The sequence below is a fragment of the Aedes albopictus genome, chromosome 2 (assembly GCF_035046485.1).
Source record: "Aedes albopictus strain Foshan chromosome 2, AalbF5, whole genome shotgun sequence".
NCBI classification, from domain to species: Eukaryota; Metazoa; Arthropoda; class Insecta; order Diptera; family Culicidae; genus Aedes; species Aedes albopictus.
Genome location: NC_085137.1, coordinates 384673911 through 384962268, shown reverse-complemented (window position 1 = coordinate 384962268; position 288358 = coordinate 384673911). Strand labels below are relative to the sequence as shown.

Genomic DNA, 288358 nt, shown 5'->3' with positions numbered 1-288358 from the left:
GCGCTCACAATAACGGCTCAATGAACAACCCAGGCAATTTCACTTTATTGCTATATTCCGTGGGGCCCAGCAAGTCCCCGAACACACATCACATCATCTACCTACCCACAATATAATAGTTCCTGACTTATTTCTTCCCGTCACTAACAATAGCTTTTTCCTTCATCTCAGTTTTCCAGATGCACCATCCATCGACTTGAAACCACTTGTGGAAGATGCTGCCACCGGTGAAGATACATCCATACGTGCCAAAAGAAACCCGGCTGAGGAGTGAGGAAAACCATTCACTGCTTGCTGCAACTACTGCTGGTTGCGAGGCTTACCGAGTATTGAGTTCAAAATTGCATGCTGTTTGAGCTCCGTTCATTGCCTGTGCCAGATGCGAGATTTGTGATCTAGGTTAAGGTTCGCCACCCCCTGCATTTGTCTGTGTGTGTGTGGCATTGAACGTGCGAGTGTGTTCGTTTGTGTCTGTGTCCTGTATGTGTGCCTAAGAGACATCGAAAGCAGCAAAAATGGGTGATAGTACGATGGGTTCGGTGAGCTTCCTCCACCTGGGGGACATTGTCTCCCTGTACTCGGAGGGAAGCGTTTCCGGATTTCTGAGCACGTTGGGGTAAGTGTCACGTGCGGTGGGTGCGCATGGTGTTCAAGAGTAACGGATTATCGTCTTCTGTTTCGTTTTTTTTAAAGCTTGGTAGACGACCGTGTCGTTGTCTGCCCCGGAGCGGGGGATCTCAATGATCCGCCGGAAAAGTTTCGGGACTGTTTGATCAAAATTTGTCCCATGAATCGATACTCAGCGCAGAAGCAATTTTGGAAAGCTGCGAAGCAAAGCACCACAACGAATACGGATACCAGCTTGCTCAAGCGGTTACATGTGAGTAGTTTCCGAGATTTATTTCATACCTATCATTTATGTAGCATGTTCACAATCAATTTCATGTTTAATTAACCTTATATAATAACCCATAATATTGAAATAATCTGCCCAGGCCCACCTGTTGCCATTAGCTCGAATTCATTCTTTAACTATCTTGAAAACATTTGCTTTCTGCTTTGTAATCAATATCAATAATAGATTTTCTTTTCTCACTTCTAAGTCTAAAAATAAGTTAAATGCTGTTCCTTTTAATTCCAAATATGTTTTTGGACTCAACGCTTCTAAACAAAAACTAAAAAAAGTATTGTTGCAATGCAATAATTGCAAGATTTTTCAAAGGAATATGTACTTAAAGAAATTCTTTAATCATTCTTTAGAAATATTCCATAAGAAATCCTTACAGGAGTTAGTATAGCAATCTTTTGTGGAATCTTTAAAGGAATCCTTTAACCCTTTGGAGACGAAATTTTCACCTCTCTAGATGCAACCTCGCTAGTCTAGCAGAGTTGCACTATGTCACTGTCAATGCAAATCGCTGATTTTGATAGGCCGACTGCGATTCAAGTCAGCGTGTGCTCTATTGAGTCACCGTCACTTTCCTTGTTCCATCAGAACTGGACTGACTGTGATGGTGTGTGGAAATCACTGATAGGCCATCTTTAAAATTCGTTTAAAATTCCAAATGAAGATTTACTAAGATGATATTTTAATATGTGGTACAAAATAACAAGTTTTGCATGTTGGTCACAAAAAAGTTTGAGTTTTGGCGAAACCCACTAAAATTTCACAACGGTTGCAATGATTGTGATCTAGAGTGCGGGTCATTATCAGGTCGTACCCTGTCATTGTCGTTTTGATATTGAACGGCCTGGAATATTAGTGACGATTGTGCAATATCAGTAGTCACCAGATAAGACTGATATTACGCAACTCTGATCAAGAACATGTTTGTGATGGTCGATTTTCTCGGCTGGGCACATACGACCCATCCGTCCCCAAAGGGTTAAGGAAATCATTAACCCTCGAGCAGTCGCGTCTTTGACTACCTGCAACGACGCCACGCTCACGCTGGGTACCGCAAGCGTGCATTTTTCATGGTGCGTGTACTCAGTACACGACGCGACCGCTCCCGGGTTAAAACATCTTTGTCGCAATTTGTGTAGGAATACATGAACTAATGCCTGAAGGAATTATTGAATGAATTTCTGATGGAATACTCATTTGGTAGCTGCTCGATTGCCCAGATCTTGACTATCATTCGTTCTCCTTGCCATTCAGCTGGTAATCGGACTGGACAATTTTGTAGCACTGTAATATTTTTCACAGTTATGTATTGAGGTGCAAAGCAATTTGTGAAAGTTTAAAGATAATCGAAATATTTTTCAAATTATGGTGATTTTTGAAAGTTTTGCATGGAAACGAGTTTTCAAACTTCAAGTGGTGTTTCCTCAATTCCTACTTTTTACAAATGGGACTCATATGCTAGTGGAGGCAGCTTACATGATATTTAGAATTTTGTTTTTAAAGTCCCAGCGCCACATTGCGGTTACTTACTAAAATTTCTACTAGTTGAGAGCAATATGATTTCTCAACAACTTTGCTCCAGATCTGAATTTTCTAGGACACCGATTAATTAATTATTTTTTTCTACAGGAGCTACTAATAGCACCACTATTGGCACGTTTACCCTAAAATAGATACTATTCAGATTTATACAGCCATTGCATAGAAAAAAAAATATAGTGCAACTCCGATTGACGTGAAACTAGGTGGGTTCGTAGTTCTTTGAAAATAATTAGACCCGTGTTTTTTTATTATTTCGTCATTAGGGTGACCGATTTCCAGATAGGGTGGTTCTAAAAATCATATCTCAAAATCTGAAAAACATACATTTCCGATTTTTTGATATGTTACGCCCAATTTCCTGAATTTTCTGATAAAAATATAAAATCAGGGTACCCTTTTGGTCCCGAGACCTTGAAAACGTGAAAAAACTAATATATTTGCAAATTTTTTGCACAAAAAACACAATTTGGCCCATTCACCGCATTTTTCCTGAAAACTATAATTCAATAGCCTTCAAACAAAAAAAAGTTTAAAATCGGTTAACTGGTTCAAAAGTTATGATTTTTGAAAAAAAATAGTTTTTAAAAACCTTGATTTTTAGAACCACCTTATCTGAAAATTGGTCACCCTAATGACGAAATAAAAAAAACGGGTCTAATTATTTTCGAAGAACTACGAAATCACCAAGTTTCACGACAATCGGAGTTGCACTACATATATCGTTTTTCTATGGAATGGCTGTATGTATATACAGTGTATCAAACAATTGTCCGTACAGCAATTTTTTGGTCAAAATAATTTTTCATTTTATACGTCGATCAAAAACGCTGAAATTTTGACCAATCATAAACCATATATTGAAGCTCCATTGCATTGGTGAAATTTTGAGCGAGATCGAATAAGTTTTCTGAAAGTTATGAAACTTTTAGTATACCTTATAAGATTTTTGAACAAATTTTTAAAACATTATATTTCAATATGTACTCGATGAAACTTTTTCAATCTTTTTTTGTGTTACAGCTTATACCTGAGGCTTTCATATGCAGCTTCGTTTGAGGTTTTATATTCACTACAAAAAATATATGAAAAATCTGTGTTCAGAGTATTATTTGGAAATTTATCATATTTTGATCAATATAAGTGCCAAGTGTTTTCAAATTTTTTAAACTCTCCTAATGTAATATTTTTATACAGGACCTACTAAACTACAAATGAAGAGTAGGTCCTATGCATTTTTCGTTCAGTTAATGCACTTTTATTGGTGGAAAACGTTTGGCAGATTATATGTGCAAAATATGATATTTTTTAAATATCGTCAACTAAATAAGCACATTTTTCATATTTTTTGTAGTGAATATAAAACCTCAAACGTAGCTGCTTATGAAAGCCTTAGGTTTAAGCTGTAACACAAAAAAATTGAAAAAGTTTCATCGAGTACATATTGAGATATAATGTCAAAAATCTTATAAGTTTTACTAAAAGTTCTATAACTTTCAGAAAACTTATTCGATCTCGCTCACCAATTGAGCATTAATATATGATTTATGATTGGTCAAAATTTCAGTGTTTTTGATTGACGTATAAAAAGTTATAAACATTTGAATGAAAAATTATTTTGACCAAAAATTTCCTGTACGGACAATAGGACAGATAGGTGAAGTACTAGATTTGTAGTAATGAGCTGAATTTTAGTATGGTGAGAAGGTCAATTCTCCGTTTCTGCAATGAAATGGTACAAAAAGCGTGGGTATTATGATTCCTTGCCTAATTTGATGCCGTTTGAGCAAAACTTTGGGTAACAGTGTTGTTGTTTTCTCCTTTTCTTGCAACATAAACAACATGGTTATCCAAAGTTTTGCTCAAACAGCATCAATTTAGGCAAGGAATCATAATACCCACGCTTTTTGCACCATTTCATTGCAGAAACGGAGAATTGACCTTCTCACCATACAAAAATTCAGCTCATTACTACAAATCTAGTACCACACCGAACGTGCCCCATTGTTTGATACACTGTATGTATGTTGGATCTTTCTTTTTGATGACATCTTCAAAGAGCCATATTTACCTGGAAGATCATCAGATAGAATACGGTATAAGGCAATCCATCACGACATATCGCGAAGGGGGTGACAGCTGAAATTGTAAACACAGTGTATGTATAGCTTACCAAATTTTCGTCGAGTGTTCTCGGTGCTTAACAAATTCCTTTGTGTTCAACTGTCACCCCGATCGACGAATGTCAAAAATACATGGTAAACAAAGAAAATCAGCTGATCGTATCTGTCTCATGGATTGCCTTATATAGAAATTGATAACATAAGTCTGAATTTCAAAAGGATGAATGCATAAAAGGCTGAATACGAGCGACTAAAATTAAGAAACTGTAACTTAAGGCTGAAAATTGAAAAGGCTGAAAATACAGCATTTCTTCCTTTTTTATTTACGCCCCAACAGAGATAAAGCCTGCTTCTCAGCTTGGCCTATTGTGTAACAGGCACGAAAACACTCAATGCCAAAGGGAATCAAGAAAATTTTGGCCCGAAACAATGAAAAGTTCTTGGCCCGAACGTGAATCGAACGTGTAGCCCTTAGATACAGTTAGTATTGGAACTGAGCTTAGTGAACCTCTTCATGATGATGCATGATAATGCATACCAATGAACACAAAAAGGTACTGATAATATTTATATAGTTATTTTTATGCTATTCTTTCGAGTCATGTTGTTTTGGAGATTATTGTCATTAGGGCTACTAACAATATCATCAGAGAATTTTCCTTCTTTAAAATATATGCAATTCTTTTAAGGAATTCTGTCTTAGTAATGTAGGCGTACAATAATGCATAGGATTATGACCAGTGGTAAAACTTTCCGATACAGAACAAAGTAACTGAAGCATGTTCCCCCAACATGGGTTAATTAGACCAACCATGAATTAGGGGACGGTAGGGCGGTCAAACGTCAAGCTCAAGTAAAACCAATACGAGTGCCACGGCTGGGTAATCGACTAACAAGCAAATGTTCAAAGAGACCGTAAAATTAGTGTATGTATGTATTTATTTCCAATTAGAGTGATACGTCTGTTTGTTTAATTTGTTTGTGTTTGGGCTGGTGCATTTGAAATCAGTCGAATCACTATTTCAGCCTTATGTTACTTCAGCCTTTTGATGCATTCAGCCTTTTGTAATTTTAGCCTTTCGTGTTTCAGCCTTTTGTAATTCAGCGTTTTGTACGTAGCCCAGAAATCGCAAAAGCAAGCTCTCAGAGAAATCCATAGTAGGTGAAGTAGATCTAAATTTATTTTATTAGTCTTGTACCGACTTTTCGAACCCTCTAAGCAGAATACCCTCTGCGAATGTGTGTAATTAGTTTTATGATTCCGCCCCCTTTGACAGGTACGCGTATTTCGATTACAACTTGTAATCTTCCTCAGTGTCAGTGGATAACTGACCTTGTTTTAATAATCTGAAATAAAAGAAAGAAGAGATATTTAAGATGTTTGTTGAGTAGAATTGAGTTGATTGTAAATAATCATTTTTAACGACCAAACAAAACGTGCAGTTTGTCGCGATATCACAATTAGAAGAGGATCGCAAGCTGGAAAAGTTTGAGAACCCCTACCTTACTCTGAAAGCATTATTGAAAACTCAGGCATGCTTCTTTTTTAATTACTTCCAACTTTGTGAATTTCTAACACATAATTCATGCATTAATTAATGTGATTACTTTTCTAATCTTTTAGAAAATATATGTTCGATAAAATCTCTTAATATTTTCTCTAACGTTGGCAACCAGACGTAACAATTCCGACGTAAATTTATCTTACATTCACACATACATTCAAGAATAACAATCTTTGACAAAACCTTCTTTTTCTTCTGTATGGTTCTACGTTCCCACTGGAACATAGCCTGCCTTCATTCACTTTGAGTTCATAGAGCACTTTCACAAAGCGCTTCTGTGACAAGTAATTTTCTCTAAATCCGTTTATAGAATTTAGATATGGAAGTTGTAATAAACTCCCACAAAAGCTACTACAGGCAGTTTTAAATTGCAAGAATCATAAGGTGAACTTTTCAAACGTTTTGGATTACTAAAAAGATCGATATGTATGAATGATGTATAAATTTCTCTAGGGCTACCAGTTACATTTGTTTGTCTGTGTCAAAGTTCATATAAAAATCTCATAAAATTTAAAACAGTTTACAGCTCCTATAAATAATCTTGAAGTAGGCAGTAAAACTTCTAAGTTGGCACATTTAGTTCGTGATTTCTTGCACGTAAGTTCACTTCATTACATTTCATCCATTCATTTGCCATTCTGTTAAAAAAATTTCGACGCAACGTTCTTCTCTTCATTTTCTTTATTTTCAATGATTCCTTATATTATTCTTTTCTTTAATCTAACAGCACGCCGCCGAAATCGAGAAAAAGCAAAACGAGTCCGAGAACAAGAAACTACTGGGAACGGTCGTCCAGTACGGCAGTGTCGTGCAGTTGCTGCACCTGAAGTCGAACAAATATGTCACCGTCAACATACGGTTGCCGGCGCTGCTGGAGAAGAACGCCATGCGGGTCTATCTGGACGCCAACGGTAACGAGGGTTCCTGGTTCTACATCATGCCTTTCTACAAGCTCCGCTCGGCCGGGGATAACGTAGTGGTTAACGATAAGGTCATTATGAAACCGGTCAATGCCAATCGGCAGAATTTGCATGTTGCCGCCAATTATGAGCTGCTGGATAATCCGGGAAGCAAGGAGGTCAACGTTCTGAATTCGTCGTCGTCTTGGAAGATTACGTTGTTCATGGAACATCGGGAAAATCAGGAAGATGTGCTGAAGGGAGGCGATGTGGTACGGTTATTCCACGCTGAGCAGGAGAAGTTCTTGACCATGGATGAGTACAAAAAGCAGCAGCATGTGTTTCTGCGTACGACGGGTAGAACCAGTGCGACTGCAGCTACGAGCAGTAAGGCTCTGTGGGAGATCGAGGTCGTTCAGCACGATTCGTGCCGAGGCGGAGCTGGTCATTGGAACTCATTGTTTAGGTTTAAACATTTAGCCACAGGGTACTATCTGGCTGCGGAGATCGATGATGATATTTCACGCACAGAGAAATCCAGCAACTCCAGTCACCCTCAGGGTGAGTCGTTCCGACTGGTGTCCGTGCCCCATTCGACGGATATTGCTTCGGTGTTTGAGCTGGATTCAACTACAATTACTCGACCGGAAGGATTGGTACCGCAGAACAGTTATGTACGGATGCGGCATCTATGCTCCAATACGTGGGTACATGCAACGTCTTCTCCCATTGATGTAGACGAGGACAAACCAGTAATGTCGAAGGTGGGTTGTTCCGCTATCAAGGAGGATAAGGAAGCCTTCCAGTTGATTCCAGTGTCCCCGGTTGAAGTGCGAGATTTAGACTTTGCAAACGATGCTTGCAAATTATTGCAAGCTATGAGTGGTAAGTTGGAGAACGGTTCCATATCACCAAATGAGCGACGATCGTTGATCGCCCTTCTTCAGGACATCGTCTTCTTCATCGCCGGCCAAGAGAACGAACAGAACAAGAGTGACGCTCTTGATCTGACGATTAACAACCCTAACCGCGATCGACAGAAGTTGCTTCGGGAGCAGTACATACTGAAGCAGTTATTTAAGATATTGCAAGGCCCATTCCAGGAAACGAAAAACAACGACGGTCCGTTCCTAAAGATCGACGAACTAGGAGATCCCAAAAACGCACCGTACAAGAACATCTTCCGATTGTGCTATCGAATACTCAAACTCAGTCAGCAAGACTATCGGAAAAATCAGGAATACATCGCCAAGCACTTCGGCCTGATGCAGAAGCAGATCGGGTATGACATCCTAGCGGAGGATACGATCACGGCTTTGCTGCACAACAACCGGAAACTGCTCGAAAAGCACATCACGGCTGCGGAAATCGAAACGTTCGTCGGACTTGTGCGAAAGAACATGAACAACTGGCAGTCGCGGTTCCTGGACTACCTGTCCGATCTCTGCGTGTCCAACAAGAAAGCCATCGCCGTGACGCAGGAATTGATTTGCAAAAGTGTTCTCAGCGCCAAGAATGCCGATATTTTGATAGAGACGTTCCTAAGGGAGGTGGACGATGAGAGATTGGGGTATTTGAATGAGCTGGAACGAGGTAATCATCAGTTTACCGAGATCCGGGAGGTGGATGAAACGAATGAGAGTGAGGCGGAAGGGGAAAAGACTGCGACCAAGTCTTCGGTTGGCGGAACTCCGAAGAAGCTGGATGAGAGGAAACGATATGAGGTGGTTCTTATGTGGCAGAATCAAACGGTGAGTATGAGAGATTAATATTTGAAACCCTTTACACATCCCACACCCGTTAATTCATTTGCACAAGGCGATTTTTTCTCGAAAACAGAAGCTTTGAACGTCCAGTGGTCTATTTTGAGATTACATTGAAGTAATGAAGCAAAGTGGTTCAGGAAGTCAGAGACTATCTGAACCATTTATTCCAGTATGTGGAAGTATTTTATTTTTATGGAAGTTACGGCATCAGTCACTGCTAGAACCATCGGGTAGTGTACATTGTACAAGTTATAATCTTACTTAGATTAAAAGTTGAGTTGATTAGGAGATATTTGATGATGAACTAGTTGATTCTAGATTTATACGCTACGTGGCGCTAGTAAGTCTAAATAATTCGAAACTTCTGTATCTAGAGATGCAGCCCACATAAAATAAACAGTTTTGGCAAAGTTGGTCAAAACAGGACATCGAGAGCTATTCGACGATGACCCGTTTCATTCTGGATTTTTTTTTTGCGCCGCGTCGCAAGTGAATCTTTGTCAAATCTGATCAACCATCGACGACTGTCCGATGTTAAACTAAGCTGTTTCTGGGTTTATCTACTAGATTTAGTGCTAGTGAATCTGATAATCCTTTGGATAATTCTCTGGAGGAATCACAAGAGGAATCAGAATAGGAATCCTTGGAGAAATCTCTAGAGCAATATCAGCAAAAAAATCTGGAGAAATTTCGTCAGGCATTTATGGAGGAGATCCGAGAAAATTTCTCCAAAAATTTCCCTATAAGAATACATGAGTTCCTCTTAATATTCTGCGACATTTCTGGATTCTTCCAAGAGTTCCTTCAGAAACTCTCACTGGGATTCCTGCAGAAGTTCCTTCTGTGATTTCTACAGAGATTATTCAAAAGATTTCACCACATATTTCTTTTAAAATATTCCCAAGAATGACAGCTGGGTTTCCTCCAGGAATTCCCCCAGAGATTTTCCCATGGATTCCTCCTGAAGTTCCTCTTAGAATTTATCCAACAATTCCTCTATGATTATATCTAGAAATTCTTGCTGGGGTTCCTACAGTTATTCTTGATGGAATTCATTCACCAATCTCTGCTGTAGCTTTTTTATAGATTCCTCCAGAAATTCACTCAGAGGTTTTTTTTTAGGAATTTCTTCAAATTTCCTCTAGGGATTCTTCAAGGATTTTTCTATATCGTTGCTGGAAACCCACTCATTCTTTTGCGAATTTCTGCCAAAATTGCTCCTGGAATGCTGGTGAATGCCGAAATTGCTCCAAAATTCGTGGTGGGAATCCTTCATTAAGTCGTGCTGGAATTCCGCAAGCAATTCTTGCTGGAAATATTCCAGGAATTCCTGGAGGACTACAGAACTACCATCTGCAGAAATACCATCTGCAAATGCTTGAGGAATCAAATCAACAAATGCTTGGAGAAATCCCGAAGCAGTAGTATCAAGAATTTCTGGAGGTATTCCGTGAGGAATTTCTTGAAGGATCCTTACATAATTCTCTAAAATTTGAGAAATTTGAGCAATTTCTGGAGAAATCCTTGGAGAAATCCCTACAGAAATTTCTAGCAGAAACCCATCAGGCATTCCCGGAGGAATTCCGAGAGGGTTTCCCAAATGATTTCTCCTGCAATTTCTCTTGGAGTTCCACTAGGGAGATCTGCTAGGGCTCCTCCAAAAATTCTCCCTAGGATTCTTTCTGGATTTCTTCCTGGGATTCCTCTAGGGCAGTGATCCTCAGGCCCATTTTTCAACTGCTCGTGTTGCAACGCCTGTATCGATTTGTGAAACATTTAACACGTTATTCCTGATTACTTCTGCAGTAGAACATCTTCCATAAGAAACATTGCAAGGAATTCAAAGGCAGTATAGAGAACTGGACATCACGTGCAGCCCGCGGGCTGCACTTTGGTGACCACGTCTCTAGGAACTCAAGAAATTCTTCAACAAATTCATGCTGTGATTCCTTCAAAGATTTCTTCAAGAATTTCTCTAGGAATTCTTCTTGGAATACACCCAGTAATTACTGCTGGAATTCTTTCAGGAATTTCTGCTAGCATTTCTACGGGAACTCTTGCTGAGATTTCTCAAGCATTTTCAGCAGAAATATTTCCAACTATTGCACTTGAAAATCTTCCATGAATTCCCTGAAAACCCTGAAAAAAACATGGATAGATGTCTTTATGAAAGAGATTTTCAGCCCGAGGCTGGCTCATCTCATAGCACAGAAAAAAAAACACCCTGACGAGTTCTTGCCAGAAATGTATAGAGGAATCCCAGTAGCAGCCCTAGACAAATCCCAGCAGAAGCTTCTAAAATAATCTCAAGAGGTTTCCCAGAAAGAGTACCAAATTTCTGAAGATATCCATTAATAAATTACAGCCGAATTTGCTGGAGGAATGCCAGCAAAAATTTCTAGTGGTGATCAAGGATGGGATCATTCATTTACAAAGACTTACATTCACATGCTATTGTCTCAATGTACTAAACAATGTATGCATGAATTTAACCTTGAAGTTTTATCTGAAAGTTTACTGAATATCATAAGGGTTGCACACACATACCGAAATCGTGAGCGAGCTGTGAAGGCAACTCTCCACACGCTGAATGTAAATTACATTCACGGTTTGGAGAGTTGCGTTTGCTGCCTTTTGTTCACTTCATTATTCAGCAATTCCATGAAAAAAGCATAGGCTCGAAAATAGTGCTATCGGAGCACTTCCTAAAATCCTCAAATTTGGTAGGAATGATCTTAACCACAAATAATTAGACCCGTATTTATTTTGTTTCGCCATTAGGGTGGCCATTTAAAAAAAGAATGGTCCAAAAACAACGTGATTTATTTTTTTATATTTTTGGACCATCGTAACTATCGAACCAATTGACCAGTTTGCAATCTTTTTTCACAAATGAAAAGATTATTAGTTCTAAATTTAAGAAAAAATATTGCGGAAAAAAATAATAAACTATAATATGCAACTCCTTTTGGAATTCCTCCAGAAGTACATTCAGAGATTGATCTATCAGTTCTTTCTAAGATTTCTTCGAGGAACCCCCAGGAGTTCCTGCTGTAATTACTCCAGCAGTTTCTTCTGATGTTCCTCCAGGAATAAATTCTGGGAATCCACAAGAAGTTTCTTCTTGGATTTGTCAAGAAGTTTCTTTCCTTTTCTTTTTTTTTTCCTTTTTTAAGAATTTCTCCAGAAGCTCCTTTTGGGAATTCTTCAAAAGTTTCTACTGTGATTCCTCGATGAGTCTTTTTTTATTTGATTCCTCAAGGAGTTTCGTAAAGTCTTCAGAGGATTCCCTCAGGAGTTCCTTGACGGTTACCCCCTGGAGTTCTTTTTAGGATTCCTGCAAGATTTTCCAAAAATGTCCAAAAGTTGCTTCTGGGATTTATCCAAGTGTTCCTTTAAAGATTCATTAACGATTGCAATCGTGATTTCTTCCAAAATACATTCCTTCCTTTAAGGATTTCTTTAAGAGTCTTCTGGGATTTTTCAATGAGTTTCTTCTCAGATTGCTCCTTTGAAAATTCCGAGATTCTTCCAGGATTTATTTCCTGGATTCCTCAAGGAGCTCCTTCAGGGATTTCTCAAGAAGTTTCTTATGAGATATTTCCAAGAGTTCTTTCTGGGATTGATCCAAAAGATCTTTCCTGGGTTCCACCAAGAATTTTTTCATTAGCTCTTATTGGGATTACTCCAGGAACTCCTTTTTGAATTCCTTTATGAATTTCTTCCATACTTTCTTCTGGGATTCCTTTAGGATTTTTTCCGGAGATAACACCAAAAGATTCTTGTGGAATCCTTTCAGGAATTTCCCATGGATTTTTCCTGGTTTACTCCAGAAATTCTCTCTGGGATTTCTTAAGAAGTTCCTTGCAGGCATTCTTTCAGCGATTCCAACAATTCGTCCAGAAAAAACTTCTTGGGAGATTCCTCCTAGAACTTATTCTTGATTTTTTTTTTATAATCTCTTCCGGAATTACTTAGGCATCGCGTCCCGGCTTTCTTATTCCATTCCCCATTTTTTATGAAATATCTCCAGCATGTTATACAAATTGCTCCAGGATTTCTTCTGGGAATTCCGGTAAAAGTACTTCTAAAGACATTCCAAAAGGAATCCCATTCCCTGAAGGAACCTTTATAGAAATGTCTGACACTTCAAAAATTTCAGAAAAAAAAACTCCTGGAAGAATCGCAGAGAGAACTTCTGAAAGAATCTTGGATAGACTCCTTGGAAAATATCAGTTTAATAACTCATATAAAATCACGATGGAGATTTCTAGTGTCACTCGGGTATTTCCCCGGAATCTCAGGAAACTCCTTGAAAATCTCAGAAGGCTCTTAAAGAAACCATAAAAGGAAGGAGCGAGAAGGTACTTCTGGAGACCGGAAGATATCACGGTTAAAATTCCCAGAAAGAGAAATCTTTGAATAAACTCTTGGTTAAATCCTAGAAGCAACTTCTAATCAACCTTGGAAAATCTTGGAGGAATCCTAAAAGGAACTCCCGGTGGTATCCGTCTAGGAACTCCTGAGGGAATCTTCGAAAGACTTCACAAAACTCCTTGAGAAATTAAAAAAAAAACTCCTTCAGAAATCACAGAAGAAACTTTTGAAGAATTCCCAGAAGGAACTTCTGCAAGAATTCCTAAAAAATGAAGTCCTAAGGAACTTCTTGACAAATCCAAAAAGAAACTTCTTGTGGAATCCCAGAAATAATTCTTGAAAGAACACCAGGAGAAACTACTGAAGTAGTTTCAGCACGAAGTCCTAAGGGTCCATCGAAGGAACCTCTGGGGAAATCTTAGAAAAAGCTCATAGATCAATCTCTGAAGGCACTCCTGGAGGAATTCCTGAAGAATCACCTGAATGAATCTTAGAAAGAACTCTAGGTGATATCTGAGAGGGAACTTCCGCAAGAAAACCAGAAGGAATTTATGGAGGAATTCAAAAGGAACTTCTGAAGGATTGTCTGAAACAATTCTTGGAGGATTATCACTCTGCAGCAGGCAAATTCGTTGGAATCTTTTAACTAACAAGAGTTCATCCAGTAGCACATGGCTATATAATATGTATAAATAAAAAAGTAATAATAAACGGCATTTTTAAGTGATGGAGACGCATGGTCATTCCATACGTATTAGCACAAAACTTGAAATATTAAAAAAAAAATGCAGTTCAAAAACCACTTAAAGAACATTTCCAGTTTTAATCATTCCAACCGAATTTTAGCAATATCGGAACACTTTTATTTTCGAGTCTATTCTTTTTTCAATGCTGCGCATTGTTCTACAATGTTTCAGGTAAAAAGGAAATGAACAAATGTTCATACATTGATTTTTGCTACGAAGTTTCTAAAGCGACTTAACAGTAAGTGAATGTAACTGATTGCAAATGCATGATCCCATCCCTGTTTGTGATACCAGAACATTATTCAAGAGAAATCCCTAGAGGAAGTTCTGGAGAAATCCTTGGAAAAATCTCCTTTTGTTTAACTGTATTAACGACATTTTTAGCCTTAGGCTAGTTCATCTCGGGACCCACGCTTTATTTCCCTTCCGAAGGAAGAACTCACATTTTGTGAGTTTTTCAGGAGTGGGATTCGATCCCAGGTCCTCGGCGTGATAGTCACATTTTCAAACCATCACACCAGGTCCGCTCCACACTCCACAACATTGGAAAAATCTCTAAAGGAACCACAGAAGAAATTTGTGGAGGACTCCATGGAGGATTTCATCTGAAAGTGTCCTTGAATCTGAAGACATCCTTGGAGAAATCATTATAGGAAATTTTCGGAAAAATTCCTGGAGGAATAAATGAAGAACAAATCACAGGAGGAATTCAGGGAGGAACATCAAGTATACTCCCAGGAGGAATCCCAGGAGAAACTGCTGGAGGACCCCTTGCATACCCAGCAGGAATTTCTAAAGAATCCTATCAGGCATTCCTGGAAGCATTTCTGGAAGCAAATATTTGAAGAAACATTCTTAGAATTTCTCCATAAAAGCCGGATGGGATTCTTCTATAAATTCTTGTTGAAATTGCTTCAGAGGCTTTTCCTAGGATTCCTATATATCCTATTTGTGATTTTTCCATGAATTCCTCCAGAGATATCTCTAATGATTCCTATAGAAATTATTCTTGCGATTATTTCAGAGATGTTTTCAAGGAATCTTAGGAATTTCTGTTATAGTTTCAGCAGATATTCCCACTACGATTTCTCGAGGAATTCTTACTGAGATTTGTCAAGCATTTTTAGCTGGGATTTCTGAAGTATTTATTTTTAAAAGTTGCTCGACGAATCCCAGCAAAACTTCCTGGTGGAAAATTCTTAAAATATTTTCAAAGTAATCCATGTTGTTGGGAAAGATTTGAGTTTGGTGAAACAGGCAATATGGTTCAATGCCGAAGCAGAAAGTAAATTGTTGTGGTAAGCGGTGGAAGTAGTGCGAGTAATAATAGCAAAATGTAAGATAGCTTTCAGTATTATTTCAATAGTTTTTAACATAATAAATAATGTATTTACAGCATTGAATTTACGCCTATGGAAGCTGCTTTCATTTTTTGTGTATTCGTGCCGAAAACAATTCCACCCCTCATCACATGTAGAAATCCATGAGAGAATCACAGTAAGAGTTTTTGAAGGAATCTAAGTTGTATGTAATCACTAGCGTATGCAACTTATTCTTGTTTTCTATTCGCTCTTTTCAGGGCCGGATCTAAGGGGGGCCGCGAGGGCCAGGGCTAGAAAATATTGTTTGCTCATCTCTCCGAGGGGCCTCCACATTCGTTCGGGCACCGGGCCACCACAATCCTTAATCCGCACCTGGGTCTTCTAAACACTTTTCTCTGTTTATCAAGGATATAATCAGTGAGATAAAATAAAAAGCAGTTTACGCTAGTGGCTGTTAATGCATATAGTATTCCAACTATAATATCTGTATAAATTCTAGGTACCATCCAGGAGTTCCTCCAAATTTCTTGGATTCCTGTGATTGCTCCAGGGATTTCTACAAGGACTAACTCAGGAAATATTTTTGGGGTTTTCTGTTGAGATACAGGCTTCGAGACAGGCTTTGTTTCACTTGAAGCGTGTTCCAGTAAATAAGGAAGTGGTGTTTTCATTAAAAAAAACAGCTTTGTGGATCATTCAAAAATGCATTGCATCATCATTCATCATCAGTCATATACGGATGATTCACAAAACTTACAGAAATTATCGATTTTTCAAACTGTTTCAAAGTTTCACGTGAGTATGCCCTGCAGTGTATTGCAAAGAAATTTGACCAGAAATTACATTTATGCAATTCAGTGTCATAATTTCTATTTTATACTACTCATTTCAGTATCATAATGGCCATTTTTTCCGTATCGGTTCATAATGCAACTGAAATGAGTTGCATAATGAAAAATAGTTGCATAATGTTCATAATGCAATTCATTTGAGTTGCATTATGAACATTATGCAACTCAAATGAGTTGCATTATGAAAAAAATCATTGCATAAAATTTTGTATGTACGACTCGTGCTGAAAAAATCAACTTTTTGCAACTCGTCACATAAATAACTATTTTCGTTTTCGTGAATCCTAATGATCTTGTGGTATAATTCGGGCGTTAATTAGTTAATACTATCAATAAGTGTTGCTAAATTTTTTGGTATTCATCGAGTAAGTTGAATTTGATCTACCTGAAACGCACCAAAGTCAACTGATTATTCATTCATGATATAAATCATTTTCAATACACCTGGTTGCTTTCACCTTTTTTATGTATTCCTGTTTGACTGACCCACCCACTGACTACGGGAATGTGCCCACTTTTAATATTTAATGTCCATTACAGCAATCGAAATCCATGAGTCGGCTGGCACAAGGACTGAAAATCGGTCGAACGAACGACATTGCCATCATGGAATACTACCGCCATCAGTTGAATCTGTTTTCCAACATGTGTCTGAACCGGCAGTATCTGGCACTGAACAACCTTTCGCCACATCTGGACATCGACCTGATACTGCGGTGTATGTCGGACAAAACCATTCCGTACGATATGCGGGCATCGTTCTGCCGGCTGATGCTCCACTTGCACGTAGACCGTGACCCACAGGAACCGGTGACGCCGGTCAAATATGCCCGGCTGTGGTCGGAGATTCCTTCCGTTATGTCAATCAACGAGTAAGTTTATTTTTTTCTTTTTCAGCAGTGATTCAATTTTAAATTATAAAACGATTTTGCAGTCGTTTCTCCTATAAGACGCTTTCACCACTTTGCGCTCATCGCAATTCCCATGTTGTATTCAAATCTATGCAGTTTTTGTTCAGTATGAGACAAGCTTATAGTACGGCCTATAATAACCAAAATCAGCTGAATTGGATGCAAAGTAGCTGAGAAATTTCTGTGGGCTTGAAGGGCTGGCAGCGTCTTAAAGGAGACTCTAATGTATCTTATGGATACATTTAATAAAATACTTCATGATTTTCTACTCCACCCCACTAGCTACGACATCGAGAAGCAACCGGACAGCAACAAGGAGGCTGTTCGAGCCCGGTTCAACAAAACCATTGCTTTCGTCGAGGACTACCTGTGCAATCACGTGGTTTCAAAAATGTGGTTCGCCGATCAGGACCAAAATAAGCTCACGTTCGAGGTGGTCAAGCTAGCCCGTGATCTCATCTACTTCGGGTTCTACAGCTTCAGTGATCTGCTGCGGCTTACGAAGACACTTCTGAACATTCTGGACTGCGTTTCGAATAGCGACGCGGATGGAAGTCTTCCGACGGGGCACATTGACTGTAAGTAGCTTTATCATTGCTTTATTAGGTAAATTTACCCCATCCATGATATGGTAGTTAGTAAAAATTCACCCCCATCCTTCCAGAAATCTAAAAATACATATCTATTAGCGGTCGCTAATTTCAATTCGGCTTAGGTGATTGGTAGAAGCTTTACCTGTTTGTTCTTTTCCTCTATGTTCCTCCGAACGAATGTGAATGAAGCTTTCTAAAAAGCCTGTGCAAAATTTGAAACGCTTTGCGCGTCCGCCTATCTCCTTTAAACTTTCTTGCTATCCTTTTGTTCGTTATTGTTTTAATTTTAGAATTCTCTTCCTTGCCCGATACCTGTTTGTTTTGTGGTTTTCAATTGAGTTCGATAAAAAAAGTTTCCGTTCTAATAGTACTTGATGATGTTGAATAGCAAAATCGAAACTTTCTCTTATGTTCAATTTCGCAAAAACAAAAAACCATTCGCAACATCATTTGATTGCGCTTGGATAAAAAAAACATGCAAAAAAAACACTAACATGGAATAGCAGCGACCGAGGATGGAGGACCAACAACGTCGTCACCATCGACAACATCCCGGAAGGAAAGCACAGGTGAACCAATTAGCAAAAAGTTAAACCGTTCCGCTTCCACTGTGGCTGTGCTGGCTGCGGTTGAAGCTAGCAAAGCGAAAGATCGTGCCGACAGTCTCTCGGAGGCCGCCAACGGTAAGTGTCTGAAGTAGGGACCGGTGTCGTTCTGTTCACACTGGCTACAACGATGATGGTTGTCGTTTACACCTTTCTATTGCTAGCAGCCGGTAGCCTGATTAGTCCGGATGTTGTTTTCCGTTTATCGTTATTCTATGCATTTTACCTGGTTTGTTCGTTACACAGTAGAGCACACACTGTTATAGTAGTTATATTGATTGTTTTCCTCTTAGCGATGCATACAAGATAGCTATATGAAACAACCATTACTAAATTATATCAATATGTTCTATTCAGTTTGTTCTCAAAGCAAATTAAATAGTTAACTTTTATATTCTTAGAATTTAATTGTTTTACTCTACCTTGATTTTTTATGTTATTTTGTATCTCAAGCAGGTTTTTTTTTATTTACAAGACACTTCCACTATATACACCGATATAGAGGCTTGCACTAAAAACATAACCTCGCAAATTCTCATACAAAAAGTAAACATTGCCCTCAAAATTTTGTGGGCAATGTTTACTCGGATATGGGACGACGCCGTAGGAGAGAAAGAGAAGGAGATAAAAAGTGACGTCACTGTGCAAGCTCCCATACTGCCCCTCTTCGCATGTCAGTCCCATGTCGTTTCATATTTTTTTGACTCACGAGATCATTTGAAACAAATTTGATATCTTTCCTGCCTCATTTAATAGCTCAATATGCCACTTGAAGGGTACGCATGAAGTGAATACATTTTATAGTATATCTTTTGTACTTTGAAAAACAACATGGGACTGACATGCGAAGAGAGACAGTATAGGGTAAAGACGAATTGTACATCATTCCGCACGACCACAACCGCAAAACACAATTATAACGGGTTGTGCCACTTTGTTACAATGATTATTGTAACAAAGTTTGATAAACAAAAACTTATCCCGTAATAATGAAAAAATATAAAATTTTGACAGATTTTTTTTAATTGAAACAAAAAAATGAGAGGCTTTGATAAAATTTTAACAGCATTATAATACAACTTATCCAATAACATGTATTTGAAAATGTTTATCAAATGTGTTTCCAACAAAATATCAACATAGTTATCGATATATGTTGTCGAAGTATCTCAGTAAGCTTTACGAAAATTTAAAGTAGTGCTTATGTGATTCTGTTCATGGATATTTTCATAACCGAAATCAGCATATGTTACAAATTGACCAAAATGTTGACTTGAGGCAAGTAAAATCAAATAAGGTTATTACTGCAATATAAATCGGCACCAACATTTCAAAAGGGCGTAACTGCTTTTTGAAATAATGCCTTCTCTCAAAGCTGTGGATCGTATGTTCAATCTTTTGTACAATCTATAAGCACTAAAAGAAAGCTAAAATCCCCCTCTTTCTGATAGTGGGGATGGATTTCATGGGAAATATGAAATACGATCCACAGCTTCAAAAGAAGGTACTGTTTTGAAATGCAGTTACGCCCTTTTGAAATGTAGGTGCCGAAATATTCTCATTATAATAAATGGTTCTTAATTAACCAGGACGTGGATCTCATAGTGATCAACTTCACACCATTGGTCGATTTGCCCCCAAATGACGGTATTATTGAGGTTTCGAACTACTTGGGCATCACCGTCAATTCCCGGCACCTTACAGCAAAACAAATCAAACTATCACTTGTCGCATACTTTCCAAACGCACTTCCGTAGGTAATCATCTCTCGATACATTTCCATACACGTTTACATGTAAGCCGTACAAGTGCTCAAAACAGCTATTGCACGCAGACGAGTGCACTTCGTCAGCACAAAGATGGGTGCCGAAGTGATTTCCCATTTGATTTTGCTGGAAGTTCGGCACTGGTGCGGGAATTGGCCCTGGACTAGATGCAGTAAACTCGTGCAAAATCAACTTTCCGGCAGAAAATCTTCACTACAATCACTGTTAACAACAAGTTCAAGCAATAAGGTATCTGATTCAGATAGAAGTGGACGAAAACAGTCGTTTCGTTGTGAATTTAGGTAATGCACAATTTTGTTCACCTGTAGTGCCGAGAATGGGGTCCAAAACCCTATAGTACTTAGGCATTTCTCAGCAAAACTAATGGAAACTTTCACGTACTCCTGGCAATCTGCATACAAAAGGGGAGTAAGCTCTGTGAATCTGATTAGCCGGTTTTACTTAAACTCCTAATAAATCTGCATGTGGATGTACTCTCAGTGGTGATGATTCAGGAACTGGCTAACTAACGTCCTGAAGATTCAGGTTTCTGAAGTCAGTTTCAACTAATAAGTGTTTTCCGAGTACTCGGAAACGCAGTTGCGCAAAAACTGGACAGTTTTAAATGATACGAAGTTCCATAATCAGATTCACAGCTATCACAGGCAAATGAATCAGCTTGCTGAATATTCGCCATGTGATAGCTGAGTCAGCAGTGGCCAGTCAATGCTTTGACCAGCATGCTGCCATTCTGCTTTGGCAAATTTGTTAAATACTTTGCAACGAACAATAACGAACTGTGATTTTATATGTTTTTTTTGTTACGGTATTTGACTTTTGCGCATTTTTGTTCCTGTTTTGTCTTGTATTTTAAATGCAGTTTTGTTTTTAGTTTTTATAGTTATGTATTAGTTATAAGAGGCCATCATTGGGGCATAAGATGTCTGTTGATGTTAATAATAAATAAATAAATAAATAAATAAATATCAAAACCCCTAGAGATGGCTCAGTACAATACAATTTTGTTTGACGGAATGACTCCAAACTGTTCCAGTATTGTTTGTGTTGAGTGGCAGCCCAAGTGTCAATCTGAAGCTTTACCCAATACTTGGATACCGGAATAGCTGGCTCAGGGCCAATGAAGTCATGTGATGCTGCAGTGCGAGCTAACTCATCAGCCAATTCATTTCCAGCGATGGAAGAATGACCAGGTACCCATAGAAGGTGAACGGCGTTTGCTGAATTCAGCTCCTCGATTTGAGTTCGACAAGCGATAACTATCTTCGACCTGGAGTTGGCCAAAGCAAGTGCTTTAATAGCAGCCTGGCTATCTGAACAGAAGTATATTACTTTGCCCATTACGTGCTGCTGCAGTGCTGATTGCATTCCGCACATAAGAGCAAAGATTTCGGCCTGAAAAACGGTGCAGTGCCTACCAAGTTTGTAAGACTGATATAGCCTTAGCTCACGAGAATAAACACCAGCACCTGCTCGACCTTCGAGAAGGGAGCCATCAGTGTAACATACGATGCCGTCTGAAATACTTCTCTCCAGATACCCAGATGTCCACTCTTCCCGGGAAGGGAAATTTGTGGAAAATTTCCTATATGGAAAATTACAAGCAATTGTAAGATCACTTGGAGCAAGGAAACAACGAGGCGTGTGTTGAACTGCGGTTCACAGGAGTTTTCTCTAGAAAACCGAGTACCCATAGGCGGTAAGTGCCAGAAAGTGCTTCTTGTTTGAGATGAATGTGTAGTGAGGCAACGTCAAAGAGAACTTCGAGCGCTGCCGTAGGAGTTGAAGAGAACGCTCCAGACATCGCCATTAAGCACATCTTATGGAGATGGCCTAACGTTGATTGGACCGTTCTGACTTCGCCCTTTTGCCACCACACAAGACATCCATAGGCCAATATTGGCCGAACAACAGTTGTGTAAATCCATTTGATATACTTGTGTTTTAACCCCCAAGTTGTACCAAAAGTACGCCGGCACTGCCCGAAGGCCATACAAGCTTTCTTGATTCTGAACTCAACCTGAGGTGTCCAGGAAAGCCTGGAATCAAGAATGACTCCAACGTACTTTACCTGTTCAGTCACATTGATTTCAGAATCAAAGAGACGTAAAGGTCGAACGCCATTACCGTTTCACTTTTCCGTCAAAAGAACAACAGATGTTTTACTCGGATTTACCTCAAGGCCATATTGGCGACACCAACCCTCAACTACCTGAAGAGCATTTTGCATCAGGTCGAAAAGGGTGCTGATGCACATACCGACTAACAATGTTAGGTAGTCGTCGGCAAAACCATAAGTAGGAAAACCGCTATTATTGAGTTGCCTCAATGGCAAAGACTCTCCCTTGAGGGCATCCACAATATGGAACTATATGGTCTAACGGTACAGCGATATCGATGAAGGCTACACACTTCATCATTTTGTCGTAAACTACAATATTGAGTCTCTATTGGCACGAATGAGGATGTCCGCATCCGTAATGATTTCGCGATCCTGGTACAGCTGTATGCAACTATTTTCCTGAGGCTGGTCCGGCTGGTACTTTTAGTAGGATGCAAATCTTTGTCGACCAAGTTGTATTTTAAGCTGTTAGTGAACAATCTTGACATCGTCATTGTGACGATCAATGTAGGTTGATCTTTATGTTTGATCGTTTCACTTCCTACAGCGCTCTTCCACATCTTCATGCAATACGTATCGCCGGTAATTCTTCGTTGCCATTAACCGGTTTTGGATGGCCACCATGAAACCTTCTGTTTCTGAGATGAGGTAACTACGATGCAGCCATACGACGCCGCCTTATCGATTTGTTAGAGTTCCAGTTGATGGGGATGCATCCCAGTGCAACTCCTTCTGTTCCTACGTTACGTTATCATCTCGTCGACAGTTTTGATGTCGCAGTTTATCTGGTAATCTTCCTGCGCCAGATGCAGGATACTGTAACCGTGGTCAGCTTTACATAAAGTGCGGTACATATCGTGACGGTTTTGGCTTTCTACGAAATCTGCCCGCAGCTGCTGGATCTGGGAGACACTGGAGTGCCTTGCTAACGGTGACGCCTCTTCCTCCCACTGCGCATGGCAGAGTGACTCTCTCGATAAACAACTTTGGGTGGCACATTCGGTGCTTGATGAACGCCACTCGTACTGCTCGTTCTAGCGTCTCGAGGTCAGTCTTGGTCCAATCTACCACCTCAACGCTGTTGTAAGTTAACAGTGGCACAGTATAAGTGTTGCTCGCCTAATCTTTGTTGCCGGCTGAACGGAAGCTCCTCATAATACAGTTGGCACGATGCAAGAACTTGTTCTGCAGCTCCAGCTTGATCGCTGTGTGGCAAAAGTCAAGTGACGGAAAACCGAGGTATTTGTATTGATTGCAGGTATTGTAGGTGTCCCTACGATGATCTTTGTAGCCCTGCGTATTTTTGCGACACCCTTTTTGTTCTTCAGTCATCACTAGAGTGGCCGGGTGGCCCACACGTATATGACAAACAAAAAAATCTAAAATTACCGAGTCTTACCTACTGAATCAGTTGTTTTAGACTCCCAGAAGCTACGTTCAAAATTTGAGCGAAATCGGTTAAGTCTAAGGGGTGCTTAACGAGCTTGAAGTTTGTATGGGAAGTCTTGACCAAACATAATGCAGATATTTCAAGTTTTCGATTTTTGCCACTAGGTGACGCAGTGAGTATTCAATTATCAAAACCTTTGGTATTCTTGTAGGCGACTATGGGTGCTAAATAAAGAACATTTCAAAGTGTTTCAGAGGCGTTCAAAGAGGTTTAAGGGTTTATTCAAATTGATAATGATTATTTAAAGGGCGTTTCAATGGGATTACGGAGGTTTCAAGGGCGTTTCGAAGCATTTCAGATAGGGTCATATCAGGGGAGTTTCAGGAACATTTTGGGGTTTCAGGGGCATTTAAAACGGAATTAAGGGAATTCAAGGGTGTTTCAATGAGCTTATGTAAGTTACAGGGGTGTTTCAAGGCATTTCCGGGGCGTTTCAAGAGGTTTCGTTAAGAGGTTTCTGAAAATCCTCTGACATTTTATGAAACGCATCTCAAATCCGCCTGACACCCCCACGGACCCCACGTAATTCACCTGAGACCGCCCGGAACCACCGAAAACGCCTACGTAACGACTCTAAAACTCGTCAAAAAATCATCAGAAATCGCATAAAATCCCCTCGGACTACATGTAACGCATCAGAGACCCCCCGAAGCACCTAAAACGCCCGCGAACCTTTGCACGTAACGCACCTGAGACCTACATCGAAAACATTTCCGTAACGCCTCCAAACTCGCAAAAAATAATCTGAAATTTCCTGAAATGCCCTGAAAACCCCGTCAGCCTCATGTAACGCACCTGAGACACTCCGAAACCCCCGATAGCGCCTGCGTAATGCCTTTGAAGCCCACCGCAAAACCTCTGAAACTTCTTGAAATGCCTCCGAAATCCCCATGAAACCACCTCTGAAACCCGCCGAAAATCCTCTGATATTTCCTGAAATGACCCCGGAAATGCCCCTAAGACCTGCTCCAAATATCATAACCCCAGCGTGACTTCCAGGTACTCCCCTGAAACCCCTTTGGATCTCCTGAAACGCCTCTAAGACCGCGTTTAAGGCCCTTTAGACCCCCTGAAAGCCCCTAATACCCCCTAAAATGACCTTTACCTCAAGGTACCCCCAGAAACCCCCTGAATCCTTCGAAATACCCATGATACCCCTTCAGACCCCTTGAGTCTCCCTTAACCCTCCCTTGGCATTAGGGTAATTTTTGACCCAAACCGTACAATACGTCAGCGAGCTGCTGCCAACGTGATGCAAAAGGAAGGTTATAATGTCCCTAAGACCTTCTGGTGCGCCGTGGTTCCCCATGGAATGCCCCAGAAACGGCCCTGAGACCCGTTAGAACTTCCCTAGATCCCTCTAAGGCCACCTGAAGCACTCCTGAGACTTCCTAGAATCCCTGAGGCTCCCTGAGGGGATTCTAAAATCGCCTTAAACGTTCCTGAGATCTCCTGGTACCTCCTTGAAACACTCCTGCTATCTCCTGGTACCCCGCTGAAACCCCTTTTAACCCCCTGCAATCAACCTTTGCTCGTCCCTATAAACGCCCCCTAGCCGCCGTTGCCATAGTTACCGTCATTATTACATTTTTTTGCAACTTGGCACTATAATATTGCATTTTATACTTGCCGTTGTGTCACTACGGCCTACTTTTCCTTACTATAAAAAACCTTCCTTACTGTGATTATGATTGACGATTTTGGATTATTCTTTATCATTAATCATTAATCATGATTAAATTTATGATTAACCATTAACGCTCTGGTAAGCAGTAATTAAGATATTCGTTTGCTTAACGTTTGTTTTTACTGGTGTTGTTGAGAAATTTTAAACAAAAATTGTATTGAGAAGGCCCGTAATGGTGATTCTTGATCATATTGCAGTAAAATTACTCTTACCAATCGAGAAATATCTTTTATTATCGATACAGCAATTTTTATTGTGTTTGGAAATTAACTATTTTATCTGTGAGATTTTTTTTCTTTTTTATTTACTATGCTACATTTTTTTACCACTTTGTGCAACTTCAACATTTAATCATCTAGTTTACAGAGCCGTATTTTTTAACTTTTACCAGAAACATCAACAAAATTGGTATTATTTGCTTCGTCAGCATGTTTGCTATAAGAGCTAGAAGAAACTTTGTTGGATATTGTGCTCAATTTGAAATGGCAGTTAATCGTTAGTGTATTTATAATTTCTGAAACAGTCTATTGCCAAAAGAAATCTCAATAAATTTCAGAACAAATAAAAAACGAATCCGACAAAATAATATTTTTGAAGCAATAAATATAAATACAATGAAATCCAAACAAATTTAGAAAGGAGCTGCGTAAGGAATTTCTGGAAGGATTTCTTGAAGTTTTAGAACAAATTTCCGAAGAAAATGATTATGACATTTCAATGGAACTACCGCAGAAATGCTGAAAAAAAAAAAAAACAAATATGCTGAATCTTCAAAGAAATTGCAATTTCCACACAAAATGACGAAGAAGTTTCAAGGAATTAACGAACAATTTTCAAAAACATGGATTATTTTCGGTCCGAAAAAAAAAACGAAGTTCCTGTATCATGCGTAGTTTTATGAATATTTTGAAGTGTTCAAAGTTCACACTTCTTACGACTGTTTTGGAAAATATTTTGAGGCATTAAAATAAAGAGGTGTGGTCCTGTGTGGTCTTCCTTGAGCAGGGAAGCAAAGCATGAGTCCCGAGATGAAATCTCTTTAATACAAAAAAAATGCTGTGCTGTATGTTGTTTAATGAATATGATGCAGTTTTAAGTACCATATATATGATTGTTTTGAAGCTATAAAACAAATGAGTTGTCGCGTTTAATGTTCAAATCGAACCAAAATACACATTTCCTGTATTACACGTGATTTTGTGAAGATTTTATAGTTTTTGTATGCATGCCACGCACTGGGAAAAACTTGAAAATCAGAAGACACAGAATGTTGACATACAATATGAGTCTGCAGACTGTTTTTATTTACTAATACAAAACGCCAAAATGTGAAACAGGCAATCAGAAATTAAGTGTAAAGCTTAGGTTTTGTTCAAATATTGGAATTACCGTGTGAAGTCTTCAATTTCGCTCCTGGAAAAACTCAAATTTCTTACAAGGTGTGAATCTACCTTAAGTTTTTCCCTATTCGCTAATAGTTTATCATGAATTTGTTTGAAATTTTTATCAGGGTCTCCGGCGTAAATTTAATGCTAATATGCCGAGAGTTCAATACGTCAAGAACCTGGGATAAGTAACGTTCATCCACGACTGTGAAAATATCATCCACATAACGTCTCCACACTCGGCAGCCTAATGCGGTATTTTACCCTACGTGGACTCGAAATATCATAGGTATTTTCTTGGACAAAAAGTGAATGAAATTTTTCATATCCCTAAAAGGGGCGAACGAGATAAAAAAAAAAATGAAAACTACTAGTACGTTTTATCCATTATCCTATAATGGTTCATGTCTAATTATCCTTCTTCTCAAACAACTAATTTCTAACTTTTCTTCGTAACATCTACGCCCCAATCTTAGTGGTATGTGTCTTTCCTACAATCCTTCCGTAGAACATTCGATACTGTCCCGTTCAGAAGTAAAATAATACACACTACTAATGCGAATAATCTTCATCTTAACTGGTTTCATGCTCGGTGTTCGCCATCGCCACATTTGTACACATCATACACTCTCATCACACCATCGTGCACAAACAACATTTAGAAAGCCGTCGAATGATACTTCACAGCTTGATGAAACGGTGCCAGGCACCACCACCGGAAGGTAAGCCTACTGGGGGTTACCGATCACTATCCTGGCAGGAACGTTGTCCTATACACGACAATGGCTCTTTTTTAGAACAATTTGAATTCATTTTATAATTTCGACTAATTCAGCACCAACCGTTTACAAGCACATCTTCACGACGAAGTCTTGCGAAGGCAATTTTGTAATTTCAAATTCTTCAAAATTTTATCCACAGCCGAGGGTGGTGTACTGAGAAGGATCGGTGACATGGGAGCCGTCATGACTTCACTGACCCTGGGACCCATCTCTACCGCTCTCGTATCGCCCAACATCCAGCACAGGAAATCGGTTTCCCAATACATGAAAGAATATCCACTGGTGATGGACACTAAACTGAAGATCATCGAAATCCTGCAGTTCATCCTGGATGTTCGCCTCGATTACCGGATAAGTTGTTTGTTATCGATTTTCAAACGAGAGTTCGACGAGAACGAGCAAACGGCGAGTAGTCAACAGACTCAACCGACTACGCCAGTAGCTCAACCCGTTGTTCCTCCGGTTCCCGCTGTCGTTACCCCAACTACGGAACCAACACTCACAGAAACAACTTCGGAGACAGCCTCTCTGTTGTCGACATCGACGGTGGACACGATTGTGGAGTCGTCCACTGCAGAAGTAGTAATTCCGAAACAGTCGTCCCCAGTAACCAGTCAGGAAGCGAAACCGGAAGCTAAGTCGGATGCGAAACCGATACCCCCTACAACCGAAAACATAAACCTTCGTCAGAAGAATATAGATCTCGAGTCGATCGGTGTTCAGGCGGAAGGTATCTTCGGCTGTAACGAGGATACCTACAACCCACTGGATCTGGATGGCCAAGGTGGCAGAACATTCCTAAGGGTACTGCTGCATTTGATCATGCACGAGTATCCTGCACTGGTGTCGGGAGCCCTTCATCTACTATTCCGACACTTCAGTCAACGGCAAGAAGTCTTGCATGCCTTCCGGCAGGTACAGCTACTGGTATCGGACAGCGATGTGGAATCGTACAAGCAGATCAAATCCGATCTCGACGTGCTCCGGCAGAGCGTTGAAAAGTCCGAACTGTGGGTGTACAAATCAAAACAATCCGATGAGCTGCAACAAGCTGGTGAAGGTGGAGAGGCTGGCGATGGACAGAAACCGGAGAAGGATACCGCGACTTCTGGTGTGAAACCGAAACCCGAGCTGGTAAAGCAGGAATCTCAACTGAACTTCGATCAGGGTCCAGAGTTGAATCCAGAACAAGCAGCTGAATACAAGAAAATTCAGCAGATTCTCATTAGGATGAACAAATTGTGTATCACAACAGGTAACTTCCAAATAATAGACTCCCCAAGTTTGTTTTAAACTGTATCATTCTTCAAGCAGGTCCCGGTGAAGTCGTCAAGCCAAGGAAACACGAACAGCGATTGCTGCGTAACGTGGGAGTTCATACCGTTGTTCTAGATCTGCTGCAAATTCCATACGATGAGAAGGATGATTATCGGATGAACGAACTTATGCGATTGGCTCACGAGTTTCTACAGAACTTCTGCTTGGGAAATCAACAGAATCAAATCTTGCTACATAAACAGCTTGATCTGTTCCTTAATCCGGGGGTGAGTAATATTGTCAATTAATTTATGATTTAAGCTATATTTTTTGTGATTTTGAATACCCTAAAATTTTTCCTAGTTTCTACAATTGCGTACCTAATCCATATCCGCCCAGAATCCTGTGTGTTATTGGGTCTCATATATTAATAGTAGCGAACTTACTACTTGTAGTTTTAACATAGAAATAAAGTACATAAAGTTCACTACATTGCAGGTATTATGTAATAAGAAAAGTTTACGAATATTGATCATTTCTTCAAAGGATTATTTGAAAAGCAAGTTAAATCAAGAAGAAACCTGGATAACCGTACTAACTAGAGGAACAGCAGCAGAGCACCAAAATTTCCAGGATTCCTTCTTTAAAATCTTACAGCAATTCTGAATTCATGGCCAAGCACCGGCACCAGTCGTTCAGATGTCTCGTAAGCCTCGGAGTGTGGGTTTGATTCCCGCCTCAGTCGGGGAAAACTTTTCGTCAAACGGAAAACTCTCCACTGGGCCACTGGGCGTTGTATGTGTTGCCCGTTGTCTTATGTTAATAATAATGTACAGTCTGTGCGGCCTCTGGCCGAAGACGGTGTAATTGTCTTTAACCGTTATGTGGCCGGCAAACTTTTTGCTTTGTTCTAAACCGTGTATTTTAAATGGGCACTGGGTACCCGGGTACCCTGCCGGCCACATAAGGGTTAATTTCCTTAGGTTATCTCAGCATTGCGAGGGACTCGGAGTTCATCGTTCGTTGGATCAAAAAAAAAATTTTGTGAGATATCTCCCTGGGTCCCTACAGGAGTTTTCCTCAGGATATTACTTTTAAGACGTTGTTGTGGAATTTCTCTTACAGTTTCTCTTGAGGTCCTTTAGAATATTTTTTTTGAAAACTCTTCCGGTGTTCTTCTTGAGATGTCCCGTAATTTCTCCCAAAGGTCCCTTCAGGATGTTTTCTAAAATGTATTGCGCCCAGAGTTCCCCGCGGAATTTTTCCAAAGTTCTTCCTCTTCCATAGGGTTTTTCCAGGGATTTCCACAGGAGTTTCACCTAGGACTTCCATTACAGAATTCCTAATGTTGTTGGTTCCGGGTTGGTTTCAGAATTTTATACTGGACTTTCTCCCATGATTTTTTAGGGGTTTTTATCCGGAGTTCCTTTTTGGAATTTCTTTCGTAGCTTTTGCTGATATTTCTCATGGAGTTCTATCCACGGTTTCTTTCAGAGGTTTCTTGTAGTTGTTCCAGGATTTCTTACGGTGATTTTCCTTAGATTTTTCCAAGGACTGATTTTGCCCGGATATTTTGGGTGTTACTTTTTGGATTTCTCCAACAGTTGCTCCTGGAGTTGTTACATACATTTACCCATGATTTTTTTTTTCAAAATTTATGCAGGTGTTGCTCCAGGGATGTCTCTCAGGACAGCAGGATTTATCCTGGAAGTTCTCCCAAGATTTTTCCAGTGTTTCTTCCCAGTCAACCAGTGATCGTATAAGATGCCGTATAAGATAACATGGTGGAGACAATCTACGTGTATTTTACGCGCGGCTAAATGAAAGCATGTACGCATACGGCCGCCACTTTGTCATCTTATGCAATAGGAACTCCGAAATCCAGACAACACAAAGGCGTATATTGTGTTGTCTGGATTTCGGAGTTCCTTTGCGGAATTTCTGCAGGTGCTTTTGCTGATAAATCTCAAGAATTCTTCCTACGGCTTCTTACAAAGGTTTTTCCAGGCTTATCTTCGTAGTTGTTTCCAGAATTTCTTGCAGTGATTCTTCTTAGACTTAATTAGCGATTTTCCCCAAATTACTCTCTGAATTCTCTAGAACTGCCCTTAGAATTCTTGTAGATATTTTTCCAAGAGTTTATTCTTCGGAACACCTCCAGGGATCTCACGAAATTCCACGAGAAACTTCAAAAGAAATTCTGGAAAACTCTTTGGAAAAAATCGGTGGAAAAAAATCTGCAGTCATTTCGCACCTTGGGAGAAACTGTTAAAAAGCCATCCCGGAAATCTTTTAAGAGAAATTCCGGGAGAAAGATTGGATACATTTTGGAGGATCAGAAGGAATCCAGCGATAAACACTGCAACTATAGAAGAAAAACCTCTGGAAGAAATCGCGCGAGGTACTCCTGCAGAAACCTCGTGAAAAATTCTGGTAAACACCTTGGAAGGACTTTTTACTTCCTTTTCGGTTTTTGTAACGGTTTTTGGTGTCGGGAACAGTAGGTTGTTGGCCCAAGGTTTCCTATCCACAGTGGTAAGGCAGCCACCTTAAGTATAGCTTTCGGGTCATACTCAGCCGCTGGATGCCAGAACAGACGCTGTTTGAGCCGCACCTCCTTGATGAACAAGACGCTCGGTAGAGGTACGTACAATAAATCTAGCTGAAGTCAGAAGGACAATAGTGTCCAGGCTGCACTACCAGCTAATTCCAGCTGAATCCTGGAAGGAACTCTAGTAAAAATCCCAGGAACAACTCTCATAATTCTGAAAAAAAACACCGAAAAAATCTCGGAATTAACTCAGATTGAAAACTTGGGAGAAACTCCTGGAACAATCCAGAAAAAGGAACCTCCAGGAAGAAAAAACCTGTGATGAATTCGTGGAAAAACTCGTAGAAATGGCGTGTTTGGCGAATTTCAAAGACACTTTCAAACTTTTGTTACCGTAGCTGTATCGCACATGGAATAAATATTCGAATGAGTGTTCGCTAAGCCCGATTTCGTCATCAAAAGTTCTATGAACATTGATGCATAAAATTATACTTTTTCTAAATTAATGACTTGTTTAGTATGGAAATTGCATTCTTTTAGGCGTTTTCTTTAGATTTTTTGAACTTGAAATTTATATTATTAGGAATGTACTAAACTTGTATAAGTTTTACAAAGCTTTTCGCATTCTGGGGTGGTTAATTCAGATGGAAAATTTATTTTCAGCACTGACTGATCAATTTCACCCCAAAACTAAAATTTCTGATTTTTTATTTTCAACGATATAGAGTAACAAGGGGTATTATCGGCAGGTTTGTTCTCTTCGTCATGGGGGGCTTTTGTCGGCCGAATTACCTGAAATTAGGGTATATAACTCAGCTAGGTTGGAAGGATTTGAGGCCAACTTTGAGATCAACAGGTTTCAAAAAACCCCTAGGACGAAGAGAACAAAACTGCCGAAAATACGTAAGTTCCCTTATATTGCAATAAAATGACTTGCAGTAAAAGTTTCAACATCATTGACTGATGAAACCCGTAGTCGTACATGTTTAACCCACGAGTGATCGCGCTGTTGTATTTTGTACAACACGTTGAAAAAATCTCGCTTTTTGTACTCAGCATTAGCGTGGTGCTGACGCAGGTAGTCAACCGCGCGAGTTACGGAAGGTTAAAGCATGGAGTTTGACCATATCGATATCTATTCAAAAAAAAGAAGCCAAAAACAGTGAAAAGTGATCAATTTCACCCTAAATCACGGTATTCCATTGGAATTATCCGTAGGTTTTTCATTGGAATCCCAACAACATTGCACAAGCAACCTTTGAGGCTAATTACCCAATGAGAGTCTAATAGAGGTGGGGAAGACGATATTTCGTGTGCGTGAGATCCGTGTCTGGTGCAAAACATGTCACTACTACAAGCAAAGCGAGCTCCCATAAGAATGCGTGTGAAATAGTGGCGTCACTATTAGTGTTTACATTTTTCTTTCCTTACTAATACATAGCTATATCTTCTTTTTCCCCACCTGAATATACTCTCATTACTAATTACCCTAAACTTGTAGTAAATACTGCCTTTATTCATATCGCATGCACTCTTTGTAGTATGTTCGAAAATTTTAGTGAAGTGAACTCGTCTTTACAATGTTGCACTTGTTCAACAAGTAGCCATTTCATTCCAAAAATAAGGTAAAGTCAAAATTACTTCTTTTTATTCATACGGCCCTTACCTTCATTAACAAGGATTTGTCCTCAAGGACTGGTACGCATCAATCTTCTTAGAATAATATTTCTGAGAATTCATTTACAAGATCAATACGTTTTACCTGGTGTATAGAATAAATCACATCAGAATCTGCTCACTGGAATGTTAACCCGGGAGCGGTCGCGTCGTGTACTGAGTACACGCACCATGAAAAATGCACGCTTGTGGTATACAACGTGAGCGTGGCGTCGCTGCAGGTAGTCGAAGACGCGACTGCTCGAGGGTTAATATGGTTGCAGTTTATAAGCGATATTTTCACTAATATCTCAAAATACCGTGCTAAATGGTATCACTGATATCTCTGCCAACATGTTTTGCCCAGAGATGCTTCCAGGGTAACTGTAGGGATTCCTTCATGATTCTCTACAGTTTTTTATTTCATGAACATCTTCCAGGATGGATGCCTCTAGGAATTCTAAAGATTTCTTGACGGATTATCTACAAACTCTTCCTAGAAATTTCCGGAGATTCATGGGATTCCTCAAGAGATTTATTCTGGGATTTCTCTGAAGACTCCCCCGGCATCCCTGCCACTAATCCTTCCGGAATACCATCAAGGATGTTCCCCGGGATTCATTATAAATAAACTATCCGGCGAGTTTCTTCCCGGGAGTTGTCAAAAGATTCATTCCAGGATTGCTCCTGGGACATCTTCCTTCCAATAGTTTCCCCAGTATTTCTTCAGGGATTCTTCCCGATGTCTGTACCGATTGAACCCGGGATTCATTATGGAGGTTTATTCCGGGATTCCTTCACGAATTTTTATTCAAATTTTTCTTAAAGGTTTCTCCAGGTATTTCTCTAGAGATCCCTACCCTACCGGTCACGATGAATCAACGGATCTTTATTCGGAATTTCTTAAAAGATTCATAAAGGGGTTGCTGTCATAATTTCTCTTAGAATTAGTCCAGGGATTGCTTCCGGGACTCTTCCTGAGAGTGCCTCAAAAATTTATTTGAGGATTCTTTCCGATGTTCCTACAGGAATTTCTCCGGAATTTCTTCCAATGCTCATTTAAGGTTTATTTCCGGATTGCTTCCGGGTATTATTTAACAGATTTCTTCTGGTATTCCTTAAGGGATTCCTTCATTAATTCTTCACGAAATTCCTCCTGGAAATTTTGTTTCAGAATACCTCCAAAGATCATTTGGTAATCCCATAAGCATATAAAGATTACTCCCAGTATTCATCCGGGATTTCTTCCAGGGATTCCTAAGGAAAATCCACCAGGGATTTATTTATGATTTTCTACTTGGATTCCTTCAGGGATTCCTCCCTAAATTCTTCTGGGGGTTCCTCTTGGAATTTTCTTTCGGTATTCCTTCAACGATTTTTTGGTAATTTTTCCAGAAATTCTTCCAGGGATTCGCACAAAGCTTTAAAGATTACTCCCAGTATTCTTCCTCCAGAAATTACCTCTAGAATTTTCTATTTTGGAATTCTGCCAGCGTTCATTCTGGAATTTTCCTGGAATTTTTTCTGTGATTTTTATTTGGGATTCTCCCAAGGGCTCCTTCACTTCCTTCAGGGATTCCTGCCTACCAAGGTTTCTTCTCCAGAATGAGTCAACAAACGATCTAGGATTCTTCCAAGAATTTATTCCAGGGATTTCTTCCAGGGTTATCTTCTGGGACATACTGGAAAAACTTGTAATTAGAAGGCACGAAATATTGCTAATTGACAAATTGAGAGAAGAAATTTGTGAAAAAAATCGCGTTCTGGTGGGATTCGAACCCACAACTCCGTATCGCCAGACCGGCGCTTCAACCAACTAAGCCACAGAGCAGGCCTACAGAAGCCGGGATAACTGACACTGAGGAAGATTACAGGTGGTAGTCGAAATACGCGTATCTGTCAAAGGATAAGCAACATAGGGCGGAATTAAAAGGTACGAAACTTACACTCATTCGAAAAAAAAAAACATTTACAAGTTTTTTCAGTATGTTTCAGCAGACATACAAGCGAATCTGGTAAAATGCCAGTAAAGGGCAATATGTATCATTGTCATCTTCTGGGATTCCTTCAAATACTCTAAGAACTGCTCTTAGAATGTCTTTCAGGATTCTGGATAAATAATTTTTCTATAATTCCCCCAAAAAATTACAAGAGATTACAAGGATACCAAGATTGCTCTCAGGGTTCATCTCAGGATTTTCCAGGGATTTGTTCCTGGTTGTCTTTATGAATATTATTCGGGATTCCTTCAAGAATTTGTCTAGGGATTCTTTCTGGGGATTCCTCCAGAGATTCCTTCCAAGATTAATCTCAAGATTCCTCAAAGATTTTGTTCGGAATTCTTTCAAATTTTTTTCTCAAAACTCCTAATGGAATTGGTTCATAGTTTTGGATTTTTTCTTCCGGCATTCGTTCAGGGATTTTTATTCGGAGTTCATCAATTGATTCATATAGCGATCTCGAACAATATTTCCTCAAGAATCAGTCCAGGGATTGCCATGAGGATAGAGATACATGGATTTCTCTCCTACAGTACTTTTAAGAATTCCACTGGGATTTGTTTGGATACTTTTTTCGGAATTTCTCCAATAATTCTACTGGAATTCCTACATCGATTTTCGAGTTTCTTCAGGGATTCTTTTCGTGATTCTTCCAGAGATTTTTTCTATATTTTTCTTTGTAGACTCCTTTGAGATTTTTTTCGTGATTTCTCTAGGGATTCTTATAAAAGGATAAAGATTACATCACGATTTCACCCTGAGGGTTTCTTTGATGATTCCTGCAAACTCTGCTATACGATTTTTATTTTTCAAAATTCTTCTCATATTTTAATTTACATTTTTTTTTCTAATGCTTTCTATCAAGATTTCTCAAAGGTTTCGTTCTAGTATTTTTTCTGGGATTCTTGCAGGAATTCTTTAAGATTGCTCTAGGGATTTCGCTTGGAATTTTATTTTAGGATTCCTTTAAGTTTTTTTTTTCTTGATTGCTCTAAAGACTTCTCCGAAGATTCTTAGAAGGGATTTTGTCAGGATTCCCTTCCTGGTTTTCACCATGAGCAATTTTCTGGAATCATGAAGATACTTCTTCCAAGATTTTTCTCAACGTTTCTCCCGTGATTTCCTATGGATTTTTTTTTTACGGATCCATCCAATAAATCTTCCAAAAATTCAGTTCCCAGGATTCATTTTATAGTTTTCATCCTGGATTCCATCAATTCCTCCAAGGATTCATATATAGCGATCCCTACCATTTTTTTCCAAGCCTAACCAGGAATTGCTTCCGGGATTCCTCACGAGATCCTCGAGCTATTAATTTAGAAATTGTTCCAGGGTCTCGTCAAGATTTTTCCGGGATTTTCTTTTCGGAATTCTACAGGGATTTTCCGGGGTTCTTTTATGGTCCCCTCCAAAATTTATTTGAAGAGTCCTTCTAGATTTCTTTTCTAGATTTTTCCAGGGATTTTTCCAGATTCTTACTAGAATTTCCTTGAAGGATTCCTTCAAATTTTTTTTCGTAGTTTCTGCAAGGATTACGTCTAGGATTATAAGGGATATAAAGTTTGAAACTGGGGTTCATTCCGGAATTCCTTTCAGGATTCCTGTTGGAGTTTGCTCTTACCAAAATTTCTCACAGGCTTAGTCCCAGGTTTTCATCCGGGTTTCTTCCAGATTATGGATTCCGCCAAAGATTCTCCCTGTATTTTTCTAGGATTTTTCCGGAATTTATTCCAGGTATTCTTTCAGTAATTCTTTAAAGAAATCTTCCAGAGATTTTATCTGCGAGTTATCTTAGGATTTCTTTAGGAGTTCTTTTTTATGTTTTTTATTCCTCCCAGGTCTCCAAGGCTTGCGCCCGGTATTACATTCGAATTTCTTCCAGAGATGTTTCTAGAAAGTCCTTAGGATTTCCAAGGATTTATTTTTCAGGATTTATCCGAGGTTTTTTTTCGAAATTTTTAAAGGATTCTTTGAGTGGGATAAAAAGATTTCTGCTGGGTTTTTTTTGAGATTTTTTTTAGACTTGCTCCAAGTATTTTTCAGAGATTTTTATTTCGAGATTACGCCCAAGATCCCTTTCGCAAATTCTTAGATTTGTCCCTCCAATTCTTAAAAAAAAATCTTACTGGGATTTCTTCCGAGATTGTTCCCGGGAATCATTTGAGCACGTTCTTCAGGGATTTTTCGTAATGTCTCTGTAGATTCTTATACGGATGTTACCGAGATGAACCAGCCTTGGGCTGAATAAAGCCTGTATCCGCAATAATCGGGACACAGAAGTACGGCTGTAGCTCTGTAATGAATCAGTAAAATTGGCCAAATAATTGACCGAGAACTCTTTGGTGTATGTTAATTATGTGTGCCAAATTTCATAAAAATCGATGCATTACTTTTAACTGTGGATGAAAAACAAACAGACATGGTTTTAAGCATTTTGTACAATCATGACCAATTCGCATAATAGATGGTTCTTTTACGCTACAGTTCAAAGTTCTGTGATGATAATAATGAAATTTCGTTAGCAGTTCTGATACTTATAGAGACACTTTCTTGCAAAATTTCATCAACTTTGATCAATTGATTTGAAAGTTACTGGTGTTTATAGGGGTGAATGTAAGTAAAATTTTTTTGTGTTTTTCATGTGCGATGTTTGCCTATTCATAACTTTTGATTTTCTCTGCCAATTTTCATGAAATTTCTACTGAAGATAGTTGATTATGTGTTTATTATGCCTGCAAAATTTGATGGTTATTGATATAGTACTTTCAATAGTACAATCGAAACAATAAGGGGTGCTGACTAATTGCTGTCTGAGGGGCTAAAATCACGTTCAGTCCCAATACATGTTTCGACTATAAAATTGTTGATAGTGCATCGATTTTTTTGAAATTTTGCCTGTGCAACAAATGTAGATTGAGAGGTTTGTGTTCAAAATTTCAGCTATTTTCTTCGCCAAATTCAAAAGTTACAGCGCTGACAAGCAAAACTAGGGTCTGTACAAAATTCAATGGCGCACATTCTACTCTTTCGTTGCTACAACAAAAAGTACTGCAACGATTCACATGAAATTTTGTAGGTGAAATGAACACATCTCAAGATGTTATTACGCCAAATTTGAGCAATTTGAATGTATCTATTGCAGAATTAGAGGTGTATTTCTGTGTCCCGAATATTGCGGATACAGGCTTTATCTAGTTAATAAAGATAATAATAATAATCCTATAGGGATTCCTACCAGGGTTTCTTTCAGAATTAGTCCAAATATTCATTTCGAGACTCTTCCAGGCATCTCGCCCAAAATTCTTCATGAAGTTTTTCAAGGATTCTCTCAGAACTCCTTTTGGGATTTTTCGGGATTCATGTGTTGCTTAAGGAATTCCTCCCGATATTCCACTCGAGCTTCTTCCAGATATTCCAGTTATTGCCCTAGGACCTGGGGTTTTTGTTCGGAATTCTGTGGAATACACTAACGTTTTTTAGCAGCTCAAAACTGCAATATTTTTTTCACTTAGTTGTACTCATTTTTAACAAATTTGGTTCTGACTTACAAGATAGTTTCTCCTTATGCACTTCGTACGATAAGACTTTAATTGGCCGAACTATAGCAATTTGCTACGAAACCAGTCTAAAAGATTGAACTATATGTCATAAACTAGCTGATCAATTAACATTTTACTTACATTTCAGGCAAGAAGAAATTATGTGATTTTATCACAATAGGGTTTCAATAGGGATGTAAACGGGCACTACCTCGCGACCTGATCATAGAAACTACATTAGTACCCAAACAACACTTATGTTCTACACCATGGTTTCCCAAACTGTGGGTCGCGACCCCCCAGGGGGGTCGCTGGCCTTCATCCAGGGGGTCGCAAGAGACAGTAAAAAAATTAACTGTAACAGAGATCCAATGAGGAAATTTCTATGGGGGGGGTCGCGAAACCTACGTCTGCTGGCAAAAGGGGGTCGCGCGGTCTGAAAGTTTGGGAACCTATGTTCTACACTTTTACCGTTCAATTCCAACTCAGGAAACTCTTTATACCCAGTGTAACCACAAGCTTTCACTTTTACCAATAAACAGTTCTATTTTAAGGACAAACGTCTTGAAATTCCGCTACAACAGTGCATCAGAACTTTAGACGCACAAATCTCAAGAAGCAAGCTTCAAACAATAGTGAATTTATTTATTCTGTTCATGCTCACTTGTAATAAGCTTAAAATAAGAAGCTCAGATGCACTGGTTTTGTTTATGAATAGATTTGTGCCCTCGAAATCGTGAGTAGGTGGCAAAGTCGGTCATTGTGGCAGCCATTTTGGGATTCTAACAAGTCTGTCCTTAATACTATTTTTATAAGAAATTCAGAATTGATTTTAGCTTAAGAATAATCTTAACTATCGAATTGATTCTCGTGTTTGTTTAGATTTCTAAGTTCAACGTATCTTCTTTACCTACTTAACCACACAACGACATGGTTTCTATCTAGACGGGTACTTGAATCAAACCCTGCGGCCAGTTCGGTCGATTCTTCACAGCTTCCTTCTGGAATTTTATATCTTCCAGTTTTTTTTTTGAAATTCCCTCCCCTCTTGCTGGAATATAAAAATTAGTCTCAGGATTCATCCCGAGAATTCCTCCCAGAATTTCTCCTGGGAATTCTTGCAGGATTTTTCTAGGATTTTGCTATGTATTTTTTTTAGGAATTTGTCTAGGAAATCCTACAAAGATTCTTATAGGGATTGCTACCAAAATTTCTTCCATCTTTAGTGCAGGAATTTCTTTGAAATTCTTTCAAAGATTCCTAAAATAATTAGATAGCTTGGGTGATAACCGGTTAAGAAAAGCATGTTCCATACATAAAACGTTATTCGGGACTACGAAGGTGCTGATTGCTGATTTTAGTTGTCGTTTTTTATAAGAAAGTAAAGCTCCAAGCTTTACTTTAGACTTATTAGCTAGGTAAAGATCCTAGGCATCGTGTAGTATTTTAACGAACTCCATGGAAATGTACTTTACCATAATAAAACTCAACCCTTGCCATTTCTTCCCATTGTAGATCCTGGAGGCGGAAACGGTTTGCGCCATCTTCAAGGACAACCTAAACCTGTGCAACGAAGTAAGCGACAAAGTCGTGCAGCACTTTGTCCACTGTATCGAGATTCACGGTCGCCATGTGGAATACCTGAAGTTCCTGCAGACGATCATCAAGGCGGAGAACCAGTTCATTCGCAAGTGCCAGGATATGGTCATGCAGGAACTGGTCAACGCCGGCGAGGATGTGTTGGTGTTCTACAACGACAAGTCTTCGTTTAACTACTTTGTGGAGTTGATGCGAAGCTACAGCAGTGGAGAACTGGCGGATTCTAGCCCTTTGATGTATCACATCGAGCTGGTGAAGCTGCTGGCTTGTTGCACGATGGGTAAGAATGTTTATACGGAAATCAAGTGCAATAGTTTGCTGGCGTTGGATGACATTGTGGCTATGATATCGCATTCGGATTGTATCCCGGAGGTGAAGGTCGCGTACGTGGATTTCCTGTGTCACTGTTACATCGATACGGAGGTTGAGGTGAAGGAGATCTATTCCTCTAATCACATGTGGTGTTTGTTCGAGAAGTCGTTTTTGATCGACATCAATAATGTGGTAAAAGGAGGAAGCTATACGAATCGTCAGCTGGAGAACTATGTCTGCAACGAAATCATGAACATCCTGACGACTTTTTTCAACAGTCAATTTTCGGACCAGAGCACGGCACTACAGGTGAGTAGTATTCGTAACTTTTGGCGGTAATTTCAATCCTAACTTTATTATTGAATAAGCCGACACTGGGACGAAGTCCATCGGTAGTGGACGATGTTATAGAGCGATTATTGGCTGGACGGAGGTATCAGATGAAACGGCTGCTACGACAGTGCAGTTTAAACGAAACTAGCCAACCGATGCTCAGAAAGTTTGTCTTTTCTCAGGCAAGATCAAACTTTGAAACCGTATTTCGTATTGCTAAATTTGTGAAGTATTGCTAGTAAGAGTTTTTTTTTGCAATTACATACAAATCTTTATTGATACCTTGACGGATACAACGTAGCTTTACTCCAGCGCCGATCATACAGTAGATCTTCATTAGTCTTCCAATACCAAACTTGTCGTTCTGCCCTATTAATGCCGCTGTAATGGATGTGGCAGTTGAATGAAATGTTGGCGGTGGGATCCACAGCTCGGAATTCGCGTTCTCCAGTTATGGGCAAACGTATTTCTTGGAAAGCTACCATTTTTACGCTGATATTCTGCAGTTTGATCTACTTTTGCTTTCAAACGATAGGTATCCTTGTGGATATTTTGCAAGTTACCGCAACGATGTCGGGGACCTGGACCCATAACCTCATGCAAAAATCATCAAAACGCGACGAACTGAACCCGAAGTTTGGCATTTATTTAATCACTAACAATCAATGAAGTTCGCTAGACAATGTATATGCTTATTTATATGGGTTCACATCAATCCGTACTCAAACTTCTCTCGTTTCCCCTTTTCCAGAAACGGCAACTAATTTTCGTGAAAATCCTGCAATCATCCTTCAAGCTTACGCAATGCAAGTGGCTTTCGCCCTCGCAGCGGTTTAACGTAGAGAACTGCATCCGGACGCTTTCGGAGAAGGCAAAACCCCGTGGAATTGCCATCCCGATCGATCTGGAAAACCAGGTGGTCAAAATGTTCAACAAGACGGCACTGCTGTCGCGCCAGACTAGCAAGTGGCTGCTGGTTACCAAGCAGACCAAGATGGAGCGATCACAGTCGCAGATCATGCGGATGGATAGGAGTATCATTGAGGGACTGCAGGACATTGTTTCACTGCTGGAGGATAAACTGAAACCATTGGTTGAGGCAGAGCAGTCGTTGCTGGTAGATATTCTGTACAAGTCGGAGTTGTTGTTCCCGGTCAATACGGAGTCCAGGAAGAAGTGTGAAAGTGGAGACTTTATCCGGCATTTGATCAAGCATACGGAAAAGTTGCTGGAGGAGAAGGAAGAGAAACTGTGCGTGAAGATACTGAAAACGTTGAAAGAGATGATGACGATTGATTGCGAATATGGCGATAAGGGTGATCACCTGCGAACGATTTTGCTGAAGCGGTACTTTGGGCATGAGTTTGTTCAGCCGGCGTTGCCCGCAGCGTTGGTTGGTGAGGTTACGAAGGGGATTGAACAGAGTTCTGGACCGGCTGGGTTACCTTTGGCCACAATTAGTCATGGACCAGGGGCGAAGTATCTTATACGGGCAGGACGGACGTTGCACGAGGTTCAGAACGATTTGGACAAGGAGGGAGCAAGTGATCTTGTGATAGAGCTCGTGATCAAGTCGATCAATTCACCTTCGATATTCGTGGAAGCGATCGAGCTGGGAATAGCACTGCTGGAGGGAGGAAATCCGATCATTCAGAAGGGAATGTATAATAAATTTTTGAGTAATGATCTGAGCCAGTCGTTCTTCAAGGTGTTCTTTGATAAGATGAAGGATTCCCAGCAGGAGATCAAGTCTACGGTGACGGTGAACACTTCGGATATGGCGGCTAATAAGGCGAATGAGAGTAAATCGGATGGGAAGGATTTCGACAAGATCCAGAGGAAGAATGTGAACAAGGTTAACGGAATTGTGATTACGGATGAGTTCAAGGAAGAGTTGCAGAACGCGGCTTTGGTTACTCAGCAGTCCTATATCAACGCTAGGAATTTAGCAGCAGCCTCGGATGGAACAAATTCCGAGAACGGAGATGACAATGCCTTGATGAGCATAGGAACATCGGCTCTTGAAGACATTCTGGCGGAGAAATTAGAGAAGCATAAGGATAAAGATGAGAACAACAAGTTGTCAAACAAGGTTCTTGTGATGCAACCGATTCTCCGATTTCTGCAGCTGCTTTGCGAGAACCACAATCCAGAGCTGCAGAACTTGCTGAGGAATCAGAATAACAAAACGAACTACAATCTTGTTTCGGAAACTCTGATGTTCCTCGACTGTATTTGTGGATCGACTACGGGAGGTTTAGGCCTTCTGGGGCTGTACATAAACGAAAACAATGTGTCGCTGATCAATCAGACCTTGGAAACCCTTACGGAATACTGCCAAGGACCTTGCCATGACAACCAGAACTGCATTGCCACGCACGAGTCCAACGGGCTGGACATCATCACCGCACTAATTTTGAACGATATCAATCCGTTGGGCAAGAACCGAATGGACCTGGTTCTGGAACTGAAGAACAACGCTTCCAAGTTGTTACTCGCGATCATGGAGTCCCGAGGAGATAGCGAAAACGCGGAGCGAATCTTAGCCAACATGAATCCCAAGCAGTTGGTCGACGTGGCATGCCGGGCATACCACCAGGACGAGAACATCCTGCTGCTGCTCAATCAAGGCGATGGAAATGGGGATGATAACTACAGCATGAAGCATGATCTTGCAGATGATCAGAACGATGATGATGACATGGGCGTCTCTCCGAAGGAAGTCGGTCACAACATCTACATCCTCTGCCATCAGCTTGCCCAACATAACAAGGAACTGGCCAACCTACTGAAAATCGATACCTATAGCGCTCCGTCTGCCAATACTGAAACCAGAACCGGAATCAGCCTGCCTCCGCCTATACCCGCGAGCACCACCAAAGCCAACACGAAGGTGAATCAAGCCCTCCTATTCTACCAAACTCACACGGCGCAGATCGAAATCGTGCGGCACGATCGCACGCTGGAACAAATTGTGTTCCCGATTCCGGAAATCTGCGAGTACCTAACGAAGGACACCAAAGTGCGCGTTCTGAATACGGCCGAACGGGACGATCAGGGCAGCAAGGTGGCGGACTTTTTCGATCGCCATGAGGCCATGTTCAACGAGATGAAGTGGCAGAAAAAGTTGCGTGGCCAACCGGCCCTGTTCTGGGTCAGTAGCTACATGTCGCTGTGGAGCAACATTCTGTTCAATCTGGCCGTCCTGATGAATCTGATTGTGGCGTTCTTCTATCCTTTCGAAAACAGTGTGCCTGGTAAGGAACTTGGTATTCTCGCATATCTTCAGATAACATTACATTTTTTTTACAATTTACAGAGCTAAGCTTTCATCTATCGTCCCTGATTTGGATCGTGACGCTCGTTTCGTTGGTCATCGTTATCACACTTCCGCGACAATCGGGCATTCGAACGTTTGTGGTAGCGCTCATATTGCGGCTGATATTCTCCTGTGGACCGGAGCCAACCGTGTGGTTGCTCGGGTGCGCAACGGTCATCATGAAAGGTGTACACATCATTAGTTTGATGGGTAACTACGGGACGCTGGAGAAGAATCTTCTGTCGATCATCACGGATGCAGAACTACTGTACCACTTCGGGTATCTGTCGTTCTGTGTTTTCGGTGTGCTACTGCATCCGTTCTTCTTCTCGATATTGGTGAGTATCGTTCAAACTGTTTTTGTATAAATGCACATTCTGAAACTGAAACCTTGGTCAATTCAAGTGTATATAGGGTGGAGCGGGGCAAGATGGGTCGCATAAGGATGGATCGCCATAACTTCGTAAATACAAATCGGATTGGTTTGCATTCGTCCGGTACTCTTTAATACACTAGTTAGCTATGCTAAAAGTCGATAAAAAGTTCATTAAATACAAAATATGATGTTAAACAAGCAGTTTTAAAAAGTGATCGATTTTGTGCCGTGAAAAAAGTGCGGGGCAAGATGGGTCACCTTTTAAGTAATCAACATTTTCTCAACGAAAAACGTCAAAATATAAGATTTGTTCCACATTCAAATATACTCCATACCCATACTGAGTAAACAAGAGCTACTAGTAAACATTTTATAAATTTATTTGGAATATAAAAAACTTTACGATTTGAGTGGTCCTGAGGCGACTTGAAAATCGATGTTTTTACTAAAAAATTATCATAATTTTATGTTATAATTTTGAGCGTTTATTCCGCTTGATTGAAGTCATTTATGAGATAGTCTTGTAATAAAAAATAAATAACTTTTGAATGCTCCAAAAATACGCTCAAAATTGAAGGTGACCCATCTTGCCCCGCGGCCGTTTATATGGAGAATATATGGAATGTATCGCATAAGAAAAATGGCAAAAAACCATTTTATTTTGTATTTCCAATGAGAGTGAATAATTTCTCAATCAATGTCCCAAACTTTTGTATATTCATGCTGGTCATCTAACAAAATTATTAACATAATCAAAACATGAGTAATGCGCCCGAAAATGGCACTGACCCATCTTGCCCCGCGACCCATCTTGCCCCGCCCCACCCTAAGCTTCATGTTGAAACAGATTATTTTATTTTCTACTACATATTTCAGCTTTTCGACGTAGTCTACCGAGAGGAAACCCTGCTGAACGTGATACGATCCGTAACTCGAAACGGTCGTTCCATCATATTGACCGCCGTGCTCGCCCTAATCCTGGTGTACATGTTCTCCATCATCGGGTACATGTTCTTCCGGGACGACTTCCTTGTTCCGGTGGATGAAGAATTCGTAGCGCCCGAATCGGAGGCCACAGGATGCAACGAACCCGAACGAAGCCACATGCTTCCGGAAGCGCTGATCGAAGGGAGCCCACCCCCATTTTGTACCCAACCCCAGCCGGATGACGGTGGCGATCGAGGAGGTGGTGGCGATGAGATGAAGGAACGTGGCTGCGATTCCATGGTGATGTGCATCATCACAACACTAAATCAGGGCCTGCGGAATGGTGGCGGTATAGGGGACATTCTCCGGGCACCCAGCCGGAAGGAAACGCTCTTCGTGCCACGGGTGATTTACGATCTGCTGTTCTTCTTCATCGTCATCATTATTGTGCTGAATCTGATCTTTGGTGTCATCATCGACACCTTTGCCGATCTGAGAAGCGAAAAGCAGCAAAAGGAGCTGATACTGAAGAACACCTGCTTCATCTGTGGGCTGAACCGATCGGCTTTCGATAACAAAACGGTCAGCTTCGAGGAGCACATCAAGAACGAGCACAACATGTGGCACTATCTGTACTTTATTGTGCTGGTCAAGGTGAAGGATCCGACGGAGTTCACCGGGCCGGAGAGCTATGTGCACGCTATGGTGAAGGTAAGTTGAGGTCGACCAAATATCCAAGGTTGATGCTGAAAGTCTTCTAACTTGTTTTCAGGCAAACATCCAGGATTGGTTCCCACGGTTGCGTGCCATGTCGCTGGCTGCAGTGGACGGGGACGGCGAGCAGATCGAGCTGAGAAGCCTGAAGAATCTGCTGGAGACCAATCACATTGCCGTGCGGGAATTGACTGCTCAAATTATGGAACTGGAGAATAAGGTACGTTAAGTAAGACATGCTTAGGGGTAGGCGGGGCATAATAAGCAGCTTCTTAAGGATTTTGTCATCAAATGCAGTAAATTAATCGAAATCATTGTGCAATTTTGACGTATAATCCTTATTTGAACCTTAAATTGTCATTCATTGAAACTCCGAAAGAAGTATTGAATGGTGCAAAATTAAATGTTTAAAAAATGTATAAAATCGCGTTTGGGAGCTGGGGCATAATGAGCACCCTAGGTAGGCCCGACTTCCGCTGATGATGCGCCTGCGAATTTCACGATTCACGTTGTTGTCAGCCGTCAGTAAGGATCCGAGATAGACGAATTCTTCTACCACCTCGAAGGTATCTGATCCCCATCTATCGTAACATTACCACTCAGACTGATCCGGCCGTGTTCGGTTCCGTTTACCAGCATGTACTTTGTGTTGGGTCTGGTACGTTTGGCATAAAAACGATTTTAGTACAGTGTGTATCTCAATTTTTTTTTTGAGCTAGAATAACACAAAAGCGAAATGTCAGTCTGTTTTTAATTCATACAAACATTATTTTGTTATGTATTTCTGAAATCAAAATTTACAATACATTTAACTTGAACAAAAATAAATATATTTACATTTTATATATCACCACATAAAAAAATCCGTTATTTTTACAATAGTTAACATACTGACAGTTGATATATTATTATATACATGAAAAACATTAACATGACATTTATGTGCCCGTTCTTCGCTTACTTATTTACCTTTCGTCTTTATATGCGCTACAACAGCTTGAAGATAGTCATTGGTTGTGTAGTTCTGAAAGTTCTCAACGATTTTTAAAACCTTATCTTTGGTCTGTTGATTAGTCAGTCTTCCTTGCTTGAAGTGCCCGCCAAATATGCCATGATCTGACCCCGCGTACACTTTTCTTCTAGCAGGAACTCTTCAATAATATTCAATAGCTCCACGTGTCTTTCAACCAGAGTGCTCCAACGGTGATGTCACGCTTCAATTTGATTGGTAGTCTTCGGAATACGATTGAGAATGCTGTCATAAATTGACCAAAGATCTGGTGCATACAGCGGAGCTACGCGAGTCACACGGCCATTTGTGGTTGCCTTCCTCGATCTGCCACACACATAAATTACTTCGACGTAGGGAAAAAATTCAGTCATTTGGACTGGGGCAACTTCTTGAGATATGCTTCCAAAGATTCATGCTGAAATGAAAAAAGCAACCATTGACTGCTGCCTCCGGGAATTCCAATTGGCAGGCATTGATGATTGCTTTTTCAAAATCCGATAGTATTGTCGATGGATTCAAGTCGATGTCTGCATCAGTCGCTGTGTCGATTAGAGCTGAAAAAACCTTTCGGTACAGCGCTTCACTCTTGTTGGTCATCAAAACATAAATCAATGGAAAAGTGTGGTTATGAGTAGGGGCGCACGATTCGTGGATGATAAACAGCTGCTTAAATAAGCATGACACACTATCGAATGTACCGTTCATCACCCAATATTTGGCGCCGGCCAATCGTGTTAGGCTATCTGTAGTCCCGAAAATAAGGGCCCTTTCAGATCCATTACGTACATCGGCAAGCAGAAACTTATCGCCATTGATGCTTTTTTGCAAAGTTTCTGGAACCTCAAACGTATCGAGGTCTACGGGCTCTTTTTCTTGCGGAACATTAGTAGACCGCGCACGTTGGATGACTTTCAGTGGAGCCGCCCGCCGAGTTGAATTGCTTGTGGACGGAATCTGGATATGATGGTGATGCATGTCGTGTGACCTTTGCCGGCCCGGCCGTGTCCTCCTTTGCCCGTCGTTTCAGTTGTGTACGATATTTCATCTGGACGACGTGCCCGGGATCGAGCTCATGGTTGTGGTTTTTAGTAACCGTCTGTGATAGGATTTTGTGACCAGTTGATGTTTTCTCGGTGACCAGCCGGGCTGCACATTTCGATTCATTGGGGCCATGTGAACGTCCTTTGCACTCCTAATAGTGCTTTCCATCAATCTACAATAAAAAATTGAAAAATGAATTGCCACTTTTTAAAGGTTATGTCATCGACCACGTGATGTTTACTTACCGGTTTTCGGTTTTGGTAAAATATATACCCACTGTAGACCAAAACGTCGTTCCCCTTTGACGATTTCAGTACTTCCGAGGTTGGATGTTCCAAAGCTCCATCGTCAAATCCAGCAAAGTTCTCTTCGTCAGAAAACATGATGTTCGTCATTGAATTTGATTTTAGAAGCACTTTAATAATCGCAGCGTGTCTTGCCTGAGCCGGTGTCGTTCGAACAATGGTGAAAAAATGTTCTTTATGGCTTGAAGTGTTACTTATTTAGACAAGCTAGAACAAGTCCATAAATGAAGTCACGTAATATATATGAGCAATGTCGTTTCCCGTAGTGAAGATAACAACATCTTTTATTATTTTTCACGATTCACTCTACCTATGTGCCCCTCAAAAACATGACATAATTCATGGACGCTGCTCTATCACTAGGAATTTTTTGCTTCAACATGGTTTCCGTTGTCCATAGCCATAGCAATGAGTAGTTAACGAATTCAATTAAATTAGTATTGGTTGAGCGCCCTTTGAAAAATCTGTGCTGCATATTCGTTATTCTGTTTTTGGTTTGCTCAAATAATTTCTCATTGATAATTGCTTCAAACAGTTTGGGAATACAAGAGATAATGGCAATCCCTCGATAGTTGCTTACATCTGATTTTCTGCCGCTTTTAAAAATAGGTACCAAGTACGAAATTTTCCATAGCTTAGGAAAGTTGCCAGACTTTAAGGACATATTGAAAAGCCAGAATAGCGGCGCTGTTAATTCAACTGCTAAGTTTTTCAAAAATACAGGTGGAATTCCATCAGGTCCTAGACCTTTGGAAGCATCAAAATTTTTTAAACCTTCTATGATTTCTTGTACTTTTATATGTTTAACTCCAACGTTTCTCTCGAGTTCTGGAAGGAAGTCAAAATAATTTCGATCTCGATCTTCTTCAGAAAAAGTCGTATAATTCTGTTGAAAAAAAAATAGAAAACAAATTGCATATCTCGTCTGAGTTATTGCCAATATTTTCATGAAGATGCATTTTTGATGGATAGTTGTCTGTTTATAGTTTGGATTTTACCTAGTTGAAAAAGTTTTTCGGATTGGATTTTATGCCAAACTCAGTTTTTGAATTGTACTCCTCAAAAGCAAAATTAATAAATGGACACTATAAACGACACGACACTTAGATCCTATAAAAAAATCTAAACCAAGAAATTCTGCACTCAGGAAAAGCATCCAGGCAGGAAAGTAGCAAGATCAAAACTTGATATGCTAGATCTGATTTCTGTCACGGTCGCCATGTGATATACAGCAGACGTTTGTTCGGTGCAAACTGTTTAAATACTGTGCTTTTCAACTGAAAGTTCGCTAAGTGCAACAAGTTTACAGTTATCGCTACCTTTGACTACATTTGGCAGCAACTGACAGTTCTTTGACATTTGTTAGCTGTTGCAGATATTTAGCTTTATTCGATAAATGTAACGTGATCATGTTGCAGTTATAAAGCGTCTACTGTACTTTGAGTGAAACCCGTTGTCATTTGGAAATACGAATGGACATATTTCATTTTCTGGTTGAATCGATACCCATGAAGACCACATTTTGTCGTTTGTCGACTTGGGTTTGCTCATTCTGTATTCAGGCACTATTAAATATAATAGGTATTTCTGTGATTTTAGATCACCATTTTTGGCGTGCTGTTTATGCCACTTGCCCGTGTAGCTGCCGGCTTAGGATAGCACTATGGACCCCCTGTTCCGAGGATAAAAGTCCACCAAACAGGGGACCCCAATCCAAGGTGTAAGGCGACCCGTGGCGAGGAATGAATGGTTGAGGGGGATTAAAAGATGCTCGATCTTTAACGGAACCCGTAACGTGGGTAGATCACCTTTTTGGGTTGTGTTACGGAGTAAGATCTACGAAACCGAAATCTAGTTTCGTCCTATTTTTGAATTTTGGAATATGGGTTCTGGTAATTCATGGAATCATAGTATTTAGTCCTTCCTACCGGTGTCTTGGTGACTTACAGTCTCTGAATAAAAACTAAGTTAACCAACTTTACTTTGCAAATAGTTAAAAACCTCCCCATCCGAGGCTAAACTTAATTAAAAGGAAATCAAATTGGGTTAGGGATCCATGTATGTACTAACTCTTCAAAGACTGATAAGTGCTGGTTGCAAGGAACATACTAGAATCCTTATTACTGAACAAATGCTCCATTATTGGAATGATATTGCTGTTAATGTTAAAACCCGGGTCCTAAATTTCCTACTGGGTTCGAGTAAGTTCAACTTATGTACATCGTTGAACAGTTGAACAGGACTATTGATTGTCAATTGCAAGGAGATTCAAATTATGAGATATACCTTGAACGTCAACAGACTGAGGGAAGTTAACCCTTGAATGATCGCGCAGTTGTATTTTGTACAACACTTTGCAAAAATCTCGAATTTTGTGGTGCTGGCGGTGGAGGCCAATCGCACAACTGACGGATACGATACGAGAGTTTCTCAACTGCGATAAAGCATGGTAGAAGCGTTGTTGAGTTGTAATTTCTGGCATTACAGCACAGTGTGAAAAAAGATTGTAATTGAGCAGGTTATAAGCAAAGGGGTGTAAGTGACAAAAACCCGCTTACGAGTAAATGAGGTTTAAAGTTTTTAACCAATTTTTCATTCCATACAAAATGTATGGAGTCGCAAAATCGACCAAATTTTCTCCGATTTATTGTAATTTTTCTAATCATTGTAAAACCAAAGTAAGAAAGTTCCTGAAAGGTTGGAATCTGAAGAATTTTTTGATATGCTCATATCAAAATCGACAAAACGATCACTTACACCCCTTTGCATCTGGGCCCCTCAATTTGTATCGATGTTTTGATTGAAATAATAACACTCCTTTCCTTTCTTTATTCACAGATGACTGAGCAGAGAAAACAGCGCCAACGTCATGCACTGTTAAATCCAACCACATCAACATCCTACCAGTTCTATCCGCAAATTTGATGTTCACCATCCGAAAATCTCTAGGATAGAAGATGAAGCCTAAGCCGCCCATCCAACCTAAACCTTGTGGCATTTAATGTGTAAAAAGTCTATATTTTTTTTTTGTAAATTAGTTAAAACATTTAGAAAAAAAATCTACTAGCATGGCACGTGCATCCATTGGTATTGTGATCCAACTAATAACAGTAGTTAACTTTGAATCAAGAAATCTGTGCACTGTTCCAAAATGTGATTTAGTCAGCGAATGAAAAGCTCAAACTTGAGTATCATTATTGATGTTATATTGTTATAGCAAACCGTAGGTAATGTAGTGCATTTGTCATACGTAAATATGAAACAGTAGCCTAACAACTAATGTCAATATCAGAAATACAATGTACGTTTGTGGTTGTCTTTTTCAATTATGTACTAATTGTAACTAATTCGCAACATTTCAATTAACTATCTACTAACTGACTTACCCGTACCGAGTAGACTGTACTTTACCAACGAATTTTAGTCGAACTTACAAGAAGATTAATGGTTTTATCGAAGTTCATCTTTTGGATATCCCCTTATACCTTATTGTTAACGGTTTACCTTTTCAACGACAATACCATTTATACAATCATTAATCAAAGCTTAATTCTATTAGACTGTGCTACATTTTTCTTCATCATTCCCACAAAAAGCTTTCTTTTATCATTGAATGTCTCTAACCCTTTACATTGGAGCTGTAAATTCCCTTTCGCAATGTGATATTTGTTTGCTCTTCTTAGAACTTTAGTTTTTTGACATTCTTCTATCGAAATTTATATCTTTTACAGCTAGCTCTAAGCACAAAATAATGGCTTATTAACGAAATGCTCACGCTTCCAACTTAGTTGATCGATTATTTAAACGCTGTTCTTATTTGGCTATGCTTTATTTCCTGAACTGACACTCCAGTGAAATTAAAAAAAAAAAACAACTGTAAAAACTCTCAAACTATTTGTTGTTAAGGCCCCTTAGCGTGTCATCGCAAAATGGCTTCTTCAAAATCATTGACCGAAATCAACTTTACACAACTTTGCACCAATACATATTTGTAAAAAATCGACACTTATCTTATTCTATAAAATAATCAATTTCACGCGAGATATTCGGCATAAAAATGTATTCACACTACTTCAAATACAAGCCTCTTTCCAAGTAATCACGATTTCTAAGCATTAGTTCACTCGAAAGTAGAAATTTTTAACGATTTGTTTCGACCGCATTAAAAATGTGGTTGGCGGTGTTTACCACCCACCGCAGTACCAACGACGACAACGGCAGCGCGGTGGTGTCTTTTGGCGCGCACAATCATCGATCATTGCACGCAGTGATGTCGATCCTGCTGGCCAAAGCATCAATGAAATTGATCGAAATCAATTAGTAAATCCAGTCAAACACATTGGTTATGCGTCATAAAATCAAAAATAATTTGTGGGGTGATTATTTTTTAACTTTTTTACCACAATTGTTAGTAAAATAATCAAAGCATTATAATTTACGAAATCTTCACCAAGCGGTCCGCCAGCACTGCTGTTGCAGCAAGCATAAACAGTGGGAGAGCGTACAAAAAGATTTGGATCATTTCTAGCTTGTTACATAAAAAATCTAACATTTTTCGTGACATTTGGATATGTTTCCTTGTTATTCATTGAAGTAGAGTAGTTTATTGCCTGAGTTGCTTTCAAATGATTCAGATTCTCGAAATGTTTACATTGGAGGTACCGAGACAAAGAGGTGCTATTTTTGTTTGTTTGTTTATGAAATTGGTATAGAAAGGCTTCACAACTACTATCGTGCTTGATGATTGTTTGGAATAAGAATCAAATAATAAGAGTAAAATTTGAGCTGACACGCTAAGGGGCCTTAAACGCTTCTAATGCATATATGTAGGTACCTACCAATCGAATCAAACTTTTGCCTAGATTTATAGAGCACGGTAACTTTTCAGTTTAGTCATAAGCAGACTACATGGAAGAGAAGAAAACAATAGTTGTTACACTGTTACGTAGAATAATTTCGGTTAGTTTATGTTAGGGTTCGCAGAGAAGAGTGCCGAACGAAACCCGATTCGTTCTCTTTCGATAGTTGGATAGCACCTTTCTTGAATAATACTGAAAAATATACGATACGTAACGCAAAGTATGTATGCCTATTATTGAACCCGTCGCGTTGTTTTGGATAATATTGAAAGAAATCCCGCGCGTCTCGTCTAGGGTGACCATATGGTATCCTAAAGGAGGACATGTCCCCCTTTTTGATCAAAAATCGAATGACCTCATTTTCCTTCGAAATGTCCTCCTTTTCGAACTTAAAACGTATATAAAATTGTATGAATAGCTGGTAAATACTTTGGTTCAGCTACTACATATTATTCGAATGTTATTTTTAAGCTATTATAGGCACCGAAGACGTACCGTAAACCGGGGTCAAATTGATATCCGGGTCGAAATTGATCAGACGATTTTCAGTTAGATAAAGTATATTTTGAATAGTTTCCTTACAAATATCTCTTAATATCAGATTTAAACAGTACGATACCTGATATGACATTTTTTTAAACATGCTTTATCTAACGGAAAAACGTGTGATCAATTTCGACCCGGAGATCAATTTGACCCCGGTTTACGGTACTAAATGAGTAACTAGAAGTTATGCTTCCAAAGTTAAATTATTGAAAGTACATATCACATGAAATCCACTGCCACTTATGAGAAGTGAATATACCGATATGTTTCATTTGAAAATACACCAAAAAGGGCTTGCAACAGTGCCACAAGAAAGCTTTCCCAATTTAAACCACTTGGAAAAATACATTGAAACGTCAACATATATTTCCATCGCTTTTGTTTACAGTTTGTAACTGTAATAATTTTCTTCGACAGTACAATACTGTCTTCACCGCACTTATTCATCACGAGCTAATGAATAAGTGCGGTGAAGACACCGGAACGATCTGACGCAAAATCGCACATTTATTTGAGATTCCGCACTTCATCGTCGCACTTATAATCACGCAATGCGCAATATTTTCAATTATGATTTGTTTTAGATTGCTTACTTGTTATTCAGCGTTCGCTGATCCAATTCAACAGTTCTACAACAGAGTGCAAAAGCAATGGAAATATTTCAAGTTCTCCAAGCTTATTTTAAATGATACTTTTTATAAGAAGTACACAATAAACGAATAAATAAAATAAACAACAAGTTGTAATTTCCATCGTTAGAATGATAGCAGATTTCAATTCATTTTCTTGTGGAGTTTATATAAGTCTGGAGAGAGACGAATCAGCCAAGGGCTAAAAGTCTCTAAAATAAAGACAAATCAATCAATCAATAAGTCTGGATGCCCTTTAAGAACTCAATAAACGCATACAACGCAGAAAATTTTAGGTAGAACATATTGTATATAAATCCAATTTGTAAACTTGTTTTTTGTTTGTATTTTCGTGCTATTTTAAAAAGTGTCCTCCTTTTCATACAAATGTCCCCCTTTTTAACCGAATTTGGTCTAAATGTTCTCCTTCACTTCATTTCCATATGGTCACCCTAGTCTCGTCACCTTTGTATGGATTAATGCACGAATTTATTCTGGCCTGCTTACTCGCACACGAAATTTGACGTTTGAGAGATGTCGGCACCGCTCAAACGTCAAATTTTCTGTGAGAGTAAGCAGGCCAGAACAAATTCGTGCAGTGGACCATGGGGTCTGGTATGTTTGACATGAAAGACGTTTGGTATAAACATCATTTGGCATAGTGTCGTGTCTTCACAACATAATGGCTCTCGAATAGTGGAAAGTTTTGTAGGAAGTTCATACTTTCTGCAAAGTGACGTGGCAGTAGTGTGCTTAAACATTTTGCCATAAAGAATAAAAACTATTGATTTACATAAAAAAAATTGATTCATTGATTTAAAAAAATAAGGACAATTTGCATTATCTTTAGCTTGAACACTTTTTCGGAAACGCTTTTTTCATGGAGAATTGATGGAGTCTCCAAAGGAATCTTCGGAGCTTAATTAGATTCCTTAAGTGGCCGTTCATAAACCACGTAAAGTTTTAGGCGTAAGGGGAGCTCAGCCAAAATTCACGCTCGATGCAAAATGCCCTTAGGGAAGCAGCAGAAGTAATCTTTAGAAAAAAAAAATCTAAAAAAAAATGTAGAAATTACTCTAGATCGGAAAGTACCGTGGAGGGCCCATATTCTGCGCATCTAAGACTTTTTCAATTTCAATCAGCTGTAACAAATTCCAAATCGAACCGATTTGGCTGAATTTTTGACTGCACATAGTTATTAGCTTTGTAAATGAGGTAAAAATATAATTCTTATACAAAACACTCAATTTATATGTAAAATTTTGAAAATTCTAAAGTGTGTCTCTGTTCCTAATTCTGCGCACCCATTTTTGGGATGTTCCTTATTCTGCGCACTAATGTTCCTAATTCTGCGCACATGGGAAAAACTCTAAAAAGATAACATATTGTAATGAGAACATGATTCATAGATGAAATTCAACTGAATTCTTCATTTTCAACTTTTATATGACATTACGACCATATTGGAACTTTGCATGTCCTCAACATTGATACTACCTACTTTGATTACTAAGGGCCTGTGTCAATTGGCGAATTAAATTTAATTTTCACTTAAACTTGACAATTCGATAATTATTTCCTTAGGAGAACTGTCAAGTTTAAGTGTTGAACTGTCAAATTTAAGTAAAAATTAATTTTAATTCGCCAATTGACACAGACCCTAAGCAAAGGGAATTTTAATCAAAATGAATACACAAAGAGATTTTGTAGCATTATCAAATACTATTACGTAAAGCTTTTTAGTTATTCGCATATACACATTTTAGTAAAAATTACTTTCATTTCTAAAGGCAATATAAACTTTTTCGCCATAACAAGGTGGCACAATCTTTGTTTGCAAACTGAGACTTCTTTCTTGTCTAACTCCAGGGTTTTCACTGTTTAAGCAAATTCCATGTAAACTCACTTCATATCTCGCATTTGACGAATGCTTGCATGAATACATAAAATTTCCCCCGAGGTTGATAGCAAATGTTTAAAACAAGTGGTTAGTCCGATCGAACTATCAGATCAAAAATTCAAAAATCGTAAATTAGCCTTCAAAAGTTCATAAACTAACTTGTTGAGCCGTAATTATTATGGCGCCAGCACCAAACCGAATAGCGACGTTTTGACTAGCGACACTTTTCGACTAGCGACACTTTTTTTCAGTACCGGGTGTAGTGCGCTGTATGCGTTCAATGATGCACTATCATACTCGTCACTTCCGATGTATGTTGTAAACAATCCACAATTAGCAAAAATATTTTTCTCAAAAAAAGTTTTTCGATTTCCAACCGAATTCATAATACATTCACCGGATTGTTAGAAACATAGAATATCCTAGTTATAACTATGGTGGCATTTATATGATGTTTGTTTATTAATTATATGTTCAAAACTGTCTGCGCAGAATTAGGACCACCATTTAATACCGGTTCCTAATTCTGCGCACCTAAGAAGAACAAGAAGATTAAAAAAAAAGAAGAAAACTCAATTGTTTTTTTCCGATTCTGATTCCTCGAAGACAGCAGTACAGGATGCGCATGGAAAAGCAGACATTCTCTTCATTATTTATTTCGCAAAATGCTTCAGCTCATGAAGCAACTTTTTAGCAGTTTCGCTAACGGACACGGATTTCAGGCAATTTACAGTACTTGCGACATCATTTTATTTTTTTACAAAATAATGATCGTTGATTTGAAATTTTTTTTCTTCACAAACTTTTTCAATACTATTGAAGCAATATTCAAAAAATATATTTGAAGCTAATATTGAACTAGCGTCCGTGATTTTGTGGTATATTCGAGAAAGTGCGCCGAATTAGGGACTGCGCAGAATTAGGGCCGGTCACGGTAGGGGAGACTGGGGAGACTTGATCCCTTTTTCTTAATTTGTCTGTAACATTAAGAAAAAACACAAAACTAGATCCATTTTTAGTACAGAATGGCAGGTAGGGTAGAAGCTTCAGTTTTGGCCAGTCCGGAGTTTTGGCCATAGTGCGGTATTGAGCCTGTTGCGTTATAAATCGTCGTAAATTTATTTTTTACTAGTAGATCCTAATACAATATGATGAATGCAGCTGTGAAAACCACACATTTTGATTAAAAACTGGAAGAAAAAAATAATTTTCCTTAAAAAATCTGCTCCCATATATCTATTTTGGCCAGTGTGCTTCTAATTTGGCCACTCCCATAAGAAATACACGTGATTGGCCAAAATAGAAACCAAACTTAAGAATATGGCCAAAACTGCGGCTGAGCTTCTATTTTGGTCAGTGCCACTTTTAATACAAAAATCAAGTATTGGCATGATTTCTGCATTTTTCCTTCAAAATATAGATTGAAACCTTTCTTTTGACGCATTGGTTGTTTTCATAAGATTATTGGTTATTTTTATAAAAATGATTTCCCTTAGACTGGCCAAAACCGGTGCCCGCACCCTACACATCAATTGCAAGTTTAGACACAACAAAAGGACTTTAAATTATTGTTAAAGTTTTCAAAACTGTGTTTTTATGGAGGCATGTCTTATGATGTATTATCCAAAAATGGGTCAAAATTGATCCCCTTTAGAGCACATGGTTAATTTAAAGGGAAAATAACTCCAGAAGCTTTCTATTCATTTTCTTTTCAAGTTTACTTGTATTTTTGATGCATACGGTGTATTTGAAATTATAAGATTTCCTTGAATTGTTAAGGATATGCTGTATTTTGAAAATGGGGAGACTTGATCCCCCTTTTCATGGTTTGTACTAAAATAATAATTATCTGACACGTTTTATCATTGAATATACTAGAATTCCGAGTAAATAGAGGCTTCCAAATAGAATTTTATTTTTCACATGTATAATGTGTGTGTAATCCTCGAGGGATCAAGTCTCCCCATGTCACTGTTGTATACACTAAGCTACATTAATTGAAATATTTATATAACAGCCTTATTTGGATAAATACGTTTGATAGTACTTTATTTATGCTATGTGCTGTAAAATTTTGACTCGATTTGGTTCAATTTTCACCAAGTTATTGAGATTTTTCGGAATCGCCTAAAAGATTTCTGAAGGACTGAAAACAAACCATCAGCCATTAAAAAAATATGCAATACACAAATTAAATCAATTGTAGCCTAAACATTGTCGTCTGTCCAGATGTCGATTCGGAAAAAATATGCTAGAAGAAAACTGTTTTTGATTCCGAGAAAATATGGGGGGAACAAGTCTCCCCAGGGATCAAGTCTCCTCAGTCTCCCCTATATAGGAAAATTTCAGATTTAAAGGATCTGTAAGAAATAGTGGACAAAGTATTCATGGTTTTGAATTCTCCAACAAAGCATTCGTCACTGGGTCAGAAAAGTATAACAGCTGATTCCACTTATGCGACACGTAAGTAGGCAAAGCTCACTTACATGTGGATCAGCAAGGTTTACTCCGGCGAGACTCTTCAAGGTGAGTCTTTTTCAGATCTTAGACAAATTCCGAGGATCAAGTTATGCTACGTTCAGACTATTAACGATTGACCAATAATTATGGGGAGAATGTTGTCGGTAATCTCTTCCGTGGCTTTTTATGTAGTTCTTCCAGGAGTTCAGAATTTATGCAGGAGTTTCTCCTGGGATTCCTTCATTTTTTGTGATTTCTCGTGGAGTGCACTATGGAAATCCTCTAATTGTTTATTTGAGGATTTCTACAACAGTTCCTTTTGAGATTCTTTCAGGAGTACTTTCTGGTAGTTCCGTCTAAGTTTGTTCTAAAAGTACTCCCAGATTTCCTTCTGGGATGCTTTTGAGAATTGATAAAATTGTCACAAGGAGTTCCCCAAAAATACCCAAAAGTTTTCCGGGAATTTCTCTAGAATAACCCTGGGAATTCCTTAAGAATGTCCACAAATTCTTCCAGGAGCTTCCCGAGAATTTCTCGAGTATTTTCCCGGGAATTCGGAATTCCATTAGAAGTTCTCTAAGAACTACGCAGCACTTTCCTGTGATTTGCGCTATAATTTATCGGCTTCCTGATTTTCCCCTAGAAGTCCTCCAGCATGTATGTATGAATCCTGAATTTCCTTGGCAATTCGTCCAGGGATTTTTCCGAAAATACCTTCAGGAGTTCTCCGATAATGTATTCACTTTATTACGAAAAATAATGAAGCACTAGAAATGCACATTAAAAGATGACATTATAGGGGAACATTACAAATGCGTAATAAAACAGGACATCACATAAGGACATATACAACACAAAACATGCCCCACGTTGGGCGCCATTATTACGAAACAATATAGTGGAGCACTACAAATGCATATTAAAATATAACGTATTGTATTGGAACACTACAAATGCGTAATAAATTAGGACATCACATTAGAACCCACACAACACATAAAAGATATTTTGCCCTGTTACCCAAGTGCATAACGATTTCCGATGACAGGATACCGAGGTTTCATTAATGTTGTTGGTCCATCAGTCAATCCTGTGTCGTATTTTTCTGGCAGGTTGTCTTTTGTTCGCAGTATTACTTGCTTTCATTGCATGAGTTTTGTCTAGGAATTTCTAATCCTAAGGGGGCATCCCGATTCGGGTTTCATCACTAGAGTTCTATAACTTGAAGTCTGTGCCAGGGAAAGGTTTACATCTCTAGTACTTAATCACGGCCCGAAATAGCCTGAATGTTGGCAATCGAAATAGGATTGCGGGCTTCTATTCTGCCAGAGCCCTATAAATGTGCAATGTGTATTAATACTAGGGGAATATTTACAAGTTAAAATAGCACATTTAACACATTTCCCAGAAATTCCTGCAGAAGTTCCTCGGGAATTCTAGTAGAATTACTCGGGAATTCCTTCCGAAGACCCTCGAAAGTTTATCGGGAACTCCTTCACGAGTTACTTGGGAGTTCCTTGAGAATTCTTCCAGACCAACTGAATCACCAGGAACTCCTTCAGCAGTTAATCAAAAACTTCTCCAGAAACACCGCGAGAATATCATCCGGAATTCTTTAGGAATCTATGACTTCTCAGAAACTTCACTAAATAGAAGTTGCTCGTGAATTTCTCTAGGAGTTTCTCGGGAATTCTTCCACAAGTTCCACGGGTATTCCTCCAGGAGTACCCCGAGGAAGCCTCCAGAAGTTCACCGGGAATTCCTAAAGAAGTTCCCCTAGAATTTCTCTAGGAGTTCACCGGAAATTCCTCCAGAAGTTTCTCGAGAAATCTTCCAGCAGTTTCTCGGCAATTCCTCCAGCGATTCCCCGATTTTTTTTTTCCAGAAAATCCACAGGAAATTCTTGGAAATTCCCCCGAGAGTTGCCCAAGAACTCCCCCAGTAGATGAACGAGAAGTAATTCAGGAGTAGGAAGAAATCCTCTAAGAGTTCTTCGGGATTGCCCCAGAAGTTCTCCGGGGATTTTTTTCAGAAGATCTCCGGGAATTTCTCCAGTTTTTCCGAAAGCCCTCCATGAGTTCTGCGGGAAATCCTTGAAAAGTTCCCGGGCATTTTTCCAAAAGTTCTTCGGGAATCTCTCTAAGAGCTTATTGGGAATTCCTTGAAAATTCTTTGAAGAGTTTCTCGGAAATTCTTCAAGCAGGGTCCCGGGAATTTCTCCAGGACTTCCTCGTTAATTTCTCCATAATTCATTATGAAGTTCTTCGGAAATGCCTCCAGAAGTTGCTTGAAAATTCCACCAGGAGTTTCTCGGGAATTCCTGAAGTAGTTCACGGGGGATTCCTTCAGCAGTTTCCCGGGGATTCCTTCAAAATTTCCCCCTTAATTCTTCCAAGAGTTCCCCGAAAATTTCTAAATGAGTTTCTCGGGAACTCCTCCAGGGAGTTTCTCTGGAATTCTGAAAAAAATCCTCCAGGACCTCCTCGGCAAATCTCCCACCAGTTTCTCCAGGAGTTTCGCTGAAATTCCTCCATGAGCCTCTCAAGAGTTCCCGAAGGAGTTCTCAGGATTTTTTTTCCAGGAGCTTCTCGAGAAGTTCACCAGGAATTCCTCTGAGTGTTCCTCGGGCGTTCCTCCAGAAGTTCCTCGAGGATTCTTCTAGGAGTTCTTCGGGAATTCTTTCCGGAGTTCTTTGGAAATTCTTCCAGGAAATCCTCGGAAATTTTTCCATGAGATCCATGGGAATTCTCCCGGAGTTCTTCGGGAATTTCTCAAGGAGCTTCTCGGGCATTCCTTCAAGAGTTCCTCTGGAATTTCTCCAGAAGTTCCTCGGTAATTCATCCTGGATTTCTTCGGTAACCTTGGGTACTCCGTTCGAGGCCGAGAAGTTTGATGTGGAGTATTGGCGGTCGATCAACTTTAAAAAGACGTGCATGACCTTGGGCCCTAGAACACGCGGGAGTCTAATGCTGGCTCGCCGACGATGAAGGCAGGTCTGCATGTCGCCAAGCTTCAGATTCGTCCCTAGGAATAACGATAATGTACCGTAATTCCCTGAGCTCTGCACAGACACCTTCAGTTGAAAGATGAGGGCGTCTTTCAATGGAAAAATACACTATCACGTTACAATTGAGAATACACATTCGCACATGCTTAATCAACAATAGTTTTCCCTTAATTTGCCTGGTCCTCGAGGGAATCCAGCACCTGCAGTACACTTACGCATATTTTTTCAGTCTTTTATGCACTATTTGGCTACAATTGGATCGATCTAGTAATTAGGTTTTTTTAATTCAATAAAAGTGGCTAAGAGCTAATCTGCCCCCACTCGCATAACAGTCCCATTTGCAAAAAGTAGGAATTGAGAAAACGGCATTTGAAGTTTGAAAACTTGTTTCCATATAAAACTTTGAAAAATCACCAAAATTTGAAAAATATTTTGATCATCTCGAAACTTTCACAGATTGCTTTGCACATGAATATATAACTGTAAAAAATATTACAATCACTACAAAGTTGTTCAGTTTTGTGTTACGTAACACAAAAATCCATGATGGGACTGTTATGCGGGTACTTTTGATATGGGACGCTCATAACTTGGTATTTTTTTCAAACATTGACATAAAAATTCGTAATTTTTATTGTTGTTTTTGGAAGTACATAAAAAATGATGACTATTCATAACGTTAACTCGAAAGTGATGAAAAGTCAAATGGGACTGTTATGCGAGTGGGGGCAGTAATAATCTATTAAAAAAACGTTTCATATCTATCGATATGGTAAACAGTATTATCCAAAGTTATTGTTCAACTGAAAATATTTATTAGTATTCAACACAGTTTTTTAAAGCGTACAAAATGAAATCGTGTTATAAAATTTTGAACGGGTGTTTCATGTAACCATGTATACAGTTTCCTCCTTCTAGAATCCTTCTTGAAGTTAATTCGACTTTTTTCTGGAGATGCTTCAAGGATTCATTCAGGAGTCACTTAAGAAAATCATTGAAAGGGCCCTTCTTTCGGAGTTCTTTCGGGGATTTCGTCACGACTTTCTATGTGGATTTCTCTAGAAATTCATTCGGGTATTCCTCCACAGAGCTCCTTCTGAAATTGCTCGTGGAGTTCTTTCCGGAATTTCAAAAGCACTTAAAAGACAATTACACCGTCTTCAACTTTGCGTTCTCTACAAACTGAACATTACTAACATTCGACTACGGATAACACATAGAACACCCAGTGGCCCAGTGGGAAATTTTCCGTTTGTTTGACGAATAGATTTCCCCGACAGAAGCGGAAGAATCGAACCCCCACTCTGAGACTTACGAGACACCTAAACGACTGACGCCGCTAACTGCTCGGCCACGAAGCCCACAACTTTCTGATAAACCATCAACTGCTAAAAGTTTATGCTGGGATTCTTCCACTAGTATATTTTTTCGGGAATTGCTTCAGAAGATTTATCTGAGATTTTCAGGAATTTCTTTAAAAGTTTTTTCTATAATTTCTTCGACAGATTCTTCTGGAATTATTCCAAAGTTCCCTAAAATTACCTGAGATTCCGCCAAAAGTATAAAACTACCAGGGTTTCCTTATAAGATTTTTCCAAGATTTCTATCTCTCTCAAATTTTATGCCGCCGTCTTTCACCGATTGCACGAGAATTCGTGGGGCAATATCAGGCTGTATTCATGGGTGAAGACGCTACAACGGACCGTTCGCCATCCGCTAGGTGTTGTAGAAATGCTGCGAATACAACGTGCCCACACATCACTTGTTCATCGATTTCAAATCGGCGTATGATACAATCGATCGAGAACAGCTATGGCAGATTATGCACGAATACGGATTCCCGGATAAACTGATACGATTAATCAAGGCGACGATGGATCGAGTGATGTGCGAAGTTCGAGTATCATTTATATTTATATTTACTCCGGCGAGACTCTTCAAGGTGAGTCTTTTTCAGATCTTAGACAAATTCCGAGGATCAAGTTATGCTACGTTCAGACTATTAACGATTGACCAATAATTATGGGGAGAATGTTGTCGGTAATCTCTTCCGTGGCTTTTTATGTAGTTCTTCCAGGAGTTCAGAATTTATGCAGGAGTTTCTCCTGGGATTCCTTCATTTTTTGTGATTTCTCGTGGAGTGCACTATGGAAATCCTCTAATTGTTTATTTGAGGATTTCTACAACAGTTCCTTTTGAGATTCTTTCAGGAGTACTTTCTGGTAGTTCCGTCTAAGTTTGTTCTAAAAGTACTCCCAGATTTCCTTCTGGGATGCTTTTGAGAATTGATAAAATTGTCACAAGGAGTTCCCCAAAAATACCCAAAAGTTTTCCGGGAATTTCTCTAGAATAACCCTGGGAATTCCTTAAGAATGTCCACAAATTCTTCCAGGAGCTTCCCGAGAATTTCTCGAGTATTTTCCCGGGAATTCGGAATTCCATTAGAAGTTCTCTAAGAACTACGCAGCACTTTCCTGTGATTTGCGCTATAATTTATCGGCTTCCTGATTTTCCCCTAGAAGTCCTCCAGCATGTATGTATGAATCCTGAATTTCCTTGGCAATTCGTCCAGGGATTTTTCCGAAAATACCTTCAGGAGTTCTCCGATAATGTATTCACTTTATTACGAAAAATAATGAAGCACTAGAAATGCACATTAAAAGATGACATTATAGGGGAACATTACAAATGCGTAATAAAACAGGACATCACATAAGGACATATACAACACAAAACATGCCCCACGTTGGGCGCCATTATTACGAAACAATATAGTGGAGCACTACAAATGCATATTAAAATATAACGTATTGTATTGGAACACTACAAATGCGTAATAAATTAGGACATCACATTAGAACCCACACAACACATAAAAGATATTTTGCCCTGTTACCCAAGTGCATAACGATTTCCGATGACAGGATACCGAGGTTTCATTAATGTTGTTGGTCCATCAGTCAATCCTGTGTCGTATTTTTCTGGCAGGTTGTCTTTTGTTCGCAGTATTACTTGCTTTCATTGCATGAGTTTTGTCTAGGAATTTATAATCCTAAGGGGGCATCCCGATTCGGGTTTCATCACTAGAGTTCTATAACTTGAAGTCTGTGCCAGGGAAAGGTTTACATCTCTAGTACTTAATCACGGCCCGAAATAGCCTGAATGTTGGCAATCGAAATAGGATTGCGGGCTTCTATTCTGCCAGAGCCCTATAAATGTGCAATGTGTATTAATACTAGGGGAATATTTACAAGTTAAAATAGCACATTTAACACATTTCCCAGAAATTCCTGCAGAAGTTCCTCGGGAATTCTAGTAGAATTACTCGGGAATTCCTTCCGAAGACCCTCGAAAGTTTATCGGGAACTCCTTCACGAGTTACTTGGGAGTTCCTTGAGAATTCTTCCAGACCAACTGAATCACCAGGAACTCCTTCAGCAGTTAATCAAAAACTTCTCCAGAAACACCGCGAGAATATCATCCGGAATTCTTTAGGAATCTATGACTTCTCAGAAACTTCACTAAATAGAAGTTGCTCGTGAATTTCTCTAGGAGTTTCTCGGGAATTCTTCCACAAGTTCCACGGGTATTCCTCCAGGAGTACCCCGAGGAAGCCTCCAGAAGTTCACCGGGAATTCCTAAAGAAGTTCCCCTAGAATTTCTCTAGGAGTTCACCGGAAATTCCTCCAGAAGTTTCTCGAGAAATCTTCCAGCAGTTTCTCGGCAATTCCTCCAGCGATTCCCCGATTTTTTTTTTCCAGAAAATCCACAGGAAATTCTTGGAAATTCCCCCGAGAGTTGCCCAAGAACTCCCCCAGTAGATGAACGAGAAGTAATTCAGGAGTAGGAAGAAATCCTCTAAGAGTTCTTCGGGATTGCCCCAGAAGTTCTCCGGGGATTTTTTTCAGAAGATCTCCGGGAATTTCTCCAGTTTTTCCGAAAGCCCTCCATGAGTTCTGCGGGAAATCCTTGAAAAGTTCCCGGGCATTTTTCCAAAAGTTCTTCGGGAATCTCTCTAAGAGCTTATTGGGAATTCCTTGAAAATTCTTTGAAGAGTTTCTCGGAAATTCTTCAAGCAGGGTCCCGGGAATTTCTCCAGGACTTCCTCGTTAATTTCTCCATAATTCATTATGAAGTTCTTCGGAAATGCCTCCAGAAGTTGCTTGAAAATTCCACCAGGAGTTTCTCGGGAATTCCTGAAGTAGTTCACGGGGGATTCCTTCAGCAGTTTCCCGGGGATTCCTTCAAAATTTCCCCCTTAATTCTTCCAAGAGTTCCCCGAAAATTTCTAAATGAGTTTCTCGGGAACTCCTCCAGGGAGTTTCTCTGGAATTCTGAAAAAAATCCTCCAGGACCTCCTCGGCAAATCTCCCACCAGTTTCTCCAGGAGTTTCGCTGAAATTCCTCCATGAGCCTCTCAAGAGTTCCCGAAGGAGTTCTCAGGATTTTTTTTCCAGGAGCTTCTCGAGAAGTTCACCAGGAATTCCTCTGAGTGTTCCTCGGGCGTTCCTCCAGAAGTTCCTCGAGGATTCTTCTAGGAGTTCTTCGGGAATTCTTTCCGGAGTTCTTTGGAAATTCTTCCAGGAAATCCTCGGAAATTTTTCCATGAGATCCATGGGAATTCTCCCGGAGTTCTTCGGGAATTTCTCAAGGAGCTTCTCGGGCATTCCTTCAAGAGTTCCTCTGGAATTTCTCCAGAAGTTCCTCGGTAATTCATCCTGGATTTCTTCGGTAACCTTGGGTACTCCGTTCGAGGCCGAGAAGTTTGATGTGGAGTATTGGCGGTCGATCAACTTTAAAAAGACGTGCATGACCTTGGGCCCTAGAACACGCGGGAGTCTAATGCTGGCTCGCCGACGATGAAGGCAGGTCTGCATGTCGCCAAGCTTCAGATTCGTCCCTAGGAATAACGATAATGTACCGTAATTCCCTGAGCTCTGCACAGACACCTTCAGTTGAAAGATGAGGGCGTCTTTCAATGGAAAAATACACTATCACGTTACAATTGAGAATACACATTCGCACATGCTTAATCAACAATAGTTTTCCCTTAATTTGCCTGGTCCTCGAGGGAATCCAGCACCTGCAGTACACTTACGCATATTTTTTCAGTCTTTTATGCACTATTTGGCTACAATTGGATCGATCTAGTAATTAGGTTTTTTTAATTCAATAAAAGTGGCTAAGAGCTAATCTGCCCCCACTCGCATAACAGTCCCATTTGCAAAAAGTAGGAATTGAGAAAACGGCATTTGAAGTTTGAAAACTTGTTTCCATATAAAACTTTGAAAAATCACCAAAATTTGAAAAATATTTTGATCATCTCGAAACTTTCACAGATTGCTTTGCACATGAATATATAACTGTAAAAAATATTACAATCACTACAAAGTTGTTCAGTTTTGTGTTACGTAACACAAAAATCCATGATGGGACTGTTATGCGGGTACTTTTGATATGGGACGCTCATAACTTGGTATTTTTTTCAAACATTGACATAAAAATTCGTAATTTTTATTGTTGTTTTTGGAAGTACATAAAAAATGATGACTATTCATAACGTTAACTCGAAAGTGATGAAAAGTCAAATGGGACTGTTATGCGAGTGGGGGCAGTAATAATCTATTAAAAAAACGTTTCATATCTATCGATATGGTAAACAGTATTATCCAAAGTTATTGTTCAACTGAAAATATTTATTAGTATTCAACACAGTTTTTTAAAGCGTACAAAATGAAATCGTGTTATAAAATTTTGAACGGGTGTTTCATGTAACCATGTATACAGTTTCCTCCTTCTAGAATCCTTCTTGAAGTTAATTCGACTTTTTTCTGGAGATGCTTCAAGGATTCATTCAGGAGTCACTTAAGAAAATCATTGAAAGGGCCCTTCTTTCGGAGTTCTTTCGGGGATTTCGTCACGACTTTCTATGTGGATTTCTCTAGAAATTCATTCGGGTATTCCTCCACAGAGCTCCTTCTGAAATTGCTCGTGGAGTTCTTTCCGGAATTTCAAAAGCACTTAAAAGACAATTACACCGTCTTCAACTTTGCGTTCTCTACAAACTGAACATTACTAACATTCGACTACGGATAACACATAGAACACCCAGTGGCCCAGTGGGAAATTTTCCGTTTGTTTGACGAATAGATTTCCCCGACAGAAGCGGAAGAATCGAACCCCCACTCTGAGACTTACGAGACACCTAAACGACTGACGCCGCTAACTGCTCGGCCACGAAGCCCACAACTTTCTGATAAACCATCAACTGCTAAAAGTTTATGCTGGGATTCTTCCACTAGTATATTTTTTCGGGAATTGCTTCAGAAGATTTATCTGAGATTTTCAGGAATTTCTTTAAAAGTTTTTTCTATAATTTCTTCGACAGATTCTTCTGGAATTATTCCAAAGTTCCCTAAAATTACCTGAGATTCCGCCAAAAGTATAAAACTACCAGGGTTTCCTTATAAGATTTTTCCAAGATTTCTATCTCTCTCAAATTTTATGCCGCCGTCTTTCACCGATTGCACGAGAATTCGTGGGGCAATATCAGGCTGTATTCATGGGTGAAGACGCTACAACGGACCGTTCGCCATCCGCTAGGTGTTGTAGAAATGCTGCGAATACAACGTGCCCACACATCACTTGTTCATCGATTTCAAATCGGCGTATGATACAATCGATCGAGAACAGCTATGGCAGATTATGCACGAATACGGATTCCCGGATAAACTGATACGATTAATCAAGGCGACGATGGATCGAGTGATGTGCGAAGTTCGAGTATCAGAGACACTCTCGAGTCCCTTCGAATCTCGCAAAGGGTTACGGCAAGGTGATGGTCTTTCGTGCTTGCTGTTCAACATTGCGTTAGAACAGGGGTTTTCAGGCCTTTTGTTTCGCGGTGCACTTTTTGGGAACAAACTGCCACGTGGTACACTTCATCAAAAATTATTAAAGATGGAATTTGAAGTTTGACGCGAGTTTCGTTCTTTCCACGTTGAAATTATTTTAACACTGACTTGTAATTCTAAGATTTCATGGACTTCATTCTTATTATGGTCAGTGTCTGATTAATATCAAAATTTTAGTTTTAATCTGGAAATACTCTTGATGAAGCCCTATGTTGATTTCTTGTTTCCTAGATAGCTGGTATTATATTTGGTAAATATTCCTTTCGAAAGATTGAAGAAAAAAAGAGTCGCTATGTTCTCATTCAGTGTTGTTGAGTGCCGAAAAAATCAGTGAGCGGATTTGAAAACTTTTCCGTGTTTGATACAACCATTTCGATCGATGTATTGGTACAGTCTTGACACACTGGCACTCACAGACTGAACGAATGTTGACATTTGGTAAACAAAGTTCATTCAACCACCGCAACAGAACGAACGGCCAGGCAGACAACCCGTGATTGGCTCGTTCATTGCAGAGAAAATAGGTAGAGAAGCGAAGAGTGAACAGCCGCCAGAACGGCAACACTTTTTCTGTTTTGATTTCATCGCTCGGATGCTGGCAACTGCAGCAAAGCAGATTAATCCACCCATCGAAGGTAGTGCCTATCTCGCATACCGCATTTGAAAACTGTTGTTTTATTAACTAGACATTATGAAACTGATGTTCCAAAATGGAACAATTTTCATTAATTCAAGGAATCAATGCTGTTTGCACTGTCATCCATGATATTTGGAAACTTTGGTGAAAATATGTTTGAAACGAATGCAATACTTATCTTCACTTATGCGGCAATCGTCAAGGTTTGTTGATTTTGTTCGATAGGATACCAGTTTGACAGTTCGATAAGGTATTTTTTAAAGTGTCTCGAGTATACCAAAGTGGCGAATCCTGGTCGTTTTGACAGGTCTCCTGCTCGATTGGAACTATGGGGATGACAGCAAATCGGCTGTTCCAATTTTGACGTTTCTCACGTTTCTCCTCTTTGTTATTCCAGACTCGTTAGTATTTTTGGCACGTTTCTCCTCTTTGTTATTCCAGACTCGTTAGTATTTTTGGCTTCACACTATTCGCTTCTCTACCTATTTTCTCTGGTTCATTGATCGAACTTGTGTGTAAACATTGCGGTGCTCACTCAGGCGATAATTTTCAATAAAGAGTGTGGGAATTCAATCATGTTGATTGAATCAATTTTTCTCTTCCACATCGTCTGTGAGGACGTAGTGTCGCGTGAAATTCTCGTAAAGTTTTTGCATTTTTCGAGTTAAATTCCTAATTCCGCAACGATGGCCGATACGACCGAAGCCGAGGGAGTTAAGAAGAAGCGCGCGTTCCGCAAATTCACCTACCGCGGAGTGGATTTGGACCAGTTTCTCGATATGAAGCAGGATCTTCTGATGGAGCTGATGCACAGCCGTGCCAAGTGCCGCCTCAACCGTGGAACCCGCAGGAAACCGGTGGCCCTCATCAAGCTGCGCAAGGCCAAGAAGAACGCCCCGCCGGCCATCGTCAAGGCCCATCTGCGTAACATGATCATCGTCCCGGATCATCGGTTCGATCGTTGGTATTTACAACGGCAAGACCTTCAACCAGGTCGAAGTTAAGCCGGAAATGATCGGCCACTACCTTCGGGAGTTCTCGCTGACCTACAAGCCGGTTAAGCACGGTAGGCCCGGTATCGGTGCCACCCACAGCTCCCGTTTCATTCCTCTGAAGAAGGGCGGACTAGTGTGTTGACCGATATATTATTTTTCTTGTAAGTAGAAGTGCTGGTGATGTAAATACATAATTGGTTCGTGGTTATTCTCTCCATTTGCACTTCATTCTTCTAGAGAGGAAAAATTAGAACGCTGACAGTGGAAACCTTGTTCGATGCCCCAGGATTTTTCAATCTCCAACCATATCGTAAGTCCACTGTTTTGACTAATTTACCCAGCATAAGTTTTCACCCCAATGTCTTGCTTTACAGATTCTATTTCTGCCGCTTCATGATCTACCAATCGAAAGATATGCACCTGAAATAAATAGAGGAAACACTTGGATCGGAAATATGTGTTTTCGGAACCTCAATGGAAATAAATAAGCCTAATCGTGTAGCCGGTGCGTGCCTGAAAATACACAAAAAAGGATTCAATTGTGCTAAACTGTACCCGCCAGCGAATTGGAAAATGCACTCGGCAACACACAGCAATAGCAAACTTTACTAAGAATCGTCGTGGTGGCGCAGTGTCGATTTCCGTCGTAGTATTACTTTAACGTTAGTGCACCCGTTGTGTCGATAGTTGTTTAAGACTGCAGTCCAAACATCACAAAGTGCCTTTGAGGGTGTCCTTAAATGATGGAACATATTTTGCCGAGTTTTGACGCTCTTCGCCATCGTAGCTCATCCCCATTATTAATATATAGTAACAAAACTAGAGACGCCTCCTTCCTCAACACTACGTCATTTATGGACACTCCCCCCAGTGTTTCTTATATGTGAAGACTGCTGTTAAATCTGCACTCTCTCAATTAATGTGCTTTCCTGTACTTGAACATGAACTGAAATGATAATACCAAGCACAGATGTATAATAAAAAATGTATAAACATAAAATAAAACGATTCTTCAATATATCTGAATCAACAATTGGAATAGGATCAACAATTGTAAGAAAATTTCCCGTAGTGTTTGACAACCACGCAAGTGTTAAAGCTCTGGTCATACCCATGTAAGTGTATATAGGCTTATTGCAATTCGACTATCACGACCATCCCATCAGGTTTCAAAATCTGATAAAATATGAATTTAGAGTGTTTTGGTCGTACAAATTTAAGTGTATATATGGGTTTTGATGTAATTCGACTGCCACGGCCACCCCTCAAGACTCGAAACCTTTTAAAGCATATAGGGTAGTGGACTATTTGGGCTGGGGGACCTATTTCATGTACTTGTTGCTATCCAGCTTTTTACGCTTGATAGGGGGTGATTCATTTTTGACAAATCTTGCCGACAGCCCATGCAGCAACACAGTAGTCGAGAATTTCAGTTCATTGCTTCCGAGTTGTCAAACATTTTCAGCAAGTAGGTAGAGGTAGCTTGTAACATTTGTTATGATTCAAAATTTATTTCTTTTTAGGTTTGTGATCGTTGTCCGCCACCTTCGGCTGTCGAACCTGTTGACACCGAGGAATCGTAATCAGCATTTGTTCCACCCGCTCATTCCCAAGGACCCCCCGCCCGCTCAGGGTCGGATCTTTCCACCGCGACTTCGTAAGAAGGGAGAACCCAATTAATGAATTGCGATTGACGGGTTTTATGAGGAGATTCCTATCGTCTATTCAGCCCTATCTATGCCCTACTACAACCGTGCTGGACTGCCGCCAGAACGTCTTAACCTTTATTTGGCTCTTGTGGAGTGGTTTCACGGGCCGGAAAAACACGAGGAACTCTCGGTTGCCTGACGTAGCCGGCCTGGCAGGATTTGTTCATCCGGATCACTATGTGGACCCGGAACAACTTCGCTTCCCAATCGACCAGGTTCCCTTCCAAAACCTGGAAGTTCCCTCAGTTTCCATCCGAAGCTATGAATACAGTTTCTTACCGATTTTGGCAACACGAGGTGAATTTAATGTTGCCGAATTGGGGTGTTGCCAAAATCGGTAAAAAAATTTTGTGAATAATTTTCAACTTTTATGCGTCAATTTGGCTTATATTATAAATATGGACTATTCACAAGCTATAAAACGATCCATGTAGGTGATGTTCATAAATTACGTCATGATTTGTAAAATTGTCGATTTTGGAAAATTTAATGAATTTTGATTTTTTAAAGAAAAGTAAGGATAAAAAAACACTACATTTACAAATACAAACGATTTTTCGGTAAAAATTTTTGGTCAAAATTTTTTGTTGCCAAAATCGGTAAAAAATTGTTGCCAAAATCGGGTGTTGCCAAAATCGGTAAGAAATTGTTGCCAAAAACGGGTGTTGCCAAAATCGGGAAGGAAATGTTGCCAAAAACGGGTGTTGCCAAAATCGGGAGTAGACAAAAACGGGTGTTGCCAAAATCGGTAAGAAACTGTATAACCCTTTTTATCACCAAATTGTGGGTCGTGTGGGTGTTGATGAGTCTCCGAATCCAACTCAGGCAAAACTTAGGATTGTTTCACCACGCCGTCTGTATAGAACTGCTTCAGGAGTTCCCAGCAAAGATTGCTCCAGGAACACCCACCGTAATCCCCCCAGGGGGATATGCTGGGAATTCTTGGAGAATAAATTCCTCGGTGGCACTTCCTGGAGCAATCACCGGTGGGCATTCTGGAGGAATTTGCGAAGGGAACTCCTGAAGGACATGCGCGTAAGTACAGCGTATTTGGCCCCTCAGCCCCAATGTCGTGTGCGCTTGTTATGCGTGCACGACTTTGGAGTTGGGGAGCTAAATCGCTGTAGTTACGTGCATGCCGGAGGAATCGAAAATCCTCACTAATACAAGTTCATCATTTCCTCCGACATATTACCTTGGGGAGCTCTGCAGTGTAGTTCCTTCCGAGAATCCTTTGATAATGTCTCCCCCTACCAATAAACCAAGGATCCTCCAACAATTCATTTTGGATAATCTTCCTCACTCGAATATGCATCAGGAATCTGCGGAATCATTGAGCAATTTATTCCGGGCCATCCTCCATGAGATCCATTTGAGAATCTGTTGGCGATTTTTTCCGGAGTAATCCCTTCGATGTTTGTTGTGCTGGTAACAATGGTAACACCATATGAAAATATTTGACAAATGTGAAGCAGTGAACTGAAATTTTGGGTAACTGTGATGCTGCAAGGGCTGTCGGCAAGAATTGTCACAAATGCATCACCCCTCACCACAGCGTAAAAAGCTGGATAACTCAGTCAATATTTAATCAATTGATTTGATTTTTGGGACACGGTGAGATACAGTGTCGATATACAAAACGTTTGTGTAAGTTAGCGAGAGTTTCTGGTCAGTTGCGTGTGTCTAGAGCACGGTTTCCCAAACTGTGGGCCGCGACCCCCCTGGGGGTTGTCGGCCTTCCTCCAGGGGGTCGCGAAGGACAGTAGAATATTTTACTGTAACAGACATCAAATGTGGGAATTTCTATGGTGGGTCGCGAAAAGTACGTCTGCTGGTTAAAGGGGGTCGCGCTCCTGAAAGTTTGGGAGCCTATGGTCTAGAGCATTTGGATCAGTTGCTCCAACGAACGAACATGATTCGCTACTCTGGGCGCAGTCGTGACCCAACCAGTGAATCCGGATTATACCTACACACTTATTTTAGAGTCACTTGTTCGGCTGTTCTATTTTCGGTAAAAGTTCGGGTTACCGAAGCTCAGCACAATTTTACCGAAGTTCAGCTAATTTTTACCGAACGTTCGGTAAACATTACCGATGATTCAGTAGCGTTTACCGAACGTTCGGTAATTTTTTGACGAACTTCGGTAATATGTTGCTGAACATTCGGTAATCTGAACTTTTACCGAAAATAGAACAGCTGAATACGGTACTTTATTTTAAGTGTGTACAGTATCTAGGCATGTGCTAAAATTGAAGTCAATTAGCAATAAAATGAGTTACAGCAACAAGTGCCTAAAACAGGCCTCCTTGCTCAAATGGTCCCAGACCCTATTATTTCATTTTCATTTTCATTTTGCAGCATTTGGTGGGGCAATGAGAGCGCAAGTCAGTCCAAAGCCGATGATAAGGAGGGGTAATGGCTGAATAGTCTTTGCTGACCACATAAACGCCATGGGATAGGAAAAGGGTATTTTGGTGTGGGATTAGGGTGTTGATACAGACTTGACAATATCAATGCTATTCAGATGCACAATAATTTTAAGGCTCAGCAGTGAATCGCATACCTTCCAAAACCAAAAAAAAAATAATCCACAAAATACCAAGCAAGTCAAAGAAAGAACAAGCGCCCGATTGTTTATTTTGTCAATTACAACAAACGGAAACTTCTACTCTCTCCGACTCGTCAGTCACCCCGGAAAATATGTTCCTTCAGTTCTGGAAAATATATTATCCCCAATTAAGCCTTTAATCGAATTGTCCGCGTGGTCTTGTAGTACCCCTACTAGGTAAGAATCAGTCATTGCCATACATATTAAATGCTAGACATGACCCCATGGATAGCATTTGCATATGTAAAAGCTTTGCTGATGTGATTTTCCTATTAGGCAATTCTCTCATCTCATGTTTGTCTTCAAAACCTTATCAAGCTTTGTAACGACCCGATCAATGTCCGCGTGACCAACCGAATGTCCGCACTAACCAGCCGAATACATGTTTACTGCGTCTTGAGAATGCGTCCGTACTGTTGTGTGTCCGAAGCCAGACTGACTTCTCGGTCACCGTCCGACGGATGACATACACTCAAACGTGTATGTGTGACCGCTATGTTACCAAACGGGGGAGCATCCGCAGGTGTCAAATCTGCATCTTTGGTATGACCGTTACATCCCTCCTTTTTTTTAGAATATTTGCAACTTCCCTGATTTTACTCCTACTTTATTGGTCAAGTCCAAAGTAGCTGAAACCTAAACATTCTTCATAATGTACATTTACAACACATTCTCCAGGTGCAACTCTATAATGCTCAATGCTGTTTAAGTAACTCAAACAGTACACATTTGTGTAATGTAATATGTGAATGCACTGATAAAGTACTGAATACGGTTATGATTAATTGAGATAATCGAAAGGTTTTTTAAACTGCATTGGTAAGCTCTAAGAAAATCCATTTTAGTTATAGTATCTCCACATATTCTATTCACAGTCTAGGTCTAACAATACAATAAATTCATTTTATCCCGAAACTCTTTCAAAATTCTAGTTTTTTTTTTTTTTTTTCGCTGCATTCAGTTTGTTCTTCGCAATGTGACGTACCTCAGTGTATCTAAACGTTTACATCAAATCTTTGTTTAATGTCAGGCAATACTGATATTCATATACCCTTATTCCATATACAAATACAACATGACGTCTATCAGTTTGGTTTACCTCATTATTACCCCTTTTATTTTAGTTTTACGCATAGCCTTTCTATAGAATAAAACAATTAAAATGCCTAGTTATATACTTGCAAAAACATCTTCTTATAAACATTCATTTCTATCATCCATCATTGCAATTCTAACTGCAACCATTTATTTGATCTTCCTCATTTCCTTACATTGAACTACCGCTAGGACTAAGTTCAAACAAATAACAACTTCCAAGTATCGTCTGGAAATTGTTATAACACACCACTCTACTATGCTACTCCAGATGCCCATGAACAAGCAACAAAGAAGACGCGGCGATTACTGGTGACAGATAATGACATGATCTCGATTTTTTTTTGTGCAGACAAAACGGAAGCTGAATTTGTTGCGGTACTTTTCAACTCGTGAATAATCAATTATTACTAACTAGAAATCGAAACTTTTTGATGATGCATCTTCAGCAGCGTTGCAGTGTTTACCGACTCGAAGTTACCGCTTGAAAATCACAATGCAAGGCTTAAACATCTCTAAACTCGTGGTGCACGATCTTTGTCCTATTCTGTTCAAGTTGGGACAAACCTATGTCGCATTCGGTAAAATGTCGCAACAAATTCAGGTTGCGACATTGTCGTTATTGTTGCGCGATGGATGAATTTTGATTCACTGCCCATGAGCCATGAGTACCCGACATGCATTCAACTCCTGCGTTCAAAAGCAAGCTGTGTCCATAAATTCAAGGCAATTCTGCACTGAAAAATTGTTAAGATATGTTCGATTGTATCGAAGATGACCAACCGTTAAGTGGTCTCATGAACAAAAAAAACTACCACAAGTTGAAAACTTGTTCTAAGATTCATAGTACTCAAATTCGTCTAAATCAACCACAATTTATTGAAATGTCACCTGTGGATCACCGGTCGTACGCAGCTATAGAATTTTAGCTTTGTTCAATAATAAGTTTATTCAGATTTCCTCAGCGACCCAAATATATATATGGATACTCATACCGAATATCGATAGTATATTCATTATTCATACTTCTCCTTAACTCCAATTTGGTGACAATGACCTCATAAGAACCAATGCATACATCTTTCAAGTAATGCCTGCTCTTATGGTTTAAAATTCTGTAATGCTTCATATACAATCAGTCTAATGAGAAACGCATAACTTAAGATACGCCGTCGTCTCACATCACCCTTTTTGCCGTGGATATCATCATAATCTATATTGACAGAATCATGTAATTTTTACCACAAAATACGTCTTGTGAAACAGAACATAGTTCATCTCTTGGTTCAACCCTTATCCAATATACTACTTATTTCAAGTTTTCTATTTATATTTCTAACATCAAACTATATTACCACGAGAAACTATCCTTCTTCAACTTGAACGCTCGTCTGCCAATCTTTCCGACTGCAAAGTTGATAATATAACTGCACAAATGCAGTTGAAACAGGTATCGCAATGTCCTCAACATCATAGCATAGTTTCACCAGTTGTACATTTGCAACATCGTTTTTTTTTTTATCTTTACTTTTTCGTTACTACGAATAAATACATTTGAAGAACATCATTGTCAATATGGGTCAATAACATCTAGCTTACCGCAAATCAGTATGACACAGTGAAATATCAAACATCAAATTTAAACCTCGAATTGATGTCAATGAACTTGTGCCTGCTAGTTTTCTTTTATTACTCAAAATGTGTACCTACGCTCAAACTATTGCACATCAGTACGTATAACATTCATGACATCTTGAAGAAAGATAATTGAAACAATTTTCGTTATATCCAAGCATCGTTTGAGTGCAACAATAAACCAGTGGTTACCGCTTAATGTCAGTCGTCTAAAACCGACTATGTATCACACAATGTTCAATAAACACTTCATAATTTCACAAGTCAATGTTTGCTTGGAAATAATCTAATGTTTTTACTCTAGCCTCATTAGGTGTCCAACTCTGCTATGGTCAAGCCAAAAATAACCTTCAAGAGTACTACCTCAAGAACTCAACGATTCCTTGAGAATATTCCCTTCTGCAAAACGACACCTCATACCGCGATCAAGAAAGCGATTCTTTGCCTCAATCTCCCACGCATTTTTGACGGAACATAATTTTTTTTCAAGTTGATTCAAAACTTCACTTGTAACGAAACACCTCCCACCAACGTACGTAGCTTATTATTGACCTAGTGAGAAGCAACTTTTATCTTTACTTACGAGATTTTTTTTTGCATGAGCTAGTTCATCTCGGGTGTGTGAAGCAGTTACTAGGTAGATCTGAATAATCGTTTCTCCGATTATCCGCAACAGTTCGTATCACGCACGTAGCAAGTATGTATCACCATTATATGAAACGTAAATTTCCATAGGCTTTGTACAAAGTTATCGTTCTGCTTTCGTAAACCATATCAAATTTACACGAAGGAAGCAAATTTCGATCATGACTCAACTCCCATCAGTGCACAAAGCATCTACAATGTTGCTCGAAGCTTAACTTATGATTGCCTGAAGTATCTCTTTGTCTTACACGAATCCACCTCCTTCATTTCATGACGTATCCTTTGACATTACACGAAGCACGAATATCATTGAACGAAGCATAGCAACCTTGCACGAAGCAAGCTTTAACAAAGCACGAAGCTTGACTCGTTATTACACATAGCATCTTATGCCTTACACAAAGCAGCCAAAACACCTATTCATGAAGAAAACAACATATTGCACGAAGCACGGCTCACTATAGCGCGAAGCATATTTACCTAGCACGAAGCTTGACTCATAATTGCACGAAGCATCTCTCAACCTTGCACGAAGCATTTCCGTATCTTGCACGAAGCAATCCGAATTAGTTGACGAACAAAAAGACAGCTTGAAACTTGACTCATGATTGCACGAAGCATCTCCTTATCTTGCACGAAGCATCTCTTAACCTTGCACGAAGCATCTCATTTTCTTGAACGAAGCAACCCGAATCAGTTCACGAAGAAAAATACATTGAACAAAGCATGGCTCATCATTGCACGAAGCATATTTACCTTGCACAAAACAACCCTTAACACTGAACGAAACATAACTCATTATTGTATAAAGCATCTCCTAACCTTGCACGAAGCAGCCTCTCTCAAACTACGAAACATCTTTTAAAACTACACGATGCATAACTCCGGGCATCACATATTCTTTACCGAAGCATTACACGAGCTTACACAAAGATACATATACATATCAAGCATCGCACGTGTTCAAAGTATACTGCACAACAATCCACTGCTTGCCCGCATAGAAAAATACAATTCACAGTATCATGCATATCATACGAAGTTGGTTCGTGGAATAATAACTATACCACTAATAATTGTTTTATGATTGCATGATTGAGAATGAAAAAATGTATTATTTAATATTTTTCGAGAATCATTACAATTATAGTAATGATTCATTGAATGATACATGAATAGTTCTGAATCATAGGTTTTCGTAAATTTTGCGGCCGTGACTTGTTTTATTTGAGATGTGGCATGTCTTTTTCGGTTTAGATTAGAAACCCCACAATATTGAGTCATTTCTTCTTGCGCTTGTTAATCAGGCCAATAAATTGAACTTCCAGGCGCGAAACATGCAGGTCATTGTAATAAATGTGATGAACACTGCAACGAAAATGCATTAGGATTTCACCGCACCCAAATAAACAGTACAGTGGTAATGATGCAGCGGAAACTGCCGCCCTCGCTGCTGCCCGTGCACATTAAGGATCATATAACAAACGCATCAGTTGTTGCTGTGGCTGCAAAGAGTATTTCCGAGTAAGCTGCCGGGTATGCATTGCATAAGGAAAGCACTAACTTACCTTGCGCACCTTGCATCGGCCTCCAATGGTTGTTTCTCTGCCAGCTCTGGCACCTTCTTTAGGAGCATTGTTTTCTAACTACCCGCGAGCACCAAGTCGATATGGTCTCCTGGGCAAAGACCACACGAGGAAAAAGGAATCAGCCGAATACCAATAACCGCAGTTCGAGTCCCGGATAGTTAAAAAAAAATCCGCACCCAAATATAAACAGAATGGGTTACGTCACGCACTTGACAGGTGGTTCCGCAGGGGTGTGTATTTTTTTAAGTCGATAATGCAGAATAACGAAATATTTCAAGCTTGTTAATATTATTCAGTGTATCATAAAGTAAACGATAAATTGATTATAATGTGAATGATTTGATAATTTTTTTGTTCGTGAAAATTGCCATTTTTGAATGGTAACGATACTTAACAACCCATTCGGTCTATCGTTCAAACTCCGAATATGATACATGTTATCACCAATATGATTCACAGTATCATTGGTTTATCATACATTTTATGATACCGTGAATAATTGGGAAACGATAAACAGAATCATAATCGTATAATACCATTCTATTCGGGTGACCCGCTCAAGCAGCATTATTCATCAAAACCAACAAGTGTACATTACACTTTTTACATCAAAACAGTCTTTTTCATCTCAACAGATTGTTTACCCAATAAACAACAAATTACAAATTACATAAATCAAACAAAAAACTCGTAATCCCGCTCGTTACTGCTGCATTCGTTATTTCTCAAACATTCATCACATAACAGCGGCACTAAATAAATTGTACCAACATGACAACTGCTCATTACCACACTGAAACCTTCCTTCTATCCATCCGCCAAAAACATGGTTCTGTCCTGGGGCGACACATCATAGACTAACAACAGGACACACCCTCCCACTGTTAAATCTCGCGACCGCCGCTTGGACCGCGAACGCATGACCGCGACAGTAATGAATCCAAAAAAAACAAACAAACAACGCCATCACAAAAGCCAACACGCGCATTGCGTTCCTTTCTTCATCCAGAATAGCCGCTTCCACCTCCAAACACAATCCTCTGAAAACACTGCAGCTTCGCTCCTGTATCAAAACAAACGCCGTTTCACCGATCTACTTCTGCAACAACGAGACAATGACCCTTTTCACACCGTCGCCCGCACACAACAGATCGTTTGATTTTTCATTGCCGTCTTTCTTTCACCGTCCACCCGACGTCCGAATCAAAATGTCCAATTTGTTTACATCCCTTTTTCATGCGAAAACAATTAATTTTCTCCTCGTCGCCATTGTAACGACCCGATCAATGTCCGCGTGACCAACCGAATGTCCGCACTAACCAGCCGAATACATGTTTACTGCGTCTTGAGAATGCGTCCGTACTGTTGTGTGTCCGAAGCCAGACTGACTTCTCGGTCACCGTCCGACGGATGACATACACTCAAACGTGTATGTGTGACCGCTATGTTACCAAACGGGGGAGCATCCGCAGGTGTCAAATCTGCATCTTTGGTATGACCGTTACAAGCTTAGAAAATTGAAGTTGATAAACCACACATTACAAGGTTCGAATTCCCATAGAATGAGATCATTCATTCGCACTACAACACCATAGGAGATAATACCACATTGGCTGGTTACAGTACAAATGTGAAAAATCTCCCATTTCCCCCTATCCGCAACCCGGGGACGCGCCCTGTTGGATTTCGAAAGCCTCGGAGAATATTACAAACCTTCAATGGCATTCCCATAAACTAACCCACATTGCCCATTCAGGGGTCTGACTGGGCCTATTACCCTCCCTCAGTTTGTAATATTCTCTCCAACTTGGAATTATATTTTCCCGGCACATAAATGACTTCGACAAATGTTCGATATACTATGCAGCGTCATGATCAGTATAACTATATCAGATGACTTGAAGATCTGATTCTTACAGAATTGTTTGCCATTGATTATACATTCAGCTATTCCAATCATTACTGCAAAGGCCATCGACCACATGCCTGAAATCAAAGCTTCCTGGAAGATATAATCCAAGCCCAGGGGTCCCAGACCCTATTATTAAGAATAAATAAAAAGAAGTTATATTTTGTTAACTGTTTTCATTTCATTGTTTTATTCAGATAGATGGCACAAACGCCAACAAATTTGCCTTATCGTGAGTTGCTTACATTTAATTGCTGCTGTAACAAAAGAAAAATAACCCGAATCGAAATCACGCCGTTAGATCGTTGCGTTCCAGAATTACATCCACTACGTTCCCCAGCAAATCTTCGTTCATTTTGAGGACCATTATGTCTTTAATGGATGCACTGCTCAACCGCATGCGAGAATCGGTCAGAACGAATTTCACTTGACTGAATAAGCGCTCAACAGTTATTTGCGTAGAAGGCGCAGCCAGCACCACCATCGCTAAACGGTATACGCGAGGGTTCGAAAATTTTCGCTTCTTCCAATATTCGAGAATATCAAAAGATGTTCCTGGTTGGCCGCCGGAGTTGTTCAAATTTGAACCGGCCGTTATGTTGACTTTCTCTCGATTTTCGAGTTTTAGCAGGTCAAAAAGCAGGGAGTCGCTTGTCGAGCTATTCTTGGAGGTAGATGGGAGAACGTCCGCGTTTCCTTCATCGAAGAAATCCATTAGGTAGTCCTCTACAAAGCCACTGCTGTTCCCTGCTTCCACTTCTGTGGGCTCCTCTCGCAATCCATCCAATTTGTCTAGTCGGTTGTTCAAAGCAACGAGGTATTGCTGAAATCAATTCATTATTAAACGATAATCATTTATGTATAGGGTACAAATAACTGCTTTTGGATATAACCAGGACAGGATAAGACAACTAGTCGTGCCCAAAAGAGACCAATTTGGGGACCAATAATCTTAGCAACGCGGAAAAATCAGACAGCAAGCTTTGAAATTAGACAAAGAAGATGCAGTTGTCACATCCTATCCTTGTAACTGATGTGCTTAACGTAATCCAAACTGCTTACCTGTGCATCTCGCTTATCGCTCTCGCTCATACGCCGGGATCCTGCGAAGTTGAAACGTGGGTCAAGATACAAACAGACTTTGAAGGCCATGCTTGTCTTCAGCTTATGGACCCTTTTTTCCATTGATGTCAATAGTTTTGCCGCTAATGAATTTTTCTCGTTTTGCTTAGTTGCATACAGTTCTGCCTGACAAATAAGCCAATCGGCGTAGAACTGTGACAGTGGAACGTGGGTTTTCTGCAGCTTCAACGTTAAGACATATACCGGTTCAAAGGCTTGACAGAAGCGATCAATGAACTTCCAGTGCTTGTTCAGATCTAGGAATCACCAAAAATAAAACTAATAAACAAATCAAATAAACGAAAATAGAATATTAGGCTACTTACCCAACGATGAATCCTGACATTGTAGGGTACTGAGGAATTGTTTTGTCCTCAATTCTTGCAGATAGCGTAAAAGAATGAACCAAACACCCCAGCGTGTTTCGTTGACTTTTGGTGGTAACGGGATTTTATGTAAGATGAACAGTTCTCGATTGCTTTTATGGTGCATAGCCAAGCAAATTTTGTTTATCTGCGACAATCTGGGTTTGTATTGCTTAATAACGTCGTAAGCCACCAATTGCGCAGTATGAGCTCCACATCTGATACTGTTCAGTTAGAGTGACTGGAAGGGAGAGTGGCGTCATGTTCCGATTTTGACAGGTCTCCTGCTCGTTTGGAACGCGCGTTTGTATGGATTTGACAGCAATTTGACACATGATCTTTGTTCCAATTTTGACATTGACGCCACTCTAAGTTAAAGGCACTCTATGTTCAGTATTTCCATATTCTCGATGTCATCGTCGCTGATAACAATATCAGGAGTCCCATCCTGATCGTTTTCAAAATCATCCTGTACTTCATGCTCCTCAGGAGTAATTGCACCATCCTCATCATCTGTTTCGTCATCATCTTCCTGAAGGTCGAAGGGTTCTTGGAATTCATCCAACATTTTGAATTCAGTGGGCAACATAATACTGAGCGGCTCTTCCTCCTGGCAATCTGGTACAGCAAGGCTTTTCAATAATTTAACGCTTGCACACATGTTCGCGCCATTATCATGGGCGATGGCGAAGATCTGGTCTATTTCTAGACCAAATTGTTTCAGCTCTTCTTGAATCACGTGCGTTAGGTTTTCTTTAGTCTGTCTTTCATTCATTTCATGCACGGCTAAAATATGAATAATAAGAATAGCGGTTATCAATAGTAGTTGCAACAGTAGCTATCTATCTATCTATATATATATATATATATATATATATATATATATATATATATATATATATATATATATATATATATATATATATATATATATATATATATATATATATATATATATATATATATATATATATATATATATTAGAGTGGGTCATCGTTTATATGGAAAAATGAAAAATTCAATGGTATCCCATCAGATCAAAGCTTTTTTGATCCTATTTTAGGACCCAAATAAGTGTGCAAAATTTGGATACGATCGGTTATGTCTACGTTTTGCGCATCGCGTTTGAAGTTTGTATGGGGTTTTACATGGGAAAACACACTTTTTTGCATTTCTCTCATAACAAGCTCGAATTATTCTAAAACCATGTAACCGATAAAGTGAAAACATTGCCTAGGGTGTCCTGAAAAACTTTGTCGAAGACCGCGAAGTGATCTGATGCTTACGAAAAAAGTTATATCGTTGGCATTGCTTGGCGAAACAGCATGATTTTGTTGCTATTGTTATTCCTTTACATGTTAAAACATAAACACATACATGCGGTTCGTTGGTTATAACTATTTTTACAAGCATCGGATCGCTTTGCGGTCAAAGTTTTTCAGAACATCCTAGGCTATCATTTTACAGTATCCGTTAAAAAGTTTCAGACAAACTTTTTCAACTTATGACAAAAATGCAAAAAAGTATGTTCTCCCATACAAAATCCCATACAAATTTCAATTTCAATGCGCAAAGTGTAGACGCAACTGATCGTGCTCAAATTTTGCACAGATACTCAGGACCCGAAATGGAACCAAAAAAGCTTTGATCTGAGAAAACGGTTCCGATGACCCACACTAATATATATATATATATATATATATATATATATATATATATATATATATATATATATATATATATATATATATATATATATATATATATATATATATATATATATATATATATATATATATATATATATATATATATATATATATATATCAAGATTGAGTTTAAATAAGGGCGAAAGTAACTTGAGAGAGTTCTCTTCATCGACTCTCTCTTCTGCAAATCGAAGTGACAAGATGCAAATTCAATCGAACTTTTTTACACTTAGACGCTAGATTACATCGCAACCTAGCGATTTATGACCAAAAAGTGCAACCTTACTTGCATCTTGTCACTTTAATTTGAAGAGAAGAGAGAGTCGATGAAGAGAACTCTCTCATGTTACTTTCGCCCTTATTTAGGTTATATATATATATATATATATATATATATATATATATATATATATATATATATATATACATGCATGCGTATATATATATATATATATATGCATGCATATATATATATATATATATATATATATATATATATATATATATATATATATATATATATATATATATATATATATATATATATATATATATATATATATATATATATATATATATATATATATATATATATATATATATATATATATATATATATATATATATATATATATATATATATATATATATATATATATATATATATATATAAGAAATTCCCGAAGAAATTCCTAGAGTAATCCATGGAAGAATTTCTGAAGGAATTTCAGGAAAAAATCCTGTTGAAATTCCTGGAGGAATACACGGAGGTATCCCTGAAGGAATTTTTGGAAGAGTTCCGGGAGAACACTAGAACTTGGAAGAGTTCCGGGAGATATTCCTTTAGGATTCTCTGGAGGAATTCTGGCATAAACTCCTATACAGGATTTTCTGAAGGAAAATGGAGGTGTTCGTGGAGGTATTTCTGGAGGATTTTTTAAAGAATTCCTGAAGAAATTCATGGATGAATTTCTAAAGAAAATTCTTACAGAAGTCCTAGAGAATTTCACGTAGAACTTCCTGGAGGAATCCATGGAGGAATAACTGGAGCAATTGCTCGAGGAATTCCAGGAAAAAATCCTGTAAGAGTTCCAGGAGAAATTCCTTTAATATTTTCTGGAGGATTATATGGAGCATTACCTGCAGGATCCCTGGAAGAAATATTAAAGAAATTCTGGCAGACATTCCTAGAGGAATTTTCCAAGAAGAAATTTCAAGAGGAATCTCTGGAGAAATTCCTGGAGTATTTACTGGAGGAATTCCTGAAGGATTTATTTGGGCAAATTCTGGAGAAATATATGAGGCTTCCTGGAAAAATTTCTGGAGGAATGTCGGAAGGAACTACTCGAGGAATTACTGAAGGAATCCGTGGAGGAATTTCTGGAAGAATTCTTTGAGGAATTTCTGAAGAAATTCATTACTGAATCCCTGGAGGAATTCTTGAAGAAATTTCTGAAAAAAAACGGAGAAACTCCTGGAGGATTCCCGGGAGGAACTTCTCGCGGAATTCTTCGAGAAATTCCTGGAAGAGTTCCGGGAGAAATTCCTTTAGGATTTTCTTTAGGAATCCGTGGAGGAATTCCTGGAAGAAATCCCTGGAGGCATTTTGGAGGAATTTTTGGAGGAATGTCTGAAGGAACTCCTCGAGGAATTCCTAAAGGAATACTTGAAGGATTTCTAAAGAAATGAATGTTTTGTGAAATTTCTGAAGGAATTCATTGATGAATACTTGGAGGAATTCCTGGAAAAAAATACCGAAGAAATTCCTGGAGGAATCTGTGGAAGATCCCCTGGTCAAATTCTTTTCAGAATTCCTCGAGGAGTTCTTGGAAGAGTTCCGGAAGACATTCTCGGGGAATTCTGGCTGAAATTCTTTGAGAAATCGCTGAAGGAATTTCTGAAGTTCTTCGTCGACAAATTTCTAAAAGAATTCCTGGAGAAACTTCTGGGGAAATTTTTGAGGAATTTCTGAAGAAATTCATGGATGAATCCCTGGAGAAATTTCTAGAGGAGTTTCTGAAGGATTTTTTTGAGAACTTCTGATGAAATTCATTAATGTATTTTTTTTTTTTGAGGCATTTCTGTCATTAATGAATCCCTGGATTAACGAATTTCTCCAGAAATTCCATAAAATATCATTAATGAATTTCTTCAGAAATTCCACAAAATTCTCCTCCAGGAACTCTAGAAATTTCTCCAGGAAGCAGGAAGCCTCATTTGTTTCTCCAGAAATTCCTGAAATAATTCGGGAGGAATTGCTAAAGAATTTCCTTGTGAATTTCCTGCGTAATTTTCTGGAGACATCCGTGAGAAATTCCTTAAGATTTTCTGGAGGAATCCCTGGAGGAATTTCTGGAGGAACTCCTGGAGTAATTTCTGGCGTTCTTCCTCGAGAATTTCTGGAGGAATTTTAGAAGAATTTTCTGGATGTATGAATTCCTTGAGAAATTTCTGAATTCCTTGAGAATTTTCTGGAGACATTCGTGAGATTTTATTTAGGATTTTCTGGAGAAATCCGTGGATCAATTCCTAGAGAAAATATTGGGGGAATTCTGGCAGACTCTGGGAATGACTTTTTCCTAAAAGAAATTTCAAGAGGAATCTCTGGAGAAATTCCTGGAGGTAATTATGGGGGATTTCCTGGAGGAATTCCGGGAGTATTTACTGGAGGAATTACTTGAGAAACTTCGGGAGAAATATATGAGGCTTCCTGGAGGAATTACTGGAGGAATATTTGAAGGAACTCCTCGAGGAATTTCTAAAGGAATTCATAGAGAAATTTCTGTAGGATTTTTTGAGGAATTTATGAAGAAATTCATTTATGAATCCATGGAGGAATTCCTGCAGAAACACTTGAAAAAAATCCTGGAGAAATTTCTAGAGGAATCCGTGGAGGATTTCCTGAAGGAATTCCTGGAAGGATTCCGGTAGAAATTCCTGCAGGATTTTCTGGAGAAATCCGTGGAGCAATTCCTAGAAGAAATCCCTGGAGGCATCTTGGAGGAATTTTTGGAGGAATTGCTGGGAAAATTTTGGAGGAATTCATGCACGAATCCTTGGAGGAATCTCTGTAGATTGCAACAAGGATTCCGATCGAAACTTTCTATCTAGGAATTCTGACTCAGTCTATGAATTCTACTCCAATTCTAGCGCCACTAATTGTCACCACATTTTTTTCTAATTGATAAATTTCTCGATATATTCCGATGTACTTGATACGTTAATAAAATTTTATAAGAGACGAGGTAATGACTTCATATTAAAGTTTCGCGTTGCCTTGAAATCATCACCATCCGAAGCCTTCTCCCTTGCCTTCTCCAGAATCCCAACCACAGCATGTTGAAACCCCTGCTTGGGAATTCATATTGCGTGTAACACCATGATTATATTTTGCACCATGATCATATATTGCACCATCATTATAGTGCCCCCCCCCCCCCTAAGCAAGAACCCTGCGCACGATAGTGTTCAAAACCCTCCTGAAAATCACTGAAACACTACCGAAACTCCTTAAAGCTCTCTGAAACGTAACTAAACCCCCTGGTGCTCCTTGAAAAGCCCTCTGAAACCTAATTGCAAATCCTTGAAACTCTCCCGTAACCACTAGCGTGCGCAGGGTTCTTGCTTAGGGGGGGCACCATAATAATGGTGCAATATATGTATGATCATGGTGCAAAATATAATTATGGTGTTACACGCAATATGAATTCCCAAGTAGGGGTTTCAACATGTTGTGGTGCATCGCCAAGTACTTCATATTAAGATTCTGGAGAAAGCTTCGGATGGTGATGATTTCAGGGCAATGCGAAACTTTAATACGTCCGAGATGAACCAGCCCAGGGCTGAAAATCTCGTAAATAAAGATAATAATAATAATAATAATAATAATAATAATAATAATAATAATAATAATAATAATAATAATAATAATAATAATAATAATAATAATAATAATAATAATAATAATAATAATAATAATAATAATAATAATAATAATAATAATAATAATAATAATAATAATAATAATAATAATAATAATAATAATAATAATAATAATAATAATAATAATAATAATAATAATAATAATAATAATAATAATAATAATAATAATAATAATAATAATAATAATAATAATAATAATAATAATAATAATAATAATAATAATAATAATAATAATAATAATAATAATAATAATAATAATAATAATAATAATAATAATAATAATAATAATAATAATAATAATAATAATAATAATAATAATAATAATAATAATAATAATAATAATAATAATAATAATAATAATAATAATAATAATAATAATAATAATAATAATAATAATAATAATAATAATAATAATAATAATAATAATAATAATAATAATAATAATAATAATAATAATAATAATAATAATAATAATAATACGAAGTCATTATCTCGACTTTTATAAAATTTTATAAACTTATCAAATACAATGGAGAATATCGAGAAAACTATCAATTATAGAAAAAAAAATTGTCGTTGTGAAAAAATTTTGATCCTGGACAATTAGTGATGCTAGAATTGGAGGATGTCAGAATTCCTAGATAGAACATTTTGATCGGAATCCTTGTTGCAATCTACAGAGATTCCTCCAGGATTTCTTCAAAGATTCGTGCATGATTCCTCCAGGAATTCCCCCAAAAAATCTTCCAATAATTCCTTCAGAAATTCCTCCAGGAAGTCTAAAATATTTCTCCAGGAATTCCTCAAATAATTCCTCCAGTAAATACTACAGGATTTCTTCTAAAATTACCTCCAGGAATTCCTCCTGAAATTTCTTTCAGGAAAAATCCTCTAGGAATGTCTGCCAGAATTCCCGCAATATTTCCTCCAGGGATTCCTCTAGGAATTGCTCCACGGAATCCCCCAGAAAGTTCTAAAGGAATTTCTGAAGAATATCTTACTGGAATTCCTCGAGAAATTCCTCCAGGAGTTCCTTAAGAAAATTATCCAGGAAATTCTCAACGAACTTCTTCAGGAATTCCTGAATCCATGATTTTTTTCTAAAAATCCTTCTTAAATTCCTCTAGAAATTCCTACAGGAATTCCTCAAAAAAATGCTCCAAGAATTCCTCATGAAATTTCTCCAGGGATTTCTCCAGAAAATCCTCTAGGGATATCTGCCAGAATTTCTCCAGAGAATCCTAAAAGAATGTCTCCCGGAACTCTTCCAAAAATTTTGCGAGGAATCTCTACAGGAAATCCTCCACAGATTCCTTCAGTAATTTCTCCAGGATTTTTTTCAGGAATTCCTCCAGGGATTCAATAATGAATTTCTTCAGAAATTTCTCCAGGTATTTCTTTAGAAATTCCTCAAGGGATTCCTTCAGACATTTCTTTAGAAATTCCTCCAATATGCAGCTAGTGATTTTTTCAGGAATTCCTCCTGCAGAAAATCCTAAAGGAATTTCTTCCAAAACTCTTCCAGGAATACCTCCAGGGAATCCTCCAGGAATTTAAAATAGACAATTACACCGTCTTCCAGATGGTTTTTCCAGAAATTTCTTCAGGAATTTCTCCAGGGATTCATTAATGAATTTCTTCAGAAATTCCTCAGAAACTTCTTCCAGAATTCCTTCAGGAATTCCTTCAGAAATTCCTTCAGAAATTCATCGAGGAGTTCTTTCAGACATTTCTCCAGGGAGCCTCATATATTTCTCCAGAAATTCCTCAAATAAATCCTCCAGGAATCCCTCCAGTAAATACCCCTAAAATTCCTCAAGAGATCCCTTCTGACATTTTTCTAGGAAAAATCCTGAATGTCTGTCTGTCAGAATTTACTCAATATTTCCTCCACGGATGCCTGCATAACATGCTTAAAGAATTTCTCATGGAATTCTGGTATTCCTCAAGAAATTTCTTTAAGGATACTTCCATGGATACTTCCATGGATTCCAATTTCATCAGGAATTTCTCCAGGGATCTATCCATGGATTTCTTCAGAAATTCCACAAAAAATCCTCCAGAAATTCCACCAGGAATTCTTTCAGAAATTTGTCGAGGATGAACTCTTGAAATTCCTCCAGCAATTCCTTTAGGAATTTCTGCCTGAGTTTCCCAAGAATGTCTCCCGGAACCCTTCCAAGAATTTCTCGAGGAACTCCGCAAGAAATTTGTCCAGGAAATCCTCCACGGATTCCTTCAGGAATTTCTTCAGGATTTTTTACAGCAATTTATCCAAGAATTCCTGCAGGAATTCATTCATAATTCATTCATTAATTTCTTCAGAAATTCCTCCAGGTATTCCTTCAGAATTTGCTCGAGTAGTTCCTTCAGACATTCCTCCAGAAATTCCTCCGGGATGCCTCCAGGGATTTCTCTGAAAATTTACCCATGAACTCCACCAGAAAACCCTAAGGTAATTACACCCGAAACTCTTCCAGGAATTCCTCCAGCAGTGCCTCGAATAATTCCGCGAGAAATTCCATCACGGAATCCTCTACGGAATCCCCTAGGAATTTCTTCAGGATTTTTTCCTGAAATTTCTTCAGGGATTCCTCCAGGGATGCGATAATGAATGTCTTCAGAAATTCCTCCAGATATTCCTTCAGAAATTCCTCGAGAAGTTCCTTCAGGCATTCCTCCATTAATTTTCCAGGAAGCCTCATATATTTCACCAGAAATTCCTCAAATAATTCCTTTAGTAAATGCTCCAATAATTCCTCCAGAGATTCCTCCTGAAATTTTCTTTTAGGAATGACTGTCAGAATTCCTACAATATTTATTCTAGGGATTTCTCTAAGAATTGATCCTCGCATTCCTCCAGATAATCCTAGATAAATTTTAAACTCTTCCAAGGAATTCCTCCTAGAACTCCTCGAAAAATTCCCCCATGGATTCCTCCAGGAAATTCTCAAGGCATTTCTTCAGGAATTCCTCCGAGGATGCATCCATGAATTTCTTCAGAAATTCCGCAAAAAAATCCTCTGGGAATTCTTTCAGAAATTTCTTAAGGAAGAGTGCCAGAAATTCTACCAGGAACTCCTCCAGGGATTCCTCTATAAAATCCTCTGGGAATTTTCACCAAAACTAGAGGGATTTCTCCTTGCATTCCTCAAAGAATTCCTCCAGAACTTTTTCTAGGAGTTTCTAAAAAAAATCCTGCAGAAATTCCTCGAGGAGTTCCTTCAGAATTTCTCCATGAAGCCTCATATATTTCTCCAGAATTTCCTCAAATAATTCCTCCAAGAATTCCTCCAGTAAACACTCCAGAAATTTCTTCAGAATTAGGGTAATTATCCAATTGTTGCATGGCTAAAAACTCGCCTATTGTTGCACACTCCATGTTATTCTTATGAGGTGTACAACAATTGGCGCATTTTTAACCGTGCAACAATTGAAAAATTACCCTACCTCCAGGAATTACTCCAGAATTACCCCCAGGAATCCCTTCAGAGATTCCTCATGAAATTTCTTCTAGAAAAAAACCTCTAGGAATGTCTGCCAGATTTTCTTCAATATTTCCTCCAGGGATTCTTCAAGGAATTGCTCTACAGATTTCTCCAGAAAATCATAAAGGAATTTCTCCCGTAACTCTTCCAGGAATTCCTCCTGGAATTTCTCGAGCAATTCTTCCATGGATTCCTCCAGGAAATTCTACAGGAAATTCTCAAGGACTTCTTCAGGGATTCATTCCTTCAATGATTTATTCATGAATTTCTTCAAAAAATCATCCAGAAATACCTCCAGGAATTACTCCAGAAAAATCTCTAGGAATTTCTGTCAGAATTCCTCCAGAGAATCTTAAAGGAATGTCTCCCGGCACCCTTCCAAGAATTGCTTCAGGGATACCTCCTTGGATTCCGCCAGAAATTTCTGCCAGAATTCCTTCAATATCCAATAAGAATTCCTCCAGAGATTTCTCCATGGATTCCTTCGAAATTTTTTCGGGGATTCATCCATGAGTTTCTTCAGAAATTGTTCAAAAAATCCTTTATTAATTTCTCGAGGAGTTCCTCCAGGAAGCTTTAAGTATTTGTCCAGAAATGCCTTAAAGAATTCATCCAGGAATTTCTCTAGTTATTCCTCCAAGAATTCATAAATGAATTGCTCCTAAAAATTCTGGAGGAATTTATCCAGAAATACCTCTTGGAATGCAAACATGGATTCTTCCAGAAATTTCTCCAGAAATTCCTGAAGAAAATCATCCAGGAATTTCTCCAGGAATTCCTCCATGAATGTTTCGCAAAAAATACCTCAAAGAATTCTTTCGTGAATTCCTCCAGGAATTTCTCCATTCATTCCTTCAAAAATGTCTTCAGTAATTCCATCTTGAATTTCTACAGGGATTCCTCAAGGAATTTCTGCAAGGATCTTCTTCTTCTTCTTCTTTATGGTTCTACTTCCCCACTGGGACTTGGCCTGCCTCGCTTCAACTTAGTGTTCTTTGAGCACTTCCGCAGGTATTAATTGAAGGGCTTTCTTTGCCTGCCATTTCATGAATTTCTATATTGTGAGGCAAGTACAATGATACACTATGCCCAGGGAGTCGAGAAAATTTTCCCGACCGGAACGGGAATCGAACCCGCCGTCTCCGGATTGGCGATCCATAGCCTTAACCACTAGGCTAACTGGAGACCTTAAGGAATTCCTACTCGGATTTCTCCAGAAAATCCTGAAGAAATTTCTCTCGGAACTCTTTCAGGAATTCTTCGAGAATTTTTTCCAGGAATTTCTACAGAATTTACTTTTCTGGAATTTTTCAAGGAATCTCTCCAGAAATTTCTCCTGGGACAACTATAAAAATTTCTCTATTAATTGCTCCAGGAAATCATCTAAAAAATTCTTCATGGATTCCTCCAAGAATTCCTCTAGGTATTCCTACAAGAATTTATCCATGAATTTCTCCAGAAAAAAACTTCTCCTGGAACTGTTCCAGGAATTCCTCGAAAAATTTCTTCAGGTATTCCTCCATGAATTTCGCCAGGAATTTCTCCAGGAGTTTCTTCAGGAATTCCTCCAGGGATTTATCAATGAATTTCTTCAGATATTCCTCAAAAATCCCTCTAGGAGTTCATTTGCTCGAGGAGTTCGTTTAATCATTCCAGGAAGCCGCAAATATTTTTCCAGAAAGTTTTTAAAGAATTCCTTCAGGAAATCCTCCAGAAAATCTTCCAGGAATTCCTACATTTTTTTTAGGAATTTCTCCAGAAAAAACCTCTAGGGATTCTTCCAGATGTTTCTCTAAATATTCTCCAGGGATTCATCCTTGAAGTCCTTTACGGATTCCTTCAGGAATTCCTCCTAGGATTAAAGCAGGGATTTCTCCAGGAATTTTCTAAAGCTTTCGCTAGGATTTCCTCTATGAATGTCTCCTGTGATTCCTCTATGAATGTCTCCTGTGATTCAGCCAGGTATTCCTCCTGAAAATCCTCCAGAAATTCTTCCAATAATTCTTGAAAGAATGCCTCCAGAAATTCCTCCAAGATTTTTTCACGGATTCTTCCAAAAATTCCTTCAGGAATGCCTTCACTGATTCCTCCAGGGTGGAGCGGACTTGGTGTGATGGTTAGAACACTTGACTATCACGCCGAGGACCTGCAATCGAATCCCACTCCCGACAAACTCGCAAAATGTGAGTTCTTCCTTCTTAAGGGAAGTAAAGTGTGGCTCCCGAGATGAACTAGCCTAGGGCTGAAAATCTCGTTAATACAGATTAAAAAAAATGATTCCTTCAGAAATTGCTCCACAAATTCCTCCAGAGATTTCTCCAGTAATTTCTGCAAGGATTCGTCATTAAATTCCGCGAGTAATTCTTCTACAAATTCATGCAGGAATTTAAAAAAAATCCTTCAGGAATTCCTCCAGCAATTCATCCTGGAATTCCTCCATGAATTATTTCATGGATTCCTTCATGGATTTCTTCTGTCACCCCTCCAGTGTTTCATCCTGTAATTCCTTCACGGAATCCTTCAGGAATTCCTCCAGGGATTTCTCCAGGAATTTCACATAGCTTCCTCCAGGAATTTTTCTTGAAATTCCTCCAAATGTCCCTCCAGAAATTTCCTCAGAGATTCCTGCAGAAATTCCTCCGGACATTCTTCCAGAAGTTCCTCCAGGAATTCTTACAAGGAAACCTCCAGGCATTCTTCCAAGGATTCCTTCAGGAATGCTTTCAGAGATTCCGCCAGAAATTCTTCCAGGAATTCCTCCAGGGTTTCTTCCAGGAATGCTTCCAGAGTTTACTCCAGGAAATCCTCCAGGGGTTCGTCAATGAGCCCTTGCTGGAACTCTTCAAGAAATTTGCCCAGGAGTTTTTCGAAATATTTCTCCACAAATTCCTCTATGAATTCTTTCACGAATTCCTCTACGGATTCCCCCAGGAAATTCTTCAAGGATTCCTTTAGGAATGCCTCCAGGGTATTCCTTCAATAATTTTTCCAGCAATTCTTTCAGTAGTTTATCCTGCAAATTCTACAGGAATTTCTAGACTCCTCTTTCAGTTTTTGAGATCTTCTTTCATGAATTCTTTCATGCACTTCTTTGGTAATGCCTTCAGGGATTCCTCCAGAAAGTCCTTCAAGGATTCCCCCTGAAATTTCTCCAGGGATTTCTCCTAGAATGCCTCCACGGATTACTCCAGATATTTCTCGAGCTGGTAAAGTGATTCTCAAAATGATCCACGGAATGCTATTTTGATGCGCGAATCACAAAATGGTATATAAAATTCAATTGTGGATGATACAATGAACACCAAGAAGGTGTATAGAATTTTAAAAAGGTGTGTGATGTGAGTATGGTTCATTATATACCTTAATTATCGAGGGAACGTCGAGATAATGCATGCGTGGCAAGTAATTGCAATTTGATTTATAGAATGCTAAGATTAAACATGAGATTTGGAAATGGTGTAAACATAAAAATGTTGGTGCTGCGTAAAAATCAAATTGGGTGCGGCAATAAAGGTGCATGATGTCACCGTGGTGTATAGGATCTTCTGATAACACTGAGTTCATTGGTATGGTGCATTGAATGCTGATATGGAGCATGTCATTCAAAGATGGTGCTTGATGTCAGTATGATGTATTAGAGTTGACATCGTACAAGAAATGCTATTTCGATGTACGAAACTTCATATATTAATAATGGTGCAATAGATGCCTAGATGATATAGTGAACGCCACGATTACGCATTAAAAGCTTTAGTAATGCATGAAATTTAACGATGGTGCATTGGGGTTATTTCGCAATTAGACACATATTTGATTCAAAGATGGTGCGTGAGATGATTCTGTGAACATCATGGTGGTACACATGCTTGTCCGCACTGAGCGCATGAAAATTCAGCTCTATTGATTTACACCACCAAAACCATCGTATATATGTAATCTTCCTATTTCACCTGTTAGAAGGATGTTTGAATATCGTATATGTCACTTTGAACTGTCAAAATATCGCACCGCATTGCCGCACTGAGTGCGCAAAGAGAAATTCACTGGGGTGAATTCACCTGGGTGAAATTCTCTTTGCGCGCACAGTGTGGCACTGCGGTGCGGTTTTTTGACAGTTCGAAATGACATTTAGGATATTCAAACATCCTTCTATCAGGCAAAATATGAAGATTACATAAATACGATGGTTTTGGTGGTGTAAATCAAAAGAGCAGAATTTTCATGCGTTCAGTGCGGACAATGATGTCAATATGGTGCATTAGCTTCACCATGATTCTGTTATACTCGTCATGTTTCATATTAAGGTGCACTTGCAATTCGTGCAAAGGTGCAGGAAACTCAATGTGGCACCGAAATCAACATGTTCCTGGTACGTGGAATACTATTTTGTATGCGAAATGCCAAAATGGTGCATCAAATTCAAATGTAAACCACATCATAATGGTGCATAAGATACCTAGATGGTATAATGAATGCCAAAATGGTGCATGGAAGGCTTGGAAGAAGGCGTATGATGCTTGTGAGCTGCATTAGTTGTCACCGTTATTCAAAGATTATCAACATGTTGCATGATTAGGTGCACGAATTGCAAAAATGGTGCATAGAATACAAAATAAAAGTATTTTATGTGATGCTCACAACATAATGGTGCATCAGATGCCTAGATGATATAATAAACGCTGAAATGGTGCTTGGAAAGCTTTGATGGTGCATGAAATTTTTTTTTTTTTTTTTTTTTTTTTTATCTGTATTAACGAGATTTTTAGCCCTGGGCTAGTTCATCTCGGGACCCACGCTTTACTTCCCTTCCGAAGGAAGAACTCACATTTTGTGAGTTTGTCGGGAGTGGGATTCGATCCCAGGTCCTCGGCGTGATAGTCACGTGTTCTAACCATCCAACCAGGTCCGCTCCACAGCATGAAATTTAATGATGGTGCATATCAGTATAATGCATTAGATTCCTAGTTGATTAAAAAATAGTGCATGAGATCAGTATAATGCGTGGATACTTTGATCATCCTGTGGACGCTTTGAAGAAGGTACATGATGTTAGTGTGCTGTATTAGTTGTCACCGTTATTCAGCGACACTCGACATTGTGTATGGCTAGGTGCACGAATTGCAAAAATGGTGCTTGCAATTCAATGTGATGCCGAAGTCACCATGGTTCACGTACATGGATTACAGTTTTGGAACACGAAATGCCAAAATGGTGCATGTTATTCGAATATGGTGCTGACATCACTGATTAGTTAGAAGATGGTGCGTGAGATTAGCCTAAAAATGGTTCTGAGAACATCATGGTTGTGCATGAGATACTAAGAAATTGTATGTATCAGGGGTGCATTTGTTGCCACCATGATTCAGTGATTCTCAACATTGGGTGATTAGATCCAAAATTAAGAAATGCAAAAATGATGCATAGAATTTAATGTGGTGCGGAAGTTAACATGGATCAGGTACATGGAACACAATTGGGTGTACGATATGGCAAAATGGAGCTTATGAAATTCAAATGTGAATTAAATGCTTAGATGACGCGTGAGATGGTGCTTACATATTTATGTGATCAGCATGGTGGTACATGGAATGCAAAGAACTACATGATGTCTGTATGGTGCATTAGTTTTACCATGATTCAGTTATACTCAACAAATTCCATATGTAGGTGCACGAATTGCAAAAATGGTGCAGGAAACTCAATGCGGCACAGAAATCAACATAGTCCAGGTACAAGGAATGCTATTTTGTATGCGAAATGCCAAAATGGTGCATCAAATTCACTTGTGAACCACAACATAATGGTGCACAAGATGCCTAGATGATACAGTGAATGTCAAAATAGTGGTTGGAAAGCTTTGAAGAAGGTGCATGATACTAGATGATGCATTAGTTGTCACCGTTTTTCAAAGCTTATGATTAGGTGCACGAATTGCAAAAATGGTGCATAGCATACAAAAAAATGTATTTTATGTGATGCTCATAACATTACAGTGCTTTAGATGCCTAGATGATATAATAAACGCTGAAATGGTGCTTGAAGAGCTGTGATGGTGCATGAAATTTCATAATGGTGCATATCAGTATGAGGTATTAGATACTTAATTGATAAAATGACATTTCATGCGATCATCATAATGCGTGGATACCTAGACCATTCTGTGAACATCATGATGGTGCATTGAAAGCTTTGAAGAAGGTGCATGATGTTAGTGTGCTGTATTAGTCCTCACTGCTATTCAGTGATACTCGTTATTTTGTATGGCTAGGTGCACGAATTGCAAAAATGGTGCTTGCAATTCAATGTGGTGCCGAAGTCACCATGGTTCACGTACATGGAATACAGTTTTGGTATACGAAATGCCAAAATGGTGCATGTTTTTCAAATGTGGTGCTGACATCACTGATTAGTTAGAAGATGGTGCGTGAGTTTAGCCTAGATGATTCTGAGAACATCATGGTTGTGCATGAGATACTAAGAAATTGTATGAGTCAATGGTGCACCATAACTCAGTGATTCTCAACATTGCGTGGTACGATCCAAGGTGCAAGAATTGCAAAAATGGTGCATAGATTTTTTTTATAGAAGGGGGGGCAAGTGCCCCCCCTTGCCCCCCCCTGTGCACGCTAGTGCCCGTAACATCTCGCATAAATCTTCTGAAATCTCACTGGAACCTCTTGAAACGCCCTGAAACCTCTTGTTCGCGTTACACTAAGTATTGTTGAATAACCCTAAATTCAACCAAAGATAAAATGTATAAAGTGCTAATTCACAGGGTCAAGTATTTGACCAAAACACCCAATTCTCAAATATGTGGTTTGACTTGATCCAATAGATGTTTACTTTTAAGTTCATTCCTTGTTAAACATTCTACCCCGTGTTGCGAGACTGGCATATGCTGTAGAACGTGATATATGCAGAATATTCCATTATTCACAATAACAATATACAACAAAACTTACCCAAATGCCTGATTTGCACATTGCCATCCGCGTCTATATATTGTGCATTCATGCCAAACACTGATCTGCCCCGCCGCGATGCAGAATCGATCTTTATGCTGACTGTTTGCTTCTCAAACTGCGACCGCATGATCTCACGGATCGCGGAAGCAGCAAGTCTCACATACTCTGCTACTCGCTGCCGTGACATCTCCGCTCCGCACGCTTTAAGTATCGGGTGCAGCAGTGTTTTAACACCGGACCATTCCACAAAACTGAACGGCAAATTGTTGCAGGTTACGAGCTGCAGCAGTCCGAGAAAGCCTGGAAAAGAGATGTATGGAGCTGTTTACAAATTGCGTAATACTATACGGAAAAGGTAGGGGTCTAAACTGCAATGTGCAGCATAGTTATCCCATGTTAATAGGGATTGCCTCCCCCTCCCATCTGATGCAAGATATGGGGTTACATCTTGCCTTTTCAAGTGTAGCCTAAAATTTCAATAATCCCTCGATAACCATCTTACATAACTTACCGTCTCGCTTCTCCATCTCCACTGCCAGTTTAGGCTTACATGCCTTGGACTTCTTCTGTCCAGGCTCGTCTTCGTCCGCACTGCACTTTTCCAAGGCAAGTTCCTTGAGCACATGTGGGTGATGGCTCTGGAAGTGCCGTTTGAAGTTCCCGGCAATAAATGTTTTACTCTGTGAATAGAAACATTTTTCCGCACAGTCGATATCCACCGCACATTGATAAACCGTTTTGTCTCCGTCGCGAATTTGCTCCACCACTTGCAAAATTTTTTCCTTCTGCGTTTTCGCCTTACGGTACATTTTGAAAGCGAAAATTTTCCGACTGCAATTTATATTGATTCGATCGGACCACGAAAATTGAAGACGTCAATCGGATCGGGAAGTGATAATGAATATCGGCTTGGCAGCGGTGAATGAATCGATTCATAATAAAAACATGCGATGATGAACATACGAGAAGCTGAGAGATGCTCAAGATAACTCATTGTTCATTCAGTGTTTGAGTTACCGCATCAGCAGAGAAAATAGGTAGAGAAGCGAAGAGTGAACAGCCGCCAGAACGGCAACACTTTTTCTGTTTTGATTTCATCGCTCGGATGCTGGCAACTGCAGCAAAGCAGATTAATCCACCCATCGAAGGTAGTGCCTATCTCGCATACCGCATTTGAAAACTGTTGTTTTATTAACTAGACATTATGAAACTGATGTTCCAAAATGGAACAATTTTCATTAATTCAAGGAATCAATGCTGTTTGCACTGTCATCCATGATATTTGGAAACTTTGGTGAAAATATGTTTGAAACGAATGCAATACTTATCTTCACTTATGCGGCAATCGTCAAGGTTTGTTGATTTTGTTCGATAGGATACCAGTTTGACAGTTCGATAAGGTATTTTTGGCTTCACACTATTCGCTTCTCTACCTATTTTCTCTGCGCATCAGTTTTCGTGTTGACAGGCGATGCGTAGTCACACTGTGAGGGTGTTGGTTGGATGGGAAAAGAACGGTAGTCGATCGTGTTTTGATCTGATTGAAAACATCACTCTCATTCTCTAGGTTTCCTCAATTTTATATTCCAAATATAATAGTCATATACACTCAATCCTGTTTTTACACGATTTTTTTACGCGATTTTCTCGAAATTACACGACTTTTTTACGCGATTTTGGTCATTTGCGGAGGGCAAATCGTGTGAAAAAAATTCCCATTGGATTTTGTTTGCACGATTTCCGGAAGTTACACGAATGTTTTTTCCGCGATCGTGCAAAGACAGAATTGAGTGTATAATTACTATTAGCCATCCACGTTGTTGGCCGATTTATTAATCCAATACTTTTAATCAAACTTGTAGCATGTTCCGAACTGTCTCAGTGCACTTGGCAAGGCTTCGCGGTGGACTAAGTGCACCGCGGTGCACGATCTGAAAACCCCTGCGTTAGAAGGTGTAATAAGGAGAGCGGGGATAAACACAAGTGGGACGATTTTCACGAAGTCCGTTCAGCTGCTTGATTTCGCTGATGATATTGATATTATAGTTCGTAAATTTGAGACGATGGAGGAAACGTACATTCGACTAAAGTTTGAAGCCTGGTGAATCGGAATAGTCATCAATGTGTCGAAGACAAAGTACATGATGGCAAAGGGCTCCAGGGAGGAAAGTCTTCGTCCGCCACCCCGAATCAATATCGACGGTGATAAAATCGAGACGGTTGAAGAATTCGTGTACTTGGGCTCACTGGTGACCAGCAGGAAATCGTGCTTACTTTGGACTCCGCAGAACTCTACGCTCGAATAAAGTTCGCCGTAACACGAAGCTAACTATCTACAAAACGCTGATTAGACCGGTAGTCCTCTATGGACACGAAACATGGACCCTACGTGCAGAGAACCAACGCGCCCTTGGAGTTCTCGATCGGAAGGTGTTGCGTACCATCTATTTACGGCGGAGTGCAGATGGAAGACGGGACTTGGAGAAGGCGAATGAACCACGAGCTGCATCAGCTGCTGAGAGAACCAACCATCGTCCATACCGCAAAAATCGGGAGGCTACGGTGGACGGGTCACGTCATCAGGATGTCAGATAGCAACCCGACTAAAATGGTTCTCGAAAGTCATCCAACCGGTACAAGAAGAAGTGGTGCGCAGCGAGCTAGGTGGGTCGACCAAGTGGAGGACGATCTGCGGACCCTACGCAGCTTGCGGAACTGGAGACAAACAGCCATGGGAATGGAGACGGCTACTATGTACAGCAGAGGCCACCCCGTCCTTAGCCTGATCGGTAAGGTAAGGTAAGATTTCTATCTGGGATTGTTCCAGAAATGCGTTCAAAAACTTTGAAGAATTCTCCCAGAAGTTATTTGTTTTCAGCAGTAGATTTTCAGTTCGTAGATTCCTACAGAAATTTCCTTCTCCGTTTCCTTCGGGAGATCTCTAATATTTCTTAACCAATTCTCTCTGAGACTCCTTCAGTAATTGCTTCTGTGATTCATCCAAAAGTTCCTTTTGAGAGTTGCATATTCTCCAGAGATTGCTCCTCGGATTCCTTCTGTGACTTCCAGCAGAGCCTTTAGGATTCCTTCAAGAGGATTCACTGTGGGGTATCCTCAGAAGTTGCTACTGACAATCATCTGCGGAGTTCCCTATGATAATGCTCCAGGAATACCCTCGGATATTTCTCCAGCTATTTTTTTAGGATTTCTCTAGGAAATCTATTTAGCATTCCCCAAGGAATTATTTCTTAAATTCCTTCAAAGATTCATCCAGAATTTCCATCAGGAATTTCTGCCGGCATTCCTTTTGAAATTCCTCCGATTTTTTTAAGGAATTCCATCGGGGATTCGCCCAGACATTCCTACTGGGATTACTTACTCCAGGAATTGCTACTGGGTTCTCCTTGGAATTACAACTCATGTTCCTCCAGGAATTGTTTCTGGAATTCCTCTAGAAATTCCTCCAGGGTTTCTATCTGGAATTCATTTAGGTATTTCTTCTGAAATTAATCCATGAAGTTCTGGTATTCCCCTAATATGTTTTCTGGAATTCCTACAAAAAAATCCTTTTGGTATTCCTACACGAATTCCTACTGGGGTTTCTTCTGGGATTAATCTAGGAATTTCTTTCTGGAATACCTCCAGGAATTTCTTCGAAGAATCCTCTTTCTGGAATTCCTTCAGCATTTTCCTCCAAGAATTCCTTCTGATATTCCGCCAAGACTTCCTCCAGGAATTCCTACTGGAATTCCATCTGGTATTCTTCTTTATCTACTTATAATAGACATGCTGAGACACAGGAGAACATCTGCATGACCAGGAGAGTACATGATTGAAAGTAAGAAGTTGTCACTGACAACGAATCGCAATCGAATAGCACGACGACCAGGGACGTTTCTTTCCAAACTGATAACCACCATCTATTATTCCTCAATGTGTCCAAATGTCACTATTTGTTCCGGTTTTTTTGTTGTTATGATCTTAGTTTCTGGCGTAAAAGAGTAGCTAAGCTATTTACGATTTATGATCTCTCTACTTCATCTGTTGTTGTTATGCATACACCTTTAGCATTTTCTGTTTGTTTGTTCGATACTTTCTTCATCTCGTCGGTTGCTTTACATAGTGCACTACTACATACGTTTTATACGATTACCACTAGAATAAATCTTGAAAATAGCGCAGTGATAGTTTCGTTATCTTTTAAGGTCTTGTTAGGCTTGAGTTTGTTTCCTTATCTCTTTTTTTTTTTGTTACTGAAATAGTAGTATTTTTTTATCGGAATTGATCAAACGTCGACACAATACGTTATCAAGAGGAAAGTATTATATAAAACCAGAGGAGTGTTTTTGGTACCGCGTCCACTAAAATCTATCAGCACAGAGTGATTAGCGCGTACGAGAGTATAAGCTTCAATTAGTTTGTAACAGTTAGGAAATTTAGGAAAACGAATTACTCGAAGCGTAGTTTTTAGGTTTATTAAAAGCAATCCTCTTTTCTTGTGTTTTTTTAGTCTTATGCTCAATTCGTATCCAACCTCGCACATACAAGCCTTACAGAATATGGAACGAGCAGTTTCAAATATAAGAAAATAATATATTTTCTGTCAGTTGCAGTTTTTACGTAAATATGAATATAGGTAAGCTATAGGTTTAACGGAACGAAATCCTAGAAATAGCAACTATCAGTGTAAATAAAGTCTATTTATAGGTTTTTATTTCTAACGGATTTAGTGTAATAAAACATTTAAATCTACAGTTTAGTAATGGATTAAGAGCGAAACTTAAACGCCGGCTCTTCTTGGATAAATGCTAGCAGACTTAACATTGATGGGGTCTCCCCCTTCCGAATCAAAGGCAAAACAAGAATGGTGGTTGCATATCATGCATAATCTCATCTTTCAAGAAAGTATTACAACAACTTCCAGCACCATCGGTGTGTCACCTCTGTCAGTTTTTCCTGTTTTCTTCGCCTCCAAAAGGTTTGAGGAAAATAATGAAACATTAAAATCTGAGAGTAAAATACTTTTCTTCACATTAGGGCTAGCGTGTTTTGTTCTTGTTTCGGACATTCTTATCAAAGTTCTATAGCTATTTATATAAATGGGATTTTTCGTCAACGGACACAATGGGCTGAATGGTCTCCGAATGAAATGTCAACTGGTTATGGGCAGAGTTCTGTGAAATTGTCAATCTAGACGAATGCTTGTAGTACATCGGAAATGCACCACAAGCATCAAGGCGGCCATGCGTAGTGTGAAGCGTTTAGATTCCACAACAAAACCAACCGCTCAATTTTACTAAAAGTACCCTACTACTAAAAAGACCGCCCCTCATTCTAACGTCCATCATTTTGTAAAAAAAATGGTTTTGAAAATACTTGAACTTTCGCGAATCAGTGTCCGTTAGCAAAACTGCTAAGACGTTCTCTCATAAGTTGTCATCAGGGTATCTTCTGATTTTTTTTTTGTGGAAAATGTGTTTCGTTTTTGCAGAAACCATTTTTGAACAAAATTTCACAAAAAAATGGTTCCTGCAAAAGTGGAAAACATTTTCCACCACAAAAAAAAATCAGAAGATGCCCTGATCCATACTCTACATGTGTACGAAAACCGATTTTGAAAATATTGCTCCTTTATTTAATGAAAAATCAAAAACCAAAAAATAAAAAAAATGCTTCCAGTTTCGCCCTAATAAGGGAACGAATATCCTATTTATTTTGGTTTCAAAAACTCGGTCCACTAAAAAAAAATCCATTGACTTCGGAGATCGATCTTTCCATGCAAACCCATCCGCTATCAATTGAATCCCATTAAACCTACATGTTAGGTTTCGTAATTTCTATAAAATTCTAGACGTACATAGGGTTATTGTGAGTGAGTGTGAGTGTGTTTGTTTTGCTTCCATCTAGTTATTACTTTATCATTGTTTAAAAGTAGAGACCCTGGAGACAAATTTCCCGTTTTGTCCATTGCGCCCTTGCTTACACACACGTAACAGAACAGCTGCTGAGCTTTCCACTAACACATAGTCCGAAAATGTTTTAAGCTTAATAAATCGCTTCGTTCACACATACACATTCAAACACAAACACACGCGCGGGCGTGCGGCGCTCCTATACAAAAAGCCTGACAAATGTCTGCTCCACGTGCGTGCGACCACACGTCTTCTTACGAGCTAATCGAAGATCTGCTATCATCAGTAGTATTCTGGCTGGTATTGGGAACGATTTTCTTGTTTTGTTTGCTGAATGTTGTTCGGTGTCGTTCGAATTCAACGAGTAATCTCCGCTCTCGAACGGTGTGCTATTGATGATTGACGAAAGATTCTTACCTGCTTAAAATGGAGTGAAAGCTATCACTTCTCTTCATCAGCTGAAAAGCTGAGCATTTTGTTGAGTTTCGACGGAGTTTAGTTGGTAATCTAACCTCTTCGGTTAGTCGTCAATAACCATCGTCCAGCGGTGACTACCGTTGCAGCAAATATTAGGTATAGATTTGGAATATTATCAGTATGCTCAGGATGGTGCAGATGAAGCAGATCAACACTGGCAGAATCACAATGAAGCGGAGCGATCTGGAATGGGATGCGATGATTAATATACATATAGGATTTTTTTGAAATAAATTTAAAATAGACTTTGAAACTTTCAACAAATATGCATTAACAGATTTATTGATAGGACTAACAAACGAATTACTATGCAATTTTGGCATTTCCACCAGTATATATTCGTTACTCATGATCTAACTTTTTGGAGACGAATTGTTTAGCCGATGCTACCGTAACCTCATTGGCCTCGAACACATTTGTCATGCTCACATCTTCGGGGTCCATATATGGCCCCTCCAGCGCCAACTGACTTACTTGACGCCTACAAGCCGAAACGCTAGATACACGGCTATTATGCAAAGCCATGCTGAGAGTGACGGGTTCGTTTCCCGGTCGTAATGGAGGCTTGCTAGTATAAAATACTAACCCGAGAAGCAGTCTTAGTCATACTCTACGTCAAAGAAAAGAAAAAGAAGCTTGTTCAACCTTTCACGCTGAGACCGGCCCACTATTTACACCTTGTCTTCAAAAATGTTTCAGGTGGCGATTTTCTGAAAGTCCTCGCTAAAAAAGTAAGGAAAATGCATTTGGTTACTCAAATTGATGGACCGCCCGTTAGTTAGAGTCACAACAATTTTTGCAGACCCCTCGATTTTGGTCAAATGGTGTGGTGACTCATTTAGACAGTTATAAATCGAAAGTTTCTCCAAAAACCACCTCAAAACGCATTGTTATTGAGAAGAGGATAGATAGAGCTACTACATACATTTATTTGTTCAACATCACATTTAAGACAAGACATAATCAACCAGTGACGGAAATTGTCAAATTACGGTCGTCTGCACCGACGCCCAGCGGCGCCAGCGTCGTTGATTTGTTTTTGTTTTGATAGTCGTCTTGACAACCCGAGCGGCATTCTCAGAAATGTATGTTTCCGAAATTCTTTTGACCGCTGTCTGCTGAACTTCAACCACCTACTGATACTCAAAGTCAGTATTTTCAATTTCAACTGATTCGTTTTAATTGAGCTCGATGCAGAAGCAAAAAATGCAGTTGTTTTGCAGCACTCATCAAAAGTTACTATAATGCATTCAATTAAGGTAAGATATCGGTATTTGCATGCCTAAAAACATAATAAATCTATTCCAAATTGAAATATTCATATTCGAAATCATCGAGCTGAAGTTCAGCTGAACTGAACTTCAACTACAGTGGATGACACCACAAGACGCCGCTTTCATTGTCTCGTCTCTTCTTTGTCATGTTCATTCTCGGCCTCGTGTCTATGGGTAACTGTGTTTGTTTATTTGTGATCGTTTTCGCACAAATTGAACATCATTGTGCTGATTTTTTTCGACACTGTAATCAACAATAGTATGGTATGTGGGGACAAGATGGGTCAGTACCGTTTTCAATCGCACAATATATGTTTTGAATCTTTCAATAATTTTCCCAGATATACGACGGGGATACACAAAAAAGTGGTATATTGTTTCGAAAATTCTATACGTTCCTCGCACAGAAAAAAAACAAAATATTTTTTCGTTATACTTCTTATGCTATACATTCCATATAACTACGTGTATTGTGTAGACGGAGCAAGATGGGTCACCCTAATTTTTCGGTATGTTTGCATAGTTTTTGAAAATGTTTTATTTTTCATGGAAAGGCTATTCTGTGACCTACATTATCGAAGCGATGAGAGCACTGAAAATTTGAGAACATATTTTTTAAATTTTCCTTAAAAAAATAGGTATAGGTTTTCAAAGTCCGTTTATGGCTACCCGAAAAAAATCTTCTAGTTCTGAGAATAATCTACCGATATGTTTCAACACTTTCTTCATGTAATCTGTACGTCTATGAAGCTTAGATATATAGAGAAAAACTAGAAGATATAGTATTTTTTGTTGGAGGAAAATCGAGTTTTCTTATAGCCCATCTTGCCCCCGTTAAAATGAGGTGGGACAAGATGGGTCATGTTTTGAAAATTGTTTGTCAAGAAGCAGGTATCAAACTTTATTACCTTTTTATACTCTTATATCATAGCTGACTAGTGTATCTGAGAGTCGTGGTAGAATACAGAGAAATGCAATTTATATACAGAAAGTTATAGGGATCCATTTCTTAGGTGACCCATCCTGCCCCCACTTACCATACTCAACAATACTCGGTTTGTGGCTACCGTTCTCCATCCTCGGTCGTGCCCAATGCTCGCCAGGTCACGCTCCACCTGGTCCGCCCATCGTGCTCTCTGCGCTCCATGCCTTCTTGTGCCAACCGAATCAGTTGCAAACACCAGCTTTGCAGGGCTGTTGTCCGGCATTCTTGCAACATGCCCTGCCCATCGTATCCTTCCGGCTTTGGCCACTTTCTGGATGCCGTAAAGTACAGCGATCTCGTGGTTCATCCTTCTCCGCCACACACCGTTCTCCTGCACGCCGCCGAAGATCGTCCTTAGCACGCGTCGCTTGAAAACTCCGAGTGCTTGCAGGTCCTCCTCGAGCTTGGTCCATGTCTCGTGTCCGTAGAGGACCACCGGTCTTATTAGCGTTTTGTACATGGTGCATTTGGTGCGTGGGTGAATCTTTTTCGACCGCAGTTTCTTCTGGAGCCCGTAGTAGGCCCGACTTCCGCTGATGATGCGCCTCCAAATTTCACGGCTCACGTTGTTGTCAGCCGTCAGTAAGGATCCGAGGTAGACGAATTCCTCCACCACCTCGAAAGTATCCCCGTCTATCGTAACATTACTACTCAGACGTATCCGGTCGTGTTCGGTTCCGCCTACCAGCATGTACTTTGTTTTTGAGGCATTCACCACCAGTCCGACCTTTGCTGCTTCACGTTTCAGGCGGGTGTACAGCTCTGCCACCGTTCCAAATGTTCTGGCAATAATGTCCATGTCGTCCGCAAAGCACACAAATTGACCGGATTTTGTGAAAATCGTTCCCCGGCTGTTGAGCCCGGCTCGTCGCATCACACCTTCCAGAGCGATGTTGAAGAGTAGGCATGAGACTCCATCGCCATGTCGCAGCCCCCGGCGAGATTCGAATGAACTGGATCAAGACTGGATAGTTCACCCGAAACCCTTACGCAGTTTTGCACATTGTTGCTTTAATAAGTCTAGTCAGCTTCCCAGGAAAGTCGTTTTCGTCCATGATTCTCAATAGCTCTGCGCGGTCGATACTGTCGTATGCCGCCTTGAAGTCGATGAGCAGGTGGAGCGTTGGGACCTGGTATTCGCGGCATTTCTGGAGGATTTGCCGTACGGTAAAGATCTGGTCCGTTGTCGACCGGCCGTCGATGAAGCCGGCTTGATAACTTCCCACGAGCTCATTCGTTTTAGGTAACAGACGACGGAAGATGATCTGGGATAGCACTTTGTAGGCAGCATTCAAAATAGTGATCGCCCTGAAGTTCTCAAATTCCAAATGGTCGCCTTTCTTGTGAATGGGGCAGATTACCTCTTCCTTCCACTCCTCCGGTATCTGTTCGGTCTCCCAGGTCCTGACTATCAGCCGATGCAGACAGGTGGCCAACTTTTCTGGGCCCATCTTGATGAGTTCAGCTGCGATACCATCCTTACCAGCTGCTTTGTTGGTTTTGAGCTGATTAACGGCATACTTAACTTCCATCAGCGTGGGAATTGGTTCATTTCCATCCTCCGCTGCACTGGCGTCGTCGTTTCCTCCGTTGCCGTGGTCTCCCATGCCTACGTTCTCCACGCCATTCAGGTGCTCATCAAAGTGCTGCTTCCACCTTTCGATCACCTCACGTCCGTCCGTCAAGAGGCCTCCGCCTCTATCCCTGCATATTTCGGCTCGCGGCACGAAGCCGTTGCGGGATGCGTTGAGCTTCTGATAGAACTTCCGTGTTTCTTGGGAACGGCACAGCAGTTCTATTTCTTCGCACTCCGCTTCTTTCAGGCGGCGTTTTTTTCTCCCGAAAGAGGCGGGTCTGCTGTTTCCGCTTCTATTTGTAACGTTCCACGTTCTGTCGGGTGCCTTGCTGCAGCATTAGCGCCCTCGCTGCGTTCTTCTCCTTCAAATCCGTTCTGCCCCCTTCGTCGAACCATTCCTTCCGCCGATTCCGTTCCACGCACCCGATGATGCTCTCGGGTGCATCGTTGATGGCTGCTTTCACTGTACTCCAGCAGTCTTCTAGAGGGGACTTATCGAGCTCGCCCTCGTCTGGCAACGCGGCCTCGAGTTTCTGCGCGTATGCTGAGACGACATCCGGTTGTTTCAGTCGCTCTAGGTTGTACCGTGGCGGTCGCCGGTAAGGTACGTTGTTGATGAGGGAGAGTTTTGGGCGCAGTTTGACCATCACCAGTAGTCGGAGTCGATATTGGCGCCACGATAGGTCCTGACGTTAATAATGTCGGAGAAGTTTTGTGCAACACGTATGTTGTTACAAAAATAAAATAAAATATTTTTTTTTCAGTGTATTAACACATCACGACACATAGAACCTTTCAAATGTACAAATAGGCGACATTACAAATTGACTCAACACGACACAAAACATATATGTGCCCTGTTATCCAGATGGATAACTTCTTCCGATCACAGTATGACGAGGTTTCATTTATTGGTTTGGGTCTATCAGCCTTTTAGTTCACAGTAGTTATTACTGTGTTCATAGCTTGGTTTTGTCTAGGAAAACTAATCCTATTCGGGCATCACGTTTCGGGGTTCGATACTTGAGATCAACAACTTGAAGTCTGTGGCAGGGAAAGGTTTACACATCTCTAGTACTTGACCGCTGCCAGAAATGGCCTGAAAGTTGGCAATCAAAGTAGGATTGCATCTCATGGGTCTCTTTTTTCCAGAACCCTATAAATGTGCATTAAAATTATGGGAATATGTACAAGGTAAAATAAAACATACATCACAAAGAACGCACAAATAATAAACTTTTAAGACATTAAACAATTATTCTGTCTTATAATTGTAACAAATATTTATACCCGTAACAATCTCTATGATTACCCCACAATGTATTTTGACAACTTTAGTACGCTGAAATAGACAGCTCTTAGTTAATAGTTGTAGAAGTCTTCGTAAAATACATTGTATACTGAATGTATACTACTGTATGTAAAGCTGAACACCAGGTCGTATTCCAAATCAAGACACGGACACGTTTAGTACTTCCAGTGAGCTATTCGCTCTTTGAAGGAAGCACGACACTAGACAACGGACTAGCATGCAACGCCCAGTGGCACAGCCGAAAACTTTTCCTGACAGCTGCGGCGGGAATCGAACCCGCGCTCCTAGCACGATGCGACGAAATGCTTGGTGACACTAGCCGCACGACCACGAAGCCAATTGATCTGTAATGCCATGAACAGAAATAAACAGATTTCATGGATAGAGTAAAAGGATAAACATGAATTTACATGAAATAAATAAACTTCACACCAATAAACTACCCTGTATAATGTGCAAACTTTTGCCCCACACTTGTTTTGAAAATTGTGTTAGATACCAAAACTCATTGGCGAATCTAGCTTTTTTTTTCTTTCTCACTCTCCTAAACAAACACGAGAAAGAGCGGGATGCAAAGGGGTAACATGTTAGGTAACATGTTAGGGACCCGTTTAACGAAGAAAAACTACATTATTTTCTTTTTGTTTATTACTTATTTTGTGAAGTCTGTTAGGTGCGAACTTTTGCCCCGCATTACTCTATTGGCGGGTAGTGTATATCGCTCCCCTGGCGGACTCGTAATGCATTCCCACCGACAACGTGAACTGGGGAGCGGATAAACTATCGGTTGTACAACTTTCACTTTCCAGACCAAGAGTTCGTTTTCACGTCAAACGAGAACTTCACAATAGCGAAGATCAACGGAATAACTACTGCAGCTAGTTACTATGCCCCTCCAGGTGACCAATAGACTACACGGAACCGCCAAACTACCCAAAATTGAGTTCTTTTGACGCAATCCCATAGTTCGGCCCAATAAGCCAAATTTGAGTAAATCGATTAAACTCACACTAGGTAAATTGCCTTCACCTCCAGCAAAAACATTTACTTAAGAGTAGGTAAATTCAACCCAAGACCCCCCCTCATTCAACCCAATTTTGAGTAAGCCTGCATTTACCCAAAATTGGCTTATTGGGCTCAAGGACCCCCGTTGGGTAGATGCATCTCTGTTTGTTTTTGACAACATCGGTGAAAAAAAGAGGGAAAACAACCTAATTTTGGGTAACTAGTTTATTCGATATACTCAGCTTTGAGTAAAATCGACCCAAAAATTAGGTAGTTTGATTTCTCCGTGTAGTTTTTGTTCTCATGCAAGATTCGGTGGAGAGTCCCTCACCGATATCACCTTTTGGCGTCCGGTCTAAACCCTAACTCAGACTGCAGGCTGACAATGCCTACACACATTGTGAGCGTCTGGGGTTACAGGATCGAGTACGGAGGAAAGCGGCCACAGCCGAGGTTCATCCATACCATGGATGATGGCTAAGCCATCGGTGATGGTTGACCTCGCACTTCGACAAACCGTCATTTCAAGGGCGATTTCTCAAGGAGGATTATAGCAACAACCTGTCTAAAGATGATCAAATCAGAACGCGTCGCACGCGCAATGTCAAGACGATCCCTATCCAGGGTAGTCGATGGCATTTACCTTAAATATTCGAAAAAGAGCGGTTTTCCTTGACTTTCTTCCCAAGCAACACACATGGTTACAAAACAGTCACGGCAGCCAGCGCATGTAAGGGTTGCGCAGTAAGGGGCTGTTCATAAACCACGTAGACCAAAATTTTGCCATCTCTGAACCTAACCCCTAAAACCTCCCCCCCCCCAATGCAGACTTTTGTCCATACAAAAAAAAAAGAAATTTGTATGGAGCGTACACTTTAAACAGACAACCTCCTTCCACCCCCAAAAAGTCTATGTGGTTTATGAACGGCCCCTAAGTCACAGTCACTTCTGCGCAACCCTTACATGTGCTGCCGTGACTGTTTTGTAACCATGTGTGTTGCTTGGATTGTGTAATATTTCAAAATGACATTTCCAGCACTGATTGATGGTGCCCGGAAACCACGGAGCATCGCGCTTCCTGCCCGAGAGCTAGGAGAATGGAGCAAAGAGCTCGTGCTGATGAAAGTAGAACGGAGCGACACTAAACAAAGAGAATAGGTAGCGCGTGACCGGGCGTGCTTCGATAATTTCAGGCTGTCAGTCAACACGAATCCCTGGAGTGACGCCTACACTGACGTTCTCCGCATTGTTGTCATATGTTGTATGGGAATTCCTATACAGATAAAAATAATGAGGATATTAATACGTCATCTAAACCTAATTTTAGTCATGTAAACTTCGAGCTATGATGGTTTACATGGTAAATTTGTGTTATATGTCATGTAACTACTCTGCGTCTTGCTGAATACAATACAATAAAAGTTTCCATGATATTTCATGAGATTTATATGACATGTCAAGTAAACTTTTGTGAAATCCCACGCTCCAATTATGTCACGGAAATTTACACTATTTTTTCGATCTGTGTATACACGTGGGACAATTATGCGTAGAACTACGGTACAGGGTAGTTATGGCCAGAAAGAAAGGATTGCGGAAACACTGTTCCCGCCATGGGCTTCCGTGCCCTACCGTCAAACCGGATAAAGCCAGGTCGCCCCGATGAAAAGCGAGGAACTCAATAGCGAAGTTTTTAAGAATGACAAAAAAAAAACAAAGATCGGTCTACTGCTTAAAAACAGGAAGCCACCTGATGACCAATCAGTCTCCTGGACACCACCGGAAAACTATTGGAGCGCCTTATTTTCTCGAGGCTGAAATCTATATCGAGGGGACAGATGATTCTGAGCTCTCCGATAGCTAAGTAGTTTGACCTTCGGAAAGAACGATCGATGAGGCACGCTATCAGGTCAGTGACCAAGGGAGCATTGGACATCACACTATTGTTATCCAAAAAATGCATGAAACTACGCAATGTTTACCACGAGTGAGCAAGCAATGAGTATCATTTTGAGCTGGAATTTGACCTGGCTACAGGTTAATGCGACGACGGGTAATCGCCCAATCTTTCACTTCGACCCTTTACTTAGGACTAAAGGTAAGTGAGTGAAGGTATTACTGATAAAGTACTTCTTGATTCCACCAAGTCTACCATAAGTCAGCAAATTTTGCAGTAGTTGGACAGATTACAAAGTATTTTCACTTATTGGCCGAAAACTGAAAATAGCCTAAGTTCAATAAGAGGGTACTGTGTGCAGCTTGTTCGAGGTTGCTCATTGGCCTTCTAAGCAGCTTCATTTATAAGTATTTTTGAAACTTGAAAGTTCAAGGTAGCTGGATAGCTTTCTAAGCAGCTTCTAACGGAACCCAAAATTCACGCTGAAAAAAAATGTATTTTTCAGATTTATCAAAACCTTGTTGATATTGGGATTCATTTCAGAAAAAGTTTCCGATAATTATATTTTCGCACACGTTGCTTATACCTATGTAGATTTTGAACTGTAGACCCAAACGGCAAAAAAATACATTTGATTTTTCCTTGAAACACAATGCTACTGATCTGAACTTCTATGAACTGAACTGCCGTGTGCAGCATAGTTGTCCCATGTTCTATGGGAATCCCTATTAACATGGGACAACTATGCTGCACACGGCAGTGAAAGTTTCGATAAAGTTCCAAGTTTTCAAACTGCTTAATAGACCAACAATGAGCCTTGCTGGAACTTGTGTGTAAAGTTCCAGCAAGGCTCATCGATAGCCTCTTAAGAAACCAGAAAGTTCCATTCGGAACTTTATCTGAACTTCGTGGAACTTTTTAGACGCTTCGTCGTAGACGCTATTAGTTTTCTATCAATCTCTTACTGCTTAATTTTCTATGAGAGTCACCAAACTTGTTGAAAGTTTCGATAGTCTCTCCACTCATACCGTCCCGTATACTCACCTCCACGGTCCATCGGCCAAATGTCAGAGATCCGCACCGTCGTGTTCCGGATCGAGCTGGTTCACCGAGTTGGCATTCGACTGGAACAGACTGGTGCTGACCATGTCCGATTGGTGCTCCGAGCTGGCGGTGATTGCCGTCTGCAGGGTCGACTTGGCCGCCACGGCCGATCGTTTCGATTTCCCTAGTAGCCAGAAAAATACTTTTGTTTCCAGAAGGGTGGTATTGCGTGGCAAAGGGGGCCGGGGGGAATTCAAGGCAAGGCGGGCGCCCAGTGGGATGTGGTGATGATTTGGTGTGATGGTGGTGAAGGAATTTGTTTTTTTGTTTGTTTTGATAACCGATTGGAAAGGAGTGGAGTGTGGAACAGTGCGGACGAATGCGTATGGTTCGAGTAAAACACAAAAGGAAGGAAGAAATCAGGGGATGCAAAAAGTAAAATAATTAACTCAACTAGCATGGTGCAGATAAGACTATCTCTAAGAAAGTATAAGCTATATGCTAAAAACAATAGAAAGCATGAAATCGTATGTTTATTGTTCATTAACTTGTGTTCGGCGCAGACTTCGAAAAAACATGCTTTGAAAAGTTCATGAAATGTGTACGGAAAGAAGCAAAATCATTCTCCAAAAATGGCATGATATCGAGGACGTGATTGATCTGAACGATTGAGACTTTTAGGTGAACTTTTCTTGTTTCAGGGTTGTTTCACAAGCAAATGCCAATAAACAGGTATTCTGTTTCGGTTCCAAGTTTCAGCGCTCGGGAGCGTTGAGAATTGTACCAATTTTGTTTATAATTTTGAAAGGATTCCGGTGGGAAACTTACCTCCGGAGAAGCAGAGGCAACCTTTGTCGTCTGCTGTGCAGTCTTTCTTCCCATTGTTCAGCTCTCGGTTGAGCTCGTTCATGCATCGTTGGTAGTAGTCGTAGTCTTTCAGATACCACACCGGAGGCCATCGATGCTCTCGCAAGTAGTCCTGATTATCCGGATGTAAGCTCTTCAAACTTCGAGGCGAAAGCTTACAGATGCTGTTGTAGTTCACGCACAGATACGACATGCACCACTCGGCCAGTTGGTGAGCATTGTGAAGCTACGATTACAGCACAAGATTAATTATAAGAATTAAGAATAACCAGAACAATAGGGCACGGCATATTTTTTTTTTTTTTTTGAAAAGTTGAGAAAGATGCCGAAGATCTTTTTGATTTTATTTATAAATTTAGAGTAAAATGATTCTAAAAGATTTAAAAATAGAATTGACAAAGCCATGATAATTAAAAGACACATTTTATTTTTCATTTTATGACATATGATTTTTTTTTAATGAAATGACTCAAAGGGGCTTTTTCGTCCTTTGTTAAAAAATAAAAACTAAACTAAACTAAACTGACATATGAATTTAGAATATCACGCTATTCACGCTTACTCAACTATTCAACAACTTTTCCAAAATAAGCCGCATCTTGTTGAACAAAACTCTATACCTTGACAGACTCCAACAGTCGCAGGCAATGTTCGACCGCTTCACTGGTTTCGTTCTGCGACATACGCGTAAGATCTTCGATCACCCGGCACTCGACCAGATTGAGCAACCGTGGCAAACACAGCCGGTTTGCCAGTTCCAGCAGATTCAGACACTTATCGGCCGAAATTGGCGGAATTTCGTCCGTATAGAGATAGCACAGCAGCTTGTGGAATGTGTATTCAGTTACACCTGGAAGTACAATCTGTTGGGAACAACGGGAACAACGAGGATTAGAAATTATACGAAATGTCAAGAAGATCATGAGCTATTACCAAATTGGCATGCGCCTCACGGAAGTCCCCATTTAGCATGGCCTTCATCACGTCACATCGGGCCACCAGCATCGCTCGGTGAGCTTTCATGTGGCCATCGTCCAGCTCGAACGTTATGTCGCCAAAGATGCCATCCTGAACACAATATTTCTCTAGGTTCTGTTTCATGCACTGGAAGCAAGCAGGGTCGGTTGAATATTCGGATAATTACAGTCTATCACATGTTTGACAAGCACTTACCGTAGAATAATGCTGAATGGTTTCATCATTCATGAAGCTCTGGTTTGCTTGCGTGTTGGACAAAAGGACCATCAACTGGGGAAGTTCTAAGAATTCTGCAGCTTGGCGTATTTCCTATAAAAGAGGTATCGTAGAAAAAAAAACATTCAAATAGTAGCAAACAAAAATAACAAAACATAATTAAAACTAGTTTGCCGTAGAAATCTAATTTAGCTGAACTTGTGATTCAAAAATTTGTAGTGCAATAATTGTTAAGTTTCACCTAATTGCTTTATAAAAATGCTATGTAATAAAACTAGATAATCTATCTTTTAAATCGTATACAAATTCAAAATTATAAAAAATATATATCTAGAAGGGTTAGTTAAAACTTATACGTATTAGTTTGAAAAGATCTACTAGAAGAGTGGTTAAACTTTGTAATTGTAAATTATTTTAAAACTGACAAATAAAAGATAAATACAACCAAGAATAAAGGTCTTAGAACTAAACTAGAGAGCAGCCAACCAAATATAAGCATTTCAAACATGAAACAATGTTCTGGGAAACAACCTTCCACATGTCGAAAGTGTGTATCAGTATATAACCCTAACTGCTATAAATTATGGTTATTCAACAGCACAATACTTTACGTTATGTATCTCCAAACTATTAAACTATTCTAAGCAATCAAATACATATCTAGAACACTAAACCAAACTGCACTGAAACTTATCGATATGAAACGAATCCCCTTCGTCAGTACGATTATTTACCAGTATTAATCCTATAGTAGCCGTCTGCAGGAAAATGGAAAAAGTTCGAAAAAGATACACATTCCATATGAGAGAGGAAACCCAAAAAAAAAGGACGGCGATGAAGTTGGTATTGGTGTATCGTTTGTGATGGCGATTTACAACTGTGAGATACGGCCACTAAATAGAAACAAATGTTGCTCATTTTCTTTTTGAATACTTGCAAAAGTGTGTACGGATAAAACTAGGCGATAATGGTGTTCTCTGAAGCTTCAGCAAGGTTATGCAAAATATGATATCATCGTAGAACTGCTGAAGCCCATTATAAAAGCCTCCAGGCAGGGATGGGAAAAGTACTGGAAAAAAACAATTACTGGCTCAACATTTGACATTTTTTCACACGAACATCACAGGCGCAGGCAAACTCAAACTGCTCGAAAAAAAAATGTCATAAATTTATTTTTTCCTGCAGCCTTCTTTCTCAAAACAATACCAAGCGCGAGTGCGCCAGTACTCGAGCACAACGACGACACAATTTTCTGTCTCTCTGTAACCTTTTCCTGCCTTTCAAACCGCATTTAGTTAAACTTCTTTACATGCATAACAAATCTAGGATTGTGCTCTAGCTGTTTGTGAAAACAGATTTAAATTTGTCAATTTCTTGATTTTGCTTTGGCTGACCAAGCCATGTGGGAAATTACACTGTTGAAAATGCTTTGACATCCATGTGCACAACAGAACATGTGCTCGATGAACAAATTGAGATTTGAATTATGGAAAGAAATCCACGTACTCCGGTGAGACTCGAATTCACGACTTCCAATTCGCTAGACGGGCGCTTCTATCCCTTCAAGCTACGGAGTCACTCAATTATCTCTGTCGCCAGTAGGCCTAGAGCTGAACTCGATACCACAGTCGCACATGGTTATCTTCTTTTTACAATCCAAACCTCCTGTTGTTCTGTTGTGCACATGGATGTCAAAGCATTTTCAACAGTGTGAGATTTGAATTATTTATTAAAACAATTAAGTTATTAGTGGTTGAACATATTTGACATTTTTCACAATCTTCTGCCTTGGCATAGCTGCTCGTGAATATTTTTGTGGAGAAGCGAAAACTATCAAGCGCTCGCTTGACTGCCGTCGGAGCGGCTGCTGATGGCATTGGAGCTACCGATGTTTTTTTTTTTTTATTTTACTGCCTCGATTACTCATCGATGAACAGAAAACAGAAAAAGGTGTTATTGCCATCGCTGCTCATAGACACGTTTTTAGATTTAAAAATGTTCTCAATGACAATATTAGAGCGATGAATTCTACTGAGCAATTCATGAAAACTTAAGGCGGAGCAACCTTGGTAAATTCTAAGCAAAAATTCTATTTCAATCACATATAAACATACAAAAAATATTTCTGTTGAATGCTCTTACAAGCTCGTAATTCTTAGAGGGGAAAAAACTTGACGAACAATTTCAGATGGAATTATTGAAGTAACTGTTCTAGCCTGGAAATACTATTTGTAAAGCATCTCTTAGAGAAATCCCTGCAGATAAATCTACTCTTCAAAAAAGTCTTACTTCTTACTCCTTAAAAAAGTCAGTGAAATCCTTGGAAAAATTCCAGGTGGATTCCCGGGAGCAATTTCTTGAGAAGTATCTAGAGTAATCATTGCTGAATTTTTCTGAAAGTTTTCAATTATTGAAATAATTCTCCGTTCAAGGAAATCCTGACAATTTTTTTAGGTATTTTATGGTGAAATTTTGACAGTATTTCTTATAGAATTGAATGGAAGCGTTCAATTCATAAAACCTTTGGTATTCTTGTAGGTGACTATATGCCGAGAAACTTTGTCGAATACCGCTAAGTAAGCCGAAGCCTGTGGAAAAAGTCAAACCCTAGGCAAAGTGAGGCGAAGCATTGGGATTTCATTATTGATATTATACTCAATTTAGTTGAAAATCGGAGTTTTCGACTAGCGAAGTTGGATTTTTCTCGAAATCCAAGCGTCGGACCTAACTTCGGAAGTGGTGCGCTGTATAGTAAACCTGGTCCGCTATACAGCGCACCACTTCCGAAGTTAGGTCCGACGCACGGATTTGGAGAAAAATCCAACTTCGCTAGTCGAAAATTCCGGGATACAACTGCACGGACAATATTTCTTTACATGTACTGGAAAAACAAGAGTAATGTTGCGCCTCAATTTACCTGAGGTACAACAGGCGTCGAATTACTTTGCGGTCTTCGACAAACTTGTTGACAAACTGGTTGACGTAATCAATTTCCCTCAAATTTTGAACGTAGCTTCTGGGTTTAGACTCCCAGACAACTGATTCAGAAGGTAAGACTTGGCATTTTTTGAAACATATGTTTTACATATAAGTGTGGGACACCCTTACTCATCATATGACATCGTTACTAGTAATCCTACATGCGAGATAATATCTATACATATTATGTATGGTGAGCCAATTGCGCATAGAAAACTGTCAAAGTGTGAGCGAAATGATCATGTTTATCGTTTGTAGGAATGCGTCGTTTGAACGGTATTTGTAATCAGAAATAAATTAACTATAATTATTTATTTTAAATATTTTTTTTTTGTTAACAAGGTACCGTTGTGTTGTCGTCTATTTTTTTTCCTCCGTCAATTTCCGCTGTTTTTGAGATAATTCCGTGACGGAATCGCTGGTACCGAAACTCGTTTAGTAATAATACCGTACAGCAACGTTTTACGGTTAAATAGTGTTCAATTTTGTGATTTCCGACCCGTAAGATGAACGAAAAAGTTTCAACAAAATCATTGGACATGGTGAAATGTAAAAAATGCGCGATATGTGTATATACGGAACTGAGACTGTTTGTTGTGTGTGCTGGCCCATGTGGAAACACATTCCACGCCGCATGCGCTGGTATGTGTAGAGAAGACCTCCGAGCTGTTTCGCGGGGAATGCTTTGGATGTGCTGTGACTGCACGCCTGCTTTTACGGAATGGAAAAGCTCAATGAGAACATCGTCAACTTCGGAAGATTCTAGTTTTCTTCGCGCAGAATTATCCGATTTGAAGGCGCAAGTTTCTTCGATCGCCGATACACTACAACGAATGATTCCGTTCAACAATAGCGTTGGTACATTGCACCACTCTACACCCATCTCATCGAACGAAGCGAGCAATAAAGTGAGTGATACCCACGGGAAAGCTGTGGAACGTGAACGCACTGATCTGCAAGAAAACGAACCGATTGAGCATCGCTACTTTTCGTTGTTACTCACGAACATCGTAAACACCGCTTCGGAGAACGATATTGAATTGATGGTACATCGATGTTTAGGCGCACCTGCTGGGGAATGCTTGAGCGTAGTAAAATTAGTTTCGAGCCGAGTGGATTGCAATCTTTTAGATTACATATCCTTCAAAGTTATACTGAAATGGAGATGGAAGGAAATCGCTCTATGTTCGTCTACCTGGCCCAATGGAATTAAGTTCCGAGAATTTTGTCGTCGCTCTAGTAATGTTTATAAGCCATAATGTAATAATGATGTGTCAAGCCGTTAGTTATTCCTTCTCATTATATTTGATGTTTTATAAAGTTTTTGTCTTCTTTTTGTTATGTCAATGATGCTGTTTTTAATTCCAAAACCAATGTTGATTAGTTCGTGTATTCTGATATATCTGTTTATTTGTATAAGGATCTAGATGTAGTAAAACAGTCTGTACAATCTGTTGGGTTGAAGACGTCGAAATAAATAAATAAATAAATAAATAACTAGATACAACGAGGAATTGACGCCATTTTTAAATTCAATAAAAAGAGAATATTTAAATTCTGCTTTCATGAGCTCATGAAACTTTTGTCGTTACTCTTCTAGAAAAATAATTGCGCTGCTATGTTTTAAATTTTGGAAAAAGGTCGACCATAATTAGCAAACGTTATCAAAACAACTTGAACCGCAACAAAGTCACGCACAAAGTTCTACATCTAACATCTAGCTTTGTGGCAAGGGTTAGGAGCTGTTGTAAAACAGTGTTGCCGAATCGGCATATGTATGTAACTTCCGCTCATCTTTACCTGCTATAGGATTTCTAGTCGTAACTAACTAGGAAGTCTCGCTCCTAGAATGTTTCATTAAATACCTAGTTCCGGTCCTAGCCTACACAGATCGAAAGAAGAGTGTAAAATTCTGTGACATTTGATGCACATAATTGGAGCGTGGGATATCACAAGATTACATGACATATCATGTAAAAGTTATTAAATATCATGTAAACTTCCATTATATGTCATGTAATTCAGCATGGCTCTGAGTATTTACACGACACATAACACAAAATTTACATGATATATCATGTAAACCATCATAACAATAAGTTTACATGACTTAAATGAAGTTTAAATCTCGTTATTTTTATCTGTGTAATTTAGCAGGTATTGCTGAATCGCGTTCGATATTTCCAGCGTCGGCAACTCTGACATCAAGCGTTTGTTGTGAACCAATCAAAGCCCGTTAAAAATATCGATGTAACCCGAAATCATCAATTCGACTAGTTTTTGTCGTCCGTCGACTTTACCGCCAAGGGCAGCGTTGTCTTACTTACTCGGAATGAAGCACGTTCGGTGTAGTACTAGATTTGTAGTAATGAGCTGAATTTTAGTATGGTGAGAAGGTCAATCCTCCGTTTCTGCAATGAAATGGTGCAAAAAGCGTGGGTATTATGATTCCTTGCCTAATTTGATACTGTTTGAGCAAAACTTTGGATAACTATGTTGTTTATGTTGCAAGAAATAGAGAAAACAACAACACTGTTGTCCAAAGTTTTGCTCAAACAGCATCAAAATAGGCAAGGAATCATAATACCCACACTTTTTGTACCATTTCATTGCAGAAACGAAGAATTAACTTTCTCACCATACTAAAATTCAGCTCATTACTACAAATCTAGTACTTCACCGATCTGTCCTATTAAAGAATTTGAGACAAGAACCTGATAAATGTTATCTGAAACAAGGAATACTTTTTTTTATTCTTCAACCACTTAACCTATTGGATACCCTTCAGGCCCGAGGTAGAAACCCTTTATTCTTTTGAGAAATGTGTTGAGGACCCGCGATGTCACATACATGGGATGCATTTTCGACTTTCTTCGCTCTACTGGTATAGAAGTTGGAAAACGACAATAACGTTTCAGCTCACTTTTCCTAGGGTTTATCTTTTTTAACGGGCATCGGATCACTTTGCAGTCTTCAACAAAGTTGCTTGGCGGATAGTCACCTACAAGAATACCTAAGGTTTTATTAATTGAACGCTTGCAGCGCCACCTAGCGGCAAAAATCAAAAGCTTAGGAATGCTCCATACATTTGGCCTAGTTTTCCCATACAAACTTCAATCTCGTTGAGCGCCCCTTTAGGATCCATGCACAAATTACGTCACGCTTCAGGAGGGGAGGTTTTGCAGAACGTGACGACCCATACAACAAAGGTGAGGTCCCATACAAAAAGCGTGACACAGAGGGGAGGAGTGGTTGAAAAAAGTCGAATTTTGCGTGACATAATTTGTGTATCACCTCTTGGACCAAATAGATTTCGCTCAAATGCTGGGAGTCCAAAACAACTGATACAGGAGGTAATATTTGGCAATTTTCGAATTTTATGTTTTCTACATAAGTATGGGCCACCCTAATACGCCCTTTTCAAATGTTAGTCTAGATAAATGTTAGATTATTGAAAGTTGCTTCTTAAACAATTTTTAAACATCCATGAAGTTTCATTGGTTGCTGAAAGGCTACTGAACCTATATACAAAAAAATGTAACTAGATGACCAAAATGTTTGGGATAGGCAACTTTTTTTCTCTCGCAAAAAAGTTCAACATGCTGTAACTTTTTATAGAGTGCATAAAAAAATCTCTAATTTTGGCTGTTTATCAGCCTATTATATGTGCATCCTTGGTACAAATTTGAGTTCGATTGATTAATCCTTCACGAAGTTAGAACCGTTCCCGTAAAACACTATTTTTTAAACAACTTATTTTTTAACTGTCATATTCGGAAACCAGTGAACCGAATTGAATGAAATTTTGTACGTTATTCAATAAATACAACTGTTCTCTTTAAAGTGCTTTTACAGAATGATCTTTATTCTAACAAACTGTCATCCTAATCAATCTCATTGCCTACCTTGATTAAGTCAGTCTTACATCAACATTATTCACTACAACTTATTCACTACACTACACTATGACATTGGGCCTAGAGGGTAACATTGGTACATCGATCCTACGGAATCAATATAAGTCAGAGAATTTGACGGTGGATGCCAAGTATTTTTTAATTATTGCGCATTTGAAGAAAACTTTCCACTTTACGGTAGAACGAAAATCTACCGCAGCTGTCAGACTACTGATTTTCACTGAGGTATCATCAATCTACCCTAGCGATACCTTGGATAGCCTTGGATACGACGCCGATGATCATTGTTTATTGTTGGTTTTCAGTGCACTTCACCTTGCAAGCATACTCCGATTTTTTATTCTCAATCACTTAACCTAATTTACAGCTCTTTTGTCCACTAGGGTACTACGTGAGCGATTCCAATTGGACGCTGCACTTCCACTTTGTACAGCGCCTAAATGTATTCTATTCTATTCTACTTTTTTGAACTGGTTTCCTTTGTGCTTCTTTCACTCTTCTACCCTGTTCATGGTAGAATGATGAGCACGTTGATGCTGATGTGTGGCCGCTGTTCCTTTTCCAGTCCGATTGGGGGTCCATTAAAGTTGCGGTTCGCCGATATCCAAATTCCGGGTCCGTTTGAGCTATATGCTCCAAAGAGGGTCAAGGTGCCAGCTGCTCTCGGGAAGAGCAACTGACGAAAAATTGCAAGTGCCGGGGCTGGGTTCGAACCCATGACTATCCGCTTATGAAGCGAACGTGTGGACCACTGCGCCACGAGCCCCGACAACATACTCCGATTTGGCATTCAGTTTCAATGATAGGATGATTTTCAAGCCTGCGGTAGGACTTTGATAGCTGCGGTAGAACTCGGCGGCTACCACAGAGTGGAATTTTTTCTAAAAATCCGCAATATGTATTCTAGTATTTTAGCACACAATATGCATTTCCGTCGTATTCTAAATGTGCAGAATAGTAGGCCCAATGACACCCCACATAACGGTAGTAAATATTCAAGGAGGAGATCTTTTTTCTTTCTTTTTGAAAGGTTACTAGCCGGTTACTAGGTAAACTAGGGCTTGGATAGGAAAGAACATAATCCTTCTGAAGCAGATAACCAGACGTGCACGAATGGGGTGGCATCCAAGAAGACACTGTTGCAAACTGATCCGCAAGGTTACGGTAGAAAGTATGAAAATTTGTTTTTGTAGTAAGGTTTATGTAGTTAGGTACTCGTTAATTGGGTTCTTTAGAGGTATCCGGATTATTTTATAATCGGATTCTCCACCCAAAAATTAGTCGAAATCCAAAATATCATATTTTTTGGATTGCGGGAAATATTTTTAAAATGCATTTCAAGTTTGTATGGGATTTTTTTTTGTTCGGGTCGAACTGTCATTTTCTTCTTCTTCTTCTTCTTCTTCTTTTTGATTGAGCGGATGAGCTCTTTAGGGTCAGTATCAGAAAAAATCATGTAAATTTAAGTTCAGTTGGATGCACATAAAAGGAGCGGCCCGTTTCACTCAAATTTACGTCTTCTAGCACGGATAAAGTTGAGCTAGTAATCGCTAGAACCGAATCACCAGATAAAACATGAAAGTAAAATACGTTGTAAAATGTTGACCAGGATTCGAACACTTATCTTCTGATTGAGAGGCCATCACTATACCTCTCGGCTGTATCACCGAGTTGGATGATAGATGATAAATGTGAAACTGTTTCTACCTACCTGATCAGATAGGTTTGTTGACAGTTTGTGCAGCCAACTCGAGCTTACATGATGGATGTAAAATTGAGTCAAATTTGCCATTCAGTCAGAGAATGTTTACGTACGTTGATGGTTTACGTCACGTGTAAATTCCTAATTTTTTAAGAGTGTAGCCTAGAAATGACAACCTAGTCGTGCACAAGTAACGTTGTTCAGTTAATAAAAAGCAGTCAGTTTTTGTCTAAAATGTCACGTCAAACGCATTGACGTCAACGATGCGTTTAAGTGTTCGAGCATGTCTGATGCATATGACCAGCCGTATTCCATCTGCAGCAGCCGGTTCGTGATAAAACCGTTGGAGCCGCATTGAAGTATTAAAATGGTGATATGTTTCACTAAAGTACACTACATTACAATAATCAAAATGAAACTCCTTCACTTTAATACCGTCAAGTGGCCAGGGTAGTAAATATTAAGGAAGGAGATTTGTAACAAAAATTACGAACAAAATTAATTAAAATCAGTTTTACTAGAAACTACAAAAAAATCCTCAAAAGCATTTGGGGCTCCACAAGAAATTAATACGAAAATTTAATAAAGGTGTCATTAGACTTTTCGTCATCATGCCAAATGTTTGTCATTGAAGCCCGACATTCATCCAAGGTTGCTATGATTAACGTTGTGTTGGTCATTTGTTGGGCTTGTTTGGCCAAATATTTTTCTCGTTTAATGGGACCTTAGAATTGCTCCAAAATTTTCTTTGAAACAAATCACTGAATTTCCTGAGTGTAACGATTGTTTTTATGAAATGTCCAAGAATATAAAAAGATATACAAGAGATCAAAATCGTAACTTCACACCTACCGTGGGGAGCCTTAATTTCGTGCGGGTCTAAATTTTGCGAATTCATAACATCTAGGAATCATAAGTGTAGTACTAATTGATGAGTTTTCCTAATTTCACTTTAGGCTAGACTTTAGGTATCGTAGCTCAACTGAAATTAGAACAATTGTACACTTCTATGACTATGATCTCCAAATCTTATCAGTTAGCGAAATTTGAACTCGCACAAAATTGGGGCACACTATGGTACACTTGTGTAATTAATTCAAGATAGTTCTCAAAGAGTAGACGCCCGCTTAAACTTTTACAAGGTAACATTAAAGTTAAAATATTGATTTGAAAAAGCGTTTCTATAGCCTTGCCTTACCATTCATTTCCCAAGTATTCGAAAAGACAGTGGACATTCGAATCTGTTTCGGCCGCACTCGATACTAACGCAATCTCAGAAAATATGACGACATCGACTGTAAACTGCTATAATAATGCCTTAACAACTATCGAGAGCTGAATATGGTCGAGGAATGCATGAAAATGGTCGAATCTACTCTCTAAACATGAAACTGAGAACAACACAAATGAGTTTGCTCGAAACAACTATAACAAAATAAATTGTACTCAAGACGAAACAGAAACAACCAAAATGATAAATGACTAAGGACGGTTGGAACGAAAAAAGAAAAAAAAACGCCACTGTTTTTCAGACTCAGAATCAAACATAAATTAAGCAGAATGGGCGACAAACAACCGAAAATAGGTTTTTGCTTTCTCTTGGAAGATGATAGAAATCAAACCGAGGCTGCTGGGGTGAAGATAATAAATAAAACTCAAGTGGCTCCAAAGGGAGGGAAGACAATTGGTGTCTTTGTCGGCCGGTGGAGAGTGACATGCGACAAGAAACCCAGCCGGACGAACCGATATGCGGTGTCAAAGTTTTCGATCAATTTGCGCTCTGGTTTCTTGCTCGTGTATCCTCTGCCCAGCCAGCAGTAGTGTGTTGTGGTGTGGAGAAATTAGAGCGGTGGGATATAGAGATAATAAATCTTTTAATCGTGAGGAAGCAAGAATAAATATGTTTAGCAAAGATTATCCTAACAAAAGCAAGAAAGACGACGAGAAAAACGGAGAAGATAGGCGGAATAATGAAAGTTTTTGTGAGACGTAGAAACGGAAAATTAGCCAAATGGAACCGGTGCGGGGGATGTTAGGATGAGCTTTTATCGTAATGGTGACAATGAGATGGAAAACAGAATGCTCGTTGCTTAAATTCATTGAAATGATGGATCTATTTGGCATCAGACCAGGTGAAAGCGAATACATTAGAGGTGGAATGGTGAAGGCGCATCCGGCGTTTTGAAGTGTGAAAGCGAACCGTTTCGTACTTACTTGCAAATCGAGGCACTCGCGATCGATTGCTCCGGTGTAAATGAACTTCAAGCATTGCTGCATGGCTTGCGGGGTGATAAGCTTACTCACTGAGACTATGGTCTGTGTTTGCGTGTAGGTGTGTTTTCCATTTTCGATCTGAAACAGGAGGGTGGATGAGTAAACTGGACGGAATGGAGACGCATGGTTGCTGATGACGGTTGTGACAGAGCATCTCTTACCTGGAAAACCCTAATACTCTGAAACACTGGATGGTGCAACTCGCGATAGAGATCCTTTTTCGGCTCTACCGTTGGCAGGGCCTGATAACTAGAGCGCCGCTTTAGTTGTTCCCACATTCTAGAAATAGTTGAAGAGTTTAATAACTTGCTTTGATGGAAATATCTCAATTAGAAATTTGATTGGCATAATCTGAGTTCTGGCCCGAGCAGAGGAGAATATCAAATTAATAACTACGGAATCACACAACTTGTTTTTATATCTTGTTTTGTTATTATTTTCTTATCAAGACATTACCTTTCCATAACATATTTTGTTTGACAATCTTATTTTGTTATTGGTATACATCCGTTAAATAACATTCCAATAATATGTTTTATTGCAGGCCAAGCCTGCAGACTGCAGTTATTATTGTATCATTGAGAGTATAAAAATATTTCATCATCAATAGCACAACAATAACAAATTCTGAAATTCACATCATTCGAGAATTCCGTTGTTTAGAGCATTGCGTGATGAGGAACGTGTGCGTATTCTCTCATCAGTACCTCTTTCTCTTCTTTCTGGCATTACATTTTAGCTGATACAGAGCCAACTTCTCAGCTTGGGAGTTTTAGTACTTGGACAATTATGATCAGATTTCCTGTCCCTCGTATTGAGTGACAAATATAGGGTACTTCAAGTACTCGATCTAACCTTACTTTTTATGTTATTATAGACTATGTTATAGACTTATTACTTTGTTACTTACTTTGTTATGAGTTTGATATTATAACTAAATTTGCCTTTGGATCATTATCAATAACCTTTAAAGTTCAAAATTTGTTTTTTTTAAATATTTTCCAAATTAACAGTTATTAAGCTGTTATTGAAACTAACAAAACATGTTAATGAATCGGTCTTCAAGGAACATTTTTTTGTGTTATGCAATTTGTTATTTTGCCGCTTATGACAGGCAAGTTTATAACTTGGTATGTTATGTTAATAACATAAAAATATCTGATTTTGTTACTCAGTTATTTTTCAATATAACACATTTTTTACGCTTTTGTTATTCTCTTCTGCTCGGGGGGACATTCTTATTTTAAATAAACGCAGTTTGAATTCCGGAATTCAGATAAAGACTATTAGCGTAGCTAGGATTTTTTTCTGGTAGGGGCGCAGGTGGGTAATGACCTGAGATGACTTTTAAGCGGCAAAGTCAGCCGATATGTTCATATGTAAACCGACATTGCAGTTTTGAGAAATAAAAATGATTTAAGATTTGTTCCTAGTTCCGTAAATTACATGAGTGTGAAAAATTATTCCAGGTTATTTTTTTTTTTTCAAAGCTTGCAACAGTGATTCCATCATCGATTCCTCCAGAGATTCCTTTAATAATGCATCTAGGGATTCCAGCAGAAATTCTTGGGGGTTTGTCCTGGAATATCTCTAGAGGTTCCTCCAGCGATTGTTCCAGTGTTGCTTTCGTGGTTTGCTTCGGGGATTTCTCCAGAGATCCTTTAAGGTATTCCTTCATAGATTTCTTCAGGGATTTCTCCATATATTCCTTCCAGAATTCTACAAGAGATTGCACCAATAATTCCATCTGGAATTGTTCGAAGTATTTCTGCAGCAATGTCTTCCAGAAATTCTTTCAGAAAATTTTACTAGAGATTTAGTTAGAAAATTTCGTCCAGAAATTGCTAAAAATTTTGTTAAAAAATGGATTTCTTCAGATTTTTTATCCAGCGATTCCTACAGAAATTCTGAAGGAAATTCTTGTGATTCCCTAATGAATACTTCATGTGATTGCTTCCGGGATTCCTCGTGGGATTTCTTCAGAAATACCTCCAAGAATTACTCCTGGGAATCATCCGTCTCTAATTCTTTCAGGAACAACTTCCGGAATTATTGTAAAAATGCCTCCAAGCACTCTTCTTGGGATTCCTTCAGGAATCCCTCTTGTAATTCTTTCAGAAACTGCTCCAGAGATTACCTTAGAAATTCCCCTTGGCATTGCGTCCGAGTTTCCTCCTATGGTTTCTTTAGGAACTCCTCCAGGGAATTAAGGAACTACCACAGGGATTCCTCCAAGAGTGCCCCAGCGTACTCTTTTTGGGATTCCTTCAGGATTTCCTCAAGAATTTCAACGATTTCCTGGGATTTCTTCAGAAACTTTTTCTGAAATTCCCTCATAAATTGATCCTTGTTTTTTAAGGGGTTCGTCTGAAAATTCCTACAGGAATTCGTCCAGGAATTCCTCTAAAAAAATCCACTAGAGATACCTAAAGGAATTCTTCCAGAGATTACTCCAGGTATTACACTAGAAATACCTCAAGGAATTCCTCTTGAGATTCCATCTATGATTCTTCCAGGGATTCTTCTTGAATGTTCATCTAGTGATTAATCGATAAAGTCCTCCAGAAAGTCATCCAGGGATTTCTCTAAGGATTCCATGGCACAAATTTCCCAAATGGAGGAGAACGTGCCTCTGGGGCCGATCTACTGAAGGATTCCTTCAGGGATTTCTCATGGAATTTATGCAGGATTTCTCTAGGAATTGTCCCAGAGATTCCTCCAGATATTTTTCTAGAGATCCTCGAGGAATTTCTCTAAGGATCCCACCAGATATTCCTACAGGAATTCTTTCAGGGTTTCCTCCAGAAATTCCTCCAGGGATACTTTCTGAATATTCCCCAGTGATCCTTCAAGAAAATCCTCCATAAATTCTTTCAAAGTTTCTCTAGAGATTCCCTCAGGAGTTCCTCTGAAGATTTCTCAAGGAATTTCTCTAGATTCCACTAGAAATTCTTACAGACATGTCTCCAGGAATTTCTACAAGGGTTCCTCCAGGCATTCCTTCAGGAGTTCCTATAGAGAATCCCTAGATTCTTAGAACGCTCTAGGAATTCCTTCAGGAATTCTTCTAGGTATACCTCCAAGCATTGCTTTAGAGTTTCTTCAAAGACTTCTATAGGGATTCCTCCCGGTATTCTCCAGGATTTCATTCAGGGACTCCTCCAGAAATACACACAGGAATTCCTCCAGGAGTTGATCCAGGAATTTCTTCAGAAATTACTAAGGCAATTTCTCCAGGAAACCCTCCTCCCGGAGTTTATACAGCCATTATTCCAGTAATTCCTCCAGGATTTCATCCAGGCGTTTCTCCCAAGAATTTCTCCAGGAATTGATCCAGGAATTCCTCCAAGAATTCCTGCAGAAAATTCTGCAGCAATTCCTCGTGGAATTTCTTCAGGAAATCCTTCAAGGATTCCGTCAAAAATTCCTTCAAGAATTTCTGCAATGATTCCTCCAGGAATTTTTCCAGGGATTCCTCCGGAATTCTTCCAGGGTTCCCTCCAGGAATTTCTCCTCCAGGGATTTCTCCAAGGATTCCTCCAGGAATTATTTCACGGGTTCCTCCAGAAATTCCACCAGGAATTCCTCTAAATATTCTTCCAGAGATTTCTTCAAGAATTCCTCCGATAGTTACTACAGTAATTCATCCAGATATTTGTCCAAGAATTTTTCCAGAAATTCGTCTGCGGATTCCTATATTATTTTCTTCAGTAATTCTTCAGGGATTCCTCTAGAAATTTCTCCAAGGATTTTTTCCAAGAATTCCTTACGGATTGTTCCAAGAATTTCTCCAAAAATTTCTCTAAGTATTCCTCCCGGATTTTTTTCAGAATTCCTCAAGGAATTCATCCAGGTATTCCTTCAGGATTTCTTCCAGGGTTTGCTCCAAGAATTTATCCAGAAATTTCTGCAGGTATGCCTCCAAGAAATCCTCCGATTATTGCTTCAGAAATTCCTTCAGGGATTTCTCCAAGAATTTTTCCAAAGATTTCTCCTGGAACTACTAGCTATACTTTCAGAAATTCCTCCAGGATTTTCTCCTGGGATTCCTTCAGGAATTTGTCCAGAAGTTCCTCCAGGATTTCCTACAGAGATCCCTCTAGGAATTGCTTCAGGGATTTTTCCAGGAATTCTTCCAGTAATTTCTCCAAGAATTCCTCTAGAATTTCCTCCAAGAATTCGTCCAAAAAATCCTCCAACACACTTAGAAAAAATCACCGATTTCGGTCATTTTTAACCGAAATCTCAACCGTTAAGTTTTGTTTACCGGAAAAAATCGGTAAAGCTGGCAACATTTACCAAACTTCGTTAGAGTTTGACAGATAAACGTTAACTTTTTACCGAAATTTTGTAATATTTTAAAGAATTTCGGATAAAATCCATCACCGAATTCTCAGCAGTTGAGATTTCGGTAAAAATTACCAAACGCGATTAGCTGTGAAGGGTTCCTCCAGAAATTTGTCCAGGAATTCCTCCCGGGATTCTTCAAGCGGTTTATTCTAAATTTTATCCAAAGGTTCCTCCCATATTTGCTCAAAAGATTCCTCCAGGAGTTCATCCAGGGATTCCTCCAGAAATTCCTCTTGGGATTTTTCCAAGAACTTCTCCAAAAATTCCTCTAAGGTTTCCTCCCAGAATTTCTCAAGACGTTTCTTGTAAAATTTCTCCAGGGATTCCTCACAGAATTCCTCTAGGGAATCCTCCAGGGATTCATTCAGGGATTCCTCAGGATTTTTCCCAGGGTTTGCTCCAAAAACTCATCCAGGAATTTCTGCAGTAAGTCCTCCAGGATTTTTTCCTGGAATTCCTCCAGGGATTCCTCCAGATATTCATGCAAGAATTCCTCCATGAATTCCTTTAGAAATTCCTCCATGGATTCATCCAGATGGTTTTCCAAAAATTTATCCAGGGAATACTCTAGGCATACGTCCATAAATTTTGCTAGGGGTGTCCCCAGGAAATCCTTCAATTATTCTTTCAGAAATTCTTTTAGGGATTTCTCCAAGAATTCTTCTAGCGATTTGACCAGGAACTCCTAGGCATACTTTCAGGATTTCTACTGGGATTCCGCCAGGAATTTTTCCAGAAATTCCTCAAGGATTTTCTTCGGAGATTCCTCCAAGAATTCCTCCAGAAAATCTTCCAAAAATTCCTCTAGAAATTTGTCTAGGATTTCCTCCCAGAATTCTTTAAGCAATTTCTTCAAAAAATTATCCAAGGATTCCTCTCACAATTGCTCTAGGGATTCCTCCAGGAATTCATCCAGGGATTCATTCAGGTATACTTTCAGAAATTCCTACAGGGTTTATTCTAGGCATACGTGCAGGAATTCCTCTAGGGTTTCTCCAGGAATTCCTTCAGGGATTGCTCCAGGTGCTCTTTCACGGATTGTTCCAGGAATTCCTGTAATGATTCCTTCAGAAATTCTTCTCTGGATTGTTTCATGAATTCAGGGGCTCGGTCAGAATTCTGATCATCATCTTTTCCAGGGATTCACCCAAGTATTTTCTGAAGAATTACCTTTAGATTTTTCGAATTACTTGGAGGATTTCTAGAGAAATTCCTGCAGCGATTTATATTGGAATACTTTAAGATTATTTTAGAGGGATACAGGAGTCCGGAATTCGCCAAGAAGTCATCCAGGGATTCTTTCACAGTTATTCATCCCCAAGAAATTTTTAAATAGTTTATCCACAGATTTATTTAAGATTCCATGAATTCCTTCAGGAATACCCCTGCAGCCCCTGCAAATGAGTTTCTTCAGAATATCGTCCTGTTATTTCTTCAAGAATCTCTCTCCCTTCTCTCTTCTTGGCGTAACGTCCTCACTGGGACAAAGCCTGCTTCTCAGCTTAGTGTTCTATGAGCACTTCCACAGTTATTAACTGAGAGCTTCCTCTGCCAATGACCATTTTGCATGTGTATATCGTGTGGCAGGCACGAAGATACTCTATGCCCAAGGAAGTCAAGGAAATTTCCTTTACGAAAAGATCCTGGACCGACCGGGAATCGAACCCGTCACCCTCAGCATGGTCATGCTGAATACCCGTACGTTTACCGCCTCGGCTATATGGGCCCTTCTTCAAGAATATATCCTGTTATTCTTTCACAGTCACTGTGGCTTATTTCAAACATGTAAGTACGTACATGCTAGAAGCGCTTTCAGACATTTTCCAAGATTTTTTTTTTAGGAATTCACAAAAAGAAGATTCTTTGGAATTCTCCTAGGGTTTCCTCCCGAAATTTATCTAGAAAATGCACCACGAATTCCTCTAGGAATTGCTTTTTAAATTCCTCCAGACATTTTTTTGATATATTTCAGCTATTTGTCCAGAAATTCCTTCAGGTGGATTTCAGGATTTTTCTAAAAACTCCATCATTTGAGAATATTCCGAAAATTCAAATTTTTCAATAATTTCTCCAAGGATACCCTTCAGAAATTCTTACAAGACCACCTCGAGAGTTTCCTCCAGTGATAGTTTCAAGGCTTTTACGAGAATACCTACAAAATTGTTTCCAAGGATCCTTCCGTGAATACGTCAATTGATATTTATATAAAATTTTGTTCTGAGATGAGTAATTTGTTTCAAAATATTGATTGGTTAGTATATGCGATGCCTCATAATTGCCCACATTTTTTAAAATAAATCAATTTTTCCTAAAATTGTTTGGGCTTAACGAATTTGGATGGAAACTTTTTAACATATGGAAATCACGAAGAAATATGTACTCTTGAAAACAATGTCAGGTGCTTAGGAGCCAAAAAATTAAAAAGTGGCATATTTCAAAAGCCATGTATAAGATAGATCAGCAAAAAACTTCACTGTTTGAAAAAAAAAAAAATATTTCTTGTTAATGAAGGCTTTTAAACCTACGTTTATAATAGACACAAATACGTAGTATGGTAAGTGGGGGCAGGATGGGTCACCTAAGAAATGGATCCCTATAACATTCTGAATATAAATAGCATTTCTCTGTTTTCTATCACGACTTCCAGATACACTAGTCAGCTATGATACAAGGGTATAGAAAGGTCATACAGTTTGAAACCTGCTTCTTGACAAACAATTGTCAAAACATGACCCATCTTGCCCCACCTCATTTCTACGGGGGCAAGATGGGTCAGCTATCAGAAATTCGATTTTTCTCCAACAAAAAATACTAGATCTTCTATTTTTTCTCTATACATCTAAGCTTCACATACGTACAGATTACATGTAAGAAGTGTTGAAACATATCGGTAGGTTATTCTCAGAAATAGAATATTTTTATTCAGGTAGCCATTAAAAACTTTGAAAACTTATATTTTTTGTAGAAAAATATTAAAAATATGTTCACAAATTTTCAGCGCTCTAGTCGCTTCGATAATGTAGGTCACATAATAGCCTTTCTATGAAAAATAAAACATTTTTAAAAACTATGCAAACATACCGAAAAATTAGGGTGACCCATCTTGCCCCGTCTACACATTACACGTAGTTATATGGAATGTATAGCATAAGGAGTATAACGAAAAAATATTTTATTTTTTTTTTCTGCGTAAGGAACGTAAAGAATTTTAAAAACAATATATCACTTTTTTGTGTATCCACGTCGTTCATCTGGGAAAATTATAGAAAGATTCAAAAAATAAATAGTACGGTTGAAAACGGTACTGACCCATCTTGCCCCCTGACCCATCTTGCCCCCACATACCATACTTAAAAACAGTTTATTGCATCATACGTTTTATTTTCTGAAAAATTTTATTTGTCATACACTACAATTTTAAGTAAATGTCCCATAATTTAAAATACAGTAAATTTTCTTACTTTTCCGAATCCCCAACGGATACCTAATTACCTTGTCTAGCTATGAAAGTGTTGTTCTTGAAATAAAATTTAATTAAATGTGACTGAGATCAATTTTACGAAAATTACAGCCTTTATAAACGGCCTCTGACGCGTGGTCGTTTTTGAAATCCTTATGTTCAACTTTTTTTTTTTCATAGGATTATGATTAAAACCACTGAATGTTTCTACGGCATTATTAAATTAGTGTCTCGACTATATAATCCAATAGATAAATGCATGGTTTATCGATTGGAAGCAAGTGAACAATGTCTGCGAAAACTTTTGCATTTGTTTGTGTAGAATAGGCAAGGCTGTTTTTCTAACGCAAATGTACAAAATACAACAGCGTGACTGCTGAAGAGTGAAGTAATGCTTTGAGAATATAATGTAATTATTTTCAATTTCATCGTGTTACGTTTAGTTTTTCAAAGGTAGTTGGTATAAATTTGCTAAGGCTGCTCACCCTGGCCCCCAGGCTCCCCCTCTAGCTACGCCAATGATAAAGACATAATAACAATACAATAGACACACAAACCTGTTGGGAGCTTTGTTCTGTTCGGCCCGAATGAGACATTCCGTGTCCTCATTGAAGTCGGCCGTCGTCGATTCACCGAACGTGGAACTAACCATACTGGACTCGCTGCTGCTACGGGCACCCATATCGGAGATGTCCATCGTCAGTAACCTGCCGTTTTTAGGTGGGAAGAAAGTGCTTAGTATTGCAACTGGTTCGGCCCGTTTTCGCCGACTAGGCGGGTGGAATGGTCAATGCTAACCTATGAAATGCATTAGAACTACTAGCTAACATAAATCTATGTACGGAAAAACGTATAGTACCGACAATTAATACTAAATCTGTATAGCACTGCGAATTGAACATGTTTAGCATATCTTTAGTATGTGTGCCGGTAATAACCGTTACTTCGGGTGGCGGAGGTTTTGGCGGTCGGAATGGAGCCTGCGAACGAGAAAGCACAGTCGTTATTACTAAACGTGCCGATTTCCGGAACCTTAACTCATTCATACTTGTAGCAGTGGTCGTTGAACCCGCTTCAGATTGGTCATCCAAAAGCGATGTTCGCGACGGGCTATCAGGGCGGCACGGATTGCGTTCTCGAACACCTCGTTTACGCCAAAGTACGTAAACACACTCGTTTCGTAGTAAGCGACACCGAGCTCTTTGGCCACCGCCCGGGCCTCATCCGGCATCACCAGGTCGCTCTTCCGAGCTGCCCGTACGAAGGGACTCCGATCGCCGAAGTAGGACAGGTAGGTCTCATCTCGGTACATGTACCGAAGGTCGTTCTTACAGCCGACTAGAATCACAGGAGTATCTGGACAGAATTTACGTATTTCCGGGTACCACATGGCGCGGCAATTGCGCAGCGACACCGGGTTCGCTATCGAGAAGCATAGCAGCACGACGTCGGATCTGGAACAGATGGTTAAGGTATATTAATGGTAAGTGTAATAAAAAGTGGCACTTAAAGTTATGTTCTTCCGATCGTGAATGTAAGGTCCTAAAACCTACAGGATGGTAATTGATTGCATTCTATCAGACTGCTTGATTAAATCTCCACTTATACTTATTTAGAGCACTAGACGTGTCCTTCGCGTCCTGATGAATACAAATCGCTTACCGAAAATAGTTTCAGCCATTCATTCGTCCGACTGATTCTACTTTAGTTCCCACACAATCCCTTCTGTTACCCCATCCAACAACCCGACTTACCTTCCGTACGCGAACCGTCGATCCTTGTCGTGGTCTCCGAAGGTATCCCATAGCCGCAGTGAGACGTTGACACTGTCTACGATTTCCCACGAGCGTTCCAGTACCTACTCCACCAAGTGCATGGAACAGCGGCCGCGGGAGCATGAAAGAAAAGGGAAATTACCAAGAAAACAAAGCTCATTTAGAATGTGCTGAAAAAAGTTATAAATTATCTCAAGCGGGCGAGCCGACGACGACGGCAACTGGAACGTACATAGGGGGTTGATTGTGGAAGGTGGGAGGGTGAGTGGGAGAGGATGAGAAAAAAGCACAAGACCGAGATTAATGGGCTCCGATGTCGTAAATAAATAAAATGATTATTCCTGTCCGATAATAACTTAATGAAAGCTTAACTAGTGTAATTTGTATGCAATCTAATTAGACCGTTTGACATTGGATGGGTGTGAAAGGAAGTTGCGTTATAGAAAAACAAGAGTAATATGGTAATCCACCGCAGTGCGCAAGGGTTGTGTAGGTAGAAGCAGTTTCATGATGTCACATGGTAAACTTCAGTTACAGCACATCGGTCCCATCTTAACTTGATTTTCTGTCTATACCAAACGAGTATAAGATTTATGAGTAGTGTGATGGATGACTATAGGCATGAAGTCAAACGTTAAGGACTGGCTTCGTGGTCGTGCGGCTAAGGTTACCCAGCCTTTAGTCGTATCGTGCTAAGGAGCGCGGGTTTGATTCCCGCCGCAGCTGTCAAGAAAAGTATTCGGCTGTGCCACTGGGCGTTGCATGCTAGTCCGTTGTCTAGTGTCGTGCTTCCTTCAAAGAGCAAATAGCTCACTGGAAGCATTAAACGTGTCTGTGTCTTTTAGTCGCAAGTCGAGGAGAACAGGGACGCCAAGCCAAGAAGGCGTAGAAGAGCAGATGCCAAGCGTGAGAAAGGCGACGCGCTCGTCATCAAAACCGAACAGTCTAAGTACTCGGACGTCCTGCCTGAAGGCGATGCAAAGTGACGCCAAGCTCGTGGATCTGGGAGCCGACGTGCGCAGTATTAGAAGTACTCGTACGGGTAATATGATCCTAGAGCTCAAGCGCGACAAGGAACACAAGGTTCCCGCCTACAAAAGTCTGGCAGAAGAGGTCCTTGGCGAAGGGATCGAGGTGAGGGCTCTTACAGCAGAGGCGACTCCGAAGGTGAGGAACCTAAACAGGTCCTTGAAGAGGAAGAGATCGTCACGGTACTGCGGCAACAGTGTGAGGTGCAGGTGGCCACCGCAGCCGTTCGGCTACGGAAGGGTGCGACAGGAACACAGGTAGCCTTGGTTCAGCAACCGGTGACGAACGTAAAAGAGTCCGTTAAAGTAGCGAAAACTAAGGTAGGCTGGTGCGTATGTCACCTGACCTGCTACGAGCCACCGGAGGTTTGTTTAAGGTGTCTGGGACCAAGACACAAGTCATGGGACTACAAAGGCCCTGGCAGGAGCAAACTGTGTAGGAGATGCTGCACCGTCCATGAGGCACAAGGCTGCACGAGTTTACTCATTTGTCTGATTTGTACCTGGAAATCCGTGAACAACAGGCCTTCAAGAAAGCTGCAGTAAACAAATCACAGTGACTGTAACGCAGCTGAATCTGAATCAGTGACGCAGCCCAGCAACTGCTTTGTCAGGTGGTTTCTGAGTGGGGGGGGGGACGGACATCGCCATCATAGCAGACCCATACCGAGTACCCGCCAGAATCGGCAATTGGGTCGAGGATGGGTCCAGAAAAATGGCGGTGATATGGACGACGGGTAAATACCCCGTCTAGGAGTTGGTGTCTACTATCTATGCCGGCTGGACGCCAAAATAGACGGGGTCTTCTTTTGTAGCTGTTATGCGCCTCCGCGGTGGTCGATCAGGCAGTTCACGCAGATGCTGGAGTGTATGACGACCGCGCTAACAGGGCGAAGGCCGGTGGTAATAGCGGGTGACCTTAATACCTGAGCCGTGGAAGGGACACTGGCCATAATAGATGTCGATCTGGCTAATGGCGGTACCTTTAGTCGGAACGACGCGGAGTCGATTATTGACGTTACGTTTTGTAGTCCAGGCCTAACAATTAGTTCGAACTGGAGAGTAGACGATAACTACACTCACAGCGATCACCTGGCGGTTAGCTACTGTATTGACTCTACAAAACCAGTGCGTAGAGGAAGAGGAGGCTATAGGCCAAGGCCAAGCCCTTGCAGGTGGACGACAACATACTTCGACGAAGAGGTATTTAGGGAGGCGTTCTGCCGTGAGGAAACCTACTCGGTTTGAGTCGGGGCGAGCTGGTAGCGGTGCTCTCGCGTGTATGCGATGCGACCATGTCTAGGCAAGTCCATCCTAGGAATGGGAGACCACCGGCTTACTGGTGGACTCAAGCGATTGCAAACCTGAGCCGCGCATATTGCTACGGACCAGAAGACAGAGGCACGGCAAGCAAAAAGGGCTGCTTTGAGGGTCTCTGTCAGAGTGCCAATACTCTGTGGGGTGAAGCCTGCAGGATCGTGATGGCCAAGACGAGAGGTGTAATGGCTCTTACAGAGCAATCTCCAGAGATGTTGGAGGGGATCATCGAGAGGCTTTTTCCGCGTCGTAATCCTAGTCCTTGGCCTCCTTTCGTAGGACAGCCAGAGACTGGGCTGCGCCGTAGACTGAAACGGAGTTCCGGAGCTATCCTCAAAAGTAGCTATTGCAGAGGCTCCCGAGATGTTCAGGTCTGCTATGCAGAAATGCCTGGACGAGGGAGTTTTCTCAGAAGTTTGGAAGAGGCAGAGCCTGATTCTATTGCCAAAGGCGGGGAAACTACCCGGAGATCCGTTGACATATAGACCAATATGCTTGATCGATACGGTGGGGAAGGAGCTCTAAAAGATCATGTTGAGGTACACCAAGGGTGTAAATGGTCTCTCGAGTACCCAGTGCGGCTTCCGGAAGGGGAGGCCGACCGTAGACGCTATTTTGTCGGTTACAAAAACTGCCGAGAAAGGACTCGAGCCCAAGAGGAGGGGGATTCGCTATTGTGCAATAGTGAGTGACTCTGGATGTAAGGAACGCGTACAATAGCACCAGTTGTCGAGCTATTGCCGATGCGCTCCGGCATCTGGGGATACCCGGGTACCTGCACAAGATTCTCGGAAGTTACTTCCAGAATCGAGTACTAGTTTACGACACAGAGGTGGGTCGGAAGTGCTTTCACATAACCTCAAGAGTCAAGAAACAGGAAGTTGCCTCACCATCACAATTAAACTGAGGTGGTGGTTGTGAACAACCGGAAGTCGGAGCAGCAAGCAGTGATCAGTATTTTGCACTTGGGGGCAGGGTTGTGAAATGTCATTTAGTTATTTGCCAATTTCACTGCACCTGTTGACAAATGTTTATGGACGATATGGATATCGTTATATTACCCCCAGTAAACCAGCCATCGCATAAGGATATGCACGGAAAATCGCATTTCAATTCATAGGAAATCAGAATCGCAAAACAACCTGAACGTTTCTGCAAAGATGACAAAACTTGTTGTATATAACTCAACATTGCGATTCGTAAGCGACGATCTTCGTTGAAAACAGATCTAGCTATAAATAACGCCATACGAAATCACCATACGTTGTATTGATTGACATATCATAAACTAGACAAATCAGAATCAAACGAAATCGTACTGAATGAGTGAAAATTGTCACTAGTCGGAACCATTGGAAAAATCACATACCTAGTCCTGCTGAATAGCTCCCGTCACCGCCGGACCGCTGGGGATATTAGTATCAAACCAACGGTAGTGCATACTTGCTTTTGAAAATAATCGCTGAAATACCACAGTCTATTAGCAGCCTTCAGCATTGTTCAGAACTGTTTCAAAACTTCACACTCATCCGCGGTCGCGATACATCACCGAACCAAAAAAAAAGCTCAATCACAGCGTCGAACGCTGCCAGAAGCTTGATGTGAACTACTAGATCCGGATCAATACTAAGCCCATCAGGATGCCTTCACAAACTCATAATTTTCACATTAATCTTCAAGTGATTCGATTGCTTCAGCCGCTGCAGGAATAACGTCGGTTCAGGTGTCATCTTCGGCAGTACAATGAGATACTCGGTGTACAAGAGCTGGTGCATCAGTACGCTGACTACACTTCATAGATTTTCCGCATCCAATGTCCATGTTGCACAGAACACTTTTTTTAAGAAATATTTTCCCACCGAAAAACGATTGAGATTAATTCGCGAAATTGAACAAAACTTTCTTCCGCGACGACAACGACGACGACGTGCATACGATACGAACTTTGTAAACAAGACTAGCGTTAATTTGTGCTATTCGAACTCGTTACAAGTTGTATTAAGTGACAGATCACAATATGATAAGTTAGAGAAACATCGCATAGAATCGCAAAGACTTAATTTCTTAAGAGCCTTCATACCAACACCTACGGAATATAGTTCAATGAATGTGCTACATTTAAAGATGCTATAGTTTATGTAGGGTAAAAAACAGTCTCTATTTATCAACAGTAAACTGTCATAGTGGTATATTAGCGGACTATGAACCTCGAGGTTCTGTGTTCGAGACTGGATACTAGTCTATTTTTACTTCGTCTAGGACATTTTCGTAATGATTAACAATGAAAGTCGTTTTTTTGTCTTTTCGTTGCGATTTTTGGACATCGTATAACTTTTCACGGGAAATCGAAAACAATCGTCAGAAGTATGTATATGGCCTCCACTTTGGTACGTATATAGCAGTTATGTGCACTTTATAGGACTAAATTGGTTCTTATATGATGATGCATAGCATACATTATATAGACCAAAATGTTTACTGGGCCATACCTTAACAGCATTATTGAAGGTTTGCGTTCACAGACGGAAATTTGCACTGAAAATGGTGGAACTAGAAAATGTCATGACATTTTTCCATGACATTTCCGTGACATTTTCCACCCCTACTTGGGGGTGATGATCGACGATAAGCTTACCTTCGATAGCCACCTTTTTAATGCATACAAGAGAACATCCGCAGCTAGTGGCACTGTCCCGGATGATGTCTGATTAGCTCTACAGTGTGTGCCAGTAAGCGCGAGTTTCTGGCTAGTGTCACCTCGTCCTTACTAAGATATGACGGCCTGGTTTAGGGCACGGCGCTAAGTACCAAAAGCTGAAAAGTACTTATAGGCTGATGTACCTGAGGATTGCGAGCTTGTTCCGTACCGTGTCACACGTTACACTCTGCGTCATCACTGGTATGGTGCCTATCGGTATCCTTGACAGGGAGGCTTCGCAATGCGCCGCACAAGAGGCACACGTAGGACTGCCAGGATGGCCTCCACACAGCAAAAAAAAAATCTTGTGATATCACATCACTTTCGCTGCACATCAGTTGCATCGTAAAAGTGATGTACAAACAAGTGTACAAATTACATCCTTTCCACACAGTAAATTAGCCGCCGTAGCTTGAAAGTTAGTCTAGCAATCGCTAGAACCGGAACGATAGATGAATCATATATAAGTAAAATATTGGCATGGATTCGTACCCAGATCCGTTGATTGTGAGGCATATCCCTTACCTCTCGGCTATTTCACCGAGTTAGAAGGTGGGTGATAAATATGTACAGTTTCTAGGTATCTGCTGGAATAGGTTTGTTGATACTTTCCGGTGCCAACTACGGTGCACATGGCGAGTGTGATAATTGTTGGAAAACGATGTATCCGAGTGAGCTTACGTTCGGAAATGGATACATCGCCAGAAATTACGCGCCTGGAAATTACAAAATTATTTGCTGTGTAGCTCAGACGATACAGTGATAGACATTCGTTTAGCTGAGGCCAAAAATTTTTCAAAAAAGTGTCAGGAAATTCATACGAAAGATTTTATGATGAAACTTTTTGATCGTAGTGATAGCATATCTAGGACTGTTTTATAAAAGTGTGATACATCATCCTTAGATATACACTGAAACAAAAACGAGGGCCCTTCAAATGTCATTTTTGCCTAGACATGCGTTTAGCCGAATTGTACAATTTTTGGAACTCCATAATAAAAAAAAACTAACAAATTTCAAAATATATCCAACATAATCATTTTGTATTGTGACCTGCATTATAGATCAACATGAATTAGATCGTTTTTGGAAGTGTTGCCATATAAATTTTGCATGCATCTCATATAAATATGTCATAATATTGTAAATGTTTCCAAATTGAGATTTGATGTAGTTATTTTTATCGGAAGTGTTTCAAAAGAATCTAATGAACGTTTCATGACGATTGCAGGTTGAAAATTAACGAAAAACAATGTTTTTAACAGAAAAAAATTACGCAAGCCATCAAAAAAATCACGTATTTAAGTATTGTTTTGATGAAATATGATGGTTTCACTTGAATAAATCACAGCGTTTACTACTATTACGTCTTCTAATAGCTCCCAATATCTTCTAGACTGTATACTGGCTGAAATAACATACATTGGACGGCTCACATTTCGAGAAATGGCACGGAAAGTACTCAAATTTCTAGCATCAACTACTTGTTTCATAATTTAGACGTTCTTTTCATATAAATCTTGTTAAAAATGAATGTGGTTTAATATGAAGACTCATTTATGATATATTTCTTCAGATTGAATGAAATAAGCCAATTGTTTGACCATATCTTGCATTTTTATATGATAATCTGATTTTAAATAAACAGGGTACAAAAATTCTGACACTTCTTGCAGTTCTTTCACTTAGCAGTCTTTTAACTCATTTAGTAATGCTAGTATCAAACAGGTATACTCCACAGGCATTAGGGCACGTCTTTATTTCAACACAGATCTATTTATTTTACCTTTTATCAATCCTATTTTAAGTTTTAATCAACCAAAAACCAATATACTTTATTTTTTCATGACATTTTATACAATAATTTGAATATTTTTTCAACAATAATTCTGTGCCATATTGTCAAAACTGCTAGTCTAGATTACGTTTGAGTGTTTATAGAAATCATTTTTCTTGAAAAAATTTGTTTATCATTGCTTCTCCTTATCGGAACATTTTTTCATAATATTTCTCTGAATTTCACAAATAAATAGACTTTCAAGGTCAATTATCTTGCTAGCACGTCATAAACTAAATGCCTTGGGGTATATCCTCGAAATATACTCACAAAATTGTAAAAATCTATTGAAAACCAATTTTTCATTTATCTCAGCTAAACAAATGTCTAGGCAAAAAATGACATTTGAAGGGTTTTTACCCTCGTTTTAGTTTCAGTGTATATGTAAGTGTGATGTATCATATTTTTCTAAAACGGTACTAGGTATACTATCACTACGATAAAAAAGTTTTATCATCAAATCTTGTGTATGAGTTTCCTGACATTTTTTGAACGGGTACGGAGTCGGCTACGTACACACTCAAAACAGATTTGCGGGCTCGGCAAAATCGCGCACAGCCGTCCGCTCAGCAAAATCTTTAACTAGTATCTCAGCAAAAAGTGACGTTTGTTAGCTGACTCTCAGCAAAACGATTGCCGACTATCAGAAATGAACTGTCAAAATTGCTGAGATCCCGGCAAAATAGTTGTTTGCTGATTGCTCGGCTGTGCGAATCTCGGCAAAAGTTTGAAAAAATGCTGATATTCCGGCAATCTGAATTAAGTGTGTAGGTCATATCGGTGCCTTGCGATCGAAATCGACCCTTACAGAGATTAAGTAGCCGCGAGGAGAACATTCTGGTAGCGCTGCTATTGTGGCGTCAATCTACTGGGTTGAATCCAAGCCAGCGCGGTTGAAAAGGGGTCCCCGTTAAGGACCGGGGCAGGTGGAGACTTCACTGTCAGCAAATCCTTCTGGTGTAGCTGATATGGCCTGAAGGGTAGTGATACCCTTGCCCTCCGCAGGTCAGATCTGGTTGGACGTAGGCAGCAGTGCTTAATGTCTGGCAAAATAGTTAGGCGCGGGCGTGGGGTTGACCCTGCCCGCCTTCCGAGGACAAGCCGAATGGTGAGAACCACTCGGGAAACTGGCTAAGAACCAGCATGCTACCGTGATGGACTCTCCAAAACGAGTCATCGATGTTCGTTGCTGCAGGCAAGGCAGCTACTCTTGAGAGTGCGATGTGTACTAGCCCCTCTCAGAAGCAATGATGGGTCGAGAAAATGATAGTCCTGGCTTTTACTTTTTTGTAGAAGACGTTTCTTAACCCCACACTACCTGGACCTCCCTGTTCAGGTGTCTGTTGAGCGGATTATCCCCCTATGGGTTAGAAAATAAATAAGCATAGATGTCTGCTGATGCTTCAAAATCTCAACATCTTTATTCCATGCTTCTCAGGTCAGATCAGCAACGCAGTGCAACGAATCACAAAGAATCACATACCTAACACGTCATTCACTGTCGTCGACGTAGTTCATGCAACTGCTTTATGGTTATTTCTTCTCCTTTGTCTTATCCGAGTGCATCATCGTCTGCATCTGCAGAAGGATAATCCGCTAACTACTTCCCCGGCTCGGAGAGACAGAGATGATCTGACTGACACACCTTCGCTCCATCCTTTCGGTGTTCCAAAAACAAAACACGCTAACGCCGCTCAGCACTAAAGTGCATAATTTCCAGACTACACCAAAAATGTGTAACCCTTGCACATTTACAAAATCAGCTCCAGTGTCCGCAAAATTGTTAAAATCGCAAAAATTTTTGTACGCCAATCTAGGTAGGATTACTAGTGACCTTGGAAAACAAAAAAAAATCAACATTTCGCATCTAAAAGAGTATACGAGCTGTTTTTTGAGAATGTGTAACTGCTACACATTTTTGTGTGGTCTGGAAATTATGCACTTATGAGTAGGTCTTACACATTTTAGTGCTGAGCAGTTTTAGCGTGAAGGAAATCTCAAACCATCCACACACACACACAGCTGACTTGAGAGTGGGTAATGGTGCAGGATGTACGTAAAGGGCTGCACTGTTGCAGGTACCCATCCTTAGTTGTAACCAACCCAACTGTTCCAGGACGGCAAACTTTTGCCCGAATGAAGAACAGGCGGTGGTGGCTGCGGAACGTGCGGTGGTGGTGTCAATGAGAAGAGGAGCATCGTAAAAGTAATGAATGGAAGGTGCTCCAAAATGGAAACATGAAAATTCGATTGAGTTCTAAAAATAGCCATGGGCGGTACCCTCGTCGGTTACGAACTCCAGCTTCTAGCTTACCGCACTTCTCAGGTAGGTACTGGTTTGTTCTGGTTTATTGGTCGTCTTTCGTCAGGGCAATCAGTTGGTACCAAGAGAAAGATTATAGAAAATGCACCATGGTAGCTCAAACACAAACTCCGTAAGCGTACAATCTATATATATAAAAATGCAGTGGCATACGTGGGACCGCGCATAACTTGCGAACGGGTGGTCCGATTTGGGTCGTCTAAGTTTTGTTCTGTTAGTTTTCACCCAAGGAAGGTTTATGAAGCCTAAAACATGGGTAAATTGAGAGTTTTTGAAAATCGGGTTTTCATACATTCTGAACGGGGACTTGGGTGCTTGGCTAGGGACTCGAAACGTCAAAAAACGCAGTAGGCAAGACAAAGTTTGCCGGGTACAGCTAGTTTATGATTAAATCTACATATTGACAATTACACAGAAAAAAAAACTTGCCAAAAGGACCACGTTATTTTCCCACTATAGTGCACTTCTCATCACCCTTCCCTGAAACCATAAAACAAAGCTCAAAAAAGTTACCGATTTTTCTCATCGCTATATTTGTATTTATTGGTACAGCTGGTGTTGCGTGTCGGAGAATAGATGGAAAGCTAAAGATTGCTGCTGTCGGATCGAAGTTCAAACGTACTAGAGATGTTCAAAATGTACACGGAGCAACTCAAGTACCTCGTGCCTAAGGGGCCATCCATTAAGTACGTCACGTTCTTATGGGGAGGGGGGTTTGTGGAAGTGTGACAACCAATGTATTAAGTATAGGAAACCCCCGTACAAAGGGGGGAGGAGGGGGGTTGAAAATTCCCAATTTTAGCGTGACGTACTTAATTAATGCTCCTCAATACCGGAGCTTCGACATGAATGTCTCCTTTTTTATTTCTATATAGGGGAATGGGGGAATTTTGTTCCCTTACCCTCTTTAACCCCAATCATTTAAATTGCGATTGATGGCATTTATCATTGATATAGAGCCATCTTTAGCATATGGCACTGAAAGGCTTTCTAAAATAGTTTCTTCTCCGGGTTGCATGGAACACAGCTTATATTTGATTCGTTAGTTTTCTCATAATTGACCTCTGAGTTAACCAGGAGTTAACTACCTCTATAACTCGACGTAAATGTTTGTTATGCATTCCAAGCTTGATTACAAGCATAATTCGAACGGGTGCCTTAAATGTTGCAATAACGGTTAAGCACGCTGTAATGTTACTTATGTACCTCATCACCCACTTTATGCAACTACATTAGTGGCCTAACAACACTTAGCGCGCTCGGCAAAGTTCCATCGTGCCGCTTAAAGTGTTGCCACAAATAAGGGGGTTAGTTTGCTAAACCCAGCTATCTGGCTGGTGGGGCATGGGAGCCCAAGCTTCAACTGCTAATGCAATCAGATATTACCCAAACTTTGACGTAGATGATTCTATATTTGAAGAGCTATTCAAGCCTGTTGGCGCGTTAACCGTGGCCAACTCCGGTCGGGTCGGGTGGACTGTATCACGGTTCGGAAATTCGGAATGAAAGGCACAACACCACTGGTTCACTAATTCACTACTTTATTTCACTGCACCGTACACTACTTAACTACTTAGTACTTAGTTCACTTTCACTGGTCGAAGTATATTTCGCGGCGGTAAAAACATAACTGAAGATGCGGGCGAACTTATCGGGTATTTATATGTGCGCACCCGCAATCTAGAATGTTCGCGCAATATCGCGACGCTGGTTCCAGACGCGGGTGGAACTCTCTCGATGGCTGTCACTCTCGGGGTGCTGCTGTGGTGTGTTTTGCATTAGTCACCACACTTCGGAGACGGCGACGATGACGGGACCACTCACTTGCGCTCACTGCTGGTACTCACAGTGGCTGTCGGAACTCACGTAATCAAAGGCGTAGCAAGGGTGGGTCGTGTTGGGGGCGGCAAATCGGTAAGTGTTTCGCATTCGTGGGTCGCGGTGGTTACGTTGGGTGATTGAATAGGATGCTCGTTGACTAATCTCACGTTCCGTACGGAACATACTCCCCCCGGTTGACACGAAGTTCAACTGGTTTCATCGTTGGATATACTAACTTGTCTTAGACGATTGAAGTCCATCGGTTGCGAATGTTGTCTGCTTTGGGTCGGAATACTCTTGAGCTGATCGATGAGTTTTCATTCCTCAGTCGTCCATTGGTCGATGTTGAAACTCTATTGCGTATGTCGTTGGTGTTGGGGTCCCACAAAGTTCGAAGCGATTCATTCGGCTTATTTAGGCAAAGGTGAGGACTGATTCTGGATATCTTGGTCGGAATCAATGGTTGCTGCACTCGGAGGCGGTCAGGTGGCCGGTTGCACCTAAACTTACTCTGGGAACGTGAAAGTTGTAGTCGTTGATACATCATGATTGGATCATCCATCGTTGAAACGCTAGCTGAGGACTGGAAATGACGTTGTTGATCTGGCACTGTCCACGCACTACAGCAAAGCACTGGAACATTGGCAGTCGACCTTGTAGGGCGGTACACGGCACGACGCGTTGATTGATTTGGATTATCCTCTCGCATTTCTCGGCGGTATCTCCCATTCTGTGGTTTACTGGAAGTCGCACTTGGGCCGGATGACTCCTGGGTGCTACGAAAACGCTGGGTGATCTTCTCGTTGTGGTCCACCAATGCGATGTGCGAATGGTGAACACGCTTGGAGATAGGTCGTTCCTTGAGTACTCCGGTTACTACCCATCCTAGTGTAGTCTCACGTAACTCGGGGAAATCGTCATCAAGTTTGATGTAACCTGGGTGTAGTAATTTCAGAAACAGTTCGGCACCAAGCAACATGTCGATCTTCTCCGGTTTGTAGAATTCGGGGTCGGCGAGTTGAACTCCGAAGGGAATACTCCAAGATGAAACATCGATTCTTGATGCTGGGATGACTCCCGTTACGCTTGGTGTTACGAGGCACTGCACCTGCGCTTCGTAGTCGGAGACACGGGATCGGAATTTCACCACTACCTTGTCGTAGGCAGTGGTCTGTACATCGTTGATTCCTCTGATTGGGATGTTGACACGGTGTTTCGTACTTCCAATACGACTCGCAAAATCGGCTGTGACAAAGTTCACTTGGGATCCACTGTCTAGCAGCACGCGGCAGGGATGTGGTTGGTTGTTTGCGTCCAATACGTTCACAACAGCTGTTAGCAGGAATACAGTCTTCGTAGAGTCGACAAAGTTGCAAGAAAGTGGAATGTTCGATGATTCTCTGGTGGATGTTGCAGTAGATTCGATACTTTGAGCGATTGCAGGACGAGTCTCCTTTTCTGGTAATGGGACGCTGGAGCTTGACACTTGTTCAACCTCTTCGTTGTGGAGTTGAGTGTGATGACGCTTCTGGCATTTCTGGCACGATTTTGTTGATCAGCAATCTCTGACGCTGTGCCCCTTGCGGAGACAGTTGAAGCAAACACCAGAAGCTCGCACTTTCTCGATCCTCTTGTGGAACGGCATGGCACTAATCACGTTGCACTGGTAGTTACGATGTAGACCTTCGCAGAAGTCGCAAATGTCCTTCCTCGGCTCGGATGCAGAGGCGTAGATTCTAACGGCGGATGCGTTCGTAGAAATTTCTCTCCTTGAATTTGATTTCGATGCATGTTCGGTGGTGGCGGTCGGAAAAGCCATTTCGCAATTCTCCAACATCTGGCACCTTGTCTGGAGGAACGATATGGTCTGTGCGTACGTAGGCAACTCACCTTTCTTTTGGGTGGCCTCCCAAGCCATCCTTGTCGCTTGATCCATCGCAGAAGCTAGAATGTGGACCAGGAACAAGTCAGAAATACCCTGGAACTCCTGCTCGAGGTACTTCAGGCTCTCGACATGGCGGACACATTCGTCGTGAAGTCGTCGCAGCTCCTTGCAGGATCCAGAAGCCATTTTCTGGATGCCGAACAGTTCACGGATGTGGGTCTCCATGATGATCCTTTTGTTTTCGTATCTTTCGCTGAGGATAGCCCATGCTTGCTGGTAGTTCCCTTCGCTCATCACCTTGGCATCAAGAACTCCAGCCGCTTCACCAACAAGCGCTTTATCAAGGTGATAAAGCTTGATGGCGTCGGAATCTCCCGAGCCAGCCATCAGGTCCTGTAATATAGCCTTAAACTTTGGCCAGCTGGCGTACGATCCATCGAAAGTGGGGATCGGGACCTTCAATGGCTGTTGCTGCAGGATCACCTGCGGTTGCAGAGTTTGAGCCTTGGTGGTGTTCGTCTCGTGTGCTAACATGAGCTCCTCGATGACTGTGCGGACGTAGTCGTATCGTTCTTCGAAAGTGATGTAAATCTCCTCCTGCTGTCGGAAAGCTTCATCCGGGATAACGGCAACCAGCTTCGTATGAATTGTACTGAATTCGGCGTACGCGTCATCCACCTTCTTCAGGAATGTCTTGAGTTGCGGGAGGCTCACCTCATGCTTGGCAGTGGCAAGTGCCCTTTGCACTCGTGCTAGCTTGAGGCTTACCTGATCACGCTGACGGGACAGTGACGATACTTCCTTTATCGTCTGTGCATCGGCATTGATCTTCCAGCTGGTTGCGTTGTCGATTAGTTGCTGCTTCTGCTTCGCGGCTTCAGCTGCAGCCTTGGTAACTGATCTGGTCATCGGCGTCTGTACCTGCGACATGGTGAAACTCTTTCGGACAAAACACGCTACGAATTCGTTTCGGGTCGGAACGGGGGTGCAGAGTGTTCTTCGGGCGATCGGTGGTCGGTATGGAACACTTCACAAGCGGTGACGATAGTAGCGAATATTCTTCTCTTCGGTCGGTGCACGTTTTGGCAACGGAGCCACGGAAACGTGTCGGGCGGCGGTGACGGTGCTGTATCCTTTCCTACGGCGAGGGCGGCACTGGATCCGGTTCGTTAGGACCACTATGTTGGCGCGTTAACCGTGGCCAACTCCGGTCGGGTCGGGTGGACTGTATCACGGTTCGGAAATTCGGAATGAAAGGCACAACACCACTGGTTCACTAATTCACTACTTTATTTCACTGCACCGTACACTACTTAACTACTTAGTACTTAGTTCAGTTTCACTGGTCGAAGTATATTTCGCGGCGGTAAGTGCATAACTGAAGATGCGGGCGAACTTATCGGGTATTTATATGTGCGCACCCGCAATCTAGAATGTTCGCGCAATATCGCGACGCTGGTTCCAGACGCGGGTGGAACTCTCTCGATGGCTGTCACTCTCGGGGTGCTGCTGTGGTGAGTTTTGCATTAGTCACCACACTTCGGAGACGGCGACGATGACGGGACCACTCACTTGCGCTCACTGCTGGTACTCACAGTGGCTGTCGGAACTCACGTAATCAAAGGCGTAGCAAGGGTGGGTCGTGTTGGGGGCGGCAAATCGGTAAGTGTTTCGCATTCGTGGGTCGCGGTGGTTACGTTGGGTGATTGAATAGGATGCTCGTTGACTAATCTCACGTTCCGTACGGAACAAAGCCGTTTCGGAAAATTTCCAAAGTACAGTTCAATTATGTTGAACTTGATAGTTTCTAGTCCGAACGCTCAAAGATAACTCTATTTCATTTAATGTCCATGTTCGATATGCTGGCTTCCAAATGCCATTCAAATGTAATGTAAAACAATACAACATAACAAAAGAGAACCATTCCCAAACCATTCAATGTAATGTACAGCTTGTATTGACATTACAATTCAAAACAATACAATCGCTGTACTTTTTAATGTATGAAACCATACATAAACCACACAATGTACGGTATATTTGAACCCATAATTCACAACAGTTCATTTACAAGAAAATGTATAGTTTTGCAAAAATATTAGTATGAAAACAAATCGTTTTGCCTTTCTCGTTCACCTAAGTGAACTGAAAGGCTATATGTTTTTTGTATTGTTACGATACTTAACAACCTGTATAATTTATTGTAAAAACCGTGTTTACTGTATGGTTGCAACGTTACATCGTATTGTTTTGTATTGCTATTTGTGCCATTATTTATATTGTAAAAATATGGTTCTAAATAGTACTGTTACAATACAATGTTCGGTTTGGCGATAACCGGCACACTTTTTTAAAATTAAAACTTAAGATTCTTTTAATGTAGTAAAATTGATCATCCCTACATTCCCATCTATGCAAGAAAAACGTAATAGAGCTTCGGTAGCATCAGTCCTCCCAAGAGATTCCTAACTTACCGTTCAGTAAGAGAGCAGATCCTGTCACAATAAATACTAAAAAAACAGACAGCAAAATTTAACGGCTAGAAGCAGACGCAGGGAGACACAGCAGACAGGGAAGGGTAGTGGAGAGTCCTGGAAATTTATTTTTCTTGAATGAATCGCACGCTCGTGTGCTGTGTAGCAGCCAGCACCAGCAGCCGTCGGTCGGTCGATGGAAAAACGATGTGAAAATGATCAAAACAACAACACCAATCAAGAAGCCCTGCGCCCTGGCGCCCAACCGACACGGATGCCCGACGGCGACGGCGGTTTTTCTGACGTCACTGCAATATAACGGAATGTGCTATGGATAGGATATGTACCAGTAGTGGGGCCAGCTGTGTCAGTCCACCAATGAAGAAGCGGTGGAAAAAGCTGTGAAAACGACTGGCGAAACTAATATTCGATGAAGAATATAAATTTTCCACATTCCTGTCCCCCGCGGGTGGATTGGGTGGTAAAGGGTGTTTGCAGGGATTTGCACTTGCTGCAGTTCGTCGCTCGCCATCGCATCGTTAGCTCGGGTTGCCCCGGTAGGTATACTTACATCTTTGTATATCCGATATTGGTCAATGGCCCACACGGTTGGCACATGCGTGTTAAGTAACTGCGAAAGTGAAACATGCTTGTTGCAGGCCCGTGCACATATCAGCCGCGTTTTGCCAACGGCCGTGTCGCCGACGAGGACACATTTTACCAACTCCTGGTGGGGCTGCTCGTTGTCCATGCTTCCATCAGGCCAGGCAATATCCGTCCGAGTGGAACCCTGTTAGTCCTCTGCACTGTTTGCTATACGGATAGCGGATGGTTCTCGGTTCACACCTGGAATGTGGTCGTCCACAGGTTGCAAATTATCAGCACACCGTTGTAGGCCGCAACCGAGTGCCAGCCAATGGGGAGCTCCTAAAATGGAAACAGAAATGTGACAACAACTAATTAGAGAACGAAACAAGCTGAACTGAGCAATTTTCATCGTGTCAACTGATAATGGTCACCAGGGACGCATAGAAGTTCTGCACTGGATGTGCGATTCGAGTGGAATCATGAACAGGAGAGGCGATATAACCATATAACAGACAAATAAACACGAGTTTATGGGCGATATGGGAACTCAGACACGGTTTTTTAGGCAATCTATTTATGACAGTCACTAACAAGGAGCATCAAATCATTTCTCAAGTTATATATCACATGTGACAGGGATCTATTTGATCCTTGTTCGCGAACATGTTTGTTTATGTCTCTGTAGGACCTGGCTACACTTGTATGAAAAACATACAACTCGAAAAATGAAAAGTCTTACCTCCAGAATCTGTTATTTCGGACTGCGTTTCAGAACTGTTTTCATTAGATCCATACATGTTAGTCAAGTATGAGAGGCAATGCCTTGGGGCTTCCAAATCACTCTGAAGTCAAGGAACAATGTATCGGGTACATTATAAACTTAGTATTGTGCGTCTTGGTAATCATATGAGATCAGTTGAATCATATGACATTGTATAGTTTGCAGTGTACCCAATTGCTTTATTACAAATGTAGATCTTAAGACCTTAATCACATAATATCATAAGCAGTAATCTCACATATCCCTGAAGCTGTGGAAATTTGTCAACTTCAGAATGGATTAAATGATCTAGAACAGATAAACATATGACATACGATTGAACTGACCTTCTCTGTCTACTAAAATGCATTATACCAAGTATAAAATGTGGACGATGCTTCATTACGAGTGTAGGTCTGAAGATCTTAACCACATCATATTAAAGGTAACTCCAGATGACCCTGGTGCTCTAAAAATTGTGTCTCTCATGGCTTTCACAAGTATGAAATCAGAAATAGTCAAATTTTGATATGGGTACGCTATTGTTGATAGACTATTACAAAACTAAATCATATATTTATCTCATCTTCAGAATAGTTTGGATGATTTTGATTGTTTTAAGCGATTTATGTTAGGTACGATATTTCCCATACAAGTCACCCTCCAAAAGTTGCATGCAAGTTTTCATACTAACATGAAATGCTTAAATCTAACAAATTTGATTAGGTAAATCGAAATATTTTGCATGAGTCGTTAATTTAGATGTTAATTGACCAATTAACCTTTTGATTGCTCAAAAAAATATTTCCATGCTTAATTGCTTGCAGTCAAAAAAGCCCAAAATCGCATATTTTGCCCTATAAATTGAGGTATAGCTAAAAATTGTGACGTGCTAGAGCAAATCTGAGCCCGGATTCGGATTCAGCAGCCCAAAATCTGTCAGAGACACATAAGTCTGCTCTTAAGACAAAAAAATGTTGCGCTGTGTTATTGCCTTAACTGGCTATAACTTCAAAATGGTCAAACTTATCGCAGTTTTTTCATCCTTATTCGAAAGATTGTTGAATTTTCTATGAAATTGCATCTTTGATTCGATTGGTTAAGGTAAATAACTAAGTTTTCTAGAGCAAATAGCTCAAAAGTAGTGTGTTTTAATAGGAAGCAATCAGTGAAGTACTAGATTGAAAGTAGTGAGCTGGATTTTTGTATGGTAAGATGATCAGTTCTCCATTTCTGTAATGAAATGATACAAACAGCGTGGGTTATATGATTTCTTGACTAATTTGATGCTATTTGAGCAAAAGTTTGGGTAACTGTGTTGTTGTATTATTTATTTCTTGCAACTTCAACAACACAATTATCCAAACTTTTGCTCAAACAGCATCAAATTAGTCAAGAAATCATATAAACCACGCTGTTTGCACCATTTCATTGCAGAAATGGAGAACTGATCATCTCACCATACAAAAATCCAGCTCACTACTTTCAATCTAGTACTTCACTGATTGCGTCCTATTGGTTTTTGTCAATTATCTTTAAAAAATGCGTAATAAATTAAAATTCTTTCTTTGGCAAAGTTGTGCCTCTACAATTGTTTTTGTCAATTATCTTTGAAAAATGCGTCATAATTTGAAATTCTTTCTTTGGCAAAGTTGTGGCCCCTGTTTCACTCTACAGTTCGTTCTTTGACACCAAACTTATATCTCTTATCGTTTTCTTGCAATTTTGATTTAAATGTCTTTGGTGTTAAATAACGAATTGTAGAGTGAAACAGGGTCCACAACTTTGCCAAGGAAAGAATTTTAACTTATTACGCATTCTTTAAAGATATAGCATAGCATAGCATAGCATAGCATAGCATGAATACTTGCACAAATCTTGGATGGAGCTGCAAAGTTGAATATTTCCATTGACATTGCTGATGTCGCTACTATCTACAATGTCATAGACAGGGTCCACAACTTTGCCAAGGAAAGAATTTTAACTTATTACGCATTCTTTAAAGATATAGCATAGCATAGCATAGCATAGCATAGCATGAATACTTGCACAAATCTTGGATGGAGCTGCAAAGTTGAATATTTCCATTGACATTGCTGATGTCGCTACTATCTACAATGTCATAGATACACTCAGCTCAACACACCTGGCCAAGTCCTTGCAAGCATTTATAAATCCCTTCATCAACTTAGAAAGAGCCCAGAACTGAAGCATCTTCCAATAGATGAAAGGATGTTGAAAATAGCGAATTTTCAACTTATATGCAGTTATGTGGAGCCTCGTAGCCGTGCGGTTAGGGTCACCAAGCTTCTAATCGCACCATGCTATGGGGTGAGGGTTCGATTCCCGCTCCGGGCGATGAAACTTTTCGTGAGAGTAGTTTCTTCTCCGTATCCACTGGTGCATGCTCCGTGTGTCCCTTGTCTAGTGTTAAGTTTCATTCAGTCTGTGCAGCCTCTGGCTGAAGACGGTGTCCGCGTCTTTTTTTTTTTTTTTTTTTTTTTTTTAAGTAAATATACTGAAGTAGAATTATTTATAAATAAATAATATTGGAAAGATCTCACCAATTGTTGTGGGGGTTTTGTGGTTCAATGCCGATTATCTAGTTGTCTTGATTAATGTTCTTCTCTGTATAGAACAACACAATACTCAGCAAAGAACAACACAATACTGAACACTAAACACCCGCGCATCTATTGTTTCGATTTTCACTCGAGACAATAGCGAACGCAATCGATTATGCTGCCATACTCACCCCTTACAGGAGCGATGCATGCACAGCAAAGAACAACACAATACTGAATACTAAGCACCCGCGCATCTATTGTTTTGATTTTCACTCGAAACAATAGCGACCGCGATCGATTATGCTGCCATACTCACCCCTACAGGAGTGATGCATGCACAGCAAAGAACAACACAATACTGAATACTAAGCACCCGCGCATCTATTGTTTTGATTTTCACTCGAAACAATAGCGACCGCGATCGATTATGCTGCCATATTCACCCCTTACAGGAGCGATGCATGCACAGCAAAGAACAACACAATACCATTACGCATTCTTTAAAGATATTTGACAAAAAAAAAACTAGAGCTATTTGCTCTAGAAAACTTAGTTATTTAACTAAAACAATCGATTCAAAAATGCCATTTGATAGAAAATTCAATAATCTTTCGAATAAGGGAAAAAACTGCGATAAGTTTGGTCATTTTAATGTTATAGCCAGTTAATGCAATAATAAACAAAAACATAGAAAGTTCAATAATTACGTAACGGTTGAGATTTGACCATATGCGTAGAACAATATTTTCAGAGCCGTAGCGTGCGGTTGGCCAGGTTGGCCCCGCCAAGGGCGTCAGCCTCACAGGGGCGCCGAAAAGTCCTGATGCTAAAAGCAAAGATGATGGATAACAGGACGTTATCAAGATTTCACCGTTTAAAGTATCTAAGACTGATATTTTTTTATGTTCTTCCAATTTCTAAAAAATTTAGATTTTTGGGAATATCACGATGTTGAGAAACTATTTTATATTATTTTTTTCAATGACAAAGCAAATTCAATATTTTTTCGAAATTCTAGTAAAAGTTTAATTCTAATGATTCCTAAACATTCTTGAGGTTACTTCTAAAGTCATTCTTCGCATTCATTCAAACATTTTACATCGTTGACGAAACGTACTGCGAATGAAAAATATTCATATGATGCTCTTTCAGTTCATACAATTGTTTATGATTCTTTGGGCTTAAAACTCTTGTAAATCTAGCACAAACCTTATTAGTCGTGTTCGCCCAAAAAACTATCAGTGAGATTTTATTTCTGTTCCCTCAACTCAAAGAATTTCTCCTGGATTCTCAAAGGATTTCCTTAGAAATTCAAAATTCATTTTTTTTTCAGAAATTGTCTTCTTCAAGTATACCTTTAGGAATTCTTCCACAGATTCTTTCAAAAATTCTTTTAAGGGTTGATATTTCTATTTCTCAATATTTATTTCACTATTTTTTCCTGGGTTCATCCTGGAAAATCTTCAACGATTTTTTTAGAAACTTTCCAAAATTTCCCTCAGTTTTAAAGATTCCTGCAAAAATATCTGTAAGAGTTACGGATTATGATTAATGATCTGCCAAGGATTCCCATAGAAACTCTACCAGCTATTTCTTCATAAATGCCTCTGAGAATTCCTTCAGCAATTCTTCCAGGTTTTTTTAGGAAGTCATCTTTACATTATTATAGATACAGATTTCTTTAGAAAGAAGAAATCCCTCGTATCACTTTGAAAATCTGCCATTTATGCCTTCCAAAATTTTTCCATGTTCATTAGAGATTGCTCCACGAATTTCTGCTAGAACTCCTCTTGAAAACTTTTCATCCCCATAGATTTTTCCAAAAAATCATAAATTTGAAATTCTTTCAGAAATTTTCCCAGGTATTCCGTGAGAAAATCTGCCATTTATTTTATTCCAAACTTCTCCAAATGTATCTTTTGCAATCCTTCTATGGATTCCTCCAGGAATTTCTTCATAAAACCTTTTAGGGAAACTTTTTCAGGGATTCCTTCGAGAATTCAGAAACTCTTCCAATGGTTCTCCACATTTTTTACAAGTAGTCCTTAAGGCATATCTTCGGAACAGCTCTAGGAAATCCTACAAAAAATTATCCATGAATATCATAGGAAATTCTTGCTGAAATGTCTGCCGAGTTCTCATCAAGTATTCCTCCGGATATTCCTGCAGGAATTCCTTTAGTGATTCCAGCAGGATTTTTTTTCCAGAGATTTCAGCAAAAACTCATATAGAAATTTCTTCAGGATTTCAGGTATTTCTTTATGGCCATGATTCGTGTTATATTTGCTGTACATTTTTTGACAGATTATCTGGGAAATTTTTGATTAAACTTAAGAAGAAACCTTTCCTAAAGTTAATGGAAAATTCTGGTGTGTAAAACCAATTGAATTAATCATAGAAAATTTCTAAAAAAGATTATTTGAGGATGTTAGAACTTCCATTAAGTCGAAAATACCCTAAAGGTATAAACGAAACACAAAAATCCAACTAAAGAAACTTTGAAAAGAGAAAATAAATGACCACGTTTTTTTTTTGCAAACTAACAATGTTCAATTACCGTGGGGATGCCTGCCAAGGGCGCCATGGGACCACGCTACGGCTCTGAATATTTTTCACCATTTATGGTCCTCTATCACCCTTTGAAAAGTTTGCACTCACGAACCTAACACCCTGTACATATATACTATTACATGATTCAACTGATCTTCCTTAACTACCAAAATGCATATATGTACCAAGTTTAAAATGTACCCGATGCATTGATACAGGGGGTGGTTAAACAGTTTGGGATAGGCATCTTTTTTGGTTCCGGATCATTTGGCCAAATGGCTTTTGGCCGAATGCCGGATAGCCGAACGCCATTTGACCATTTTTTTAAATTCCTAACCACTTAACATAATTTGCAGCTCCTTTGTCCTCTAAGGCACTACGTGCGCGATCCCAATTGGCAGGTGCCCATCCACTTTTGTATAGCGCCTAAATGTATTCTATTATTTTTCTATATCGAATTGGTTGCTTTTCGCGCTGCATTCACTTTCTACCCTACCATTGTAGAATGATGGTCAGAAGGAAAAATCTTTGACAAAATAATCAAAGTTTCAACGCCAACTGATTCCCTCAACAGTAAAACTAGAAATAGTCGCTTATGATTAAAAGAAGGAAATACTTCTGATGATAACATTGGCAACTAGAATGTTACCCGGAGTTTGTCATCACCTCTGAATTCCTTCGATAATAATTCGGCCAAGCAGCCTTCGACCAAACGACATTCGGCCAAACGGAATTCAGCCAAATGGTCGGACACCAATTTTTGAACTGTCATATCTCCGAAACCAGTCAACCAAATTTAATGAAATTTTGATAACTGATTAGACGTTCGTGCCTGCCACACGATATACGCATGCAAAATGGTCATTGGCAGAGGAAGCTCTCAGTTAATAACTGTGGAAGTGCTCATAGAACACTAAGCTGAGAAGCAGGCTTTGTCCCAGTGAGGACGTTACGCCAAGAAGAAGAAGAAGAAGAAGACGTTATAAAAGGCAAAATTTTCTCACAAACCCTTATGTGGCCAACAGGTACCCGGGTACCCATCGCCCATTTAAAAAGCACGGTGTAGAAAAAAGCAAAAAGTTTGTCGGACACATAACGGTTAATAAAGTTATACCTGTTCGACGTTTTTACCCATATAGAGCAAAATAAGTCAAATTCCCAATACAATGTGATCTTCCTTTTATCCAAATAGAATCTAAGCGCGTCATTGTAGAAAAAACTTCCTCGATGGCGCCATAACGCCATAATTTCGCAAAAGCACCGTTTTTCGGAGAATGGCTTGATAGATCATGATTGTGAAATTTTGATGGTAGATGCACAACTCCTAATGCTCCGTGGTACACCTTTCCTTTTTTTATATATTTAGCCAAAAACTCGATCGAAAAATCTCGAAATTTTTAAAGCTTTTCAAAATTAACTTAATGCCCCTCCTTTCTTCCAGAAGGGGGAGGGTAAAAACTACGGAAATAATAGATTCTAGTCTGCAGTAATCCGAAAAGCTGAAATTTAGAGCTGCGCAGTTCAAAAGCAGATTTTTTTTTTGTCAGACAATGTCTCTTAAATTATCATCTGAAACCAAATATTACTTCTCTCATCTTGCCTTATCTTTTTTATCTAATTTACCTCCAAATTTCAAACATTCTTCAGAAAACTCATCATCAAGTCCACTGGAAGTTTCGCCAACTATTCCAAATGTCTCAGAGATTTCCCTAAAAATCTTCTGGATAGTTTCAAGGATTTTTTTTTTTCAAAAACAAAAAAGTCCTCAAAATTGTTCATAGTTTGGCTCAATTTTCGTTTAAAACCCTTTGAAGCCGGAATTTTTCCAAGCGTTATTATAGAGTTTTTTCTGCATATTTCGGTAGTTTTGGTGGTGCTCAACAGCATAAAAAGGGTAGAATATGCTACAGAATACTTTTTCTAGATATCCTAAGTCATCCACACTACTAATGAGTTTAGATCCTATAGTCTACGAGTGTAACGATAACATCTTTCTTGCGATTTTCGATTGTGAAGATTATTTCGAATAATTTGTTCTGGCGTGCAGTCTTAATAATTGGCCTACGAATTTATTTTCTTTCCAAAGACAAAACTAAGACAACACTACAGGCTGAATGTTTTTGGACAGCTACGAATAATTCTTTATCCCTGATGAAGATCCAAATTGGGATCGAAACGTTGGAGCTAAGAAAATAAATTCGTAAGCCAATTAAGACTGCAAGGCAGAACAAATCATTCGAGATAACATCTTTCTTTATACAAAACTACGATTTGTAATCTATCATGCCCAGTAAGTCTTCTGAAAGTTCAATAGACAATATCTGATCAGTCGGGATGTCCTAGGCCATCCAAACTGTTCTTGAGTTTAAATCCTAAAGTCTACTGGTCCCGAGCAGAGCAGAATATCAAATTCATAACAACAGAATCACATAGCTTGTTTTTATATCATAATTTGTTAACTTATCAAAGTATTACTTTTTTATAACATGTTTTGTTGGGCAATCTTATTTTGTTATGATCAAGTTACTGAGATTCATCCACTCAATAACATTTCGATAATATACTTTGCTGTAGACCAAGTTTTCTTATTATTAAAAATGTACAAAATTATGACGAACTATAACACAACAATAACAAGTTTTAAAATTCACTACAAGATTCATTGTTATTAAAATGTTATTGAATCCAACAAAACATGTTGTAAAGTTGGTCTTCTAGGAACATTTACTTGTTATGATTTTTGTTATTTTGCCGCTTATGACAGACAAGTTTATAACATAATAAGATATGCTAATAACACGAAAATTACTTAATTCCATCATACAGTTATTATGCCAAAATAACATATTCTATTATTCGAATGAGTGTAATCAGTTTCGTACCTTTTAATTCCGCCCTATGTTACTTATCCTTTGACAGATACGCGTATTTCGACTACCACTTGTAATCTTCCTCAGTGTCAGTTATTCACAGTGGTAGTCGAAATACGCGTATCTGTCAAAGGATAAGCAACATAGGGCGGAATTAAAAGGTACGAAACTGATTACACTCATTCGAAGAGGGTATTCTGCTTAGAGGGTTCGAAAAGTCGGTACAAGATATTCTATTATGTTGTAGATATTTTCTTCTGCTCGAGGTGTAAATATTACTTCTTTCATTATACAAAGCTACGATTTGTAATCTATCATATCCAGTTCAATTTCTGTAAGTTCAATAAACAGTATCAGATCTGTTGGGTTGTCCTATGTCATTCAAACCGTTCTTGAGATCACAAAGCAAAGCAAAGATAACCGTACACATCGTAGTTGCTACTCCGTGATTGACCAGAACAATCAAAGTTGCACAGAGAACCAATGAATGTGAAAGCTTGGGACTAACTAACCATTCTCAATGTGCACACTCCGAGAGTTCAGCTATTTAAAGTCAATAACGCAACGGCGCTGGCCACGTCCTTACGATCATCAGGAAAGGGAAGGAATGTTAGTTCTACAGTCGTTGCTACTATATAGAAACCGTGGAATCCACAGCATCCTCACAGTTGTCACGAGAAGGAGTGGTGGTTATTAGGGTAGGGTAAGGTGTGGATCAAGGAGCCACCTCTGGTAGGTGATATGATCCACTAGTTATAAGGAAATAAGGATTCTGATCCCGGAATCCACACACATGTCTCCATCACCCTACCGAGACCGACCAACGTAAATAGTCACACGCTTCTCCTAATCCGCTAAACTTCATTATCAGCACAAAAGTTGTATACTGGCGGAATTTCCGAAAGAATCCCTGGGGGATTTCCTGGAGGATTTCTGAAGAAATTCTTGAAGGAATTCCTAGAAAATTTTTAGGAAGAATGCTTGCAGGAATCCCTGGAGGAATTCTTTGAATGATCCTTGGATAAATTCCGGGAGGTATTCCTGGGGGATTTTTTAAAGGAATCCCTGGAAGATTTCCTGGAGAATTTCCTGGAGAAATTGCTATAGTAATTTCTGAAGGAATTCCTGGTGGAGTTCTTAAAAGTATTCCTGGAGGAGTACCTAAATGAAATCCCGGAAGAATGCCTGGAGAAATCCCTACAGAAATCCCTGGAGGAACTCCTGGATGAATGCCTGGAGCTATCCCTAAAGGAATTCCTGGAGGAATTCCTATAGCAATCCCTAGTGGATTCCGCAGTAGCATTTCTGAAGGTATACCTGAAAGAACCCCTGGAGACATGCCTGTATGAATTCCTGAAGGAATATCTAGAGGAGAAACCGGAGAAATCTCTGGAAGAAATCCTAGAGGAATTCCTGGACGAATCCCTGCAGAAACTTTTAAAGGGAATCCCTTCAGGAATTCCCAGAGGAATCCCAGGAAGAATTCCTAAAGAAATTCTAGCAACAATTTCTGGCTTTCTGAAGAAATACCTGGGAAGTACTGAAGAAATCATTGAAAATACTGAGAAAATCCTGAAGGAATGCTAAAAAGAGTACGTACAAGAACTCTTGGAGGAATCCCTGTAGCAGATCCTGAAGGAATCCCTGGAGGAGTTCCTGAAGAAACCCAAGGAGAAATCTGGGAAGTAATCCCAAGAGGAATTCCTAAGGGAATCTCTAAACAATTTCTGGAGGAAGTCTTGTATTAATTCCAGGGGGAATTCCCGAAGGAATCCCAAGAAGAATTCTTGGAGGCATTTTTTTTTTTAAATCCGGATGTTGCCCCTGAAAGAATTGCAGAAGGAATTCCTGCGTGAATCTTTGGAGAAATTCTTGGAGGAGTTCCTGAAGAAACCCCATGAGGAATCCAAGAAGCAATTGTATGAGGGATTCCTTAATGAATCTCAGAATAGCTTTCTTAGCGAATTCACGAAAAAAAATCTGTAGGAACTCCTGGATAAAAAAAAATCTAAAGAAATCCAAATTTTTGGACTAATTATTGAAGGATTTTTTGTACAAAATTTTAAAATATTTCCTGGATTAATTTATGAAAAAAAAATTTGGAAGACATTCCTGCAGAAATTCTTCGAATAATTTCAGATGGAATTATTGGAGCAATCCCTAGTGGAATTCTGGAAGGAATATATGAATAAATTCCTGAAGAATTCTCTGAAGGAATACCTGCAGAAACACATTAAAGGATCTCTGGAGAAATTCCCGAAGGAAACTGTGAAAAAAAAGCACTGGAGGAACCTCTAAAGCTATATATATATATATAGCTTTATATATAAAAATCAATAACATCACAATAAAAGTTCCCTGTTCGTACTTTATAAAGTCGTTACTGCTAAAATTACACAAAACTTTTCCATCGCATACAGGCCTCGTCTGTATATATTCAAAAGCCCGAGAAAAGATCCTCGCAATAACAAAACCAGCCGGTCGACCCCAGTTGGTGTGTTGTTTGGTACACGCGTGCAACTTTTCTGCAAACTACATAGTGGTGGGGAGCTAAAATTAGAAAAGCCCAAATTTTACTAGCCGGGAGAAAAGCCCCCGCAAATCTGGTCTGATGGGATGAGGGTGGCCATTGCTGACTAGTGGATTGGCAAGTTTCTAGCAGCCGGCGTTCAATGAAAATGCGACCCTAAAGCAGACATGCGATAGACGTCATGGGGAAATACTCTTCTGCGATATGATGGTGACTAAACTGCGAAGGCAAAGCTTGTTGTAGGAAAAGCATAAGAAGTAAAAGTTGGTAAGTTTGCTTGACTTATGGAAGGTCGATAGATTTGTTTGTCACTTCTTGGCTTAGCAGCGTTGTTCTGTAAATGGAGGCGTTAAATGCTACAAGATGACGAGATTGAAAACTAATTACATTCTTTTGCAGAAAAATATGTACTGCTGTGAGGTGAACCACCGCACCGCAATAATATAAGAGTGAGTAAACAGATAGTCCATTAGAAATGCAATAACATGGAGATAAGTTTTTCACGCTGGGTATTTATCTCTAACATCCCTGCTGTATTATATAACTCGTGCCTAGACATATAATTACTTGAAATTAAGATGAGAATACTAGTCGATAACCCGACAAGGTAATAAAACTAATATGGAGACTGATTTGACACTCTGGAAATCGAAATAATGCTCACTAGTGCCTTCGCATGTCTTTTGAATGTGCCAAGGACTGAAAGTCTCTTTAATAAAGACAAATCAATCAATCAATCAATGTCTTTTGGATGAGGACTCCACACGCATGTAAATCTAAGATTCTAATGTTACGTTCAATTTATTATCGCCATTTTTCTATCTGTTTCGTGATACCTGTTGGTAACTTATTCTCATTAGGAAACAAATTTCGAGTACTATGTTATAAGATTCAGTTATAATTTGATTTTCAAGTTTTAATTACAAAGGTTTAGAAATCGAAACGTGCACTTCAAACAAAGATTCTAACGAGACTAACTGCTCACACGCTCATTAATCACATCCCTGTCAGCAAATGCTTCCTCTTATCATTCTTCTTCTTCATCATCATATTCTTCTTCTTCCTCTCCTTGTTTTTTCCTCTCATTCTTCTTTTTCTTCCTCTCCTTTTTCTTATTCTTCCTATCCTTCTTATTCCTCTCATTCTTCTTCTTCCTTTTCTTATGTTACTTCTTTTGCTTCTTTTTCTTGTTGGCCAAATCGTAGGTCAGACACGAAGATACTCTATACCTATATAGGGTTTTTTTTATTTTTTTTTATTGCGATTTGTCATTTAGATTGTCAAGTGTCATAATCGCAATACTATTCATACTGACATTTCAATCACAGTTTTAGTACTACTTGATTTGAATTTCGGTAAATTCAAATATATAATGTCATGTCTTAAAAATAAATTAACATATCCCCTGAATAAGGCCGAGTCCAATGGCCAAAACGTCGGAATTTAACAAATAGTACTTGTCTTGGTTAATTGCTAGACTGAAAAGCCACCCAAAAACAGTTGATTTTACAGTCGATCCTAATTCCAACATTTAAATCACTAGAATTTTTATAATTTTGAATATTTATAATCCTGAAACAATCGCGTTATGAAACGGTCTACCAGAAAAAAATCTTTTGTTATCATACTTCGCTCGGGGAACCCACTGTGTGTGTGAAGCGATTGACGAGACCGGTTGCGGTTTTCTATGCGCCCATCAAAAAAACGCAAAAGTTCACCCATGCACAACCGCACGTAATCTAAGCATTTGTCATTAGACTTCCGATGAAACAATGACAAAGCTCTAGCTATAGCAGCGCAGGCAGCATGTCTCAGATCACGTTCGCCAATTCCCAAACCTTTTGAGCAGCCGGCGGAGACTGACGCGCGTGTTTGAAGTGAAACTTTGAACCTTAAACGGCTGTTTGTGTGGAATATTTAAGAAATTTCTTCGAGTCGTAATTTATGGAAATTCAACTTTAAGTATTGAATGAGCAGCTTCCATAAATTTCATCATCAAAGTGTGGCGAATCACACCGATTGTTGTACCACCACCACAATGATTAGGATAATCTATACCTACGTGTTTGCGGTTTTCGTTAGACGAGAATTTTAGCACTCGATGAGCGATCAATTAGCAATAGAAGCCCAACAAAGATGCGGGGGGATGGTAATTGTGGTGATGACTGGGTGAACTTTGGAACCGGTCGGCGTTTGCTCGTGCAGAAATGGAGAGGCAAGCCAAGCCCACGATTAAACTGATTCTTTGATTGTTTTAATTACATCATCTCTGTTGTCATTAGGCACCGTTTCTTAATTACATAACACTCTAGAAGGAGGGAGGGAGTTGACCTAAGTTTTACGGTTTATACCAAGAAACAACAAGACTTTCGTTAACCCTCCTAAGGTGTTAGGTTTTCCGTAGTTTTTCAAAGTAATAATCTTAAAAACTATCATACCTTAATTATGAGGCAAAATAACAAAAATGAATACCATAATATTGTATCAATAACATCTAGAAAATAACAAATCTTGATATTTCAATAATGAATGTAAAGCAAGGCAAATCAAAGACTACCGCACACATCGTAGTTGCTACTCCGTGATTGACAAGAACATCTAAGTTGCACAGTGCTTGGGACTAGCTACACACTCTCAATGTGCACAATTCGAGAGTTCAATATTAAAAAGTCAATCACGGCGCTGGCCACGTCCTTACGGTCATCAGGGAAAGGGAAGGAATGTTAGTTCGGCAAGTGTGGTTACTAGAAACCGTGGAATCCACATCATCCTCACAGTTGTCTCGGGAAGGAGTATTTGTTAGTAGGACAGGGTAAGGTGTGGATCTTGGAGCCATCTTTGGCAGGTGGAATGATCCACTAGTCTCCTATAACATTATGTGGTTAAGACCTATAGATCTACAGTCGTAATGAAGCATCGCGCACATTTCAAACTTTGTTTAGTGCAATTAAATAGACATAGAAGATCAGTAAAATTATATTTCATAAATCATCTACTAAATACATTATACTATATTTAGAATGTTTACGAATGTTTGTTACGACTGTAGATTTGGAGGCCTTAGCCACATCATATTATATATGAACTCAGATGTTCCTGATACTCTGCAAATTTGTCTCCCATGGGTTGAACCAATGGTATGAACCAATTGGGCAAATTCTAATATTTGTAGGGGAGATCGGGGTATAATGGACACCCGGGGCGAAATGGATACCCCTGCTTTTGCCGAAAACGTTGATGTTTATGATAAACTTTTAATGCATGAATGTAAAGGAACAAGTCATTGTTCTATTTTTCAAAAATACCATTTATATTCCTCCAAAATAACCAAAATATCATTGAAATTGAAATATGTATTTTATGTTTATGTTTTTCCACAGTTACCGAATCCCAACCCGAGCAAGAATGAATAACTGCCACATAACTGGAGCATACCAAAGTCAGGTATCATACCAAGATAAGGTATTGGTCGGTTGTCCAGGTATTGAAAATAACTTATTTTGGTATTTTGTAGGTATTAATACAATACCTCAACGAGTTATTGATTTGGTTTTGAGGACTGCTTGAGGTATTATTCAAGTATGGGAAAATAACCATTTGTATGGAAAAATCGCCGATTATTATTTAGGTATTGCCATACCTGATGTCATTATTCACGCGTTATGCACAAAATACACACAAGTTATTATTTTAGGTATTTTACCTCTTATGCAGGGCTACTTAATACCTTATTCAGGTTGTAGGTATTCGGTTTTCCATACCTGAGTTTGGTATTGTTCAGCTATTTTCTCCTGCTCGGGAATCGTTAACTGCTGTGCGGGGAAACTCCAACCGTTCGACAATCATTGTTCGGTAAAACAACACTGGACAAAAAACTGACAATAATTAAGTCCCTGAGGAAGGTCCTAAAGGAGACCGAAACTTCGGACAAGATTAAATAGCTGTATTTAATTTTTTGGGCAAACTAACACATTTATGCAGTTTTAGTGCCCAACCCAAGTCAAAGTTTAAAACCAATATCGATTAAAATTGATGAAAGATTCTCGCACTCTCTCCTCTTGACGTATCGTTCCAGTTGTGACAGAGTCTGCTCCTCAGTGTTTCATGAGAACTTTCTCAATTATCAACTGAGATCACCCACTGCCTATTTTGCATATGCATATCGTGTGGTACTCATGAAGAAATTTTATACACAAGGAAAGAAAATTTCCATTACGAAACGTTTCCGGAACAACCGGGAATCGAACCCACCATCCTCAGCTACATGGGCTTAAAGACTATTCTGCTTAGTTTCCTCTGGAACAGAACAAACAATGAACGTTGCCTGTTGTTGTGATTACAAGTCTACCAATTTACTTCTTCATACCGGCATCTCTGGGATTCCTCCAGGTTTATTTCTTGGGATTGTTCCAGAAATTTATTTCGAGATTTATGTTGTAGATTACCTACTTGGATTGCTTCAGGAATTGCTGTCGGTATTCTTCTAGGGATTTATCTAATAGAAACCCTTAGGAAATTCGTGGTGGGATTCATCCAGATATTATTGCTGCAATACCATCAAGAATATACACTCCCGATCAAAAGTTTGAGGTCACCCCCTAAAAACATGTCATTTTTTTAGGCCCATATCTCCACCAATTTGCGTCCGATTTCAAAACCCTAGGTTTCATTCAAAAGATAATAAGTCAAAGAAACTTTGAACATGATTTAAAAGAAACTTTTTCAAACAATTTTGTATGTAAACTTAACCGAAAGTTGCCAAATTTTCTAAAAAATGAATATAAACTTACGGCAGTGTCGCTGGAGATTGGGTCGACCAAATTTGAGGATGAGAGCGGTAATATGACCCATTTTCTATTAGCTTTCAACTGCTTTTTACAGAACTTAGCTAAAAAATCTGGAAAAAATGTTATTGAGTAAATTAACTCTTCATGTCATCGACCAAAAGTTTGGGGTCACCCCTCAATATGATGTATCAGCCAAAAGTTTGGGGTTACTTTCGTAAAACATGGAATAGTGATTTGGTGATATCTTTGTCATCTATAGTTCAATTTTAATTCCTTTTGGCTCATTTCAAAGATAATTAACTAAATTTACGTTTGATGTTTTTAACTTAACGTGTTTAATGATTTTTGTATATAAAAATGTTATGTAAAGTTAACACATTTCACCACACTTCAAAAAATGAGTCAACTTTACGTTAAGTTTTAGTATGTAAATTTCAACAAATATGTGTGGTTCAATGTCTATGCAGTAAGGTATCATTCACTTTGTTTCAAATAAGCCAAAAAGGATTAAAATGGAATGAAAAATGACAAAGATATCAACAAATCACTTTTCCATGTTTTACGATAGTGACCCCAAACTTTTGGCCGATACATCATTTTGAGGGGTGACCCCAAACTTTTGGTCGATGACATCAAGGATTAATTTACTTAATAACTTTTTTCTAGATTTTTTAGCTAAGTTCTGTAAAAAGCAGTTGAAAGCTAATAGAAAATGGGTTATATTACCACTCTCATCTTAAAATTTGGTCAACGCAATTTCCAGCGACACTGCCGTAAGTTTATATTCATTTTTTAGAAAATTTGGCAACTTTGGGTTAAGTTTACATACAAATTTGTTTGAAAAAGTTTCTTTTAAATCATGTTCAAAGTTTCTTTGACTTATTATCTTTCGAATGAAACCTAGGGTTTTGGAATCGGACGCAAATTAGCGAAGATATTGGCCTAAAAAAATGACATGTTTTTGAGGGGGTGACCCCAAACTTTTGATCGGGAGTGTATGCTTTCTTTCTTGTAGGTACTTTTGCAGGTGTTTCTCCAAGAACTCCGCCGGACATTCTTCCATGAATTCTTCCGGGAATTCTATAACGAACCGTTCAGATGTTTCCCTATATGGTTTTTCCAGGCATTTCTCCTATGATTCCTTCAGAAGCTTTTCTTTGGATTCTTTCAGAAACTTCTGCTGGTATTCCTCCAGAAATTCTTGCTGCCATTCCTGTAGGACTTTTTCAAAAACGTTCTACATGAACTCATACAGCATGTATCCGAGAGTTTCACAATTCCTGCAATACATGCATCCAAGCTTCGAATGCACATCACTTGGTTCCAGCGAAATCACACAACCCACGCTGTAATTTTTCTTTTTCGCAAATCATAATAAAACAAACTATGTATAGTATCACAATCAGTAGAACGAAAGATGAACCCTGAGGTTATCGTATAGCTATAACGATTGTTTCTAGAAGCTGTCAATGCCCCAATCATAGGTTGTGGTTAGCATTGCAATCAATCTTGCGGCTTAGCCCCTTCAGGGTGGCCCCTATAATCAACTAACTATACAGACTCTAGCTTCGTAATTAGTTAATTTACCCTGCAACACTAGCTTGAAATAAACCAGTGCCCCAGATTTTCAATAACGGTTTTTCAAAACGCAGCTTGCATCTCATCAACTATCGCATCTTCCCATCGCCTAGTCGAACGATCGCAATCGAAAATTGTAAACATAAACAATAAACACCGATAACACATCTAGGCAAGGGGTCTTCCATTTGCCTCGCGCCTTGGTCGGTGAAGCCGAGTCGTTTGCATTTTGTTTCTTCACTAAATTTCACATGTTTTGGGCACCGGTCGGTCGTGACGGAACTGTTATAGACTACCTACTGTCTATTTGAGTTGTATATTCGGTGGCTGACGTATTCGTCCGCGATTAGGTTTTGGCTGCATTTATCTGTCTGTCACTGCCGTATGTGCGATAACGCTGATTGATGATTACGACTTTGTTATTGTTGACATACTGACTCTACGTAAAGCGAGTTCAAATCTTCGTCTTGATTTTCTGTATACAGTATTCATTGTCGGTTATATTGTATGTCTAGGTTTAGTTACATTGCCATATGATTCGCTCTCGTACGTTGGTTGAGACTGCTTTCTGCTAGTAGCGTCAATACAGGTAATCGTGTTTATAATCGTACAAGATAATAATGTTATAAATAATAGTATAAATCAGTACAAATAGTATAAATCAAACTTTGTCAAGGGTTAGATTTATAACAAAGCTCAATTATTGTCGATTCTTTTTATGCAAATAAATATTTAATGTTTTGTTTTAACATACCACAAATATCTAATCGTGTTCAGAAACGCAACCATATTAAACAACCTAACGAATGCTCCTCGCTATGTTTGAAGAGAAATATTTTGATCAAAAATATTCGGAATATTTATCTATATATATAAAAATGCAGTGGCATACGTGGGACTGCACATAACTTGCGAACGGATGGTCCAATTTGTGTCGTCTGAGGTGTATTGTGTTAGTTATCACCCAAGGAAGGTTTATGAGGTAAACAAGTTTTTGAAAATTGATTTTTCATGCATTTTGAACGGGGACTTGGGCTTGGCTAGAAACTTGAAACGTCAAAAACTCAGTACCGTCGTGCGGGGCTACTTTGGACACTTTTGAATATGGATTTTTTGAATTCAAAATATGGTTCAAATCTGTTTGATGTCTTTGGGACTATTATGAAGCAATAGTTTTCCCTTCATTTGGTTGAAATTATTTTTCAAACAGACCGTTTATTGCTTGTCAGGACGCGAAAAAACATCGAATAAACCAATAAAATATACATAAGGTATCAGAACATTTGGTCTGTAAGCATTGTTTCTACAGTTCATAAATTTCAAAGGGTTGATCAATTCATTCAAAATGTATCAACGTAGCATTTACAATCGAATATTTATATCATTATACATTATAAATGACCGTTTCACCTAAATAGAGGATTGGTGGTCTCTTTTTTCAGGCTATCTACATAGCAATATCACGCTGCTCATAATACCAAAGGTAGCACAGAACCATCTTAAAACGCATATATTTATTGAAATCATGTATGATATAGTATACTACAGTATTGGTACAAAGTAGTTTTCAAAATAACCCTGGAATTTGAAATGCAATTTTGTTATAGATAAAAATGTCCAAAGTAACCCCCATCCGGTTCTATATGAGATGTGTCCGATTGGTGTATGGACAACTTTTTTGTTTATTGATAAATTTAGTTCAAATTTTGCATACATCCTACATACATACTCACGATTAATATGTGTAAAAATTGTGATAATCCATTCACTACTTTGGGAGTTATAATGTCATAAAGTTGAAAAACCATGAAAAAGTGTAAAAAGAAGCCCCGCACGACGGTAGGCAAGACAAAGTTTGCCAGGCACAACTAGTTTTCGATAAAACTAGCTGTACCCGGCAAACTTTGTCTTGCCTACTGCGTTTTTTGACGTTTCAAGTGCCTAGCAAAGTCCAAGTCCCCGTTCAAAATGTATGAAAACCCGATTTTCGAAAACTCTCAACTTGTTCATGTTTTTTGCCTCATAAGCCTTCCTTGGGTGAAAACTAACAGAACCAAACTCAGACGACTCGAATCGGACCATCCGTTCGCAAGTTATGCGCGGTCCCATGTATGCCACTGCATTTTTATATATATAGATTGTATTCCACGCGATTATAGTGTCCAGACCAAAGTTTCAGAATTTGTGTATTTCAATTAAATACTAAGCGCCATTGTCACATTAAATGGAACACAAATTCTTCAACAATTTCAAGTGCATCACCATCAATCACTAACTCAATTCTAACACCACTATTTAAGCTTGTCTCTTTTTCTGCCTGCAGTCATGAAGTTCGACTTGGTTAGAGTTTTTCGTCAAGCTTAGGCTGACACAAATTTCAATTTTCTCTTATGTCACTGCATCTTCGATCTAGACACTTGATTTTAATCCATCCAGAGCGTTACATGTATCAGCCTAATTATTTTCGCAGAAAACCATGTTGACATAATGATTTTTCTCTCAATCCTTGGCATTTTCACCTGTTTTGTAATGTTTCCACCCTGAACCAATATGCAAGTGAGTCTCTGTACATTTACACAACTGGGTAACGTCACATGTATCTCTAACAGCAAATGCAAACATCACCGCCGCCTCAGCGAAAGGCAAGTACCAACAGATCCAGTGCATAGTGAGTGCTTCGAGGTTTGTAGTGCAAAATTGATGGAGAGTGACAGGGGTTTCCTGATGATGTGATGATTACTTCTGCTGGATGCTGCGACTACAACACGGAGTACATTAGTATTGGGACCCCATACTACTAACAGCAACGAACGGTTGACGATGTTTTCTAGCAGAGCATCGACGCATCTCAGCCGCTGTAGTATAAGATGATGCGAGGCGGGTTCAATGAAAGCAGCACATTATTGATATGTGCCTCGACGGGATGTGTGATGTTTATACTAGCTTGTAAAGCCGGTCACTGACTGTCCTTAAGACGAACTTTTGTTTTCATTTGTTGGCTTGGCATAGGTCAGTGTATTCCAGGGCGACGTTACTCAATTAGCATAGAGTCGTGATTAAAAACTACTTTTACTTTACCGGACTTTGGGATTAGTTGCTTTTTCTTTGCTATGCTGGTTGGCATGCTAATAAAACTTCAGTATTGATCCTTACTATTATTATTTATCTTTATTAAAGAGATTTTGATCCTTTCTATATTCATTGGCCCTTCTTCTTCTTCTTTACGACTCTACGTCCTCACTGGGACTTGACCTGCCTCGCTTCAACTTAATGTTCTGAGCACTTCCACAGTTCCACAGAAGGGCTTCCTTTGCCTACCATTATTGCATGAATTTGTACATATATTGTGAGGCAAGTACAATGATACACTATGCCCAGGCAGCCGAGAAAATTTTCCCGACCGGAATAGGAATCGAACTCGCCGTCTCCGGATTAGCGATCCATAGCCTTAATCACTAGGCTAACTGGAGCCGACACCTGATACGGTCGAGGGTTACGGTCCACACACAAATTTTTGAATTTTCATAGCCTTTTACCAATGACTATCTGAAGCAATTCGAACTGACTGTTGACGTTAGGTACTCTCTTAGCTCAACGGCTAACTGAAACTGAAACTGAAACTGATTGATGATGTACGCCAATGAAATTTGGTGTGTATAACTGAAGAACACTCAATGGCTGCAGGTCTTCATCAATAGATGCCATGTCATTCAAAACCAAGAGTCGTGCACCGTGCACTACGCCAGCATCGCGTGAACAAAACCTGCAAACGTTAGACTGGAACGCAGAAGAACATCACAACAAAGACAGGCTTGAGGCGGCAACATCCTCAAACAAAGGACAAAAGACGATGTTCTTTCAGTGAAGAAAAACTGCAAGGTCTTCAGCTGTATGTATCAGAAGGCGCATCATCAGTGGAAGTCGTGCCTACTATGGGCTCCAGAAGAAACTGCGGTCAAAAAAGATTCACCCCCGCACCAAATGTACCATGTACAAGACGTTAATAAGACCGGTGGTTCTCTACGGACAGGAGACATGGACGATGCTCGAGGAGGACCTGCAAGCACTCGGAGTTTTCGAGCGACGCGTGCTAAGGACGATCTTCGGCGGTGTGCAGGAGAACGGTGTGTGGCGGAGAAGGATGAACCACGAGCTCGCTGCACTTTACGGCGAACCCAGCATCCAGAAGGTGGCCAAAGCCGGAAGGACACGGTGGGCAGGGCATGTTGCAAGAATGCCGGACAACAACCCTGCAAAGTTGGTGTTTGCTAACCATCCGGTTGGTACAAGAAGGCGTGGAGCGCAGAGAGCACGATGGGCGGACCAGGTGGAGCGTGATCTGGCGAGTGTTGGGCGTGACCGAGGTTGGAGAGCTGCAGCTGCAAATCGAGTATTATGGCGGCAAATTGTTGATTCAGTATTATCATGAATTTGATGTTAACTAAATAAATGAAATGAAAATGAAATGAATCAGAAGGCCGGCTCCAGAGGAACGTTATCCTCCATTTGGGACATTTGTTCCATCAGCTGTAAATATTTGTCGTTGCCAGTGAAATGGCTCACCCCAATATAGTCTACGACTGGATCTTGGAGGGGATCTGAGGGGCGTTCCAGGGGGCTTAGGGACGTTTCAGAGGATCTCGATTCCAGGGGCTTTTTACGGGAGCTCCATGGGCCGTCTCAGGATTACCAGAGGGCTCCAGGGGGTCACAGGGGCGCTTCAGGGAGTTTTATCTCGTTTTAGGGGGTCTCATGGGGGTTTTAGAGATTCTCAGGTGTACTTCTGCGGGAACCCAGTGCGTCTCAGGGAGTTCCAGTGTGACTCAGTGGTTTTTGGGGGGTCTCTGGCACGCTTCAGAGGGTCTCAGGAAGCCTCAGGGGGTTCCAAGGTTATCAGGGGTGTTTCAGGAGGTCTCAGGTGCATTTCATGAGGACCCAGTGGGTCTCAGTAGGCTCCAGGTGGTCTTAGAAGCGTTTAAGGAAGTCTCAGAGGCATTTTAAGGGGTTTAAAAGGGGTTCATGGGCATTTCAGGGGGTCCCAAGGGCAGAGATGTCGATATCTTCAGTGTAGCAAAGAGAAACAGAACATCGATCACGCTGTCCATCTCAACAGGAGTGTGCATTTACCACTGAGTTTTAGTTGCGTGCATTGGTTCTCTTATTTAGCATGTGGCTCCCATTCTCATCCTCTGAAAAACAAGGGGTTGAAGCGCTGTTTGATTTTTCTCATTTTTCTGTATATATTTTCTAGAAGTGAGCACGCGTGAAAACAAAAAGAACGGAATCAATCGGTGAATTTGGGAGCGTGAGATTAATTATGGCACGTATACCCTGTGTTAGGCCGCTGAACACTGGACCACAAAACAGAGCGCTCTAAAATTTTCCCGGTGAATGTGAAAAAAAAATCGCCTGAGTGCGTCCTCAGTGTGGTCGATAAACCGACGCCCCAGTGAATTCCCAGAATAAAATGTCATCTTTGCCCAAGAGGATTCAAGGAGAAAAGGTACCTGGAGGTCTCAGGAATGTTTCAGGAGGTCACAGGGTGTACCTAGAGGTCTCAGGGTGTTTCAGAGGGTCTCACGGGGTGTCAGGGGAATTCCATAAGCGACTCTGGCGCGCTTCATATTATTGAAACGCTCTTGAAATCCCCGTTATCCTTTTAAAATAGCTCCTAAGATAACCCCTTGTAACGCCCTTAGGCTTACAAGACTTCTCCTCTGAATCGGCCTTAAGGCTCCTGAAATTCCCGTAATATCATTAAAGCGCCTATGGCCTTATCTTAATTGCCAGGAGCAAAACCTGTTCTTGCGAACTAAGTTAATCCTGCTAGAGGCACTGGAAATGCTAGATGTCGATCTGGTTAATGTCGGTACTAGAAGTACCTTTAGTCGAAACGGAACGGAGTCGATTATCGACGTTAGCTTTTGTAGTGCTGGCCTAGCATTCTAGCAAGTAGTTCGAACCAAGGATCGGTATATTCGCCTCACTCCATTCATATTCACTCCTCTTTGCTGAAGCAAATCGAGAAAGATGCAGCAAACGGATCGTCGTGATCAAACACGCAACCCCATCACCAGTGGGAAGCGATGAGCCAGCTGCTTGACATGAATATTCGTTGCCATTCCTCGCAGTTTGGATCGCAAGCGAATGAATGAATGGCGAATGGTGAAGAATGCTGATGAGCGATCAAAGCGGCTATAATCATAAGTAGAAGAGAATTTCTGCATGTAATGCATACATTTTTACTGTATTGTTGCTGAAATGCTAAATTAGCAAAGAAAATAATTCGAAAACATCAATAATTCGTATGCACAATATCAATCGCATCACTCACGAATCGCATTCGCTTGCGATGCGAATGTGGACGAATGAGTAATTTCCAAGTGTGGCTTCCCACCGTTCGCCGGAGTTTGCTGTCGTCGCTGACAAGCATACACACGAACTCAAGCGACAACCGTTCGCTGCTGACTGTCTTCGAATGTGGAAGAAGTTGAAAAGTGGAAATCAGGAACCCTGGTCCGAACTGCAAGGTAGACGATGGCTACAGTCATCTGGCGGTTCGCTACAATATCGACTATAACAACAGCAGGCAGTCAGTGGGTAGAGGAAGGGGTAGCTAGGCCAAGGCCAGGCCCTCGTAGGTGAAAGATATCATATTTCAACGACGAGATATTTAGAGAGGCGCTCGACAGCGAACAAAATCTACTCGGTTTAAGCGGAGACGAGCTGGCAGCGGTGCTCTCGCGTGTGTGTGATGCGACCATGCTTATGCAAGTCCAACCTAGAAATGGGAGACCACCGGCTTACTGGTGGACTCAAGCGATTGCGGGCCTGCGCCGCAACGTTTCAACGGCTATCACCCATATCGTCTTGGATCTACAGAGAAGGTGACGCGTGGACTCTGAGATTGCTAGTTCAGACACTATACAAGAGGTGGTCCAAGGGTTCGGAGTTGGCTACGTAGGTCATACCTGTACTCTGCGATCGAAATCGACCATCATAGTGATTAGATAGCCACGGCAGAACATCCTGGTAGCGTTGCTGCCGTGGAGTCGGCCTACTAGGTTGGATCCGATCCCGCAGCTGGAAAGGGATTCCCGGAAAGGTCGGGGTAGGTGGAGGACCCATGTCGGCACGTGCTTCTGTGTGCTGGCTTATAGGACCTTACTTACGGGGAGGTCAAATCGCTGTGCACGCGGTATCAGTTCATCATACTTACTGTGCTGTTGAAAGCAGGCGTGGTGTCGACCCCGCCTGCCTTCCTAGGACAAAGTGGATGGTAAGGACCACTCGAGAAACTAGCTTAACGCCAGCATGCTTCCTTGGTGGAGACCCCAAGGCGAATCATCGTATTCGTTACTGCAGGCTATGCAGCTAACCTTGAGGTGCGATGTGCTCTAGCCCCTCTCTGAACAAATGCCTTCTTAGTGGTTCCGGGGAGACGAAGGATTTGGCGGCCATGGGCATGTTGTGGGTCGAGGAAAGAATAGTCCTGCCGTTAACTTTTGTTGGAGAAGACGGTCTTCAACTCCACACTACATGTACCTCCTAGTTCAAACGTCTGCAGATTATCCCCCCATGGTTTAGAAGAAAAAAAAGCCAGATGTACAACCTTGCAAGGATGATGTGAGGAGCAATAAAAGTTGATGCTCCGCTCAGGTTGTCGAAATTGCAGCTCAGTAAACTCTAGAGGGAAAGGGTTATCATAACTAACATTTACTGACATGGTAATCATACCTGTTAGCTTCAAGATACCATACAAATGGAACAGTTTAGTTGAAGATCTGATACCAATTCATTTGTAGCACTTTCACAGTTTTATTACTCCTTACTACATCCCCGTATTACCACTATCTGCATGTAGATTAATAAATTTTAAACTGAAAATGAAATTACCCCTCCCCTTGTGTCAACCCGCTGATAACAAGCTGCATTTAGCCATCTATTTAGAGAGGCGCAGCACCCTCTACTGGATGGCAGGCTCAAAAATGTACACACAACAACGGGGTAATAAACCTCGGTCACCCGATTTACGTCATTCCACGGAAGTTAAATCAAGTCACATGTGCCGGCGCATTCTGAATCTCGGGAAAGATAACTCCACACACACACGGGGAATGTGTGCCGAAAAGATTTACGGCACTCGATGCGCTCTACGCCACTTTTGCGTGGATTCCACCAGGACCAATTCCAAAGTGCTGCTCCATCTGTTAACAACCCACCCGCAGTAACAGGGTGGTTATTTATGGAACGTGTCCGGGGGAGTCGATGTTCTTTACCCCAAACAGCTTTTCTTAAGACGCATATTCCCCCGTTTATCACCCGCCACCGCGTCGTATTGCTGAGGCGTGTGCAGGTGTAAATATTTTGTTGACATTGGTCCATCTTTGTTTACGTCTTAAGTAATTTAAATTCGGCGAAATGTGCGCGCCTTGCGTCGTCATCCCACTTATCTGCTTCACATCCTTGCCGACGCGCCCGCCGCAACCAATTTCCATTAGATAGAGCTACCGGGCGGTGCTTGTCGAGACCGACCGGGGCGAATATTCAATCAGAGCTCCAGTTTGGACTGCGGTGGGTTGTTTATTTTTGTGCCGCGGTTTGAAAATTTAATGCGACCATAAGCCTCACGTAATTCAATTTAGGGCCCTATTTGGACTAAATTGCATTGGATTGTGTCGGTCGGTAATGAAGCAGGCGTATACATACTACAGTGATGATTCGATTTTGTCACGATTTAGGTCGAAATATATCAGCGTCAGGCTTGGTATTGGTCATGAACTTCACAAGCATGCTACGGTTTGACTCGAATCATGCGTCGCTATTGAACGCGAAGTAAGCAAACAAAGAACACATAGGCAAAGCACATTTTCGCGATTTAGAAACCATGGGCAACCGTCATGATTTGCTTTATTACTTGACCTTCAATTAATCTGACCATCGGCTGTTTGACCATCGTTGAAGGAGACTGCAGTGGCAGTACATTTTTGATTCATTGAATTGAAATGGACTTATTCAAAGGTTCGTTCCTCAATATTATAAGCCTTTATTAGCTAGCCAGTCTGCACATTTATACAAATTATCTTACTTTTTCAGATGAAGGACGAATTCGGATGGCTCCAGGGCTTAACAAATGTTTCTTTCCCGAGTTATGCATTTCATCAGCAGAAGAGGATAATCTAACTTACGAAGAGTCTTTTAGTACACAGATCCAGCTGGTACCGTTGACTCGGAATCTCATAACAGGCTATCGTTGATGTTCTAAACGCATTCCTTGGATAGAATAAGTGGAAAGTGCGATGCATTCCTCCGATAACATACGCTCTCTGGAGTTTCAACGATGGTTGCGTAGCCTTGCATACTCATCACCTGCATTGAAGCACCGTTTTCCAAATTATTCGTTTTTGCCATGTGAATAAAAGAGGACTTTTACCAAATTCAAATTCAATAAATTTCGCTCGACTTTTGAACCGACTTCAATCGTACACCAATTAAGCAACATTACACCGTTTTCTTCTACTGATGCCAATTTTTGTGATTGACTTTACAGCAAACGGGCGTCCTTCAATTTCAACCATACTCCTGCTTTTCCCATAAAGGGCTATGTTTATTACCGGGCCTGGCCCCGGAAAAAAATTTTTTTAACAATATTTGTAGTGGAAGATGATATTTTACCATCTACCAGGCGACCATTTTAAAAACTGCATTCCTGGTGAGAACTGGTGTTTGACTGCTTCTACCTAGCTAATTAGTTACTGTATCTAAATACCTATTCTGAGGAAATGCCGATGCAGAAGGTGTCTCGTATCAAAAAATGACCTTTGGCGTCGACTTAGTTTTCCTAGAGCCCAGGCTAGAGTCCGCTTAGCGAGTTCCCAAGAAAACGTCCACTCAAATAAAACCATACGAAAGAAATTCATCTATACTGGATGGTAAGCATACTGTGGCAACCCCTCACGACCGTCATTTCACTGTCAGTGAAGGTCGTTTTTCATAAAACGTTCAGTCGTTTTCTCTATGGTAACTGAACGTCGTCGTCCAATGCATGCTCGTTACACAACAAGCTCTCGAGCAACGTACTTGATGATTTCATGAGCCTATTGCGATTGCACGATACTGAAGACGCCAAACTGGTATTCGTTATTTGAACATGACCACTGACGGTGATCAATCCCAAGCCTGATCAGCGTATTTCGTTCCACAGATTCCACGCAGAATTCATTGGTGCATAACATAACATAGCATTTTATTTTATAAGTAATATCATCAATTTAGAAAGCGTCCAGACCTTAAACAGCTTCCGAAAGATGATAAGATGATAGAAATAGCGAATATTCAAAAGATGTATGGTTACCCGTTAACGCCACAATTAAAATCTTTAAATAAATTTGTTATCAGAGGTCAAGTACTAATAAAAAAAAGAATGATTTGACGAAAAAAATTAATGTCTATGGTGTAGTTCCAAAAAATCTTCAATGTAGGTCCTTTATGTCTGATAATTCTCAAGTTCTATTTCAGCACAGCTCCTACGCTAAGGTACACAGGGGCCTTAACATATAGCTTTTGATTTAAACAATCTTTTGGAAAAAGAAAAATTTCTAAACTGTATTGAAAACTATTTCAAAACTTCGCGGTTCATCTTGCCCCACCCGTTTCAACTTGCCCGGTGTACCTTATCGTTATATTCTAATCCGTATACAGGGGATACTCAAAATAACTGGGACAGGTAAAATTTTCACTTGTCAAAAAATATTCAACTAGCTGTAACTTTTCAAATAGGGCATCAAATATTCTCAAATTTTTACCGTAAGTTCAACAACTAGTTGTGTATCAGTGGTCCAATTTTGGTAAAGTTCGAGCTATTCTATATGAAGTTAAAAATATTCTAGAAAAAGGTATAATTATCCGATAGCCAACTTTGAGCTGTTATATCTCCGAGTTCAATAAACCGATTGCAATGAAATTTTGATCATTTATGACTGATATAATGAGCTTTGAAAAACATTTGACTTAATATGAAATTATTAATAAGAAAAAAAGTTATAGCGATTTCATTTATTCTATGTTTTTTTACTAAATTTATCTATTTTTCATATGCATCCCATTACTTTTTCAATATAATGCCGGCCATTTGGTTGCTTTCCTTCGAAACATTAATGTTTTCAAGTCAATTAGAGGGAATTTCAATGAACTATAACTATTATCTTGAATTTTGAAACGATGATGAAGTTTTGGATAAATTGGCGTTTTATTAGGAAAATAATCTAATCGTTATAATTTTCTTTCGTGTAAAAAAATTTAAGTTTAGTCAAAAGTTTTTCATAGCTCATTATATCAGTCATTAATGATCAAATTTTCATTGCATTCGGTTTATTGAATCCGGAGATATAACAGCTCAAAGTTGGCTATCGGATAGTTATAGCTTTTTCTAGAATATTTTTAACTTCGTGTAGAATAGTCCGAACTTTTTCAAAATTGGACCACTGATACACAACTAATTGAGGAACTTACAGTAAAAATTTGAGAATATTTGATGCCCTATTCAAAAACTTACAGCTAGTTGAACATTTTTTGAAAAGTGAAAACTTTACCTGTCCCAGTTATTTTGAGTATCCCCTGTAGATACAATACATCTCTAAACAAGTGAAAGAAATGATAACCGCTCAAAAAGAATAGAAAAAGAGCTTGTAAATTGGGGCAGAAAATTAACCAGATAAACGCCTGAAAGTATGCATGTCCCTTGTAATTTCATGTACATAGTTTCAACTGCTATGATTTCTGATAAATTAACTGAATTTTTCACTCAGTACGTAAAACCATACGAAAAATTTTATGAAAAATTTATGTTCTGGTATGAAATTTCAACCAGTCTACACGGCATTTCCAGGTATGTTTGTACTACTCCATATTTTTTTATTCATGAACAATAATATGGGCTTTATGGTGTTTTTCTGGGCACTGTCAAAGTTACATTAAAAATAATATGTGACTTTCGGCTACATAAAAAAATTATAAACCACCCAAAAATTCAATTTTATTCGATCTATTGATTACAATTGAGAATTACATACAAAAGGCTGAATGTATGCTGAAATAATAATTCGACTAGTTTTCCAACGCCATCAATTCCAAAGATCACCTCAATTTACCAAGTCCGTGCTATGCTTTATTGAGGAGCCACAGAATAATGCCAATGTAACTCAAAATAGAAGCCTTATTTAACCCGTTAACGCCGAAGATACGTCTTACAATTGGAATTTACATTGAAACATTATTATCAACAGTTAAGTTCCAATCCAATAAAATAAACATGATTTTACAAAAAAATGGACGTCTATGCAGGGATGGGATCATTCATTTGCAATCACATTCACTTGCTGATAACTCGCTTCAGAAACAGTAGCAAAAATCAGTGTATGGAACACTTTTTGATTTTTGTTTACCTGAAACTTTGTAGAACAATATACTAGCGTAACATCAATAATTAGGTCGACAGAAGACAACAAACGTAACTCTCCACGGCGTGAATGTAATTTACATTCACGGCGTGGAGAGTTGCATTCACAGCTTGCTCACGACTCTGGTATGCGTGTGCGACCCTAATGTTATTCGGCAAACTTTTAGATAAAACTACAAGGTTAAATTCATTCATACCTTGTTTTTTGATAGCATGCTTCTGAACTGAGAAAGTAGCAAGTGAATGAAACTTTTCGAAAATGAATGATCCCATCCCTGGTTGTAGTTCCAAAAAGTATCTTCAATATGGGTCCTCGACATCTCACAAGCTGACATTTTTATAAGCTCTATTTTAGCACAACTTATATACAGCTTCCGCTCGATAACTGGGCTTTGTCGACAGTCCAGTAAGCGAGCGCCGCTCGATAACTGGACTGAGCTTCCGCAGCCGGAGGCTATTGTTATATTTTGTTTTGTTTACCGATTCGTAAAATGTGAGGTTATATTTCGCTTATTTTTGACAGATAACTGCTTTTTAACTCGACTTTGCCCCAGTTATCGAGCGCCCAGTTAAAAAGCAGTCCAGTTAAAGAGCAGTCAGTTATCGAGCGGATGCTGTACTATCATTGTGTTCTGATCCGTATAGATACAATGCATCTATAATTAGTGAAAGAAAGGATAACTAACTACTGAAGAAAAATAAGAAAATGACTGTCGGATGTCATCATGCTTTACTAAAGATATCTAAGTGCATCAAAAAGCGTATAACTCTCTGTTTCTCTAGTTTTCTCCTAGTCTCCCATTCTCATTAGCACTTCACGCTCGGAAGTAATCCCTGAAAGTCACAAAAGAAATCTTGTACACAATCTCTGATAGGATCGTTAGAGAAATCATCGAAAGAGTTCCGACTGGAAGCTCGGCAGGACTCCCTGAAAGAATAATTTAAGAAATCTCGTGAGGAATGTCAAAAAAATGGAAGAATCTTTTTAAGGACCCCAGCAGAAATCCTGACACGAACACCTAAAAGAATCCCGCAAGATTCGAAAGATTCGCAAGAATTTTTGAAGGAATACAAGTTGGAATTACTGGAGAAATCCTAGCAGGAAACACTTATAAAATCTTTTACGAAATCCTGGAAGGGATCTTTGAAGGAACTGCAGCAGTAATCACTGAAGGAATGCCGACTAGAATACTTGAAAGAAACCTTTCAAGATTTTCTAAAGCAATCCCGGTAGAAATCCCTGAAGGAATCCCGGGAGGATTTCTCGAAGGAATCCTGGGAGGCATATACAGTATGCGGCAGGAAAAAATGCGAAAGTGTTTTTTAACTTCAAACCTCATTTTCGTCCATTTGACATTAACTAAACTATGTTTCAACGTTCCATGATCTCTAACAGACTAATTTTCTGAAAAATTATTAAAAAAAAATCCCATTTTGGTCACTAACTTTTACAAGACGGTGCCTGAAGCTAAAGACAATCAGAATTTTCAAACCACTGAAAAGTACACAGGTCGCTAAATTATGAAATATCTGATAAAACAAAATTTTTAATTATCTCTACAATGTCATAATATATATGTGATTATTTCATCGAATATGTGAAACTGCATGGCTCTGGATGAGCATGGCCTGGTTTTTCCTCGAATTAAAGCAAATTTTGTTACTGTTTTAGTCATTTTGTCTTATGACCATTGGGCGCGCTATTTATTGATACCCACTTTTCAAGCTTACATTATCACATGTTAAAAATCAAATATTTTTATTTTTATTTTGTAGTGCTAGAATATAGACATTGACTGATACACTGTCATGAAAAAAATAGTCATATAGGGTGCCTGTACCAATTATGGCACTACCTAAGGAAAACTATTTGTACAAAAATAACGAAAAGACCAACGAATGTCACCAATATGTTAAAAGATAGTTTAGTTGCCATACTTTACAGGGAAAATATAAAAACGAAGCCAAAACTACTTTTAGTCTTTATTACGGCGTGTGCCAATGATAGGAACCCTGTCCCAGTTATGGCTACATTTTTTAACTTCGGTTCCTTTTCGCACTATTTGCATGCATTTCTTATGGGATTAGCCATAATTGGTACACTATGGCGAAAAAGGGTGCAAGGAAGCCGAAATTTTAAGGAAAATGATTTATTTCTACCATAATTTGAGCAAAATGTGGACTTTAAATGAATGCAATCATCTTTTGTGAACATGATCTGTTGTTCACATTTTTTTTTATTGTTGTTATATATCTTAAGGACATATATGAGCGAATCCAAAGATGGCCGTCACAATGGCTGCCTTGCAAATACCAAAAGCACGGATCTCGTCATCCAAGCAACAAACAGAGCTCAAAAAGCAATGAGTACCCTTGCTCACTCGTGATAAACATTGAGTAACATTTTTGTTTTCGAGCATGTTGTGGATGACGAGATCGGTGCTCTTAAAAACGCGAGTCAAAAATGCACCTGGACGCGCTCCCATTTCACCTTAAAGGGTGAAAATCAACTATGGCGAATAAATGGTACTATAGCCATAATTGGTACACTTACCCTATATCCCATATTCAGCGTGTGATAGCTTCTTGAGCTTTTCGCATTTTTTCCTGCCGCACCCTGTACGGTAGAATCCTGAGCGGAATCTCCGCTGAAAGCTTGGTAGGGATCCTCGAAATTATCACAGAGGGGGGAATTATTGTAGAAATCCCGAGAGGAATGCATGAAGCCAGCAGGGATCCCGGCATGTATAGCTGAAAGAATTTTGCCAGGATTCTTTGACAGAACTCTTTGAAAGAATACTAGGATGAATCTGTGAAGTAATTCCAGCAGAAAACCATGAAGGAATGCTGGATAGAATTTTTGAAAGAATCCTTACAGGATGTTCTAAAGCAATCCCGGCAGATATCCCTGAAGTTATTCTTGAATAATCCCTAGAGATTTCATGACAGGAATTCCGGATGGAAGCTGAGCAGGAATTCCGGCAAGAACCAAAGAAAAAGTCCCGGAAAAAAATATTAAATAAATCCCTGAAAAAAAATCTGGTAGAATTTTTGGAAGAATCCCATCAGAAATTCCACCCCGTACACCTAACAAATCAAGGATTGACTGAAAATAATCTCGGCAGAAATTTATATTCTTTCATATTCCAGCAGGAATCCTGAAAGGAATCTTTTAAGGAATTCCAGCACAAATCCTTGAAGGACATAATGCCGAAAGAATGTTTTAGTTATTCTTTCAGGATTTTCTAAAGCATCCCTGCAAAAATCCCTGAAGAGATCTCAGGAGCAATCCGTACATCAATTTCAGAAGGAAAATCTGAAGGAATCCCGGGAAGATTCTCGAGAGGAATGCCTGAATACCTACTCTCTACCCTAACTCTACACCCTACCCTCTGCCCAATTTTTGACTTCTAGTCATCAAGCCCGATCGATAGATACCCATATTGCATGGTATTATAGCTCAAACTACCGTTCCGTGGCCGTCATCTTGGATATGGTTCGCCATCTTGAATTTCAAAATTTCGTCGGATACTTTTTTTGAGTTTTACTCTTCAAGCCCGATTGATAGAAACCTACCATATTGCATAGTTTCCGGAGCAACATTGCAATTAAATAGCATACAGCAAAGGTCACTATCCGGCAGCTAAATAGTATTGAAACCTCTAAACTAAGTAGGCATTGGTTAGGACTCATATAATACTTGTGACCCGAAAGGTTACGGTAGAAAGAGTGAATATTGTTTTTATCTAGTAAGGTTAGGTTCTTTTATTTGTGTTAGGTTCGTGTCAAGTTGTCTGTTATATAACGTAGATGTGCTGATCTGTACGGTCATATCAATAATTTAGTTTTTTTTTTTTTCATGAAAAAGTGTAGTTTTTAATATTGTTGATTTTGATCGTGATAATGACGGTGGTGTAAAATCAGTAGTCTCAAATGACATGAATGATATTGCGCAGCTCTGATATGCTGACGGTGACGGGTACGACTCCTGGTTGGTCCATGTTCTTTTCGTAAAAGCAATATGCTTGACACCCTTGGCTTAGAGAGAAAAAGGCCTCAATTGAAGTTTGAAGTTTCTCAAAGGAAATGTACAGGGTGGAGCGGACCTGGTGTGATGGTTAGAACACTTGACTATCATGCCGAGGACCTGGGATCGAATCCCACTCCCGACAAACTCACAAAATGTGGGTTCTTCCTTCGGAAGGGAAGTAAAGCGTGGGTCCCGAGATGAACTAGCCTAGGGCTAAAAATCTCGTTAATACAGATAAAAATAAAAAAAAAAATAAAAAAAAAAAAAAAAGGAAATGTACAGACCGGTAATCGGGCGAAACAGCCTGCACGTCGTAACTTTGCACGTGTAAACTTTGCAGCTTCCCGTGGTATGGTAGTCCAAAGCAATTGCTTCCCCCGCAAACATATTCATAAAGCCACCTTGAGAACATCCAACCATCATACAGAAAACCAAATCGACCACGTTCTAATCGACGGTAAATTCTTCTCGGATATATTTAACCAATGTCCGCACATACCGCAGTGCGAATATAGATTCGGATCACTACTTAGTCGCTGTATACATGCGCTCAAAACTTTCTACGATTATTACCGTTATTACCACGCGTCCAAGTCGAACGCCGCGGCTCAACATCGATATGCTGCGTAACGTAGAAGTGGCTCAAGACTACGCGCAGCACTCAGCAGTTAGCAGCGGAAAAGCAGCTTGGCACAACTACACTTGAAGATGGCTGGAGGGACATCCGATCCGCCTCGGCTGCAGCACTAGGCTTCGCGACTCCGAATCACAGAAACGACTGGTACGACGGCGAATGTGAACAGTTGAAAAAACGAGAAGAATGCAGCATAGGCGAGAATGTTGATACACCGTACTAGGGCGATGAGGCACGTTATAGACAGGCAAGGAAGAGGCAGAACTCAGTCTTCCGGAGGAAGAAGCGCCAGCAGAAAGAACGAGATCGCGAGGTGATGGAAGAGTTGTACCGCGCTAAGGACACACCGAAGTTCTACGAGAAGCTGAACCACAAGCCGACATGTGCCGAGACAATTACGGGAATCTTCTCACGAGCAAGCGTGAGGTGGTCGAGAGGTGGCGGCAGCATTACGATGAGCAGCTCAATGGTGATGTTGCAAACATTGAGGGTGACGTGGTAACAGATCTAGGAGTACGTGCACAGGACGAAAGACTTCCGGCCCCTGAACTCCAAGAGATTGAGGAGGAGGTTGGCCGGTTGAAAAACAACAAAGCCGCAGGAGCAGATCAACTAGCAAGCCAGCTTCTAAAATACGGTGGAGAAGCACTGGTGAGAGCACTACACTGGGTCATTACCAAGATTTCGGAGGAGGAAGTATTACCGGAGGAATGAATGGAAGGTATCATGTGTCCCATCTACAAAAAGGGCGACAAGTTGGATTGCGGGAACTACCGCGCGATCACACTACTGAGCGCTGCCTACAAGATAATCTCTCAAATTTTAGGCCGACGTCTATTACCGATTGCAAGAGAGTTAGTGGGGCAATATCAGGCTGGGTTCATGGGTGAACGCGCTACAACGGGCCAGATGTTTGCCATCCGCCAAGTGTTGCAGAAGTGCCGCGAATACAACGTGCCCACACATCACTTATTCATCGATTTCAAATCGGCGTATGATACAATCGATCGAGAACAGCTATGGCAGATTATGCACAAATACGGATTCCCGGATAAACTGATACGATTGATTAAGGCGACGATGGATCGAGTGATGTGCGTAGTTCGAGTATCAGGGACACTCTCGAGCCCCTTCGAATCTCGCAGAGGGTTACGACAAGGTGATGGTCTTTCGTGCTTGCTGTTCAGCGTTGCGTTAGAAGGCGTAATAAGGAGCGCGGGGATAAACACGAGTGGGACGATTTTCACGAAGTCCGTTCAGCTGCTTGGTTTCGCTGATGATATTGATATTATAGCTCGCAAATTTGAGACGATGGCGGAAACGTATATCAGACTAAAGAGTGAAGCCAGGCGAGTCGGATTAATCATTAATGGGAGGAATCTTCGCGCCCACCACCCCGAATTTAAATCGACGGTAATGAAATTGAGGCGGTTGAGGAATTCGTGTGCTTGGGCTCACTGGTGACCGCCGACAACGACACCAGCAGAGAAATTCAGAGGCGCATTCCGGTCGTCCTCTATGGGCACGAAACATGGACCCTACGTGCAGAGGACCAACGCGCCCTTGGAGTTTTCGAACGGAAGGTGTTGCGTACCATCTACGGCGGAGTCAAGATGGAAGACGGGACTTGGAGAAGGCGAATGAACCACGAGCTGCATCAGCTGCTGGGAGAACCAACCATCGTCCATACCGCAAAAATCGGCTACGGTGGGCGGGTCACGTCATCAGGATGTCGGATAGCAACCCGACTAAAATGGTTCTCGAGAGTCATCCAACCGGTACAAGAAGACGTGGTGCGCAGCGAGCGAGGTGGGTCGACCAAGTGGAGGACGATCTGCGGACCCTACGCAGAGTGCGGAACTGCAGACAAACAGCTATGGACCGAGTGGAATGGAGACGGTTACTATGTACAGCAGAGGCCACCCCGGCCTTAGCCTGATCGGTAAGGTAAGTTTCACGGAAGTAAACAATCAATGCGCTGACGCGTTTAGTTGACGTATGTACATTACCCTAACTATTATTATTTGGGTTGGTCATCGCGACCAAATAAATCGTAATCGTGATGAAGACCGCGACGTGTGTTCTTATATATCTAGTGGATCAAATCACCTACCAAAGGTGGCTCCAAGATCCACACCTTACCCTACCCTACTAACAAATACTCCTTCTCGAGGCAACTGTGGGGATGCTGTGGATTCCACGGTTACTAGTAACAACGGTTGTTGAACTAACATTCCTTCCCTTTCCGTAAGGACGTGTCCGGTGCCGTTATTGACTTTCAAATATTGAACTTTCGAATTGTGCACATTGAGAGTTTGTAGCTAGTTCCAAGCACCGTTAATTGGTTCTCTGTGCTTCGATTGTTCTGGTCAATCACGGAGTAGCAACTACGATGTGTGCGGTTATCTAAGCATTGCTTCATTTAGCTCTTCATAGAACACTACGCTGGATACCATGAGAGTGAAAAAATTGGGACATTACTGTACGGGGTACACGAGTTTCACCAAACAGGACCAATACGCGGGGTAACCACCAATGGAAGATGGATAACCGGCGCAGATGACAAATCATGCTCTCTGTGAAATCTTTAATATTCATTATTGAATTATTCCGGAGGTTGCCAGAGGCGAGCAGCGGGAGAATAAATCCGTTGAAGCGAATTTATTTTTGTCCAAGTTTACGGCTTTTGAAGCGACCGAAAAGAGTAGATTAGAATGGCATATGTAGCATGCATCTCACAAACCAGCCATGTAGCTACACCGAGAGGAAAACTGAATGAAGCCGTTGCCACAATGCACCGATGAGACATCTTTCCGATTGGAAAACAGGAAAGAGTTAGTTTGCGTTATGACATTGATGGGAGGCTCATGCACTTCGGCCGCCCGCCCGCGTAGCTAAGGACGTACAATAAGGCCCAGTTCATGCACTGCATGCGCTGCGCACACAAAAGAACAGAGGACCGAAACGGAGCAAGATGGATTGGCACTTTCACATCCGCCTCTACCCTCAGACTCAAACTAGAAGCGTGTTCTGTACTTCGGTTCATTTGGATCTTCTGAGTGTACACACACATGTTCTAAAAATAGGCTTAATCTTTATAATCGCCAATAATTGAACGGGAAGCTGTACTCCAGCAGATATTCGCTCGACTTCAGAGGTCGCCCGTCCGCATTTGTGAGTGTAACAACAATACTGTATACACGGAGACATAAACCTATGGAGCGGAAAGTACAATAATTGAATTAAAAGTGGTCTTTCCATCGGGAACGAACACGATTACCGTTGGATGATGAATTGCAATAGGTTTCTTGCGAATGAAAGTTATTGAATGGTTCGTACGATTAGTGCTCACAATAGAACTACATAAACAATAAATTTCGCATGTATGGCTCACTTCAATACTTCTGGATTCAGTCATTTTTATCGATTTCCAAAAATTTCTGGAATTTTCATTTATTGATAAATCTTGGCAAAGAATCATAGTCAAGATGTAGTTAGTTTGATAATCATTGATCCCTTGGATGGATATTAATCGATGAGCTCGTTCCATATTATTAAAAAAGTAAACATAAACTTTAACAAAATTATTTTTCCAGTCTTTACTCAACAAATTTTGGAAGATCGCGCAAAGTTTTAAAATGCAATCCATGATCAATTATGATTTTAAATTAATATAAATAAAAGGATTTTCTTTTGCTTAGCTGAGATTCGAACTCGCGACCTTTGTAAGCTAGACGAGTGCTTTACCAACTAACCTACCGTGCCAATTAATGACACGGCATCTTTGTTGTTAAACAATTCCAATTGATGCAGTGCAGTCAGTCTAAGCTAAGCTAAAGCTACGAATACATCTCTGGTTTCATGTAATGTCATAAAATTACCTACCTTGGGGCTGCCATCATTTCGTCATAAAATAAATGTCTTATTCATCAAACCCCGAATCAAACGAATCATAAAAAGACCATGCATCTACGACGACCAGACAAAGCCGGCCACCGCAAGCCAAGAAAAAGATATCTACATTTAATTTCCCATGAATCATTGCCTTTATGACAGGATCCGATGTACCGATAAAGGCCACAGATATTCGAAGCCACTAACTTTCTTTTGAGTTTCAGGCAGTTACTCGGTGCCATAAAATCCACTTGATCAAGTGCTCCACCACTAGGTACTGACTGACTGAATGGCTACAGTTTTTTCCAGCTCTCTCTATCTAGTAGTTCCACTCTGCGATTGCATTATGTCGATGCAATTGAAATGGACGGCACTCGACTCGACTCGCAACTTCGCGCAAGGAATCGCATAAAGCTCACTGGCTCTCTCTTCTTCCCCCTGTTTGAACTAATTTAATAACGTCAAATCGTGCTGCAATAAATGCACACAAGATGTGCGGTCCGAAGCACGTCCACCCTGGCCTGGGCTGGAACTATGTATGTATGTAATAAAATCACTTGCAGTACGAGAGATGGGTTCACGCACGCTAACGCCGCTCAGCACAAAAGTGCATAATTTCCAGACTACACCAAAAATGTGTAACCCTTGCACATTCACAAAATCAGCTCCTGTGTCCGCAAAATCGGTTAATTCGCAAAAATTTGTGTACAGCAATCTAGCTCGGTTTACTAGTGACCTTGGAAAACAAAAAAAAATCGACATTTCGCATCTAGACGAGTGTACGAGCTGTTTTTTGAGAATGTGTAACTGTAACACATTTTTGTGTGGTCTGGAAATTATGCACTTATGAGTAGGGCTTACACATTTTAGTGCTGAGCGGTTTTACTGTGCGGTTGAACCACAGCCACAGAAGTGCATCAGATCAGCCAGCGAGGAGCAGCGCAGTTGAGTGCTTTTCTTTGTGAACCCACTTTGTGTGCGGTGGTGTTGGGTCAAACTAAAACACCGCACCGCATTGAGTGCCCTGCCGCCGGGGAAGTGTACCTTCCGATTATCGTGTTATGGTGTGTATCTTCCGAACCGAAGCTCAATTTGTAACTTGTTTAATCGGTATAATTGAAATACCTCCATGAAATGCGGTGAAGTCCAGTAGTGATGATGGTAGGCAATGACACTTTGCAGGGTTCGTTGGATTATAGGGGAGGGTCGGGTAACATGCGCCAATAAAGAATACAATCTTAGTACAAACATTCATTTTTAAAAACAATTCTGAAACCAGTAAGGTTGATAAGACCAATCCAACTTCAAAGCAGAATCTAATCTAACTTCATAGTATTACCCAGAAAACCAGGAATCGTATAGGAATGCACGCATTTCATCGTATAAAGTATTATTTAATCACTATCGCAACGTACATGTGCAGAGGAAAAACTTTCATCGCATATGATGTTATTTTTTAACTTGCGATGTGGCTAATAAAGATTTATTAGAATACAAATCAACTCATTTATTGTATGACTACATCGAAAATAAACGACATTCTAATGATTTATTGTGATGAACATAACATCATATTTGCATAAGCGTGCGAGTGAACTCACAAAGTGGAAAATAAATTTGCATTTATTACGTACTACGATTATACGACGTCACTTGATACTTTATCTTACTATGCCAGTTTAAGTCGCATAGCTGTATGAATAAAGTCGCAGAAATATAATGATAAACTCGTTAAAGTATACATACAAACTCGCAAAGGCGCGACTCATCAAAATTAAATAACTTTTTTTAGGTTGGTTCTAGAGGTTTGGCGTGTTCTACAAAGTTTTTCTGCATGTTAAACACGTCTTCTGATAAAATGTAATTAATGATTGATCCCCCTAGAAGTGAGATAAAAATTGTATTTTTCCAAAAAAAAAATTAGAGGTTTGACGTCTTCGGCAAAGTTGTAACTCATAATAAAAGAAAAAAATTCGTAGAACATGTCAAAGCTCCACCTCTTACGGTTTTCGAGATATGGAGCGTTTTGTGCGAAGTACCCCTAAAACTAGTTTTTTCAGTGTAGCTTCAACAGATAAAATCCTACAGTTTTGTGACCTCCTACAAACTTGTTCAGGACGTCAAAATACACATTTCATCAAAAGATATTAAGTCATTATATCCTAAAACAAAAAAGTTATAGACAAATTTATCATATTTTAGGGTGTACTTTCACCTTAAGTAACTATTTCCGGCGCAAAATTGCGCAGATGGCTCAGTCGGTAGTTGAAAGATTAGACTTTTTACTATCTCTTGAGGGTGGAAACACTCGTGGGCAATAGTGGGAATCATAAATTACATTTTATCAAAAGATGCCTTTTAACATGCAGAAAAACTTTGTAGAACACGCCAAACCTCTATAATTAACCTAAAAAAAGTTATTTAATTTTGATCGCAAAATCAATTTCGAACACTGTGAATGTCTGCGCAACCTGCATTTGTTGCGACAATCCACCCAGTGCGATATAGGTTTATCCTAACTTGAACAGAATATGATTGTTACCGCTATTTGGATATTAACTATTTACTTCGGCTGGTAAACATTTCATCACTTTTGAAAAACCAGTATCGAATAGTTTTGATTTTGAGTACATAAATTGATTATTTACGAGTTGAAAAGTACGCAACAAATTAAGCTTCTGTTGTGTCACAGACAAGTTAGGACACATTATAAACTCCTCGTCTTCTTTGTCGTTTGTTTAGAGCCTTTTTGATTGAAAATATATCTTCTCCACTTCTGTGGTCAGAAGCACAGAGACAGTGGTTTATACTATTTGGAGTAGACGAGCGATTGCATCATCATCTTCTACCCTTACCTGTATCTTGATCTGCATTCTGACGTGGCAGAAGTCAATTTCGATAAAAATAGAAAAATGCCACTACACTGGAAACACCATTTAGGTAAACCCATTTAGGAAACATGATCTAGATGGAATTTAATTGTGTTCAGAACAGTTGGAATGCTCATAATTATGGATAAGGTTGTTTTACGTAAAATCAGCAGCGAGTAGAGTTAAGGAGAGTTTAGGGCATGTTCAGAGGTGCAGGTTCTGTTTTACGAGGAACCAATCATTCGAAGACCGCAAAGCGATCTGAGACAAGTGGAAAAAGTTATTGAATGAAAACCGAATAGCATGACAATGCTGTTCAGCATGTTAGAAATAACAATAAATAATAATAGTAAAATCTTGTCATTTTATCGAACAGGTTAGGCTTAATAACTTTTTCCATGAATGTCGCATCACACTGCGGTCTTGGAAGTTCGGATTCCTTGAGAAGTTACTACAAAATCATCCATCGATTTATTTTTAGGGACAAAGGGTGATCCCACTCGATTTTTGTTTGGAAAAGCAATTTTCCACATAGTTCCTTTGGGATTCAAAGAATTCCAAGGGATTCCATAAATTTCTCAATAAGTTCGATCTAGGATTCCTGCGGAAGTCTCTGTTGGGATTCTCACAGTGTGTTCAGGAATTGACAATGACATCATTCTAGGATTTCTGCAAAGAGGTTCTGCTGGATTCAATCCAGAACGATCTACAATCATCCAGAATTTCCAGCTGAATTTCCTCCAAGAGTTCCTCCTGGGAATTTTTCTAGAGTTTCCTTCTGGAAATTCTTTCAAAGTTCATTCTTGAAATTTCCCAGCAGTTTTTTTTTTCTGGGAATTTCCAGAAATTATTTCTGAAACCGCTGAAGGAGTTCCTTTTCGGGAATTTTCCAGGTCTTGAATTTTATTTTTTCATTCCTCCAAGAATACCTTTTGGAGTTCCTTATGGTAATTTTCCAGTTTTTTTTCTATGAATATTTCACGAGTAACTTCTGGGAAATCCTTCAGGAGTTTCTACTTTGAACCTTTCTGGGTTTCTTCTAGAAATCCTCCAGCACATTCTTTTAATCCTCCTTTAGTTCCTTTGCGTTCTCTCATGGAATTCTCCATGTATTCCTTCTTAGAGTTCCTCCATGAACTTCTTCTAGGATTTCTCCAGAAACTTCTACTGGAAATCTCTTCAAAAACTCAATCGGGGATTCCTCCAAGAGTTCCTTCTGAAATTACTACGGATGTTCACTCTGGAACTTTAGTTAGTTCTCATAAAATCCTTCAGGAATCTTTATGGAAATCCTCCAAGAATTTTAAATTGAATTCCTTATGGAGTTACTCCTACTCTCAGGAATTCTATATTGAATTTTTTAATCAGTTTCTTATGAAATTTCTATTGGATATCTTTGGTGAATTTCCCCAACAAATTCTTGAGGAATTCCTCCAGCATTTCTCAGAGCTCCTTCTGGGTTTCGTCCACTTCCATCCTCTTTCTTCTAGGAATTCCTTCTAATAATATTAGTTGAAGTTCATGTAGAGAAGTCAGAATGAATTCCAGGTGGAACCTTTGTAGAAAACACTGGAGCAACCTTTGAAGAAACTCCTCAAAACGCCACAAATTCCTTTTCAAGATCATCATAAATCCAACTTTAAATCCAACCGTAATCATACCAGATTTTATCGTACAACTCCATTAGAAACCATATTTTCATTTAAATAATATGAACTGTAGCTGTATTAAACAATTTGGGTTTCTTCTAATCGTACTAAAATTACTCCTAATAATGATGCGTTAGGAGCTGAAAATTCTTCTTGAGGGGCGAGTGACGGAAAGCTTCGTTCTAGATGAATGAAGGGAACAAAATGAGGGCGGCTACATAACAACGCTCATGAAACGCTTCGAAATGCCTCTGAAACGCCTCTGAAATCCCTCTAAAGCTCACCTGAGAAACTGTGAAATCCCCTAGATCCCCCTTTTGAAACCTGCTGAAACGGCCGGAAACGCCATGAAATGGCTCTGAAACACCCCTGGAGTTCTCCTGATAGTCTACGAAGCCCTAAAAGCCCTCTGGAACCTCTTGAAATGTCCTTTAGAACTTTCTGAAACCTTTAGAACGTCCTCTGAAACCGTTATGAATCTCTCTTGAAAGCCTATAACGCCTCCTAAAACCTGAACCTGAGAGCCTGTGGAGCCATCTGAAATCTTCTGAAATGTACTAAAACGCCTTGAAAACCCTCTGTAACCCCCTTCAGCTTATCTGAGAGCTCTCTAAAACCCTGAAATGCGTTGAAATGCCTACTCCATTGAAAGGCCTCTGAAACCCCGGATGACCCCAACTTTAAAACTCTAGTGGCCACTTCTTCTTTGCAACATTGAAATTTATTCAGTTAATAAATTAAATCTGTTCAGTAAATAATTAACCCAAAAAATTCATTACGTAAATGGAGGTTCCAGTGTGAAAGTACACTCAAGATGCCTGTAAATCTGTCAACCTCAAGCATCTTCTCAAGCTCTTCTCATAAAAAAGATGATTCAAAAAAATTTTTGCAGTTTGGAGAAACTTCTCCAAAGGAAATTTTATCTGATTTTTTTTCCAAGGATTATGCAAATTTATGGAAAAAAATCTATACGCAAATTAAACAGACTTGACAATAGATTTGTTACTGAACTTTGCGAGAACAAATTCAACTGCCATGAAAAAACAAACTGATGACGGTTGAGATCGACAACTGCTGTATTCAATTAATTGTCTTCCAACACATTCCACGAGGATGTTGCATTTTATACCTCACCCCCCAATGCCAATTAATCAATCAACCGGCAGGAACCAGTTTACTTGGTGGTTTTGTTTTTCTTTTCTGTTTTTTTGTTTTGGTTTCAATGGAAAGGGCCGTTAAAACTGAACCGGCTTGCCGATGATGACGTCCAAAAATAGTAACTCATTTGGAGCCGAAAATCGATATGTACCAACAAAATAGGTGTGTTCGGAAACATTCCGCCATTTATTGGACCACCTACATACCAACAACAATACACACCTCCGGATCGGAAGGCAAGCTGCTGTATAATTCATAGGATTATTTTCCATATTTATTATTTTTTTTTTCTCTGGGTGTGCTTTATCCTGTCGGCGAGAGTGTAGGATGGTTCGCTCGCTATCAACATAGCTTGCATAATTTAGGATATTATTTTGATCGCATCGTCGATGCCGTTGCGTTGGTTGGTCGACTGGTTCGTGTCAAAGATTCTCACAAATGATTGGGCTCGTTTTCGTAATGCAAATATTAATTTTGAACAAGATATTCCCGAAAGTCGATTCGGGGTTCGATGATGATGGTGGAAATTTATATAAAAAAGCTAATTGTCAGCTTTGCTGACAATGTTGTTAGCAAATGTTGCAATGAATGTAAATGGCTGAGTATCTACCTAGAGCTGGTCACGAACGTCTATGAGATGAACGTTTGCGCTTGAACCTTCTCAAGGTGTAAATAAATAGGGTAAATCCCACAGTATCTATGATTATCCATTTTATTTGCAATGTTAATTTCATATAAAAATCGTATATCTTTCTTCTCGTATGTGCTCTGTTTGTATAATCAGGGATGGGGTTATCAGCGATCTTCATCAAGGTATGATTTTTAAGAGATTATAATAACGTCTTTAGAATGTAACCTCAATTACCTGAATCTCAGAATATTTTTTTTTTATACGTTCTCATTGGGATAAAACTTGCTTCTCAGCTTAGTGTTCTATGAGCACTTCCACAGTTTTTAACTGAGAGCTTCCTCTGCCAATGACCATTTTGCAAGTGTATATCGTGTGGCAGGCACGAAGAATACTCTATGCCCAAGGAAGTCAAGGAAATTTCCTTTACTAAATCTCAGAATATATTACTTTCATTTTAGAGTAAATTGAGTCCTACGATGACATTTGTTATGTTAGTTTTCTGCAACAGTAAATCGCACTTGGACTTACCTAGTTATGCAATATCTGGAAATAAATTAAAGAGAATAAAAAATACATTAGTATATGTTAGTCATCAAGTCATATAACTTATATACAATCATTATTAACTAGTATAAGTAAAGGAGTAAATATTTCAATTAACCATACGCAGAACATTCAGGATTCCAGGGGTACCAAATTAACCACAAAATTAATTGGCACCTCATGAACTCGTTTGGTGGACTTGGTTTTTAGTGTCATTATTCAGTGTTCTAATGCCTAAAGCATTGTCCAGTTAGAATCCGGACGCAAAGGATAATTTATTGTGACGCTCTCAATGATCATAATCATATTTTTTTTACAGCAGTCTGATCATAAACAAGTCCTCTATTGATGGTGGAAATTTCATCGATTTTCTTGCTACGAGTGAAAAGTTATTTCAGATTGAAGATAAGTGAAGGAAAAAAATCTTGCACAAACACGCTGAAAATTAAGCGTGGTCAGGTACGACAGTCGCGAAAAATGTTAATGTCTCCATAACCATTATGTGTGATGTGCACAGATGTTGTTAACCATGCCATGAGGAAGTGCCCAAGGAAGATTGAAGTTTATGTTCAAGGATAAGTCTGCTTGGAATTCCAAGATTTGCCAGGAAGTTCGACATCGTTTTCTCACATCACGATTTTGACACCAAATGTGTACAAAGATGATAACCTCAGGAATCGCGTGCTGCTTTTCAAAAATGCACACAAGGGGTCTGTAGAGGTTTGATCTAATTTGGTGAGCTATCACGACAGCCTGAGATGTGTAGTGGTGTCATCACTGTTGGATAGTGTTTATTAACGAAAAAACACTCAAATTTCGCTTCTTTGGAATTCACTGAATAGCCCTTAATTTCGCAAGAAGAGAAATATTTGGCAAAGTTTCTTTGGAATCCTGATCAGATTGGTAGAGGGTCTCAGGACACTACAGAGATGACCTGATTGTTAAACAAATCCGCCGAAGGGGTTGATGTTAAAATTTACTACCATTGTGCAGATTTTTAAGGAAGTAATCACGGAAAAAATGAGAAAATGTATTAAAAATTAAATTAAATAATTTTAATGATATTTTTCCATGAAACTACAGTAAATTATCTTTGTTTTGAGGGCTTCACCTTTTCTGTTTGTTATTCCACCTCTGAGATATAAGTGATTATCTGCGTCCGGATTCTAACTGGACAATGCTTTACATGGTTGGCGTTAAGTCATAGTGGACTACGCGATTTTTCTGGCAGTTAAAGATATGCTGAGGAATTCGTTGAACCTGAACTTTACGATGTTATTTTGATGCAGATGTGTCATCACATACAAGAATAATAGTATGTATCTGAAATTTCTGCCAGAGATTTGAAATTTCAAGTGCTTGCAGGACATTTTTTCGAAATCATTGCAGAACAGATAGTCCGGTCTGACTTAACGCCGACCACATATAAGATGAAAATATGACAAATACAAAAGAACACAAATCTTAAAAACCGAATGTCGGTTTGCACTGAAAAGAGGATCGATTTGTTGCTCGCTGGTGGTGACTAAACGATCAACTTTTCAGCGGAAACCGACATTCGATTCTTCAGTTTTGTCTTTTGAAAAGTCGCGGGTGCGGTTTATTTTTCGATTTTTTTTACAAAAAAATAAACATATACTTAGAAACATGTTTACATGTAAAATTCTCTTCTATACGAGAGCAGCCGAGAAAAGATATCACCACAGAAAGAAACAGTAGCATGGGGAGAACATTTTTCCTGAAGCATAAAACAGTATGGAACAAAATGACATGCGGAAATTTCACGAAACTGCGGAAAAAAACAGCACATTCTCCCGTCATGTACAATGGCCGTGAAGATAACTTTCTGATACGTACAACTATGAAAGCTACCAGGAAAACTACGCTAACGCATACAACTATGAAAGCTACCAAGTAGAGAGTGCACATATAGGCTTTGTTGAATGAAAACGTTACTGCGTTGACTAACGGACTAATGGCGGAAGCTCCACAGCGTATTAGACGCCACGTATTACGTATTATCTTCGATTTCCTTAAGCACCAAACGGTATTATTCTTGATTTTAAACTGAGATCTAACTTTAGTGCGCCAATTTTCTTCTTCTTCTTCTTCTTCTTTTTTCTTCTTCTTGACGTAACGTTCCCACTTGGACAAAGTATGCTTCTAGTAAAAAATTCAACCAAGAATCAGAGATTTTTTCGGTGATGCCTCCAGGATTTCCAAGAATTTCCCTAGTGTCTTTTTTGAATATGTCTATAGAAATACCTTCAAGGATGCCCGCATAAATTTTCACGGGGATCCTTCCAGGAATTCTCTCAGAAACTCAGGATTTTATCGTGGTTTTCTCCTAGAACACCTTCGGAAATTTCGTCGTGGATTACTGGATGATTTTATTTTTGGGATTCTTCGGGATTCCTTCGCAGATTCCTGTAGCAGTTCATCCAGGAATTGCTTCAGGGATTCCTCCACGGATTTCTTCACGAATTCCTTCGAGGATTCTTCCAGTAATTTCTGCAATTCGTTCGAGGATTTTTCCTTTGAGGATTCCTCCAGAAATTCCTTCGAGGATTCATCCAGGGATTCCTTTGTGGTTTCCTCCAGGAATTCCTTAGTAGAGAGTAGTAGAGGAATTCCAAGTAGAGAGTGCACATATAGGCTTTGTTGAATGAAAACGTTACTGCGTTGACTAACGGACTAATGGCGGAAGCTCCACAGCGTATTAGACGCCACGTATTACGTATTATCTTCGATTTCCTTAAGCACCAAACGGTATTATTCTTGATTTTAAACTGAGATCTAACTTTAGTGCGCCAATTTTCTTCTTCTTCTTCTTCTTCTTCTTCTTCTTCTTTTTTCTTCTTCTTGACGTAACGTTTCCACTTGGACAAAGTATGCTTCTAGTAAAAAATTCAACCAAGAATCAGAGATTTTTTCGGTGATGCCTCCAGGATTTCCAAGAATTTCCCTAGTGTCTTTTTTGAAGATGTCTATAGAAATACCTTCAAGGATGCCCGCATAAATTTTCACGGGGATCCTTCCAGGAATTCCCTCAGAAACTCAGGATTTTATCGTGGTTTTCTCCTAGAACACCTTCGGAAATTTCGTCGTGGATTACTGGATGATTTTATTTTTGGGATTCTTCGGGATTCCTTCGCAGATTCCTGTAGCAGTTCATCCAGGAATTGCTTCAGGGATTCCTCCACGGATTTCTTCACGAATTCCTTCGAGGATTCTTCCAGTAATTTCTGCAATTCGTTCGAGGATTTTTCCTTTGAGGATTCCTCCAGAAATTCCTTCGAGGATTCATCCAGGGATTCCTTTGTGGTTTCCTCCAGGAATTCCTTAGAGGATTCCTCCAGGAGCTTTACCTGAGAGAATTTCTTCAGGATTTCCTCGGCGAATTCCTTGAGAATTCTCTGAGAAAATTTCTCAAAAAATCCCACATGAAATTCCTCAAGTAATCACTGCGAAAATTTCTTGAGTAAGCCCTGGAGGAATTCCTTGGGGATGCTCTGAGGTAATTTCTTGAAAAATCCTTACGTAATCCGTGCGGAAATTTCTTAAGGATTCTTTGAGAAAATTTCTTGATCCCAACCGAAATTTCATTTGTAATCCTTAAGTGAATTCCTTGAAGATAATCTGAGAAAATTTCTTGAGGATCCACTGAAAGAACTCCTTGAGGATTCTCTGAGCAAATTCCTTGAGTAGTTATTGAGGATTCCCTAAAGGAAATTTATTGTGGTTCCTCTGAGAGAATTTTTCTGGAGATTTCTTAGAAAAATATCTGGATTCTCAGGAATTCCAGGAGAAATATCTGCATGATTTTTCGGAAGAATTTGTAGATGAAATTTCTGCGGACTTTATGGACGAATTCCTGTAGGAATTTCTGGAGAAACTCCCGGTGGAATTTCTGGAGAAACTCCCGGAGGAATTTCTGCTATTCTGCTATTATCAACGCATCCCCTGGCTTTCGCCCATCTGCGTTGTCTTTTCACTAGGCAATACGTCTACCAATTGATGTTTATGGGCTTGCCGGACCAAGTCATGTAGCTAAGCCAAACACCCCACCTACAACTGTTGGGTAGGCACCATTGTCCCGCCCACTGGTCTTTTACAGCTAGTTGTAGGTGCATGTGTGCGTGTAAGTATTGGTGTATGTGTGTTAGTGTTGGTGTATTGTAGGCGCCAACTCGTTCTAATCCACTCTGATTGCTAACACCCTATTGAACCATTACCCTTAAATCTGGCAATCTATGAAATAGAATGAGTTAAGCGCCTGTACATAACAGTCAGTTAAATCAAACAAGGAATATTAGTATTAAAGCGAAGATACAACGAAGCAACGCCCCGAATCTCGAGAGCACAAACCCCAAGAACCAAATGACAGGCAGCGCCGACAAGTCAATCAACTGGCCACCACCAGTGATTAACCAATCGAGCAAACCCTCCAGCACAAACCGCCATCAGCTCTCCCGACCTGCGCCCAACAAATCCGAGGCACAGCCCAGCCATAGCTTCATCTTAAAACCAAAATCTAGATTGCAGAGCACAATACTTCCTAAGTAACCGCGCAGCTCGGGCCGCAAATCCCACACAACACGTCACAAATAAGCCAAACACTACCCCGTCCGTACAACCGAAACCGATCTAGGGTAGAGAAAAGTCTCTTTCCACTCCAACCCGGACTCAACTGCACCCACAGGGTAGCGCACCCCACACACACTGCACTCATGCATCCATCACGACCCGAGCCGCATGGTCACCTGGGTTGCTTCTATCTGCATGACCTCACCCAACCCGTAACGCAGAGTTTAAATCCCTCTCTTGCATTACAAAGCAGTCCCTCCTCCCAAAGTTTGTGCGTGGAATAAATGAGATTCTAAAGCTGAAGAAATCGTCACCAACACAACCGTCAACAATGAGCACGCAATGGTGTCGGCAGAATCAATGACGACCCCCTCAGTCCCAAACCCAATTATCCTACACTACCCAAGTAACCACAATGCTGAGCCGTAGGAGCCGTACGCACTGCACGTACGAAGTACATACAGACCTACCCGCACCGCCTAAACAAACCACCTAGGCCGAACACAAGCGAAAAGCGGCACCACCACTGCTGAACCACGACTATACCAGTAAGTAGGTATAATCGCAATTAAGCAATCGTAGATCCATTCCCCGCTCCTACTCAGCCCTAACGATCCATAGCAATGCTTGTCAATATATGCACCCCACACACGCAACCCCCACAACCCAACAGTATGGTCACTTGAGTATCCCTGGGATTTTGATTACATGATGGTCAGGGATCACAGCCATCTTTACCAGGGCTTGCGACCTGTAACCATCATGATTTCCGCTATGAGAAACCATGATGGCTAGCGGTGTTAAGAAACTCCCGGAGGAATTTCTGGACAAATTCCCGAAAGATTTTCTGAAGAAATTTCTGTAAGAATTTCAAGATGCATCCCCGGAGGGATTTCTTGAAGATCTTGCATAGGTTTTTTTGGATAAATTCCTGGAGGACTTTTTTGAGCTATCAGCGTAAGAATTTGTGGAAGCATTCCCGGAGGACTTGCTGGATGTATTCCCAAAGAAATGTCTTGAAGAATTTCCGGACGAATTTCTGGAAGAATTCCTTGAGGAATTTCTGGAAAAATACCCGAAGTAATTTCTTGAAGAAAATTTTGGTGGGATTCCCGGAGGAATTTCTGCAAAATTCCAAGATGAATTTCTGTAGGTATTCCCAGAGAAATTTTGGAAGAATTTATGGAGGAACTCCTACAGGATTTTCTGGAGAAATTTCCGGGGGAATTTGTGGATGAATTCCCGGAAGAATTTCTGAAGCAGTTCCCGAAGGAAATTTTGGACGAATTTTCGAAAAATTCCCTGAAGAATTCCCGGAAGAGTTTCCGAAGGAATTTCAGGAGGAATTCCCAGAGGAATTTCTGGATGCATTCCCGGAGGAGTTTCTGAAGGAATTTCCGGGGAAATTTCGGGAGGAGCTTTTGGAGGAATTCACTGAGGAATTTCTGGAAGAATTTGCAGGAGAATTTATGGAAGAATGCCCAGAAAAATCTTCTGGAGGGATTCCTTGAGTAGTCTCTTGGAAGATTTCCAGGAGAAACTTCTATAGGAGTTCCCGGAGAAACTTCAGGAGAATTTCCCGGAAGAATTTTTAGAGCAATGCCGCCCAGAGGAGTTTCTGGAGGACCTCGTGGAGGAGTTTCTTGAGGTATTCCTGGAGGAACTTCTGGAGGAAATCCCGGAATAATTTCTTGATGAATTTCGGAAGGAATTGCTGAATAAATTCATAGAGAAACTTCTAGAAGAATTCCCAGAAAAATTTCGGGAACCGAAGCAACGGGAAAAAATCTAGAAAAGAGCTTCTGCGATATGTATCCAACGCTCATCGCGCAATTCCTGTCCACCGATTACGGTCTGCATGATGGACAAACTATTTTGCAAAAAAAAATACATAAGCATCAACTGATAGAATATTGGAGCAAGCTGAATTGATATTTCCGCGATCTGGACTATCATGAGAGAGAGGATGGCTGCGTGCTTCCTTTGTTAAATCCTCTCTTGCAGATCTGTGGTGCTTACCGAATGGAATATTAAAGTTTAATCTTTATTTTTGAAAACTGAATTAAATTATGGCCATAAGTATCGGCGACGATGGATAATCTGTGAAGCCTCCGATGCTGGATGAAGAAATTCGGGAGAAACAAATGAAAGAATCCCGGGAAGAATCCCTGGCAAAATCCCTGGAGGGTACGCTGACGGAAAACATCAGAAAGTTCCACAAAAAAGTTGGAAAATCTTAAAGAAAATTCGGGAAAATCAATGAAGAAGACTCGGGACGAGTTCCGGGAAAAATCCCGAAAGGAATTTCTGGAGGATTCCTGGGAAGGATTCAACGATGGAATCCCGGGAGGAAACCCTGGAGAAATCTCGGAAGAAACCCGTGTTTGCCTTCAAGGAACCTTAGGGATCCTGGGAGAAATAAATAGAGGAATCCGTAAAGGAATTTCGGGATAAATTCCCGAAGGATTCTCGAAAGAAATATCTGACGGCATCTCTGGAAGTATCTCGAGAACGAACTGCAGAAATCTTTGAAGAAATTCTGAAGAAACTCTCCGAGACAAATCTCTGAATGAATACTGTAGGAATCCCAAAACAAATTACAGAAGGAATACCAGAAGTGGCTTCTGAAGGAATTCCAGAAGGAATCCCAGAAAGAAATCCCTAAATAACTTCCAGAGTTTCCCTAGAGAAATAGCTGAAACCCCAGGAAAACCAGGAAAAATCCTTGAAGGAATCCCGGAAGGAATTCCTTTAGCTAAGGGTTCCCTTGAAGAATACTTTTAAGAATCTCGGGAAGAATCATAAGTAAAATATCTGGAGAAGTAACAGGACAAATCCTAGAAGGTATCCCTGGGATTCTCGGGTGGAGTGACGAGACGAGATCCTGGTAAGAATCCATGAAGAAAAATTAGGAGGAAACGCTAAATATTTTAATGGAGAAATCACTGTAAGATATCCTTGGTGTAGGTTGTTCAAACATTTTTAGCTCGAAGTTTTCGGCTATTCAGTCTGCGGCTATTCAGTTTCGGCTGTATTTGGCAGCCTTCTTCTAGGAAAAACTGTCCCGCTTCAGACAAACTCACAAAATGTGAGCTCTTCCTTTGGAAGGGAAGTAAAACATGGATCTTGAAATTAACTAGCCCCAGGGTCCTTATCAAAGAATAAATAATAAAGATAATAAATAACAAAAAAATAGCATGGATAATGATGATATTGACAGAAGCTCTAGAATATTGGAGTTAATTAACATAGGTTGAGTGTTTTAAATACATAATGATTAGGGACAATGGAAATTCGCGGCAAAATTTCTCAAATTTCGCGGGCTACCATTGTGAATTTCGCGGCAATTTCGCGGACTCATATTTTTGACCATTTTGTTGAGAATAACTTGAATTTTGCAGGCCAAATGAAAAATTTATTTGAATTTTGTGAAGCGTAATCAAAAATTCATCAAAAAAGTAACAAATTTGATGAAAATCTGATAAGAGCATAGATATGAAATGCATTAAATTTTGATCATGCAGATGAGTAATCGTAAATTACTCTACACTGTCAAAAAACTAACAGCCAATTTCTGCTTAAAAGTTTGAAATTAATGGCAATTTGTAGGATGTTTTCTCAAATTTGCCAGATTTCGCGGCAATTCGTGGGATATTACAAATTTCGCGGCCAAGACCCAATTTCGCGGATTTCGCGGCTTCCGCGAAATCGCGAATTTCCGTTGTCCCTAATAATGATCCAATGAATCGTGTCTAATTCTAATGTTACTCGTTTTCTTATCGTTGAGTCCGAAACATTTGTCTTCTTTGCTGCAGTCCTCTGCCCAAATGGATATCTGTATCATGTACATATTTTCCTTAATGCGGTATCAGCTGTGTCGTTCCACTTGAGTCACAGACACGGTCAGGTATGGGCATGGTGTATACAAGTAGCGAAAAATCACTAGAACAAACAATATCAGCTGATTGGCAGATTGGAAAGACCGAGTAGGTAACCGACCAAGTAACGTGTTAGATATATACATAACTCTTAGGGTGCGTCCAAAGTTCATAGACTGCAATTCGCGTTAGTTTCATTGGGTTGAAAACGATTCCATGTTGAACATGAACTTTTCAACTTCTCAATAAAAATATCATACTATAAACAAATCTATATGCAGTGTTTCGAGATTTGTTGATTTTTTTCGGTGAAAAAAGACTTTCCAAATCGTTTTGGCATAACGTTTCGGCCTACTTCATTCAGCCATCATCAGATTCAAAACGTTTGTTCTCCACCACTGTGGTCTAACAACTAGTTGTGGCAACTAGTTGTTAGACCACAGTGGTGGAGAACAAACGTTTTGAATCTGATGATGGCTGAATGAAGTAGGCCGAAACGTTATGCCAAAACGATTTGGAAAGTCTTTTTTCACCGAAAAAAATCAACAAATCTCGAAACATAAAATTCAACGGTGACGAAAAACCCCACAAAACAAAAAAAAAAACTATATGCATTCAAAACCATTTGGCACACTCTGCCTGCAGTATGATTCACCCTAATAGTTATGTTGTCCAATTCACTTAGTACATTCACTGCTTCAGTTCATTACGACACTTTTAGCACGTTCTTTTTAACGGATCATAAACGACCGTACATACGAGGTGACACTTATAGTTTAGATAGATATATACAGTACACTACACACCACACTGTGATAGCCAATCTTCATATAGGACTGTTACAGCACTGGTCGGGATTCTTTGGTCCAAGGGCGGACACAAGATTTCAGCAACTCTCTCCCACACAGCAATAATGCTACGCCACACACGTCATGAAGACACGATAGGTCCACAATTCACGGCCTGGTGGCGCCAGGAATACTGCCTCCTCCGAGTGAACGAATCGCGCGCGTTTCTTGGTATACGGTGAAATTACAAACCTGCACGGGCGCAGGCACACAAATAACATAGCGCAACAATGTTCTGGGCAGAGTAAATGTGATTTGAAAGTGAAGAGCTGTTAAAACATCAATTTTAAGGAAAGTGCTTGCTTATTTGAAAAGTGCTAATATTTTACCCAAAAGAACCGTGAAATGGGGCAATATTGATAGTTTTTCAATTTGTTTTCATGCACCAATTTTTTTGCACCAGAAATTCTCCAGAATCCTTAGAGTCATACTTCAGGAATTCTCCCAGAATCCTGAGAGATATTCTTCCAGAATGCTGACCCCAGAATCGTGAAACGGATTCTCCCAGAGTCTTGAGAGGGATTCTCCCAGAATCCTGAGAGAGATTCTCCCCGAATCCTGCCACGGATTCTCCCAGGATTCTGGGAGAAGGAGAGGGATTCTCTCGGAATTCTTAGAGGGATTCTCTCAGAATCCTTAGAGGGAGTTTCTCAGAATCCTGAGAGGGATTTCCTCAGAACCCCGAGAGGGATTCTCTCAGAATCCTGAGAGGGATTCTCTCAGAATCTTGAGAGGGAATCTCTCAGAATCCTGAGAGGGATTTTCTTAGAATCCAGAGAGGGATTTTCTCATAATCCTGAGAGTGATTTTCTCAGAATCCTGAGAGGGGTTTTCTTAGAATCCTGAGAGGGATTCTCCCAGAATCCTGAGAGGGATTCTCCCAGAATCCTGAGAGGGATTCTCCCAGAATCCTGAGAGGGATTCTCCCAGAATCCTGAGAGGGATTCTCCCAGAATCCTGAGAGGGATTCTCCCAGTATCCTGACAGGGATTCTCCCAGAATTCTAACAGGGATTCTCTCAGAATCCTGACAGGGATTCTCCCAGAATCCTGACAGGGATTCTCGCAGAATCCTGACAGGGATTCTCGCAGAATCCTGACAGGGATTCTCCCAGAATCCTGACAGGGATTCTCGCAGAATCCTGACAGGGATTCTCCCAGAATCCTGACAGGGATTCTCCCAGAATTCTAACAGGGATTCTCTCAGAATGCTGACAGGTTTTCTACCAGAATCCTGACAGGAATTATCCCAGAATCTTGACAGGGATTCTCCCTGACAGGGATTGTCCCAGAATCTGGACAGGGATTCTCTCAACACCTTGAAAGGGATTTTTTCAGAATCTTGGGAGGCATTTCCCCAGAATCCTGAAAGAGATCTCCCAGAATCCTGAAAGAGAGTCTACCAAATTCCTGAAAGGAATTCTCCCAGAATTCTGAAAAGAACTTTTTTGGAATCCTGATAACGATTCTGAGAGATATTCTGGCAGAATCCTGGAAGGGATCAACCTCAAAATTCTGATAGGGATTTTACCCAAATCTTGGGAGGAATTCCACCGGAATTCTGAGAAGGATTTTTTCAAACTACCCAAACTATCAAAGTTACCTTGCCTTACGGTATATACTTTGTGTTTCCTTTGGTTTCAGAATCTAATAGTTCGTGCTTTCCACGTTATGTCCAGTCGTCATTTTCAATCTTTCCACGACTCATCCATAGGAGCCCCTTTATCTTTGCTTGTGTAATTTGATATTGTTTGCACCTCACACCACAAGGCATATCATAATAAAATGTCTACTATTCCAGAGGGATCTAGTGAAAATGTCATGGAAATGGAAATAGTTGACATTTAAATCGCTTCAGGGACATGGCACAATGAGTGCCAACAATGTGTTGAAAAATTAGTGACTTTATTTTTGCTATCGCGGGGTGAATGCGACAAAGAAAAATTTCCATTGTGGAAAGATTTTGGACTGTATCGGAAATTGAACCCAGGGACCCTGAGGATAGTGTTGTTGAATAGCTGTACGTCTATCAGTTGATAAGCTACTAATTACAAAGCAAATTTGTATCCCGGAAATAAAGTAGTGCAAATCATTATATATACTCTTGAACTGGGTGGGCACTTCAACTATCACTCAAACCACCTTTTGTTTAGACGACGATTGATTTCAATCACTCACATGTGCAACTGTTCAAGACGGTCACTAACCGGCCCCTTCGGATAATGATCTCACCCAGCTGGCTTCAATCATAGCCATCGTTGCAGTAAATTCTTCAGTAAGCAGTAAGCACATTATCCTCTAAAAGGCTCATCACATCATTCCTGGTGCAACTTTGTTGCTTTCCCTCTGGACCTGACCAATCGAGACGAGATGCAGCAATTTAATCGCATCCCGAGGGAGTGGTACCCATCAAAGATATTATGACGACGACGGTGCGGTGTGTAGAATGAGGTCTCTCTCGTGATATTCCCGAGCGAATGACAGTCGAAGCCACTAACAATTTGTGTCTATAAATAAACACTAGAACTATAAACATTCTTCTATTATCGTTCAATTATTTGCACTGCATCGCAATATCATCGCTGTTTGACCGGTTGGGCTAGTTACCGATGCAAGCGAATCGACCAGATTGTGCGAAGCAGTGCGATTTGAAATGGAATGAAAGCTTGGAATAATCCCACTAACAATAATTTTTAGCAGCAGCATTAAAAGCGAGATTTGTCCAAAGGTATAATTCTGTGTCATGATACTGTTCAATAAATGCTTCTTCATAAATAGTACAGTGTTCAGTTATTTAAATTACTAAAATGAAAACTTACGTCACGGTCGATTTTCACTATGATATTAGCACTCTTCTTTAGTACGAGGACAATAAAAAGGGGCAAACAAACAGATGCCCAGCCCATTTGACAGCCGGTGACTGACCACTTATGAAGTACAGGGGATACTCAAAATAACTGGGACAGGTAAAATTTTCACTTTTCAAAAAATATTCAACTCGCTGTAGCTTTTCGAAAAGGGCATCAAATATTCTCAAATTTTTACTGTAAGTTCATCAACTAGTTGTGTATCGGTGGTCAAAATTTGGAAAAGATCGGGCTATTCTACACAAAGTTATAAAGGTTCTAGAAAAAGGTATAATTATCCGATAGCCAACTTTGAGCTGTTTTATCTCCGGATTGAATGATCCGAAAGCAATGAAATTTTGATCATTCATGACTTATATTATGAGGTATTAAAAACATCATAACCGGAACCGCACTTAGTACAAACACTGCTCAACGCGAGGTTAATCCTGTGTAAATGCGCATCTAGCGAGTAATGGTTGGACATAAGCCTTGACATTACGCGAATGAAATTTCGACTTACATCCAAATCATGCCACCACGCTCGCAAGGAAACATTAGGAATAATGGAATGTAACCACCGTCCCAGCTGGCCATCTCGCCAAACATTTTGCCAACTTTGAAGAGAACTCTGGCGAACAAATATTATAGATATCATAGATCTCACCTTCCTGTGCGCCCACCTTTGCGAGAGAGTCCGCCTTCTCATTGCCATAAATTGAGCAATGTGAGGGGACTCATACAAAGGTAATCTTGTATGATCTTTCGACCAGTGCACCCATCTGCTCCCTTATTTTTGTAAGAAAGTAAGATGGATGTTTTACATGTTTCATCGACCGGAGTGCCTCAATCGAACTAAGGCTATCCGAGAAGATGAAGAAATGGTCTACGGGCATGTTGGAAATCATCCCCAAGGCGAAGTGGATTGCTGCCAGCACAGCAACATAAACCGAACAAGCTTCCTGAAGTTTACGGAAGGCGGTGAAATTTTCATTGAAGACACCGAAACCAGTGGATCCATTTATGCGAGACCCATCAGTAAAGAATCTCTTACCGGAATTGACATGTTGGTACTTTTCGTTAAAAAAGCGAGGAATAGATATACATCGAAGTTGATCTGGAATTCCATGAATAGCTTGTTTCATTGACAGATCGTATTTAACAGAAGAACTGTCATTGGTGAAGTGTACACGAGGTGGATTATGACCAGGGAGGCTAATGTCAGATGACATGTAGAAAAGATTGATTTTCATAAATTTTGACTGAGTATACTCAGTAGAGTGGGTCAACGTTGTATGGAGAAACTTTAAATTTGATTGTATCAACCCGGAACAAAGCTTTTTCAATCTATATTAGCGTCCAATGCAACTGTGCAAAATTTGGGAGCGATTGGTTGTGTCCCCGTATTCCGCATTGTGATTGAAATTTGTATGGAAGTTAGTATGGGAAAACGTACTTTTTTGCATTTTACTCATAAGTTGAATTTTTTAGTCCAATACCATGTAACTAATGACGTTAAAGTATAGCCTAGGATATGGCGAACAACTTTGCCGAAGAAAACAAAGTGATCCGACGTTTGTGAAAAAAGTTATTCGCCTGGTAACTTAGGCCAAAAATTGAGATTTTATTATTGATGTTATTCCTTTACATGTTAAATGTTAAGCACCACCGGGTATTCTGCACGTAATAACTTTTTCCACAAGTGTCGGATCACTTTGCGGTCTTCGGCAAAGTTGTTCGTCATATCCTAGGCTATACTTTACCGTCATTGGTTAGATTGTTTTACACGAAAAAATTCAATTTATGAGAAAAATGCAAAAAAGCACGTTTTCCCATACTAAATTTCATACAAATTTCAATCGCAATGCGGAATACGGGGAAGCAACCAATCGCTCCCAAATTTTGCACAGTTACTTTGGACGCTAAAATGAATCGAAAAAGCTTTGTTCCAAAAAATCGACTTTGTTGACCCAGTCTAATACTCAGAGTGAGCATTTCTTCGAAGTTTTCAATCACAAGTGTGTTGCTTACTCCACACTTGATAAGTAACCTTAGCGAGAGCTCCCAGAAGCGGTTCTGGAGTGGTTTCACCCCTGCCAGGACCTCTAGGCTCGCATTATGCGTTGAGTGCATGAAGACGAGGGCAATACGCAGACAACGATATTGAATTCGTTCCAACTTTAATAGGTGGCAGTTTGCTGCTGAGTGGAAACAGAAAGAGCCATACTCGAGAACCGAGAGAATAGTCGTTTTGTAAAGTTTTATGAGGTCTTCCGGGTGAGCACCCCACCATGTTCCGGTAATTGTGCGTAGAAAATTGATCCTTTGTTGACATTTTTGCACCAAATACTTGATTTGGGTACCCCAAGTGCCTTTTGAATCAAACCAGACCCCAAGGTATTTCGAAGTCAAAGATTGGTCGATTTCTATTCCCAAAAGGGGCCGTCCATATACCACGTGGACATATTGGAGGGGGGAGGGGGTCAGCGAAAAGTCCACGCTTGTCCACGGAGAGGGGGGTGGGGGTTCGTCAAATGTCCACGTGGACAACATTGGCATATAAATTTAGGAAACAAGAATCTACAAACGAAACAAATTTTGTCGCATTATTTATGAGATTCTTTTCAACAGTTCTTACATACATTTTGTTTTATTTTTCATTGTCTTTTGATTGGAAGTTACTTTTTCAAGGAAAAAAATCATGGTATTGATTCACAGACTTATATGTTTCAAATTATCAGAATTTATAATTACTTAGTTTTCTTCATCAAGGAATATTCTGGAGATTTAAAATGGAGTGTAGACCATGCAAATGTTGGTGTTTCAGTCAGAAAATTTTCATTGAAGTTCAGTCTGGATTTTTCGAAGTTTAATATCAAATTTTTAAACTACTTCAAAGTTTCAAAGTACATGTAGAGATTTGCAGGCATATCCCAAAAATTTTTGTTTGTAAGTTCTTTTAAAATTTAGGATGTTTTTAATGGATATTAAAGTCTTAACCTCAGTTATACAATTTAGTTGCTGTAAATCTTGTTTTTTGTTTTTGTAAGTATCTACGAAATATAATCTTATCTCAACAAAAATCTAAGATTTAAAATTACCGTATCTCAACAAAACAATCAGACAATCATAGATAGATTGAACAAATATTCTAAAAAACACCGTCTTCAACCAGAGGCTGTACAGACTAAACATTGAACTACATATCACTAACATAAGGCGATGGACATTACACGAAAAACACCCAATGAAGAATTTTTTATCAACTGGAGCAAAAATCGAACGCACACTCTCACAAACATTAAGCTGAATTAAAAACAATGTTGGGGGCTGTCCATTAATTACGTAAGGCGATTTTCTTGATTTTTCAACACCCCCTCCCCCCCTTGTAAGATTTTTTGTATGAGAGCCCAAATATTTTTGTATGAAGCGTAAGATTTCTCAAACCCCCCCTCCCTCTATAAACCCTTACGTAATTAATGGACAGCCCCTTGAAAACATATAGGTACCTATTTTGTGCAACTTGTTTGTATTCTATGTAAAGCCATGGAATATTTGTATTTTATAAAGTTTTCAATTATATTTAAGTCATTGTTTACGAAGAAAACAAAAACACAATTTAAAAAAAAACTTTTCAAGATCACTTTTTCCATTTATTTTAGAAATATGAGAAAAAAAACTTTTTTTCGAATGTCCACGTGGACATTGGGGGAGGGGGGTAGGGGTCAATGAAAAGTCCACGCTTGTCCATGGGGAGGGGGGAGGGAGTCAAAAACCATGAATTTTCTGTCCACGTGGTATATGGACGGCCCCAAAGCATATATTTCTTCGTGCTTCGTTCCTACTTTGTTCAATGTTGTCCCAGGCTTTCTTAATATCTTCAAGAGCATCAGCAAAAAGTGGATTATCAATTTCGCTACGGAATCCTTCAGAAGTAATGCTCGTACATTTTGACTAAATTAGAGTGAAATATCGAAAGTTTGATTCAATTTAATTTAAGAACCATCGTGTGCTAAAGATCGAACTGGTTGCCTTTATGTTGCATTCTCTTTTCTATTCTGTCTATGCTAGAATGGTGAAGGTGAGCACGAGGATGTTGATGAGTGACTGATTTTCTTTTTTCAGTCCTATCCAGGACCTGTGCGCTGCCGCGCCACGCCGCCACCGCCGACACTTTTTGTCTCACGCCGACGCCGACTGAGGTATCGGCAGCGCGCCATACGCCGCTGTTTGTCACGCCACCGATTTTCATTTTTCACGCCGGTGATCAGCGCACGAACAAAATTAAGTTTACATAAAGTTGAGATAAAAATTAATCTCACGATCACTATCATAAAAGTTTGATTACAATAACTGATTTCTCAATTCTTAGAACACACATCTCTCCAGAAGTTTTTGTGTGATGCCTCCAGGAGATCCTCCTAGGATTCCTCAAGAAAATTCTACAGCGATGCCTCCAGGATGATTTTTTTAGAAGATCTCTCAGGAAGATCTCAACAGAAGTAACTTCAGAAATTCATTTAGAGAATTCAAAGATGCCTCCTAGAGATACATCAGAGATTCATCCAGAAGAAGATCCTCCAGGGATTCTCATAGGAGGTCCTTCAGAGATTATTCTGAGAGTTTCTTCATGGATTCCTTCAGCAAGTCCTTCAGGAGTTCCTACAGGAGTTTCTTTGGGAACTAGTCCAGGAGTTTCCTCAGATATTCCTACAGGAGATCCTTCAGAAATTCCTGGAATTTGTTCAAGAATCCCTCCTGAAATTTCTTCGTAGATTCCTCTTGGAAATACTTCGGGATGCCTAGAGATTTTTTTGCAGAGATTCTTTCAGGAATTTTTTTAAGGATTGCTCTACAAGTTCTTTCGGTGATCTCTCAGGGATCTCCCTAATAGCTCCGGGAGGATTCAGGGATGCCTCCAGGTGTTTAAATATTAGGAATTACTTCAAAAGTTCCCTAAGCTATTTCAACGGGAGTTCGTTCATGTATCCTTCCAGAAGTCCCTTTAAAGATTCTTTTAGGAGGATTCATAAATGCCACCTGGAGATCCATAAAGATTCCCGTGAAAAGTTTCTTCATTAGTTCCTGCAGGAGGTCTTCAGAAATTAGTCAAGGAGTTCCTGCAGGGATTCCTTCTGAAGTACCTTTAGAAATACCACCAGGAGTTCTTTCCAGAAATTCCATCAGAGATTTCTCCAGGAGTTTCAGGGATTCTTGCAGATGTTTCTTCAGGGATCCCTCCTGAATTTCTTCAGGGATTCCTACAGAAGTTCCTTCGGAGAATCTTATACGAAGATCCAAGGATACCTCCAGGGGAATTCAGGGATTACCTCAGAAGTTTATTCAGGGATTCCTATATAAGAGTTCCTTCCAAGATTCCTTCAGGATTCCTTAGGGGATTTCACGAGAAGTTCCAGGGATCGCTCCTGGGGTTCCTTTAGATTGTAGTTTGAGATTGAGATTTTTCCAGGAAGACTCACGGAGTTGCATCAGAGATATCTCCAGAAGCTCAATCAGGAATTCCTACAGGAGTTGCCTTAGGGAATCTTGTAGGAGTTTCTTCATGAATTCCCTTAGGATTATATCTAGGCATATCTCCCGGATATTCTTGAGGGATCTTTCATGGAGTTTCCACAAGAATTCCTCAAGGATTTCCTTCTGGAAATCTTTAGAGCATTTTTTAGAGAATACCTACCCGGAAAGATCCGCTGAAAATCCTTCGAGGATTCCGCCTGGAAATCCTTTGGATATTCCTACCGGAATACTATCGAGCATTCTCCTGGAATCCCTGCAAGGATTACACCTGCATTTTTTTCGGGAATTCCTCCTAGACTTCCTTCAGTGGTTCCCCTGGACTTTCTTCGTGGATTCCACCTGGCGTTTTCCTGGAATTCTTTCGGGGATTTCTCTTGGAATTCCTCTGGAGATTCTTCCTAGACTTCCTTCGTGGATTCCTCCTGCAATTCTTTCGGGGATTCCTTCTAATATTCCGTCAAATTTCTTTGGTGATTCCTCTTCGGAGATTCCACCTGGATTCATTATGGAGTTCCTCCAGGGATTTTTCCTGCATTTCATTTAGGGATTTCTCTTGGACTTTTTTCGGGGATTCCTCCTAGAATTCATTCTGGAATGTCTCCTGGAATTCCTTCGGGTATTCCTCCTGAAATTTCATCGGGGTTTCATTCAATTCGGTTCACTGGTTTCCGAGATATGACAGTTCAAAAATTAGTTGTCTAAAAAATAGTGTTTTACCCGAACGGTTCTACCTTCGCGAAAAATTAATCAATCGAGCCCAAATTTGTACCAATGATGCACATATAATAGGTTGACAAACAGTCAAAATTTGAGATTTTTTGATGCACTCTATGAAAAGTTACAGCATGTTGAAATTTTTTGTGGAAGAAAAAAATTTGACTATCCCAAACATTTTGGCCATCCCCTGTATTTTTCATTATGCAACTAATTTCAGTTGCATAATGGACCAGTTCGGAAATATTGGCCATTATGTTACCAAAATGAGTTGGATTAAATATAAATTATGATACTGAATTGCATAAAACATATTATAAACCTCAAGTGCTGCAGTGAATAAGATATATATATTTTTTTATAAATATTGAAAATAAATAGCTTAACATAAAAAACTGAGTTTGAAGTTTTTGAATGTAATATGTACTTGATTGAGATGCAAATTAATGTATCTACTAAAAAAAAGTTTTTTAGCAATCATAGTCTGAACTAGTTAAAAAAATCGGAATGCAACAACAACAACGCAACGATCGGTTCTGCTTTGTTCGAAGGTTGAAATCAACGGGATTTATCAAATCTCCAACAGTCTCGAACCAGCATGGGATCGGTACCCAAAATTATCGAAAAGCGTAAAGTACATATTGTCGGCTCCAAAATACCTAGCTGCCAGTTTGTCCTTGGATTTTATATATACCCAGACGTCTCTGCGGGTGCAAATGCACTGCGTAGCATGCTCTTGCTTTCTCTACGGCTGGCTGGCTGTTCTACTCTATCCACGTGCTCTCCTACACTACACCCCCGAAAGATAAGGTGCTATGGTAGTGATTGTTCTTCCGCATCCTGTTTTCGTGCGCTCCTTTTTCCTTGGTCCTTCCCGCCTTCCAGGAATATGCGTCACACACAGAGTCATGCACTCGCACTTTTTTGGCTCCGTCGTCGTCATTATTTGCTTTCTTCTGGGACTGGGAGCATACGTATAACGTACAACAAAGTAGGTAGACGGATGCGGACAGATGCTAGAAATTGTTTGCCATTTTTTAAACCCTTTTCTTTTGTTTTTCTCATCATTCGATCTTCTTGTTGCGCATTCAAATGTGCATAAGGAAACGCAGAGCTGCTGCTTTCCGACCGAAGCCGAACGTGTGTTGGAAAGAATCTTGAAAAGTTGTGGCAGCCAGAGTATATCGCATCCCAGCTAGGAGAAGCAGCGCGGAAATTGCGAATACAAAGGGTAGTTTAGATTTGCTTCAACGGAACGTGATTCGGTATTAAAATATCATAATGGAAAACGTCTTCTGTCGGATGGAGGCGGCGTCGGCGGGCAGTGAAAACTGACGACTGGAATAGAAGTGTTTTTGCAGCAGTGAGGTCTGCCAAACACGGATAACGGAGAAAATCGTCGGTCTCTTTAGAGAGGTGGCTTTGAAAATAACCTTTCGAACACATTGCAGTCGTCTGATGGTGCATACTGACAGGGTTCCAAAGGCATGACTGTTGAACAGTTTTATGGATATTGGATTCGACGGCGTCGCTAGAGTAAGTATTGGACTTCTTTGTCTCGGGTGGATGTTGGCAGACCTGTATCAAGAGTCTTTGGGGACGTTTCACTTAACTTATTAAACAAGCAAAACAGTCTTAAAGGAAATGATTAAAAGGTCAAGTGATCAAAAGACAAATTGTTCTTTTTTTCTTCTTCTTGTCGTAACGTCCCCACTGATACAAAACCTGCCTCTTAGCTACAGTTACTGAGAGCTTCCTCTGCAAATGACCATTTTGCATGCGTATACCATGTGGCAGGCACGAAGAAACTCTATGCCCAAGAAAGTAAATCGAATTTACAGTACGAAAATGTGTTGTCCGTTGTCAAAAAAGTGAGTAATGTTCAGTCTGTAGAGGCCCGCAAGGTCGAAGAGGGTGCAGTTATCTTTAAAAAATAAGTTCATGGACCGACCGGGAATCGACCCAGTTACCCTCAGCATACCATTGCCTTAACAGCTATGACTATTTGGATAGCAGTAAAGAGAGATAGCGAGAGTTGCCAAAGGATTCATCCATAATGTTAGTAGATCACGTGGTGCATTACAGGATTAAGACCGATCACATCCATTCTCATCATCCCTAATTCGTTGTTCACTAGTTTTCAAAAATTAGAACTAGGATGCTGATTCTTTCTGACTTGTCAGAATACAAATAGCGAATTGGTACCAGGCTCATCAGAGAGCTCAACAGGATTTCATAAGCAGAAGAGCAACAAATTTTCCACTGTAAGATACAGAAGAAGCCGAGTGTAACCGTTGAAGCTCAGGAAAGCATGGATCGGATCGATATGCCGAAGTTTTATGTAACTGTCAATAAGACACACCACAAAATTGCGCCAGTGCCCGTTATGTGAAATTACCAGGAAGGAAAATTAACAGACAAAGCAATCAATGGTGGTAGTCAAATGAATAGGGATTGTGTGCCATCAGTAATCTCATGCTCCCAATTTCATCCTATTCGAAAACAAGCGATTACGGCACCGATTGATTCCGTTATTTTTGTTTTCATGCGTGCTCACTTCTAACAAAAAATACAAAAATAAGAAACAAAACAAACGGTGCGTCAATCCTTTGATTTTCGTAGGATGAAAATGGGAGCCACATGCTTAATAAGGGAACCAATACCCTATCGAAAGTTTATTCAGGGACAGGATTAACTCCTAAACTACCAAGGGTCCAAAAAAAGTCGGAAGTCCAACTTTGACAAGGCATTTCTCGGCCGTTTTTCAACCGATTTCAAAACTTTTTTTTGCGATGGAACCGGACAGGTTTCAAGATCATCGTCCATTTAAAAAAATATAAAATAGATGCGTCTACCCAAAGTTATTAAGCAAAAGGCACTTCTTAGTTTTTTTTGAGAGCGCATTTTTTGCGCACATTGATCAATAAAACAAAATTTAAAGCGATGACATATGTTTTTTTCGACTCTTAATCATGCGTACAGCTGGAGTGAACATGTTTATGCAAAATTAGTGATTTTGCAGTACACTGATAATTTACCTTACTCAAAAAACTGATAAAATACCCTATTTTTCACATAAAATAAGCAATAAATCAAAATTCAAAGCGATGACATATAGTTTTTTTGGTCTTAAATTGTTCGTAGAATTGTACTCGACATTTTTGATGAACAATGAAAATGTTCTAATTACACTCTTATTTTGTTTTAGCCGGAAAACTACGAAAATTCCATACTTTTTACACAAAGTAGTCAACAAAACTAAATTTAAAACAATGACATGTAGTTTTTTAGCCTTGAAATGTTCGTAGCAGTTTGGGGGACATACTTAAAGAATAATAGTGATGTTTTCATTACACTCAAATTTTGATTCACTCAAAAATCAACGAAAGTACCACATTTTCCACGCAAAGTGGTTAACAAAAATGATGGCTTACAATGCAAAGTAGTATTTTACCTTTAAATTATTCGTGAAAGCGTACTGGACGTTCTTGATGAGTAATAGTGACGTTTTCATGACATACATAATTCATTTTACTCGAAAAGCTACAAAAATATTATAATTTTTATACAAAACAGTCAATAAAACAAAATTTGTAGTTGTATGGACTTAATTTTACGTTACAATGTACTGATCCTGTTTTTGATAAAATGTTGAATTTTACATTACACTAATATTTTGTTTTATAAAAAAATGTACGAAAATACCACAAAAAAGCGAATAAGCCAAAATTTAAAGCAATGATATGTAGTTTTTGAACTTTGAATATATCGTAGTAGTTGAGTGGATTCATTTAAACAACTTTAGTGATGTTTTTATTGCACTCATATTTTATATTAGGCGCCATCCACAAATTACGTAACGCTCGAGGGGGAGGGGAGGAGTATGGCCAAGCGTTACGGTCCATACAAAAAAATTCCGCTTTTCATACAAAAAAGCGTTACGGAGGGGGGAGGGGGTGGTCGAAAAATGTCGATTTTAGCGTTACGTAATAAATGGATGCTGCCTTACTCAAAATACTAGGAAAATACTACATTTTGCACACAAAGTAGTCATCAAATAAAAATTGGAGTCAATGCATTATAGTTTTTTTTGCCATGAAATTATTTGTAAAAAAGTACTAGACTTGTTTGATAAACAATAGTGATCTTTCAATTACACTCGTTGTTTTCTAAATTTGTTTATAAAAAAAAAATCAAAAACAACTCAAATAAAGAGAACTTACTATGCGCAGCATATAGTCACATGATGATGTACCGTAAAAATATATTTTTACACAGATAATTATTTTTGATAGTTAAAAGCACTGAGATTTTCACTCAGGTGGAGTACTGACCAGTGCTGAAAATTTCATTTCGACATATCTAAATTCAACCACCTACAGCTCATTCTAGAAGCTGAACCTGAGGATATGGTATATGAAAAACTTGTGCGGCTAGAACAGTTCTGCAAGAAAGTCACGGAAAAATCGCTATTTTCCGAATATTTAAGGTAAATGTCACAGACTTCCTTCGAAAAATGCCAATGATATTCATGGTGAATATCATTTGGCATTTTTCTAAGGCAGTTTGTGACATTTACCTTAAATATTCGAAAAATGGTAGTTATTTCGTGACTTTCTTGCAGAACTGGTCTAACCGCACAAGTTTTTCATATACCATACCCTCAGGTTCAGCTTCTAGAATGAGCTGTAGGTGGTTGAATTTAGATATGACGAAATTAAATTTTCAACACTGGTACTGACTCAATTTGTTATTTAAAATTTTATAAAATTCTTCACGTTTTTATACAATAAATTAACCTAACATGTTTCATACGGCTTTTCCCACCATGCTGATACTCTTTGCGTTGCTATCTGTAATATTTTTTGGGATTCAATACGTTTGCCAGAGAAAAGTTACCCCAAAATGAAAATGTGATTCTCGCTCATATGAAAAAATAATATTGATCACCCAAAACAATTAAAACTGTCCAATCCTTACATTGCAATTATAACTGAGACACCAGTACTTGTTTTAAAATTATTAAATCAGGAAAAATGCATGGAATATTATATTAGGGAAATTTGCTGAAAAACTATCAAAGCTACCCCGTTTTACGGTATTGCATCAGAAACTCTTCTATATACATTTGTTTTTCAGAAATATCCCAAAAGGTGCATTTATATTTTATGATATCTTTCAAAGATTCTTTCAAAATATTTCGTCGTGGGTTCTTTTCGAAAATTTTTCAAAAATAATCCAGAGATTCCTTCAGGGATATTTTTAAAAACATCAAGGATTCATGCGGAATTTATTTAAGGGTTCTATTTCTCGAGGAATTCTTTTAGAAAACTTTTGAAATGTTTCCGTGTATTATTCCTTTGGGTTTTCATCAGAAATTCCTCTAGCAATTGCTTGATAAATTTCTCCAAGGACTCCTTTGGAATATTATCATATTTTTTCAGGAATCTCTTTTTTATTCCTGTAGCATTTTCGAAGTTAGTTTTCTGGCTTTCTCCAGTTCTCTCAAGTTTCCATCCTAGTTCTCATGCAAAGTTTTTTTCTTTCATTTGCTCCCATTAATAGTTCATTCCGTGGTTTTTTCGATATTTTTTAGAGATTTCCGATAATTACTTCTGGCATTTCTACCAAAGAGTTTTCCGATATTTCTCCTGAATTCCTTCGCAGGTTTTCATCCGGAGTTTCTCCCGGGATTTCTCTTAGAGATTTTCAGAGTTCTTTCATGAGTTTTCTAAATATTTCCTGCCAGAGCTTTTTCCGAGATTTCCCAGTTATTTTCAGGATTTCTTCCTGACCTTAGAAATCCCGGAAAAATCTCATGGAGAAGTACCAAGAGGAATACCGGAATAAATCGCGGAAAACCTTCAAGAGAAATTCCGAGAGAAACTCTAAGAGAAATTCTACGACAACATCTGATGTATATTCCCGGAGAAAAGAGAATAAATTCCACGAAAATTTGTTTGGGCAAAACGCAGGAGGAAAAATCCAACGAGAGACTCTGAGAGCAAACATGGGAAAACCTCTGGAAGAAAATCTATAGGATTCTCATAACAACATTCAGGAGACAATATTTGGATTTCAGAAATCCTGCAATATTCTCCAGGAATTTTTCCGAAAAGAACTGTTTGAATCTAGGGTAAAAACGTCGATAGGAATACGAAAGAATCTCCGAGAGGAATTTGAAAAGGAATCCCAAGAAACAGGAATGAAAGAAGGCTGAAAATCTCTCTAAAAAAGACACATAACCTAACCTTAACTTTGTAAACCAGTTAAGTTCGTAGCTTTTTTTCAATTTCACGGGATTTCCGTTTATTTTTTGGTGATTGCTACTGCATGTTCAGGAGACGCAAATGGACTCAAATAAAAACAAATAAAAAAAAAATTCCTGGTGAATTTTCGGTTTGCCTTGTATTTTTTCAGGTAGTAGACAACAATTTTGTGTTATTGGCTATTTTGTGTGAAAAATATGGCACATTCGTGATTTTTTAGTAAAACAAAACGTGGATGTGATGTGAACATCAAAATGTTATCAAATACATGTCTAGTACATTCCAACGAAAAATTTTAAGACTAACAACTACATGTCATTGGTTTAAATTTTGTTTTATTGACTATTTTGTTAGGAAATTATAGTATTTTAAAAACTGGTTTGGTAAAATGAATTAAGAGTGTCACGAAGGCGGTATTGTTCAACGTTCATCATTTCACGAAAAAAATTAAGCCAAAAAACCAGAATGCATTGCTTTTTATTTTTATTTGTTGACTACTTTGTGTGAAAAATGTGGTATTTTCCTAGTATTCCGAGTGAAATAAAATATGGGTGTAATAAAAAATTCACTAGGATTGTTCAAATAAACCCACTAAACTACTACGATAAATTCAAAGTTGAATAACTACATATCATTACTTTAAATTTTGGCTTATTCGCTTTTTTGTGATATTTTCGTACATTTTTTTATAAAACAAAATATTAGTGTAATGTAAACATCAACATTTTATCAAAAACAGGTCCAGTACATTGTAACGGAAAATTTAAGGCCATACTCAAGGGCGTAGCCAGCTTTTCGGTCAGAGGGGGGCAAGTCCCCTTAGCAAATTTGTACATACTAGCTTTTATAACTACGCGCAATATGATGAAATTGAATATGATAACATTATATTCTAAAAGCATTATTTAACCCTTCAGCAGTCACGCTGTTGTATTTTGTATAATAGGTACGTTAAAAAAAGCCTTAACTACATAAATTAACGTGGTGCTGGTAGCGGTGACCAATTTCTGGAAGATAAGCGATTTTTATTAACTCGTGCATTATTTTGCTCTATTTTTTGTTAATGTCTACAAAATATTCATAATTGATTGATTGATATGTCTTTAATTAAGAGACTTTCATCCCAAAGTATTCATAATAAAATATAACTGAACTCTTTTGGAAATTACGAACTCTTTTGAGGACTAGAATTTCCGGGTTATTTTTGAATTATCTTCCAATACTAAAATTATTTTTTTAAATTATCTTCCAATACTATTCGTTGAAGGAAATACTCCAGAAATTCATGAAATAATTAAAAATAAAATCATCAGGTATTCCTGGAGAAGTTGTTGCGTATATCCCTGAAAAGATGATTGAAGGAAACCTGAAATTTTCGAAAGAACTCCTGAATGAATTTTTGAAGAGAAACTTAGAGAAATTTCTTAAGAAATCTTTTTAGCAATTCCTGGAGCAATCCCTGGAAGAATTCCCGGAGCAATTCCTGGAGCAATTCTAACAGGAATGCCGGAAGGAAGCCCTTAGGATCCCTAGAGGGATTCCCGGAGGAATCCCTGGAGGAATTTCTGAAAGTATACGTAAAAGAATTTCTGTATAAGTTAGTGGAGGAATATCTAGAGAAATATCTGAAGAGATCTTATGAGGAAACCCTAGAATAAATCCTAGACAAATTTCTGGAGGAATCCTTGGACAAAATTCTGGAGAAGTTCCTGAAAGAATTCTGGGAGGAATCCATAGAAATTTTTCAGAAGTATTCTCTTGAGGAATTCCTAGAGGAAATCTTAGAGAAATTTTAGAGGAATCATTGGAGGAATTCTAGGGGAAATCCTGGAGGAATCCCTGAAGCAATTCATGGGAAAATCTCTAGAGACTGGATGAATGCCTGGATAACTTATGAACAAATTCCTGGCGTAATTTCTGGAAGAATTCTTGGATGAGATCCAACAGGAATTCCTGGAGAAATTTATTGGGTGAATTCTTGGAGCAATCCCTGAAAAAAATCCTTGAGGAATTCCTGGATATATATCCAGAGGAATTCTGGAAGGATTTGATGGAGAATTTCTGAAAAAAAAAATACCTTGAGAAATTCCAGGAGGATTTCCTGGAAGAACCCTTGAAGGAATTTCTGGAGGATTCCCTGGAGTAATTGGTGAAGAAATCTCTGGAGGAACCCCTGAAGCAATTCCTGGACGAATCTCTGGAGGAATTCCTAGAGGAATGTCTCCTGAAAGCATTCTTGGAGAATTTCCTGGAAGGATATCTGAAGAAATCTTTAGAGGATATCCTGAAGAAATTCCTGAAGGAATTGCTGACGTAATTTATAAAGGATGCGACTCGTGCAGGAGTTTTTGAAGAAATTTCAAGAGTATTTACTGGAGGAATTTCTGGATGCAAACCTGGAGGAATGCCTGGAGGAATTTCCTGGAGAATCTCTAAAGGATTTCTTTAAAGATTTACTGGATGAATTTCTAGAGGATTCTTCAGAGGGGTTCTGAGAGATTTCTATTCCTATTTCTAAAAAAAAACCCTTGAGAAACTCCTGGAGGAATTTCTAGCGGAATTTCTGAAGAAATTTTCGAAGAAATTTTCGATGGAATTTCTGAACGAATCCCTGGGAGAATGCTTGCAGAAATTTGTGGAGAAACCCCAGGAGGAATTCCTGGAAGAAAACCTGGGGGAATCCCTGAAAAATTATTGAAGGTATGTATACCTGAAGAACTTCTTAATCCCTGGAGGATTTCCTGGAAGAATCCTTGGAGAAACTTCTGGAGGATTTCCTGGAGGAATTCTCTAAGGATTTTCTGGATAAGTCCATGGGAAAATCCCTGGAGTAATTCGTGGAGAAATCTCTGGAAAAATTCTTGAAGCAATTCCTGATGGAATCTCAGGAGAAATTCCGGAGAAAAGCCTAGAGAAATCCCTACAGGAATTGCTAACATAATTTCTGAAGGATGTCCAGAATCAATTCCTGGAGAATTTCCTGGAGAAGTTCCTAGAGAAATACCTGGAGGAATGACTGGAAGAATTCCTAGAGGTATTCCAGTGGGAATTGCTGGAGAAATCCATGATGAAATTCCTGGAGGAATCACCATAGGAATTCTGGAAGATTTCTATTATGTTTGTATTTCTGAAAAAATCACTTGAGAAGATTCTGGAAGAATTTCTAGCGGTATTTCTGAAGGCATTCCTGGAGAAATCTTTTGTGAAATCCCTGGAGGAATGCCTGCAGCAATTCATGAAGGAATCTCAGGAGAAATACCTGGAAAATTGTTTGGAAGAATCTCTAAAAAAACATCTGAGGGTATTCCTGGAGAATTTCCTGGAAAATTTTTTGAAAAAATCCCCAGAAGATTCTCTGGAAAAATTCCTGGAGAAATTGCTGACATAATTTCTGAAGGATATCCAGGAGCAATTCCTGGATCAATTCCTAGAGAAATTGCTGAAGAAATTCTTAGGGTAATACATGGAGAATTTCATGGAGGAGTTCCTGTAGAAATTCCTGGATTAAATCCTGGAAGAATGCCTGGAGGAATTCCTAGAGGTTTTCCTTTGGAAATTGCTGGAAGAATCCTTGAAGGAATTCCTGGAGGAATCTTTGGAGTAGTTCTTGCTTCAATTACTGGATAAATTTCTGGGGGAACCTCTAGAGGAGTTCTGGGCGAAATTTATGAAAAATCCTTTTGAGAAATACCTTGAGGAGTTTGTAAAAAAAATTCTGGAGAAAATCTTAGAGAAATTCTCCAATGAATATCTGAAGAAATTCGTGGGGGAATCCCTGAAGGATTTCCTAGAGAAATTACTGGATGATTTGCTGACATAGTTTATGTTTTTTCTTGATTAATTCCTGGTGAAATTCCTGGAATAATTCCTCGAGGAGACCCTCGAGGAATATCTAGTTCAATTCCTGGAGTAATCGCTGAAAAAAGTCCTGGGGAAATCTTTATAAGAATCCAAGGAGGAATCCTTGGAAGAATGCCAAGAAAATTTCCTGGAAAAATGCCTAGGAGAATTCCTGGTGGAATTCTTGGAGAATTCTTGAAGTAATTCCTGGAGAAATCTTTCGATGAATTCTAGTAGGAGTCTCTGGGAAAAATCCTTAGAAAAAACCCTTGAAGATTTATTGGATAAATTTCTGTTGGAATTCCTGGTAGAATTCTTGGTAAAATCCCGGAAGCAATAACTGGAGGAATAAGTCCTGAAGGAATGCATTGAGGAAATCCTGAAAGATTTCTTGGAAAGATCTGTGAAAAAAAATATGTAAGAATTTTTAGAGGGATCCTAGAGGAATGCCTGTAGGAATTCCTGATCGAATCTCCAGAGGAATTCCTGGAGAAATCTCTAGTGGAATTTCTGGTGGAAATTCTAGAGGAATCTCTAGATAAATTCCTGGAGGAATTTTTAAAGAAATCCCAGCAGAAATTCCCTGGAATCCCTGCAGGTATCCCTGGAAAAATTCCTAGAGGAATTCCTGAAGAAATTGAATCTCTTAAGGTATTCGTAGAGGAATACCAGGAATAATTCCTGAAGAAATCGTAGATCAAATTCTTGGAAAAATTCTGGAGGAATCCTTAGAAAAGTTCCTGAAGAGACTCCAGAAGGAATCTCAAAAGCCATTTCAAGAGGAATTCCTAGGGGAACCCCTAAACTGAATTAATTCTTGGAGGAGTTCCTTAAAGAATACAAGGAGGAATTCCTGAAGGAGTTGCTGGTAGAATATTTGGAGGATTTTTTTTTAAATAAGTTGTTCCGTAAAGAATCACAGAAGGAATTCTCGAGTTAAGCCCTGCAGAAATTTTTGAAGGAATCCATGGAGGCATCCCTGCAGGATATTCTAGAGGAATGCGGAGGAATCTCTAGAAATACTCCTAGAAGAATTTCTGGAGGAAACTCTAGAGGTATTTTTAGGGGAATCCCTGCAGCAATTCCCAGACGAATCCCTGGAATAATTTTTGGAGGAATCTCGGAAGTAATTTGTGGAGAAAGCCCTGGAAGAATTCCTGAAGAAAGTTCAGATGGATCCGTGGAGAAATTCTGAAGGAATTCTAAGAAAAGTTAAGGAAATGTTTGAGGAATCCCTGTAGCAATTCTAGAAGGAACCCCAGGAGGAATCCCGGATGCATCCCCAAACAGTTTCCAGAAGAAGTACTGGATTTATTCCTGGAGAAGTTCCTGAAAGAATTCCAAGAGGAACTCATTAAAAAGTGTTCCTGGGGGAATCCTTGGAGGATTTTATAAAATAATCCTGAAAGAACCACAGAAGAAACTCCCGGGTGAATTCCTGGAGGAAAACCAGGAGGAATTCCTGAAGCAATCCCACGAGGAATTTCTCAGGAAATCCCAGGAAAGCTTACTTAACAAATTCCTGGAAAAAATTCTGTAGGGAATAATATGAAGGATTCCATGTCTACAATAAGTTTTGGACGAATTATTATTGGAATCTTTGAATGGACTACCAAAAAAATGTTTTGAACAATATTTTAAGGAACTACTAGATTAATATTTAGCTAATCTGTGGTAAAATTTCTAGTAAGGATTTCTGGAAGATATTCCTGCTGAAATAGTTCGTATTCATGAAGAAATATCTGAAGAAACATTTGCAGAAATAATAAAAGAATTTCTGTTGACATTCCTTTGGGAATCCCTGGAGAAATTGGTGGAGGAATCCTCAAAACAAAAAAAAAACACTTGAACAATCACTGCAGGAACCTCTATAGATATCCTAGGATAAATCCCCGGAGGAATGTCTAGTGAAACCTATAGAGGAACTCTTGAGAAGTTCTCTGGAGCAATCCATGATGGAATCACTGAAAAATTCTTGGAGGAAATCGTCGATGCATCCTTGTTGAAGTATCTGTAAAAAAGTTCTGAGGAATCGTGGAAGGAATTTTTGATGCATTTCTTGGAACAAACCATGAAACAACCACTATCGGAACCCTTCAAGATGCCCATGGAAGAATTCGCTAACGAGAAACTCGTGGTGAAGTTCCTTGTGGAATTTCTAAAAGAATCCTTGAAGAAGTTCCTGAATAAATGCCTAACGGAATTTCTGAAGGTGTCCTTGACAGAATTCGTAAAGAAATCCCAAGTATTTTGCTCTTAGCATGACGTTTGTTTGAATTGAATACTAGTGAAAATTCGTGTAGCAGTAGCACATAACTACACTTTAAAGCAATTCTACTAAAGTATTTATTTTTCCCTACCGGAACCGGTTCCGGGTTATCTGGAAAATTTGGCATGCTGTTTTTGCATTCCATGAATAAACATCACAAAATTTAGCCATTCAACCAAACTTTTTTGTTTGGAAAAAAAATCATGATAAGATTAAAGTGGTTCTCTTGGAGAAACATTTGGCGAAATTCGCTGTGGTGGTAAAAAAGGTTTGATAATTGTGGATAAAAACCTTAATTATTAGATTTTTTTTAAGATATTTTTTTAGGAACTATGTTTTATTAACAATCTTTCAGTTGGTTCGATTTTACAAAAATAAATCTGGCGGCCAGGGGGGGGCCACGCCCCCCCCCCCTGCCCCCCTCTGGCTACGCCTATGGCCATACAACTACATGTTATGGCTTTAAATTTTGTTTTATTGACTGTTTTGCATAAAAATTATGGTATTTTTGTAGCTTTTCGAGTAAAATAAATTAAGTGTGTCATGAAAACGTCACTATTACTCATCAAGAACGTCCAGTACGCTTTCACGAATAATTTAAAGGTAAAATACTACTTTGCATTGTAAGCCATCATTTTTGTTAACCACTTTGCGTGAAAAATGTGGTACTTTCGTTGATTTTTGAGTGAATCAAAATTTGAGTGTAATGAAAACATAACTATTATTCTTTAAGTATGTCCCCCAAACTGCTACGAACATTTCAAGGCTAAAAAACTACATGTTATTGTTTGAAATTTAGTTTTGTTGACTACTTTGTGTAAAAAGTATGGAATTTTCGTAGTTTTCCGGCTAAAACAAAATAAGAGTGTAATTAGAACATTTTCATTGTTCATCAAAAATGTCGAGTACAATCCTACGAACAATTTAAGACCAAAAAAACTATATGTCATCGCTTTGAATTTTGATTTATTACTTATTTTATGTGAAAAATAGGGTATTTTATCAGTTTTTTGAGTAAGGTAAATTATCAGTGTACTGCAAAATCACTAATTTTGCATAAACATGTTCACTCCAGCTGTACGCATGATTAAGAGTCGAAAAAACCATATGTCATCGCTTTAAATTTTGTTTTATTGATCAATGTGCGCAAAAAATGCGCTCTCAAAAAAACTAGGAAGTGCCTTTTGCTTAATAACTTTGGGTAGACGCATCTATTTTATATTTTTTTAAATGGACGATGATCTTGAAACCTGTTCGGTTCCATCGCAAAAAAAAGTTTTGAAATCGGTTGAAAAACGGCCGAGAAATGCCTTGTCAAAGTTGGACTTCCGACTTTTTTTGGACCCTTGGTAGTTCGCGGGAGTTTTTAGGGTATAAATACCGGGAAGATCTTCAAGGGAAGTTCCAAGAGGAACACTGGAAGGAATTGAGGAAAATCTTCAAAAAAAATCCCGAGAAAAACTATCTATAGGAAAAATGCTACGACAACATCTATATCCTGAGGAAATCGGTCGGAGTTCAGGAATCCTGGAAAATAAATAGAAGGAAAAAACTCGGAAAGAATTGTTCGAAACTTTTAAAAATGCTGGTGGGAGTCCGCAAAAATCTCCGAAGAGGTTTTCAAAGAAATACCAAAAAGGAAGGCAATCCAAGAGATATTTCTAAAGAAGTTCCAGGAAAAAACCCGAACGGAATTTCTGGAAAAGTCCAGCAATGTAATGAACTCTGTGCGGTCTCCAGTTAGCCTAGTGGTTAAGGATATGGATCGCCAATCCGGAGACGGCGGGTTCGATTCCCGTTCCGGTCGGTAACATTTTCTCGACTCCCTGGACATAAATAGTAGTGTATCATTGTACTTGCCTCACAATATACAAATTCATGCAATGGTAGGCAAAGAAAGCCCTTCAATTGATAACTGTGGAAGTGCTCAAAGAACACTAAGTTGAAGCGAGGCAGGCCAAGTTCCAGTGGGGACGTCGAGCCATAAAGAAGAGGAAGAAGGATGAACTCTGTCCCAATGTTTTATTTTTTATCTGTGCAAAATTATCATACGTAGATTCTTCCGGGGGACCTCTACGTTCACGAGGCGTGGACGATACAGGAGGCAACCCGAACATTTTTCGAAGTATTTGAGCGAACTACCAGTTAAACTCAGTACCGGGTTTTAGTAAACCTTGAAAATTACCGATTCAGAGGAGAACTACGTCTTCAGCAGTTTCTTAACATTTGGGGGTTGAAGAAAACTTCGAAGTTCAATTTTTGACATATAAATGCACTGGAACAACATTCAAATTTGTGCAAAAAATTAGACCTAAGCGACTTGTCAGGGGGATAGAGGTAAATAGGTTAAGAAACTTGTAATGCCATCACTTATTTGTCCTATTTCCATGCAGCTGATTATCAATTATTAGCACATTCGTAAACTCATCTCGTAAGCCAATCTTATTCAAGAAATAAGTGAAATATAACCGCATAAAACCGCTATGGTTCAATGTATCCAGTTTTTTCTCTATATTTTGATCAACTCTTTCTACACACACGCTCCGTTCGTCAACCCATACCTCAACTCATAGTCACAGTGTACCGACCTGACGCATACGAGTATGCCGTTATAGCACTAGGTATAGATAGGGTATATGTAGAGACGGATCAAAAACCAAAACAAAACGTCCCTCTCGCCGCTGGCGCAGCTGTGCACGGAGAAACAAAAGTACCCAAAAGTGAGTTCATTCCACCCAACTTGGAGGTTGCGTGCGGGAAGCCAATTTTGAGTTGATGGAGTCGATGTTGAGGTAGGTAGTTTGCATTTAGGCGTATACGGCCAAAGTACCTAGAATCAAAGTTCTTTTTACTCAACCGTCGGTTAAAATTACTCAACTTTCGGTACTATGTTACTTACTCAATTTTGGCTTTCCGCATTGAACTCTCAAAGTTGGGTTGTTTTGCTATTCACTCTCTGACAACAATAAAGGGAGCGAATGAAAGGGGATGCAAAAAAGAACTCAAAAGTGAGTTTTAAAATACTCAATTTTGGGTTTTCTTGTTTTTCAGTGTGGTCTCTGAATGAGCTCACTCCGTGCAGTCAGGGAGGAAGGGGCAAAATGCACCCTCTTGGCCCCTTCCCATGAACATATTAAAAGAAATGCATACGCTAGACAAGGTGCAATACCTAACTTCGCAGAACAAATAACCTGAATCAATGTCCACTAGCGTGGGACACCAAAAGACATTTTACTCCTGTACACTTTTTGAGTTCCATTTTGGTCCCATATCAACTGTGCAAAATTTCAGCTCGATCGGAGAAACTATATTCTAGCGCCAGCCATTTTAAGTTTTCATACGATTTACTATGGGGAAAACCATTTTTTTTTTTAAGAAAAATCGCCACAGGTTGCCCCTTAACCCCTAAAAATAAATCGATGAATGATTTCTATTGGAAATTTTACGAGGAACCAACCCTCTGAAGACCGCAAAGCGATCTAAGGCATGTAGAAAAAGTTATTGACTGAAAACCGAATGGGATGCCAACGCTGTTTAACATGTAAGTTATAACAATAAATAATAAAATCTCGTCATTTTATCGATCGGGTTAATATTATCGGGTTAAATAACTTTTTCCACGAACGTCGCATCGTTTTGCGGTCTTCGGAGGTCTGATTCCTCGTGAAGTTTTCTACAGAAATCATTCATCGACTTATTTTTAGGGATCTAGGGGTGACTGCTAACGATTTTTCTTTGCAAAAGTAAAATTTCCCCATAGTAAATCGTATGAAAAACTAAGAATGGCGGGCGCTAAAATATAGTTTCTCCGATCGATCTGAAATTTTGCACAGTTGATATGGGACCAAAGTGGAACTCAAAAAGTATACAGGAGTTAGAGTTTTTCCATTTTTTGTATTTTTCCATATAAACCGTGTACCAGGCTAATGTCCACCTCACCCTACGCTCTTCCTCACAATTCTCCATACATATCCTTCGGTGCTTATTAGGTGTCAATTTTCAACGCTACCTGAGATCTAAGGAGTTAAGAACCGAATGAGATGGAGAGATGGAAAGTTGCGAGGTGGAGTGTGGGTTGAGGTGGACATTGAATTCAGGTTGGCTTTGGGCTCCAGAGAATCGTTACCTTCGGTTTTTTATTGGATCATACCCCAACGAACGAAATCCGTAAATGTCAATGAAAAACTGTAAGAATATGTACTTTCAAGTAATATATTGAATGTCGCCCTCAAGCAAACACAATCCTTATTTCATTAAAGTACATGGTTTATGAAGTTTAATGGGCAAACATAATCAAACCATTTGATTTGCTGCAAAAAAGGAATCAGTCAGTCTACATTCGACGACAGTATACCAAGCGACATCGTAGCATTGAGCATAAATGCACCCTTCCAGTAAATTTAGAGTCGTTGGTTAATTCCCACCGGAGTACGTTGATTTCCCATAGTATTTTAATTGTAAGTGTTAATCACAATTTCAAAAGTAAATCAACAATTCGTCCAACAGACACATTTCGCATCTTCTACCCCTCTGTTTTTCAAGATCCATGCTGACACAATACACACTGTCAAACCGTGCTGCTGCTGCTGGCTGCTGTCTGATAATATGCTCGGTATTTTTTCTGAGACGCAATTCCATCACCACCTCTTGTCTGGCTGGGCAGGAGGAGAGCATCGAATGCGCGTGGAAGATCCACACCACCGCACGCCGCCGTCGCCATGATAGCTGCCAGTTGACGTTGACGCAGCTTCGGCTAACTGAACTTTAATGAGAATCACCGTTTGCCGTTGGCCGCGGCCGGTTCTGTTGATATGTAAAGATTTCGGCCTTCGCATAGACAGACAACTTACTATCAAACCGGGTTGCGCGATGGTAGTTTTCTCTCTCTATCTCGGTAACGCAATGCGTAGATTGACGATTAACGCGGCATTGATGATGACAAGTAAACTTGTTAGTTAGCTGATGGTGACGATGGAACCACGCGGGACAAAGGAATCAGTCGGCTAATTCGAGAGGAGGCTAGAATTGATCAAAGTCTAAGCGATTCTTTGCGCAAAATGCTCTGATTAGAATGGTTGACAAGACGGTCTAGGCTATGTTTGAGTGAAGCTTGAACAGATTGTGTAAACTTGTTGTACAAATCGATTTTCTTCTGTATGGCGTATACGCTTTTAAAAGCTATTAAAACCGCTATAGCGTCCCAACTGAGACGACATTTCCCAGCTCAGTGTTCTATGTGCACTTTCACAGTTATTACCTATATTGATATTGAGAGCTGTTTTGCCAATTGAACGTGTTGCTGAGCTATACCCAAGTAACAAAATTAATTTTATAATGCTTTTGGAGTAATCTTCAACACCTGTTCTTTAAAACCATGCATAAACCAAATTGCTCTGCAAAACAACATCAACTCAACCATAAACCCGCCATAAGACCAAAGGGGCCCATCCTAAGATGCTCTTGGAGAGTTGTTTTTAAATTTCTCTTAAAACTTGTTGTACTTCCCAAGTTGTCCTCAAGGCGAATTGCTCTCTCCGTGTAGAGTTCTTCAAATGCACGATAAAACGATAATAAATTTGTCAATTTTGTTGCTAATGCAGCCTTTATGTCGACAGAAAAGTTTGGTGAATTAAATTGAAATAAAAAATACAATGAAAATGACACATTATTGTAATCGGGATTATTTTATTACACAAATTGGAAATATTTCCGTGGTTTAACAAGGATGTCAAATGCCAAGCAAAATTCATCGTATATATGTTGCAAGATACTTCCAAAAATTGCAACGCGCTATCATTATAATGCACTAATAAAATATTCAAAAATATTATTCCTGGTCATGCGAACATTGTTCATGAGTTTTCTCAACATGGCTTCCATTGAAATCTAGGCCGGTGGTCAGTCCATCATCGATGGTTTTAATCAACATCACCATAAAATCGTCTTAAATTTCTTTCAACTCATGCCAGAGCTAGAAGCATAACTCAAGAATACTAGGATTTATAACGTTCTCAATGCAGCCTGGATGGCCTCCATCAAAAACGTCTTAAATTTATTTCTTCTTATGCAAGGGTAAGAAGTATTATTCAAGAGTACTCAGGTTTATAACGTTCTTGATGTAGGTTTATGCAAACTCCGCCGAGAACGTCATAAATCATGTACGCCAAATTGTAAACAAACAATAAATTATCGCACCGCGGTGGATTTTGTGAATCTCATCCGACGAATCTAATCATCAGCCCGGTACCGTTGCCAACCAGGCAGACCTTTTCCGATAACCGGCTTTGATGCGGTGCAGTGCCTCATTCCTCCGGTGCAAGGGAATCGACGTCGTGGATGACCATACCCACCTCATTTCGGATGCTGGAACCGGAGGAACTTGGCACTGCACCGCGTCGCGGTTGGGTTCCGGGTAGGTGTTCTTGATTGGCAGCAAGAATGGAACGCTGAGAACCCAAATCTGATGCTTGAGTTTTTTCTTGTATTTTTCATGTACCAATCTGTTCTCATGCGAGAACAGTTGCTCTTGATCAAGAACGGATGATTGAAGATAACTACAAGAATCTTATAAAACTGAAGATAAGTTCAACAGTTCTAAGTTTAGAATATGTTCAAAGAAACGTCGTAACAACTTTCTTATTGCTAGCATAAAAAATACTAATTATCAACCGCGCACTGCAAATAAATATGTCACCTATTATGAATGTCATATTTAGTAATGGCTCAAGATAATTTTTAAGCCTTACAATTCTTTTGTAAGTTGCCTTCTTGATGTTTGGGCACTATGTTTTAATTTCACGTGCCATTCAAAATTTATGGTGAAATAAACACATTCACTCTTCATAAATACATTCGCTTTCAATCGGATTGAAAACAAGAAAGAAGGTTTTAGTTATTTCCCTTGTTTTTTTGTGAGATACTCCAACATATTTTCGGGCATGCAACATGGTGGATTCTTGAAACAGTAACGTCAGGTAGTTTTGGAATTTTATTTTCAATTATATTGTATTATTGATGTGCTTTTATGCTACAGATTTTTTTTATTTGTTATCAATAAGGCAGTTATACTGTTTCAAGTTTAAACTGGCCAGATGAATTATTATTGGGAGAAAAAATTGTAGATGAACATTCGGCTGTACATAAGTTTCAGTGTGAAACTTTTAAGCCGGCAATGTAATTTTTCTTGCCTGATAGAAACAAACTTTCAAAATTGGAAGTACGTTTAAATTACATTTGTTGTACATCGCAATAACATGTTTGTCGAAAACTACTTGAATTGTTTGGAATACATTGAAAAAACATCATAACAACGTATTTATAACATCCATTTGTAAATAGCACATACAACGATGAGATGTTTGGTTTTTGAATACCTGTTTTGAACATAAATATAACAATAACAAAGAAATAATGCAATTCCCGGAGTACAGCTGAATAAATGATTGTATAACATTTTCCTGGATTTAAAATAGTGTTTTTAATCGAGAATCGACAACCACGTAAGTACTCAAAGTGATTATTAGATAAAAGGAGGCCTGACAATGAAGTGAAGTTCAAAGGTGCCTACCTTCTTCCGAGCTATTCAGGCCCAAAGTGAACTCCACAGCCACTAAGCTTTTTCGGAATTACTCACATAGCTATGTGCTACCTGGTATGCAAATTCGGTCCGAACTACGATGAAATGTTAAGCCCCAACCATCAGCAAAAGTAATGTATAAATATGAGTGACGTATCATACTATAATTTGTAGTTTTAAGTGCAAGACATGTTTTCAATTGAGTAATGGGACATATCGATCTAAAAAAATATACATTAACGCATTACATACGTAAAAAACGTATTTCTAACAGATTTGAGATCAAATGTTATAATTATGTTCTGCCGATGTTTTACTTAGGGCCTGTCCATAAACTACGTAGACTCTTAGGGGGGAGGGGGGATCTAGCCAAAGTCTACGCTCCATACAAATTTCGAAAATTTTGTATGGACAAAAGTCTACGAGGGGGGAGGAGGGGGGTCTGAGATGGCCCAAAAAAGTCTACGTAGTTTATGGACAGCGCCTTATCATCTTTAATTGAAAGAAGTCGATGATACAAAAATCTACACAAAAATAACTTGTGGTGATGTTGACAAGATTTTCCAGTAGTTTGTTACTGCCAAACATAGTTAAAACATGATTTCAACATAAGATGTGTACAGAAACGAGCATAGTACTGTACTATAACATCTTTTTCAAATTTAATTTTCGAAGATGTTTTCTGTGTTACTTGGGTTATGCCAAATGTCCATTATACCAAACTGATTTATGCCGAACGGCATTATACCAAATAGCATTATACTGAATGGGGTAAAGCCGTTATTAGCGTTCAACTAACATAGGTTTCAAAGAGAACTTATGGATATTTTCCGACAGATTATTTGAAGGAATTTGTAGTAAACTTACCAGATAAACTCAAAATACAAAAACTTCACAAGGATTAATGTTTTATGGACTAACCCACTTTTTAGTGATATTATAGTTAGAATCTTTGATAACGGGCTTGGTGGTATAGTGTTACTACTTCTGGTTAATATGCAGAAGGTCCTGGTTCGATCCCTGATTCGTCCCCTTCCTCCTACTCTGTATCTTTCTGGATACATTCTCTCTCATGTCTACACATATATATCATGTATACACACACATTCACATGTTCATTGGCATCGCTAGAACCAGAAGCGGATTAAAAAAAACTTTCTCTTCTTTCCATCTTCACAGCACAATATATCATATACCGCCTTCTAGTTATGAAATCAAGCGAACTGAGCTGCTTCATCATCACAGTAATCTTCACACAATTTTTCATTTTACGCCTGGCATCCACCATGCATCAATGCGTGAACCCCTCTGCCAAAAATAACCATTCCCAGCAACCATCCGACATCCGCATGACCTTATGCAGGTACAGAGGACTAAACGGCATGAAGAGCGATTGGAAGCGATTGCAAAAATCTCCCTCCCATTCCCTACATTTATCTGCAACTGCAACCTGTTGTAGCAGGCGCCATTCTCGCCTAAAAATAGAAGATCACTAACGTTCACACACAGAAGATGTCTGTTGGTCCCAAACAGCGCTATCTCATTGATTCCTTGTGTAAGTGTAGCTGATCTGGCGATACTGGAACAATGAAGCAATGAACCGCAGCAGGTTAATTTTGGGTGGAGACAAATTTCTGTGCAGGGCCCATTAAATGCCATCTTGATTTCGGACCACCACCATCTCGAATTTTGATCCACCGACGCCTGTACAAACAGTTTTAACCGAAAACAAATCACACTCGCACTGGTGGTTTTCATGGGGTTACGAGGAGTTTCGAAAGCGTTTCAAGGGATTCCCCGTAGTTTTAAGAGCGTTTCACGGGGCTTCAGGAAAGTTTAAGGGGCGTTACAGGGGGTCTGTTGAGTAGGTCTTAGGAAGTTCCAGAGACACTTTATGGGGTTTCCAGTGGTTTCTAGAACCATTTTAGGGCTTTTAGGGGATATCAAGGGGTTTAGATCCTGGGGTACTCAGGGGTTTTCAGTGGCGTTTCAGGGGGCTTCAGAGGATTTATAGAGGCATTTCATAATGTCTTGAGGGGCTTCGAAAGCGTTTTAGGGGATTTCATTTTTGGTTTTTAGTTTTAGAGGGTCCCAGGGAGCTTCAGAGACGCTTCATGGGGTTTCCAGAGATTTTAGGACCGTTTTAAGCCTTTTAGGATATATCAAGGTGTTTAGATCATAGTGGGATTCAGGGGTTTCCACATTGATTTTAGAGGATTTTCAGTGACGTTTTAGGGGGTTTCAGAGAAGTTTCAGAAGGAATTAATGGGGTTCCAAAGGGTTTCGTGAGCATGTGAGGGGATTTCCCGTAGCTTCTGGAGCGTTTCAGTAGTTTTGAAAAAAAATCAGAGCTTTCCAAGGTGCTTTTTAGAAGATTTTGGAGACTTCATCTCAAGGAGTTCCTGGAGTGTTTCAGAGGGTTTCAACTGGTTTTTAGGGCTGTTCTAGGTCTTCTAGGAGATATCAGGCAGTTAAGATTCTGGGTAATTCTAGGAGTTTCCAGAGTGATTTGAAAGGATATTCAGTGGCGTTTCAGGGAGGCTTCAGAAGACCTATAGAGGCATTTCGTAAAGTGACGAGGGGTTAGAGGATCTCAGAGAGTCCCAGACACGTTTCATAAGGTTTCCAAAGATTTTTTGGACTGTTTAATGGCTTTTAGGGGATACCAAGGGGTTGAGAACCTAGGGATTCTGGAGTTTGCAGTGTGGTTTCAGACGATGTTCAGTTGCGTTTCAGGGGGTTTCAGAGGTTTTTCATGGGCCTTTAAGGGGTTTCGTGAGGATTTGAGGGGATTTGAGCGTTTTATTGTTTTGGAAAAAAAATCAGGTCTTCCATCTCCAAGGTGCTTTCTATAAATCCCGAGGACATTCCATCTCGAGGTGTTCCATAGGTGTTTCAAAGGGTTTCAACCAATGTCGCAAAGCATCTTCATAATAGTCACGAAAAATTTGATGAATACCAAATTTGTATCACCCTGTTTTTGCACTTTCTGATTCACCCTCTCTAAGGCCGGTTACTAATATTGGAAAAGACCGAAGAATATGAGTATTATGAATGTTTCCTTCACCTCTTCTAGTCGTACAAAAATATGAGTGAAAAATCCTTTCTCTTTTCGTAAGTTACTCGTGCGCTGTGTACTTTTGTTGGCAAAAGTTGGAATCCACAGTAGAGGCCTTGGCGGCGCTTCATTGTTACCGCCTAACGGAAGTCGTATGGCAAACATGAGAAAACGATACAAAACACACGCACACGGTGACAGGAAATGGGATTTCCCATTGGAGTGAGTGCATTTCTGCTGCCGTCCAAGCCAATGCATGTCATTCTAGGTCTAAGTGTTACATGCCAATTTTTTCGTATAACCTTGGGAAAGTATGGTTTCAATGCGTTTTTAAGGGGTCTTTTCAGAAGGACGTTCCAGGGCGTCTCTGGGAGTTCCGGGATGTTTAAGCCGATTTTAGGGCTTCCAGAAGATAGCAGGGTTGTATAGGGTTTCAGGGCGCTTAAGAACGATCTTAGAAACAATTTTGCACGTCTTGGGAGCTTTCAGCGACATTTCAAAAGGTGTCAAGAGATTTTTGGAGCGTTTTAGAGGTACAGGCGTTACAGGTTAATTTCGGAAGCTTCAGAAAGTGAAATTCCAGGAAATTTTAAGAGGCTGCTAGGCCAAGAGGCACTAAGATCATCTCTTAAATCGCGCTGAAAATCTCCTGAAATGCCTTGAAACGTCTTTAAACTCCCCCTGAAATTAAGTAAACGCTCTGCAATTTTCTTGTAGCTTCTTTCAACTCCATAAAACCACCTTTCCCTAGACTCCCTGAAACCCTATGGAACTCCTATAAACACCCCTGAAATTTATTGAAACACTCTGGTTCCCCGTGAAATGATCCTGAAACGCACTTAAACCTACTTGAAACGCCGTGAAACTCTTTGAACCCCAACTAAAATACTCTAGAAGCGCCCCTGAACCATCTTAAAACGCCCCGAAATCCCTCTGAAATCCAATACGCTTCAGACATGCCAGGTAGGGGGAGAGGCTCTGACCAAAGTCTACGCTATATACAACATTAAAAATAATGTTTGAAAAAATCTACAAAGAGGAGTCTGAGGATAGCCAAAAATGAGTCTACGTTGTATGGTCCTCCTGAATCACTCAACCCCTCTGCAATCTACATTTACCTTCCTGAAACTTCTTAAGACGACACAGCCAAGCACAGATAGAGTATACCCGGCACAGATATATGAGCAGGGGAAATTCTCAGTAAAATTTAAAAATGAAAATATGCCGAAATATGCAGGAATAAGGACGATAGCCTTTTGATGGACAGACGTGAGATAATCGAAAGGTGGAAACAGCAATTCGGTGAACACCTGAAAGGCATGAGGAGCGTAGACATGGAAGACTAAGGCAGTGGAAGACATGACTACATCAGTACAGCAGTGAGCATCAACGAGCCAAATAACACGTTGAGGGATTGTAAGGATGCTATCCAGCAGCTCAACAACAATATGTCAGCTTGTTAGGATGGTATCGGAGCTGAACTCATCAAGATGGGTCCGAAAAAGCAGGCCTTCACCCGCTAATAATTCGGATATGGATCGAACAGTTAAGAAGTGTGTAAAATGGAACAATATGATCATTTGCTCCATCTACAAAGTGTTATCACGTAGTCTTTCACCTAAAGTGAATGAGTATGTGAGAAGTTAACAAGCGAGCTTCATCGACAGCCGCTCGCATCGGACCAGGTCTTTATCGTGCTTCAAATTCTTCAAAACTGACGTGAATATCAGGTCCCAACGCACCTACTGCGTAAGGGTTTCGGCCAATCTGTCTAGTTCGTTCGAATCTCGCCGGAGACTACGACAAGGTGAATGGACTCTCATGCCTTCTGTTCAATATCACCCTGCAAGGTGCTATGCGACAAACCGGGCTCAACAATCGAGACACGAGTTTCACGAAATCCGGCCAATTTGTTCATCATCAATGCGTTAACAGCACAATCAATTGTCAAAAGGTATACAAATAGATCAGAAACCATGATCAGCAACCTCACTGGAACTATCTCCAAATTTTCTTCGAGGTGATATAATATTTACCGTTCAAATTCACTCACTTTGTGAGTTAAGCTAAGTGCATCCTAACTAGGAGAAACACAGCGCCGGACCATTGTAGGAAGGCACGATCGACACGATCGGTGTTTCATACCCCAGGAGAATTAACACAGACGTCCAAATCAACCGTACAAACTATGACTGAATTTGATTTCCTGATAATGAATGCTTTTATCATAGTGTCTGTTATTTTTAATCTATGGCCAATTATCGTCACCGTCGGGCGATCGATCCGTCTATCGGTCCGTGGACGGTCGTTGGCTGAAGCGAAAGACAGTTTTTTTTTCAATGTGGTCCGAAACAATTTTCATACCGTGTGAAAGAAGGTTTCGTCTTTTTTTAGATATCGCTGACCGCAAAGTGCAAGTCAAATTGTTACCTACCGGATGATTTGAACCGTGGAGAACAACCAACTTTAGTCGCTGATATTGCCTGTATAAGCCGATCAAGGAGCGATCTGGATTCGAGTTCATTGTGTGATTTTGTTGTTATCATTGAGTCGGTTTGTTCAGTCAATCAGTATCGTGGTATACAAACCCGTTCGTTGCATTATGAAAGGGGAGGGGAGTTAGTCTAATCAGTTCGAACCTTTTTTCTGGATTCTGTTTTTGTTAATTTGTTACACGTGTTTGGCTCGATTTGACTTGGTTTTCAAGTCATCCAATAAATGCAGTGTTATCAGGAGGCAACTTGATTATTTCATCATGATCATCATGATACAAGAGACGAAATTATTATTATCTATTATTATTATTAAAACTTTATTATAGAGACTTTCAACCCGAAGCAGGTTCGTCTCTTAAGAGACGAAATACAAGTATTGTATCTAATGGCTTATTGAAAAAAAATAACATGAAACGAGCTCACCAATCTGTAACCCATCTTTTAAGCAGTTCTCCCAATAATGAGCTTGTAGAACTGTGATTCTGAGCCCCTAGCTGCTACTCAGACATGCCTTGTAAACTTAACAGCAATATTCTCTACAAAATAGTAATGTTTATCAAATATGACCACATTCAATAACATTGATCCCAACGATTATCTGCTTACAAAGTTCAACATACGCTCAAGTACTTCTGGAAGCACCGCCTTCCTACTATTTTATTACCTTTTTAACCCTCTAATACCCAAATTTTTGATTTTGATCTAAATATCATTTTTCGTCATCTAAAATCGATTTAAGCATGTTTTGGAAGACGATTCTTTTGAATTCTCGATTTTGTAAATTTCGGTTTTTGATTTTTCTAATTTTTATTTTTGAACATTCCCCCACTTTTATATTTTTCCTGGAAGCCTTTTCGGGATGCGGATTTTTTGAGACGAAAACATTTTAAGATTTTATGACTGTTGTTGAGATATTAATATTTTAATTTTTTTTCATTGACAATTTTATTTTCCGTGTAATTTTAAGGAAAATAATTTTAGAGTGTATTCGACTCCCTTAAACTATTTTACTATGATAAAATCATTTGGGAAAAATTTAAAATATGTGATTTGTAACGATTCAATATAAAATAAACAATAACTTCTGAAAGGTGACTAAAACATCAATTTTTCAATGATTTTTTAAAAATGTAAATACGCTTTAAAATACACCAAAAACCATTTTGAGATATACAGAACAGTCCTAAATGTCAGCCAAAAATATAAAAATTTTGGTTGTCCATGAAACAAAAATTACAAAAATGCTCAAACTATACCCCGTCTAAAGGCGGGGTTGGGTATTAGAGGGTTAACAACCGCATTTCTTCTTCGCCTTCAACAATAAACTTCTTATCATTTTACCCTATAATGAGTGTGAACTATTTATAAACGGTACCATCTTGCCCCTTATCACGGGACAAAGTTTTGTCACGGAAAGTTTTGTGCAACATTCCATCGCTGATAATGCTCGGCCTATTTTTGGATTCCTTAAAATTTGTTTACTTTCATTTATCACTTGGGATTCCGTCAAACGAGCATTGTGTATTGAATTGTTCGCCCCAAGTCGCCATTCTCTGTTACTATCGCACCGCATTGGTTCTTTGTTGGCGGGCCAACCAGCAGTTGTTTTGTTCGATGCAGAGGAAAAGTAGGTATAAGACATCGACTATCGGACCATATTGTAGCTGGGCATCCCATTTGTGTCGGGACAACATTTTTCGATCCGGCTACGAAAACAACCAAAAGTTAATAATAAAATATTCCTTATCAATCATCACCTGTTTCAACCGGCCCATACCGGGTGGATCGGGGAACCTGTTTGTCCGGGACGTTCGGCAGTTGAGCTTGGGTCGGTTTGATCTGGTCTACGGAACAACAAGTGAGCAAACAAAACTAAAGGCTCTAGGCCCAACTTATCGAAGCATTCGTCGTTGGCCATGCTGCTGCTGGCTGGAATGCAAACTGGCAATCAGCAATTTAATGTGAACGGAAAAGTACATTTCATTTGCTGTATGAATGGATGAAAGGCCCAGTGAATCTCAATTTCGTTGGTCCACACGACCATGATGGGCTACAGAATACAAGCGGTAGCTACTATTATAGGCATAAATTTATAGAAGTTCACACAGAAGTATCCCTGGGCATAGTGTATCATTGTACTTGCCTCACAATATACAAATCATGCAATGGCAGACAAAGGAAGCCCTTCAATTAATAACTGAAGAAGTGCTCAAAGAACACTAAGTTGAAGCGAGGCAGGCAAAGTCCCAGTGGGGACGTAGAGCCAAAAATAAGAAAAAGGATTCCGTAAGGAGTTAGTTGAGCAATTCCAGATGGAGCTTTTCGAGAAATTCTAAGGAAACTCCTGTAAGAATCTCAGAAGGAGCTATCTGTAGAGTCCTAGAAGGAACTCATGGAGAAATCCTGGTTCAGTTTCTGTAGAAAACATGGAAGACGTTTTTGAAGGAATCCTGAAAATAACATTTGTGGAATCTCAGAAGATATTCAGTTAGTACACCTGGTGAAATCTAAGCAAGACAATCCTGGAGAAATTATAGAGGGAACTATGGGAGGAATCCATGAAGGGATTCATCGCGAAATTAAGAGATCCTGAAGAACCCCAGACAAGAATGAATGAAGGGATGCCGTAAGAAGTTCCTGAAGGAATCTCGGGAAGGAAATCCTGGTTAAATCCCAGAAGAACTCCTCGAGGAATCCCAGACGAAACTCCTAGAAGAATCTAGGAAGGAATTTCTGAAAAAATCCGAAAAAGATCTCCAGGAGGAATCCCAGAAGCACCTCCTGGGGCGATTTTAGAAAGAATGCCAGAATAAATTCCTAAAGAAATCTCGGAAAGAATATCTGAGTGATTCCGGAAGGAATACCTGAAGAAACCCGGAAGGAACTCCTGGAGGAATCCTACAAGGAACTTCTAGGAAACCCAGAAGGAAGTTCTGGTGGAATCTCAAAATAAATTCTGGTTGAAATCCCTGGAAAGATGTCCGAAGAAACTCTTGGAGGAAGAAACCCCTTAAGGAACTCCTGAAGGAAACCATGGATTAACTTCTAGAAGAACCTTAGAAGAAACTCCTGGAGAATCCTCAGAGAGAACTTTTGGGGGTGGAGTGGACCTGGTGTGATGGTTAGAACACTTGACTATCACGCCGAGGACCTGGGATCGAATCCCACTCCCGACAAACTCACAAAATGTGGGTTCTTCCTTCGGAAGGGAAGTAAAACGTGGGTCCCGAGATGAACTAGCCTAGGGCTAAAAATCTCGTTAATACAGATAAAAAAAACTTTTGGGGGAATCTTAGAAGAAAATCCTAGAGAAACCTCAGAGAGAACTTTTGGAGGAATCTTAGAAGGAACTCCGGAAGAAATTCTTGGAGGGATCTCTGCAGGAACCCCTGGAGGAATTCTCAAATGGAATCTTGAAGGGGAATTCTTGGAGAAAACCCAAAAAAAAGTGCTGGAGGAATTCAAAAAGAAGGTATTCTTGAAAATGCGAACAGGAACCCCTTGAGGAATCTCAGAATGAACTGCTGGAAGAATTTCAGAAGAAACTTCTTCAGGGGCCTCCCAATGTCATGGTGAATGTTATTCAAATGAAACCAATTTGAAATTTTTCAAGAACATATTTATTAGTGAACAAACTAATATCTTCGAAAAAGCTCTTAGGGTAACATGATATTTATCTGTATTGGGAACATCAACTTCCTGTTCTTCGGCATCAAGCAGAAAGTCTTAAAGACTGTTTCAAAAATTATAAATACACTTTGGTCATCAAATAAAATGAACTGTTTTAATGATTTCAACCAACTTTTTTTTCAGAATACAGCATATTGTGACCCATATTTTTGTGTTTTGCTTTCAATTGTCATGATATTTTGTAGGACAGTCGAGTTCTCTAACAATTAACTTCATTCTTCAAATTTTCATTTGCACAAAGGTGATTTTTTAATGATCTTACATCATTTATCACTAAATACCAAATTTTATCTAACTTTTTATCATATTCGCTTACTCAACAAGTTGTCTAAGAAATCCTTTCATCAAAACCTGGGATAAATCGATAAAGGCATTCGCACAATATTTTTTCTGACATCAAGTTTCTTATTTTTTAAGGTTTTCTACGGAACATAAGAACTACCGCGTAGTTTTTAGCTTTTCTGAACACATTTTATTTAAACTAATTTATTTTTCCAGCTCATTCCATCCTTCAGATAGTAAAGCTTGTCATACCATAGAAAAGAGTGCAGTAAGCAGTAATTAAGATATTCGTTTGCTTAACGTTTGTTACCGCATGTATTGTTGAGAAATTTGTAACGAAAATAATTGCATTGAGAAAGTCCGTAATGATGATTCTTGATCAAATGTTCCAGTGAAAATTACTTTAATTAATTGAGATATATCTTTCCTTGTTATCAAAACAGCAACTTTTATTGTGTTTGGAAATTTAATATTTTATTTGTGAGAGCGGACCTGGTGTGATGGTTAGAACACTTGACTATCACGCCGAGGACCTGGGATCGAATCCCACTCCCGACAAACTCGCAAAATGTGAGTTCTTCCTTCGGAAGGGAAGTAAAGCCGAGATAAACTAGCCTAGGGCTAAAAATCTCGTTAATACAGATAAAAAAAATATTTGTGAGACTTTTCTTCTCTACTATGCTACATTTTTTTACCACTTTGTGCAATTTCAAATTTTAGTCATCTAGTTTACAGAGCCCTATTTTTAAACTTTTACAAGGGACATCAACAATTTTGGTATTATTTGCTTCGTTAGAATGTTTGCTCTAATAATAGCTAGAAGAAACGATTGAAACATGAAATTGCCCTAGGCGTTTTAGCTGGATATTCTCAGATACTATTTCCGGAGTTTCTTCTGGAAATCCTTGAAGAACTGTTTTTGACTGTGTTGACTGCTTTTGACGACTTACTGGAACTCCTCCGAGAACTTCAATTGGTGGTTTAAGTAGAAGTGTGTTCTATAAACCCTCTGGAATTTCTTCGTATGTATATCCTGCAAAATCACGTACAGTCATGTGCTCAGCAAAATCTCTAATTGGTAATTTTTGAAAAAAAAAATACCTTTGTTACCTGGCTCCAACCAGAACGATTTGTCAATATCAGCAATATGAACTGTCAAAATTGCTGAAATTTCGGCAAAACGGTTGCTTTCTGATTGTTCGGCTGTCCGGATCTAGGACAAAAGTTTGAAAAAAAATGCTGATATTCCTGATCTGAAGCCTGGTAGGCTTCACCAAAAAGTTCCGTCAGTTCAATGAAAAATTATCGTTGTTACTATCATTACTACATTATCAAACCCTAGAAGAAATGACAGGAATTTATGAAAGTTTTTTTTTACTAGAAATTCTTTTATGAGCTTCGAGGAAGTCCTTCAGAAACTAGAAAAGAGTTCCTACAGCAGTGATTACTCAAAGAATCTCTCTATATGTTCTTTCACATATTTTCTACGAGTTATTTTTGAAATTATAAGAATATTTGGGCACTGCACCAAAAGTTTCATTTCCTCTCTCAAGAGTCTACGTTGCGTAGTTCATGCACATGCCCCTATGAATTCCTTCTGGCTATTCATCCAAGAAAAACATAAAAAAATCCAAAAATATTGTAAAGATGTGACTAGAACTGATGAAGTGCTATTTTTTCCCTCCCCGCTGTTGGGAAAATGAAGCCACTGCGTCCAATAAGCTGAACTTTTGTGGCATGTCCCATTTTGATATTCGCATCTAGCAAACTAATAACCCTGTGTCAAGTAGTCAGTTTGTGCCACGACGCGTTGTATCCCAGTCGGTTGCAATGGAATTTATAAACCCCAAGACCTTCTACTACTACTATTTAGAAATCTTTGCCTGCGCGTGTATAAAGCATCAGAACTGCATAGCAAATGTTCCGAGATTTCTTGTTCCGTGTTACAGAAACGACAGTTATCACTCTGAATCTGGCCAATATTTTTCAAGTGATACCTGCTCGGACAGTGTTAAGTTACTTGACCTACCAGGGTATGTACATACACAGAGCTCTCTTGTTGAGCTCTACATAAGCTATGTTTGGTTTTATAAACATTTGGTGTTATAAATCGTTTTGATTGATTGCAATTTTGACATCCATCCAATTAGATAACACCCTCTGCTCAGCCCAGTATTTCAGGTCCATTTTTATGTACAGTTTGTTATACCGCAGAATGGTTCTGGGCCAACAAACCAGTATAAGTGTACTGAGTTCCCTTAGTACAATCTGCGCAGTGAAAGAATGCATTCCCAGATAAGCTATAGTAGTGCCCATGATGAGTTACTCAAATTAGTCAAACTGAAGTTACACGATACGATAATCTATGCCGTGATTCATGAACCGCCGGGATAGATGTTTGACAGCCACTGGCGTAAGTAACCAACTAAAAGCCAGCTTTCGTGTGCGATCAGCCTGCAGCTCAGGTTGCGTGTCCCATGTTTCTTCTCCGAAAAAAGCCATTTCCAATATTATACCGTATCTCTTCAATCGACTTGTAGTGCGCCACTGCTGCTGCCACTACTGATGATGATGGTAATGGTTCGTTGCCCACTATCTTATATTCAGTCCCAGCCAGCCCAGTCAGCCGCACATCAACATACCACACATGATGACGACGACAACGACGACGATCGCCATTTGATGGGATAGATAGGCGAACATGCTGACTCGCTGAGGCACGTTATCGAGCCATCTCGCTATACATATCGCATCGAAGCTTTGCTTCGCGTCACAATCGAATGAACCAGTGTAGTACCAGGTTGGCTACTGCTTCTACACCACCACATAACATTCTAAAGTGAATCGCTTCCTGGACCATAAATTTCAGTAAGCTCTTGTTCGCGTGTGATTCTTTCTCACACGAACCGCAGCCATAGATGTGTCATGCCTACAGGAGATTTTATATGAAATGCAAAAAAAAACGTTTTAATTTTGTCATCAAAAGCTTCAAAAGGAATGTGCCAACTGGGAACCAGTTTGCACGTTTTCTTTATGTTCCGTGCGGGGTAGAGTGAGTGGAAGTAAAACTCACCAGGAGGTAGTTTCATGCAACGGCTCATCATCTGTTACTTTGAAAACATCGGTAAGCTGTACGATTACTGCAGTTGTATGTTGCGTTTTATAATATATCTGCTATATCACGGTATCTGCTCGATACTGTGTCACTCAAAACATTAGATAAATTGGAAAGCTTGAGGAAAACTTACCTTGATTCTTTTAGGAAAGCTCCTTCAGAGACTTGGGGAAAATATATAAGAAGTTTGGGAAAAATAGAAGCATAACGAAAGCTTTCAAAGAAGTCTTGCAAAGTCTCCAAGTTAGAAGTTTGGGGAAAACTTCTAAAGAGGCATTGAGAAAGCTTGTCTAGAAGCATTGGGAAAGTTTCTCTAGAAGCTTGGGGAAAGCTTCCCTAACCTTGGGGAAAACTTCTCTGAAAACTCGAACAAAGTTTTCCAGGAAACCTTGGGAGAATTTCCCTGAAAGATTGGAGAAAGCATTTCTAGAAACTTGGGGAAAGCTTATTTAAAAGCAAAACTAAAGTTTTCCTAGAACTTAGCAAAAATCCCTAAAGGGACGACGAAAGTTTTCTAAGAAGCTTAACGAAAGTCATCCTAGATGCTTGAAGAAAGCTTGGGACAAGTAGAAGCATAACGAAAGCTTTCAAAGAAGTCTTGCAAAGTCTCCAAGTGAAAGCGTCACTAGAAGCTTGAAGAAAACTTCTTTAGAAGTTTAGGGAAAACATCTCTAGAAGCATTAGGAAAGCTTCTCTAGAAGCTTGGGTAAAGTTTCTCTAGAAGCTTGGGAAAAGTTTCCCTATAACCTTAAGGAAAATTTCTCTGAAAACTCGAAAAAAGTTTTCCTAGAAACTTTGGGAGAATTTCCCTGAAAGATTAAAGAAAGCATTTCGAGAAACTTTGGGAAAGCTTATTTAAAACCATAACTAAAGCTTTCCTAGAAGCTTAAAGAAAACTTCTTTAGAAGGATGACGAAAGCTTTCTAAGAAGTTTAACGAAAGTCATCCTAGATGCTTGGAGAAAGCTTGGGTCAAATAAGTATAACGAAAGCTTTCTTGGAAAGTCTCCAAGTGAAAGCTTCACTAGAAGCTTGAAAAAAGCTTCGCTAAAAGCTTGGAAAAAGCTTCACTAGAAGCTTGAAGAAAGCTTCACTAGAAACTTGAAGAAAGCTTCTCCAGAAGATTGGGTAGAGTTTCTCTAGTAGCTTGGGGAAAGTTTCCCTATAACCTCAGGGAAAACTTCTCTGAAAACTCGAACAAAGTTATCCTAGAAACTTTGGGAGAATTTGCCTGAAAGATTGGAGAAAGCATTTCGAGAAACTTTGGGAAAGCTTATTTAAAAGCATAACTAAAGCTTTCCTAGAAGCTTGAAGCAAACTTCCCTGGAGGGATGACGAAAGTTTTCTAAGAAGCTTAACAAAAGTCATCCTAGATGCTTGGAGAAAGCTTGGGACAAATAGAAGCATAACGAAAGCTTTCAGAGAAGTCTTGCAAAGTCTCCAAGTGAAAGCTTCACTAGAAGCTTGAAGAAAACTTCCTAGAAGCTTAAAAAAGCTTCACTAGAAGCTTGAAGAAAGCTTCACTAGTAGCTTGAAGAAAGTTTCACTAGAAGCTTGAAGAAATCTTATCTGAAAACTTGTGAAAAGCTTGCTTAGAAGCTTGGGTAAAGCTTCCCTAGAAGTTTGAGGAAAGCTTCCCTAGAATTTTGAGAAAAGCATCTCTAGAAACTTGGGTAAAGTTTCTCTAGTAGGTTACGAAAAGCTCATTGGAAGCTTGTGACAGACTTTGCTAAAAGCTTGAAGAAAACATCCTTAGAGAGATGACGAAAGCTTTTTAAGAAGCTTAGAGAAAGTGTACCCTTAGGGAAAGTGCACGACAAAAGTCTACCTATATGCTTGAGAAAATCTTTTCTAGAAGCTTGGGGAAAGCTTCCTTCGAAAAATACGGAAAGCTTTCATAGAAGCATGGGGAAAGTTACCTTAGAAGCTTGGGAAAAGCTTCCCTAGAATCTTGGAGAAAAATTCTTCAGAGCGGTTGCAGAAGGTGCTGGTCCTGGAAGATTGAGCAAAGCTGGAGTAAAGACCTGAAGAAAGCTTCCGCTTAAATATTGAAAGTTTCACCACCGGAAACTTGGTGGGAGAAGCTTGAGAAAGTTTCCCCAGAAGTTAAGAGAAAGCTTGTGGAAAAAGTTTTCCCAGAAGCTTGTTGAAGCTGCCCCAGAATCTTGGAGAAAGTGTTCTCTAAAACATGAGAAAAAAAATCTTGAGAAGCTTGGGAAATTCTATCTTGGAACCCTACAGAAGCTTTGCAAAAGCTTTTTAACATGCATGGCACTAGGGTCTTGTACCATTTGGGCAGGTGTACCTATTATGGGCACTTGCCGCTATAACTAAGCCAAATTCAAACCGATTGATTTGAAATTTTGTCCAGAGTACGTACAGTATCCAACTCTGTACAAAAATTGAAATCATTCGGTTTGAAATTAACTTAGTTTAGTGCCCAAAATAGGTACACCAGCCCAAATGGCACAATACCCTATTTGCTGAACAGTTGGAATTACAAAAAAATCACATATGAATATCGTGAAAATGATAAAACAAACTATACATCTGATTCAGAAAGACTTCCATATTTCCAATTGAAATCCCTATGCGCATATATCGGAATTTACGCCTCGGATTTGTCAGCGAGCGTACCCACATCGTACAGGCAGCCAGTAGGTTCTGCATCCAGCACCTCTATACCTACTTTCGTCTGTCTACAAAGAGCCGCCGATCGTAACGAGCAGCGTAAACAAAAACATACAGTGTATCAAACAATTGTCCGTACAGCAACTTTTTGTCAGAATAATTTTTCATTCAAATGTTAATAACTTTTTTATGCGTCAATCAGAAACGCTGAAATTTTGACCAATCATGAATCATATATTAAAGCTCCATTGGTAAAATTTTGAGCGAGATCGAATAAGTTTTCTGAAAGTTATAAAACTTTTAGTAAAACTTATAAGATTTTTGAACACATTTTTAAAACCATATATCACAATTTGCACTTGATGAATTTTTTTCTATTTTTTTTGTGTTACATCTTATACCTAAGGCTTTCATATGCAGCTATGTTTGGGTTTTTTTTTTTTTTTTTTTATCTAGTTCATTTATTTGGGGCTCAATCGCGTATAACGCTTTACGGAGCCGAGGATCTTTCTTTGTACTTAATAGTATACATTATACAGAGTAATAACTTTTTAATGATATCTGTTAGTAGTGGGTGGAAGCCAGGGTACTCGTGGCAGCTCGAGGTTAGAAGGTCACATTTTGAGGGATGGACAGGGTAAGGATTGGGTCAAAGGTTTCACTGCTGCTCATCCGGTGGTGAATCGCATCTTGCTAGCGTATTCGGTGCCTTGTGGTGTTGGTACCAACTTGTTCTGGGACTTGGTCTTCCGGATGGCCAGGAGCAGCTTGGTAACACAAAGAGGACAAAACAGAGAAAAAAAAAACTGGAGAAGAAAACACAAGCGAATTAAACTTTTATACCAGCAGAGCGAAGAAAGTCGAAAATACATCCCATGTATGTGACATCGCGGGTCCCCAACACATCTCTCACAAGAACAAAGGGTTGTCTACCTCGGGCCTCAAGGGTATCCAATAGTAGCGCTCTGGAGGCGTCATTATCCGGGCATTGCCAAACTACGTGGTCGATGTCATCATAACCGGAACCGCACTTAGTACAAACATTGCTCAACGCGAGGTTAATCCTGTGTAAATGCGCGTCTAGCGAGTAATGGTTGGACATAAGTCTTGACATCACGCGAATAAAATTGCGACTTACATCCAAACCATACCACCACACTCGCAAAGAAACATTAGGAATAATGGAATGTAACCACCGTCCCAGCTGGCCATCTCGCCAATCATTTTGCCAACTTTGAAGAGAACTCTGGCGAACAAAATGGAAAAATTCATCATGTGAAATTCTTCTATCATAGATCTCACCTTCCTGTGCGCCCACCTTTGCGAGAGAGTCCGCCTTCTCATTGCCATAAATTGAGCAATGTGAGGGGACCCATACAAAGGTAATCTTGTATGATCTTTCGACCAGTGCACCCATCTGCTCCCTTATTTTTGTAAGAAAGTAAGATGAATGTTTTACAGGTTTCATCGACCGGAGTGCCTCAATCGAACTAAGGCTATCCGAGAAGATGAAGAAATGGTCTACGGGCATGTTGGAAATCATCCCCAAAGCGAAGTTGATTGCTGCCAGCTCAGCAACATAAACCGAACAAGGTTCCTGAAGTTTGCGGAAGGCAGTGAAATTTTCATTGAAGACACCGAAACCAGTGGATCCATTTATGCGAGACCCATCAGTGAAGAATCTCTTACAGGAATTGACATTTTGGTACTTTTCGTTAAAAATGCTAGGAATAGATATACATCGAAGTTGATCTGGTATTCCATGAATAGCTTGTTTCATGGACAGATCGTATTTAACAGAGGAACTGTCATTAGTGAAGTGTACACGAGGAGGATTATAACCTGGGAGGCTTATATCAGATGACATGTAGAAAAGATAGATTCTCATGAATTTTGACTGAGTGTTCAGATTGAGCATTTCTTCGAAGTTTTCAATAACAAGTGTGTTGCTCACTCCACACTTGATAAGTAACCTTAACGAGAGCTCCCAGAATCGGTTCTGGAGAGGTTTCACCCCTGCCAGGACCTCTAGGCTCGCATTATGCGTTGAGTGCATGCAACCGAGGGCAATACGCAAACAACGATATTGAATTCGTTCCAGCTTCATTAGGTGGCAGTTTGCTGCTGAGTGGAAGCAGAAAGAGCCATACTCAATAACAGAGAGAATAGTCGTTTTGTAAAGTTTTATGAGGTCTTCCGGGTGAGCACCCCACCATGTTCCGGTAATTGTGCGCAGAAAATTGATCCTTTGTTGACATTTTTGCACCAAATACTTGATTTGGGTACCCCAAGTGCCTTTTGAATCAAACCAGACCCCAAGGTATTTCGAAGTCAAAGATTGGTCGATTTCTATTCCCAAAAGATTGAGTTTCAGTTGGGCTGGGTTCCGCTTTCTAGAAAACACAACCAATTGAGTTTTTTGCGGAGCAAACTCGATCCCTAAATCTCTTGCCCAGATTGACAGATTATTTAGAGAATTTTGCAATGGTCTTTGCAACATTTCTGCATATGGGCCTTTTAGAGAAACCACAGCATCATCTGCAAGTTGTCTTAGCGTGCATTGTCCTTCCAAGCAACTATCAATGTCTTTCACGTAAAAATTATAAAGCAAGGGACTTAAACATGAGCCTTGGGGTAGGCCCATGTAACTAATTCTGGAAGTTGTCAGTTGTCCGAGATTGAAACTCATATGTTTTTCTGACAACAAATTATACAAGAAATTATTTAAAATTCCTGGAAGTCCACTATTGTGCAGTTTTTCTGACAATATTCCTATGGAAACTGAATCAAAGGCGCCCTTAATATCCAAGAAAACTGAAGCCAGTTGCTCCTTTTCCGCAAAGGCCAGTTGAATATCTGTTGAAAGCAACGCTAGACAATCGTTTGTTCCTTTGCCCTTGCGAAACCCGAACTGTGTATTTGAAAGCAAGTTATTCGATTCGACCCAATGGTCGAGTCGTGATAGGATCATTTTTTCCAACAATTTCCTTAAACATGATAACATAGCAATTGGGCGGTATGAATTATGATCAGACGCTGGTTTACCAGGCTTTTGAATAGCTATTACTTTGACCTGTCTCCATTCATGCGGAACGATGTTGTTCTCCATGAATGAGTTGAACAGGTCCAGTAATCGTCTTTTCGCGATATCTGGGAGATTCTTTAGAAGATTGAACTTGATCATATCGCGTCCCGGAGCGGAATTGTTTGATGAAAGAAGAGCCATAGAAAGTTCCAGCATAGTGAAGGGTCTGTCCAGAGAACCGTCTCTTGGGGATGTTTCCCAAGAAATCGGTTGTGCTGGGACTGAGTCTGGGCAGACCTTTTTCGCGAAGCTGAATATCCAACGGTTGGAGTATTCGTCACTCTCATTAGAAGAAGAGCGGTTTCGCATGTTGCGAGCCACTCTCCAAAGCGTTGTCATTGAAGTTTCTCTTGAGAGACCCTCAATGAAGTGTCGCCAATAACTACGCTTCTTCGCTTTCAGCAGGTTTCTCAACTGTCTTTCGAGCTTTGCGTACTCTTGATAAAGATCTGAGGCACCGTGCCTACGAAAAGTTTTGAAAGCATCCGATTTTTTAAGATACAACTGGGTGCAATCATCATCCCAGCCTAGTGTGACTGGTCTTCTTTTGAAGGTTGCACTTGGAACACGTCGTTTTTGTGATTCTAATGCACTCTTATATATCAGTTCAGACAGGAATCGATACTCATCCAAAGGTGGGAGGGGATTGAATGATTCGATGCCAAAAGATACCGCTTCTGCATACTTTTGCCAATCGATATTCCTTGTGAGGTCAAAAGGAACCTGAATTGGATGGTCTGACCTTTCACTATTATGCTTTATGGTGGTTATAATGGGTAAGTGATCACTACCATGAGGATCCTCGATTACCTTCCACAAGCAATCGAATGATAGTGAACTTGACCCCAGTGATAGGTCGAGACGACTTTCTTTGCCGTCAGATGCAATACGTGTCACTTCACCTGTATTTAAAATGTTCAAATTGAAATCGTCGCACAAATCATAGAAAACGGCCGCTCTATTATCGTCATATGGTTCGCCCCACCCTGTACCATGCGCGTTCATATCACCCAGAATTAAAACTGGATGTGATAGTGCAGAAACCGCATTCCAAAGATGACGGCGGTTAATTGAAATTCTTGGAGGAATGTAAACGGAAGCTACGCAAAGTTCTTTACCCTTTACGTTTATTTGGCAAGCGACGATTTCTACGCCAGGATGAGTCGCGATTGGAATTCTATAAAATGAGTAAGTCTTTTTGATCCCCAAAAGAACTCCCCCATAATGGTCATCTCTATCCTGGCGTATAATGTTAAAATCGTGGAAGTTGAGTTCATCTTCAGAAGAAAGCCATGTTTCACAAAGGGCAAATATATCACAATCAGAGTTGTGAATCAAAAACTTAAACAGGTCTAATTTAGGTTTTAGACTATGACAGTTCCACTGTAGCACAGTGATCATATCTTGTACCTCACTTGATGAATTATCCATCGAAAGATATGATCGCAGCAAGGAGGGGCCATGATTGTGTCAGATTCCGAAGATATTCTTCTACTGTAGGTATAAACATATCAATAATGCCTCTAAATGTTTCTGGAAGGCTGAGGGCATCATATAAGCGATCCACGAGAACCCTAAAAGTAAACAGTCCTCGCTTGGGTCTAGGAGGCTTGCTTGAATTGCGAGGAACTTTGGTAGCTTTTTTCTTGCTACCTTGTCGATTATTTCTCTTTGAAGTGTATTTAACAGGCGGAGACGGGGGTGACAGGTTCTTGCTACAACATGGATCTGAAGCTAGAGGAACCTGATTCTTCGGAGTTTTTAAGTTTACCCCGTCCCCTTTGACATTAGGCAAACTTTTGAGGGAAGACTTCAAAAAGACCTTTCGGCGCAATCCCGGGGAAGATGATGACTTCCTTTTTCCAGGTGCGTGTACCTCCGAAAGAGATCCACCCTCATCAGTTTCGCCATCGTCCTCATCATCGGAAGACAACTCCTGATAGGGATTTTCAACTGGGACAGCTGATTCAGACACGGAATCTGGTGTTTTAAAAGATTTCACCATCTCCGCATAGGTCTGCTTGGAGCGCCTTATAATAGAGCGACTCTCATTTCGAATGCGTCTTTTGTAAGCCGGGCAAACTTGCAAGTCGTGTGGATCTCCGCCACAGTAGCTACATTTTTCCGCTTCCTGTGTGCAAGAGTCCTCCAAATGAGCTTGGTTGCATTTGCCACAACGGGGCTTGTTGTCGCAAAAGCTATCACTGTGACCAAACTGCTTGCATTTGGTACAATTAAAAACCTTCGGCCTAAAAAGATGCACTGGGTAAAAACCACCATCAATTACAACAAATTCCGGGAGGACGGAACCTGGAAAAGTCACTCGAAAAAACGCTGAAGGCGAGTACACCTTTTTATTTCCTTCCATGGAAACCTTAGATAAGCGTTTACAGTCTAGGATAGCCACATCAGGAATTGACCTAGTTTTGAATCGACCAAAGCCGGTCTTGATGTCCTCACATGTCAGCATTTCGTCGAGGATCTTCCCCTCCACCTCCACTTCTCGTGCTGGCACATAGACGGCGTATTCAACAGTAAACGCTTCGTGTTGAGCAATTTCATTTGCTGCTTTGTAGCTAGGTGCGGTAACACGCAGCTTGGATGCTTTCACTTGGTGAATAACGGTCCCAGGATACTTACGCGTCAGCTCTCGAGAAATCGAAAGCATATTCAATGGTTTGCATTTGCGCCGGAAATAGACAACCCAAGGTCCAGGCGAAGATGGCTGATAAAACCGCGTACGAGCAATGATATCATTAGGAGGCGTTTCGCCTCCAATCGAATCGTCCATGTGGAAACAAATTTATGGAAAATAACTCAAAAGTGCAAAAGAGGAAGAGAAAAACCCAAAAGTATTTACAGTGCACTTTCTTCCTTAGGACGACAACTGTTTGGTTTGTAAACCAAACAATGTTAATAATATATAAAAAAAAATAAAGCAAAAAAAAAAACTTGTACTAATAATATACGAATTCAATTCTTATGTTTATTTTAGCGCACCCTGTAAGATGCAAAAAAAACGGTATTGAAAAAAAAAGAAAAAATAGCTAATAAAAAAAAACAAAAAAAAATGGTCCGTTATTTACAGTTTGTACACCCTTACCCGTATACAGTAGTTTGGGAACCACTGTTATGGATGTCAAAAAAAACACGTGGTCGAATGTGGACTGGGGATACAATAGACAAAAGCGATCAAAACAAATTGGGCGGACAAAAGAGTGTATCGAAAGAGTGATACTTATCTGACCGAAGCAGGTAGATATTTATCACAGGCAGGTCGATGGTAAAGCTGTCCGTCGCGTCTGCCTTCGCACCCGTCGCCGCCGTCCTCTTCGATGACGGAGGGGCTGATGATGGCGATAAAGATGACTTTCTTGGATGCGATGCTTCTTCTTTGATGTACGATGATGCAAGCACCTCGCTTCCCGGGTTGCGCTGGATACCACCTTGCGACACTACACTTCGCACAAGCAGGAAAACGTACGATATAAAAAACCTTCCGCACTTGCGGGGGAAAAAACTCCACTTATACGAGGTCTATCGCGTGGTGAGATACGGAGCACACGTCCGACTCGTCCAAATGCACAACTGGGAATCGCATGTTTGGGTTTTATATTCACTACAAAAAATATGAAAAATGTGCTTATGTAGTTGAAGATGTTTAAAAATTTAGCATATTTTGCACATATAATCTGCCAAACGTTTTCCACCAATAAAAGTGCATTACCTGAACGGAAAATCCATGGGACCTACTCTTCATATGTAGTTTAGTAGGTCCTGTATAAAAATATTACATAAGGAATGTTTAAAAAAGTTGAAAACACTTGGCACTTTTATTGACCAAAATATGATAAATTTCCAAATGACACTCTGAACATATACATATTTTTAATATTTTTTGTAGTGAATATAAAACCTTAAACGAAGCTGCATATGAAAGCCTTAGGTATAAGCTGTAACACAAAAAAAAATTGAAAAAGTTTCATCAAGTACATATTGAGATAGGGTGACGAAGGGTATTATCGGCAGGTTTGTTCTCTTCGTCATAGGGGGTTTTTGTGGGCCGAATTGTCTGAAATTTGGGCATATAACTCAGCTTGGTTGGGAAGGATTTGAGCCCAACTCTGAGACCTACAGGTTTCAAAAAACCCCCCATGACGAAGAGAACAAAACTGCCGAAAATACGTAAGTTCCCCTATATTGTTTTAAAAATGTGTTCAAAAATCTTATAAGTTTTACTAAAAGTTCTATAACTTTCAGAAAACTTATTCGATCTCACTCAAAATTTTGCCAATGGAGCTTTAATATATGGGTTATAATTGGTCCAAATTTCAGCGTTTTTGATTGACGTATAAAAAAGTTATAAACATTTTAATGAAAAATTATTTTGATCAAAAAATTGCTGTACGGACAATTGTTTGGTACACTGTACGTGATGATAATTTAAACGATCACGACGACCAACAACAACCGGATGGACGGAATTTGGAGGGGGATAATACCTACGGAAAATAAAGCGATTCTGCACGGGAGGGGCTCGCGCTCGGCTTGACGGACTACTATCCTAAAAGTGCAACGACAAGAGCGTTTAATTTTATTCAGAAATAACGCTTCGGCGTTAACTTAACTGCGACAACGGAGATTGCTATTTTTACTGAAGCTGGAATATTGATTTGTTGAATTACCAGTTCTGATGAGCATTCGCAGCGTGTTTCCACCGCGTTGAACTTGCGTGAATGTATAGACTGTTTCAGAAATTATAAATACACTTTGTATGTTAAATTAAATGAACTGTTCTAATGATTTTTACCAACTTCTTTCAGAGTATAGCATATTGTACTCCATATTTTTATATTTCCTTTCAATTGCCTTGATATTTTAAAGAACAGTCGAGTTATCTAACAAATAACTGAATTTTTCAAATTTGCATTTGCACAAAGGTGTTTTTTAATGATTTCAACATTATTTATCACTAAATATCAAAAATTATCTAAATGTTTATCACATTCGATTTCTCAACAAGTTGTCTATGGAATGCCTTGATCAAAATTAGGGAAACATTGATAAAGGCATTCCCACAACATTTTTTCGGAGATCAAGTTTCTCATTTTTTAAGGTTTTCTACGGAACATAAGAACTACCACACAATTTCTTAGCTTTCATGAACGCATTTAATCTAAACAAACTTATTTTTTCAGCTCATTCGATCCTTCAGATGGCAAAGCTTGGCAAACCATAGAAAAGAATGCAGTAAGCAGTAATAAAGACATTCGTTTGCTTAACGTTTGTTGCTACTGGTGTTGTTGAGAAATTTGAAACAAAAAAAATTGTATTGAGAAGGCCCGTAATGGTGGTTCTTGATCAAATATTCCATTAAAAATTACTCTTACCAATCGAGAAATATCTTTTATTATCGATACAGCAAATTTTATTGTGTTTGGAAATCAAATATTTTATCTGGGAGATTTTTTTCCTTTCTACTATGCCACATTTTTTGACCACTTTGTGCAACTTTAAATTTTAATCATCTAGTTTACAGAGCCCCATTTCTTAACTTTTACCAGAAACATCAATAAAATTGGTATTATTTGCTTCGTTGGCATGTTTACTATAAGAGCTAGAAGAAACTTTTTTGGATATTGTGCTCAAATTGAAATGGCAGTTAATTGTTAGTGTATTTATAATTTCTGAAACAGTCTATATATGGCATTCCATGAGTCCGTCGCGTACAAATCAACTCATTCTATGGTGCCCATTACTTGGAATCATCAGAAGCGTCTTCTCTAATAAAAACTGGATGCAAGTCCTTTGTGTATCGCTTGGTCGGTGGATGGATGGATATGATCATGGGTTACTACGGAACTTCTGAATATATGAACCACACATTCTTTGCATCAGCGAAGGTGGTCTGCATCTCAGAACGATGAAACCTTTATATTTGAATCAGGATTTTATAGTAATATATCCAAAGGGGATTTGAACTGACTCACTCTGTTTTTGATCTGAGATAAATTAATTGTATTATATGGTATATGGACTATAACATGATAAGCCGACAAACTGTAAGGATAGTCCAATATGTTTCGACACGGCATAAATATCACAAGGTGAGGAGTACTAGATCATTGTGTAAATGCCTATGAACGATTTGAATTACGTCATAAAAAAACTGTCAGATTTCCGGAAGGTATCACCTTCTAAATATTGTACACCGTGATGTTTCGACATAGGATTTTCATCCAATTCCCGTCTTAAAAGATAGCTCAGTTTCCGTATTTTACAATAAAAATATAGAAACGAAGCCAAAACTTTTAGTAGGGTGCCTGTACCAGTTATCGCACTACCTAAGAAAAACTATTTCTACAAAAATAAGAAGAAGACCGACGAATGTAAACAATAAGTCAAATGATTGATTAGTTTTCATACTTTACAGGAAAAATATAAAAACGGAACCAAAACTACTTTTAGTATTTATTACGGCGTGTGCCAATGATAGGAACCCTGTACCAGTTATGGACACATTTGTTAATTTGGGTTCCACTTCGCACTATTTACATGCATTCCTTATGGGATTTGCCATAACTGGTACACTATGGCGAAATAGGGTGCAAGGAGGCCGAAAAGTTAAGGAAAATGGTTTATTTCTACCATAATTTGAGCAAATTGTGAAGTTTGAATGATTGCATTCATTTTTTGTGATCGTGATCTGTTGTTCACGATTTTTTTTCGTGTTGATTTGTATCTTTCAAGATTGAAAATCGACTATGGCGAATTTGAGGTACTATAGCCATAACTGGTACACTGAGCCTATTCATTTACAGCGTGTGCCAATGATAGGAACCCTGTATCAGTTATGGTTACATTTTTAACTTCGGTTCCTTTTTGCACTATTTGCATGCTTTCCTTATGGGATAAAGGGTATAATCAGAAAGATCTCACCGAATAATTGGTACTATAGCCATAATTGGAACACTTACCCTAATTCGGGAACACATGTAGCAAAAACTTGAGGCAAATCTGAAATTATTGGAAATGTCCTCACCTTCAGATATCTGAGGATTATTTTAGAGCGTAAAAGCGGAAAGGAAGGGGGTAGATTAGTAAGGATTGATTCTAGGGGTAGGTGGGGAAGTAGACAAGGGATGGGTTATGGGGAGAAGAATGCATTTTGGTTCCAGGAAGATTTTAGAGGATATTTTAGGATGTCAAGGACTGTTAAGCCGAACGAAGCGAAGGATTAAGTAGACTTTCAATACCCTACAGGTCCATGGAATATGGTGAGCTAGAGAAAGATGTTTCAGGACACCCAAGAACTTCCGCGAGTTAAGGTTTTAATATCTACGAGCGTAATCGATGGGTTGTTATTACATGACTGATACGCGGTAACATCCTACAGGTCCATGCATACGCGCCAACTTGTGGCGTAGTTGGGGGGGCAAAGCCTCTCAAAATCAAAGAAATTTGGAAAACATCGACGCAGCTCATCTAGTTTAGGCATATTCACGTGAAAACTAGTGCATTCAGCTGAAAAAAGTTGAATATGGTCCAATCTTGGAGAGGCTCGCCCCCCAACTACGTCACAAGTTGGCGCCTATGGGTCCATGGATTGTTGTTCTGCAAAGAACTAATTTCCAAAGATGTTCTAGGTCATCCAAGAACTTCCGTGAGCCTAGGCCTTAAGATCTACAAGCGTACTCAATGGATTGTGTAATTGATGGATTATTGATATATTACTGGAACGTTGTAACTCGCGTTGTAATACCTGTAGTTCATGAATCATTTATCTGTAAGGAACTCAGGGTGTCTACTCATAAGACAAAATAAAATTCCCTGAGTTTTCCAGGTTTTTCCAAGGGGACATTTTAAATGTTAATAAATTAAAAATTAACCCAAATTTAATAACATTCCTATACTTCTCAAAAGCTATACAGATATATTCGCAAAACTTAAAAAAATTAAAGAAAAATGCGCAAGATTTATTATTTAAGAGATTCTACCAAATCGCTGAATTTTTTCAAGAAGTGTTTAACAAAACTCTTTCGAATAAAATGCATAAATTAGTTGAGGAATATTTTTTTAACTTTTCCAAGAGTTCTTTTGGATTAATTGCAAAAAAATTGATTTGACATTTCCACCTAGAGTGTCATCCAAGTTCTCTTAAAAATCAGGAAAAAAACATTCAGGAGTTTAATAAGTGATTCCACATACTATATGACCGTTAAATTCCATACACAGTTTTGAATTTGAACTTGGATGTTTGTACTCTGTGCTGGTGGTGTAGTAATGTTGAGATTTCGAAATTCTATCCATTATTCTTTATTTTTACTTGAAATTATCAAAGATTTCTCTTTTCTGGTTTTCTCTAGTTTTCTCAAGTATAGGTTTTCCTGTATTTGTTTCCATATTCCTCCTTCCGAGGAATGGTCTCTGCTAGAGAAAATGTACCCTCCGGACTTTCTTTCAGAATTTCTCGCTGGATTCTTCCCGGAGATCTTTCCTAACTTGTCCACAGTTCTTCCAAGAATTTGTCTTAGCGGTTTCGGGATAGTTTTCAAAGAGTTTGTCTAGGGATTTTTGCAGAAGTTCTTCCAGGAATTTCTTCCAGAGATAGTTTTCGGATATTTCTAGCTCGATTTCTAGTAGATTTCCTTGCGGGAATTCTCCCGGGATTACTTTTAGAAGGTCTCAGAGTTCCTCCTTAAATTTCTTAAATATTTCCTCCTGGGTTTTGTCCTAGAACATTTTTCCAGAGATGTCCAGTTTCTCTCAGGATTTTTTTTCGTAGTTCCTCTCAAGATTTCTACAATAAGTCTTTGCGGAGATTTTCGAAAAATTTGACTGGGACTTCTTCAAATATACGGAAAAAAAATCACGGGATGAACTCCATGAGAAATACCAGCTGTAGCTCCTGCAGAAATCCCAGAAGACTCTTGAAAACATCTTAGAATGAAGGCCAGGATATATTCTGAAAATCTCTGAGAGACATACAAGGATCAACAATGAAGGGATCTTTCTCTAAGAAGCTCCGAGAGAAATTTTAAAAGAAATTCCGCGAGAACCTTTGGGAAACATACCAGCTGTGATTTCTGTAGAAATCCAAGGAGAAACTTCAGAAGAAAGCTTTAGGAAATTTCTTGAAGAAATCACACGAGAGACTTCCGGAAGAAATTCCTGCAAAAAAAAGTGAAAAACTCGTTTAAACCGTTGGACCGTTGGAACGCGTTCAAGTTGATATCCCAGGAATCTCCTTCAAAATAAATTCCGAGAGAAACTTTAACCGATATTTTGCGATAACATCTGCGGTATATTCTGAGGGAAACTCTTGTGGAGATCTCGGGATAAACCGAGGAAACCCACGGGAACTCTGGGAGCAATACTGGGAAAATCTCTATTAAAATTCTGTGTGATCCCCGTATAAAAATCCAGAAGTAATCAATCGGAATTCTGGAAAATTCTCAAGAATGAATCCCGAAAAGAAATGTCCGAGTTTTCGAAAAATGCTGGTAGGAATCTTGTAAAAAACCCTGGGAGAAATTTCAAGAAGTATTTCCAAAAAAAAAAATACAAAAAGAAACCCTGACAGAATTTCTGGAAAAATCGTTGTAGCCGATTTTGTAGATGGATATGCTAACACTACATAATAGTAAACTTGTTTTTTCAGACCCGTGATGTAGTAAACTCTGTGGACTCTATTTCTGAGTGGATCTACAAGTAATAAAATTTGCAACTTTTTATTCATGCGACCCAATGTTTTGTTGTTTTTTCATCGGTGCAAAATTTCCTTAAGTATTCCCGATATTCCCTGAGTATTTCAGGTTTTTCCCTGTTAAATAAAATTTCCTGAGGATTCCCGGTTTTTCAGGTTTTTCCAGGTAGTAGACACCCTGGGAACTAATTTACATGTTCTAGGACCTCATAGAACTTCCACGAGTAAAGATCTTAAGATCTGCAAGCGTTACCAATGGTTAGTTGTCACATTACTGATGCACTGTAACGTCCTACAGGTCTAGGAAGCATAGTTCTGTAGATAAAGTATTTCCAAAGATGTTCTAGGTTCTCCAAGAACTTCCGCGAGTAAAGGCCCCAAGATTTTGAAAAATCTCTCCGGGATATGATTTCCCAAGTGAAAAGTGATCTGCTGGTCGAAATAAGTAAACAGTGCAAAAATGAGATTTCGGTTGATATTTATGCCGTTTTTCTTTTTTAACCTGGGTTGGAAATGGATTGGCGGAGAATGTGTAAACAAACTTTAGTACAAGCGAAACCGAAGTCGGGTCAGGGTTGAAACTGTGATCTGATCCAAGAAAAGAAGAAAACGGCATTAGTGGTGGCGCAAAGGGTTTAAGTGGAATTTTTGCTAGAGCAAACCTTGGAAAAAAGTTTTCAATTTTATTTTCAAACATACCATTTCTAGACTTCTAAATCGGTGATTCTTGACCTCGAAATTGCAATATCTCTACTGGTTTCCGAGATATATGGAAAAAATGCCATATTTAAGTATTTTTTAGGTTGGTTACTAAAATCAGAGTTTCCCATTGCTCGTGTGTACATAAATCGTAGTGTGAGCTAGGCGCATAGCTCCCGAGGAGCTCGTCTTATGCGCTGTGTGAGCTGTTGGTATCTAAGATGAAACACAACTTCTTGGTAACGAAGAACCTCAACAACTTTTTTCCGTACACAAACAATTTTTTGAAATCACTACTCTACAAAATTATGTTTCATGGTTCTGTAGAGTATCGTATCAGATCATGACCTAAAATTGTTATCAGAGACGCTTACACTCAAATCGGAACAGAGGACTTCTTCGTCCGGATAATTGATAAGGAAAGCCTTCACTCTACTATCAATGCAACGATCTGAGATCTAAATGGCGAAACTTGCAACCAAACAGACCATGTTCCGATGGACAAAAGGCACTTCTCAGATGTCATGGATAAGAGGACCTTCAAAGGACCAAACATATACTCTAATAACTATCTCGTTGCCAGTAAGATTCGATTACGGTTATCAACCGTGGAGAACTCAACAATTCAAAGACCCTTGCATTTCAATATTCAGCCAGCGCTTCTCAGCAGAAGGTGTTTTTCTATATAGACTGAGAAAATTGGCTGATCACATACCCAAGAGGGGGTTCCTCGGGTTAGGAGGGTTTAAACGCACTAAAAACTCATTCTCTCTCTTTCTTACCACCACGGTACGCCCGTTAGAGGCGATTTCGAAAAGGGGGACCGTAGATGAGTACTCTTTTGGTAAGCGTTCCACCAGCTACCGCCTTAAGTCTTCTCTCCCCTGGAAGCTTGGGTCCTAGCTAGTACTGTATCTACCCGTCGGTCCACCATTTTCTTTGTAGTTCAAGTACGATTCACGATACCGTGGAAGTAACGGAATCCCACTTGTCTCCCACGTACACATCCTTTCCAGCCCGGAGGAAGTTTGAGCCTCAATACCGGCCCCAGGATGAACCCCTAAGGTACCCCCGCGGTAATGTTATAGATCCTTTCGCCTCGGTGTCATATATTAGTACCCTATTCTGGAAGCAGCTCTCCAGGATCCGGCATAGACTAACAGGGACTCAGGTATATGGCGCACTCGATGACGGCCCAGCTGACGCTGTTGAACGCATTCTTTACGTCCAGCGTGACGACCGCGCAATAGCGGATTCCTGTTTGCTTCTTTTGGTGCACTGTCTCGGTCGTTTGGGTTACAGTCTACCGTCGATCGACCCTTCCTGAAGCCGAACTGGTTATCCAAGACGCCAGAACCATCCTTGTTTCTCGGTATAGACCATCAGCCTCGACAGGATGATCCGTTCCAACAGGTTTCCGGCGGTGTCCAGAAGGCAGATATTTGGGTATGCCGACAGGTCGCCAGGTGGCTTCCCAGGTTTGGGCAATAGAACCAATTTTTGCCTTTTTCACCTCTTTTATCGTGGCGCGGGAACAACGTTTCCTTCCCACGAACTTTCTGCAGCATCTCTAGGGAACGTTCTGGGGGTACTGACGCGCCCTTCGTTTTGACCATTATTACTCCGAAGGCATCGCCCCAAAGGGTCGTGTTGGCAGCCTGGCAGAGATTCAGGATATATAGAAGTAATCGGGTATGAAGATATTTTTTTTTTCCTTCTAAACCATAGGGGGATAATCTGCTCAACAGACACCCTAACAGAAGGTTAGGGTAGTGTAGGTCTGACAGGCCGTCTTCTACAACAAAAGTAAAATCCAGGACTACTCTCTCCTCGTACCCACTAAACCATTCCTATGGTCGCCAAACCCTACGTCTCTCCGGAACCACCAAGAAGGTATTGCTTCAGAGAGGGGCTAGTGCACATCGCACCCACAAGGTTAGCTGCGTAGCCTGCAGCAACGAACATCGATGACTCGCTTTGGAGAGTCCATCACGGTAGCATGCTGGCGCTTAGCCAGTTTCCCGAGTGGTCCTCGCCACTCCCTTTGTCCTCGGAAGGCGGGCAGGGTCAACCCCGCCCGCGCCCTACTGCTGAGCGGACATCAAGAACTGATGCCCACGTGCAACCCGATCTGACCTGCCCGCAAAGGAAGGGTATCACTACCCTTCAGGCCCTATCAGATGCACCCGTAGGTTGCAGACAGCAGGATCTCACCTACCCCGACCCTTGCCGGGGACCCCTTTCCAACCGCGGGCTCGGATCCAACCCAGTAGACCGACGCCACGACAGCACCGCTACCGGGACTTCCTCTCCGCGGCCACTTAATCGTTGTAAGGGTCGATTTCGACCGCAGGGCACCGGTATGACCTACGAAGCCGACTCCGAACCCCTGGACCACCTCTTGTACTGCATCTGGACTAGCCATTCTCCGAGTCCACGCGCCACCTCCTCTGTAGCTCCCAGACGATGTGGGTAATAGCCGTTGAAACGGCGTATGAAGATATTGAAACTCTTGTCTGTGTTCTGAAATCGATTCAGTAACTATGGGTTTTCAATCAAGATTATGATAAAATTTTAGCTTTCACTTGTATTGAGCATGAGCATGAGCATGAGCATAGATGACCGTACAATTCGTAGTTGCTACTCCGTGATTGACCAGAACAATCGAAATTGCACAAGGAACCAACAAACGGAGCTTGGGAGTAGCTACCGCTCTCAATGTGCACAGTTCGAGAATTCCAGACTTTATTAGTCAATAACGGCGCCGGCCACATCCTTACGGTCATCGAGGAGGGAAAGGAATGTTAGTGTGACGTACGTTGCTACTAGAGACCGAGATCACCTCATCTTCTCCACGACTGTCACGGGAAGGAGTTTTTATTAGTGGGGAGGGGAGAGTCACATGATTTGGATTCACTTTGGTAAGTGATTTGATTCATGCAACCTTTACTTGAGTCAAAACATTTATTCATTTTGACTAAAATATTACAAATGTCGACACCGAAGATGACGAACCATTCAAATTTTTGTGTAAATGCAAAAAATAAAAGAAAAATATTTATTATCAACTGATGTGCATTGAAAACTAGCGCCGACACATGACGTGACGAACTTTTCAATATTTGTTAGATAAAAACACAAAAACCAGAGCAGAATTTTATACATCCTTGAGCATTAATTATTATGATAAAATGGAACGAGCTCACCAATAAACATCCTTTGAAGTGTCCAGTGCGTATGTGCTGCAGCATCTTCCACTAACTGGCCTCTTTTCCGAAATCACACTGAATCGCTACAACTATACACGGGTACGACGATGTGCACATTCAAATTGACGACGACGACGACGCGGCCGGCCCGAATGAAAAAAGCGGTCTCTTCACTTTGCCGCCAAAATCACACTAAATCGCTCGCTCCGTACGAAGATGAGCACAGCCAAATCGGCGACGACGACGACGCGGCCGGCCCGAATGAAAAAAGCGGTCTCTTCACTTTGCCGCTAAAATCACACTCACACGCTTTCACTTGTATTCTGCAGAAATGAGTTTAAGAAGTTGTTACTTGGAGTTTGCATTTTCAGTTTGATTTACACGCCAAGTTCAGCAGAATTGCCAAAAAATCAGCAATAAATTACCAAACTTTGTCAAGAAACCTTACCTTTACCAAGCTTAAGTAATGCTAAACTTTGGTAAAATCTGCTAAATTTCGATGAGCTGAACTTTAATGAAAATCAAAACAACTGAAAAATAATTTAAATAAAAATAAAAATAAAATAAGTGTGTATGGAGGATTTAACAAAAATTGAGGATTCATATAACCAACCAGCAGTACATAATATAATTCTAAAACTCTACTTGATGTTCACCCACTCGCTATAAGTATGTATAGCATTTTCAACTCGATCGTTCATTTTGAAGTTCTGCAGAGGCACAACATTACCACTATATGTTATTTATGAATGTGTATAAAATGTATTTTTTTATAATTTTATTTCTTGAGAGAATACCCAAAATCTGTTAAGTAGCGCTGTTTCAGTTTATATGAAAAACTTAACTCAATTTTTTTAGACTAAAGTTTACTCAAACTGAACACTTGGGCACCATAACTTTGCTGAGACTTAAAAAAAAACAACAAAATTATTTTTTTTAGTTTGAAAACTACGTAAACTTAGTATATGAAAGTGGTAAAAGGAACTTTAAAAAAAGTCAGTCCAAATTTGCATAAAATTCGTATTTTATGAGTAATACGTCGCCAAATTCTATAAAAATCAAAAACGGGTCGTAAGCTGAATAAGTTTGAGAACCCCTGGATTGAACATTAATGACGATGGACAGGCTGTGGAGCCCCTCACGCTCAAAGAGCTGAAGAACAGTAAACTGGAAAGGACGAACTCACAATTGAACTTATCAAACGCGGTAGCTGAACAAAATAATTCATTACACTCTGTTTATGACATGGGAAGAAAAAGAACTCCCTACTACCTGGCTGAAGGCCTCATTTGTCCTTTTTACTAGAAGGAACACAGACTGGAGTGCATCAAATACTGAGGAATAACACTCTTCGATTCGGCGTATAAAATTGTGAAACGTGTTCTGTTTAACAAATTGAGATCGTTGGATGAGTTCTTATAGGTAGTCCACTAGCCAAATAGAATAGGACAGATCAGTGTAGTACTAGATTTGTAGTAATGAGCTGAATTTTAGTATGGTGAGAAGGTCAATCCTCCGTTTCTGCAATGAAATGGTGCAAAAAGTGTGGGTATTATGATTCTTTGCCTAATTTGACGCTATTTCAGCAAAACTTTGGGCAACAGTATTGTTGTTTTCTCCAACTCTTGCAACATAAACATCATAGTGATCCAAAGTTTTGCTCAAACAGCATCAAATTAGGCAAGGAATCATAATACCCACGCTTTTTGCACCATTTCATTGCAGAAACGGAGAATTTACCTTCTCACCATACAAAAATCCAGCTAATTACTACAAATCTAGTACTACACCGAACGTGCCCCATTGTGGCCCACCGAGTATCCAAGTAAGAAGCTATCCATAAACTAAATAGAGGGAGGAAGGGAGTATCGGTCTTTGGATCTGTCTAAAGTCTAGGGTCCACACAAATTTTCAGAAATTTTATATGGATTTTTTTTAATAAAACTCTAGAAGGAGGAACTGAGTTTGAACATATAAAACTAAAACAACAAATTTATTTTTTTGTCTACAAAATGCAACAAATAAATTCTAAAAGATCTATGTGTTGTGGGCTTCGTGGCCGTGCGGCTAGAGGCGTCAGTCATCTAGACGTTTCGTAAGCCTCGGAGTGTGGGTTCGATTCCTGCTCCAGTCGGAGAAAACTTTTCGTCAAACGGAAAATTCTCCACTGGGCCACTGGGTGTTATGTGTGTTGTCCGTTGTCATATGTTAGTGCTTGTTCAGTCTGTACAACTTTTGGTTGAAGACGGTGTAGTGTCTTTTTTTTTAATAAATATTTAAACTAAAATCTTCTAAGAATGGTCATCTGAGTATTCCACATCACCCTACAGCTAGACCTCTGATTAGTATCTAACGTAGTCATTTCCTAGCTTTATTTGCTCTATTCTCACCTCGTCCATAATGGTGCTACTGCTAGTGAAGTAGCTATTAAAAAGTAATCAAAATGAGATTTTTATTGCCATTATGTGTCACCGACTGACTGGCTGGAAAATGAAAGCTTTTTATGCAGTCCCTCGCACTACTAATGTAGCAGCAATGAAATGGACCACAAATCGTTTTCTGTAACAAACACCATCGAACAAGGAGGAACGAGGAAGGTAGCATTTCTTTCTAGAACCAAGATTTTAGTTCATCCAATTGATATCGCACATTTCACAGGAATCGCTAAGGGTAATCGCTGGTCATTCTGCTGGATGCAGCAGTAATAATAAATTACTTCACTTTGCACGGTGTGTCTGGTAGAACAAAATTAATTTAAAAAAATCGGTATCGCTAAAACACCCACCAAACGAAAGCTGAAGGTCCCCTCTTTCATTTGAGACTAAAAGGAGAAAGTTCTATCGGCGGGTCTAGAACAATTTTTTTTTTTCAAATATTACTATCTTTGAGGCTTGTGTTTTTTTTCTTTTTTCAACCTTGAGTGTAGCCAAATAGGCTTGTATGAGGTCGCCCATTAGTAACGTGTCCTTTTAAAAGAGTAAACGGGTCAAATCATAAATTAAAAATTTTCCTTACAAAATATTGCTGACATAAAGTGCAAAAAATAAGGCAGTTGAATAGAATTTCAGCAGAATCTGGGCATATATACAAATAAACTTCGCCTTTTATACATGTGGAAGTAGTTATTGCGGCTGCAATTTTCTTATTTTTTATTGACAGTGTCTTATAATTTAACAGTTTTACGATCAAAGTAGGCCGAGTAATGTCAACAAAAATAGAACATACATCAAAGTAGCTCGGATAACGTGGCACAACATTTGGAAGGTAATCCATTTCGGAAAACTGAAAGTTTTTTGATGATGCAATTTAAATCGTTCAAAAGCATGAATAAAACGATCTAAAACTCCACTCCAATTTTATCAATGTGATGGTCTGTCTTATATCCTTGTATGCCGTGGCTCGGATAGAATTATCACATGCCGGTATTTGTTCAATTTGTGCACCTTTATGGTACCTAAGACTTAAACATTTTTAGGTAATTTAGACTATTGCAGTTAGGTACCCTGATAAAAAAGATCATAGAGATACAACAGAATGTATTGTTACAACACGCTGAAATGAATGGTAGTTACCATGATTTCAATTGTTTAAAACGATAGAGTAACAACAGACCCTATGGTTTTCCACCATAGCATGTATTGTAAATGTCACTTTTACGATAGAAAATGGGGGTTGTTATGTACCTTTACCATAAAAAAATCCAAATTTTCTGGAGCAAATTCATGTCAACTACCATTCAATTTATGGTGTTTTTATTATTGAAATCTCTAGTGCCATTCATTTTATTGTGCACATATTGTAGTTCCAATACATAATTTTCAGCAGGAAAATACGTACACAATATGATTTGTTGTTGAACAATCAACTTTATCATTATTCAATGGAAGTTTATGGCGATTTTATTGTATATTTTTATCAGGGTATAGCTCCTTACTTTTAAAGAAACAACTACGACAAGAACCCCCTAAGTGACGAGGAAAACCAAACCAAAGAGTACGTTTTGTGTTTGAAGAAGTGTTTTTCCGCCACAATTATCATCGAAAGCAGTTAATATTCACTGTTTTAGATTTATTTAGAAAAAATGTCTAATAACGGGTAATTAGACATAAAAAATATTAGTAACAGTATATCTTTGTGAACAGGTAGCCTTACTCAACTGACAAAAACAGAATAATTAATGCTACATGTCTAACGGTATATGCAGTAAGAACAATGTGCTAATCTGTCGGTTATCAATAGTTTGATCTTTTGCTATTTTTTAATCTATTAACGAAATTTTTAGCCCTTGGCTAGTTCATTTCGGGACCCACGCTTCACTTTCCTTCCGAAGGAAGAACTCACATTTTGCGAGTTTGTCGGGAGTGGGACTCGATCCCAGGTCCTTGGCGTGATAGTCAAGTGTTCTAACCATCACACCAGGTCCGCTCCAGATCTTCTGCTAGCATCACGGCATTGTAGACGAGTTAGCAACTTTCCATTCAATTCTACAGCTTTATTGACATATACACATGTTTTACATTAAAGTACATATGTCTGAGCACAAACATATTAATCAGAATGGATTGGAAATGTCTTAACTTGTTCTTATTTCTACTTGCAGGTTGTTGATATTATGAAAGCATTTTTCTGAAAGACATCAGAGATAGCAATTAGTACTACCCCACAAAAAAGTTCGGACTTGCTCATTTAAGTTAATCTCATTCAATGGTGGTGAATATACCCGTTAGATTTACTCTCTATGAGCTTACATATTATTTGAAACCTTCTACATGGAGTTGCGGCCCTTGTTTGTGAAATATGTAGTTCTGCAAGAACTACAACTTCTCATAAAGGGCAAACGTGGCAGATCTAGCGCTACTACCGATGACGCAGAAAGAAATTGCTCGTTGCAATTGTGTTCTAGATGCTACAAGAAGATGATCGAAGGCAAGCAGCTTGTTTGCACTAAAGCTGAAATACATTGAAACTTGTTGAACATCATTCAGACTTCTCATAAAGTTGCTGAGGTTGCTGAATATTTGCGGGCAAAACCCAGAGATCAGGCTGATCAGATGAAGCTCTCAAATATTCATGAACCACCATCCAGATGGAAACCGGCGTCAACGAGTGACCAGAACAGTAAACCGATTTTGTTCACCGATGATTTTTTTTTTTGATAACAAAAAGTGCCCATAAAGCCACAGCTGCAAAGGCGTGAGTACCCAGCACAACCATGCTGAGGATGACGGGTTCGATTCCCGGTCAGTCCAGGACCTTTTCTTGAAGGAAATTTCCTCGACTTAAATGAGCATGCAGTATTTTCGTGCAAGTCACACGCTATACACATGCAAAATAGTAATTGGCAAAAGAAGTTTTCAGTTAAAAACTGTGAAAGTGCTTGTAGGAGATAAAATAAGAAAATTTCAAACAAAGCAAACAATTTCATTTATTCTTATTACTCTCCTACAGTGCTCATAGAACAAGCTAAGAAGCATGATTTGTCCCTGTAGGGACGTTTCGCCAAGAAGAAGAAGAAGAAGAAGAAGAAGAAGAAGAAGAAGAAGAAGAAGAAGAAGAAGACGAAAGAAAACATGTGTCTTGAGTACCAGACGCACATTGAAGTTGAGAAGCTGTTTGAGGAGAATATATGACGAAGTCACACCCCGAAATTTCAAGAGCACAAATCTGAAGAACCAAATGACGGTATATGCTGTAAATGACGGTATATGCTGTAAAGGTGGTTGATTGGTAACCTGCTGGTGCCAGTTAAATACGAGACCCTAAAGACGTATACGCATCTGTCATAGGATGCAAACACATTATTGGAATCTAGATTGGAATTCAAAGGAACAGCATATAACTCGATTTTATACTCACTGTTCTAGTACTTTCACCACACTGTCCATAAACACAAAACTGTCATCTGCTGGATTTCCCATTCACATATGGGACTATTGTGCTTTTATGTGAAGAATAATAAACATAATATAAAAAAATATATCGTCGGAAAATCATGCTTGCAATGGAAAACCAGTGTTTTGTCATTCTTCGAGAAAAATGAAAAAATATCATATTTTTTCAAAAAAAAAAAAATTGTTCTAGACCCGCCGATAGAAATTTCTCCTTTAAGTCTCAAATGAAAGGGGGGACCCTTAGCTTTCGTTTGGTGGGTGTCTTAGCGATACCGATTTTTTTAAATTAATGTTGTCCACCAAACACACCGTGTTTGCAAGCAATCGCCGGGTGCTTGCGAACTGACGATTGTTACATACGTATCCACCAGTTACTAGCCAAGTGGTACTGTTATATGGATTCTGGGAAATTTGTGGCGACAGATAGATGTTAATCTGTAATGCGCTGACTGGTTTATAGTTTCGGGTAAAGAAACGAGACACTTCAGTAAAAAATGCGTATTTTGACGTTCTGATGGGTCAGACACAGATAACTGCAATTTAATATGCATGGAAACCCTTCAAAAATAGTAATGTGAATGTTGCAAATTCAACTGATTTTTCAGATGTTGTTATCACTTGACTTTTGTCCAAATATCTTAACTTAGGAAGGAGCCTTTCATAAATGTAAATTATCTAAATAAAATGTCCTATAAATAAACTTTCGCGCGTTCTAATTTACAGGAAACGAAACCCTTAAATATATGGGTAAATGACTGGGAGGAATGGCTTTCTTAGTTTGAAACGACTAGTTTGGCAGAACCCGAAGCCTCGGTATCCCACCAGGATATTTCAGATTTCTTGAAAAAAAAATCATGAGAGAATTCTTACAAAACGTTGGAATGCTTTTTGACGCAATTCGATAATTAGATAAGCAGCAGGACTTTCTTTTAGGGATTCCACCAAGAATTCCTCTACGATTTTTTTCAAGATTTTCCTCTTAAGATTTCTCCACCACATCCTCTACGGATATCCACAAGGATTTTTGCAGACATATCGTAACAAATTATATAAGAGTTCAGCTAAGGTATCCTCCGAGAAATACTCCACAGGTTTCTCAGGGAATTCCTGCAAGGATTTCTAAGTATCCTACTAGAGTATTCTCCATGAATTTATCTACGAGTTCTTCTAGGCTCTTTTTTCAAAGATTCCTGCGTTATTTTGGACATTTAAAATGATTATTTTCATAAATTAAAATGCCGTACAAATCGCATTTGCTACTCTGTGATTGACCAGAACAATCGAAATTGCATAGAGGATAAATGAAACGAGCTTGGGCCTAACTTACCATACTCAAAGTATACAATTTGAACCCTCCCCATTAAAAAAAATCAGTGACGGCGCAGGCCACGTCCTAACGGAATATAAGAAAGGAATGTTAGTTCGACAACCGGTTCTACTAGAGACCGTGAAATTCACAACATCTCCGCAGTGGCCTGTGGAAGGAGTTGCAGTTAGTTGAGTACAAAATCCCTTCGCTTCAAGGAAATGGTTTCTTTTGACGAGAAATGTTCTTAATGTTCAGTAAATAAGCATATAGGCATTTTAGTTTTGAAAATATTATCTGTCAGCAATAAAAAAAGTCTAGATTTTAATGCTTATTTTACTTTAAGAAAGTCATACATATTAGATAGGTAGATAAATTTAGCATTACATCTCATTAATTGTCTTTGGAAATTTTGCTTCCTGCCAAACACCTTTCAAAATCTTTTCCCCTTCCTTTCGATGCAGTGGAAAAAAAGGAAACAACAATCGACACGTCAACATGGAAATTCGATTTCTCTGTGATAGCTTAAATGCAGCAAAAAACTAGGATGAAAAAAATGACGAGTCACGAACCTGGTCGGTATGTAGGCTCCTGCCTCCCGTGTCGTCGTCGTCGTCGTTGCAGAGGAAACAGTAGTAGCTCAGCTGGCAATCCGCAGGAATCAGCAATAGCGCCACACGCAAAAAAAAAATCATTCACAGCTGCAGCGCTTAGCTCCGCTCCTGCTCCTCCGTCCGGCTTACTAATTTCGATCAATAAAAACGAACTCTTTCAGCGATACACAGCAGCAGCACTTCCAAAGAGACCTGGTTGGTGTACATGCACTACTTGTTGTGGTGGCACTGTGCAAATTGATTAAATTTACATATTCTTCCCCGCGTACCAATGCGGACGTCGTCTTTTCCGCAAAACAGTGCGCGGTCGTCGTCGTCGTCTTCGTCTTCGATTGTGTCGCAGAACGCGTATTGGCGAAAAACAAGCTGGACTCTTTACTTTTGCACCTTTATCAGCACAATTTTTCGATAAACAAGACTCGGTAATATTCTCGTATATACAGCTAGCTAAACACACCGATGAGTTTACTCACTCTGCAATATATTCCCCAGACAGTATTTTTCTTTCTGCTTGGGAACAATGAAACCGCATCCAGGAGAAAGGATAGAAAATAATTCCGTCTTCCGACAATGCAGTGGCCCACAAAGGTAAAAACTTCCGAAAACCGATTCACTTTCACTGTTTAGCTTTACTAATTCAAACAGAAAGAACTACGAAACAATCACGGGATTATCCGTTTTTCCTATACGCTGGAAAACACTCTTTATTCCGTTGCAAATTGATAGTGTTTTATTTTTCCTGTTTTCTTTTCACACTGTCTGCATCACCACAGAAAAACACACACCGCAAAAACGTAAACAAAACCCGAATGCAGACTGCCCTCCGCGAGAGGTAAACTGCGAATGACAAAATCAAACCACTTTTGACCGGACGGTCGGACCGCAGCAGCACATCAGCGAAAGAGCGAAGGGCTCGCTTTCGTCCGCCCGCGGACGGGAAAGAGAGAGTGCGAAGTTGTGTCGCACTGCTGGCTGGCACGAGAGAATCAAAACAATGACCCGAAGTGTGACGTTTCTTGTTCGTGTGCATCGGCGTCTGGAGGCGGAAGGGGCGCGTAGTACTAGATTGCGCAAATGGAACTCCAGCAGAATGAATGCACAGTGGGGGAAATACGGTATAAAACCCTGAAAATAATAATAGGACAGATCGGTGAAGTACTAGATTTGTAGTAATGAGCTGAATTTTAGTATGGTGAGAAGGTCAATTCTCCGTTTCTGCAGTGAAATGGCACAAAAAGCGTGGGTATTATGATTCCTTGCCTAATTTAATGCCCTAATAGAAAAATATGATACAACGTGCTTAACAACCCTTTCGGGCTATAATCTTGATCATACAGTGAATGATGCAATCATTCACCCTATCAGCAGTGTATCATACATTTTTATTAGGGTGCTGTTTGAGCAAAACTTTGGGCAACAGTGTTGTTGTTTTCTCCATTTCTTGCAATATAAACAACATAGTTATTCAAAGTTTTGCTCAATCAGCATCAAGTTAGGCAAGAAAACATAATACCCACGCTTTTTGCACCATTTCATTAAAGAAATAGAGAACTGACCTTCTCACCAAACTAAAATTCAGCTCATTACTACAAATCTAGTACTACACCGAACGTGCCCCATTATGTTGAAGATAATAAAAATAATTATTATATCTATTTAATTTATATTATATTACAATATCTTTAACCTTATTTGTTGTTCGTGCCAAATGGAAGTTGAAGATTGATGCGACTCTGTTGAAAATCCGTTCCAATCCGTGGATGGGGGCGCCGTACTTACCTTACCGGTCAGACAGGCCTGAGTGTCTTCTGCTGTACATAGTAGCCGTCTCCATTCCACTCGGTCCATGGCTGTTTGTCTCCAGTTCCGCACTCTGCGTAGGGCCCGAAGATCGTCCTCCACTTGGTCGACCCACCTAGCTCGCTGCGCTCCACGTCTTCTTGTAACGGTCGGATGACTCTCGAGAACCATTTTAGTCGGGTTGCTATCCGACATCCTGATGACGTGACCCGCCCATCGTAGCCTCCCGATTTTCGCGGTATGGACGATGGTTGGTTCTCATAGCAGCTGATGCAGCTCGTGGTTCATTCGCCTTCTCCAAGTCCCGTCTTCCATCTGCACTTCGCCGTAGATGGTACGCAACACCTTCCGTTCGAAAACTCCAAGGGCGCGTTGTCCTCTGCACGTAGGGTCCATGTTTCGTGCCCATAGAGGACGACCGATATAATCAGCGTTTTGTAGATAGTTAACTTCGTGTTACGGCGAACTTTATTCGATCGTAGAGTTTTGCGGAGTAGAAAAAAAAACTAAGCTAAAACTAAGCTCATCAATAAAGAAATAAAGAATTGCATCTCTTTCAAAATAATTTATATTTTAAAAACATCAATATTTAACAACAAGATGTCTCAAAAACACCAAACTATACCTCCGGCAAACCTTCAGATTTAATAGAATTTGAGTGGTATATTTTGAAGCAAGCATCAAAATTTGCCGAAATTTGCAACTTTTTGAAAAAAACTGCTAGTAAATATCATAGTAATTTTTACTATTTTGCCTAAAAAACCATTTTAAATGTCCCGAAAAATTGTAGAGTTGGTATCATCAGATGCAAGCTACTTCGATTAACACGTGTGTGTCGTAGTTTAACATGACTCGACGTCGAAGGGTTCAAGCAGGAACCCGATGAGTGAGCACAAGCACAGCGAGACCTATCGCTCGAATCAGTGCTCTAACTTGATCACCACCGCCGTACAAGGCCAACGCTGTGTCCGACCGCTCAGTCTGCCCCGACTGCTGGCTAATGTAATTCGAGGCCACACGCTCGTTTCGATGGTGCTCTGCTGCTGCTGTGATCACGAGGCCACACGCTCGTTTCGATGGTGCTCTGCTGCTGCTGCTGTGATCACGAGGCCACACGCTCGTTTCGATGGTGCTCTGCTGCCGCTGCTGTCGATCCGCGCCTACCGAAAGCCGAGAACTGAATGAGCTCTCCCTTGGGTGGTGTGCCGTTTTTATGGTCACGATCGACCCGACACGAGCTGTACCGCTGCTGCTTGTTGGACTCCTCCCGATGTTCGCGTGCCGAATTTCGCCAATAGAATCAATCGTACCCGCCTTGCTATGCTTGTTTTATACCTCATCATGACGAAACGGACGGATAAAATGTCCAACCTGTTTGCCCCGCCTCCCAGGCGTATGTTGGTGAATTTTCCCCTCCTGATTCGCGAATAATGATGCGCTTGGAGATATCGAGCAATTTCTCGCGTTTCACGGGAAAATAGTCAAAGGAGGATTGCGTGATATTGTTAAATGATACATCTAACACTATTTGGTATACATTCAATTATGTTTTACAGAATGTTTTATTATTAGTTCTGATACACTACAGTGTGAAGTGTTAAAACTGATAAATTTGCGATAAACATTGTTACGTTTTATATGTTTATGCAGATTTATGAGTGTAAATTAGCCAATTTGCCATGAAAACCCAATCCAATAGACAAATAGTGACTAAGCTAGAATAACTGTGTACATGCGCCACCATCCGACGACCCCCCGACATGGGCTGCGCACTTGAAACAGAAACACGAACAACAAATTTGCTTGCAAAAACAACAAGTGACAGCAACATTTCCGCCAACGAAAAGAACTTCGGTTTTGGAAAAGGCAGCTCGACGGACGGAAGCATTTGCCGAAACGCCATCAGAAAAGGGCGAAAAACAAAAAACCGTGGGACTAAGTGTGCGAGTCAAATCCAATACAGAAAGATCGGACAAGATCCCGTGAACAGCTGTCCAGACGAAAAAGGTGATTAACTCCTCTAAACGGTGATTAAATCGTAAAATCCAATGTTGATCACATGTTTTATCCAGGATTCCGATCTCGTCGCGGAAATATTAGTGCATCCCTCAAAAACCGATAAATCCTTGGTAAAGGCAGTACAGCACGCTCGACAAACCTGACCGCAGCACCGTCACGAGCGTGCGACAGATATTGGATCTTATCAGAGGTAAGAAACGCTCCGGAACACACTAGATGTGAAGTCTAACCTCGAATTTAGCCCGACAGGTAAACGCTCGCATGCCTACATCACCTTGCCAAGTTACATTGGTAGAGGAAGGTTCTAAAATCACCCACGATCACTTGGTACGGCTGTTTAGTCATTGTGGCATACAACACACGTAGGACCGCTTCTACGCATGCCCGGACCGGTGAAACCGATTGTGTCGTGATACCTCCCGTGTGCTTAAACGACGACTAAGACGACGGACTACTGCGAGAAAAGACCTTCCATCGGAAGTGAGTTGATCAAATCCCAACCTAAGGAACTTGTGCTAATACTACCGGGCTTTTGCAGGGTCTTTTTGTTCACTGGTTTCATTTCGCAGACAACGTTACACGCCGTACCAAACGGCAGGTAGAGCACCATCAGCCGTGGCTAGTCGGCGCACAGCACCGCCCTGCAACCACGGGGAGGAGTCAGGTGGCACAACTCGGAAGACATGTCATCATCGAAAGCGAGTCGGGTGGAGGTCATGTCACCGTTGGGCGACAGCGTAGCCCAAGTCAGCGCACTCTGGTCCGTGAGTAGAAATTAAGAAAAGCGATGTTTTAGCATAAGAAAGAAAGCTAGGCAGAGTAGGGCGAGTTTATGAATTGGTGTAATACATGGTTTGCTTATGAAACGATATTCTGGCTATTGGTTGGCGTTTGATTTTGTGCTAGCCGAGACGACTGTAAGCCACTTATTCTGCTCAGGTCGAACCTCCACAACAACATCCAAAATAGTTATGAAAACGTGATTTTCCGTACACTTCGTAGTTGCTACTCCGTGATTGATCAGAGCTAGCGGAATTGTACAGAGAACCAATAGATAGGCTTGGGATTAGCACACTATCATCAATGTACACGTTCTGAGAACTCAAACTTTATTCGGTCAATAACGGCGCCGGCCACGTCCTTACGGTCAACCGGGGAAGGGAAGGAATGTTAGTTAGAGCACCTTTAACGGTGCGCTTCTATAGCCCGTTTGGCAGCCCTCCATCATTGCAGCAAACTTTACCGGTCGCTGCTGGATGCGCTCGCAAAATAGTAGCGCTATGGGTGGGTGACCAAATATAGTAGCGGGACAGTTGCGCTGCTAAAAACTATATGGGAATATGAGAGCCCTCCCGATACGAATCAGGGTGACTTATTTGATTGCTACCGGTGTGGAAAAGGGTGGTTAAGTCAAAATGGTAGCGCTGCACGGGTTGCTCGAATAGTAGCCGCCGTTAATGTTGCTCTTAGACAACCGTTGCTACTAGAGGTTGTATATACTACTGTGCCCTCCACAGTTGTCACGGGAAGGAGTTTTTGTTAGTTGGGAAGGATTGATAGTAACATAAATCAGAGTTCACTTTGGTAAGCGATGCGACCTATGTAACCGTGAGAATACACAAAACACGTATATACATAATGTGACACCTCACAGTTTGGAAAAATGGTGAGACCTTGAAACGGAAGATATCTTGCGTCACCCCGCAGTTACGAGGACTGGTGAACCAATAAACAATATTACTTGCTTTTGATATCGTAGACTCGATATGTTTAGACAAAATTCGTCACCAACAGTGACGGACCGCACAAACTAAGAAATAAAAAATACTGAAACATGTTGTAAAACAAAATACTTTGACTAGCAGCTTATAGTAGCAGATTGTACACTAATAGAGGGAAAATTGGATTAAAAAGTATGAAAATGTACCGAGATTTTGGGCCGGCACTTGAGGTACCGAACTTCACAATGCATGTTGAATAAATACTGGAAAGATGGGTATAAGAAATTTAAACAAACAGATTCATGATTGATGATAACACAAAACTTGTATTCTGTCACCTGTTAGACTATTAAATAATAAAGATAAAGTAAGGAAATTAAAGCGGAGGAGATAATTTTCAAGTTGTTATATCGAACATTGACAAAGGCAAAAGTAAGTCGACGCCCATGGTGACGAACCATAGAAAATAAAATGAATGAATATTCAAAAGATACATATTGCGGTAAAATAGAAAAAATCCAACGGGGTTGCGGTGGTTTCGACCGCCGCAGTCGTTTCGCAAACGTCAAAAGTGCTCGGTTCAGGCTAAAAAACTCTCACTCACTTGGTTGCCATAAAATTCAAAAATAATGAAAATTGTTTCATTTATGGTTTATGTAATCGCAATTGCTGCCACTACATGTAACTTATTTCTAAACTATATTAGGTGTAGTTTTAGCACTTTAGTATGCAACTGTACGCCATTAAACATAATTTAGATGTTCAACTATTTATTTTTGTTTCAAGGCTGTGTGCATACTTTTTGAAGTGTGTAGCAGTTTGCGGAACAGGTCTTCTTTGTCTTCTTCACTCCGCCAGGTTGGAAGATTTCTCTGGATAAGCAATACACAGACATACAGTAAGGAAATAACAAGTAACAAACCCACCTGACCCAGCACGGAGGAAGTTAGGCGTTCGACACTGTTAGGCATTTGTTAGATATGTTGCTCATCGAAAATTTCTGGAGAGCATAAATCATAACCCCGAAATTATGCTCAGTGTTCGATTCTTTCGCGCATTGTTGACAGTTGCCTGAACGGCAGTTAAAAAAATAACTTTGTTGATTGCGGCAGCGTTCGTCGGTCGGGAAAATGATAAAAATTGCGCGTTTCAATTAGTTAAAACAGTAACAACCTGGTAAGAACCATTTCAGTCGTTCCGTCGTCCGACCCGTCAGCTTCTCGCCGCTGCTACTGGCCAATAAGTCCGGTTCGTTCTCGTCGTACCGTTGCCGGAACCAGTCATCTCCAAAACAGTGTCCGATTCCGTTAAGTTTGGCCTCATCGTGTCGGTGAGTAATTTTAACTTTAATTTGATTTATTTTTCATTTACTTTTTATTTAATTTTTATTTAATTTTAAATAAATTTTAATCAAATTTTAATAAAATTTTAATAAAATTTTCATTAAATTTTATTAAAATTTTAACAAAATTATAATAAAATTTTAATAAAACTTTAATAAAATTGAAATAAAATTTTAATAAAATTTTAATTAAATTTCAATTAAATTTTAATTAAATTTTCAATTTTTTTTTAAATTTTAATAAAACTTTAATAAAATTGTTATAAAATTTAAATAAAATTTTAATAAAATTTTAATAAAACTTTAATAAAATTCTAATAATTTTTTTATAAAATTCTAATAAAATTTTTATAAAATTTTAATAAAAATTTAATAAAATTTTGATGAAATTTTAATAAAATTGTAATAAAATTTTGATAAATTTAATTTAAATAAAATTTTAATTTAAATTGAATTCAATTTTAATCTAATTTTAAATAAATTTTAATAAAATTTTAATTTAATTTTAATTTAGTTTTAATTAAATGTTAATTAAATTTTCATTAAATTTGAATTAAATTTTAATTTAATTTTAATTCAATTTTGTTTTGATTTTTATTTAATTTAAATTTAATTTTGTTTTGATTTTTATTTAATTTTAATTTAATTTTAATTTACTTTTAATTTAATTTTAATTTAATTTTAATTTACTTGTAATTTAATTTTAATTTAATTTTAATTTAATTTTAATTTAATTTTAATTTAATTTTTATTTAATTTTAATTTAATTTTAATTTAATTTTAATTTAATTTTAATTTAATTTTAATTTAATTTTAATTTAATTTTAATTTAATTTTAATTTAATTTTAATTTAATTTTAATTTAATTTTAATTTAATTTTAATTTAATTTTAATTTATTTTTAATTTAATTTTAATTTAATTTTAATTTAATTTTAATTTAATTTTAATTTAATTTTAATTTAATTTTAATTTAATTTTAATTTAATTTTAATTTAATTTTAATTTAATTTTAATTTAATTTTAATTTAATTTTAATTTAATTTTAATTTAATTTTAATTTAATTTTAATATAAATTTAATTTAATTTAAGTTTTATTTAATTCACATTCAAGTTTAAATTAAAGTTAAAATTAAAATTAAAGTTAAAACCGAAATTGAAATTGAACAGGCTCCGAGTTTTTTTTATTGAATTTTCGTCCAGCTTTCATTCGAGGCAAGAGTACGGTTGTAGTAGTGAACGTCGACAAAAGTTCACTACTACAATCATACTTCTTGCTCGGATGACAGCTGGAATGAAAACAAGCAGCATAAAATTTATGCCTAACATTTGTCTAACAGCCCATAGTAAAACATGTCTAACGTTAGTCTAATGTTAGACTAACAAACATGTTTCGAATTTGCAATTTTAATTCGCCAACTTGAACAGACCCTTATACTGCCCCCACTCGCAAAACAGTCCCATATGAATAGAAAACCCAGCAATGATGAGACTGTTATGCGAGTGGCGGCAGTATAGCAGCGGTGTCATGGTCGCATTTTTTTCCGCAGTCAAGTTCGCAGATTGTGAACATTCCTCGGTACCGGGTAGCAAAGGCTGATGGTTGAAATAGTCATTTTAGTGACCAAGTGCACGAAAATAGTGACCAAATAGTGACTTACAAATTGCAAAAAAGTGATTAAATAGTGACTTTTGACAAAAAATATGGTTAGTTGCTAAACATTGTGAGCCGAATTTAAAGCACTGTTTGCAGTTCAGAAGGAATTTCTCAGCCTATCTTGATGCATGGGAAATTCCTTACCAGAATCGCTCAAGAAACCGTTTTTTCTTCGATCCCAGTACGCAGTAGTGAAGAAATGACAGTTCAAATGGCAGTCACCGAAGAAAGTTTCTGCCAGGAATCACTCAAGAAGTTTCTTGAGCGATTCCTTTCGATCTCGAAACTGCGCTTAATTCAGAAAACCTTGGGGTACCACTTGGGTACCACAAAACCTTCTCCACCAAAAAAAATATAAAGAATACATATGTCCACAATTGGCTTCTTTAGTGGTGTTGAGATAATTCCATATTCTGAATCTGCATGCCAAACTGAGCCGAAATCCAAATTTTCATCAATTTTGGTGCCCGGGAACCTATTTAAAAATCAATTTGAAAATTGGATGGGAGCGATTTGTCGAATCACCCCTCGTCGCATTTTGTACTGAGCGGAGCTGTCAAGCAGTTGCCCAGCTGTCAAAAGGTGATTTCAAAAAATCTCTTTGAAATTGATTTTAGATACCAAAATTAAGTTCTAAAAATCTGAAAAAAATCATAGCGGCTCAGAAAAAGGTGCTCTTTTGTTAAAAAATAGAAAATCATTGAATTTTTCTTAATTTAAAAACCCAATTGTTAGCGGATATTGTGCAGAACTAAATGGACATTAAGTTAATGAACGAAAATGGATGTGGGCACCTACAGCTTCTCTTGAATCGGTTCCATTAGAACCTGAATGGTATTTTTTTAGTTACAGCTGATATTATCTTGAAGAATTTGAGATGAAATATTCAGATATTTATGGGGCAAATTCCTAAATAGATCTCTATGAAAATAATTGCAGATATTAATTTCTTTTAGATCTTATAAAAAATTTCAGGGAATAGTTCTTGAGCCTAATATGAAACAATTCTGCCCACCTCGTAGATTTACTGCTGGCAAAACTCATGCAATGGCGTTTACTAAAACTTCTAGAAAAAAAATGTACGAAATGAAAAAAAAATGACAAATTTTCAATGTTTTCCTGGTAGGGAATGACAAAGCTTCGGATACGAAATTTCTTTTAAAAATTTCTGGATAATTTATTTGATGAATTCATCTAGAAACCATAGACAATGTGTGGGCACATTTATGTAAGAAAATCTCACATTTTTTTTTAACTATAAGAAGGTGAACATTGAACAGAATTTGATGACAATTGTGACAGAAGTCCTATAGTATTAGTTAGCGAAATCATCTAACCTTTCAGGATGCGCGCCATCAAGCAGCTGGAACTGCATCGCGCTCGCGCTCGCGCTGTATACAACGAGCAGGTTTTTTTTGGTGGTTTTTGTACTTTTTACAACGGCGCGCGTCTCGAAAGGTTAAAACATTTCTGAAGGATTACAAACAACAAACAACTCATAATTAGACAAAAATGATGAAATTTTCCGATGAAAATTTAACTAAATTTGTAATTCCTTCAAACACTCCAATATTTGAAAATTTTTGAAGAAATGCTAAATAGTTCGAGGTGCAATTTCTCATTTGTTTCTAGCGGATTTTACGTGGAATGGAGTTCCAGAGGAAGTCATTGACTTAACAGAGTAGCTAGTGACTAGAGTATCTGGAAATCTGAAAATTTTGGGAAGTCCCAGCTGCAATCAAATAGTCATGTTTTCTCCTTCATCAGACGTTTTGATGTATTCAAAAACTTCTTCAGGGAATAATAAGTATTAATAGCTATCGTTTCCTAAAAAATGTCAGCATAAAAAAAGTTGAAAACAAAATAGTCAAAACAGTGTTTTGCGATATTTCTGCAACAACTCTTGTCAAAAAAGTGCACAATTTTTAAAGATTACCGGTATATACCATTTCGAAGATTTCTCTTCCAGACATTCGTCAAAGAATTTTATCAAGAAATGGTCTACGAAACATGCAAGGTTTTTTTTTCAGGCGTTGAACTAGAATATCATATCTACAGAAAATCCAAGTTATGTTCAATGATTTTTTGCCAAATCCTGCAAGAATTGACAGGGGCATAATTCGAGGCCTGCAGGTTCTCACCGAATTCTGGAAAATATTCCCTCAATTTCCTAATTTACTTAATAAAAATATTCTACTTTTTATTTCCGAGGATGCCATTACATTTTTTTTAGATTTTTTACCTTTATTTGCTTCGGTAATAGTTCAAAACATTCATCACTTTACTGTAGAATTACCAAAAACTTCAATAGAAAAATGCTTTCTAGTATAGTAGCATGAATATTGTGCAAAAAGACAATGCTTTGACTGAAGAGATGAAACTGCAAATCTTTCTAATAAAGACACATAACTTAATTTAACAATACTAAGAAGGAAGATCGCAGTGTGCCGCGCGCGAAGACGGATAGAAAATTTTTACGTGCTGCGTTTTTGTCGTGCTGATTGTCAAAACTTTTATTCAATTCGACGGATAGTGAAAATTTTTGTTTGGAGAATTTCTTTTTTTTTGAGTTCTATAACTAATTGTGTTACCCAAGCCAACAAGGTAGCGTGTTTATTTCGCAAAGGTCGTCGTGTAATCGGATGATAACGTTAAAGGAAGTCGAATCGGTCGGGAGTGATGGTGTGTGCGAGGAGGGAAACTTTCAAAAAAGATAGATTGTGGGTGTTGGTGCGACTAGGAGTGTCTTGATGGTTCTGGAAAGTTGAAGTGCTGATGTGTTCTATGTTCCATCCATGACAGTGATGCCAATTCCAGCAAATGGGTGAGATCTGACCATTTTTTTAATACATCATTATCGACCATTTACATTTTGCGCCCGCTTCGGGTTCGTGCAATGGATGTACTGGGCTGATAACTAATTCGAATCAGTCTAATAATGGTGTATCTGAACGTTGGAGGATTGCGTCAGTCTTGTCGAGAAGTCAGAGATAAGTCTCCAATCTTTTTGTTTTGGTATCCGACAATCCTCATAACTGTGGTCTAGGGCTGTACTACCTACGAAATCTGTGTGACTTGCTTAATGCTTATGTTTTCTTTTTCAGTGGTAACCAGG

The 288358-nt window shown here is 39.5% G+C and overlaps 3 protein-coding genes, 1 long non-coding RNA gene and 1 pseudogene across 15 annotated transcripts in view; 3 read left to right on the top strand and 2 right to left on the bottom strand.

Annotated features, from left to right (window-relative positions):
• The window catches only part of LOC134286810 (uncharacterized), a 45048-nt gene extending 44681 nt beyond the window's left edge, over positions 1-367 (bottom strand). Inside the window, exon 1 of the mRNA XM_062848486.1 lies at positions 324-367. Within this exon, the coding sequence (XP_062704470.1) occupies positions 324-367 (44 nt within the window). The remainder of the gene's footprint in view (positions 1-323) is intronic.
• Positions 1-53455, top strand: part of LOC109402722 (inositol 1,4,5-trisphosphate receptor) — a 198128-nt gene extending 144673 nt beyond the window's left edge. For 3 of the 9 annotated variants that reach the window (XM_062853144.1, XM_062853143.1, XM_062853142.1), the window contains exons 3-17: positions 172-616; positions 694-880; positions 6862-8784; positions 16636-16967; positions 17289-17584; positions 18103-18282; positions 27295-27354; positions 27554-28669; positions 28726-28958; positions 39933-40637; positions 41413-43918; positions 43981-44318; positions 45233-45994; positions 46056-46217; positions 51194-53455. In XM_062853144.1, the coding sequence (XP_062709128.1) occupies positions 516-616; positions 694-880; positions 6862-8784; positions 16636-16967; positions 17289-17584; positions 18103-18282; positions 27295-27354; positions 27554-28669; positions 28726-28958; positions 39933-40637; positions 41413-43918; positions 43981-44318; positions 45233-45994; positions 46056-46217; positions 51194-51280 (8988 nt within the window). In that variant the 5' untranslated portion in view covers positions 172-515 and the 3' untranslated portion in view covers positions 51281-53455. The remainder of the gene's footprint in view (positions 1-171; positions 617-693; positions 881-6861; positions 8785-16635; positions 16968-17288; positions 17585-18102; positions 18283-27294; positions 27355-27553; positions 28670-28725; positions 28959-39932; positions 40638-41412; positions 43919-43980; positions 44319-45232; positions 45995-46055; positions 46218-51193) is intronic. The other 6 variants (XM_062853146.1, XM_062853145.1, XM_062853148.1 and 3 more) reach the window with 6 other exon arrangements.
• A 16374-nt stretch (positions 53456-69829) lies between these two features.
• LOC109622358 (small ribosomal subunit protein uS19-like) lies at positions 69830-72273 on the top strand (annotated as a pseudogene).
• Positions 72274-103005: 30732 nt separating this feature from the next.
• On the bottom strand, positions 103006-277573 carry LOC109402732 (rho-related BTB domain-containing protein 1). Of its 4 annotated transcripts, none has more exons than XM_062853140.1 (16): positions 276663-277573; positions 198549-198563; positions 153039-153394; positions 137064-137167; positions 136358-136763; positions 136108-136289; positions 135867-136016; positions 127661-127778; positions 127440-127577; positions 117362-117385; positions 116607-116720; positions 116367-116537; positions 116054-116296; positions 115395-115659; positions 114567-114750; positions 103006-105656 (listed from the first exon to the last, which is right to left on the bottom strand). In XM_062853140.1, exons 3-15 carry the CDS (start codon positions 153216-153218, stop codon positions 114590-114592), a joined length of 2256 nt encoding a protein of 751 aa, XP_062709124.1. In that variant the 5' UTR covers positions 153219-153394; positions 198549-198563; positions 276663-277573; the 3' UTR covers positions 103006-105656; positions 114567-114589. The 4 variants fall into 4 exon arrangements, with proteins under 4 accessions (XP_062709124.1, XP_062709123.1, XP_029734786.2 ...); XM_062853139.1 differs by having other exon boundaries at positions 114567-114768; positions 276663-277570; XM_029878926.2 differs by lacking the exon at positions 117362-117385 and having other exon boundaries at positions 276663-277569.
• Positions 277574-280120: 2547 nt separating this feature from the next.
• Positions 280121-281394, top strand: LOC115270012 (uncharacterized). The gene is made up of 4 exons (XR_003899019.2): positions 280121-280511; positions 280577-280713; positions 280765-281003; positions 281062-281394. It is a non-coding gene; the product is annotated as an uncharacterized LOC115270012 (long non-coding RNA).
• The last annotated feature ends 6964 nt before the right edge of the window (positions 281395-288358 follow it).

Bases quoted from the DNA above. Each gene is read 5' to 3' on its own strand.
- LOC109402732 (XM_062853139.1), bottom strand. From the start codon at position 153,218: ATGGACAACGAGCAGCCCCACCAGGAGTTGGTAAAATGTGTCCTCGTC. The intron at 127,779-135,866 runs GTTTGTGTGTCT...AACTATTTCTAG, and splicing joins CAGAACAAAGCTCCCAACAG to AATGTGGGAACAACTAAAGC. The intron at 114,769-115,394 runs GTAAGTTTCCCA...TGGAAACAAAAG, and splicing joins TTGCCTCTGCTTCTCCGGAG to TATTTTTCTGGCTACTAGGG.